At 42.5% G+C, this 283,032-nt stretch overlaps 4 protein-coding genes and 1 long non-coding RNA gene across 14 annotated transcripts; 3 read left to right on the forward strand and 2 right to left on the reverse strand.

Moving 5' to 3' along the window:
* Positions 1 to 2,914: 2,914 nt before the first annotated feature.
* On the reverse strand, positions 2,915 to 41,237 carry LOC142013637 (endoplasmic reticulum aminopeptidase 2-like). Its single transcript, XM_074995299.1, has 18 exons — positions 40,619 to 41,237; positions 38,203 to 38,341; positions 37,244 to 37,378; positions 34,885 to 35,005; positions 31,708 to 31,862; positions 28,846 to 28,959; positions 28,622 to 28,753; positions 21,803 to 21,934; positions 19,711 to 19,779; positions 18,070 to 18,248; positions 17,890 to 17,969; positions 16,196 to 16,379; positions 13,799 to 13,955; positions 13,339 to 13,523; positions 12,030 to 12,194; positions 10,059 to 10,199; positions 7,323 to 7,404; positions 2,915 to 5,538 (listed from the first exon to the last, which is right to left on the reverse strand). The coding sequence occupies exons 1-18, from the start codon at positions 41,113 to 41,115 to the stop codon at positions 5,392 to 5,394; spliced, it is 2,814 nt and encodes a 937-aa protein (XP_074851400.1). The 5' UTR covers positions 41,116 to 41,237; the 3' UTR covers positions 2,915 to 5,391.
* Positions 41,238 to 49,668: 8,431 nt separating this feature from the next.
* Positions 49,669 to 51,519, forward strand: LOC142013930 (endogenous retrovirus group K member 10 Gag polyprotein-like). Its single transcript, XM_074995953.1, has one exon. It carries the CDS (start codon positions 49,669 to 49,671, stop codon positions 51,517 to 51,519), a length of 1,851 nt encoding a protein of 616 aa, XP_074852054.1.
* Positions 51,520 to 58,124: 6,605 nt separating this feature from the next.
* LOC142013638 (endoplasmic reticulum aminopeptidase 1-like) lies at positions 58,125 to 82,868 on the forward strand. The gene is made up of 19 exons (XM_074995301.1): positions 58,125 to 58,135; positions 59,041 to 59,622; positions 60,264 to 60,402; positions 62,011 to 62,145; positions 63,113 to 63,233; positions 64,935 to 65,089; positions 66,797 to 66,910; positions 68,189 to 68,320; positions 69,502 to 69,633; positions 69,784 to 69,867; positions 70,402 to 70,559; positions 71,596 to 71,675; positions 72,621 to 72,804; positions 73,132 to 73,288; positions 75,568 to 75,752; positions 76,639 to 76,800; positions 77,697 to 77,837; positions 77,955 to 78,036; positions 80,734 to 82,868. Exons 2-19 carry the CDS (start codon positions 59,075 to 59,077, stop codon positions 80,875 to 80,877), a joined length of 2,853 nt encoding a protein of 950 aa, XP_074851402.1. The 5' UTR covers positions 58,125 to 58,135; positions 59,041 to 59,074; the 3' UTR covers positions 80,878 to 82,868.
* Positions 82,869 to 84,284: 1,416 nt separating this feature from the next.
* On the reverse strand, positions 84,285 to 201,046 carry CAST (calpastatin). Of its 9 annotated transcripts, none has more exons than XM_074995307.1 (32): positions 201,009 to 201,046; positions 167,587 to 167,652; positions 153,736 to 153,807; positions 132,505 to 132,564; positions 129,204 to 129,269; positions 127,882 to 127,923; positions 125,404 to 125,460; positions 125,162 to 125,278; positions 123,046 to 123,153; positions 122,885 to 122,953; positions 115,264 to 115,362; positions 113,659 to 113,739; positions 113,513 to 113,560; positions 112,555 to 112,650; positions 112,359 to 112,451; positions 111,548 to 111,649; positions 110,360 to 110,443; positions 108,920 to 108,967; positions 106,554 to 106,658; positions 105,746 to 105,847; positions 103,754 to 103,855; positions 101,682 to 101,765; positions 101,023 to 101,070; positions 100,740 to 100,835; positions 100,253 to 100,357; positions 97,411 to 97,512; positions 95,706 to 95,798; positions 94,944 to 94,997; positions 93,998 to 94,087; positions 91,143 to 91,217; positions 89,339 to 89,405; positions 84,285 to 86,174 (listed from the first exon to the last, which is right to left on the reverse strand). In XM_074995307.1, the coding sequence occupies exons 1-31, from the start codon at positions 201,021 to 201,023 to the stop codon at positions 89,355 to 89,357; spliced, it is 2,430 nt and encodes an 809-aa protein (XP_074851408.1). In that variant the 5' UTR covers positions 201,024 to 201,046; the 3' UTR covers positions 84,285 to 86,174; positions 89,339 to 89,354. The 9 variants fall into 9 exon arrangements, with proteins under 9 accessions (XP_074851408.1, XP_074851409.1, XP_074851404.1 ...); XM_074995308.1 differs by having other exon boundaries at positions 153,736 to 153,804; positions 201,009 to 201,038; XM_074995303.1 differs by lacking the exon at positions 201,009 to 201,046 and adding an exon at positions 178,833 to 179,087 and having other exon boundaries at positions 153,736 to 153,804.
* Positions 201,047 to 202,156: 1,110 nt separating this feature from the next.
* LOC142013125 (uncharacterized) lies at positions 202,157 to 208,473 on the forward strand. 2 transcript variants are annotated; one of them, XR_012645554.1, is made up of 4 exons: positions 202,157 to 202,215; positions 203,378 to 203,422; positions 206,839 to 206,940; positions 208,186 to 208,473. It is a non-coding gene; the product is annotated as an uncharacterized LOC142013125 (long non-coding RNA). The 2 variants fall into 2 exon arrangements; XR_012645553.1 differs by lacking the exon at positions 203,378 to 203,422 and having other exon boundaries at positions 202,169 to 202,215.
* The last annotated feature ends 74,559 nt before the right edge of the window (positions 208,474 to 283,032 follow it).

A 283,032-nucleotide genomic window follows, 5' to 3' on the forward strand; every position in this document is an offset into this window, starting at 1 on the left:
GTCTCAGGGTGCAGCCCAGCCCCATGTCTCACCATGCCTCTGGCGCATGGGGCTGGGTGATAGCTGGAGCAGGCGGGCATCATGGTTGTGCCAGGGGACACGGCTGGCCGAGATGTCTGGCCCTGGACCACCTGGCCTGTATGTGGTCCACTGGCAGCTGTGTCGCCCCCGCCCTGCCAGCTGGGGTGCACGCCCTGCCGTGGACTTTTCAGGGAGTCCCTCAATGACCTCCAGTGACGTTCAGCTCCCCATTGCCCAGCTGGAAGACCACAAGGGGACGTTAATTACGAGGTCACCTTCCTCATTGGACCATTTCAGGGTGGTGTGTCCTGCCCAACCCCCGGCTCTGGCTGCCTGGTCCCAGCTCCTCCCGGGCCTCTGGCTCAAGCTGGTCTGTGGAGGTGTCAAGGACCACTGGTGGTGGGGAGCTGTCCTGGGCCCCAAGATGGACCAGAGCTCCTGGAAGTAGGGGTAGGTGGAGGGACCTGCCCCTGAGCCCCCAGCCTCATCCCGGACCCTGATGAAGCTCTTTAACTTTGCTCCTCACTTGATCCGGGGTCCACACTACGTAGCTACAGCTTGTCGGTCCCTGAGCCAGGTGGGCGAAGGCTTCAGCGTTCCCCCACTTGACTCCCGTCTCCCATAGGACCTCTTCTTCTTTCCACAGTCTGAGGAGGTCTCAGAGCTTGGGCTCCATCCAGGAGGGGGCCCTTTTTTTTTTTCCTTTCCCCCAAGGGCTGGCTCTTGGAGCCCTGGGGCTCTGGAGGCAGACGAGTGCTGGCTCCAGTTGGATTTTTGTTGTTGGCGGAGGCTGCGAGAGCGTGCTGTGAGCAGCTTGTGCTGTTGCTGCTCACCCGCTCTCATCTTCCTGCCACAGGGCTTCTGGGTCCATGTGGCTTTAAGAGCAGCTGGACACAGGGATCAGAGCCCTGCTGCTGTGGGCCAGGGAGTTTCTGTGCTCCAGCTGGCTGCCACCATGGAGGGCTCCTCTTTTGAAAGGGAGGCCATGGAGTCTCCACACGTACCTTCTTTCAAAAGAGATTTTTGAAAGGGAGTGTTCTTCCCAATACGGGATTGGATTCTGGTTTTTGAAGTCTGAGCCACATTCCTCCGATTTCCTTTTGAAAGAGCACATTGTACATGTAGATGCTCCCAGTGCTCTTTCGAAAGAGGGTCTGTCTTTTCAAAAATGTGTACATGTGTAGACACAGCCTTAGGATGTATCTACACAGCAGCCTCCTTTTGAAATAAGCTCTTCCAGAAGAGTTATAGCTTATTTTGAAATAACACAGCTATGGGCAAAAAAATCCATTTTGAAGCAGAGCTATTGGATGCACCGTGGCTTATTTTGAAATAGGCGCAATCCCTGTCTTAACAGCACCCATTTCAAAATAGGTATAATTCCTTGTAGAATGAGGTTTACCTATATCAAAATAAGCCAACCGCTATTTTGACATTATTTTGAAATAGTGGTTGCACTGTATAAACGTCAGCAAAGTTATTCCAAAATAGCAACAGTGTAGACCCACCCTTAGTCAATGGAAACCCCAAGGAGATGCAGGACTAATGCCAGCCTGAACAATTTTTATTTTTCCTGACATATTAGAACCATTATCAAGTCATCCAGACAAATTCTATGATACTTCTAGCTGCCAATTAGCATTTCAGCTTTCTATTTTCCTTTTTAAAAATCAAAGTGCTGAACTCAGGAAACCTTTCTTTACTGTTAACTGTACCACTACTTTTGTTGTAAAATACAACTTGCAATATTGACACATGTTGTTCCTGGTTCCTTTTCTATATCTGCAGGGATAGCCTTCTGTACATTCTTTCAACATAATTTAATAAACCTCATCCTGACTCTTCCATGAGAGCTAATAAGTCTTCCTTTCATTGCTCTGCCATCTGTTTGCTTCTGATAGACTTTTGCTAAATGGTCGTAAGAGATGCCACCATAATGAGCTACCATCTCAAGAGTTCCAAGAAGGTTACCGTTGTGTGGGTTACCTACCAGAGTATTAGCTTCTTGAAATATTAAACCTCAGGAAGCAAGACATGAGGTAACATCCAACAATCTTTCCAATATTTCTTTCCATGTTGTAGCTTCTGTTGACGTTTATTTTTGGATTGCACTACCCACGTTATGTCCATCTGAGAATGACTGCTGTAATTGCTTCCATTGACTGTAGCAAATGTTCTGTCCTGTGCCCTGTTCATGTTCAGGAAGTTTAGCATATAGTCTGTGCCGTTTTTCTTCACACATGGTAAATACCTTTAAGTTTTGGGCAGCATACTGTGTTGTTTGTATCCAGTGCGTTTTTGGGGGGGACGGTACGCACTGGTATGGCATAATGACAGCTTTTTTCAGAGTGGGCTGGGTGTCAGAGCCCCTGCCAGCCTTCCAGCACTGCAGGGGCCATGAGGTAGAACTCCCCCGCCTCCACCTGTCCATTGGCCCAGCTGCACTGCAGGGCCAGAAGCCAGAATCCCTGCTGGCTCCACAGCAGCACGTGGCTGGGAGCCAGAGCCCCCACTTGTCCTGCACCAGCACGGAGGCCAGGAGCTTGCCATGGGGCTGGGTGACAAAGTCCCTGGGGCAGAGTGAGCCTGGGAGATGGAGCCCCCCACCACTTGCCCCATACCAACAGGAGCAGGGAGCTGGAGCCCCCAGCTGCCCCTCCGGCGTGGAGGAGGGGGTTTGGGGTGGGAGCCAGCTGAGTATCAGCTCCTCTTGTTTTACAAGAAAAGCTCAGTTTACGCCTGCCTCCGGGAAATAGCTGACATGAAAAACAACAGTATGCTTGGTTGGTAGTAAGTCTAACTATCTTTTTGTTGTTGTTGTTGTTTTGGTGGACTAAGAATTATTATTTTTGTGCACTAGCTTTTATTTTGAGAAATCTGTAGCCCATAATGACTGACTTGAAAAATAAAGCAACAATGCTGCAACCAAATCTCCCCAGTATTGCTAAGTCCAGCAGCTGCAAAACACATGAACTACATCAGGCAGCATTTATTTATTTGACAAACATGTGGTTGGCTTTGTACAAAAAGAAATACACCCGCCTTGCCTCAGGGATGAGGGATTGCCAGTTTAAAGGCACAGTCATGAAGGTGGCTGAGCTTTACACAAAGAGAAAAGAAGAGCCAAGGAGCTATTGATCAGAGAACAGTGTTTACTCAGTAATTATCCCAAAAAGCTTCAGTATAGCTCTGAAACAAAAGCACAGCACACTGCCTCCTGAGCAAACCTTAGAGCTGAGCTACAGGAAAGAAATGGAAAAATTGAGTGGCTGGGGAGTGTGAGGTAATACATGGCCTCCAGATAAGGATTTGAGTGCAATCTCCTGACTCATTTATTGCTATCTGGCAGTAGGAGTGCGTACCTAGAAAAGTTTTTTTAAACACCCACTACATTGGCATTAGATTGCATTTGCAATTGCATGTGTCTCAGAAAAAACAGCCCAACTCCAAACTAAAACTCCAGTGCCCAATCCTGCACAATGGTGAACGCTCACAGCTTCCACTAAAATAAGTGAATGTGGAGGGCAGAAAACTCTGAGCTCCTGGCAGGGCTATACCCAGAGATATTTTCTCAGGGCCTGCTTATGTGTCGCATTAGTTTTAACACAAGACGAAGAACAGTAAAACAGTAGACCTGAGGAAAGGATTAATTCAGACAATGCTGTTCTATGACAGTCACAGGAGTCACCAGTTCGTGGGAGTTCCCCAGCTCACAGGCTGCTAATTGTGCTGCTATTGTGCTGTTTACTGCTCATGCTGCAGTGTCAGACAGCCTGAAATATAAGTTGTGCACTGACAGAGTTCTGCAGTGGTCCCGGAAGCCCCATGGAGAATCAAGACATCATCCCATCTATCACAGACAATTGATACTCCCCTTCCTCACAATCTACTACTTCCGAAATTTCCTCCATGAGTGCATGTCCCAGTTCAGACATAAACCCAGTTTCTCAGAAGCACTTAGGGACCCAGTACCTTTGAAGATCTGGGCTACCGTCTCTGTTACCCAGTGGGCATGACACAGCAGCAAAACATTGTTACCTTATTTACACTAAAGATGAAACCCAAGGTTACACTTATTAAGTGCCACTATGGTATCAAAGGAAAAGGAATCAAGCTTACACACACACACACACTCTCTCTCTCTCTCTCCCCCGCCAGTTGATGTTACGTTTCATCAGTCTGCTGCTCAACACAGTCCAGTGAGCAGGCATACTGAGTGTGAGTGAGGAACCACATTCTGTTTGGTCTGAACTGAGATTCCTGCAGAGTGGTGATGGGAAGAAGAACCCGCCCCACCCCCCACCTATAGATTTGCACCTCTCTTTTTATATGTTTCAGCCCATAGCTCTTGTCCTGTCCCACTGCCCCAGAACACTGTATGACCATGAGTCATCACCACTGTCCCAGGACTCTAACAGCAGTCTTCTCTTGATCTTCTCTTGATAGGGCCTCTTCCTCTTTCTTGGGAGGGTTCTTTTGCTGGGCTCAGCTCCTATTATTCTCTGTCCATTCAGGTGCTGCTGGCAGCTGGTCATCCAGATAGGTTTTAGTACAGTTTCTTTCATGTCACAGTCTCCAATATTATTTAAACACAGTAGAATTTTGTTTGCTTCTTAGCTAAACATTTATACCACACCTGTGAAATATTTTCGTCTCCTAAAAAAATCATTGATTTTGGATTTACTTCAGAGACAAGCAATTGCTATGTTAGAGAAATCTAAAGAAGTAGAAATACGCTTACTGTAAGGCTTTTCAAAATGAAACTAAATTGTTTACATCTATCATGCACCTTACACAACATTTTGTCTTTTATAGAAATCGTTGTACATTTCTTAAGCTGATAAAGACAAAATGTGGGGAAAGCTGTTTTTTTAGAGAACAGAGGAAATCTAAGTAAAGACAACAAGTAAGGCACACAGTGGCAGGGCTAGGTTCTCTGCAGTTGTTACAAAATTTCATAGAAGACCCAAGTTACATATGTAACCCACCCTCAGCTGTCAAAGTTAATTTTAGGAAGTTCTTGTAAAATAAAAAATGCACGCATGCACAAACACACACTCTTCCAAGCCTATAGCTACATTCCTTCAATTGGCCTAAAACACCTAAATATCCAAAGAGAACCTCACATAAAGACAAGTGCAAAACCAATGTAAACATTTAACAGTTCAAATTTCATAAAAATAAGATGATCAGATGTCAGGAAGCTTTTCATTAAATCAACTGGTTAATTCAACAAGGCTGATGCTGAGTAAAGGACTGTAGCAGTTATACAACTGTCTGGAGGAAAACAAAAACTTCTAGTTTGAATTTAAATGTGTTATTTTAAAGCATGAAGTAATACCACACTCTTTCATCTGATCTCAAGCAGCTTTACTTAAGATTTTCTAATACCCATTTCCTTAGTATAACTAAATTTCTCTGCAGCCATTTTATATTCTTCTCAATATTCTCCACTGCTGCCTGGGTTGCTCTCAGCTGTGACACTTCTTCCTTTACAGATTCAAAAAACAACTTCACCTATAAAAATAAAAATTAAAAAGATTATAGTCACATCTGAGAAGAAAATAAATGATGTTTGTGACAGTTTCTACTTATAAATAAGCTTATTGCTGCTATTGTGACAGCTATAAGTGTGACAACCACCATCTTGGCCCACAAATCAGGGACTGAACTGGTGACCTGCAGGGCTACAAGGCTGAACTGCAAAACCTTGGACCAAAGAACCAAAGCTTCATAGCCAGGGCTGTAGCAAACACACATCTTCTGTGGACCCATAACAACACTAACCTGTGGAGTCCATAGGCATGCGACCTACAGAAAACAAAGTGATAGATCCCTATCCCAAGAGTTTACAACCTAAAAAATGACCTCTAGGGTGATGCAGTGGATCGTGTTACCACCCTGGACAATGACCTCAATTTACACTGTGTTTGCTCTCAGACACACTGAACGTACTAAGGACCAGTGGAGAATGGGGACTGTACTATGCTGGGCACCACACAGAGTAGCAGACAACCCTCTCCAAAGAAGCTTAGTATCTATATAGAGGAGAAGGGCACAGGACAGAGGAAGGGTTGGAACATCCAAGCCGAGCAAACAATGTGATGGCAGCAAACTTCATGTTATTAGTGCTATGATTTTTTGTGGGGTGGAAATAGTTGCAGGGATGGGGGAGGGGAGGATACACTAAATGAAAAGGGAAGGGAGTGGGTCCGGGGCAGGAGACAAGAGAAGAAAGGACAGGTGTGAAGTGGAACCAAGAGGAAGAAGGAGGGAGAGTGGTGGAGCAAACCACCAAATCAGTACAGGGCAGAAGAAATGCAATTAAAAGGTGTAGAAAGGTCTCTGACCATCCTCAGGTGCCTGTGTTGGCTACTTCCCAGTCCTACCAGCTGGAGTCTCTAGCGGATTCATCTCTGCAGCGTTTGCTCAAAGCCATATTTTGGAAGGGCAGGGTGGGAAGATGCTCACCTAGGGCCTACCACGACGTTAGAGATTATGCCAAAAGCCAATCTTCGGTACAGATCATAAAGAGCCACATTAAACTGCTCGAACATTTCACACGATGGAAATCTGCATCCAGGAACCAATACTATTACCACTGATTTCAGTAGAGGAGGAGGAGGCCAAAAACAGAACGGTGATGTCTAGTTTTAGATACATTGTAAAATTTTTTGTATGGTGTTAGAGATTATTCCTCTGGGGACAAATCTTGTGAGGTGACAAGTGTCTGCAGTGTCCAGTGACTCTGAAAACAAAACCTACCTCTCAGAGATCATTTTAAAGGACATGGTATAAGGGCAGATTTTGGATTGTAATTACAATTTTATACAACTGAACACTAACATTTATGCATTACCTATGAAATATACTGTAGACTGGTGTGGTGATGAGGAGAAAAAAAGCAGCTCTAGTCATCAGGTTTAGAAACAGCCTACATTTAAAAAAATTAAAAATTTCCATAAGCAAAACAAGCATAAGAAGTTCACTCAACCTGGGGTTCATGCAATCTTCTCTGCCTACAAAGGCTTTTTATTGCTTTTCCCACAGCATCCACAGGGAAGTGGGAGATAGCTGTTTATTGGGAGACCCAGAAGTGTCTGGGAGACCTGAAGTACCCTGACTCTGTCACAAATACAGTCTTTACACCTCATAATACAAATGTAGGCTTTACCCTGAACAGAGTACGCTGACATGTACAGTAGTAAAAATCCCCAAAATCAAAAGGCAGCAAGAAGAATGATGATCAAGTAACAACGAGGATGCAAACAATTCCTGTTTACTTCTGGTTTAAGACTCACCTCTTCCAGCTCTTGTTTTGAAGAGAACTGTGCTGTTGCTCCAATTATAATTGTTCTCATTGAGAAGGACCCCAGAGGAAATCTAAAAGAAAGAGGAGAAAGTTACAGGCCTTTCAAATTTATCTCCATGTAAAAGATTAATAGCAATAAAGACAAGCTACTGCAATATAAGGTACTACCAGTTCAGGTTGGTGGTGGCCTGCAAGTATCATGCTGCCTTACCACATAAACAGGTTCTGTTTCTATTCTTTGTCTCTTGTGTATTGCATTGCACTATCAAGCACTAGATGGCTACAGCTACACAACAGAGTTGTTTCCAAATAACTTTGCTAGCGTCTCGACTGTGCATATGCTATTTTGAAATAGCAATCGAAATAGTGAGTGCATTATTTTGACATTGGTGACCCTCGAAGTCAGAGGAATAGTGCTTATTTTGAAACTGCTACTTCAAAATAGGTGCTGTTAAGACACAGAATAGCACTCCTTTGAAATAAGCCACAATGGCTACGTCTACACGTGGCCCAAACTTCGTAATGGCCACGCAAATGGCCATTTCAAAGTTTACTAATGAAGCGCTGAAATGCATATTCAGCGCTTCATTAGCATGCGGGCGGCAGCGGCCCTTCGAAATTGACGCGGCTTGCAGCGCGCATCTCGTCCAGCCAGGGCTCCTTTTCGAAAGGACCCCGCCTACTTCGAAGTCTAGGGGGGTGGCCATTTGCGTGGCCATTACGAAGTTTGGGCCACGTGTAGACACGGCCAATAGGCGCCAATAGCAATATTTCAAAATAGCAGTATGTGCCTGGAAATGCTATTTTGAAATAGCTGGGCGCTACTTCGAAATACGTTTTGTGTGTACTTGTGTTATTTTGAAATTGCATATTTTGAAATGGCTGTTTCATAATATCTAATTTTGGAACAGGGCTGTAGTGTAGCCATAGCTGAAGCACTTAGCCCAGGGGTCTGCAACCTGCAGCTCTTTAAGGACTTTTTTGTGGCTCCTGATGCTATAATTGCAAAGTGGAAAAAACCCCCTCCTGATCATCTTTAATAAATGGTGAATGTCTAAAAGCCCTAAAATGAATAACTCATATCTAAATATCAAACATATGTGATATTGAAATGTTGGATAACTCCTCTTAGCGTCCTCCTGAGAGAAAGAGAAAGTTTGGGAGTGAAAGGCAGGAAGACAGTGGTACAAACACACACACTGGGGAAAGAGAATATGTAAAACGGGTTGCAAAAAGTATGGTTTGAGGTTATGTATAAAGAACAGTATTGTTTTGCACACGCATTGCAACTCTTGAATTATTGAGCTTTTTACCAACTTGTTAAAAATGGCTCTCTCTCCTATTTTGGTTGCCAACCCCTGCCCCCGCCCCGGGGAAGAATGTGCCTATTATTTCCTGTCTTTCCTGTAAAACCCTATTATAAGTTTCTGTGCACCTACTGTTGAGAGCTTTCCAGTCTTCTCTCTGAGATGTGGAATGCTATAGCAGTATTGCTTATCATCAGCATCCCTTAGCACCAGAGCTAGTCAAAAGGCTGCTGTGTCCCCACATCCCATTTACCAGGAGAGAGGTATGGCAAGTGGATTTTTACAGGTACATATCCAGAGTCTCCTTCCCACTTTCAGCCTAGACCCAACTCCATGAGTAGTGGAATGTAGGACCTACTACACAGTTAGGCATGGAGTGTCTGGACTAGGGATGTTTGAATGAGATTTTGAATAGCTGACAAGTGAAATACATTTTTTTTAATTTGTTTAGGGTCAAGCCAGAATGGGGCTTATTTGTTTTGGTTTGTTTTTTTAAATTTTGTTGAAACAAAACTTGAAAAGAATTGTTTGGGTTGAATGAAGCATTTCATTGGACTCAAAACATTCTTCCCCCAGTTGTAGAACTTTTAGTGCCCTTTTAAAATATAATCAAATAAAAACCAAAGGGCATTTCCAAACAAAAATCTGTTTCAAACCAAAACATTTTGTTTCACAAATATAAAAGCAAAGAGTTTGGGGTTTTTTTTCTAAAATTTTAGATGGACTGGGATTTTTTTCCTATCAAAACAATTCAGCAAAACCAACACAAATTTAAAGTTCAGTTGTTGTCAAATCTGCATTTTTCACCAAAATAAGTTTTGGCCAACCAATTTCTATAGTTGAATGGATCCAAAGCACTAGATTGCACAATCTAACTATAACTCTTCTGAAGAGGTTCTCTATTCACAGCTCAACCGGCCAGCTGCGAGAAGAGACAGACGGAACTGTCCATAAAAGCCTGCCCTGCAGTGTGCAGCTAAATGCCTGCTGGCAGGATGCAACTGCCTCAGTAATCTTTTTTATTGTTTCCTTGTTTGCTTGCATAGTCTTTCCAAAATGCATGATTAGAACAAATTTTTTCATCTCATGGTCCCCTGAGTTTAATATAGTTCTTCTCTAACTGGTACCCATGATTCTGAGATTGAAAGCTCATTAAAAAGAGTTTCATGTGCTTGCTTATCTATTATAGAAATTTTTTCAAACTCAAGAAAAATATTCAGAAGTTAAAACTAAGAGATACTCAGCATTATAGCATTTTCCATGCATGTATCTCAAAGCAATATGCAAAGCTGGTTATGTATTATCCTCCTTTTTCAAAGAAGAAACTGAAATTGGGTCATTGGGAGAGTGAAGTTCCTTGCCCAATGTAATACACTGAGTCACCCTTGACTTTCAGTCCCATGGTTACAAATACTAACTTTTCTTGCAGCTTGCTCCAATTTTTCTTTACAAATTTCCATGCAAGGTGTTGTCCAGCTGGATTTGTGCTAACACTATAGATAACTGATGACAAATCTTGAGTCTTGATTATATGTCCCTCCATTGCAAGCGCCAGCAACCTAAAGCATCAAAAAACATTACCAGGAAACCAAGAAAAGGCTGGGTTATAACATGTGGCTAGGTTAGCAAGTTTTGAAATATCAAGCCTCTAATGTGATCTCAGCCAAGAATGAAGTAATTCTTGTTTGCTTGCACTTACAAGAAATTGTTTTGCATAACTTCTCTTTTTCAGTTTTCTCTCAAGCACAAGGAATTTTAAGGGCTCATAGCTACTGGATCCTTACAACCCAACACCAGCTCTGAACGCTTACTCCCTTGGACCAGTAGCTCAGAATAATAGGTCAGAGGAAGGCTGATTGTTCTCTTAAATATCATGTTATCATGACAGAGATCAAATATAGGAAAGAAGTGAATAGACATATATCTGGTCTGTGATGTTTCATAAAACATTCATTTAAGAACAGAGGGCTGCATATCATTTAGCATATTATTCCTCTGTTGTTCGTAGTATTGTTGTAGCCCTGTTGATCCCAGAATGAGAGAGAATGTGGGTGAGGTAATATTTTTACTAGAAAATAATACTAGGGGAGAGAGGAAAGCCTGTTCCTTTCACTGACAAAAGCAGATTCAATTAAAAAAATATCATCTCACCCACCTTGCCTCTGATTCTTCACAGTCATGCTCAGAAATCAAGCTGTATACACACAAAACAAATAAAGTGTGCCAAGCAGTGACAGCTTTCACATGAGTAGGCTTTTGGCTAGCTCATTCTGGGTATGTCTACCCAGCAAAGTTATTTCAGAATAACAGCCATTATTTTGAATTAACTTTGTGAGCATCTACACGACACAACTGCTATTTCGAAATACTGGACAGCTTGTTTCGAAATTGGTAAACCTCATTGGCTATGTCTATACTAGCCAAAAACTTTGAAATTGCCATGCAAATGGCCATGTTGAAGTTTACTAACGAAACACTGAAATACATATTCAGCGCCTCATTAGCATGCGGGCGGCCACGGCACTTTGAAATTGACGCGGCTCGCCGCCGTACGGCTTGTCCAGACGGGGCTCCTTTTCGAAAGGACCTGCCGACTTCGAAGTCCACTTATTCCTATGAGCAGATATGAGCAGATAGGAATAAGGGGACTTTGAAGTAGCCGGGGTCCTTTCGAAAAGGAGCCCTGTTTGGATGAGCCATGTGGCGGCGAGCCACATCAATTTCAAAGTGCCGCGGCCACCCACATGCTAATGAGGTGCTGAATATGTATTTCAGTGCTTCATTTGCATGGCCATTTCGAAGTTTTTGACTAGTGTAGACACAGCCATTGTGCGATGAATAGCGCCTATTTCAAAATAGGTATTTTGAAATAGGGACTGTGTAGACAGAGCATAGGAACTATTTTGAAATAAAGCCATAGCACGTCCAAAGGGTCTATTTCCAAATAGGCTGTATTGTGTCTGGACACTCTATTTCGAAATAAAGCTCAGCTATTTCAAAATGCCTTTTTTGTGTAACAGCGCTATTTCGAAATTAGCTGTTCTGGAAAATCTCTTCCGGAATAGCTTATTTTCGAAATAATGCTGCTGTAGTGACATACTCTCTGAGGCCATGGTTACACTGTGGTTTCTATTTTGGGATACATTTATACCTCTGTTTTGGGATACACATGTTTCATTCCTGCTACCCCTTGCCGTGAGAGGGGTAGCAGGAAGTTCGAAATAAGTTACCTCAAAATAACGCATGCAATTTGGGTTGTGCAAATTGTGTAAGTTATTTCAGGTAATGGCTACCATGTAGCCCTAGCCTGAGATTCATAAGATCCAATTAACTATAAGTTTGAAGAAGAGGATGTGATTAAGCAGTCAGCCATATGAAACAGATTCTACCTTTTCAGTTGTGCATCCTCTTTACAGCTTGCCAAAGCTGAAGAGATCTTTTCCTTTTCAGCACCAGACATGGACACTTTATATTTCTCCAAAAGAAAATTCCAGCCTTCAGCTGTTTTAGCGCCAACAGAATATACAGTCTCCATGACATCAGAAGGAACATTACTAAATAATAAAGAATACAAAAAATAAAAATTTATTCACATTTGTGATGTAGGGTTTTTACGGACTGAATTAAAGTCAATTAAAAGGATGGATAAGTAGGGCCCTGATTTTACAATGGAATACACTGACACAATTGCTTTTCCTCTATGGAGCCAACTTAAAGTTAGTGGACTTTTGCATTGATGTAGCGGTCTGAACTTGTGGATCCCAGTGCAAGATCAGAGCTAGAGTGAGTCATTTTTTTCTAAATAGGAACTACATTTGTCTTTATGTTTGTACAGGAATTTGCACACTATGGCTGTGTCTACACTAGCCCAAAACTTCGAAATGGCAATTTCGAAGGCTACTAATGAAGCACTGAAATACATATTCAGCGCCTCATTAGAATGCCAGCAGCCGTGGCACTTTGAAATTGACGCAGCTCTTCACCGCGCGGCTCCTTTTGAAAGGACCCCAGCAACTTCGAAATCCCCTTATTCCTATCTTCTGTTAGGAATAAGGGGATTTCGAAGTTGCTGGGGTCCTTTCGAAAAGGAGCCCCGTCTGGACAAGCCGTGCGGCGGTGAGCCATGTCAATTTTGAAGTGCCACGGCTGCCGGCGTTCCAATGAGGCGCTGAATATGTATTTCAGCGCTTCATTAGTAAACTTCGAAATGGCCATTTCAAAGTTTTGGGCTAGTGTAGACATAGCCTATAAGTGGTACAGGTAATGCTGATGCTGATTAATAATAATAATAATAAACTACTTTAATATAATGTCCCTGTGTCAGCTATGGGAAACTGAGCCCAGACCCTCTGGATCTAAAACTGTCAGCTACTGCCTGAGCTAAGACACTATGGCTGGTTAACTCAGAGGCAGTACAGATTCTTAGACCCACCTATGGCCCATTCAGAAGAAAGGGACAGACAGCCCCAATGAGTAAGTGTGGGTTACATGACTATATGATATATATATATATATATATAACATCTTCACTCTAGAATGCAAGATTTTCTGTAACTGTTTCATTTCAGGAAACGGTTTCCTATTCAGTTAGCAAATATTGTATTTTCTCCAGATCTTTTGTCAGAGAAGAATCTAAAAGTACAGTTAAAAAGAAAAACTAATCAAAAATGAACATTAGGAAGAATACAAATTATTTACGTTAAATTTCCTCCAGATCCCATCCACTTGCTGAAAAGCTCCTTTGCCTTCTGGATACAGGGAGGATATTGCAGGTCACACGCAAGCTCAAGGAGATCAGAACGTAGCATTCTGTCAGAGATGGAGCCCTCATCACTCCAAGTCTGACTGTCAAGCATGAGCTTAAAGTGCTTCAGGATGTACTCCTGCAGAGAGAATATGGTGCAGTTCCTTTACAAGCAGTGAAATCTGTAATCCTAACACATTGCAAACGTCTAATCAAAGCAGCAAACTCTGCATTAAGAGCAGTGTTTCCATGTTTCATAAATGTATCAAAATATATAAAGTTATATTAACAGGTAATAGCTGTTCCAGTTACAAAGAAGGTAGCATCCATCTTTTGTCTCTTCAGTGTCACCAAGAAGTGTCAACTGAACAAATACATGCATTAAACTTCATGGTTACATTTTGAACAGTTAACCTTGAGGCCTTCTGTGACATCAGAAATATTTCTTCTCTCCATCATGCGATAGATCCCTTGTAAGTAACCCAGGCCTTGCAGAAGTACGATGTTACTGGATTCACGTTGAAGATACCGTGTCAAATCTAGAGCTCTGTCCAGTGATAACCTTCCTGCACTGGAAAAGAGGTTGTTTGGAATAAGTTACTCTCTTTCTAACGATACGCTGAGGGAAGGCAAGGAGTGGCACTGTTATTACAGTAAAGCCTCGATTTAATGGACCCCGATATAACGGACTTTGGAAATAATGGATGCTGTCTACACGTGCTGCTCCCCCCCCACACCCCAAAATAAATGCCAGAGACTCATCAGAGCCACCGCCGGGGCTGGGGAAGCTGCTGGAGTGGCTGGGGTTGCTGGTTCTGGAGGGGCCACTGCAGCGGCTGGGGGTGGGGAGCCGTGATGGGGCTCAGAAGCTCTCCTCCTCCGGCCCCACGTGCATGGAGCATGTTGGTGCCCAGCCGCCGCTGCCTGCAATGGCGCTGAGCAGCAGCCATGGCGTCGGCGGATGCTGCCTGCTGGCAGGCTGGGGGTGGCCACGCTCTACTTTTGCATGGGTGGCTCGGAGCCGGGGGCTGGAGGAGTCACAGCGCTGAGAGCTGCAGGAGGCGGAAGGAGCCAGGCCGGCATTCAGCTCCTCTCCTGGTAACTGGGAGAGGGAGATGGAGGTGAGAGGGGCAGACTGGGGCAGGAGGGGGAGCAGAGGACAGGAGCGAGTGATGGGCTGGGGAAGTCAGTGCATCATCATACAGTGTAACCGTTTGGATATAACGGACTTCCGGCATTAACACACCCCATCCCCGCTTGGTCTGTCAAATTGAGGGTTTACTGTAGTCGAATTTATATACAGCGTGCTTAACAAAGCATACGTCAGGTGAATTCCTGCCTCAATGAATTTGGGACTAAAGGGCCAGCTTGTGATCACCATAGCTGTAAGTGACAGATCATAGTCTAAGGGCTGCTTATGTGGATGACGCCAGGCATTTGGGGAGGGAGAACAAGCAGCGTTTGGATCAGAGAGAAGACAGTACTGCCCTTTCAGATGACTGGCGGCGGTGGGGAGTATCTACACCAGTACAACAGCTAACACCCTCTTTTACATGGGATGTGCAGGCACCACTCATCCTTCCACCCATGGGACCTGAAAAGGACGTTTTCTCATGAACCCCCTGCTGGCATTATGCTAGTTGCCTTATTGCCTAAGGTTTTGGTATGGAAGCTTGCTCTCACTGCCAAAATGGGAAGTGGGTGGCCAGGGCTTGCTTTCCTCACAGTAAATCTGGGACCTGCAGGGTAGAGTAGGGGTTGGAGTCTTATGGTGCAACATACTGTGGAAAACTTGTGGTGGATGTCCAGTCCAGGCATGTTATGGAAGGCTGAGACCATCGGATAAAATGGATTCCAAAAGGATTTTAAAAAAACACAAAACAAAACAAAACAAACATCCCTCATGGAAGCTACGGAAGGGGAATTTGCAGCGCCTGTGTTTGGGATGGTGAAGAGCCAGCCACCCTCTTCATCCTCATACAAGGAGAGCATGGAAGGATCCCAGCAGCAGGTTAGCTTGGAGCAGGCTGGGAATCACATGGTGGTGATTAAAGAAAACGTGTATTGTACAATGTACTGCCAGATAGTCCCAGATATGTACGTGAATAAAGTTGTGGCCTTGTTTAATCACATCCATTGACTCTCGCCTTCCCCCAGACAGTGTGTCTACGGCTTATGCAAAGACATGAGGGACCAGTGTGCCAGTGACCTCCCTCAGCTTGCACATGCTGTATAGGGACCATTCTCTACAGCAACCCTGTGGGCAGAGGAGCATGGGACTACTCCTTCAGGGCACCATCGTGGATGCAAATCACCTCATTGCAAACAGGGAGGTGACAGAACCTACTTGTACAACTGTGAACAGAATCTCTATTCCCAGTGTTCCTTTGAGGTCTCCTTTTCCCATTTTACATCTGCTAAATTAATGTCACCATGTGTGGCAGACAAAGGGAGGGTCTTTTAGAAGAAGGTGAGCTGGCAGAGAAAGGAATTTACAAAGATTTCATCTTAAGACGACAACCTGAGTGCTGCTCTGTGTGGAAAGTGACACCGCCAACCTGCAGATGTGTGCTTTGTTAAATATTTAAGTATTTGGTGCTATCAAAGGCAAGGGTTCAGCTATATTATTTGCAATCCAAGGGTGGGTGATGGAGCAATTTTGCTCAGACAAGACAAGTCTATCCCAAAGGATTTCATTTTGCAAGAGGGAGATTCTTGAAATATCTGATCCTTAAAGTCACAGGCAAAGTCCTGACAGCTGCAAACTGTGCCATAAGAATTATTCTTTTGTTAATAAAGAAGAATTATTACCTGACCAACTGAAATGCATTGTGGATCAGATTGGCTCGGTCCTTATAGCTAAAGAGAGTGTGGTTCTGATTCAACAGTTTAATGATGGTGTCCCATCCATTTCCCTCATAGTGCACAATGTAATAGCCAGTCATGTCCACATTGAATTTTACCCAATTGACTTCTTCCTCAAGTTCGATGGTATCTAAGAACAGAAAACGCTCAGTTACACACTCAGTCACATTCTCTAATGTGACCCAAATTACTTCCAGGCTATCTGAGCTTCAGAAAGGTGATTTGAATTCTTTGGAAAGATTGCATGGCATTAACCCTCAAGCCCTTTTTATTAGTAAAATGAAGTAATTCTCTAGAACATAAACACAGTTCAGCCAATTAAACCTTAAAGCTAGACATTTTTACAGTATGATCGTAAGTTTTGGTTCTTGTTTCAGAAATGATTTCTACAATTTTTAATAGCACATTTTAGGCAATTAAATCTCTGTTCTTGGACACAGAAATATATCCTGGCATTTCATAATCAATTCAGATTCCTGTACTGTTAGGGAGGTTGTAATAGTGAACAAGTTTTCACGTTCTGAGGGCCTCATTGATAGTCATTTATATGAAGAAATAAAGTAGAAAATAAAAATGTAATTCCATATTGATTAGTGACAAACATTACATTTGTCTGGTTCTTCAATGTCTTTGATTATGTTAAGTGTCTGTACTACAGTGCAGAGTGCAACCAGGTCAGCCTGCATTCTGAACACTCTGATATCAATTAGTTCCCCTCGAAAATGCTGGCAGGCTGGCTGGTGGAGCCAATTGCCCCATGAGCCCAAGGCTGATAAGAAATGCCACAGGAAGGAAGTACAAGGGTGAGAGAGTGGAACAGGTTTGGCTGACCTTAGTCACATAGAGGTTCAGAGTTGGGAAACCTCTGTTTCTCTCAGACCTCGTGAAAGGGCCAAAGCTAAGTCACATAGAGGTTAACATAAGTTAACATTGAAAACAGTTGCACAGGGGTTGTTGTGTAAAGGGAACTTAAAATAAAAGGACCGTTATTTGTGGTGGTAATTTTGTATCCTTAGTTATTTTTAAAGTTTCAAATCAACTGTAAGCACATAAGTTTGGAATTCCAATTGTCAGACCAGAGGGTTTGGAAATTTTATGATCTGCTTTGTTGCCGTATAAAGAAAAATTCTAAAATTATGCATATTGTAAAATGGTGTCCATGAAGGAACCCAGCAGTTTTTCCAACTGATGCACCCTAGTTTTCAGTTAACAAAAGTATAGGCAAATAAGACAGTTCTTACACTGTGGGGTTTCTGTGCTCGAATGCCATCAATGGAAATTCTGCTCAATTAAAGAATGCAGAATTTGGCCCTTTCATAGATACATAATAAATAAAGCAAAAATGATAAACCCTTCTCCAAAGGGAAAAATAAGTTGTAGGATGTCTAAAGGGAGATAATATGGCTATACAGAAAAGCAGACACAGCCACTTTTTTATAGTCATAGTAAAGATTTTCCAGCAATGTGACTATAAAACAACTGCTGCTAACATGGTCCCATTCTCCAAAAAGGTCCTGTATTTGTAACCACTGGGAGCAGGGATTTTTTTTAAATGACAATTTAGGGACTACAGTATAAGCAGGAGCAGTAATAAGAAACTAAGAATACAACACAAAACAGGAGTTGTAAAGCCACTACACCTGAGCGGTTCTTCAGTAAATGTCTTCCAATATTTTTAGAATGGCTTGTGATGTATGTCAAGGGAACATGCCAGAGGAAGCTAAAAAGAAGAGAACAGTAAAATTAGACCAAAATGTTAGTAAGTGTGCAGATATGTAAACTGAATTCTGCAGGTATCATCGGCATCTGCCTACACTTACCCAGTCTGCATTGAGGCCCACTGAGGCTCATGTGGGAAAATGCCTTTCAAGAAGCGTTCTTGTCTTATTTTGATTCTCTTCTGATTTTGTTCAACAACAATCAGTGGAATTCCTTTCTGGAGCGTCCAGGTGGTCATTATCTCTGCGATGTCGAAGTGTTCGTCAACATAATAGCTATACTGAAAACAATGCAAAATGGAAAGTTGGTTACCCCAAGTAAATTACCTTTCACTTTTCAGATAATATTATCAATCACTACTCTGAAGTCAAAAGCATCTTATTCTTTTATTTTAAAATTACAGGCACATCCACAAAGTTTCTTGAGAGAAAAAAGGACAAATATTTTAGCAGTCTTCAAGCAAATATGTATTTATTCTCAAGATAAGTACAGAGAGACTGATTCTCCTCTGTTACACAAATGTACATCAGGAGTGCCTCTGTTCACCTAAAACGAGTGAAAGCAAGGGATGTATCAGGTTCGCTCATTGTGCCCTTATCACAGGCACTCTGATGACCCATTTAAAAGGCTGAACAAATGTCTCTACATAAGAGCCACTTGTGCTAGACATCAGCTGAACAGACTGGATCTCCAGTGCTTTCAGTATGATAGCTAGTTCTGTAGGCATCACAGAACTGGGCGAGATCAGATTAAACTCTCTGTTGTTCTAATTATATCCAAGTTTTAGGCGTAACAGTAGAACAGGTTAATTATTACATTTCATGAGGCGAAACACCTGTAAACTTGGATTAACTGGCCGGAGCAAGAGAGAGTAGCCACAGTGTACCAGTGATTCTGACCTAAATATATGTTAAAAACGGAGAGCCATGTCGTCCACCTTTTAGGGCTGGTGGGCCAAAGCCCACTGCAGATGCTGCTAAGTTTCACGTGAATCTTAAAGCAGGATACTCCCACTTCTATACCAGTATGTGGCTGCCCAAGGGCACTGCCACCTCAAAGGCAAATTTGTCCTATTTGGGTTGATATAAGGGACACACTGAGAATACAAAGATGTGCTGCACCCACTCCCACTGGAGTGAAGGGTAACTAACTCAGTAATGATAAAACTTTTAAAAATATAAACTGAAGTGTATACAGGATTTTTTTTTTTTTTTTTGGTCATTGCTGTCAGTAACATAAGTAAGCGCTCTTGTTTTATATTTGTGTGTACACACCTGGTATTTTCCCCTTTAAGATGCTGATATTTTCTAGCCTGGTTTCACAAGTGATCACAGTAATGTCAAGCTGTATAGTGATGCTCTATCACATGCACAGTCAAAACACCTGGGTAAAGTCATCTGATGTATTTGACAGTGGAGCGTTGTTGGACAGTTTATGTTGATTAGAAAACCCTGATGGCCTTTTATTGTCTCATCCTTGTCCTTATTTCCTTGCCCCTACTGTTTTCCTTTTTTCTGAAGTTGTTTATTTAATATATTTCTCAAGAAGATTGGCTCATGACATATTTATCATATTTTATAAGAGATACAGAGACAATGTACACATACAATCTTATACCATCCTACTTCAGTACAACCACAGTGTCTGTAAAAAAAGGATTCAATTAAATTACAAGGATGAACCTGACCATTTCTTTCTGCACTAGGCTAATAAAGAGAAAGCAGGTAGCAATATGTACTCACTGCATTCTTAGCCATCTGACCTCTGCTGTAACAAAATTTACCAGAAGTAAAGTCCTCTTCTGAACATGTCTGCAAAATACATATTTTTAATTGTGGATTAGCAAGTCACACTGACAATAAGTCCCAGTTTCTTATTTTAGTATTAGGAGCTGTGGTATCAAACAAGAGAAACATTTCAGCCATTTACTACAAATTTAAAACCAATTCTACAAAAACATATTAAAGCCTTTAACACACTGGATCAAATCATCAAAGCCTTCTTGTGAACTGCACCCTGAAAAACATGAAATACAGCTCCCAAGTCATTTTCTGGTACAAATCAGTCACATCCAGAATTTGCCTTTTGTATCATCCCTGTTAAGATTGGTAAACCGTCTCTTAACCTTGATCCCAACTCAGTTATTCACCCCAGCCACCAAGAACAGTCCCATCTGTGCCGTGTGGATTTCTTTGATCGCTTGCCTAGAACTCCAGACACTATAACTCAGTGATCAGACTGCTCTTTTCTGGCTGCCTAGTTGTGATCTTCAGTTGCAGGCTGACTTCAATTGATTTTTATGACTTCTTCTTGATGTGAATAAACTTGACATTGCTCATAATCATGTCATTTTCAAAAACAGTTAAAAGGTACTGATTTGCTTTTTGGACATAATCTTTACAGATGTTACATATATTGTAGGAGACCACAGCCAGTTTGCTCCCTCTTTTTTTTTTTTTTTGATTTTTTAAATGTGGCCTGGGTGTGTTCTACAACCCCTCATGCTTCTCCCATTTGGACTGCACATGCTCTCACTTGTCTACTACTTTCAATTCGGTGAATTACTGCTTGGTTAATACTACTCAGCTCTACACTGACTTTTCCTGGTTTGCATGAATATGCCCAGATTGTAGAATTGAACACTGGGTAATTTTCTCCCTTGAATTTGGCTTATCCAATAGATGATGCTTTGTTGTTGGGTAATCTTGTCTATGGATTTGGCCCCAGCTAAATACTTTGTCTGAGGCACCTTCTGTTCATTATTAGATGGTGAAAAAGGGAGCTTTTCGTTGTGATATTGAGAGAATGAATAGATTCACATCACTGTATATGTAACAATGCAAACAGAAACATTAGGAATAAAAAAACTTCATCAAGGCAGTGGAATTGTACCAGGGATTGATTGATCTGACCACTGCACAACATCCTTATCTAGTGAAAAAGGGCATAGTTTCATCAAAGCCAATGAGGCTATGTTCATTTCCAGCCCTTGAAGAATCTGGCCATTGTCTTTTTGTCATCTGAGAAAGTGTACAAAATATGATCTTTAGTCTATCGAAACCTTTATTAGGTTAATGTTGTTATTTTTGTGTTTGAGACCTGAAGACTGAACTAAGACAATGCTTTGTCTTCTGGGCACTTCAACAAAGTCACATCTAAACTCAGCTGATGAATAGCCTTGCACTAATGATTTATATCCATTGCTAATTCCTCCAAATCTGAAATCATTCCTTGTACAAATAATAGTTCGTACTATATCAAAGGACGTACTGAGTTTATTATTGCTATACCAGTATTCAGGTCATCACCTCAATGCAGATGAATCTATTTAATTATTTTTTGTTCCCAGTGTTGTAGTTCATATTGTTACGTATACAGTGAAATGAGTCTATTTGTTCTCTGAACTCCATGTGTACAGCAGAATCCTTTAAGGCACTGACTTTGATCACAATCACTATGCTCTTCTATTGTGCAGCTCTCTTCTCTCTGATGTTTCTGTCAATGTGTCTCTTAAATTTTAAATCTGTTTGTATTCTGGAAACATTTTCTTTAAGTTTCTAAGATTTAAAAAGACTGTTTATAATTATAATGATTCACTTTCTGAACAGCTTTCCATTAAGACAGAATACAAGAATGTCACTGGGTTTGAAATTCACTCCGACGAACAAAGATAACACAAGAGCTATTCACCAGCGTGTTCTTAAAACTAGGCTTAAATGGGATTTAAACTGCATAGCCCTTGTGCTGTCCATCTGCAAGGCGTAAAATTTCACCCCAGAGGCATATGAATAGGAGTGCACTGTATGTTAGCTAAAGAAAAAGAAGGGAACTTACATTAGCCAAGCTGTTCCAGAGATCATTATTCTTTGCATTCCTATAGCTGTATTTCTTTAAGTAATGAATTATCCCATTCTGGAACACCTCTTCAGTCAGAAAGTTCCGCAGCATGTGTAAAATGCAAGCCCCCTGCAGATGATTTGACACAGTTGAATCAGCATATAAACTCAGCTGCCTGGAAATAGCTATAACTGTTATAACACAATGCAAAATTATTAACACATGGAGAATTTTGAAATCATAAAAGGTGAAAAGTCAAATAAATGAGCACCAAGACAAAAGGCCACAAATTATTTCAAGATGATGGCTGCGAACTGTAACTAATGCACAGAGGGTGAAATGAGACTAGGAGCTAGAGAAGGCTCCTAACAACACAGAAGCACTGTAGCTCTGATGGATTGAAAGACAGCTACTTAGGGGGTAGGAAAGGGGGGATGCTGCATCACCTGTGTAGGGAAGAAATAGACTTGGAACCAGACCCTCCTAACCCAGTGTTTAGGGGAGGTTTGGAAGCAGGCGAGAGAAGAGGTGTGAGCATGTCCAGTGGATCCATATTTAGGTGGAACTAGTGAACACAAACCCACATGCAGCAGGTGCGTAAGGAACGATGAGCCTTATTCTAACTGAAAGTAAGTAGCTACAGATGTGCCCTTGCCCCACCCATAGGTTGGAAGTTGGATTTTGTCCTTCTTCAGCTCCCACATAGTTCTCTGCAGAAAATAATTTCTCTTTGGGGTTAAACGTAGTGCTGATTTATGCCCCATTCAACTCCATAGACTTCACTGGGATAGCATGGAGTGTAAATCAACACAGAAGGTGACTCCCAAAGTAATTGATGGACTTAATATATAACTGGACTTAGTCCTCCTAGCCTGGCCCATGAAGTAATGACAGGAGTTGTGGGATGCACAATTTCATCTGAGGTCACATGAAATAAAATGCTTTTGGTCATCAGTCAAAAGAAGTTTAACTAGAAGGGGGAAAGGAGGAGAAAGACAAACCTGATGAAAGGCTGAGCAACAAGCTCAGGAGAGATGTCAGTCAGCATAAAAACAAATTCACTTGGCAATTCAAAATTGCAATTAATAAAATTCTGTAAGAGTCTAATGCTGGCAGGCCAGTAAGTCAGAGCCATAGGCCAATTCACTTGTGTGTGAGTATCAAAGAAATGCCAAGTGCACCAATTTACTCACATGTTAATTTGGTTCAAAGGAAATGTGAATGATATTGTCTTCACTTATCTGTAATTTGTTGAATGCTATTGCATTACATTGCTTGTTCTTAATGCACCCTAGATCAAAAGTGTGTGTTAGTATTAAGATGAAAAATTACTGGATGAAACCTAATGGAGGATTCGGTTTGGGCCTATCACATTGTATTTACACTATATTTATCCGTCACATGAAATTGGATCCTTGTAAATGTAAAGACTGCTAACTTCAAAGCATGCCTCGTTGTGTTTGATGATGGAAATTTACAGACTGTTTGTATTCAGTCAACAAAGGAAGAAACCGTTAAGTGAATGAAAATGCCTGCCAAACTGCCTTTCCTGGAAAGACACTATTGGGATGAAACCTGGAATTGATTCTGTAGCTCTGAACAGTTCTGGATTCTAACAGGGTGAAATACTGAATAGGTGGACAGAGAGGTCCAGAATTATTCTATATAAACCTGAAGAACTTTTGCAAATTTACCAGAGTATTACAACTCTGTTATTATTTTGGATTTGCAAACTTTGATTCACCTATTAATGTATTTTACCTGCATTAACCACTCAATAACTCTAATTTCTTTTTCTTAGCTAATAAACCTATAGTTAGCTGCCAGTGTTGCTGTCGGTAGAAGATCAAGAGAATCAAATGACCTGGGGTAAATGACCAATCCTTTCGGATTAAGCATAAACTAATATGTCTAGTTTGTCTGGGTGGCAAGATACGCTGGAGAGCCTAAGAGGACTGTTTGTGAGTCCCTGGTGAGAATAATGCAGTAATCCAGGAGTGTATATTTGTTACTGACTCCGAAGAATCTAATTACAGACTATGCCGCCAATTTGGGAAATGTGGTTTGTATTTTGACAGCCTGGCCTGACCTCAAACACAGTTGTGAGCTACTTTAGACAGCGACAGAGAGATTTAGCTCTTTAATGCAAAACAAATCTAAGAAGGTAACAGGATGTTATAAGATTCAAGTGGAAATTTGATCTTCAGGCTTCTTATTTTGCCTTCATTTTACATAAAACATATCTCATGTTGATATTTACAGACAGCCAAAAGGAAAAGTGCTTCACTTAGATGAGGTGGGGAAGGTGTGCTAACAAAACAAAACAGCAGTCAGGTAGCACTTTAAAGACTAACAATATAATTTATTAGGTGATGAGCTTTCGGGGATCTGAGGAAGTGGGTCTGTCCCACGAAAGCTCATCATCTAATAAATTATTTTTTTAGTCTTTAAAGCGCTACATGACTGGTGGTTTGTTTTGTTAGAATACAGACTAACATAGGCTACCTTTCTGTTACTATTCAAGGTGTGCTAAGTCAGAAGATGACAGCATCTTTTTAGTCAAATTCTCATCAGCATGAGTTGCTTGGGACCTCACTTCAAGTTCAATCGACTGGATAGAGATACAGGGCTAATTTGAGGGAGAAGCAACTCCAACTGCAGGGAGCACATAAACTACGAGGAAGGAAATGCTGGTGGGAGGCTGAAGTGCATAGGTGACTCGTGGTAGCATTTAGGACGTGCCCCATCCTGCCAAAATTTTAACTGCTAAATGAGGTGTCTCCTTGTGCCCCCTCCCTTTCCCTCTGGGTGGCCCTCCCTGAACCCTTATGCCAAAGTAGGAAGGACTGGCTGCTGCCAGCTGTGGTCTCTCCCCACACAAGTAAGTGAGAGAGTTGACTGGGGGAACTTAAATATTAAAAAATAGCACAGCAGATGGTGGCCTGCTGAGGTGTGGGTCTGTTGTTAAGGCCTGACAACTCACAAGGGGACCCCTCCTTTGACAGGAAGACATTCGCTATACAGTCTTGCAAACTGCTCAGACAGCTGTCCCATGTCAGAATACTATTTTATTAGATAATTTTAGTTTCTTTCACAATAGACAGATCATAAATTACATCCATTCAGAATAACTTGGCCAAGCATACAATTGTATCAGGACAGCTAAATGCAGACCAACTATAACATCGCGATGTGAGAAAATGATCAATTTAAAAGCACTTGTAACCAAAACATGACCACTCATTCCAGCATCTTTTTTAAATTACATATAGATGACGAGATTAAATGAAGGAAGTACTTTAGTTATTTTGGCTAATATGAGAATGATTTAATTAAGAACTTTTAGAATGGATGAAAAATTGCAGATGAAATTCCATATTCATAAAGAAAAATGGAAAGAGACATGCTGAATTCTGTCTCTCTCTCTCTGGCTACGTCTACGCTAGCCCAAATCTTTGAAATGGCCATGCAAATGGCCATTTCTAAGATTACTAATGAGGTGCTGAAATGCATATTCAGCACCTCATTAACATGCCACCAGCTGCGGCTCTTCAAAATTGCTGCTTTTCACTGCCGCACAGCTTGTCCAGACAGGGGTTCTTTTCAAAAGGACCCTGCCAACTTTGAAATCCCTATTTACACACACACAAATGCACACACTTCTTAGGGCACAATCCCGCAATGTGCAGCTCTCTTTGAATTATAAAGCGTGGCACTATCCCAACTATAAGATTGAGACTTCAGGGCTCAGTCTCTTTCCCACTGAAGTGAACAGACATTTTGATATTTAAAAATAAGCAGTCCTGTAGCACCTTAAAGACTAACAATATAATAAATAAAATTGTTAGTTTTTATTACTTGAGAAATAAAATTGTTAATCTAAGATTCTACTGCTTGGGTTTCTTTGTGAAGCTTTAGACTAACACAGCCACCCCTCTGAAACTGTTTTGACATTTGTTACAATACCAGGCTGTACAAGTGTTTTTATTTAAACATATTAACAGGGTCTCATTTGCAAGGTGCTGTCATTTTTCTTTTTTTCAGTGGAAGGTCAGAATACTTATCTCTACAAAGGGTTTTATAAAGGTTTATTTCATCCCCCCGACACACATACATTTTGTTCTTTTATAAAGGCAAGTTGTTAATATTTTTTCAATGCCAAGATTCCAATCTGTGCTGCCTTAGTTAGTTAGTAGGCATCCTTCGATCCCGAGGGATCACGGGTTTGCGCCCCAGTTGGACTGATTCGAGCAGCGTCTTCTGTGGCTGTGCAATCCAATCCGGGAGTGGCAGTCCTTTCTGCACTGTGAGCAGCAGTAGGCAGATCCACGGGCATGGATCTTCCTGAGGGCTTTCCTGTCTTCCGCTTCCTTCACCAAGGTAGCTTCATACATAACAAGAGCTTCCTTCCCTCCCTGTTTCCAGGCATGCCTGTCTGAGGTGAGCGAATGCCAGGTGTTCACACTGATAGAGAGAGCGCTGAGGTCACGCTTGCACATGTCCTTGTAGCGCAATTTAGGTCGCCCTTTCTGCCTCTTTCCAGAAGCCAGTTCACCAACGAGGAGGTCCTTAGGTATTCGGCCATCCGTCATGCGTGAGACATGGCCCAGCCAGCGCATACACCTCTGTTTGAGAAGGGTGAACATGGAGGCGGTGCCTGCCCTCTCAAGCACTGCACTATTGGGGACCTTGTCCCGCCACAAGATACCGAGTATGCGCCTAAGGCAGAGCATGTGGAATGTGTTGAGCCGCTGCTCTTGTTTTGAGCACAAAGTCCATGTTTCACTGGCGTACAGCAGCATGCTGAAAACACAGGCTGTGTAGACCTGCACCTTGGTGTGTACAGTGAGCTTATCGTTAGCCCATACTCTCTTCGTCAGCCTGGAGAACGTTGTGGCGGCATTTCCAATGCGCTTGTTGATCTCACTATCAAGTGACAAGTTGTCCGACACCGTCGACCCTAGGTACATGAACTCATGGACGACTTCCAGTTCGTAGTCTAGCATGTTGATAGATGGCTCGTTACCCACGTTTTGGCCCATCACCTGGGTCTTCTTTAAGCTGATTGTGAGGCCAAATTCCATACATGCATCCGCAAAGCGAGTTATGAGTGACTGCAGTTCCTGCTGAGTGTGAGCAGCAATAGCTGCATCGTCAGCAAAAAGGAACTCCCTTAGATGCTTCGTAAGCACCCTGGTCTTCGCTCTAAGCCTCGACAGTTTGAAGAGGTTGCCGTCCATTCTCGTGCGGAGAGAGATGCCCTCTGTAGCAGTTCCAAAGGCATATTTGAGCAAAATTGCAAATGTGGGAACTGAGAGAATGCTGAAAATCCAGCTTCAAACACCAGTGGGCATGGTCAACATCTTCAGCATCTATGCGCCTACTTTAACTTCTGCCCAGGAAGTTAAGGACAAGTTCTATGATGAACTTAGCATTGCCATCAGTGAGGTACCTTCATTGACACTGGCAAGACTTGTGACCCTTTAAAAGTATGCGAGTTTGTCCAAGCACTAGAAGAGGCCTTGCCCCGCCTGGACAACACTGATTTCAGCAAGAGATGGGAACAACTAAGGGACGCTATCTATAATACTGCGATATCTACCTTTGGGAAGAAGACAGTCAAGTCTGCCGATTGGTTTGAAGCCCACACTGAAGTGCTGATGCCCCTGATTGAGAAGAAGAGACAGGCACTGGCTGCATACAGGTCCTCTCCCAGTGAGGTGAACCTGCAGGTACTCCAGTCTGCTCGGAGTCAAGTGCAGCAGGTTGCTTGGCGGTGTGCCAATGATTACTGGCTCCAACTCTGCTCCAAGATTCAGCAGGCCGCAGACACTGGTAACATGCAAGGAATGTACGATGGGATCAAGCAGGCCATCGGTCCATCACAAAGAAAGACTGCCCCACTTAAGTCGGCCACAGGCGAGGTCTTGAAGGACAGAACCAAGCAAATGGAACACTGGGTGGAACACTACTCACAGTTGTACGCCAGAGAGACTGTAGTTACAGAGAGAGCCCTGAATGCCATTGAGCCTCTGCCCACCATGACTGAACTCAACGCTGAGCCCACCTTGGAGGAACTCAGAGATGCGCTAAAAGCACTCTCTTCTGGAAAAGCCCCAGGGAAAGACGGTATTCCCTCAGAAATCCTCAAATGCGCCAATGGTACCCTAGTTTCAGAGCTGAATGGAATACTTTGCCAATGCTGGAGAGAAGGCAGCGTACCGCAAGATATGAGGGATGCTAACATTGTTACTGTCTACAAGAACAAGGGTGACAAAAGCCACTTTAACAAGCATCGCGGCATCTCCCTTCTCAGTACCGTAGGGAAGCTATTTGCACGTGTTGTTCTGAAGAGGCTCAATGTTCTTGCGGAGAGAGTCTACCCTGAGTCTCAGCGTGGGTTCAGAGCTGAACGGTCCACCATAGATATGGTTTTCTCTGTTAGGCAACTACAAGAAAAGTGCAGGGAGCAGAACAAACCTCTGTATATTGCCTTCATCGACCTGACCAAGGCATTTGACCTCGTCAGCAGAAAAGGTCTGTTCGCGATTCTGGCTAAGATCGGCTGTCCCCCAACTCCGCTCAGCATTATTAGGGCCTTCCATGAAGGCATGAAGGGGACCGTCGTATACAACGGATCTACATCCGAACCCTTTGAGATTCTCAGCAGAGTGAAGCAGGGGTGTGTGCTGGCTCCAACACTGTTCTTTGCAGTTTTGCTCAAATATGCCTTTGGAACTGTGCTGCCTATAGCATTATAAACCAGCCACATAACTGAAAAAATTGCCATTACATATGAATATGAAGCAGATTTACCTTGTCATATGACACAGTATCAAACATTTCCTTTATCTGTGTTGGGTTTTCTGCTTTTGAAGATATGGAGCGGGATGAGTTCAGAGAATCTCTTCCCATTGCTGAAAAGCAGGTACCTAACAAATAATCATTCTGGAAGATTGAAAAAGATAGTTATTGTATATTCAGTTCAGGAAAAACATTTTGAATTATGAATGAATCCAGTAACAATATACCATACATACCACTTGCAACTCTGGGTATGTGGCATCAACAGATATAAATTCCATGTATCTAGCAAACCCTTCATTCAGCCAGATGTCATTCCACCATTCCATGGTAACCAGATTACCAAACCACTAAAAATTGATTAAAATAGAGTTTCAGAAACAGATAAAGAAGAGAGAAATGAACTCAGACAAATGGTTCATCAAGAAATAGTGTTCATTAGTAGCTCTCAGACAGAGAGGAAGAATAAAGAACTTTTTTCCCCCCAAATGGATCAATAATATATGCCTGATTTCCAATTAATAGTGAAACACCTGTTCTCAGTTTCAAAATGCTGATAAGTACATTAGTAATAAATCTATCGAGAAGGCCACATTCTGGAAAGTGTTGTGCCATGTCCAGCATCCTAACCCCAGTCTTCCCTGAGGACAGGATCTGGGCTTGGGCCATTTCTTATTGCATAAAAGAATGAGCCTGCCAGTCAGGAATCACTCAAAGCACTCAAAGTTATGCCACCACTTAGCAGGGAAGGGCATTTACTAACTATGGGTGAGTACAGGACGCATCATTACAACGTGTTTGCTTATCACACTGGTCTTAATCACTAATTTCTGTTTCTTTAAATAGATAATATGGGGAGTATATCTGACTTTGATCTACAATTAGGAAAACCATTACAGTACACCCCTGACTTACGTGGAGGTTCCATTCTCGCAATCCCCGTGTAAGTCAAATTTCCTGTGCACCTCAGGAGAATCAGGAAACTGGTGAGGGCACCAGCCCTGCTCAGTTTCCTGGCTCCACTGAGTGGAGGGGAGCCAAGGGCCAGGTGGCAGCCTGGCTCCTGGCTCCCCTAGGCTTGCAGAAGCCAGGAAACTGACCAGTTCACCAGCACTGGTCAGTTTCCTGGTTTCCACACTGTCATGGAGCCAGGAACCAAGTGGCAGCCTGGCTCCTGGCTCCCCTTCACTGGTGGGAGCCAGGAAACTGACCAGCACTGATAACTGGTCAGTTTCCCAGCTCCTGCAAGCCCAAGAGAGCCAAGAGTCAGGCTGCCACCTGGTTCCTAGCTCCTCGCCGCTCTGGGAGCTAGGCACAGCTTCTCCTCGGCTTCCCCGACCACGGTAAAGCCAGGGAGAAGCTGTGCCACCATGGCTGCCTGCCCAGCTCCCCACAGCTGGGAAAAGCCAGGAAAAGCCATGTCATGGCTGGCTGTCCCCTGACTTCTCCCAGCTGGGGGAAGCCAGGGAGAAGCCATGCCACTGCGGATGTCTGTCCCCCAGCTTCCCATAGCTGAGAAAGCCCAAGGCTGCAGTGGGGAGCTAATGGAGCTGCTGCGCTACCCAGCCCTTGGGATTCCCATAATTTTGACTTGCGCTTAACTCATGTTAACGCAAGTTGAGCAGAAGTTGAAATCATGCATATCGGGGACAAGAAGAATACTAGATCGGGGACAAGAAGAATACTAGAATAAATTTTTTGAACATAAATTAATGTCACAGGCATTTAGAATGTTTCACGGGTTTTATTACAAAAAAGAAAAGTGTTTTTAAGGCCAAGTCCTGCTTTCCTTACTGACATACATAGTTTGTTTAAAGTCACTGGGACTACCTTCAGAAGTCAGGTGAGTAAGACTTGATTCAGAGTTTACTAAATACATTATTTACTAAATTTCTAAAGTAGCTTTGAGAAATATAGGTATGTTTCAGTATACTAGCTCAAACAAATAGTTAATTTCTGTATCTACTATAACAGACAATTGGAAATCTACAATTCTATCTATTAATTGGAAATTAATAAATCAAAGCTAGACCCGTTTATGAATCAATAGAAAATCAGTTTTTAATATCAGTGATTTATTCGGTATCACCAGTTAATCTGAAGCTCTGTGATGAATGAATGCATACTAATTCCTTAAAATGCAGTTTTACTCAGCAAAATGACAATTCAAAAATGGCAACTTCCTACTCAAACATATATGCTACGTGTGATCAGAATCACGGCTGTTTTCTAAAATGGCAAATATAAGCGTTTACAACTTTTGACACCTCTTAGAATTTCAGCACCAACATAGTTAAGAACTGGATTCTCTTCACTGATATATATCGTCACTTCAGAGAAGACAAAATGTCTCTGTGGTTATATAAAAACAATGAGTCAAGAGATCTAGTTTCAATTGGCATCTCTGAGACTGACTTTTTATGTTACCTTGGACAAGCAACTTTAACCACTAAGCATCCTAATTTCACAAGGACTTCAAAGAGAGTAGTCTCAGAGGTATTTCCACTCCAAATGGCTAAATGTAGTGCCTTGCATGGTGAACACAGAGAGTGAGTAGTGACTGCTTCTGAAAGTCAGGCAATTAACTTCTGTGAGTCTCCGTTCCACACTTGCTAAGAGCAAAGAAGAAGTGACAATACTTTCCCTATTTTATACGAACTCCGTGTGAATAGTTATTTGTAAAATGCCTAGATGCATTAGTGGGGAAGGGTGTTATTTAAGAAGACAGAATGTTTAACAGGGGCCAAACATTTATACTTAGCAAAATGCCTGAAAGCAGCAAAATTTCACCATTTAAGTGCATAGTCTGGCCACTATTAATGCTTGTGCTGAACAAAGAGGAGGAAATCAGTTTAACGCTCAGATATCAGTCTGAGTCTGAAGAGCTGGGAATTAGAAAAAGACATCTTTTCCCCTCTAAAATGAACACTTTTAAATTTGACACGCTAGAGACAATGTACATGGAATCCATTATGCTGTTTTTACGGAGCCAGTTTTCAGGGCAGAAATACTTTAAAATGCTGTTTTGATTAGTATCTACAATACATATCTGTCACGTCCTCATGGACTTGCATAATACACTATCCAAACAAGACTACCTGATGAGCAAGTTCATGTCCTATCACCATGGTAACCCAAAGTTTGTTAGAAGCAGAAGAAGTCTCAGGATCATAAAGCAGAGAAGTCTCCCTGTATGTGGTCAGGCCCCAGTTCTCCATGGCTCCTGACTGGAAGTCAGGGACAGCAACAAGATCTGAAAAACACTTCAACTTAATATACATTGATATGCAGGTCATTTGAATCAGTGCTCAAGGACTTGTCTACACTGGCCCTCAACTTCAAAGGGGTCATGTTAATCAGGGTGGCAGGACATTACTAATGAAGTCCTGCGGTGAATGCACAGCACTTCTTTCGGCTAATTCTCCCCCGCAGCAACTTCAAAGTGTCAAATTTCAAACTTCAAAGTGCCGGCATTTGTGTAGCTGCGGGCACTTCAAAGTGCATTTACTCCGCTTCCATGTTCACCACAGCGCTTCACGAATAATCTCCCTTCACCCCGATTAATATTCCCCCTTCAAAGTTGGGGGCAAGTGTAGACCCAGCCCTAGTCTAGTAGAGGAAATACTAAATGAAACTGTCCCCACTGCTAGTTTGATTCAGCACCCATTGAAATTGCTGCGAGTCTTCAGTTGATTTCAATGGGAATTGATCAGGCCAAATGTGACTCACAACAATCACATATTTAAATCTTTTCCAACTGCCAACAGCGTTTTGATGGCCTATAGCTTTTAATAGCTACAGGAACTAACGTTCATATACAAAGGAAGTACCTATTTACAGTGCTTCCTGCAACCAAAAGATGATCAAAAGTGAAGTATTCTGCTGGCGTTGTATAATTTATCAATTGTTATCAAAGAATAAGTATTGCCAAGAGAAGCTAGACTTGCTCAAACAGACTATTCCGTAATTCTTAACCTTTCCAACAGTGGAAGAAAGGATTTGGCACCACAAAGTAACTATTTCTGTTTATTATTTTTTATAAAATGAATTCCCTATTTTTTAAAATATCTTGATTAATAATTTGGCAAAGCATCCTGAGTCATCCCCCTGAGACCCTCATAATTGTCTAGCCTTCAGGATACTTGGCTCTGGAGGAGGAGAGATTGGGTTAAAGTGGTGAGTGGGGAGGGCTGGGGGCTGCCTGGTTCTGGAGGAGGGGAGGAGGATTGGATTAAAAAAAGGGAGCTGGCAGTGCCTGGATCTGGAATACTATGCTTGTTATCTCAAGTAAGTGATAAAATTGTTATTCGTACAATTTTAGTTTAGTATTTATAATTACAACTGAAAGGGTTTAAAATGGACAAATTCCTTGTGAAAACAAAGAATACAACTGTAGATTTGGAAGAAGGCAGTGCACAGGAAACCCTATCAGAAACATTGATTTAGCTGTGGCCCTCAGCAGTCTGAAATCTAGGTTTGATTTGATTTCATTCAAAACAAGCTCAAATTTCATGTTAATTATAATTTTCCTTGTAATTTCATGGATCACTGTTCATTGATGTTTGCATAGAATATATACATACATATGAATAAAAAATTGGACTTATTTTTATGTTCATCTAATATTTTATATTTATCCACTTTGCACAATTATAAGTATGATGGCAAGTTTATTGCCTCTAGGCAGTTTCTTCCAAACACCCAGTTATGATTAAGTTTTATTAAACAAATGTGTTGTAATGGTGGAAAAAAAATTTACGCATCTGAAATTTGTGGGTATTGGGAGTACATTTTTTTTTAAAAAGGGGTACCTTGTAAAAAAAAAAAAAAAAAAGGTTGAGAGACACTGTTACAAGGTACTTTTTTTGAAAACTATTTGGTAGTCATTATGGTCCTAGTAAAAGGCATGTGACAATTTTGTATAAGAAGTCATGAGTTCCTCCTATATGATGTCATTAACACGTTCAAGCCAAAACAGCACTGCCCAAACACGAGTTGGAAAACTTGTCTGTCCTAAACAAAGATGTCTGTGTTCTGCTTATTTAGTGTTTAAATGCAAGCTTGAGTCATCAAAGAAGAAGGGAAAACAAAGTTCAAACAACTGAAAAAAAACAGCAGGGGCTATCCTTCCACATGTATTTTCAGGCTTCTGATTCTCAGCTGAGTATGTTTTTCAGCAAAGGAACTGAAACTATGAAAAGAAGAAAATCATTTGAAGGCACCCCACTCTCTACATGTCACATGAATTGTAATTGAAGAGACAAAGCAAGTAGGTGTTGAACTCTGAAGGAGGGGTTCTGACTTACTGAAGTTGTACAGCAAGACTGCTGAAAGCACGTGGTGAGAAAGTTTTGCTTTGAATATGTGTTGAGTTAGGCATTAAGAAGCATTCTATCTTTACTACTCTTGTAATCATGTCTGACTTTTCTGCCTCATTATTAAATTCATTTAAAATTTCTGTCTTTGTAGATAATAAACTTGTTTTACCTGATTCTATGTGTTCAAGATTGTGTGTCTGAGATGCTCCATATGGGCAACAAGTTGTACATATATTATTTCCTTAAGAGAATAATGGACTCCATATATTTGCACTTTCCAGGAAAGGGCTGAGAAATACGGGATATAGGTCTCTGGAGAAAAAAATTGAGGTGGGGCATGCATTGGGTTCACTCTTTGGCAAATTAAGGCTGGTGATAGCAAAGGTATGGCTGGCTAGCTGTAGCATATACGGGTTGAACCTCTCGAATCCAAATGCTCTGATCAAACAACATCCGTAATCTGGCATAATTTTAGTTAGCCGGATGACCACTTATCATGGCTGGGGTCAAGTCTCCTGTAGTCCCATAAAGTTTGTTTGGCTCTCAAACCAGCTTTGGCTCTCAGTGTTCTGTGCTGGTATTTCACCTTAATTTACCCCTAAATGTCTTCTAAGAGCGCAGTAAGCAGTGAAAGTGTTGGTAATGTGTTAAAAATATGGAACTCCCGTTGCCTGTCAAATTCTCTCATCCAGCACCAGTTTGGTCCCAAAGGTGCTGGACTAGAGAGGTTCAACCTGTATAGAGACATAGCTGTGACTGAGTAACAGGCTGGAACGTGTTTGTGAGCAGCAAGGCATTACAGGGCAGGATGACTCCACTACTCATTAGTCTTGATTATACCCTGCTATGTCACACTATATAAATATAAAACAATAAGTAAATAACATACTCATATTTACTACCCATCTAACAACCTCCTGCTTTATTAAACATTAAGCAAAGCTTTCACCACATTACCTTGTTTAGGGAGAGGGTAATAGATACCGAAATATTGCTCATAGAATTCCAGTATCTTTATGGCAGCTTCCAGTGCATAATGAGCTTGATTTACTTTCTCTGGAGTCGCATATACTGATACCTGTTGGATAAATAAAGCTACATGATATAGGTCTTAAAGTACAATGAAGCAGCTTATTGGCTGACTTTAACTTCTATTGAACTTTAAGAATGGGCTGGATACCAAAAAGACTTAGGCACTGTGACAGTCAACATTTCAATGTGTAACTTTTAAGTGCCTAGAAAAATCACTGGAATAACCATACAATACACAAGCCTGAGTTAGGTGCTTAGGATCCCTGTATAATAAATGGGGGGAAAAAAAAGAGGTGCCACAAAATGCTATTCACAAAATCCACTATACTAGGCAGGGCACCACTGAAACTACTCAATGGGAGATGCTGAGGAAAAGGGTGTATTCTAAGCCTCACCCATTGCAGAACTAGGTACCCAAGTGCAGTCTGCAGGGAGAGACACTTAACTCTGCTGGTAGTCCACAGGCAGAAACCTCTCCTGGCATAAGCCATCTAAGCCATTTCTTGCGAGGAAGAGTTAGTTACATGCCTCACTCCACAAAAAGGAGTAATACCCCGCCTTCTATCCCTACCCCACAACACCCTTTTCCCTGGAGTCCCTTCCCTGTTCTGCTCTCTCCCACCCTGACTGTACCCCTCCCCAGAGCTAGGCGACACAAACCAGAGGATTGCTCCGGGGCCTGGCATAAGACGGCAGCAGAGGTCAGGCTACTGCACTCACCGTGGCAGCCAGAGCCACAGGAAGTGGAGCAACCCAGGAGCATGCGCTACTCAGCCACCTATCTCCCAGCCAGGTTGCTCCACTTTTCTGTGACAGTTAGAAGAGGTCAACCCTATCCCAGCACTCTGCACTCCACTCCCAGGAGCCCAGGTCACTGGGGGAGTGGAGGAGGCTAATGCATTGCTTTGCTTGCTGTGGTGAGTGCTGAGTATGTGAGAGAACCCTACCAATCCCCTCCCCCATATCTGACGATCTGTGCAAGAGTCGCCCAGCCCAGTCACATGAGCACCCAGCCAAACCACCTACAGGATATTCTGATGTGGAGCTGCCTGAATCTCTCCTCCCGAAGCTTATTGACTTCAGATGGATTTTAAGAGAGTATTTAGGTGAGAGAGAGAGAGAATGACTCTTCAGTTTCTTCCTGTCCCCTATTATTAATCAGTTTAGGACATGAGGCATACATGCAGATTTTAAGGCCATCTCATCTTGACCTCTTGAATAATACAGAGAGAATGACCCTGTAGCCTGACAGCTAGGGCACCCACCTGATGTCCAGTCCCCCTGCTTCAGTAATTCTCCAAAGTGGAACCACTTCAGAAGGAGAGACGCAGGAAGCCTGACATCAGAATAGCCCATAGCACAGGGCACTCTCTTGAGAGATGTGGTAGATCTTTGTTCAAATCATCTCACTGGGAGGAGGGTATTGGGGTGTCAAGGAGCAGAACTGAAGCCAGGTCTTCCACATCCCAGGAGGGTGCTCTAATCACTGGACTGAAAGCTATAATGTGGCTGATGGTAACACCATCTCCTCTTCCTGCCAGACTCTGAATGGGACCCAATGTGGTAGCATGCCTTCCAGATTGAGCCCCGCAGATGAAATGAGTGTTCCTCTGCTTATCTTACCAGATTCATGCCTTGCACTGAGGCTTAAGTGAGAGGTGGACATCCAGCTGTTTAGAAAAAGACAGAAGTTTCTGCCTCTGGGCATGCACATTGTGGTATCTAGGGAACTTTTACAGAAAGAATACAGGCACTGAGTAAGTTCATGCACCCGCAGGATTAGCAGGCAGCAAACAATGCTTTGGCAGATTGCAGCTGTGCCTAAAACTGGGACTTAGATGCCTACCACCTTTGTGTATCTGCATCTCTGCCATCTTGCTATGGCAAGATGAAGAATATCCACCTGTCCAGATACCATGGAAAAATATGCTGCACTTAGTATACACTAACAAACAACCAACACTCCATAACTTCTTAACCACTTCAGCAGAAATGCTTGATGTGGGCTGTTGGGTATATTGTGGATTTTATTGGGGAAACTTTGATTTAATTCCTAAAAGGTCAAACAAGGCTAGGACCCTGGTGTTGGCAGCTTGACCAACTGCTGGAAGATAAAAGTTACTCGATTTGCACTCTATGCTGGTGATCCTTTCAGTCAGGTAAAGAACATTGTTGACAGATTCTGAAAGTAAATCCAGTTGTTTAGTGAGTGATCTATGGTGGTTATGGAGGACAGGGAAAAGATGGTTCCTCAACCAAATATATAATCGCCTTTAAAACCCACCTTAATTCCAGATGAAGTTGTACCACTGACTGACTGGAAATCACTAACTATAAATGCTACCAAGTAGGTGCTCATTTTTACACTCTCTGCAAAGTGATCTTCAAACAGATTGGTGTCAAGCTTTAGCGTCTTTACCTAGAAAACATAATTGGAATAGACCATATATACTCAGTTCTTAGTAGACAGATGCATTTACATTTTAAATATAACTGCTAGTTGATCGTTGTAGGACTGGTCAAAATACATTATCCAACATGAAAGTTAAGAGGAAACTTAAGGGGTACATTTCCTGCCTAGCCTTCCTGCAGATGAAGGATAGAATAAACAGATCTGGTGACTAGCAGAGCAATAATGATTTCAGAGATTTTTAATTTTTAATATAGGACAATAGTAATGTAGGTTTTACCATACCAGATAATCAAACTATTAGTTCACCAAGTCAAATTATTCTGCCTCTGACCCAATATTTCAGAGGACAGTAAATAAATGTTTTTTGCAATGTTCTTTCCTGCCTTGCAAAATTTTTTCCTGCTCCCTATTATTAATCAGTTTAGGCCACGAGGCATGATTCATACATTATATTTGAAGGCCGTCTTGCCTTTATCCCTTGAATAACGCAAGCCATGAGATTTGATTACTGTCATTTTGGCATGTACAATTAAAGATGCTGCTAAAGAGATCACAAGATTATTCCTCCACAGTAGCTGCCTCTGAAATTCTTCAAGCTGACATCGCATGAAGAATTATTTCCTTGAATTACTTCTATATATGCCTTATTTTCATATTACGAGCAGTATAAAAACAAGGGACAAAACAACTGTTTGCATGATATAAGGAAATCACAGGCCCATGTTATATGGTCCCTCATAAACATATCAATAGCAACCACCCATAAAGAAAGGAAGAAAACACATAGATGGGTGCAAAGCACTTGAGGATACAACTGAAAAAAAAATCACCTTTGGCATGTTAGATAGAGCACTATGTTGGCCATCCCTGCGAATCTTTATTGTATAATTTGCCTTAAAGGATGGTTCATCGAAACATGGGAATGCCATGCGGGCTGAAGTAGGCTCGAAATGAGTAGAAGCCAACAATCTGAAAGGAAAAGCAAGTGGCAGAATTGGCAAAGAAAAATAATTTTCTTGCAAGGTAAATTAATAAACCTAAGCTCATGAAATATTGACAAGAAAATTGTTTGGAGAAAGGAAATCTAAAAACCATAAGTTAGCCACAGAGCCATTTTCTAAGCACTTTATTGGTTCTATCCTTGAGGTGCCATGGCCCAGATCTTTAATGGTATTTAGGCACCTAACTACCGTTGACTAAAGTGTATTCGTATTGATATAATGGCAGCTGGGCACCTATTGAGAATCCTGCCATTTGTTGTCATTGTATCAGGGGAAAACGGCATTGTAGACATGTGCTCTGCCCCTGACAAAATACAGGTTTCAGGTCACAACACAACTGTCCCAGGGCAAAGTTATAAAATGGTTAAGTCATAACAGAGACAGAACTTAACTATGTATCCATGTCGTTAATGAGAATATTTTTGATTCTTCACAATACCATGTAATTGGATCAATGAGACTAGGTGGGCGAGGTAATGTCTTATCTTGCCAAAGGAACTTGATCCAGTAAGACAAGCATTGGAGCTTGCCTCCAACAGAAATTGATCCAATAAAAGATGTTACCTCATCCTCCTAGTTTTCTCATATCCTGGGAGCAAAATGGCAACAAACCACTGCATAAAACATGCAATCTGATTGTCAGAAGAGGTATTAGAGAAGTAAAGATTCTCTTATTTTAATCCTTTGGCAAGGAGCTACTTAGGAATTATAAATTCTGACAGACACTGGTAACTCTGAAATGCCTATCCAACAGTAGAAGATTGCCACTCCCCTGACAAGTTTGTAAAGATCTTTGAGTCCTTATCTACAAAGAGTAAAATTTTAAAAAGCATTTAATTCATTTCAGAGCATAAACCACACTGACTTTCAGTAACTGCTGAATGAAATGTCCATTGTCACTGCAAGTCTAATGCTAGAATCAGGATCAGAATATGAAATGGAAATCTACACTCCAGAGAACGTATTCACTGCATAGACTGGAGTAGTATTTTACCTTAAAAGTATATTAACTGACATTGATACAGTAATCAGTTCTTACAATTTCTATTTACATATAGCTTTAGAACAGGACTGGGCAAGATACAGGCTGCCAAGCCTTTTAATAGGGCCCATGGCTGCCCCTGTGGCTGCAACGGGGAGCAGGGAGAACTTCAACTGGTGATACCAGCCCTGGCACAATCCATCAGCTGCTATTGGCCAGAATCCTGCCCATGGGAGCTGAAAGATTTTGCTGAGGGTGGGGGCAGTGAAACACAATTTCTCAGCTCCCGTTGGCCAGTTTCCAGCCAATAGGTGTGTAGAGACTTTGCTGGGGGCAAGGGCAGTGCTTGAAACCCTCCCTTGCGGCACAGAGAGACTCATGAAACAGCCAATAGGAGAAGCCTCCTGAGAATGCTGCTAGCTGGGACCTGCTTAAGTAAGCTCCTCCTGGCCAGACTCTGCCTCTGGCACCCTACCCCTCCTCCCTCTCAGACCCTGCATCCCCTCCGACACCTGTTTCCCAGGCCAGAACCATTTCTTGCACCCCTACTCTCTCCCAGACCCTGCACCCAATACCCCAGGTCACAATCCAAACTCTCTGCACCCTCCTCTACCCGTGCCAGGTTAAAACTTCCTCTCAGCCCCTGAATCCCTCCCCCAGGTCAGAACCCTCTCCTACTCCCATATCCCCTCCCAGACCCTGTGCCCTAATATCCTGCCCCAGGTCACAACCCCCTCTATCTTGCATCTCAGTCCCTTACCCAAGCTCCCTTCTCTACCCAACCTCCATCACCCACCCTGCACCCACTCCACATAAAAATGTGACCTTTGACCACTTACCAAATCTTGGAGTGGCCCTCCATCAAAATCTATTCTCCACCCCTGCTTTAGAACAACTATTGGTTTGCTGTATTTTTTCTGACATTATGAGAAAGCCAACATCAGTAAATACATAATACATAATTTAATACTAAAGTTAATATTGATTCTGTTATGAAAATTAGACCTAAAAATGCTTTGGAAAAGTTTGTTCCTACATTGTACAGGCAACCATTGCTTTAATAGAGTATGGGGCACATCATTATATGAAGAGAGCAAAATACAAAAAGAGAAGTACAAATGTATAGCAAACAAAAGCCTCAGAGATAAAAAGTCAGCATGTTATTAAACAATTAAAGCATTATTTCCTGCAGTTTACCATACAAGGTCTTTATACTGAGATCAATCTAACAATATCATATGGAGTCATGTAGCCTTTACTTACCTTGTTTGGCCATCTTTAGTTTTATAAGTACTTTTATAGAAGCCATAGAAACCATCTGAAATATTGGCAACGTAATTTATAGAAAGGAAATACTTCTTATCCACCAGCAGCGGTGCAGCAGATACAATGGCAATTTGCTCATACAACGGGTATTCCAAAACTTGTATCTGTTCTGAATCTGCTTGGGTCTTTCCATTTTCCTCCTCGATAGCTGCACCAGTGATTTCCACATGTTTGCTATGTAAGATTATAGCACTAGTTTCATGTACCACAGTGACTTCAATCTTCACTGATCCCATGAATATTAATGAAGTCAGATTTGGGTGAATCAGAAGGTCATAATGGACTGGAAGAATCCATCCAGGGAGCCTTATGTTATTCCACGGAAATGGCTGTCCATTTGTTGCTATAGGGAAAGATGTGTTTTCGTTGCTTCTTTCTCCATGGAGGGCACAATTAACGCCAATGAAGTTCAAAACATATACTAGCAATAGCATTGCCACAGAAATGTGGCAATTGTTTATGGAATTTGGTATTTTAGCTACTTCAACATCTTATTCTAACAATCAAAAAACAAACAAAAATGCATGTCTCCTCAGTAGCGGAGAACTTCTTGACTGTTTACCCTGAAAAGCAGAAAAGGACCAATATGAGCACTCTAGATACATGCAACCAATATCTAGAGAACCTGACATTTTAAAAATGTGTTAACACTGCCCTGCCAATTAGTAGGGATTTTACTCATCACGCACCCAATCACACAATCCAATCCAAACTGGTAGGGGTCTGATTGCAGGATCCAGACTCATAAGTACCGTGTTCCATATTTGGGTGAAAGCATCATTAAGGGATGATGTTCAGTAACTATCATATTCAGAAGCGTGTGCTACTGTATGTGTAGTTATCATAGCTACAAGAGAAGGCCAGGTATACGGGCTGGTTGTGGACTGATATGAATGGCAGGCCATTTGCAAGCTAAAAAACCTGATTGCAATCATGCCAGCAGCACACATTCATTTTTAAAATCCAAGACTTCATTGTGAATGAATATTTTATGCAATTGACGGTGGAAAACCCAAACAATTATTGAAAGTCTGTTACCTCTTCCTGCTTTGTTTTTGTTTCTGTATTTAGCACAGCCTTGCATGTGTTTATATAATGCAAGATTAAAATAAGAAATGTTCGACTTCTCCAACTATGAATTTGGATGAAGAGAAGATTTAGCACCTTCCCAGAAGCCATGAAAATCAAGTTGCAGCCAGGAGCCTTGTAAACCAAGTACTGTCCTTCAAGAGAACTCAAATTCAGTACCACGGCTGTGTATTTCAGCAGCAGCAGAGAATCATATGCAAGGTCCCTGCAAATGATGCTGTGATGCCCAGTTCCAGTGCAGACATTTTTCTACCTGAATGTCATTCAGCCACACAAGAAACTTTAAGAGCTGTGAAACTTGGACACACTTATGGCTAACAGCTTTAATATGGAGCTCAGCTAGAGAAGAGTCAAAGATGCTTGGTCAAAGATACCTGATTTAATCTTGATTTAAGATTCTTTAATAATACAAAATACACAGATTAGATAAACTTGAAATCGTAAAACTGTAAATCACCCTTGGAAGCACAAATTGTACTTAAAATGCCAAGAGGGCAGAATACAGAATCAAACCGTGCACCAATGACTCACATGAAAATTTGAGTCAAATTCAGTTAAACATTGTTTGTTACATCAGAGCCCAATTGTTAAACCTTAGTACCTGGCTGCTTTACTTTATTTCACAAAATAAAACTCTTTGTATTTCTGCATGCAAAAATTTTGATGTGAAGCTGAGGAAATAAAGATTTCTCTTCTTTCACACATACATTAGTATTTTTCACAGTTTCAACTCATGTTTTAAATTCATTCATTCATGAAATACATTTTGCAAACAGTTACAAGTTCCTATCAGAGAAAAACAAAACTACAGTAATTCCCTAGATCTAATGGTGAATGGAAAATCTCAAATTGTTTTTAATCAGTGAATAAAGAGCTATGGTACTTTTTGATGGTCTGTTGACTCCCATTCAGCCTGTGTTACATGCTCCAAGCACTGTTTACTGGCTTTAGTGTCGTCATCTTCAGTTCCTTCCCCACACCCATTCAGAGGGCCAGCAGAAGTCTTACGCACCACTAAAATCTCACCTAAGGCTCCAGCTCAGGCCCTCACAAATTTTAGGTGATACTCATGTTTAAAGTTAATCATAAGCTTTTGTGCCTTGCTGAATCAAGGCCTAGTCTTTGAAATACCACCTAAATGTTGCACAGCCTTCTGCCAGCCCTCTGCAAAAGGGTGAATTTCACCCTCAGTACTTGATGTTTCTCATCTTTCTTAACCCAGTCAGAGAGGCCTAGGATACCATAAAAGGTGGTTGTTGGGTTCTTTTTGAAATCCAGGAAAGATAAGATGCAGAAAACAAATATAACAAGAAAACATGCTACAGCACGTTACCTTCTCCGCTCTTCCTTTAATTGCACAGAATGCTTTTATTTTCAGTTTCTTTTTAGCTTGCTTGCCAGCACCTACTCTGGTTGAAGCAAAAGAAGTAGAACAGCCACCCCTTGTGTCTGCTAGTTGAAAGATTTTTAACTTTTCAGAAACAACTGTGTATTTTGATATACTTTTGCAATCTGATGTCCTATACTTAATGCTCTTTATTAAACTGAATTTGCATCTCTGCTTCTTCCCCTGCAGCTATCCCTTAAGAGACTTACATTTTAGCATACTCCTTGTAAGGCATTAAAAGTAAAGAAGCGTACTAAGGACTGACATTTGGAGGAAGCTTTAACAATATAAAAGGAATAGGACCTTGGGTACTTACCACTCTCCCTTAGACTCCTTTAAATATCCCAAACTAAAAAAAAAAAAACCGCCTTAAAATAAAAATCAACAGAATAGATTTTAAGCTGGTGTAAAATGTCACAAGCCTTCTGAAGTCAAAGTTCTTTGGATCTGTTTCATTGTCTTCCTCTCCTAAAAGAAGCCATAACCATGGGATGTCTTCCACATTTCAGCATTCGTATTTTTGTTCTACTGTCATAACTATTGACTAATAAACAGCACTTATTGAGATCATAATATCTATCTTAATTATTCAGCAGATGTTATTGTTTAGTGCAATATTTTTCATAAAGCTGGGCTGAAAAAAAATGCACTCTGTAGAAAAATAAAATCACTAAGGCATGAAAGAGACTTCTCCATTATTAGCAAACACCAAAAAACCTAAACTGAACCCTACCCACTTTCTATACCACCTACCAAACTTTCTTTCTCCTCAATGTCACTCATCAACGCAATAATTAGCAATACTCAGCACAGCAATTCTACAGGTGACCCTTATATTATAGAACTATAATTGTTTATACTAAGGGAAGGATTCCCAGCAAGTTTCTATCAGCAGCTAACATTGCTAGAAAAAGGCGTCAAGCCTAGGACTATGAGACAACTCATGCTATAGAGGTATCAGAGGACTTACATAAAATGCTATTATCTCCAATGATCGCAGTAAAAATGAGACTTGGCCACAAGTCAAACCTTTCATAATTACATATTGCAGCTATTTCCATTGGATACTATGGCCAAAGTCACTGCCTCTTGGAAAGAAGCAGACATTTTAACAGAAAATTCAATTCCCCAAACTATATCAATCTTTCTCCACCAAATATCAGTATTTCATGATTAACAAAAAAATGAGGCAGCAGTGATTTCCATATTGGGATTGTCACTACATAGCATAAATCAATATAGGTTGAGCGTCTTTCTGCTGGCATCCTCAGGATGGTGCCAGACGAGAGAATTTGCCAGACTACAGGTCAATATTTTCTGGCACCTTATCAACATTTAAACTGCTTACTGAGCTCTTAGAAGACATTGGGGATAAATTACAGATGAATAACAGCACAGATCAATAAAAGCGAAGACTGGTGGCAACACCTGGCCACCTCGATAAGCTGTCATCCAACTAACTAAAATCATGCCAAATTACACATGTTGCCAGGCAAAACAAAAAGCAGTCAAGTAGCACTTTAAAGACTAGCAAAATAGTCTTTAAAGTGCTACTTGACTGCTTTTTGTTTTGACAGTGTATAGACTAGCATGGCTTCCTCTCTGCTACTATTCATCATGTTGCCAGGCAAGAGTGTTCTGGATTAGAGAGGTTCAACCTGTACTATGTTTTCAGATGTGTAAAATGATATAGAGACTTCTGGAATATTTTGGAAGAAAATGCCTCTGCAGGCAGCTGCTGAAGAGAAAAACTACTGCCAAGTGTGAGGGTTTATTTTATTTTTTGCAGGGAGGGAGTTTGTTAACTATAGATATGTAGATGTTCATAACTGACCCATCACTGCATTAGTGCGCACCTGGACAACTGCAGCACGTAAGCAACTAGTTTTGTTGCCATAGGTGCTCAAAAGAAATCTTTATGCATCAGCTTGGAATCCCTGAAACATCCATTTCTTCTGATTCTCCATAAAGGCTACAAACACCTGTTAGACAACACGCAGATTAAAGAGAGAGAAGGGTGAGGGACCCTCTGGCAGTGGTCTTCTGTGTATATTTCAAAGCTATATTGACTTCATTCATAACTGTTCTTGAGGAGTAAAGTGAACTGACAGCCCTAGCCCCCAGCTTTAGAACCAAAGCCTGTTGAAATGACAGCACAGCTTAAGTCCATTTTTATGAGCTTTGTATCCTCAAAGTGATATCTGGCCCATATCAGACAAAATATAAAAATGGACAACACAGCTACTGGCCTGCCTCCCTACCCTCTAGCCACTAGTTGTAACTTTCATAAAGCAGTTTACATTATTTGCATGTTTGAATGCTCCAAGAGAATTTTTGACCCTTACTGTATATTATAGAGAGTTACAGTACTAGCCAGTTTTTGAAATAAAACCTATTTATCTTGCAAATGGTGAGTGACACCTATAGAACCATCCAAATTCAGAGTTACCGGAAACCATTCACTTTACAACACGAGTCATACAAATGACTAGTTATATGAACCATTTTTTCAATAGGTGAAAAGAAAACAAAAACAAGAGTTATACTGATGAAGAACAGAACTGCATCCTTTCACAATGCCTCCACTGAAGTTACAATGGTTTGAAGAACAAAGAATCGGTGCTGAGCACCACACTACAAATTCATGTCCTGTATCTACTGTAATTGTGAGATGTTTAATTTCATGAACTTCTAAATTCCCAGCTAGTTCATATACACTACTGTATTCAGAGTCTGGGACTGGGATAGAAAGCTTCAATCAGTGTCTTCCGTGGTTTCCCTCAGATAGTACAACATAACCAGAGGGAAGCACAATTATACAGATAAGTAAATTCATACAATTGCTGTTTAACCTTGTCATAGACTACTCTTGTACCAGGGCCAGCTGCCATCCTCCTGGTACTCTCCCGTACCATTCCCATTCACTACCCCCAACCCCTTCCACAAACTCTCCAGTCTCTCTTTCAGCTACTAGCCTCCTGGAGAGCATCTGCATTTTTATTAAATTAACAAAGGTCTCAGAAAACAAAAGCAATCATCTATTCAGGCTTCAGCTAGGCTCTGCTGAAAAGCTGTCCCTTTCTGAGGGTCACCACAAAACACCCTATTTCCACACAGCCTTACTCAAGTCCCTCACTTGACCAAATCCCCCAATACCTGGGGCTTCCTGTTGTATTATACCCAAGATCACCTGATTCAACCCAGATGTAGCTTATCCCTAGTCAAGCCTGGCTTAGCCCCAGGTTCTCCAATCACAGACAAGCCACCCATGTTACCATTCTGAACACTCCAGACATATGAAGTGTTGTTTCTGAGTTATTACTGTAATCAACAAAATTAAGTCCATAAGACCACCATAAAGGGAGGATTTGCTTGTCATTTACTACTCGGATAAGAGATACAATTAGGCTGCATAGTTGTAGTTTTAATACATGATATGCTAGCATTGTTAACAGACTTTTGGCCAGGTTGTCACAGAAACATTAATCATAAACAATTAGGCCAATCTGGGTTTTTCTTAAAGCGTTTAATAAATGATAATTAAGTCATCATAATGAAAATAGTTTGATGTTTGTGTCCAGTTCATCACAAAGGAAAACACAAAAATAAGGTCTGTCTACCTAAGGAAGTTGTACTGATTTAACTACAGAAGTTTAGAATCAGATTAAATCAGTGATTCTCCCTTGTATGGACACTTATTACAGTTTTGGAATGCTTTAGATTTAACTTAAATTAGGCTTTGCCTAGACTGCAGGGAGCTGTCAGCAAAAAATAAGCAAATTCCACACCGTTTCTTCATCCACTTATGCTTGGCTGGCTCTGCCCTGACACTGGCCATTTCCTCATGGAGGGAAAAAGAATTAGGCCCCTAATGTCACATTGCTGCTGCTCTCAGAGATGAAATCTAGGCAACTGTGGGTAAGGATGAGGGACAATCTACTCCAAAATGACCAAGAATGGCTGCAGAAGATTATATGCTGTATCTCAGCTCTCTATGGGTTGCACTTCTGAAATCCTTTAAGCAGCTGAACAAATAGTTCAATCACAATCAGGTAATGTGTACTGGATCAATACCCACAGGCAGAACCACGGTGACCATCTGTCTCATTTTTCCCAGGACAGTCCCTCATTTAAGCTGTCCAACAGGCATTCTGCCTTTTTTAAGAAAATAGGCAAATTGTCCTGTATTTTGTGGGGCTCTGTTCCCTGGCACCCAGTGTCTCAGGGCAGCAACCTCTCCTGCCAGGGAGCCCCACTGCAGGGCAGCTGCCCAGGTCCCTAGCACCCTGTGCCTTGCGGGAGCACTGCCACTGCCAGTGAGCTCCACCTTGAGGAGGCTGCCCTGTTATCTTGTGCTCAGTGCCTTGGAACAGTAGTTGGTGCTGCAGCTGCCTTGCTCCCTGACACCCTATTCCTTGGTGAGGCAGCTCCTCTGTCTGAGGAAGCTCCTCTGTGGAGTGGCTGCCTGTTTCTTCCTAACATAATACATGCTAGTGCGAAGGGAGCAGGTTTAGAGGGCAAAATAAAAAAAGAACAAGTTAAAAATTGCTTAGAAAAATTAGATATCTGCAGGTTACCAGGGCCTGATGAAATGCATCTTAGAATACTTAAGGAGCTGATAGAGGTTTCTGAGCCTTTAGCTATCATCTTTGAAAAGTCCTGGAAGTTGGGAGAGATTCTAGAAGTTTGAAAAAGGGCAAATACAGTGCCTATCTCTACAAAAGAGAAAAAAGAACAAGCCAGGAAACTACCGAGCAGTCAGTTTAACTTCTGTGCTGGGAAAGAAAATGGAGCAAATAATTAAGGAATTCATCTGCAAATATCTGGAAGAAAATAAGGTGATAAGTAACAGCCAGCATGGATTTGTGAAGGACAAATCATGCCAGACCAATCTGATAGCTGTTTTTGACAGGGTAACAAGCCTTGTGGATAAGAGAGAAGCAGTGGATGTGGTGTACCTAGACTTTAGTAAGGCAGTTGATACAGTCTTGCATGATCTTGTTACCAATAAACTTAGCAAATACGATTTAGATGGGACCACTATAAGGTGGGTGCATAACTGGCTGGATAACCATTCTCAGAGAGTAGTTATTAATGGTCCACAGACATGCTGGAAGGGTATAACAAGTGGGGTTCTGCAGGGATCTATTTTGGAACTGGTTCTATTCAATATTTTCAAATATTTAGATATTGGCATAAAGATTATGCATATGAGTCTAGGTACACCACATCCACTGCTTCTCTCTTATCCACAAGGCTTGTTACCCTGTCAAAAACAGCTATCAGATTGGTCTGGCATGATTTGTTCTTCACAAATCCATGCCGAATGTTACCTATCACCTTATTTTCTTCCAGATATTTGCAGATGAATTCCTTAATTATTTGCTCCATTTTCTTTCCCAGCACAGAAGTTAAACTGACAAGGTGGGAGGGGCTGCAACTGATTTAAAGGATAGGGAATAATTCAAAATGATCTGGACAAACTGGAGAAATGGTCTGAGGTAAACAGGATGAAGTTTAATAAGGACAAAATGCAAAGTACTCCACTTAGGAAGGGGAAGGAACAATCAGCTTCATACATATAGAATGAGAAGCAACTGTCTAGGAAGGAGTACTGTGGAAAGGGATTTAGGGGTCATAGTGGACCACAAGCTAAATATGGGTCAAGAGTGTGATGCTGTCACAAAAAAGCAAACATGATTCTGGGATGAATGAACAGGAGTGTTGTGAGCAAGATGTGAGAAATCATTCTTCTGCTCTACTCAGTGCTCGTTAGGCCTCAATTGGAGTACTGTGTTGAGTTCTGGGCACCACATTTCCAGAAAGATGTGGAGAAATTGGAGATGCTCCAGAGAAGAGCAACAAGAATTTTTAAAGGTCTAGAGAACATGAGCTATGAGGGAAGACTGAAAGCACTGGGCTTGTGTAGTTTAGAAAAGAGAAGATTTAGAGGGGACATGATGGCGGTTTTCAAGTACCTCACAGAGGGTTACTGAAGGAGTTTTGCCTTCTCCCTCCTACATGTTTCCCAGGCCTGGCTGGGCTCTTGGCATCTAGACGGAACACCTGCTTTCGTGTAGGCAAGCCGCCGGAGCTGTGTTGTTTTGATTAGGTGTTTTTGAGAGTCCATGTTCAAGGACTGGGAGGATTGATGTGGCTTTTTTAGAGATAGAAGTGCTGAGCCAGTTATTGTAGCTAATTGCAGCTGACTGCTTTTCTCATAATAATGTGCTCTCACTTGGTTATAAAAGCTGTGAGAATAATAAACTCAGGGCCTTCAGACTATAGAACTGTTGGCCCCCTGCTGTCTATGTTCGTCTTTGTCTTTCATCCCTCGCGGTATCGCACCTCTGGGACCTGTCACTAAAAAGAAATACAACATCTGGCGCCCGAACAGGGACACGGAGGTGAGAAGCGTCCATGCGGCGAGGAAGGTGTATCAATACCGGAGGGACCGAAGAGAATTTCTAGACTGGGTAAGTCAGACCTTCGGGATTCGGGCAGGGTTAAGATGGGGAATTCCCCATCTTCTTACTCCTCTTATATTGAATTGCTTCAGACGTTACTGAAAAGCTCAGGAGTAAAAGTAAAACAAAGTACATTTCAGAAACTATTTGATCTTATTTGTAAGCATTGTTATTGGTTTACCCCAAGTGGGAAAAATGCTCTAGATTTAAAACAGTGGAGATTGATTATGAGAGCCCTGCGTCGAGCGCACCAAAAGGGGGAAATTATCCCACTCCCCGTTTGGTCTCTTTGTAATCTTGTAGTCCGTGCCTTAGAGCCGTTACAGTCTGGCTCTGAAGAGGGTTGCTCCCTCCCCCCGGACTCTTTAGCAGAAAGAGGAGCCAGACGCAGGGTTCCCAAGGGAGATGAGGCCTTATCGGAGGAATCAGGAGATTCCAGTGAGGAGGGCCAAGAGGGTCAGCCTATTACAGGAGATGAAAAGACAGGGAACTCTGAACAACAGAAAAATTATACTGCCCGTGAAACATCATCGGGCTTTTTCCCTGCTAATGTTTGTGTGGCTCAGCCAGAGCCCGATTTCCCTCCCTCCACGCCTTCCCCGCTCCCACCACCTACTAAGGAGGAAGGCCCCTCTGCACCCCCCTTTTCTTGTTATGGAAAGGATGAGCTTTTTGCAGAACCCCCGCGACAGACCGTTACAGAGCCTGTGACTAATTTGATGAGGACGGTTCTGGCGGTCGGAGCCCATGAAGGCTTTGATTTATCCCCTCTAACCCTTTCGGCTTTTCCAGTTACAATACAACAGGTCCCTCCTAATCGGCAATTCCCCCAGGGAGCAATTAATTATCACCATGAGCCATTAACCTTTAAATTGCTCAAAGATTTAAAACAAGCGTGTGTCCAGTATGGTGTTAACTCTCCCTACACCTTTGGCTTGGTGCAGGGATTAAGCCAGGCCGAGAGATTGATCCCGTGGGATTGGGAAATACTGGGACGCACCGTGCTGAATGGGGCGGAATTTTTACAATTTAAGACCTGGTGGCATGATGAGGCTGCTCTCACGGCCAGGCGAAATGCTAGTCAGAATCCCCCTGTAGCTATTACTTTGGAACAGCTCACTGGTACCGGTGCCTGGTTTGGCATCCAGGCACAGTTACAGTATAATGATGTTGCAATTGTCCAGGTCCGCCTTTGTTGTCTTAAGGCCTGGGAAAAAATTGCTAAGCCAGGGGAGAGTACCCCCTCTTTTGTAAAGGTAAAACAGAGTGCACAAGAGCCTTATGTGGATTTCATAGCCCGTTTGAAAGGGGTTTTAGATAAAACAGTATCCCAGCCCGAGCTTAAAGAGCTCTTGTTACAGATGCTTTCTTTTGATAATGCAAACGGAGAATGTCAGCGGACTTTAAGACCGCTGAAATGTCGGGGGGCCTCCCTGGATGAGTATATTAAGGCTTGTAATGATATAGGGTCAGATGCCTATAAAATGGGTCTTTTAGCTGCTGCGTTAAAAGGGGATGGCTCCTATCAGTCTAATCAGAACATGAAGTGTTTTGAATGTGGAAAACCTGGGCACCTGAAAAGGAACTGCCGACAGGGGCAGGACCGATTAAGAAGAAATCAGAGAGTTACTGGGAACGATCCTGCTAACAATCCCCCGGGGATCTGTCCCAGATGTCAAAAGGGACGGCATTGGGCTACTCAGTGCCACTCTAGATATCACAGAAATGGCACCCCTCTTTTTCAGTCGGGAAACTTTCAAGCGGGCCCGACCCGGGGCCCGCAAGTAAACAATACGGGCAGCAGCCGCAGCTTTTTTCCGGTCAGCAGCGGCCCGATGCAAACCGGCTTTCAGTTTCCGACCTCAGGCATGCCACCCACGGCAGCGCAGCTTTAGACATAGCCATTCCAGACAATATCCTGCTGCAGCCGGCTAGGGGTGTGCAAAAGATAAAAACTAATGTTTTTGGACCGGTCCCGGCTGGGTCGGTCGGCCTTCTTTTGGGAAGGAGTAGCTTAACATCTAAAGGAGTAATAGTACATACTGGTGTTATTGATAGTGATTATGAGGGAGAGATTCTAGTTATGATGAGTGCAGATGTTCCATATCAGCTGGAGGCTGGAGATAAAATTGCCCAGTTACTATTGCTGCCCTACCTTTCAGGGTCGAAGCACCCCATAAAAAGACAGGGGGGCTTCGGAAGCACAGGGAGGAGTGTGTATTGGCAAACCTACATTGGGGACCGTCGGCCTGAAATTACCATTAGTTTAGGCGGTAAAGAATTCAGAGGTTTAGTGGATACAGGGGCTGATGTCTCCATCATATCAAAAGAGTTCTGGCCCTCGGCGTGGCCCTTGCAGAAAGTCCCAACTGTCTTTACCGGGGTTGGGGTCATGACAGATGTCTGCCAGAGCACCAATATTTTGCAGTGCCTAGGGCCCGATGGGCAGGCAGCAACCTTGCAGCCCTTTGTGGCTGAGATAGCTATTAACCTCTGGGGGAGAGATTTGTTAAATCAGTGGGGAGCCTATGTTACCATTCCCTCTACTCCTGTAAAAACTCAGCCACTGGCAGATGCCATGGTATGCAATTCTGCAAACACCTTAAAGCAATTTGATCATGATGGGTTGGGGTTCCCAAATTTAGAGTAACGGCCGCTGCTCGAGCTAGCTTCGCCCTGCCACTGAAGTGGCTGACTGACAGCCCAATCTGGGTGGAGCAGTGGCCTCTGTCCCAAGAGAAGCTAGAAGCTTTACAAATCTTAGTCGAGGAACAACTGAAAATGGGGCATATTGAAGAATCAACCAGTCCCTGGAATTCTCCTGTCTTCCTTATTAAAAAGAAGTCAGGGAAGTGGAGAATGCTTACTGACTTGCGTAGAGTTAATACTGTTATTGCCCCCATGGGATCTTTACAGCCCGGGATGCCTTCACCGGCAATGATACCTGCCAATTGGCACATTATTGTTATTGATTTGAAAGACTGCTTTTTTACCATTCAGCTACAACCACAGGACAGGGAAAAATTTGCATTTACCATTCCTGTCATCAATCATCATAAGCCTACTCCCCGATATCAATGGAAGGTTTTGCCCCAGGGCATGCTTAACAGCCCTACCCTTTGTCAATATTATGTTAATCAGCCATTACAGCTACTCAGACAACAGTTTCCCCGAGCACTGATCATTCATTACATGGATGACATTCTGCTCTCCTCTCCATGTAAAATGGAGCTGGACAGGGTATTTGAACAAGCAAGGCAGGATTTGGATAATTTTGGATTACAAATAGCTGAGGAAAAGGTACAAAGGGATTTTCCATTTGCTTATCTTGGTACCATAATACAGAGAAATATTGTGACTCCACAGAAGGTGCAAATTCGTAGGGATTCTTTAAACTCTCTGAATGATTTTCAGAAATTACTGGGAGATATTAATTGGCTTCGCCCTTCTCTCGGGATTCCCACTTATGCCCTGGAAAATCTGTTTATCACACTCCAGGGAGATCCTGATCTTAACAGTCCACGTAAGTTATCTATTGAAGCAGAGGCTGAACTTAAATGGGTGGAACAACAAATCCACTCAGCGCAGTTACAACGCGTGCAGCCAACGCAGCCGGTTACACTGTTAGTTTTTCCCACTCCTCACAGTCCGTCAGGAGTTTTGGCCCAGCAACATGCTATATTAGAATGGATCTTTTTGCCAAACAAGGTGGCAAAAACCTTATCCACCTATTTGGATAAGATTGCTGATGTAATTTATCGAGGCCGCTCCCGTTGTAAACAGCTCACAGGATGGGACCCCCATTCAATTACAGTCCCTCTCACCTCAAATCAGGTTAACCAAAGCTTTGAGAACAATATGCAATGGCAAATTAGCCTATCTAATTATGTGGGAGAAATTGGTAATCATTATCCTCACGCCAAGCTGTTTGCCTTTCTTAAAAGGACCCCGTTTATTTTATCTACCATAGTCAGGCACCAACCCCTTGTTAATGCTGCAACATTTTTTACTGATGCTAGTGGGCCTGGCAAGGCCGGTTATACCGGCCCAATTACCAAGGTGTGGCAGACCCCTTATAATTCCGTACAAAAGGCTGAACTTGCTGCTGTTATGCAGCTGCTTATTGATTATTTACACCCTGTTAATATAGTCACTGATTCCCAATATGTTGAATTTACTGTCCAACAGATAGAAACAGCTACTATTTTACCTTGTTCTGAATTGCATGAAATGTTTTTGCAATTGCAATCTTTTGTTAGATCTCGTATACACCCTATTTTTATTACACATGTTCGTGCTCATTCTGGCCTACCGGGACCAATAGCTGCAGGAAACCAGAGTATTGATCGGCTGTTGGTAGGCACCACCCAGCAAGCAAAGGATTACCATTCCTTAACTCACATTAACACATCTGGCTTGACTCGCAAGTTTCAAATTACCAAAAGTCAAGCACAGCAAATAGTGGCCCAGTGCCCCACATGTGGGCCCATTACTGCCCCTACCTTTCCCCCGGGAGTAAATCCCCGAGGACTCAATGCAAATGACTTGTGGCAGATGGATGTTACACACATCCCCTCTTTTGGGAAATTAAGCTTTGTACATGCATCCATTGACACGTATTCTGGATTTTTATGGGCCACCCCGCTAACAGGGGAGACCACAAATCATGTAATTCAGCATTTATTAGAGACGTTCAATATTTTGGGCGTCCCCAAACACATTAAAACAGATAATGGACCGGCTTACACCTCACAACGGTTTGCTGCATTTTTAACACAATGGGCCATTCAGCATACCACAGGTATTCCTTATAACCCTCAGGGTCAAGCAATTATTGAAAGGGCCCATAGAACACTTAAAAACATGCTAGAAAAACAAAAAGGGGGAGTATGGACATCACATTTAGGAAAAATAACACCCAGACAGCAATTACATATGGCTCTCTTTACTCTTAATTTCTTAAACAGTTCCACAATAAATGATGTGTCCGCTGCAGAAAAACATTGGTCTATTAGCAAAAGAAGAAACCTGAATCAACCCATATATTGGAAAAATGATGAAGGACAGTGGGTTCCAGGAACGGTTAAGATTTGGGGCAGAGGGTTTGCTTGTATCTTTACAGATCTTGGAGAAACGCGCTGGGTTCCGGCTCGATACATCAAGCCAAGATATGACAACCCCCCGGCGAATGAGGATGGTGCCCCCGGTTGATATCGTCTCCCCCTCACTGTTTTTGGCCGTGCTGGTAGTATTGACCACAACCGTAAGTGCATCAACACAAAATTTCACATATTGGGCATATGTGCCTAACCCTCCCCTTAACCGTGCTATTCATTGGTTGGATCCTCCTATGCCTATTTATGTCAATGATTCCCGATGGATGCCAGGGCCTTATGATAACCGAGGTTCGTTAGCCCCTTCGGAGGAAGGTATGCAAATTCCTACTTATATAGTAGGAGTTGAAGGGCATCCAATTTGCATTGGAAATGAGGGACATTGTTTAAAAACCCACGCCCAAGCCTGGTTGGCTATGATCCGAAACACAAGTGATAATTACCATTTATATCTTCTTGTAGCTCATACATTTAATAGCTTGGAGCTGACTAATCAAGCACCTCCTGATCTGCCTCCCTGCGTCCAATGGATAACAGCGTATGTATCAGATTGGGTTCATTGGGAGCCCTGTCGTGGGAATACAGGCCGAGTTCTAGTTAATACTTCCTATGGAAGAGTCATTGATTGGAGCCCTGTTGGCTCGGCTCGGCGAAAGAACACCGTGGTGGATCTCAAATGGCGTAAAGCAAATAATAGCGTGTATACAAGTGCCCCAGGAAGTATTGTTTGGCATGGAGGTGGTATGTCTCCTCCAGCCCCTCACTTACCTTTTGGCCCCATCCATGACTCATTATGGAAATTAGCCACAGCCCTACAACCTATGCGAGCATGGAGAGGGATGTATACCCAAGGAAAAAACAATACCTTTTCAAACGTCACATTTCATCTCAATTCTACCCATTATATCCAGGCTTGCGTTCGCATGCCATATTTGATAATGATTGGCCCTGCCATATGGAATGAGAGCGATTTTTCTGTTAGTTGTCATAACTGTTCTTTTTATACATGTATTAACCGTTCTGTTCCCTTTAATCATTTAAAAGATAGGATGTATTTGTTAAAAGCACGGACCGGAATATGGATCCCCGTTCGAATGCCTCGGTCTTGGCAGCGATCTCCTGAGATGTATCTTATCGACCAAGCCCTGAGCAGAATTCTTAAAAGAGCCAAACGATTTGTTGGTCTGCTGATTGCCGTGATTATGGGACTTATTGCCGTCACCGCCACAGCAGCAGTAGCTGGAGCAGCCCTACATCAAACGATTCAAACCACCGAGTTCGTACAAGAATGGCATGCTAATGCAGATAGACTTTGGACTTCTCAACGCCAAGTTGATAGCCAGCTAGCCTCTCAGATGGCTGACCTCCAACAGGCTGTCATAATGCTTGGCGATCAAATAGTTAGCATGCAGAAACAACTAAGAATGCAATGTGATTGGAATGTATCTTCTTATTGTGTTACCCCTTTACCTTATAATGATACCCACTTTCCGTGGGCAAATGTGAAAAAACACCTGTTGGGTCAAGGAAATTTGTCAAAAGAAATACAACATCTGCAGAACCTAATCTTTACCACTTTCGATAAAAAATTAGAACTACTCTCTGGATCGAAATTGTTGGATGGCCTAGTGGATGGCCTGAGTTCTCTGAATCCACTCAAATATATTAAGCTGTTAGGGGGCTCAGCGCTAGTATTGTTAGGCCTGATTTTGATTCTTTTGCTCTTGCTTTGTGTTATTTGGAGAAAAAACAAAAACCTATCCTCCAATTGTAGGCAGCAAGCTGCTGTTTTTTCTCTGATGTTGCATAGAGTAGCTAGAAAAACAAAAAGGGGGAGATGAAGGAGTTTTGCCTTCTCCCTCCTACATGTTTCCCAGGCCTGGCTGGGCTCTTGGCATCTAGACGGAACACCTGCTTTCGTGTAGGCAAGCCGCCGGAGCTGTGTTGTTTTGATTAGGTGTTTTTGAGAGTCCATGTTCAAGGACTGGGAGGATTGATGTGGCTTTTTTAGAGATAGAAGTGCTGAGCCAGTTATTGTAGCTAATTGCAGCTGACTGCTTTTCTCATAATAATGTGCTCTCACTTGGTTATAAAAGCTGTGAGAATAATAAACTCAGGGCCTTCAGACTATAGAACTGTTGGCCCCCTGCTGTCTATGTTCGTCTTTGTCTTTCATCCCTCGCGGTATCGCACCTCTGGGACCTGTCACTAAAAAGAAATACAACAGGTTACAAGGAGGAGGGAGAAAAATTGTTTTCCTTGGCCTCTGAGGATAGGACAAGGAGCAAGGGGCTTAAATTGCAGCAAGGGAGTTTTAGACATGAGGAAAAATTTCCTAACTGTCAGGTTGGTTAAACACTGGAATAAATTACCTATGGAGGTTGTGGAATCTCCATTGTTGGAGATAAAATTTGAGAGCAGGTTAGACAGACACCTATCAGGGATGGTCTAGACAGTGCGCTTGGTCCTGCCAAGAGGGCACGGAACTGGACTTGATGGCCTCTCGAGGTCCCTTCCAGTTCGAGTGTTCTATGATTCCTTGCCCCCACACCTACACACACACACAATGGGAGGCTGCGAAGACCCTATTCTCAGTGCACACACACACAGGTTGCCAAGACTCCATCCTCAGCTCCCTCTCACCTGGAGGCTGTGGAGCCCCCATCCCCAGTACCTCCCCATGGGGCAGCCCCCCCCCATCACCAAGGAGCCCTGACATGGGAGAACCTCTCCAGAGGGGAGTGTCTAATATTGGCCATAGGGCAATGTGGTCACCCTAGGCAGAACCCAAGCTATGACCTCTAGATAGGGTAGTGCATAAACCTCTACAGGTTGAGCGAAAAGCCAGCAGGCTCTCAGCAAAGTCCCTAGAGGAGACTCCGTCTCTCTCTCTCTCTCTCTCTGTGAGTGATCTGAGTGCCACTACAAGGGCCAGGAACCACTCCCTGCAGGTGTGTGGGTTACACCAGGTCATATTCCTAGCGCAGCCAATGCCAGGGCCTGCCCGCCAGACAGGTCAGTTTGCCTCTCACGGGCGCTGGGAACCAACATCTCACGCCTGTCTTTGTTGGGGGAGGGGTCGGATCCTGCGCTCCCCGGGGCATCCCCGACGCGCCCCCTCCCCACGTGCTTTGGGCCCTGCAAGCCTTCCGGGCTCAGCACCTCGCAGCATCGGCCCTCTTCCTGCGCTGTCCCTCGCTGCCAGGCGGCAATGTGATTGTAGGGTCGCCCGGCCTCCTGCCTGCGAGGCCCTTCAAGGAGGTGGGGGTGGGGGGTGTAAGGGCGCCCGGGAACAGAGGGGGGGGGGAGGGGAAAGGACAAAGGCGCTTTCGCTTTCACTCTCCAAAGCGCCGAGAAAACAGGCGGCGGCGGCTTCTGCAGGCCGGGTGGGCAGCAGGTACGGGCGCGGGGAGAGTCCAGGCTCGGGCCCCGCTGGGGAGCAGGGAGCGGCCCCCGGCAGCGCATTGCCCAGCCAACCCGGCCCGGCCCGCGCTCCGCCCCCCATTCCCCCGCTCGCAGTCCGCCCCGCGCCCCGAGGCTGCCCCCCACTGCGGCGGCCCCAGTTTCCCCAGCACCCCACTGCCACGCCCGGCCCCAGCCTGCCCACCTGCGTTCCCTCGCAGCGCCTGCTTCCTCTCCCCCCCGCGGAGTTCAAACCCTCCCAACCACATTGCTCTGGCACCATGCCCTGAAAATAAGCGCTGCAGATCGCGGACACTTCCCATTGTTTAAAACTCCCCAGGAGGTTGCTTGGCGTGAGTCTGCTAAGTTATCCAGTGGCTGGGCTCTTGTCTGTCAAGGGCCCTGAACTTGTCTTTATCCCCTTCCGTTTGCACCTTCCAGTGGCTGTATGTAGGGATAAGAATTGTACCCTCTGTTGTTGTTTTTTTTCTTGTATATTTTGTGGTTTTATGTGTTGATAGTCTCTTCCCTTAAATGCCATTGTAATTAAAATTTGTTCCTATTTATTTGTAATCAGTGAGCATATTGTACTGTAGTTTTAAAGATCTCAAAGGTCACTGACAGCCTGAAAGATTGCCCATCAAAGGCATTTTAAATTGTGACAAGACAAAGATGGTTATAGAAGTGAAAATAATTTAGGCTTCATCCTGCTGTTAGACCTATGTCAGAAATCATTTGGTCTCCAGGCAGATCAAGGGTCTGCTCAATTGGATGTGAATGCACTAGGAAGGACTTATTGGTGATGTCCATGACATTTACCACTCATTGGTGACGTCCATGACATGTACCACTAATAAAAATCTTCCAATACTAACTGTGTTTTACAAATATTTCTTCCAGATTATCATATTTGGAAATCAACGTAAAGGCAAGAATGGCGGCTTCATTCTCTACTCTGCCATTCGCAGATAAATCCTCTCTCATAATCACGATGATGATGATAGGTGTTTTAAATGTTGCGGTTTCTGTGAATAATGACCACAGTAGCAAAAATAGGGAGACAGATGATGTAGTGTCTGGCAGTGGAAGCAAACCGTTTCCTTGGGATAAAATAAGACTTCCCATGCATGTCATCCCAGTGCATTATGATCTTCTGCTCCATCCTAATCTCACTACTCTGACTTTTACTGGATTTGCCAGAATAGAAATTATAGTAACCCAACAAACAAGTTCAGTTATTCTGCACAGCAAGCACCTGCAAATTACCAGAGCTACCATCCAAAGGCAAGTGGGAAATAGTCACGCTGAAAAAAAAATGATTGTTTTGGAACACCCACCGTTTGAGCAGATTGCCCTCTTGGCAGATGAACCAATGCATGTTGGACAAAACTACACCATTAGCATTGAATATTCTGCAAATCTGTCGGAGAGTTTCCATGGCTTTTATAAGAGCACTTATAGAACCCAAGAAGGAGAAGTGAGGTAATCCTCTTTTCTTTTATCTCTGAAGTGTGAACTATACTTGCCTTTTTAGGTGCAGTACTGCTAAATTGCTGCTTTTAGATTTTATTCTCATTTTTTCTGATTTTTAGGGCCTCTGCTTTGTTCACTGAGATTTATGCTTTGTTATAGAGATTTGAGTTTGGGCTAAATACTTAACTTCTTGGGACTTTCAGTTCTCTCAGAAAGGACTTGGATTTTGTCATTATGGACCAAATTCAGTAGTCCTTAATGCAACAGAACTCCCACTGATGCCACTGCAAGTTTTGGTGCAAGGAACGTTAATCCTTAAAGTGCTGTTTTGGGGCTCAGGACACCAGGTTCCATTCTCAGCTCTGCCGCAGATTTTCTGTGAAATCTTGGGCAAGTCATTTAGTATCCTGCCTCACTTTCCCATCTGTAACATAAAGGAAATAGTAGTTCTTGGCCTGATAAAGGGGTACTATGAGTTGTTCAGGTACTACCAAAGTGGGATCCATATAAGTACCTAGTTACACAGTGAACATCGTTATTCTTTCTGTCTAGCACCAGAGAGATGGATGTTCTGTGCTGGTGGTGGTATGTATGTGGCGTATTTGCAGATGTATGATTTTTTTTTCAAATTTCCCTTTTTTTACTTACAGGGTACTTGCATCAACACAGTTTGAGCCAACAGCTGCTCGTATGGCTTTCCCGTGTTTCGATGAACCATCTTTCAAAGCCAGGTTTTCCATTAAGATTAGGAGAGAACCAAAGCACCTCGCACTATCTAACATGCCAATAGTATGTGGATCATTTTAATGTTACATTTTAGAATTGTTTAGTTTAAGAAAAAGTTAAAGTGTAGCAGAATATCCAAGCCAGTGAAGTTTATTTTAATTTTAAACAGTTTTACCTTGATTCTCATGTGTACTGTTATTTCTAGTAGTTCTGAAACTGAATTTAAAAAGGAAAAAAAATGCATTAGCCTGTGTTAAAAGTGTTGTTGGCTGTGTTAAAATTTGTATTTAGGGGACAATCCTATGAGATGCAGAGCATCCGCACTCTGGTTAGAGGGGATGAAAGTTGCGTGCATTCAGCACCCTGTAAGATCTAGCCCATAATTTCATATTTTGTACGTGAAACTTGGATCATCTAGGCTAAAAATTAACCTTCAAGAGAGTTTGAAGGGAGAGAGGAATGGCATGAGGTAGTTCAGTGGTTCTCAACCAGAGGTGTGTGCACTGCTGGGTATACTCAGAGCTCTCCCAGTGGGTACATTAAATTCAGTGTGCCTTAGCCTTTGTATGAATACAAAAATTGGACTTATTTTATATTCATCTAATTTTTATATTCATCCTTATTGCACAGTCATAAGTACAATGGCAAGTGTATTGCCTATAGGAAGTTTCTTCCAACCAACCAGTTATGAGTAAGTTGTTTAAACAAATGCATGCAACGGTAGAAGAAAATGTGTGTCTGAAAAATGTAGGTACAGATGAGGGTACTTAAAATTCTTTAAAAAAAAAAAAAAGAAGTTGAGAAATACTAATGTGCTGTGACATGCATTAACTACGTGGAGAGTTAGGCAACTGAATCTTTATACTGAAATATACCCCAACCATCAAAAGGTTGCTTTTGCTTTTACTTTTTTTTTTTTTTGAAGAGTCAAATTGAAAAAATCATGCCTGTTTAAAAAGTTTATTATAGCTACAGCTAGCATCTAATATTACTACAGCTGCAGGTCGTTATCAAGAAAAATCCCTTTTTCCTTTGTTTATTTGTGTGTTTGATAGCACTTTGGGCCAAGCAATTTTCACTGTTTCCTCTACATTGGCCGTTTCTTATTTGTCAGAGACCCTTCTAAACAGAAATAGGGGAACAATTAAAAATGTTTTCAAAAGAACATATTATACTGAAGCTGCTTTTGCAGAAATTAGAATTCTTGAATGTCATCTTAAAAGGTATTTATTTCACTGTCTCTTTAAATTGTTTTCCTTTTCTGTTTTTTATGAAGCCACAGGACAAACCCTTTTACTGTGCAGCAGATAGCAATGTGCTATCAAATGTACAAAGCAATATGAAAAAAGAAATCAAGGAAGTATTTCTCTGATTTCATTCAGTTTTATGTGTAACAGGAGCAGGTTAAAACATTCATATGAACATGTAGGCTTTCTTGTTTTGTTTTATTCTGGATCCTTTTAATATTCTTAATGTAATTTAAAAATCTCCACAAACTTTCTGTTCTGAATTTCATTCAAAGTCCAGATACATCTGACAGTGTGTCTTTGCCCATGAAAGCTTATGCTCCAAAAACTCTGTTAGTCTTATATATAAAGTGCCACAGGATTTCTCATTGTTTATTCGAAATCATAAAATTATTGTGTGACAAAATTTGTTCTCTAACTTTAGGTGAAATCTGTGAATGTCTCTAAGTGGCTTGTTGAAGACCATTTTGATGTTAGTGTGAAGATGAGCACGTATCTAGTGGCTTTTATTGTTTCGGATTTTAAATCAGTCAGCAAGATGACCTCCAGTGGAATCAAGGTAAATCTATTTCGTTTTCTACAATTTTGCTTTTGTGATAAGAACAGTTAAAAATTGCAAATGGTTTAATTCCAAAGGTCTTGGTTAATTATATTTACATGATTGTAGCTGCAATGGGATTGAACAGGAAGAAAGGAATGGATTTGTTTTTAGATGGACTATTTCAGTTGTGATTTTCTGGAGTTTTATTTTCAAAATGTGTTAGTGTTGTATGCTTTCTTTTTACATTGGTGTGTATTATTACAACAAGCTATCTGTAAAATATTGCTTTATTGAAATGCAAATTAAATCCAGTAAATTCTCTGGGTAGAATTGGAATTAATTCCATAATCGTGGCAGTTCAATAACTCCTCTCCTCCTAAAGTACAGGGAACCATGAGCTGTAGAAGTCCTTTGATGGGGCAGAATGATTCTGGTTCTGAAAGTTATTGCTAATGCAGTACAGAATATTTCACCTTTTGATCACTTATTCTGATATGTTCCTTATTATTGGTAACTGAAAGTCATTACTATTTGGCTGCCTTCAGCATACAATGAGTTGAAGAGTGCATGTCACAAATGGTACCCATGCATCAGGACTCATTGGAATGGAAAATGAACTTCTCTTTCATTTTTTATATTCTCTCATCTCTGGTCCCTTCAAAATCATGTTGAGTTTAGCTGGTTAAAGTGGGGAAGGCTGCCCTCTAATTGTACCTGTGCAGCGAGTAAATAAAACAGGTAGAAGAATCTAGATTCAGTTTTAAAATAGATTCTTGACTGTGATGCTTTTTTTTGCATATTTTAGTTTATCTGTGAGGCAGGGAATGTAGGGTCAAGAAGCTAATTGCTCTCCCTCCCTCCCTCCCTCCCTCTCTCTCTCTCTCTTTGGCGATAATTGAAATAAACAAGACAGGGAAAAATCATCTTATGTTCTATACAATTCTTCTATTTTTATTCAGTAACCTTCCATGCTTGTGTATTTCAGGTATCTGTGTATACTGTACCAGACAAGATCAATCAAGCTGATTATGCCTTGGATGCAGCAGTGAAACTTTTAGACTTTTATGAGAAGTACTTCAGCATTCCCTATCCATTGCCCAAGCAAGGCAAGTGGTTAATCATTCTACAGTACTTAAGTACCTTATTAAGTTGAGTTTAATAGAACATAAATCATATAACAGTGTGCAAGATGTGATCAGATTTGCAACAGATGGAGACCATGTTCATCAGTGCCTCCTCACTCTTTTTTCAGAATTATCTTGCATGGATCTGGATGTTCATTTTGTGTGCAGGAGGGGACAATTCATCCTTTGTGTTTCCATGATATCACAAAGCTTGTGAAAGTATTAACATGTTTATAATTGTATGGTGTAACATATTGTTGGCACTGTTGCTAAACATTTCAGGCAGAGACAATATTTGAAAAATACTAGTTGAAAATATTTCTGCCATTTTAGGGTTTTTAGTAATCTCTGTTTTTGTGACGGTTACACCAGTCTCTAATCTGGGCCATGCATGGATCCCCCTCAATCCCTACAATCATTGCTGAGATGCCACTAATTTAGCTGTGGCACTTGCTCAAGGATGAGATCCACGTAACCCTGTATCCCGTGGCCCTCTTCCAGACTTATCCCTATTATCCCTCTTCAAATAGACTTAAATGGATGTGACTGCTGACATCCCCTCTGTGACAATTAAGGCTTGCAGAGTCCTTTCCCTACTGCTTTGCTTAAGGCACTTTTCCACGTCTTGACGGTGGAACTATGTTACATGGGGGCCTGGCATAGGCTGTCCAAATCTGACTGAATTTTGACTAACCAGAAAAACATGAATGGGTGACAGACATGTTCTCATAAGCTGCTTCTACACTCAACCCCTCCTGTCAGAGGGGGCATGGTAATGAGGCAGTTTGAAGCAAGCTAAAGAGGCGCTAACATGCATATTCAGTGCTTCATTAGTTTAATGGCAGCCACTTGAATTTCAAAGCGCAGACTTCGAATTGCAGACTGGCAGTGTAGACAGGGACAGCTTCGACATAAGAGCTCCACTTCGACATTCCTTTACTCCCAGTTAGTTTTTGGGAGCACAGGAATGTCCCGTCGAAGTGGGGCACTTATTTCAAAGCTGCTCCCATCTATGCTGTCAGTCTGCATTTCAAAGTCTGCACTTCAAATTTGTGTGGCCACCGTACTGTCACATTTCAGGTTCATCTTTAGCTATGAAATCCAAAGCCAAGTACTCCAGCCACCTCAGAAATACCTTTTTATGTGCACACAACACACGCATCTCTCTTTCTTTGTTGAAAAAACGGTCATGTGTTTAAAAAAGAAATTAAAATTGTAGAAAAGGTGATGAAATATTTATTTTCAAAAACATAAAGAGCTCAGCATTGGTCTGTCTTTTTAATTTAAGTTGGTGGGAGTTTTTTCCACCTAGTATTAGGTAAAGTAAACTGTTAACAAAAACTGTTGAAAAATACCTACTTTCCTACTTAGGGTAGCTGCTTCTCTTTGCACAATAAAAGATCCGGAATAAAGTTAACTAGCCTTTGCCTTGTGCTGTCATTACTTGTCACAGTTTATGGGGCATGTATCTTATGTTGCACCAGCCAGAATTGGGCTCTAGTCTTTCAAGTTAATAGTTTAAGTTTTGCCTTCTATTTCATATAACTTCAAAATATAACATCTACACATGAATTACTAAAAACAATGAAAATGTTTTCTTTAATAAGTGTTTGATACTGCATTAAATGGGTGAGGGATAAGAGAGAGTACGTACAGGTCAGCGAGGTATTTATTTATTTTTAGACTTAGCTGCTATTCCTGATTTTCAGTCTGGAGCTATGGAAAACTGGGGACTGACCACATACCGGGAATCTGGTTTGTTATATGACCCTCAGAAGTCTTCAGCATCGGCTAAGCTTTGGATTACTATGATAATAGCCCATGAGCTGGCTCACCAGGTAATGATTATGGCAGATATGTGCACCAAGTGGCCCACAGGCCAGACATGTTTTGCCGGGTTTAGCCCCTGGTGGGCCATCGGATGCTTGAATTGGCTGCTCGCAGCTTCTGTTGTCTGTGGTTTGCCATGCCTGCCCAGTGGGAGCTGCGGGAAGAGGTGGCCTGGCCTGTAATGCTTTCTGCACCTCCCGTTGGTGGGGAATGGTGAACCACTTCCAATGGAAGCTCTGAGAAGCTGTGCCTGTTGATGCTCAGATAAATAAAGAGTCTGTCAGTCTGACGGGCTTATCCTGGCAAACTGAGTCTGGCCTATACGCCGCTTATTGCCCAACCCTGAATTAGGGGGAGATCGTGAGATCTAAATTTTTGTTCGTTTGGTTTTATTGGCAGTATGCCTCAATACCACATCATTCTAGATATTTGAGAAAAATATGTACATTGAAAACAAGTTGTTACACTAATTGGAAACTTTGAAGTAGATTGGCTTTTGGGATTAAAAGGTTTTGAGTAATCTGTAACTTGATTTTATACTATTTATTGGGCTAACATGATTGCATCTTTATTTTCTGAGTATTTTTACTGTTTTTGAGGAGTGGCCGTGTTAGTCTGTAGCTCCACAAAGAACAAGCAGTCCTGTAGCATCTTAAAGAGTAAGAAATGTGTTTGTTAGGTAATGAGCTTTCATGGGTAAGACAGGTCTTCACCACACAAGCTCCTTACTTCATAAATAAGTTTGTTAGATTTTAAGGCGCTACAGGAGTGCTTTTTTTTACATAATGAAATTATTTTTACATAATGAAATTAGTGAGTGTAAAATTCTAATTTATTGGATATGTTTTAACACTGCTTTATATTAGTGTCATGGTGGATAGGAGAGCCCTAAATGAGATTAGTCCATTTATCATAGACCATTATATTTTGTTTATGTTGTCTTTGTCCTCTGTTAGGCTGTGGCCAGACTTGGCCAAAACATGGCCATTTCGAAGACTTCTAATGAGGTACCAAATTGAATATTTAGCACCTCATTCACATTAGGACACTTCCAGCCACAGCACTTCGAAAGCACCGCTTTTGAACGCTCGCAGCTCAGCGCGGCTGCACGGGGGTCCTTTTCAAAAGGACCCTGTACATTTCAAAATCCCCTTATTCCTCTCAGGGGAGGGGAATAAGGGGATTTCAAAAGGTGCAGGGTCATTTTGAAAAGGACCCCCGTGTAGCTGAATATTCAATTCAGCGCCTCATTAGTAATCTTCGAAATGGCCATTTGCATGGCCATTTCAAAGTTTTGGCCAAGTGTGGCCACAGCCTCAGAGAATCACAGCATGAACAAAGAATAAGAAGACTATTAAAACACCCATTTACACAGCAATAAAAGGAGTGTAAACAAAATGCCTACTGGGCTGACTGAATTGGATGCTTCTTGAGCATTTAGGTGGGCACAAGGACCCATATCAGAGAAGCAAATGATAGAAGTGATGGATGGAGTGGGTGGTAAACACGTATTAGAGATCTTTCACATTTCCCTGTGAATCCCCAAACTTCTTTCTCTTCTTTCTCTTGGGCCTGCATAAATTAGTGAGTGAATTAATTAGTCAAGTTAAGACAAGGCTGATAGAATGTTTTATACTGTACTAAATGGGTAAAGATAAGAGAGAGAGAGAGTACACAAGTCAGTGAGATACCAGTGAGCAATATTTTTCTTTCAGTGGTTTGGAAACCTAGTTACCATGGAATGGTGGAATGATCTTTGGCTGAATGAAGGATTTGCAAAGTTTATGGAGTATGTGTCAGTCAGTGTTACTCATCCAGAGCTGAAAGTGGTAAGTATGTATTACTTTCCCTTTTTAAATTTATTTTAAATTTTTAAAATTATTTTAAATTTATTTTAAACCATATTTTAAAATGCCTGGGGGTAGTTTTTTGATGATTTTCAATGGTAGGTTTATTCAGCAATACACAGACTTGCTATGAGCTAATTTTGTTATATTTGAGTTTTTACTTAATTTAGAGCAATTAATCATCTTTGAAGGATTGCCAAGAAATTATAACCTTGTCTAAATACAGACAGACAATCAAAGCTGATTACAAATTATACTGATTGCAATGAAAGCAAGTGACATACAACACAGCTGCAGCACATAGTGAAGATACTACAGGTTAAACCTCTGTATTCTGGCACATTCATCTGGCAACATCCATAATCCATCATGATTTTAGTTAGGCAGACAACTATTTACCATGGGTGTGGTCAAGTTTCCCAAGGTTCCTTAAAGTTTGTTTCCAGCCACCAGTCCTGGCTGTCAGTGTTCTATGCTGTTTTTTAGCTGTAATTTACCACTTAATGTCTTCTAAGAGCCCAGTAAGCAGTAGAAGTGTTGGTGATGCTGCTAGACGATATCAACCTCCCATGGTCCAGCAAATTCTCTTGTTCAGCTCCAGTCAAGTCCCAACGGTGCCAGACTAGAGAGGTTCAATCTGTGTCTATGCCATCAGGAAAGATTCTTCTATTAGCATAGTTAATCTGCCTCCCTCAGAGATGAAATTTGTGTCAACAGGAGAAGCCTCCATGTCAACATACAGCTGTTTACCTTGGGAGTTAAGCTGGTATAAATGTATTGCTCATGTGTCTTGATTTTCACCACAGTAGATGATTACACATTTTCGTGTAATCAGGTATCGCTACTTTGGAAACCTTCCTACAAGACTTGTGGGCCAGATCCAAAACCCAGTACAGTCAATGGGAGTCTTTCCATAGACTTTCCTGAGCTTCCACAGACCTCATCTGTGCAATTTTATTCACAAGTCATTTCACTGACATCAGTCTATGTTGGAAAGTTGTGCAGCATTTTACATGTTGCAGTAGCTTTATAATGGCTGATTGCAATCTCTAAGTGAGATGTATTTAGTTTTAAAATAATGTGTTTACTGCAGGTACTGGAATAAAGGGATGCTTTTATTTTCTTTGTAAAGTCTGAAAGTCACATGGAAGACATCTAAAACATTTCGAGTATAAATGTTTCCATCTTTAGTTTGGTTTGCTGTTCTCTCTGCACTGAGCAATTCTTGAGTAAAAATAAGAATGTTTTTCTTCTTTTTAGGAGGATTATTTTTTAGGTAAGTGTTTTGATGCCATGGAGGTGGATGCATTAAATTCCTCACATCCTGTGTCTACTTCTGTGGAAGATCCAGCTCAGATTCAAGAAATGTTTGATGATGTTTCCTATGAAAAGGTAAATGATGTAATTATTTTTCCTTACACTTTTTATTCAGTAAATTTTGTTCATGAAACTTGCTTAGAGCTAGACATGGGAAGGACACTGGATTTCACTCTAAATCAGGAATGGGGAATCTTTCTTGGCTTGGGGTCCACTTCCCACAGAAAAATCAGTTGGGGAAGGAAAATCAAATGAAAAGGAGGAAAAAAAATCAGCTTCTCCCCCTCAGCTAAGAAGCGGGGGAAGCGGGAGGGGAGGCTTAGAGGCTCAGTATTTATCCCAAAGGCCAGTAGCTTTTGTGGGACTCCTCAGGCCCCTAGGCAGCGCCAAAAATGAGGGGTTCAGTGTGTGGGAGATGGGAAAGGTTGGGTCTGTAATGGCTGGGCAGGTAATAGGGTGCAGGAGCAGGGCGTGGGTATGGGGTCTTGGAGCAAAGAAGGATGCAGGAGCAGGATAGGGTTACCGGATGGGAGGGTGTGTGTGTGGGACAGAGGATGTGGGAGGGGGCAGGGGATGAGGGCACCGACCTGGCGGGTAGGGGAGCACAGGTGGCTCTGCGTGCTTCAACCAGCTCACTCCTCTTTTGGGCAATGGGTAGGGAGACAAGCCCGAATCCTCACAGGCTGTGTTGAGGCAAGTCATGGGCAATAGGTTCCCCTCCCCTGCTCTAAAGGAAGAAAGATGGTTTCTCCTTCACTACTGCAAACATACGTGATTCATTACTTGCATGAGTCCTGCTGTTTCATTTTCATTCATGAAACTCTCTTAAGTAGATACTGAATTGTGGACTAAGTTTCTCATCTATAAAATGAACATAAAGAGAATATTATCTGTCTTGTTGTTCATATTTTAAACTTTCCAGGGAAGGAATTGTTCCTTGTTGTGTGATTGTACAATGTGTAGCACAGTGGGGCCTGAAACTCGGCTGAGGTCTCTAATCTTTATCCTACTTCTAATAAGACATTTAACTTTCTTAGCCAAAGCTACCGTTTGAAGCAGTGGTAGTGAAAGCCAAACTACTATATTAGGAAGTAAGGTTACGCCAGGTGATGCTTTAATCAGAGAGCACCGTGAATTTTGAATTAACTGCTAATGATACTAACAATAATATTGATTTTTAAAATATCCATCTATCCAGAATTTATATTTTATGATCTAAGCATTAATTTTATACATTTTTGTCATTTCCTTTGTAGGGAGCTTGTATTCTAAATATGTTAAGGGATTATTTGACGGCGGATGTGTTTAAAGCTGGTCTTATACAGTATCTACGGAAGTACAGCTATCAGAATACAAAAAATGAGGATCTATGGAACAGTCTGGCACATGCAAGTATTTCTTGGGGGTTTTGTACCCAAGTATCTCTCCGTATGAATAACTACCATCTAACCTAATATATTACTGAACAGAATAATCATTGTGAGCTGAATTAATTATTCAAATATGTAAAGTTTAAGGGAAATATTTATTTTTTCCAGAGTTGTCCTGCAGATAACACTGATAAAAGCCAACTGCAAGGTGATAGCTTTTGCACCAGAAGCCAAGAAACATCCTCAAGTGCAGTAAGCTTCTGCTTTCCTTCTTGTTGCTAGTTATGTCTGCTAGAATAATGTACACTAGCATTTAATTCTTCAGCTTTCATCACCTTTAACGTTAGTATATTCTCCTCCTCAGAGTGTGAGCTTATTGTGCTTCAGAGCCATATTTCTAAGAATACAAGTTTTAGACACAGCAGAAGCCTGAACTTTATGTTACAAATAAAATTTCCCCTGAATTTTATCTGTTGGGTACATGCTTGCTTGAAAAAAAGCTGGAGATGGAACAAAAATCTATCCCCTAAGCAGCCCAGTACCACTTGGTTGACCTAAGTGGCCATTACTAGAATTAATCTTAAGCATGAAAAGGTTGTTCTGTTCACCAAAAGATGAAGGCATCACAATGACATCTCATGACCTAGTCCAAGCTTCACTATGAATGTTCTATAAACTTGTTTTCTATCATTAACAGTTGGTCACTCTGGTGAACTTGACAGTCACACATTGTTATACAATATTTGATCCTCACTCTGTTCTTATGTATTTTGTCTCCTAAATCAGCATTGGACCAGGAAAGAGATTCTTGATGTGAAAACAGTGATGAACACATGGACATTACAGAAAGGTTTTCCACTAGTAACTGTCACAGTGAAAGGAAAGAATGTCCATCTGCATCAAGAACACTACATGAAGGGATCAGATTCTTCCCCATCAACAGGGTAATAGAAAATGAGCAAGTGATGTTATCCATTAAAGCCTGTGCAAACTGGAAAATCCACTAGAGACTGTCTGTTCTGCACACTAGTAGCTGTTACTGCTTTTCTTAAAGGAACAAAAATTAGTTTTTGATATTGCTCATTTAGAAATTGATTCAGGTTAAACCTCTGTAGTCCAGCACTCTATCATCCTGCAACATCCATAATTGGCATGATTTTAGTTAGCCAGATGTCCACTTATGGGTGCAGTCAGGTTTCCTGTGATCCTTTAAACTTTGTTTACGATCATCAGTCCTGGCTTTCAGTGTTCTGTGCTGTTATTTAATTGTAATTTACACCTAAATGGCTTCTGAGAGCCCAGTAAAAGAGTTGCTAATTCTGACAGACAATATTGACCTCCTTTGGTTTGGCAAATTCTCTTGTTGGGCACTGGATGAGAGAGGTTAACACATATATATATACACACACACACACCTCATAGAGCTGGAAGGGACCTTGGAGGTCATCAAGTCCAATTGCCTGCCTTCTTGGCAGGACCATGCACCATCTCCAGACAGTTTTTTTTAAAAAAAAACAACCTTTTTGCTGCAAATCCCTAAATGGCTTCCTCAAGGATTGAGCCTACAACCCTGGATTTAGTAGGCCAACACTTAAACCACTGAGCTATCCCTTTCCACACGCTGATCACCCTGTGTAGTTTTAAGAAACTATAACTGAAGTCCATAATCACTAGGCTATAGAAATAATATTGTCTTAACTTTCTAAACTAGTTTTCTTTTACATTGAGATTGATAATACTGTGGCAAGAAGATGGCCATGTTTTTTCTCAGTCATAAAAGTAATGAAGTCTGCATATGCTTCCATCTACCAAGAGGAATCACGCTTTCTCATATTCCCAAAATGCGTTCAGTCTCTTCTCATGCTTTATTTCTGACCTAGCAGTGTAGCTAATTACTCAAACATACGGATGCCCTTCTTCAGTGGAGCTATTGCAATTGAATATTCTGTCCCTAAAATAACCATTTTTGTTTTGCGATAGGTACGTGTGGCATATTCCATTGACATACATTACTAGTAAATCTGACATGGTGCAAAGATTTTTGCTGACCACTAAAACAGGTAATTTGCTTTGAAGTCATTAGATCACTTGACGGACTAGCTACAGTGGTTGCAAAGTTTAGACATTTTAGCTCTACAGCTATTTTATTGGGGGTTGATAAGACTAGCAGTTTTTGTCATCATGGATAACATTTCCATTCACCTTTTAAAAAGGAATGATCCAGGAGGACCAGAAAATGTCAGGGTTTAGCACATGGGATGTAAAACAGCTGAATTATAACCCACTGGAAAACTTGGGTTTTGTAGTGGAAATGCTGACAGACTCTTATAATGATATTACTGAGCTATATCTCAGAGTGTATTCAAAAGCTATGATATCTCTTCCTTTTAAGTCACTGAAAAAGAGAGCAAGACGAGCGTTTTAGCAGTTGTTCCAGGATTATTTTTTGTCTAAACGTATTGTACAAAATGGACTGTGCAAGTGCTGAACTCATCATCCATTACATTGCCATCTTATCAGATAGGCTACATCTACATGTGCCGCTTCTTGGTAACGAGCTGTCCGGAAGATGCCAGTGAGGCATGGAGGTAAATTTCCTGCCCCTCATTAGCATACGGCCAAGTGATTCGGAGTCTGGAAAGCTCTTCAGGACTCCAAAATACATATGCAGATGTGGGGCCTGCAGGGACTTCCAGAAGGAAAACTCTCCTACCAGAAACCCCCTCATCCTCAAAATTTTGAGGAAGAGGCTTCCAGAAGGAGGGTTTCCTTCCAGAAGATCCCCATGGGCTGCATAGCCACCCGTGTATTTTGGAGTCCTGAAGAGCTTTCCGGACTCTGGATCACTTGGCCATATGCTAATGAGGGGTGGGAAATTTACCTCCATGCCTCATTAGCATCTTCTGGATGGCTCATTACCACGCTGCTTCCAGAAGAAGCAGCGTGTGTAGGCATAACCCTAGTGTTCAAATCAGAGAGGACAAAGACATTTATTTTATTTGCAGATGTCCTCATCCTCCCAGAAGAGGTGGAATGGATAAAATTCAATGTGGGAATGAATGGTTATTATATTGTGCACTACGAAGATGATGGATGGGATGCTCTGATTAGCCTTTTAAAAGAAAACCATACCACAATTAGCAGCAATGATAGAGCAAGTCTCATTCATAATATATTCCAGCTTGTGAGGTAAGATACACTGTTGGAGTCTTAAAAAGGCAAATGATAGTGTTCAGATTGCATGTCACTAAAGAAGATAGTTTTGCTTATATAGTTTGTTGTTAGATACTTTAGCAGAGTGAGGTGAGAGCCTGAGCTTGTTTCCAGCAATGCAAATCTGGAATATCTCCATGGATTGAGGGGAGTCTTGTAACAGACCATACACTGAACCTGAACCTACATAACCATTTTGATCAAATCACTGTCTGATACTCTGCAAGTCAATGGTTTCCATAAGCCCTGATCTGCTGCCTTCTGAACATTGATTAACGTGCTCCTTCTCTCTCTCTGTTTCAGTGTTGGAAAACTATCAGTTTCGAAAGCTCTTGATTTATCTTTGTATTTGAAACATGAATCCCAAATTATGCCTGTATTCCAAGGTATGAATGAGCTGATTTCTATGTACAAGCTCATGGAGAAAAGGGACATGGATGATATAGAAAATCAGTTAAAGGTAAGATGGAAATCCCCCTAAAACTGACTAGCACTGAAATAGAATTTATACCTGTGGTAAGGCTAACCTTGTTCTTGGGCTCTGGGCCTCCATTCAGTCCAGTGGCCCCACAGCCAGGACACCATTGCCCTTCTTGGGACAGAGGGGGGATGGTGATCTGGGGATGGGGAAGGGGAACCTCAGCCCCACCCACTTATTCTGGGTTTCAGCCCAAGGACCCTGCATGGCTGCAACTGGTGGGGAAGGGCTCTCCTTCCACTGGGCACCACAGCTCTTCTGCCTGGGTCACATCCCCAGACAACGCCCACCGTGCCTCCTCTAGGTAGTGGCAGCAGCAGCAGGACATTCCCCCTCCTGGATCGTCTCCACCCATGCAATCAGTTCTTTCCAGCCTCATGCCAAATCTCAGGGCTGCCTGGACAGGGGCCCCAGCTCTTCACTGCTGAAAAGTCCTCCCCTCCTCTGCTGTTCCTAGAAAACTCCCCTTGCTTCTCTCCTCAATCACCCTCCCATCCCCCTCGGCAAAGGGTTTTTAAAGGAAGTCTTAAGTGAGACCAGCTGGCCCCAATTGACTCAGGGCAGCCTCCTCCCCAGCTGCTCTCACTCTGTTTGCCAGCCCGGCTTTTCCCTCTTGTACTCACTTCCCTGGCCTTATGCTGTCACATACCCAACAGTTACAGGTAGTGAGTCAGTAAAGCAGAGAAGATTTAAAATAAAATTTGTATATCTTTCCGTCATGTTTTTTTCCTTACAGCCCCTTGCCTGGCTGAAGGCAAGGAATAGATGGGGAATTGTCATCATAGTGATATGTAGAGCTGTGACCCGACAGCAGCGTTCTAACAGAGGTTATCCTAGCATAGAATAGAAGGGAGCAGGCACTTAAAGAGATGAAATGTCATCTGACAAAAAACTGGGAGAGAGAAGATGAGCCTTTGACTTCCAGCTTGAGAGCTTCTGGACAGTCTTGTAGTTAAGGATGGGACTCTAAAGATTTGAACTCTGCCTGTGCCTTAGTTCCCAATTTACAAATGGGGAGAACACCTCCCTCTCCTTCTGGATAGTGTGAGGGCAAAGGCATTAATATTTGTAAAGGACTCAAATACTGCTGTGTTGAGGCTATATGCATCTTTAGATACACAGCAGAGGCAACAGTTGGCAAGAAACCTCTGGTCACTGGAAAGACCATGATATTTTGACTGATTGTATATTTGCCTGCCAGTTACATGCATGTACAGAGAAAGGAAGACTAAATAGTGGCTGCCTGTAATGAGATACAGCTGCCAAAACTTGCTTACATCCCTGGCGTCTGCAGTCTTTTTCTTAACTGCTGGGATACTGGGACAATAGAAAATCATGCATCCATGGAGCTCCCCATTGTGTTTAGGCTAATTTTGTATGGCAGGAGGAGCTCAGCCACCCGCTTGCATGCAGAGAGAGGACAGTTGAATGCCAGCTACATGGGCACGAGGATCTAGACACAGGGGTCTCCTTGAAGGATCAGGTTCATGGTTGGTGAAGTAGATGAACATTGAAACTACTTTGTGGTGCCATTATGTTTACAACAGGGCTGGGTCTACACTAGAGAGTTTTGTCGACAGAAGGGTGGGGAGGGGGGGGGGGGGGTCTGTCGACATAACTCAGGGAGCGTCCACACACTTAACGCATTCTGTCGACAAAGTCTCCACAGAACTCTGCGTTTTCCTCGACAGTATTATCCCTCAAAAATTTGAGGCCCAGCAATCTCTGGGCAGAGTAGTGTCGACAAAAGTGCAGTGTAGCCACTTCTGTGGACAGAGAGAGCTTCCGGTTGCAGGGCAGCCCTCTTTGTAGAACTACCATTCCGCTTTCTGGCACCAGAGGGCAGCACAGTCTGGCAGTTCTCTGTCGACAGAGCAAGTTGTGTGTAGATGCAATCTGTTGACAGAGGGTTCTGTCGAGATTTCCCTGTCGATAGTAACGTCTGTCGACAGATGCCTCTAGTGTAGACATAGCCCAGCTGTATTAAAATAACTGATGTGTGGCACAAGAACCTAGTTTTCAGAGAAACAGAAATGAACGAATAATGTTAGGTTTTAGATCAATGTTGGTAAATGCTGCAAAATGGAAATATTTAAAAAGTGGTCGGGTTAGAAGATTTGAGGGGTTTAACCAAAGGCAAGTGGTTTAGATGTGGACTTAAGCTAGCAGTATAGTAGTAGTAATGGATTTGAAGAGCTGATATTTATACTTAAGTGCATTCAATAAAATATTATTATTATTATTAATTTAAATGACTTTAGGGATACATAGTCAATCTGTTTAAAGACCTAATTGACAAACAGTCCTGGAATGATGAGGGCTCAGTGTCCGAAAGATTGCTTCGCAGTTCGCTCCTCATGTTTGCGTGTGTGCGCAAGTACCAGCCATGCGTGAACAAAGCAGAAGAATATTTTAGGAAATGGAAGGAATCCAATGGAACTTTACGGTATGTTTTTATAGTACATTCAGTAGAGGCAAAGAGTCAATTAATTTTAATTTAGTATTGGTGAACTAATCTAGTAATAAAGCTTCAATCTTTTTAGGTACCCAAATATTAACCTTTTTTATACTGTCTCATCTCTCAGACTCTGAATTCCCTCTTGACTCGATAGCTATTTTGTGCTCAGTGATAGTTCATACCCCACCTTGTGCTTTGGAACTTGATTTACGAAAGGTGAAAGGGAAAATAGCAAGCGTACTGCCTTTGTTTTGCTCTTTTATGTTGGAGAAAGAAGGTCTGGAGGATTTTATTGTACACTGTGCTTTTAGGTCACCTGCTATGCACTAACATTTTGTTTACATTTTGGAATCTTTACCAAAGATTGAAGTTTCAGTTTCTCTACCCTTTCATTTAACAAGTTAGGGTTTACAGTACATTTAGCAAAACTAAGATTCAAGGTGTCTCCAGTGTGAAAACACCCAAATGATAAAACAAGCCTAATTTAAAAAAAAAATCTTTTGCCAGCCAGCTTTGGGAGGGGACATATTGACTGGACACCTCTTTAAGAAAATGACATGGGATCTGTAAATACTACCTATGTGACATGGACCACTATGTAAACATCTCTGAAGGACTAATTCCTCTTAATATAACTCTTCCGTGGCAAAACAAGATCTAGAACTCTTAAGTAGATTGAAGGCAAACTCTTCCTCTGGGAACATTTAGGCCTTTAATTTTTCTTCTGTCCCCACTAGGGAACCTTAATTCATCCTTTTACACCACAGTGATTTGCTGGGGTAAAACTGGAGTAATGGAATGGTGAATTAGAATGGAAACATCATAATGGAAATATGAAGCAAAGTGTAACGCGTTGTTGTCCAAATTGTTGCAGTTTGCCCAATGATGTCAAAACTGCAGTATATGCTGTTGGAGCCCAAACAGTCGAAGGCTGGGACTTCCTTTTTAGTAAATATAGGCTGCCTTGCTTCAACACAGAGAGACATGAGATTGAAGTTGCTCTCAGTATTAGCAGGAATAAAGACAAACTTCAGTGGTGAGTAACTTACTCCTTTATGAAGGAAGTGTTTATATAGGAGTGGAGAGAAACAATTAAACTTGGGTAGGATGTGAACTATAGCTATGAGTACTTTTGCAGCATCTTCCATGTTCAGTATTATGAAATGTCTTCTAAAAGTTGCAATTTAAAACTCGACACCAGAGGTTGGTGCAGACACACATCTGCACTTTCAGCTGTAAGTTGGATAAAGGCAGAAATGACACTAGGCATTTGCTTATCTTTCAGGTGTCAAGTTTCTGTAATTGTGATATACCTATGTATTTTTGTGTGTGCAAGTGGGGTGGGGGGAATGGGATTCTTAAGAAAGTTGTCCCGCCGCATTTTGAGGGAGCTTCAGACACAATAGATACATGCTTTCTCTCCCTTAAACATCATGGGAGGAAAGGAACGCTTAGAAATGTTACTGCCACCATTTATGTCACTGATTTACATTGTGAAATTGAACAGGTCATGTCACTGTGTGTGTTGATGCTTCCAAGAGTGACTCAAAAATTTTATGAATAGTGCTTCAGTTTCCCAATCTGCAAAAAGGGAGTGATAGTTATGTATTCCTCAGGGCATCTAAGGCTCACATTAATGTCAAGATCTTGGGATGTAACGTTCAAAACATTTTGCTGATTTTATTCTAGATTTCCTGAAGTGGATAACGTAAATAGCTTTCATGACAGACTTCATAGGAATAGGATATTGCAAGTGACTCAGAAGTCTTTTGCTAAACAAAATTTTATCTGACTTTCAATTTTACCTTTTTAAGACAGATATAGCGATTAGCCAAGGTGGTAGGAAGTAGTTTTAACAGCATAACCCATCTGCCATCTCCGCCTAACACTCTAGTTATCTTTTCCATATCCATCCTCATTGGATTTTTTTAGGATAATGGATCAAAGTTTGCTGGATGATGTGGTAAAAACTCAGGATCTTCCACATATCATTATATATGTTGCTAAAAACCCATCTGGCTATCATCTAGCATGGAAGTTTTTGAAGAAAAACTGGAATAAACTCGTACAAAAGTAAGTTGCACAGATTGTTGTACTCAGATCCTTATGCTAGCTGTGTTTGACATCTGTTTCTCTGTCTTAAATTAAATTATCCATTTCATCATACTTTAAGAATTGTTTTTTTCCTAGGTTTGAACTTGGCTCACCTGCTATAGCACACATGGTAATAGGGGTGACGAATCAATATTCTACGAAGGAACAGCTTGAAGAGGTAGTGTCTTTCAGATCCTGATTTCTGATCGGGGTTTTCAAAGTTACCTAAGGCTGTGTCCACATGGGGCAGTTGTTTCAAAATAACTTTGACATTGTCTAAATCATGCACATGCTGTTTTGAAGTAAATTTGAAATAACGTGCAGTATTTTTGATTGCAGTAAACATCATTCCCTGAGGACTAGCACCTATTTCAAAATAGGACATAGCTGGCTCCAATGCCACTATTTTGATTAGCGCTATGGACTGAAAATGCTATTTCAGAATAGCTAAGTGCTATTGCAAAATGCATTTTGTGTTTGGTTGTGCTATTTCAAAATAAGATATTTTGAAATAGGGCTGTCATGTAGACATAGCCTAAGAGAAGTTGGAGGACTAACTTCCTTAGACTCGTTTGGAAATGTCAGACTCTGTTTTATATGCAGAAGTGGTTTTCTGAAGATGATAGGTATAATTTAAGCCTAAGCATTGTATAACTACTGGAAGTTAGTAAACATTGAAGTAATACCTGTAGCGCCACTGGGTTTGATGAGTTGCAGGTTTGTATGTGGGCATGTACGTATGTACCAATAGCAAGGGAAAGAATGGCCTTGTGTTTCTAACTCTGGACTGAGATGAGGGTCGGGTGTCTGTTGCCCTTTCTGACATAGATTTCTTGGGTCTCCTTGAGCAAATCACTTAATGCTTCTGAGCCTCATATTTTCATCTCACAAAGTTGCAAATAGAACTTCCCAGCCTTACAGGGATGTTGTGAAGATACTGTACATATGAATGCCGATGAGGTAGGGGGATATGAAGATAAGCAGATTAGGTGAGTGTATAAATAATATTTGGCAAGCTAAACTTGATAGAAGTGACAAGGAAATAACAAGCCGTCCTAGACATGGGAAGAAACATATAGGCTACGTTTACGCTAGCCCAGCACTTCGAAATAGCCATGCAAATGGCCATTTTGAAGTTTACTAATGAAGCGCTGAAATACATATTCAGTGCCTCATTAGAATGCCGGCAGCCATGGCACTTCGAAATTGATGTGGATTGCCGCCGCCGCATGGCTTGTCCAGACGGGGCTCCTTTTCAAAAGGACCCCAGCAACTTTGAAATCCCCTTATTCCTATGTGCTGTTAGGAATTAGGGGATTTCGAAGTTGCCGGGTTCCTTTAGAAAAGGAGCCCCATGTGGACGAGCCGCCCAGTGGCAAGCTGCATCAATTTTGAAGTGCCGCGGCTGCTGGCATTCTAATGAGGCGCTGAATATGTATTTTAGCGCTTCATTAGTAAACTTCAAAATGGCCATTTGCATGGCCATTTCGAAGTGTTGGGCTAGTGTAGACACGGCCTTAGTGCGTTAACCAATCTCTAAGTGCTTTCCAATTGATGCAGTAAGCACAGACAGATCTCCGGCACATGGGAGGAGGGAAGTGGGATGCAGCCATAGTTTCATCTGCTGATTCCATAAATGTCAACTGCATGCCACTCCTCCACGTCTCAAAAGGCACAGTTTACACAGCTGCCAGACCTCTGTTTGCACCTCAGCAACTTCCATGATGCAGCGGAGCTTGTCAATGCAAAATTCTTTAGCATGTGCAAAAATCGAGGCACGGTTACTGTGTTGATTAGATTGTAGGTTTTAATCTTCATTAAAAGCCTCCCTTGTAAATCTAAATGGAGCTTCCCCACTTAATACATTATAAAATCCAAGAAACTTGCTGCAGAATTTGTCTTGCTTGCAGCAGCCAGCATATAATCTTCAATATGACTTTACTCTAGGACAGACGTGTCCAACCTGTGGCCCGGGACAGCTAGTAATGCGGCCCCACAAGATCGTACACTTTTAACATTATTATGTGATTTATATACATTAACTATGTTATATCTTTTATATGCGGCCCAAGACAATTCCTCTTCACTCAGTGTAGCCCAGGCAAGCCAAAAGGTTGGACACCCATGCTATAGGACCACGCATGAATATATTGTTTTCAGATAAATATGACTATATTCAGTGAAGGACAAAACTCTTTGTTTTCCCACAATAGTACTCTGCAAAGAATGAATTCTCACATCTCAATAATAAGGAAAGTGTTGTTATACTGCGCTTTGGTAATATCTGTTCACAGTCCCCTCTGTGGTTGGCAGCCTCTCAAAAAATACTTGCAGGGCCCTAGTTGTTGGCTAAGGAAGATCTGACAGGGCTCCTTCACTATGATTGGGGCAGGGGAGGGGTGATGTGCAGCACACTGGGGCTCTGGGCTACCAGGATTTCTTTGCTGCGGCTCCAGCCTCTTGTTGAGCCCCTTTAGCACTGTGGTGAGAATGTAAGTGCAGATGATTAAACCAAGACAGAGACTTTACCCCCGTTAGGGAAAATTTCTAAAATGATCTACTGTTGCTTATGCTGGTGCTGCTGCCCTGTGAGTTGGTTTAATTGAAATGGTGTTTTTAAAATGGCTAATACTGTCTTGACAGCCTTGTGAAGACTAGTTGCCTCAATGTGACAGAGAGCTGCTTTTACCAATGGTGTGAAGAGTTTTTTTTAAAACTCTCACCTAGGCAGCCAGGGTGGTGAAGAGAGTTGCTGTAGGTCACACTGGAAACGAGGAGGCTTTTGCCACTGAACTTACATGTTAGTTACGAGACTGCCCTGCCTTTTAAGCCTGTGTCAACTGTTTTGTTTTGTTTTTTAACTTTTATTTCATAGGTAAAGGAATTCTTCAGTTCCCTGGAGGGAAAAAGTTCACAGCTCCGCTGTGTCCAACAAGCTGTAGAAACCATTGAAGAAAATATACGATGGATGGATATAAACTTGGAAAAAATCAAAATATGGTTACAGAATAACATATAAAGGGCTAATTATGGCATCTGGCTTAGAATCATCATCAGTCCCTTGACCGAGGTCATCGGGGGTACCTTCATGACAACATTCTTTATAGTGTCTCTCCATCTTTGGCGGTTATGTGCCAGTTCTTGAGTTGTGGCAAAGCTCATCCCTGTCCCTTCTTTAATGTTGTCTATCCATTGCTTCTTCTGTCTGCCACGTCTCCTTTTGCCATTGACTGTGCCTTGCAGTATGGTCTTGGACAGCCTGATTATCTCATTGCGTGTCCATACCATCTTAGCTTGCTCTTTTTCACTCTGGATAGTAGATCGTGATGAGGTCCTGTTGCTGAGTTGATGATGTTTCTGACCTCTTCATTACTAATACGTGCCATGGAGGAGATGTTAAGAAGCTTGCGGTGTAGCCTCATTTCAAGGGCCTTGATCTTGCACTCTAGTTCAGGTCTCTTGTCAGAGCCCAGGTCTCACAAGCATATACAAAGGTGGAGTGTACAAGAGCTTGCATGAGCCTTACTTTTGACTTTAGGGATATATTTTTGTCTTTCCAGATTGGCTTAGAATAGTTTAATGTAAAAGACAAAGCAAACCGACAATGCCAAAGAATCTAAAGCTTTTTTGTTGTTTTTTGTTTATTGCTTTTAGGAAAAGGGCAGGCAAAATACATCCTCCGGGCCACATGCGGCCCAGTGGAACACTCAGGCAGGTTCCCTGTCCGCTTCATCCCCTCCATACTGCTTAGAATGGCTGGGCTGTGGGGGAACCATGTGAGCTCTGAGTGCTGCTGCAAGCGTGGAGGGGGCAGGGGAAAGGCTTCTCATGCTGCCCCCCGCCTCCAGTCTCGCAGTTCCCATTGGCCAGGGTGCAAGGGGCAGGCAGCCTGCTTGAGGGATCTGCTGGGCTGCTGGCCAGGAGCTGCATAGGTAAGCATCTCCTGGATAGAGTCTGTGTCTAGCACTCCAGTCTCTCCCTCCTCCACTCGCATCCTGTGCCCTGCCTCCTTTACCCTTGCCCTGCCTAACCGGTGTCCTATGTAATCTCTGCACGCTGGCTCCTGCATCCTAAACCTCTGTCCGAGGTCACAACCCAAACCCTCTGCATCCCTGCTTCTCCAACCATACCCTGTCCTGGAACCTGCACCCCAATCCCCTAACCCAGTCACAACCCGCTCCTTTACGCAAACTGCCTCACAGACCCCACACCCTTTCTTGCCTCCCAATCCCTTACCCAGAGCTCCCTTTTGCTCCCACCTTCCATCCCAGACCTGAAACTACTTCTATTAATATAATAGAAGAGTGCAGCCCTTGACCACTTACCAAATTCTTGGAGTGTCCCCCTCCCACTTCAAATATTGTGGCCCACTCCTGTTTTAGGATGAGGAGATTTACTTAGAGGTGATGCCAGGAGCCCCATTCTGTTCCTTTGTATGAGATTAGCTATGGATTACAAAAGGAGCAAGCTAGGGCTCTAGTTGCACACCTTTAAGCCAGAAATAACATATCATCCACACTTTTAGAGCAATAAAAATTGGACCCCTGTGTAACCTGGGGGTTTTGAAATCTAAAAAATGGATTTTATGATTCTATTCTGAGGCAAAACTAAGGGTGAAATGACAGAAAATGGGGATACACAACTGAATTGTAAATGGAACTCACCACATAGGAGGTGGCACAGAAGTTTTTATCTTCTTGGCCAAAGCTAGGTACAGCTAACAATGTCTGCTCAGGGTAGCCCATCACTGGACTATTTATAGGCTAATTTAACACGGAGATGGATTGAAATTATGAAGGCAAAAAAATTTCTTAGCAGCTACTTTTTAACATGTATTTTTGAATCTGTAATCAGACCATCACAGTTACTTATATGAAAACACTAGGGCCGTGTCTACATGAGCCCAAAAATTCGAAATGGCCATGCAAGTGGCCATTTCGAAGTATACGAATGAAGTGCTGAAATACATATTCAGCACCTCATTAGAACGCTGGCAGCCACAGCACTTCGAAATTGTCCAGACAGGGCTCCTTTTCGAAAGGACCCTGGCAACTTCGAAATCCCCTTATTCCTAACAGCAGAGAGGAATAAGGGGATTTCAAAGTTGCCAGGGTCCTTTCGAAAAGGAGCCCCATCTGGACAAGCTGCGAGGCGGCGAGCTGTATCAATTTCAAAGGGCCATGGCTGCCGCATTCTAATGAGGCACTGATTTCAGCACTTCATTAGTAAACTGCGAAATTTTGAAGTTTTGGGCTAGTGTAAATATAGCCTATGAGGTGTTTAATCCTTCCTCACATCAGGTTGTACAGTCTTACAGTATATATTGTAACTACAATTAAGATTAGAACACCTCAAAAGTAGAAGGGATATCAAGAATTGCAGTTGAGCAATTATGAAAAGAGGAGGTATGGAAAATACATTATGTGGATATTGCTTCATGGCTGTGTTTAGACTAGCCCCCACCTTCAAAGGGGGCATGGTAATTAGGGTGTTGGGAGATTACTAATGAAGTGCTATGGTGCATATGCAGCACTTCATGAGTCAAAAATCTCCCCCCAGTGGCAACTTTGAAGTGCGAAACTTTGAAGTGCCAACTTACATGTAGCCCCCAGTACTTCAAAGTTCTGAGGAATGAAGGTACCTCTGGTGCATGTGACCAACACTCCAGCTCCTTGAAACAGCTGGGCAAAACTCAAATGAAGGACAAGAGCCTGATCTGCCTGGACTTCAGACCCTGCACCAACAACACGGACATCAGACTGAAGACTATCCTCATGAAAGACCCCATCAGGCTTCCAGATGGTGCTAGAGCCAGCCCAACAAATACCATTAAAGGAAGAATCTCCTGCAACAGTGCATGGGACTTGCAGACATTTATGGAGCGGGGATAACAATACCTATCAAAGAACAACAGCTTATAGAAGGACAGTAAATGGTTTTTACTTTTGCTTTTTTTGTTTTGTTCTAGGGGTGGGGCTAAAATTATTCTGTCATGTGAGTTTATCTACTATGTATTTGAGATAGGTTGTCTCTCCACTCATCTATTCAAGAGCTCTTCCTCATCTTCCGAATTTGGTGTGTGGCTGGAGGACATGCAATATGTATGTGACCTAAATTGTGCCCACAAAAATGGAGTTTGGCAACTTGAAAGCTGGCTCTGAATCTGCTCTGTAGTGCTGTAAAAGTAAAAAAAAAATAAAAAATTGTAGCTAGAGCTCTTAATTGATTTTATGTTTTACTGCATTCAGTTTTCACAAAGATACGATGACAAATATTTTATGGATTTGCATAAAGCATTGTACAGTATTAATGTTTACTAATCTAAAGCCTACTTTTTAAGGCTTTTTGGTGGATGCTTAAATTGTCTTTAATGAGTTGTTCAATAATGTATAACTGGAAACAGGAAAATAAAAATCGGACACATAGTACCTTCTAAATCTTTATTTAGTGTGACACAGGCTTTCAATACAGTCAGGTTATCAGAATTCTGATTATCCTCCATATTAAGTCTCTGGAAAGGGCTATCTGGAACACTAGATGGATAGGACCAGATTTTGAGACCCTTGCTAACATTTCATTTATCATTTCCATGTTCTGGCGGGGTCTACACTCGCCCCAAACTTCGAAGGGGGCATGGTAATCAGGATGATGGGAGATTATTGATGAAGTGCTGTGGTGAACGTGCAACACTTCATTAGGCTAATTCTCCCCCATGACAACTTCAAAGCCTCTAACTTCGAAGTGCCAGCAGGCGTGTAGCCATGGGCACTTTGAAGTGCCTTTACTCCTCAAAATTTTGTGGAGTATGCATGCTGGCACTTCAAAGTTTGACACTTCCAAGTTACTGCGGGGGAGAATTAACCTAATGAAGAGCTGCATGTTCACCACAGCACTTCATTAGTAATCTCCCATTGCCCTGATTACCATGCCCCCTTTGAAGTTGGGGGCAAGTGTAGACAAGTCCTCTGAGTAGTTCACTGAAGTCAGTGAGACTATAGGGAATGGAAAAACCCACAGAAATTGGGAAAAGCAGCACAGCAACTCACAGAATACCCTCATCTTCAATGCTGCAATACGGTTGCCAGGGAATGGCTACTCTTTTCAGCCTGTTTCCCTGGGGAACATACATATAGTCAATCCCATTCTGTATAGCATTATCTTCTGCTGTGTTCCTCCACCCACTTTTGGAACTTCAACGAAGGACAGAGACAGTGAGGGCCGGTTTACGCTAGACGTGAAAATTGATCCTAGATGCCTCAAGTCCAGCTACGCAATTGCCCTGGCTGGAACTGCATGTCTCTGATTGACTTATCTGGCCATCCTCACTGAGGGAAAAACTCTCCTGTCGACCTCCTTTACTCGCAATACTGAGTTCAGTTGACTGTCAAGCCCTGATAGTTGGATTTTGCACATCCCGACTAGAACACAAAAATGGAACCCTGGAAGATCAACCCTGACCAGGTCAATGTCCCGCTAAGTGTAGATGTACCCTAAGATTAAGTATTACTCCCAAGTACCATCTTTCCTGTTGATTTGGCACTCCCATTCATTCAACTCTTACTCAATTTCATGGGCCCCCTTTCCCTCTCTTGTGGTATATGACCAGGAGTGCAGGTGACTTGCCTATGCATCTGTAGTCAAGGAACTCCTAACACAAAGAACTTAAGAGTACAACTGTAACATGATTTGAGAGAGCAGAGACTCTTACACTACAATACACGCATTGTCCAGATTTTAGGCATTTTATTGTTAGGAGTCTATGGTGAGTTGTGACATGATAAAATTTTTAAATTTGCCATCCAGTAAATTATCTGTGATTGACTGACGATTTCTCATCAGTAATTCACCCAAGAAAATATCTTACACAGCCAGCCTAGAAAGGCCAAGGATAACCAAAACTCTTTGCATTCCTAGAATGCTTAATGCATTCATTGCATGTTAAAAATGCTAGCGCAGACCTAGAGAACCCTATTGAGATTTACAGGCACTATGTGGAGATTATGTGCAAAAGGTTGCAGGCTGTTTCTTGAATTGCTATTAAAGTTCTTATGAAATAGACTTCTTACAAATATAAAGCTTCCTTTCCCTCTCAGAGCTGAAGAAATTATAAAGAAGTGTCAAAATGTATCAATATAACAACATAAGTGGTAAGAAAAAATACAATCCATTCATGGGAAAATTATATGAAAAAATTGCAGCAAACACCACTGTACAAACACCGCCCAGAATAATCTCCTGATTTTGCATTAGTTTTTGTTCTTTGGGAGTAACGGTCTACCAGCAGAAAGAAGACTTTTTACACTATGCACCCATCACCTACAAGGGGGGAAAAAAAAAGCAATGGGTTTCATGTAAGAAATTCAGTCAAATATCTGACATGTAAAAAAGGAAATTCATCATGAAGGAAAAAAAAGTCATAAGCTACATTTTCTGTATTTTCAATTATTCTCCTTCCTGGGATTCTTTAGCCGAGAAGCAATACCAACAGTGATTTAGGTTTTATTCACACTGTAATAATGCAAAAAAAGAGAAAGTTTCATGGTGGTGTAACTGTGGGGCTCCTGACTTGGTTTGATTGATAACGATTTGCACATACAGAGAAGTGATAATTCCATTCATGGGCTTAAATCCTGGCTCCACTGAAAATTGCGAGATTTCACATTGGATTTCACCCTGTGTCTACACGTAGAAAATTGTTGACTTCTTGGGAAGTGACACATTAGAAGGGCTTCAAAGAAAAGCTACAAACATAATTAAAAACTTTTGGGACAGTATTACGAGGAAAGATTAAAGGTCAATATGCACCAAATAACTATGGTCTGAGCAAATTCAGAACCTAGAAAAAGATGAAGTTAAGGACCATGAACTCAGACTTCTCCTCCCCTGGTCATATCTAGCTACTGAGGGGAATTGCATGGGTAGGCTACAAGTGTCCTAGCTGGAGGCTTCTACCATGAACCAGGCTCCAGCTGTTAGTGCCAGCCAGTTTCAGGAGAGACAGGAACTTGCCTTCCTCTGCACAGCCTCCCTCAGAAGGGGTGAGGGGGGCAGAGATCAGACCCACGTCTGGATACCTTCCCAGCTGCCAGAAGCTCTCATTTCTGCACTGCTGCAGCAGAGAAGTAAGGGTGGCAAACCTGCAAGCCCCCTGCAACAGCTTTGCACCCTCAGTCAACCTCCTTTCAAGTCAGGAGCCCCAGGCTGCACCAGCATGAAGCTTCAGATGTAAAAACATCTGAAAGCATAAACTCAGTTTTAAACCCACCTGGCCATGAAATTGACCAAAATGGCTCATGAATTTGCTAGGGCCTTACCTACAAGTGATGACAGAGATTACCTGTGCATATTTTGAGGGCCTAAATAAGATAAAGTATCATTGTACAGGAGGGCATTTCTAGGCATAAAGAGATGGGAAAGTAACTTATCCTGCAGTAACTGGAGGGTCTTTGAGATGTGGTCCCTATGTGCACTCTGTGGTAGGTAGGAATATGCTCCATAGCCAGAAAATTTTGCAAGCACTGTCTGTTGGCCCACACATACGCCCTTGCTCACCTTGTGCCTCTGACTATGGAGAAGAGGGGGAGCAGACAGATGGTATCGCCAGCTAAAGTTCCCCCTAAATTGCATAGCCATGCAAAGACCTATCAAGTGCTGCTCAGAGCACCATACAACCCCCAACCAGTTGCTGCTGTGGGGGGGGGACATCAGGTGTGCATGTGGGGGGGGTCTTCTCCCCTCACTGCAACTCTGGGGCAGCCTGGACTCCAAACCCCATCCCACCCCAGAACCCCCCCGGCTCTAGTCCCACAACATGAATTTTGTTCTGTGCCGCAGTATGTAGATGATGCATCACACAACATCTACCTATTGGCACACCTGCCAAAATTCATGCCGTACGTGCCTCGGAAAAATTAGAGGAAACAGAGCCTTCTAGTTCTTTTTCCAATGGAATGATCCATGGGGCAAGAGAAGAAAGTGATCCAATGGAGCAAGAGAAGCTAGACCTAAGCAAAGATGTCCTCAGGAGTCGCATAGATCTCTGCCCTTCCCAGCACATGTAAGGCGCTGTCTGCCTGAACTTAAAGGAGCCACAGCGCAGACAGTCTGCATCAGAGCTATGGATGAGAAAGTCAGTACTGCAGAGTCCCTAAGATCATCAGTTCTTCACTGGTGCCTATAGAGCCTGGGGTTTGTGGTTCAGTGCTACAGGAGACGTCACTGCTGCCCAATCACAATCCACTGTGGATGGAGCCACAGGCTTGGGGGCTTTCTTGTCATGCATTATGTCTCCAGGGGTGAGCTCAGAGACTAGGGCAGCTTAGGCAGCACCGAATCAAAGTGCATTGGGAGGGAGATTTAGTTTCATGCATGTAAGAAAACTCTTCTTTCCCCTGACAAGACCTCAGTGAGGCACGTGTGGGGGGCTGGTGCCCTCCCCCCGCAGTTGCATCTCCTGGCACAAGGCAGACTTCTTGATGAGTCAGACCGATGGACAGTGTGGGCTGAGAGGGTTCCCTGGCTTGGGTCCGATTGTGGCCTCATGGCTTTTTTCATTCAGTGCTTCCTAAAGTGAAATTCCTGCTATTTCTGCACACATCTGGGCAACTAACAGCAGACCTTGGCAAAGCATGGGCTACTCCAAGGCAGCAGAAGCAGCGCTGGTGGTTACCACTGACCAAGAAGGCTCCTGGGAATCTGAATGTCCTGGGCATAGTCCAAGATCCCAAATGAGGAGTTGGTGGAGGGAAGCTTCTCATGACGGGGAGGTTAGCTAACCATAACAGTAAAGATAACAGTAAAGCTCTATCTTTAGCTGTATATATGCACACCTTAAAATCTACTGACCAATAAATAGACACAGACATGTTCACAGAAAAAGGAGAAAACTGAAACTTTGGACACTGGAAGTTCCATCCTAGACCAGGCAATGCTGAGAAGGAACAGAAGAGATTGTCAGTCTGTCCCTTGGCCCCCTTTACATCCTCAGTCAGAGGCATGAGGTGAGCAAGGGGTTGTGTGTGCACCAACAGTCACAGCGCTTAATATTGTCCAGTACAGGCTGCATGGAGCGTATGCATACCCACAGTGAAATACTCTGAGGGACCAGCACTTGAAGAAGAAAGACTGTGTAGCTAAAATATGAGCAGTAATTTTGACAGTGAGCATTATCAGTTTGTTAAATTGTCTCACCAAGGAAGCAGTGGCATCACTTGAGATTGAAAAGTAAACTCTCCATATGCTCTTGAAAATTAACTGCAGGAAGCAATTCTGTCCTAGGGAAGCCAGGAGAGCCTGTACAGGAGGAGGTACCATGACTTTTCCCGTCTACAGTGAAGTCCTGCCTATTTGTTCTAAAAGGGAACTACGACTTGGTTTCAGCTGAGGTTGTCAAATGGCCTGATCTCATTCGTGGACCTGTGCTTCATTAATGTAGCTTGCCATTATGGAAATTAAGGGGAGGGGTTAACAAGAACTCTTACCCGCTAATGTTAAAGTTTAACTTGTTTTTTGTTTCTCGGATTTTGCACTCGTGGACTGCTCCTTTGCCTAAAAAGGAAAAGTAAAACAAAGTATGGATGAGCTGTAAATTACTGTTTCAGATTAGAAATCAAAACAATACAATAATTGTAGATAAGTGATAATGACAGCATGTAAATGATCTGGCTCAGAGTGACATGCTCCTCTGCAGTAAAAGGGAGAGAGGAAAGGCAGCCATTCAGCAAAGCATACTTGCAACTTCATACGGGTCCATTTCTTCTCATTCTCACATCCCATGTTTTATTTTTGCTGTTGTGGCTTATCTCCTCCTTCCTCATTATCTTGACATTCACATGGCCACAGCTATAGCCAGTAGCTATTGGCAGCCAGACAACTTTTCACATTGTCCTCTTAGCTGGTAGTATAAAATGATCCTGATGCAATGCTTTTAAATTAAAATTTGCAAACAAGCCCAAATGTTGTTAAACAAAAGCATTACAATGCAAGTTTCCTGGGTTTTAAAAATGCCATTCACCAGTGTTACTGAAAACATATGATCTAGATAGATGATATTATAAGTCTGGTTCAAAGGAATAAATGGATGTATCAGTTTATCAACTGAGCTAAGTCTTTTCCATGTCTAATTTCAAATTTTTATGATTTTTTTATGGGTTGCTGAAAATCCAAGCAACATGTTGGGTCCTTTCTGCTGATTGGCACATATTGCTTGTGCCTACACTAGCCCCCTCCTTTCAGAAGGGGCATGGTGATGAGGCAGTTCAGAAGATGCTAATGAGGAGCTGACATGAATATTCAGTGCCTCATTAGCATAATGACAGGCATGCATGATTTGAAAGTGCCACTTTCGGAACACATGCCGCCTGTGCAGATGGGGGCCTTTCAAAAGGAGCCCCCTGACTTCAAAAGCCCCTTCTTCCTGAAACCAAATAGGAAAAAGGGGATTTCGAAGTCAGGGTGTCCTTTTGAAAGGCCCCTGTCTACATGGACAACGTGTGTTCCACAAGTGGCACTTTCAAATCGCGCACAGCTGCCATTATGCTAATGAGGCACTGCATATTCATGTCAGCACCTCATTAGCATCTTCCAAAATGCCTCATTAATATGCTTCTTCTGAAAGGAGGGGGCGAGTGCAGACATAGCTATTAAGTACAGATCCATCTACAGACGTGCTACATAAAACAAATTAATGCGCCTCTCCCTCCACCAAATTCAATCTGCATATGTATATATACAGGCACAGATTCTTTTATTACATTATTGCATTACATACACGTATATAACAAAGGGGACAAGAAAAGGGACTTGACATAGGAGTATAATGTAATTAGAAGCAGCAGAGGAGATGAAAGAAGTGGTGGAATCACAAGTCAGAAAAAGTAGACGAAGGGGATGGGGCGGGGAGGGCACTGATAGACAAGAAGATGGATGTATGTGAGCAAGAAGAACTGAATGTGAGAATCATAGAATAATGAATGAGGAACTTGAGTTTCCTGAGGAACATAGGACTAGACAGACCCCACATCAGCCTGGCATGCTGCCTGGGATTTAACCTCTTTTGAAGCAGATGATTTAAAACCAAAGTAGGTCTACCACACCTCCTGAAATAGCTACTAAGTGCCACTCCCTTGCATACCTAAAAATGAGGCTGAAACAGAACCTATTATGTGGGGAACATGTTCCCCAAACTCTAATGTCCAAAATAAAATGGTTTCAGATCCACGTTACCCATCCCCACACTCATATTGTTCAATGATCCAAGTCTATCCATATTAGGATGGTTTCTACCGTTTTAGGATCTTCGGGTTTTCCACTGTCCTTTGTGGCTGGTTTTGTGGCGTCAGCTGCCTTTCCACTTTTATCCTACACTCAAAAGAAAAGAAGTCAGTTACAAACTGATTCCATGAAAAGAGGAAGCCTGCTAACTCAAGAGTACAGGGAATCCATCATGGCTCTAACCCTGATACCCGTCATCAGAAACAAATTCACTGTCAGACAGACAGAAGAGTTACCATCTTTCTGGATCGAACGCAATCCAGAATATTTGGGCTCGAGTCCTGTCTAACACAAAGGAGCCCCTTGTCTGGCAGCAGAAAGGGCAGAAGCGATGAAGGTGATCCTATGGTGGCCGAGTCTTCTGGCTGTGTTCATTACAAAAGCAGAAGCTCTGCACCACAGAATCTGCCCCTGATGCCACTAACTATTTTTATGGGACTTGTGCCATTTAGACACCATCTTAAGATGGGTGACTGAAGATGTATGGTTCATGTTGTGTGTGTGCCTGCTAAGGAAAAGGCTTTTGGAAAGATAAAGAAATAAGTAACTGATTTAGCTTTGTTGACCATTCAAGGCAAGGAGTTCCTTTCTAGGGTTAAATGGATAGAGTCACAAAAAAATCAGTGCTAACAATTGCTAAGCGATCTGAGACAAGCCCCCAAAATAGCTCTAACCAGCCACTCCTCGGCTGTGTCTACACGTGCCCCAAACTTCGAAATGGCCATGCAAATGGCCATTTCGAAGTTTACTAATGAAGCGCTGAAATGCATATTCAGCGCTTCATTAGCCTGCGGGCGGCAGCCGCGCTTCGAAATTGACGCTCCTTGCCGCCGCGCGGCGCGTCCAGACGGGGCTCCTTTTCGAAAGGATGCTGCCTACTTCGAAGTCCCCTTATTCCCATATAAGGGGACTTCGAAGTAGGCGCCGTCCTTTCGAAAAGGAGCCCCATCTGGACGCGCCGCGCAGCGGCAAGGAGCGTCAATTTCGAAGCGCGGCTGCCGCCTGCAGGCTAATGAAGCGCTGAATATGCACTTCAGCGCTTCATTAGTAAACTTCGAAATGGCCATTTGCATGGCCATTTCGAAGTTTGGGGCACGTGTAGACACAGCCCTCTTGTCCCAGTGAGGAAAAAATACATTTAATTGGAGGAGATGAATAGGATGAATTGTCAAGCAGTGAATGAGAACTAATACATTAGCTTTTACAGGTCAGGAATATATTTCATGTAATGGACTTGGCAATGGCTGAACTAACCTAACAAAGGGAATTCTGTTGTTTATTCTCCAGGCAATGCTGGAGGGTCTGGAGAAAAGTCCTCCATCACGAGGAAGAGAGATGTGGTTAAACCCTGTCCTCTCTCCATTACTCCCTGGGATAACCAGGCAGCTTCCCATTGTCTTGCTTTAGTCAGCTGGGCTCTTTGGAAACAGAATCACCTCCCTTATTGGGACTATATCCTGTTCACACCCTTCAGCTTAATAGGGTTTTCTTTACTGGCAGCATGGAATGATCAAGAAATCATGGGACAGAATCACAGTATATGTTTTAAATGGGAGATTACAAGGATTTGTCTCAGTAATTGGGTGTTTTATATCTTGACCTTGAGAAAACCAGCTAACTCCCAGCCCAGCTGTCACTCGTGAACTGGCTCAGTTTCCAAGCAGGCCAGCAGAAGTTGCTGTGCTTGACAAAAAAATTATTTTTGGTGGCTGGGAGGCCAGGCTGAGTCAGGACTCCCACATGGTCAAAATCCCAACCATACTTGTCTCTTCCAAGTTGAGCATCCCCATTCCTCTCCAACACTGCGCTTCTGAAGTGACCCCTGCGGCCAATTCCTAATTTGACCCCGAAGCTGGAAACAAGGTGGGTGGGTCACATCAGGTGGCCAGGAACGAGGTGGGGAAGAAGTGTTCTGGAGACGACTGTGGGAAGCCAGTGGAGCACAAAGGCTCTTCACCCACTCAGGTGATGTGGTTTCTTCTGGCTGTGCGTGAGGGAGCTGGGGGGTCATTTATTAAGGGGCAGGAGACAGCGAACAGGGGTCGAGTAACTGAAGCCTAAATTTATCCAGCAGTGAACACCTTGAGGAGCTAACACCACAATTTGGGGGGCCTCCGCCTTCTAGTATCCCCCAATATGTTCTGGCCACATCAAATGATCTCTTTAAACTGTACCCATTTATTCAATTGTACCCAAGCCCATGGAGCCACAGGCCCTTTTACATCAATGAGTCCAGGTTAAGTGCCCCATTTGTACACTTCCCCCACCCTCTCTGGGGAAGGCTCTTTACCATGGAGGCAACACACAACTCCAGCCCTACCTATATCTCCACTCTTATTTCCTCCTGATCTTCATCCAAGGAAGACTACTGAAAGAAATTGGGATTCCTCAGATAAGAACATGGGAATGGCCATACTGGTCTATACCCATAGTCCATCTAGCCCAGTAAGTATCCTGTCATTTAACAGCAGCCAGTTCCAGATGCTTCAGAAGGAATGACCAGCACAAGACAATTAATTAGTGATTTATTCCCCATCATCTAGTCCCCAGCTTCTGGTAGTCAGAGATGGAAGGAGATCCAGAGAATGAGGCTGTATCCCTGACTATTCTTGGCTAACAGACAGACCTCTCTTCCGTGAATCTGGCTAATTCTCTTATGAACCCAGTTAATTCTCACACTTCTTCTAAAAGTATGTCGGACCAACACCAAAGATTGAACAGCATCCTTTTAAAAGTTGTATGTTCCCATATAAGAGTATTTGAGAGGTTAAACACAAATAGAAACAAACAAATATAATACAAACCTCCACCTATGGGGGCCATGAAAATATAATACTTTACAAATTTTGGGGGAGAAAATATCCTACCTTTGAGTGTTGTGGTGTGCCAGGAGTTTTTGAACAACTACCAAAATCCCCTGATAGAGCATCAATAGCTGCAGAGTCATCTGTAGGCTTCTGCAACAGAAACCATTATCAGTCATAAAGTATAGGACATAAAGGACTCAAAGACTGTACTCTAAAATGTTCAAGTAAAGCAACATCAGACAACAAAAAATCCTTGGCACTTTTGTCCAGCCCACAAAGCTGTTTAAATAGCATAGTTCTGTACCCTGTGTAGAGACAGCTCCCTGAAAGCCCTTGTGTGAAACTTTTAAAAATGGACTCCTAACCTGTATTTATGTACTTAACCCACCCTCCTGGTTTTTCAAAAAGTGCTGCTATTTTGAAATCAGAGCTATTAGTGCTCAGCACTTTTTGAAAATGAGGCTATTTATTTAGGCTCTTAAACATGCTTTTAAGAGCTCATTTTGAACATCTTGACTCCATAGTCTTATTATAAGTGAATCTGGTAGTGCTGTCCAACATAGATTCCCAGACTCCACAGGCAGCCCTAACTCTGGCATTTCTGAACTTTCCAATATTTCAAAAACAAAGCAAACAGTCCTGCAGCACCTCACAGACGAACAATATTATTTATTATTAGGTAATGCAGTACTGCTCCAGACTCTGACGAAGCGGGTCTTTCCCACAAAAGCTCATTCGTGTAATAAATAATACTGTTAGTCTTTAAAGTGCTACAAGACTGCTTGCCATGGGTGGGTAGTTTGTATGTATTATAACTATTGACCATCTGAAAGTCTTTAGTCTCACATAAAATAAGTACAATATTTCTACATATATCTTCTGGCATTTCTGCGAATTTGCAATGTGTAGTATTATTGAATCACAGATAGACCTGCTTAGATCAGTGTTCAATTCAGTGTACGGTCACGAAGGGATCATTGCTTTATAAAAATGTAAGGACTTTTACCTTTGGTTCTTTGGGTTTCACATCTTCTGTTGCTGTTGGTTTTACTGGTTTATCCTTAAAGCAAACAGATGTATATAATAAATGAAAATCACTTCATCTTTATTTTGAGCTAACGGATCAAACTGCAAGTAAAATAGGCTCTTGCATACTTCACTTGATACTACAACTAACTATTCACAGTAACTTTATTAATGATGCTTTACTGTCCCATCCATTTATTATATTTACACAGCCCCCTTCATCAGATTCTTGTGATCTCATTTTTACCCCCCGAAGCTCTAAATCTTATCCTCTATCCCTCCAGTAGAGGAGAACTTGTTGGGACACACTTTGTTTGGCTCTCATTTGTTGAGCAATATCATTCACTCCTCTGCCATGGCAGTGACTCAGTAAAACGAGGGACAACTTCACAAGACTATATTCTGCCAGGTGCCACAAAAGCAATAGTTCTTATGGAATGTTTCTCATCCAGACGCTGTGAGCCTCATTTTCAATTATGTGGATACCCATACTTCCTGGCTGCATGGATTGCTAATGGTGTGTGAAGTGGATTAACCATACTGACTTGTTCAATGTTAAGAATAGTCCATTTTGGAGGAATCTATTCTCCCATCTTAGGTGTGGGGATTTATATAGCGAACATCAAGTCACAATCCTACTGATACTAGAACTGACCCACATATGTGTAAACTTGTTGCACTGTGCTGAGATGGGCAAATCAAAATTCAGAGTGTGACAATTGAGGCATTTGGTTCTGTTTACCTGATCATTTGAATCCAGAAGATGCCTGTAATCAGGAGGAATCGTATCATCTCTTTCCCCAAGTTTGTCTGTGTGTTCAGATTTAACGCTTTCCTAAGAATATGAAATAAAACAATACTATTACTGATTTCCTCCATTAGAATAGTGGGGCCAATTAGCAGCAATTTATATTTACTGTTTCTGTACTTATATGTCACACAAATATGTGACCCAAACAAACGGAAATGCTAGGGTGACTTTATGAAACAGAGAGTATTTTGAGTAGTAGCTCTTATAAAAGTATCTTTTTAGAAAAATGTTTTATGGGAATGTATTTATACACTAGAATTTATACACTTCTATACACTAGAATTTAGGCATCAGTGCGGGTATGCACCCATCTGCTTAACCACAAACCCTGCATTATGGAGATAAAACTTCAAAAATTATTGCCCTCAGATACATAATTTTAATACATTAAAACCCTTAAAAGGACAACACATACCATTTTCTACAAATACACTTTATGTTCAAACACAGCTTTATGTTGCAGTTCCTCAGCCATGCTCAGAATGTGTAAAAATGCAAGATTCTTGTCAGCCCTGTGTCACAATTGAACATCAGTGGTCTGTCTCTCTTATTCATTACAAAATAGTCAGAATTAGCTGCAGTCAGAGACTGTTTAAACACACGATTAAGAGGATATGTGGCATCAGAATTTCCCAAATACCATACAAAAGAGGGAAGCATTTGTTCCGCAGTCAAGTCCTATGGAGAGTGCTTTATGTATCATTTGATTGAAGTATTCAGCACATATTTAAAACCTAGCTATTCACAGTCAAAATGTCAAGAAGTCTCTTTTTAACTGGGCAGTAAAGTATCTTAATTTGCTATGCACTTTTTTTTTTGTGTTTAAAAATATAAACAACATCCATGGCCTGCACTGTGAGGTACAGGCACCAAAATTTTTTCTGGGCTTGATGATTATCACATGCAAACTCTCTCCACCCCAGGGCTCACGCTGTCACTTGCCAACATTAAAAAATAAAATTAATCTATTACCTCAATACCTCGTTTGTTGGAAATCCTTTGTGACAATTTATTGCATGATTATATAATATATTTTATACAGTGCTTTCTTAAAGATTTTTAAAAAAACAGGGATCAAATACTGCACTTACTGTAAACCTGTACAATCCCTCTGGTGCCAAAGGCATTCTAATGAGCGTATAATTTGGACCTGTCCAATGTGTCAAAAATGCTAATTGTTTTGAGCTGCTAAGAGGAAAAGCTGTTGTTTAAAAGCAGAACTCTCTCAAGACAACATGAAAAGTTAAATTGAATTAAAGTTCTTGACTAAAAACCATACGTAAACAATGTTCCCTTTAATCTTTTCCATTCATGTGCAGAATAAATTCGTATGTGCACCAAGGCATGTGTGAACATGCACCACCAGTAGAAGCAAAAAACCTAGCTGTGGGAGTCTATTAGTCAGATAGGAAGCATTTATACCCCCCTGATTTGCTGCATAAGCACACAGCTTACAGGGAAGGTTACTGTGCATAACTTAAGCATAAGATACAGGCATGTTTCATCTTCACTAAAATTATTCTTGTGCTTGAAAATGATACACCATATTCCCTTCTGTGTAAAATAACTACATTACAATAGGTAAGGCAGATGTTCCATTTCTTTTTGGTGAAACAAGTTGAGAATAGTTCACTACCTTTACTTTATCCACAACTGGTTTATTTTCATCAGGATCAGGTTCTCGTTGTCCCAGAGAATCAGACAGGAGGTCTAAGGCCTCATCTTGCTTTTTCCCACCCTAGCAGAGTGCAATAAATTCAAGAAAACATACGTCACAAAAAAGCCTGGATTTAAACAAGACACAGTAGAAACACTAACTAACTTCATCTGACACAAAGTCTATTCTGCCTTTGAAACACCATAACTAAAATGTATTGCTAGGCAGTGACAACAGTTGCAAAGTTATGGGATGTTCAAAGCTTGGCAAGAGAGCCTTTACAATAGGCAACAGAGTTGAGATTTCTTTCACATTCTTCTGCTATAAGCAAACCATCTCTGATTTAGGAAAACATTGAACTAGAAACAGTTTTAAAATGGACTATCTTAGACACATGCCACCTCATTCTGCCAAGTTACCTCTACATAGCACTATATGATCTGTAGCATAGATGCAGCTGGCCTGAGCTGAAAAATGCAACGTAAACATTTGAACTTGGGGGGCTCCAGCCTGAAGTCTGAGTCCCTTCCTTGCAACCTGAATGTCTAGACTGCACTACAGCTCTAGCTCTGCAGCCTACACCTGTGTCACTTCAGCTGGGCTTTGAGACTTGGTGCTGCAGGTTTTTTAATTAAGTGGATATGCACACTATTAACTTAGATTAGTTGCTAAGCAAGTGCCAGTGACATGAATTAAAATTCCCTGGCTGCATACATTTTCCATTAACATTTCAAAGGTGGTTTTTTTTTCCCCCGTCCAGAATGTGCTGCTCGTTGCTTCTAGGTGTAAGTTTCACCTACTGAAAACTTTAGCTTCTCCAAATAAGTTTCTTCTCTTAACCAAATATGAGCCCCATGAGTTTCTCTTATACTGTGGCTGTAATAGAGTGAAACATGAAACAGAAGCGAGAGCCTTCACAGCACTGGCTAAAGAAGGAGCTGGGGGATGTTCACTCATCCCTCGCTATATGAGCGCAATTGGTTCCTAACTTTTTGCTCGTAGACAAAAACTCATAAGAGGGACACTAAATTCCTATTCAGATATGTGTAACAGTCTCTGATTGGTTCCAAGTGCTGGGAGTGGCAGCAGATGGCACTGCTTTTGAAAGGTAAGTGAACCTGCGGTTGGGAGGGGTGGGGGGTTAAAAAGGCTGGAGGCAGTTTGGGAGCATGAGTGGGAGGAAGGGTTTAAAAAATGGTGGCGGGTGGGGGGTTACGTCTGCGACAGTTTTGGTCTGAGGGGCCAGCAGGGATAGGCTGCAGCAGTTTGGGTGCATGGGGTGGTGGGGGCTTTAAGTTGTGGCAGTTTGGGCGTGCGGGGGGGCAGGGGGGTTTAGGTATTGGCAGTTTGGGTGTGCGGGGGTCGGCGGGGGGGGTTTGAGTTGTGGTGGTTCGAGCGTGCAGGGGTTTAAGTTGCCACGGTTTGGGTCTGCGGGGCTGGCAGTGGGATCAAGCTGCGGCAGGTTGGAGCCGCGGGGAGGAGGGAAGGAGTAAGTCTCGTATTAGCGGGGAGAGTTCACTCGTCCAGTCAACAAAAGGTCAGTAAATAGGTCCCTCATTTAAGTGAGTACTTGTAAATAAAGGACTCGTTTAACGAGGGATGAGTGTATAAGACTACTATTTACCCACACCAATGAAAGAGCTCCTCTACTGTTAGAGAACAGAAAGAAACACTCTTCTCTATTAACCCATATTTTTCCTACCGTTTTTGCTTTGTCATAACATTATAGTATTCTTTTACTTACATTTATCCCTCAACCCCACCTGCAGAAGCAAAACACACACACACACACACGTACGTCCTTCAAGGGAACACCAGTGGGATATAGCTCTTATTACTACTTTTAACTGACCAAATATAGTGTTAAATTCTGGCAGACCTAAGGAGGGGGAGGGGGGAACATAACAGACCCCAAAATTAAACAAAGCCGCAAAAATTTAGCACTTTAAAGACTAACAAAATGATTTATTCAGTGATAAGTTTTCATGGGACAGACCCACTTCATCAGACCGTAAACTGTGCACAAGCACACTGGAAAGGAAAAAAACCATGAATGTGAGCTCCTATTCTGGCTAAGGTTAGTCCTTCTCACAGCTCAGTTATAAAAATCTATTCCAACTCAGCTGGAAACGAGGCTATTCATATAGAGTATTGCTGGCTCTTGCTTGTACAGGTCTACACATACAATCGTACCCCACAAGTCCTTGGCCACATCCTGTCATGCCTTCCAATGTTTTTGGAGGAACCAGAAAAGGGATGGACAGCTTATAGCAGTGGTGGTCAACCTGCAGCCCCCAGGCAGCCCTTCAGGGTTCTACAGGTGGCCCACAAAACATACTGTTTTCCTACTGGTATTACTAAAGCCACAAGCACATCACATTCAGCACGGGCACATGAAGTGACGTGTGTGCTGATTGCACACAACGCTGACTGTGAGAGCCGTGTGCTCCTTCTGGAGCCAATCAAAAAGCACTGCCACCGTTCAATGGGCACACCTGGCAAATTCTAGGTTACCAAGTGCAGTTATTAAAAACTACCCTATCCTAGGAGAACATCTTGGTCATGACAATCTTGCAGCCCAATGAGATGAAGGAGAGCCGCTCATACAGCCCACTTACTAGCACAGGTTGCTCATTGCTGACTTAAGCCTTCATCCTGCCACTCGCCGTGGGGTTCTAGAATGCGCATATATGTAACATAAAACAAAATTTGATCCAGAGAGCCAAAACTAAGTAAAATACATGAGCCTAGAATTCACTTCACAGTGGGGAGGTGGGGGGGGGCGATCTACCAATCACCAACAACAGTTCATGTGGCTTACAGTAGTGGCAGCTGGAGGAGGAGCTGTTGAGTGCACTGCAGAAGCTGTCGTGGAAGAGACAACATCTTCAGAGGTAGCTGGGGAAGATTTAACAGCTGTGGATTTCTAAAATTAAAAAAATTAATAAATAAATAAAAATATTGCTACCAGTGTACAATAACATGAACATATGAAGGAAATCCCAAGGTTATGGGATACACACCTGTTTTATTTTCAATCTTTAGTGTTTTTATTGCATCTAGGACTTTATCCCATATGTCCACATTCCTAGATTGCTCTGAAAAGTCTCAGTGATTGTGTGTTACCTACAATCATCTATTAAATTAGACACAACAGCAAAGCCCAACTGATTTTTCTGATCGTTTAAGGAGGCCTGGATCTATTTTTTTATCTCCTGCATTTACTATAAAAACCATGGAAAAATGTAAGCTGTTTTAAATAAGTATAAAACAGAATAATACAGCTCACGTAAGTTCAGCGGTCTTACCTGAGGTGTCAGCACTGGTGCAGATTGTAATGTTGTTGCTGGGGAACTGGCAAATCCCACTGACAAAGCATCTAAGAGCTCACTTTCACTCAAGGGCTATAATTAAAAAGAAATGACACCAGCTTTTTTATCCATTTTGTTTTTTGAAATCTGTTGATCACTCTGATTATACCTGCATAATTTAGAGAGTCAGAATGGAGCTGAAAGCTTAAAGAATATGAAATCCTCTCCTTCTCTGATTAACAACAACAAATGGAAAAGTGAAAGATTTACTGAATCTCACCTGGGGTTTTTCTTCAGGTTTTGGCAAGAGTGGTTTTCCATCTTTATCCTACAGAGAAAACACTGTTTTACAAAGTGGTTTTCTATGATCAGAATACACAAGTCTTTTGGTAACAGTGGTTAAAATATACAAGAAGTGTTATTACACAGCATATTTACCTGCTGCTCTCTCCTTTGTTTTACTGCCATTCTTTAGGCTTCTGACATAACTATGGTTGCAGGAATTTAAAATACAGTTATACTCCAAACGAGATTCTAGAAACGTTATTGAGAGCTTCCATGTTGAGTGTGTCTCTCCAAAGCTTATCAATAGACACAGTCAGCAAATAAGAGCCTAACTCGTAGCCCTGTGTAATCACTCCAGAACTTAGGATCGAGGAGAGTCATTTCCTTCTAACACATCAGCAATAAAGGTTTGAACTACAAATAGTAAAGAATTTCATTGATCCCTCTCACCCAAATTAGCCACATTTGGATATATAATGCTAAACCGCCTCTACCCATATTTAGATATCTAAATAAAAGTTGCCTAGCATTTGGATATGCTGATGAACCACAGATTACAATTAAGTCAATGATGTATTACTGTAGAGCCTGAAGCAACGTCCACATATGAGGAAAGGGGTTCAAAGAGCACAGGAACACACTATGAGGAATTACCTTTGCTTCTATTAATCTGTATTCAGGAGGGATTGTTTCCTCATTTTCACCCAGTTTCTCTTGTTCTTCTTGTTTGGCTTTCTCCTAAAAGGGGAAAACAAAAGTGGAGTATCAACAGAAATATCATAAGGCCTTACACAATGAATGCGACCAAGTTTTTGACTGTCTTCAAGCACAGCAACATTGCAGGCAGATGTGCCTTTGCAAAGGCAGTTTAAATATCAGGCAAAATCTCTTCCTTCCTTCCTTCTGATGAGCCTTGCAACTGATCCTTCATGAACTGCAGTATAAAATGAGACACACTGACCGCTCCCAGATTCAGGGCTGCAAGGCAAGGCTACACAGGGGCAGGCTTGGGCCTAGTGAGGCTGGGACTGGGAAGACAGCAGAGCCAGCCTTCTGCTGGCTGAGAGTTCCCATACACAGGGGTATTCTAATGTCAGCTGCTTTAAATAAATACCTGACCTTGGAGTTGGAAGGCTTTACAGGTTTCTCAGGTCGGCAGAGAAATGTTCTGATTGATGGCCAACATTTCATAAAACAGAGTGACGGATCCTTTGAGTAATATAAGAACCCTGTTGTTTCACTCATAGCACACCTATATGTATGGAGCTCTGTGTTTCCTCTCTTCCTTCATTTTTATGTTCAAAAGGAGGAGGAAATTTACATAAGCCAGCACAAAATCTAAAGTTAGGTTTGTTCTGAAGAGACTAGTTGATTGTTTTTATTTCAAATACACATTTTACTTCTGCTTTCACTTAGTTATTAGACACCAACTAATGCATTTTTCCAAGAACTACATGAATGTAGAAAGGGCAGTCTGTTACTAAATATTTCATTCTTACTGTATATATGCATGTCTAAAATGAATTTAAAAATAATCACTAATTTATGCTGATAATTCTGTAAAACCCTACATCCAAGTAGCACCCTGTCACCAGCACATTCAGCACTGTGATATGATTATGAAATGTTTTGTACAAAGTACGCCTTGGCAGATACTGTTTTCAAAGTCAATCTGTTGAGCATCAAAATCCTGTTGAATTGCATGTATAGTCATTGTGTATAGAGTTATGAAGTACTGCTATACGTGCCACTAAATAGAATGAGAGATTGGGAAATGTTCATTGCCAGCCTTCCAGCTGCTGCACAGTAGAGTCAGGCTGGCATCAATAGCCCATCAAAAAGAAGCTACTCTCCCAGGGACTCCTCAGAGCAGGCATTTGTGCCATGGGGACAGACTAGCCCACAGCAAAGAACAGCTGTAAGAAAGTATAAAAGAGGGACAGTGACATAATCACTTGGCCTCTTCCCCCATCTCAATACCTGGAAGACCATCCAGAAGACACAGACTTTGAACTAGGGACACTATACCTCTTTCAGCCTGGGACCAGTGTGTGCATTGAGGAGCTGTAAACTGCCTCTACCACCTAGGGAAGGGCACTAATTCAAGTCTTGGTTATTCTGTTTAACTAAAAGGTTAGACCGAAAATTTATTTCTTAGGTAACCAACTCTGATCTCTACGTCTGCTCCTTATAATCACTTACTATCTATCTTTCTATAGTTCATAAATCTGTTTTGTAATTTACCTAAAGCGGCATGGTTTTGGTTGAAATGGCCGGGGAATCTCAGCTCAGATTACAAAGGCTGGGGCATGTCTGCTATCCTATGAAGATGTGGTGAACTTAATGAATTTGCAACATTCCCTTGGACAGTGAGCACTGCAAGACAATGTATTTCTGGGGTGCACAGCAGGGCAAGTGGCTGAAATCTCTCTACAAATAGTTCATGAGTGGCTGACTGATCATTTATGTAACTCAGCTGAGTGTGTATTTCCTGTGGACAGCTGTGTTAAGTTCAATGCCTGTCAGAGGCTTGTAGCTGCCCAAGCCCATGGATCCCCTCACAAGTTTCTAAACTGAATTCTTTAAGTTGGTTTCAAGAGGAAGTTCTGCTTAAAAATAGATGGCCAAAATATGGTCCACTGTAAATGGTTTAGTCAAAGCTAATATGGCATAAACCAGGATAATTATTTTCACAAGTGTTTTTGAAAGCCTGGATATTTTAATACCTTCACTTTATCCACAGGAGGTTGGCTTTCTTTGGGGTCAGGCTCTTTCTTCCCTAGACTACCACATAAGGCTTCCACGGCCTCATCTGACACATGTCCAACCTACAAAAGCATTAGATGTTATTAAACATAACTGCACAATTTCTGATCAGACATTATAAAACGTGGCAACTTTTATTCTGGAAACAAGCTACGAACTATCCAAACGAGTAAAGTCAAAAATCATAAATAAAGTCATACCTCAGTCATGGCTGTTTAAAAAAAAAACAACAACCCACCATGGATTCTGAAATCTTACTATTATCGGGAGGGTCGGAGTAACCACCACTTTTAGTTCTGCGCTGGCTTCAGAGCTGGGCAGCCGTAGAGCAGCAGCTTCTGGCCAACCATGCAGTTCTGATGGCAGCATCACTGCCAGCAGCAACACAGAAGCAAGTGTGGTCTGGTATATAGGTGGATCATCATTTTGAGAGGACAGGCCTGACCTTATGCGGGGCGGGGCGGGTGATGATCACCAAGGGCACCCTAGTCAGGGGGACACCATGCTCATAAAACCACTGCCAGCTCATTAGGCCTTTTTAGCCCTGGAGCCATGGAGGGGCACCTACTGTGTGCTGAGATCTAACTGCTGGTCCTGAGCAGGCTTAGGAGAGAAGGGACTTCCTCTTCTGCACCAGCCCAGACCCACCTCTGGGAACCTCTCTCAGCTACACGAAGTGCCAGGGCTGCTGGCTGGAGTCCAGTTCTGAAGCCAGCACCACCAGCAGCAGCAGCACAACTGTAAGGATGGCAATACTGCATCTGCCTACAGTACTCATGTCCCTCCAGACCATGACCTCCATTTGTGTTGGGACTCCTACGGTTTAGGATTTAAATATCTGAAACCACGAAATTTAACATTTTCAAAACCCTATGACAGGCACTTCTCTGCAATTTGGTATAGTTCTAATTATAAATTGCCTCTGCCCCTAAATCATGACACTGCAGCCTAGAACCTCTAGGACAGGGGGTTGGAAAGCTGTAGCTCATGGACCACCTGAGGCAGATCTGGCCTGCAAGGCTTGGGGCTTAGTCCCCACCTGCCCCACACCCTGCAAGGCTGAAGCAGCAGTGTGGGCTCCCCACTTTGAAGGTTGGGAGCCCCAAGTGATAGGCCCAGGCAAGCCAGAGCTCCATCTAGCCTGCAAGCCCTGTCTGGTGACAGGAGGAAGAGGCTGTGCATGCTGCCAGTCCTTCTCTGACTCCTGCTGTCCCACTAGGGGAATAGCAGCACATGGAGGCACTAGCCTGGAGGCTTTTCTGCTGCTACTCCTAGTGGCCAGAATCGTGATGCCTGGGAGCAGATGGGGTGCAGAGCCATGAGTGCCCTGGGGAGCTGCAAAGGTAAGTGTCTCCAACGCCACCCCCCGGCTCCTACACCCCCCTGGCTCCTACACCCTACTTCACAGCCAGATCCTACATTTGATTTTTTTTTTGTGAGTCAGTGGCTCCCGACCAAAAAAATAGCTCCCCATCCATGCTCTAGGATCTTGGGAGAATGTCACCAGGTAGGCATGACCAACAACTGGACACTCTATGACCACAGGGGTGAAGGAAGTCTGCCAGTAATATAGCCTTCCCAAAGACATACAAGAGCAGGTGGTTTTGTTTTGTTTTGTTTTTTTTCATAAAAACTTAACATCTTTACTGGCAATAAAATGTTCACAAACAGCGTAACCTTGAAAAGGATTTGAACTACATACCCTCAAGCACAGTGAAATGACTGTCTGTTTCAAGAAAAAAAAATGCTGAGGTCATCACAAGAGTGGAAACCATACGTGTCCCTTAAAAATTCAATCTATATCCTACAGTATAATTTCTTCATGATTTATCCGAAGGGCTTGGCTGCAAAGTCTGTAATACTATCCCACAGAGCCCTGTGTTTCTAACTTTTCAGAAAACGACTTTCAGCTTTTATTGAGCCCCAACTCCCATTCTCTACAGGTTACCCACTGAAGTAGCAGTTGATGGAGCTGAAGACACTACAGTAGAAACTGCGGCAGAGGAAACAACTTCCTCTGCAGGAGCCTTTCCAGTTGCAATAACGTCAGGTTTCTGAAAGAAACAAAGGCAGTGGACTTTATTAATGCACTGAAGCACAAGGCAATGAAAAAAAAATAAAAAGAATATGGAGATAAGTCTTAACAGAAAGCAAGCAAAAAGAGCTGCAACAAGGTTCTTTGACTAGCACTCAATGGGTGCGTCTACACTAGGAACTAACTTCAAAGTTAGGCACTACATCGAAGTAGCCAGCGGACAGTCTACACATATTTACCCTTACTTCGAAGTAGGGAGCCCAACTTCGAAGTCATTACTCCACTCCCAGGAATGGAGTAGTGCCATAATTCGAAGTTTAACTTCAACGTAGGGGTGTGTGTAGACGCTCATCTTTGAAGTTATTTTTGTAGTGTAGACATAGCCAGTGTAAATGCTTAAAAAAAAATAAAAAAAAAAAGAGAGAGAGAGAAAGGGAGGGAGAGAGAGAATAAATTTAAGCTAAAACCAGTCAAAACACTAACAGAAAAGGGATTTTATACAGACAACAGCTGAACTGAGAGCAAGGGCAACAGAAAAATAATGGGGAAAAGAAAGATGAGGTGATGTTTTTGGGAAGAGAATATTATGGATTACAGAAACCAGAAAAGCATACACTTAAAATTTTACAGTGTTCTTTCATCCTAAAATTGCATCCAGTTGAAAGTGAAACTGAACAGAGAATATTAAAAAAAGGTTTTACTAAGATCAAAGGAGACTTACTTACTTTAGATGTGTCAGTGGGTTTAGATGGTTTAGATTGGGCTGCAGGTGGTGTAGGACAGACAAAGTCTTTTGAAAATTCATCAATAAGATCAGATTCACTTACAGGCTGCAATGCAAAATGGACACAAAATGTAGTAAAGCGATGGATTCAAATATTTTTTTACAAACATTCAGTCAGCAGCTGGAATGCCCATATAAAATATTATGTATCCATAATTCGTGAATACTTCTTAAGAAAAATCTTTTCCAGAATTTGTCCAGTTTTTCAATTAAAATGTTTTTTACTGGAATAACATTCCATTTTAAAAATTGTTTATTGTGTTACTGAAAAGCAAAGTATATGTTCTTTCCCCATGAGAAGACTAAGTTTTCAAAGAAAACAGCACACATTACTTCAGCTATGTCTACTCTGTGGGGCTTACACTGACACAGCTAAAGCAATGTAGCTTTGACAGCATAACCCCATATGGGAGGCACAGCTTATGGCAAGGGAAGTCATTTTCCCATTGCTGCGGAAAGAGCGTATCCCTGGCCTTGTCTACACTAGCCCCAAACTTCGAAATGGCCACGCAAATGGCCATTTCAAAGTTTACTAATGAAGCGCTGAAATGCATATTCAGTGCTTCATTACCATGCGGGCGGCCACAGCACTTCGAAATTGACACGCCTCGCCGCCGCACGGCTCGTCCCGACGGGGCTCTTTTTCCGAAAGGACCCCACCTACTTCGAAGTCCCCTTATTCCCATGAGCTCATTGCTAGGCAAATAGGCAAAGGAGACCATTGCTAGGCAAATAGGTATATGTTCAGAGTATTTCATTCTTGGCTAAAAATGATTAAACTGTAAGCTTGCGGGGTCACAGGACCATCAGTGATTAGGCATAGGGGGAAAACTGTGTACAGATTGTAGCCTGTTTCTGAAACATTTACAGTGGAAATCATTAAGGGACTGAAAGCATTGTCCCAGTTAAGAGAAGTTGCAGAAGGCTAAACTTGGGAGAGCAGAAGATGAACTTTTACTTTATTAAAAAATTGAAATTAAATGAGCTCATGGGAATAAGGGGACTTCGAAGTAGGTGGGGTCCTTTCGAAAAAGAGCCCTGTCGGGACGAGCCGTGCGGCGGCGGCGAGGCGCGTCAATTTCGAAGTGCCGTGGCCGCCCGCATGCTAATGAAGCGCTGAATATGCATTTCAGCGCTTCATTAGTAAACTTCGAAATGGCCATTTGCGTGGCCATTTCGAAGTTTGGGGCTAGTGTAGACGTAGCCCCTGAGTGATAGTAGCTGGGTGGATGGAATCTATCTTCCATTGCCCTACTTTTAAGTGTAGGCCAAACCTAGCATTTAGTAAGACAATATACAGAACAGAGCACATGTAAGTAATAGGAGGCATGAAGTATCAGCATTTCATCATCTAATTTAAACCTCAGCTCAGATATCTGTTCAATTTTAATTTCAATTTTAATAAAGTAAAAGTTCTTCTTCTGCTCTCCCAAGTTTAGCCTTCTGCAACTTCTCTTAACTGGGACAATGCTTTCAGTCCCTTAATGATTTCCACTGTAAATGTTTCAGAAACAGGCTACAATCTGTACACAGTTTTCCTCCTATGCCTAATCACTGATGGTCCTGTGACCCCGCAAGCTTACAGTTTAATCATTGTTAGCCAAGAATGAAATACTCTGAACATATACCTATTTGCCTAGCAATGGTCTCCATCCTGTCTGTAAGGGTGTCTCTACACTTACATCCCTCTTTCGAAAGAGGTATGCAAATTGAAAATGCACATGTTTAAATTTCCATATTCTGCACTTCATTTGCATATTCTAATTTCAAAAGTGCTTCTTTCGAAAGAAGAAAGCCGGTGTAGACGCTGCTCTTTCAAAAAGTAAACCCATTTTCGAAAGAATCCTTCTTCCCTTTACTTAATCCTTTTTATTTAAATAAAGGGAAGAAGGATTCTTTTGAAGATGGGTTTACTTGCGAAAGAGGAGCATCCAACACTGGCCTTCTTCTTTCGAAAGAAGCGCTTTCGAAATTAGAATATGCAAATGAAGCACTGAATACGCAAATTTATACATCATTAGCATTTTCGATTTGCCTCATTTGCATGCCTCTTTCGAAAGAGGAATGCAAGTGTAGAAACACCCTATGCGTATCACCTACACAACAATAATATACAACTTCAATATCAGTTAGAGACAGATGGCTAGAAAGTAAAATGCAGCTACACTTACACAGTGTGTAAATAAGTGAGTCTATAAAAAGGGACAAAGATTGTGTAGTTATACTCAGAACACAGGAGAAGAGACGACAAAAACAAAACCCACCAGGATATCTAGTCATAATCCTACAATATGTTACTTTTCTAACCTTTGGTTTTTCTTCAGGTTTTGGCAATATTGGTTTTCCATCTTTATCCTGAAGGCAAAAACAAATAATGTTGTTAGGATTTTTCCCACCATTATTACAAAACACAGGTTTCATGCCAGCAAACAATCGCAAGTTGAGGGTGCAGAAAACCCCCAACTTACACAGAGATTCCTGCACAACCCCAAGTAAGCCAAATTTCGCATTACTGGGGAAGCCAGGAAACTGGCCAGCACAGCAGCACCGGACAGCTTCCTGTCTCCCGTGAGGGACACAGAGATGGGAGACTGGCTCCCATCTCCCTGCCACTCACAGGAGACAGGAAACTCATCAGCGCTGCTCTGCTAGTCAGTTTTCCGCTCCTGTGAGTGGCTGGGAGCTGGAGCCTGGCTCCCTGATGCTCCCAGGTGTCAGGAAACTGATCAGCGCTGCTGCTGTGGTCTGTTTCCTAGTTTTTGTCAGCAGCAGCAGCCAAGAATCAGGGCCCATATGTGTAGGCACCAGGTTAAAGCAGACCTAACCAAACAGCTGACAATGGTTTTCAAGGAACCACACGTCAAGTGGGAAAAGGAGAAACGTAGCTCATTTTGGCTACACCATTAACATGCTACTCCCCTTTCGGACACAGTACCAAAGCCAGAGAAGGGGTAACATAGGAATATTGGCTCTGCATCATCTGAGAATCCCCATATAAAGGGATTTCTCAGCAGATCAGATACTACAGCAACACCTGGGTGGCACGAAGGGACCAAAACACTTCTGAGAATCTAGTCCTGAGACCAGTCCCCATTACAGTCTTCAGTTCCATCAGATCAAAGAAAAACAGGAGATAATTCAACAGTAAGACAGACTGCCAAGTTAGGACCCTTCTGGTTCTGAAGATAATCTTCTGAATGTCAACTTATCAGGTCTGCAGTCAGACACACTGAAAGTCTGAGAGGTGACAACTGCCCCACTCAAAAAGGAATGCGCTACTACTGAAACCTAATGATGACAGCTGAAACATACAGATTGTTAAATCCACCACGACTGATCGTTTTGAACAAACCCTGTTTCCATCTGTAAAATTTTGGTACTGCTTCTCTGTTGTGTTTGTGCCTCATACTACATGAATGAGTTTCCCAGAGGTATTTATTTATACATGCAAGTGACATAAATAATACGAGTTATAAAATGGTGCTTCTAGCACTTAACATGAGAAACCATTCCAAATAAATGCCAGCACTGTTTGCTGCCTTCATATAATGTGACCATGTTAAGGACAGGGACACAGAGACTTGCAGAGAGTTCTAAGTGAATCCTTAAGGAAGGGGAAAGGGCTGGGGCGTGGGGGGGTGCACGAGAGCCAGCTACACAGTTAGTCTTTATTTTCCCCCCAATTTCACTGCCTGCCTGCGATACAACCACCAAGCTAGTCAGAGGCAAGTATAGATGAAAAATTACCACAGCTGGTTTCAATCTATATTCCGGTGGAATTGTATCATCACGTTCACCAGCCTTCGTTATTTTTTTCTCTTTTGCTTTTGCCTGAAGGAAAGGACACAATTACATATAAACAGAAATTCCAGGAAAAAAAATCACCAACATTCCCTCTTCCCTAAAAAGGATCTCTCCCATCTAAGTGACACATTCTAAAAGGCACTTATGGCCAAATGTACGTGGCAAGCACACAACCCTTAGGGGAAAAACACCGTTTAGAAATGAACACTAATAGAGAACATGATCATGACATGTTCACTTCAAACACAATCCAGAGACACAGAGCAGAGACAAACTTCACTGCCTTAATGTGCCTTCTGAAGGCACAATACAAGCTCCCAATTCTCCTGGAGGCCTCTACCACCTGGCCTCGCTAACAGCAGGAAAAGATGAAGGGGAGTAGGATTGCATTTCTCCTGTACTGAACACACAGGCAATCACCTGGGGATAGTGAGTCCCAGCAGTGCACCCCGCAACACCTCTAGAGAGTCTTTCCATGAGCTCCAAAGCACTCAATTCCTTTAGAGGCCTTCTCTCAGCGACTCAAGACTCTTTTGCCAGTCAGCTCTTCGCATTAGGCCTTCTATTAAGTTCATCATTAACACCAGCAGTCCAGGCACCTTAGCAACAATTCATTTTCTATTGCCTTTCTGTCACTCCTGGCTTTGGGCCAAAACTGACTTTGGACAAGGGTTAGGATAATAATGTAAAGCTAACAAGATGAGTGGTGTTCGACATAAACTCAAAACACACAGAGATTAAATACCAACCGAGCACTGAAGTTAAGAGGGACAATGGAGAGATTCCGGTTACAAACAAAAATATCAGAAAGAAGTCAGATAGGAACCATTTACGAGAGATAATACTATTAACTGTAACCAACTCCCCATCCCCACCAAACCCAACAACTAGTGTTACAAGGAAAAAACAGACAGACAAAAGATTAGAAAATATTTGACTGTAACTGAGAAGAGTTACACCAGTTATTACCCTAGCCCCTACTCTGATCACTTGTATCCCATTTCTGTTCCCCTTGTTTGTCTTCTGTCACTTACATAAGTTCTTTGGGGGCATGGGCTGTTCCCTCTTATGCCTTTGTACACCTAGAAAACTGGAGTTTGGGGAGCTGATGCAATGTAAATTTAATTATACCTCTGAGACTTCTGCAATGGAACTAAAGTCTTCTTCAGGTTCAGGTTCTGGTGCACCAAGAGTGTCAACAAGGGCTGCTAGTGCATCGTCACTCATTGCTGCCTGGATTTAAGAAAATATGTAAATCAGATTGTGTAAAAAGGCACAAGGTTTACCTTACGTGTGTTGTCTTCTATGCTGTATGGCGCTAAGCAGCATGCTTGTACCCACATTCAGAAAGAGATAAAATGGCATTTTTAAATTCTCCTCTGCTTCACCACATTTCCTGAACACGAGAGGGTAGCACATGGCAAACACAGATCACATCAGTAGATTTAATCACATTAATAACTTCCTAAAAGAAAGAGCAAAGCAGAGACTGCAATACTACGGATGACAACTACTGCACTGCGTGGTCCTAACCAAAGCCGTAAATTACTTGTTCTCTTCAGATATGGGAAGGACCAGTAAGTTTAAAGAAATGAAGTCATAACCTGCTATTAGAAGTACCCCACACCACTAAAACACCCAAGGTCATTTTTGTAATGAGCTTGCATACTACGTTTATCAGGCTTCTTAGAGTCCTGCAGACTCTAAAAGCAGAATTATTTGACCATATCAGGCCCAATCCTGTAACAGGCAAACACCTCTGACAGGCTCTCAGCACCTGCAATTCCCATTGTACTTAATATGTTCAACTGAAGCCAAGGGTGTTCAATGTCTTGCAGGGTCAGGCCCATGTTTTGACATGAAGTATGTTCAATGCAGCTATAACATTATAAATGCAGCTGTAACATTATAATATATTATTCCAAAAAGGGAATATTTATACCTCTTCCAGCTTTGGCTTTTTCTCCTTAGGGGGAGCTGAACTCTTGACTGAACTTGTTGACTTTTCTTGTACAATCTCTTCTTCTGTCGGCTTCTTTTTGTAAGGATAAAAGAAAACACTCAGTTACTGGCAAAATTTTCAAAAAGTGTAAAAAAAAATTCAAAGTTAAAAATTCCTTCGCCGGTAAAATCAATACCTCTTTCAGAGTTTTCTTTTCCTCTCCCTGGGCAGGGTTTCTGCAGGTAAAATCAGATGACAGAGCATCTGCAATATCATCATCTGTCATTGGTTTCTAAATAGAAATTGCACAGTAAGTTATGCTTAACATTCAAAGGTCAATGGCTGTCAAAACCTGGTTTATAATCTGTGTGTGCACACTGAAATAGCAATATGGATTTCAGGGGTCATTGTTATGCTTTTGTCTCAGAGAAGTCACAAAAAGAGGCACCCCAATATTCCTTCGGACACTTCACATCAAAATTCAGCCTATCGTTTTCCGTTAGTTGTAAGCTTATAGGAAATCAAACTCTATTCTGAATGAACGACAGGCAGTCTGTAGAACTCCTTGCCATAGGATGTTAAGGCCAAGACTATTAACAGGGTTGAAAAAAGAACTAGATAAATTCATGGAGAATAGGTCCATCAATGGCTAGTAGCCAAGATGGACAGTGATGGTGTCTCCAGGGTCTGTTTGTCAGAAGCTGGGAATGGGCAACAGGGGATAGATCACTCAATGATAACCTGTTCTGTTCATTCCCACTAACGCCCCTAGCATTGGCCATTGTTGGAAGACAGGAGACTGGGCTAGATGGTCTGACCCAGCAGGGCCACTTTTATGACCCAACTAAGCGCACAGATTTAAATGTTCTTTGCCACACACAGTACTAAAGGATTCCTGCATCCATGACTGTCAATATCTCATCTAATATGATCAGATTCAATTGTTTCAACTTCTTTCAGTTTTCCAAGATTATGTTAACTAAAAATTCTGTGCCAGAACTCCGTCTGCTTCCCACTGACTTCAATAGGAAATGTGTGTGGTCAGCAGCTCCTGGACCTTGGCATTTTCTGATGTTGGAGGAAGTTAATTAGAATGTTTTCCAATAACTTGATGATGACCTAATTTTACCTTTGAAATGTAAATCTGATATTACCTGAGGTGGTTCTTCTGTTTTTTCTGGCGGTACAGCTCTGCCATCTCCCTGAAAAAAGAGGTAGAGCTCTGTGGTGAATGGAAGATAATCCTGCCATGAAAAGCCAGAACTCTGTTGCATACGTCTTACTTTGCTCACTTTATTACCTCCAATAATTTTCTGTACCCTGGAGGGATAGAACCCTCCCGTTTACCCAGTTCTTCAATATATACAGAAGAAAATGAATCCTGTAAGAAAAAACAAAACAGAGTTAATACCGTTGAATTAATGTTTGCTGAAACCAAATTTAAGCTCCCAATTTACAAAGATAAATAATATAAAAATCACATTCTATCCTGTAATAAGCTGGCCTTCTCCCCAGCTCACAGGGACCCACTGCCATACCCAGAGTCTCTTTCCAGGCAATATTATTCTTCCAGCACAGGCAAAACTAACAAACCAGTTCCTCAGCCCATGTTGCCTCTTTGTCCTCCCTTCAGGAATTTTCCATGATCTGTTTACTGAGCACCACATCACACCGTGGTTTTTCCCTAGCAGGGTCTCTTGTCCTCTTCTCCGACTTACCACCAAGTGCCTCCCCCTTGCCCAGTTACCCTATTTTACATTTAATTGAGGTCAGCTGACCAGTCACAGGTGTATTAGACCTAGTCCCTCTTCCAGGGGCCAGTCACACTGTCACATACTCACTAATGATACTTCTTTAAAAGAACAAAAACAAAAAAGAAAAAATAGGACCTGGTACATTAAGGGTCAATTTTGAAAGAAAGAGGGCTTGTGTACACTACCAACTTCCTTTGAAGGAAGGATGGTAATTAGGGTGTTGGGAGTTTACTAATGAAGTGCTGCTGTACATAGGCAGCACTTCATTAAGCAAACTCCCCCCTGCGGCAACTCCAAAGTTTTAGACTTCGAAGTACCAGCATGCATCTAGCCACGGTGCACCCACCGGTACTTCCAAGTGCCGGGGCAACTTTGAAGTCCCCTTACTCCTTAATCCTCAAAATTCTGAGGAGTAAGAGGTCTTCAAAGTTGCCCTGGCACTTGAAGTACCAGCGGGTGCGCTGCAGCGAGACACATGCCAGGACTTCGAAGTCTAAAACTTTGGAGTTGCCACGGGGGCGGGGAGTTTGCTTAATGAAGTGCTGCTGATGCACGGCAGCACTTCATTAGTAAACTCCCAACACCCTAATTACCATCCTTCCTTCGAAGGAAGGTGGTAGTGTACACACACCCAGAGTTACGTACAAGTTCAAGCTCCCTCATCTAATGTAAATACAAGTGTGAATTTTACGTATTTTGGGAACTCTTCTGTGTACTCCACTCCCTTACCCTCCCTATCAACTGGGCTTGCAAACTCTCTTCGTCCCACCATATTCAAATTTGAAATTAACATAATCTCAGACTCCTAATCTCTACTAGATGACAAGTAAAAAAGTAAGTACAGAGAATTCCCTTCCCCATCCAAGCTTTTTCCTCTCTCTTCCCAGCAATTTTGCTTAAAAACATGTTCTTTTGTAAATCTGTCAGATTCATCTTTGAAGGTGAATGCAAATAGCAACTTTTTTCCTTCATTGTGTTCTACAGTATACCTATATTTGCAACATTTAACTCCTAAAAGTAACAGTAGATTGTGTGGCAGTCACCCCTTATGTCTTACAGAGAACTTGTGAATATATTTAAAATGTTTTGAGATCACAGGGGTCACGTATTAGCCTGTATAACAACAACAAGTAACATAAGCAATTCAATACCGTAATTTCTGGACCAGTGTAGACTGGACTGGGAGGGACATGTTCTTCAGGTTCTCCTAGTGTACCTATCAGGTCATCTAAGGCCTTGTCTGCATCGGACTAGAAAATAAGCAGATAGTTATATGAGTCAACATATACCATGTAAAAATGTTTCACAATGTGTACAATTAAGGTAAAACTGCAAAGAAATAGAAAAAGAAAGAGAAGTTACTCACCGTAGTAACGATGGTTCTTCGAGATGTGTCCCCATGGGTGCTCCACAATAGGTGTCGGGCTCGCCGGGCGCCGCAGATCGGAAACTTTCCAGCAGTTTCTCCTGGATCGCACATGCGCCGGCATGCGCCGCTCCCTTGCACGTCCCCAGCCATGTGCGTGATCCGGTCCCCACCAGTTCCTTGACCAACCGCCTCGGATGCTCCTGAAAAACACTAAACAGAGATCCGAAGCGGGGAGGATGGGCGGGTGGTGGAGCACCCACGGGGACACATCTCGAAGAACCATCGTTACTACTGTGAGTAACTTCTCTTTCTTCATCGAGTGTCCCTGTGGGTGCTCCACAATAGGTGACTACCCAGCAGTAACCCAAGTAAGGAGGTGGGTAATCGGTTTATGTGCAGCTTGCCCCCGAAAGGACAGCTGTCGAGAGGCGGGTATCCTCTTGGAATACCCGATGTAGGGCATAATGCTTGGTGAAGGTGTCATAGGATGACCAGGTCGCCGCTCTACAGATGTCTTTTAACGCGATGCCCTTGAAAAAGGCTGTTGACGCCGCCACCGCCCTGGTGGAGTGAGCCCTAGGCGGGGCCAGCAAAGGAGTCTTTCGAAGTTCGTAGCACATTTTTATACAGGATACAATGTGCTTCGAGGTTCTCTGTGAAGAGAGACCCTCTCCTTTTGACCTGGGAGCGAGAGAGACTAGAAGTCTGTCCGTTTTCCGGAAGGACTTAGTTCTGTCTATGTAGAAGGCCAACGCCCTCCTCATGTCCAGGAGATGTAGGCGTGCCTCCTTGCTGCAGCTGTGAGGCTTCGGGTAAAACGAAGGTAAAACTATGGGTTCGTTAAGGTGGAACTCTGAAGAAACTTTCGGAACAAAGGCTGGGTGCAGCCGTAAAGTTACCGCCTCCTTTGAGAATGCTGTGCAAGGCAGCGTTGCCGTAACGGCTGCAAGCTCACTCACCCTGCGAACTGACGTAATTGCAAGGAGGAAGGTTGTTTTTATCATAAGGAGACGTAGGGGAACCGTGGCTAAGGGTTCAAATGGTGGGCCCGTTAGCGCGCTGAGCACCAGGTCCAAGTTCCACGATGGTGGAAGCTTTTTCCGAGGGGGGTACAGGTTTACCAGCCCCTTCAGGAAGCTGGTAACAATAGGATGGGCAAATACCATGGGCCCCTCCTCTTCATGCCGAAAAGCAGATATAGCGGCGAGGTGGACCTTTAGTGAGGATAGGGAAAGCCCGCCCCTCTTGAGGTCCAATAAGTATTTTAGTATTACAGGTATAGGAACGTCAAGGGGAGCTAGCTGCTTGGCAGAACACCATGCAGTGAATCGAGTCCATTTCTGCTTGTAGGTCTTCCTGGTGGAGGTCCTTCAGCTACTCTCCAGGACTTGTACTCCCTCCGTACATGTGCTTTCTAGGGAGCTGAGCCACGGATTAGCCATGCTTGTAAGCGCAGACCTTGAGGGTGTGGGTGCACTATGGACCCCTGGGCCTGCGTGAGTAGGTCCGGCGCCACCGGAAGGGGGAGCGGTGAGCGGTCAGACATGCGCAGAAGCAAGGGGAACCACTGCTGTCGATCCCACGTTGGGACTACCAGAATCATGCGGGCTCTCTCCCTTCTGGCCTTCTGCAAGACCTTGTGGATGAGCACTGTGGGGGGAAACGTGTAAAGTAGGGGGCCCTTCCATGAAATTGTGAATGCGTCCCCCAGGGACCCCCGCCCCAATCCTGCCCTGGAGCAGTACTGGGGGCACTTCTTGTTGTGGTGAGTGGCAAACAGATCTATCTGAGGAAACCCCCATGTGTGAAAGATCGGTCGTAGCAGATCGGAGCGGATCTGCCATTCGTGCGTGAGTGCAAAGCGCCTGCTCAGCTGGTCTACTTTCACGTTGTGAGCGCCCGGCAAATACGAGGCTTTCAACGTTATATTGTTGGCAATGCACCAGTTCCACAGCTGGACTGCTTCCGCACATAGGGCACAGGATCAAGCTCCTCCTTGTCGATTTATATAAAACATGGTGGAGGTACTGTCTGTATTGATCCCGACTACTTTGCCCTGTATGTGGTCTCGAAAGTGTTTGCAGGCGTTGAACGCTACTCTGAGCTCCAGTATGTTTATGTGCAGTGACTGTTCTGCAGGAGACCATAGTCCTTGCGTCACCTTGTCGCCGATGTGTGCTCCCCATCCTATGTGGGAAGCGTCAGTAGCAAGAAAAATAGAGATTTGTGGTTGGTGAAAGGGTACCCCTGTTAGCAGGTTCTTGGGGTTTACCCACCACTGCAGGGATCTGCGCACCTCTGTCGTGGGCGACACCACCCTGCGGACAGTGTGGGATGCCGGCTTGTAGACGCTCACCAGCCAATGTTGCAGGCTGCGCATATGTAATCTGGCATTCTGCACCACAAACGTCGCCGCCGCCATGTGGCCTAGCAGCTGCAAGCACATTAAGACCGGCACCGTGGGGCTGTATGTAATGACTTGCACCAGCCAACTGATGGCACGAAAGTGGGTGTCGGGTAGATAGACCCTTGCTGTAATAGAGTTTATATGTGCCCCTATAAACTCTATGTCTTGTGTGGGGTCAGTCTTTGACTTCGCGAGGTTGATGACCAGGCCCAGCGAAGAAAACGTGTCTGCTGTTACGCGTATCATGCGTAGGACCTCTGCCTTCGAGGCCCCTTTCAATAGGCAGTCGTCCAGATATGGGAATATAAATACCCCCTGTCTGTGCAGGTAGGCTGACACCACTGCCAGGGTTTTGGTAAAGACTCTGGGGGCCGAGGAGAGGCCGAACGGAAGAACCTTGTACTGGAAGTGCTCTTTGTTGGCCATAAAACGGAGGAAGCATCTGCGTGCCAGGTGGATCGTTATATGAAAATACGCATCTTGTAAGTCGAGGGCTGCAAACCAATCTCCATCGTCCAGTGCCGTGAGTACAGAGGCGACTCTGATCATCTGAAAACGCTGTTTGCGCAAGTACCGGTTGAGGCCCCGAAGATCTAAGATGGGCCTCCAGCCTCCTGTTTTCTTCTCTGTAAGGAAGTAGCGTGAATAAAAACCTTTCCCCTGGAATCGCTCCAGCACTCTTTCCACCGCCCCTATGAACATAAGATGGTCCACCTCCTGTTTGAGTCTCGCCTCGTGGGAAGCGTCCCTGAGGTGGGGCCTGGGCGGAGGTTTCGGCAGTGGGAGCGACTGGAAGGGGATCGCGTAACCCATGGTTATGATCTCCAGTACCCATTTGTCTGCGGTGATCTTTTGCCATTGGGGGTGGAACGGTCGGAGGAGATGATGGAACATTAGCTGGGAATGGCATTGCGCGATGGTAGTGATAGTGCAGCCCTCGACCTGCTCATCAAACTTGTTGCCTTTGGGCCTGCCCAGAGGATGCGGGGCTTTGTTGAGAACGTCGCCTGGGAGTTCTATACTGTTGCTGCTGTTGATGTCGCCCTTGGTCATAACCCCGTTGGTACTGAGCACGCTGTGGTTGGTACGGGTATCGTCTTTGCTGAGGGTAATACTTTTTCTTCCTATATGGAGGGGTATAAATACCCAGGGTTCTAAGTGCAGCTCTGGAGTCCTTACTGGAGTGGAGGACCGGGTCGATTGAGTCTGCAAACAACTTCTGCGTGTCAAAGGGAAGATCAACAATCTTCGCCTGCACATCCCTCGGGACACCCGATGTCTGGAGCCAGGATTCTCTATGCATGACCACTGCTGTAGCCGTTGAGCATGCTGTTGTGTCTGCCACATCCAGGGCGATCTGGACTCCCGTCCTCGAAGCCGCGTAGCCCTCTTGCACAATCGCCTTTAGCACCGGCTTCTTATCTTCCGGAAGCGAATCCATGAGAGAAGTAAGCCTGGAATAATTGTCAAAATTATGGTTCGCTAGATGTGCTGCACAATTTGCCACTCTCAATAACAGGGTGGAGGAGAAATATACCTTTCTGCCAAACACTTCTAGCTTCTTGGCATCTGTCTGAACCCCCCGATTTGTACTGGGAAGTCTTTGATCTCTGCTGAGACGATTCTACCACCAGTGAGTTTGGTTGTGGGTGACTAAAGAGGAACTCCATGCCCTTCACTGGGACGAAGTATTTCTTATCCGCTCTCTTGTTTATCGGTGGAGCGGAGGCCGGGGTTTGCCATATGGTGGTGGCTGACTCCATGATGGCTTCGTCGAGCGGGACAGCGATTTTGGATGAAGCTGGGGGTCTCAAATTTTTCAGGAGTTTGTGATGTTTCTCCTGTACCTCTGCTGTTTGGATGCCTTGCGTGAAAGCCACCTTTTTAAACAGCTCCTGAAACTGTTTGAGGTTGTCCGGGGGAGCAACGTCTCAGGGGCCGTAGCCTCTTCAGGGGAAGACGAGGAGGAACCACTAGGGTAAACCTCCCTCGAACTTTCAGGTTCTTGCGGCCTCGCTAGAGGCTTGCGAAGGAAAGTCTGGGGGTTCCAAAATTAACTCCCCTTGAGACAGCTGTGTTTCCATCCCCGGCCGAGAGTGTCCGCAGGGGTATTGGACGGCCGGGGGGGACCTGCCCCTAGGTGTAGGCCTGGGGTGTCTGTGTCCAGCATGGTAAGAGCGACCATGGCAGCACGGGCACGGGTCCGGAGATGAGGACCTGGACCACTCTCGGGGTGAGTACCCCCGATGTCTGGGAGAGCGAGATCTCCATGACGATTCAGACAATGGTGAAACTGGTTTGTGATAGTACTCCAAGGGATCCAATCCCAGAAAGGGCGAAGGTGGCCCAAGCCATGCTGACGCTGGTTGGAGGAACGGAGGAGGCGGCTCTGGATAGGTTGGTAGAGACCCAGATCTTCTGGGTGGCGTGTGCAGCATAAGGGGAGGGCTGGTTGATAGTAGCATTGCAGCCCTGTCCAGGGAAGGGCTGTGGTGCCGGGTTTTTGCTCTTGCCTTTCCCCTCCCCTGCGGGGCTGGCACCACCCCCTCCTGTGCTGGGGATCTCAGCCCCGCTGTCGGCACCTCGCTCGGCACGCTCAGCTGCGGTGCCACGCGGATAACGTCCTCCGGTGCCTGCAGGCTCCATGCCTGTTGGCCCTGCACCGCTGGCGCCGCAGGGGTCGGTGCCGCCTGTGGCAGTGCTGCCGGTTCCGGGGCTTGCCTGGCCACCGCTCTGAGCGCTGCGCGTGCCGGCTGTTTGGTAATCGAAGGCTCAGCCTCTGCCACGTGCACTGCTGCGCTGCCGCTTGTTTGGGTATGAGGCTGGGGGCCATGTGCTGCGCCCATCCCGCTCACTGAGACCGCCGGCAGGGATCGGGCTGGAGAGAGCTTCCTCCGTTTCTGCACCGAGGGGGTGAGGGAAGCCGCCTTCCTTTTATGGAGCCCAGGGGGTCCCTCTCCGGCACGTCAGGTTGGAGAGCCTTATCAAACAAGAGCATTTTTAGCCGCATTTCTCTGTCTTTCCTGGCCCTGGCTGAGAGCTTAGCACAATGGGAACACTTTTGGGTAACGTGTGATTCCCCCAGGCACTGAATGCATTCACTATGCCCATCGGAGGCTGGCACAGCTTTGCGGCAGGACTCACACTTTTTAAAGCCTGAAGAGGACATCGCGGTGAGTCTTTGTGCTGTTAATAGGGTACTTAGCACTGAATTCGTGCCTGTTTACCCTTCGCGGACACCAGCCTGCAGCGGCGGGAGGCCTACTGGCCTTCACGTCCACGCGTCTTCTCCGTTCCTCTCTGTCTTTTTACTCTGTGTGTGTGTGTGTGTGTGTGTGTGTGTGTGTGTGTGTGTGTGTGTGTGTGTGTGTGTGTGTGTGTGTGTGTGTGTGTGTGTGTGTGTATTATATATATATATATATATATATATATATATATATATATATATATATATATATATATTTTACTCTCTTGCTTTTCCTCTTGTCCATGTTTTTTTTTTTGGGGAAAGAAAAACCATTTACACAAAAAAAACTCTAGCTAATCTGCCTCTGGCCGTAGCCTGAGCGGATTCCGTCTGCAGCCGATGGCAGCTGAGAAGGAACTGGCAGGGACCGGACCGCGCACGTGGCCAGGGATGCGCAAGGCGCATGCGCGATCCAGGAGAAACTGCTGGAAAGTTTCCGATCTGCGGCGCCGGGCAAGCCCGACACCTATTGTGGAGCACCCACAGGGACACTTGATGAAGAAAAACCTCTTTCCTTGAATTTCAGAAAAAGAACGTCTACAATAGGTTATTACGAAAATGCAGGGATATAGAAAGCTTTACAGTTGTGCCCGTCAACTGCATTCATGCATACAAGGGAACTAATGGAAGACAGCAAAGAAGATTCTTGTAAATTTCAGTTAATTCTCAGCAAAGGGAAGTACTCATGTCAAATAAGACGAGGATCACAGAGGAAAACTTGTCCATTCTGTAGAGTCAAATCCAGTCCTTTACTGCTTGCTAATCAAATAAAATTATGATTTAGTGTCTCTTTACTTAAAACAAATATGAGAAGTGTCACACTATTGAGATTACATCAATGTACCTTTCATGCAAGGTCTTTTCTGCATTATTAACTGGGGTATTGACCCTTTAAGACTGGCCTACAGAGGGCCAGGGCTGTGCAGGCTGGCCAGCTTCCAAAGTGCAGGAGAGCCGAGGGCAGGATTTGGTCCCACAGGAAAAGCTAACATACAGTACAGAACTAACCTAGCTCTAGAATATCCAGCTACCTCCTCTCCAACAGCTGCAGTATGAGCTAAGTTTCTGGTTCAGGGGCTTAAAAATGAGATTGTTCCTTAGTCTTATAAAATCAATAATGATCAGATAAAATACTGATCTGGTGCAACAGAGTGTCTCAAAACACCATCATCATAAAGAGACTGGGTTATTTCTATTAAAAAGGAGAACAAAAAAAAATCTACAATGAATCTACCTGAAATCTAGCAGAGATGCAGCAAACAGGATCATAAAGTATTACCTTGGACTAAGGGCATAAGTAAACACCACAATACAGAGGGTAGTTATCAAAGACGGAATAAACTTCAGTGGTATGGGTTTACTTTTCCCACAGGAGGAGGTCTGCACCCTCCCTGGTTCAGTGCAGGTCATTATATCCTGCCATTAGGAAATAAGCTGCATAAGTCGACTTTTTATTCAGGGAGGGAAGAGGGGGAAAGGAGCAGGATTTTTTTTTTGCAGAGAACTCCTGGAAACCAAACAAGTCAGCACAAATTCAACAGCCATTAATCATTTTCAAAGATGTATTCACCAATTACTTCATTATTTGTAGTTAACTGATTATTTAGTTAATATTTTGTAACAATTTATTTTTAAAGATGAAACATACTGAACTATTATTGAAACCAATGTTAGGTTTGGGAAAGGCTATTAAGAAGGAAAGCTGTGTTTTGTACATGAGGGCTTATGTGTCAGTATATTGTTACTTACTTTTTCAAGTGGCTTACTAGGTGCAGCTTCAACAGCTGAAGATGGAGCTGCTGATTTATTTTCTTTAGTCTGAGAAAAGATGAAAATAGTACTGAAAACCAGAGTAAAAGGAGTTAAGTTTACACAAAGCAGCTGACTTACGTTAGACTGTAGTTACCTACCGCAGTACTTGGCTTATCAGCTGTAGCAACCAAACCAGCAGCAGTGACTGCACCAACTGTAGCTACACCTGCTGTACCACTAGCCAATGACTTGTTTTCAGTTTTAGGCTAGAAAAAAAAGTGCATGCTTGTATGACTTTGTGTTAACAGTCAAACTATAAATGGACAAGTTCTATCCTAGTATACATCCCACATTAATTGCCAATACAACTTTTGTGCAATGTTTAAGGATAAAACATGAGCATATATGTTCCAAGTAACACGTTATTAATGCTGCTAAGCAACATTCTGTGCTGAAGGAAAGGTGCAGTTTTAGTGGGATTCTCTCTTGTTGTTACTCTAAAAGCATTGATATAATACAGCTATACACGTTGGCTACATCTATACACAAACCTCTGTTGCTAGAAGTCACTGTCAAAAGGGATTTCCTGGCAAAACTTCTGTCAACAGATTGCGTCTACACATAAAAGCAGACTGAAAGAGCAATCCACTCTGTTGACAAAGAGCACCCAGACTGCCCGACTCTCTCGACAGAACGGCTGACCAGAAGCTCTGCAAACCGGGCTGCATAGTGAGCCGGAAGCCTTGTCTGTCAACAAAAGGGGCCTGGAGCATCTACATGGCTGTTTTGTTCACAGAACACTGTTGAGAGAGGCGTTATACTGAAATGGGGAGAGGTATAATGCTGCTGGCAGATGTGCTGAGTTTTGCTCAGCCATTTTTTTAAAAAAGCCCAGTTTTGCCAGGAAAAGCATCTCATGCAGACGCAGCCATTGACTTCTGGTGCAAAAGGAGAAAGTTCACTAAAAAGGAAATGATAACAAGTTTCATAAGTATTTTATAAAAACGATTAAGCTGTATGCAAAATGCTCTAACATAGGTAATTGTATCCTGCCAGTTCATATCTTCACGTGTAGGGTTCTCTACAAAGTATAACATCCCAAGATAGGAAGCTGAGTTCTAAATCTCTGAAATTCTCACTAATTGCAGCTTCCTCTGAACAATATGCTAACTCACTGAAATAACTTGTGACTCAGCAGATGACTGAATTCCAGCAATAGCAGCCAGTGCTGGGAGAAAAAGATTGTATTATGCAGTCTCATGTCTATAATGTACAATAAAACAGTTTGCATGCAGTGCCGTTGTAGCCATCTTAGCCCCATGTTATTAGAGAGAAAAGGTACTTGGGGTAATACTTTTTTTAATCAGACCAACTTTTGTTGGTGCAAGAGGCAAATTTTGCACTTACACAAAGAGCCTGAAGATGAGTTCAGCAGAGCTTGTGGAAAGATATCATATGTCACACTTTTCCACAACCACCCCCCACTCCACCCCACCGACATACAGCCAAAGACACTCTGGGTGTAAAGAAGTGTCTGGTAACTGACACAAACATGGTATATTCCCAGACCTCCAGTTTTGATTCTTTGGACATGGCGAGAGAGAGGAGTTTCAACAGCTCCTAACCTGGGTTACAAGTGGGTATACATGCTCTGGCCCTAGTTTAACAAAGCCTGGGGCTGCTAACTTGAGCGATGCTAACCCTGAGTTTACACTGCAGCGCAGACATAACCACAGCATGGCCTGAGCCAAAAGGTAGTGCAGACAATGTAAGAAGAGTTTCAAATGTGCAGAATGGCCCACAGCTGTCAATGAATTTATATGGCTCACCTTGAAGAACATCCAAATACTTGGCAGAACTAAGAATGACTTGAGAGAGAATCTGAAGCTAGTAGGAACACCTTGATTGCACAATGTCTATTAAAAGATGCGGTTTCCAATCAAATGCTTGGATACTATTCTCATCAGTGCTTTTGAATAAGTACATTGAAGGTATTATTGAGGTTAAATAAGCAAATGCAAAGGTCCCATTAAGTGCCAAAGAATAAAGCTTTATTTATGCTTAACACAGCTTAGACTTTAGTTTAATGCAGCACAAAAAGCTTTGTCACACATACCTTTGAAAAGTCAATCTGTTTTTGGGACAGACACCTGTCTTTTTGTTCATTGTGTGTATGTGCCTCGCGCAGTGGGATCTGTAACTAGGACTTGCAGGATTCCCCCTCAGTACAAGGAAATAAACAAAACAACAAAGGAATCACAACTTCTGCTTTACCTTTGGTTTTTCTATTGAAGACACTTGTGTCGACTGTTCAGTCTGACCGACGTCCACTTTTTCTGGACTAGTTTGCTTGGAACTTTTTGCTAGAGAAGATTTGGATGGGCTTTTTTCCTAAAAACCATATATATACTATTAAATGTACAGAACAGATTTCAGTGTCATTTTGTTTTTGTTTTGAGAAAGCTAACAAACCAAAACCAACCAAATGAAAGCAGGAAAAAATGGAACTAACTCACCCCAGCAGGTTCCTTTTGTTTCTCTTCAGGTTGCTGTTTAGCTTGAGAATCAGCTGGCTGTCAATAACAACACAGATATATTAGGAAATATTTAATTGTTAAGAGGTTCTCCACTCAATGATTTTTAGTTTGTTTTACTTAACATATGTAATATTCATTTGTTTCGCTAGACCAGGGGTCAGCAACCTGAGCCTTCAGAGCCGCATGTGGCTCTTTGAGGGGTCGCTTGTGGCTCCAAGCGCTGCCACTGCTGACTCCAGGTGCAGCTCCAGAGGCTGCCGCCGCTTAAACAAAAAACTAAATTCAGTTGCATCCGTTGAACGAACTGACTTTAATTTAGTAACATGTGGTATGAACAGAGACATCAACTACCTCATGCATTACAAGGATTGCTTCCCTTTGTTTCATGCTGGTGATTATCTCAGACAGGACAATGAACATCCCCCCTTCCTTCTATCCTATTTGAGTTGTCAATTTTTATTGCCTTTCCCCCCCCATTTTCATCCTCTGTACTTATGTCAGTCTGTATTGTAAATGAAATTGATTTGAAGAAGTGGGTCTGTCCCACAAAAGCTCGTTACCAAATAAATCATTTTGTTAGGTCTTTAAAACTCTACATTTCTGCTGCTTTGACTTTAATTTAGTGGTTTAAGCAGAGGCAGCCAGAGCTGCTCAGACATCAGGGCAGGGCAGAGAGCCCTGGATGGGAAAGCCAGCTGGGCAGGGAGCCACTCCACGTGTGCAGAAGTCTAAGTCGGCATTAAAGCTGCAGGGAGCAGCGGCCAAGCCTACCCCTGCCAGAGCCATTCAGCTGTGCCAAGAAGGAGGCAGCAGCAGCCAGCTGTGGGGGGTGGGGGGGCAGAGCAGCTGTGGCAGAACTATGCACTGAGGTGAGTTAAGTCTGGGGAAAGGTGGGGAGGGGGGGAGTTCAGAGGGATTAAGTCTGGGGGCAGGGAGGGGTTGGGGTTCCAGGGGGTTAAGCTTGGGTGAAGGAGGTGGGAGGTTGCAGCTCAGAGGGGTTAAGCCTGGGGGTGGTAAAGCCTGGAAATGGGGGTAACAACTTCCTAACTGGCACAACTGTTGTTTGTGCACTGTTCTTAAAACAGGGGTGATAAAAAGCACGGTTTGATGTTATTTATTCAGGACTCCTATTCACATGCACTGCAGCTCTTGAAGGACTGATTTTATAACTGAATTTGGAAAAAATGGCTTTTCTCGTGATTCTGGTTGCAGACCCCTGTGCTAGACAATTTATAGACACAGGAAATTATTTTCTGAGTGTCAGGGCTGCACAAAGAAAGGAAGATACAATTTCTGCTCAGATTGCATGCACCCCAAGGCCACAATCACATGAACACTTATCAGTATAGGACTTCATACACTAGCAAAGGGAAAGCCACATCTGGAAGTAGTTGTAGCCAGGCATTAAACACAAATAAGCCTTTCAAGAGGCCATAAAAATACGTTTTTTATTTACAACTAGTGTGTATACATTCTGGTTTCTTTTTTCATAGTGACAAATTTTCCTTTAACGTCTAAAGTAACCTCAAGGTAAGGCACAGTTCACACTCAGCTGCCAAATGCATCGATGTACCCAGGTGCCACATGAGAAAAAGTACAGTTGGGGTTTGTGGAAATGAATGTTTTCTTTGTTCATTCATTGTTCAAAGTTTGAGAGAAAACATCTTGGCAGAATCTGTAGGTATGGTAGGCCTGTAACACTAATAAATGTATTGATCAGGTTTTGTGGGTAAGACAGTTCCTCAGATTCTGTAAGTAGGGGTGTTGTCTTTCTTTGTAAAGGTATATTTTCAGCTTGGACAGATATAAAAATGGGCTGAAGCTCTGCATAGTTCGACAAAAAATGGAATAATTTTCCTTTGTTTTCACTTTACATTTTTGGGGGTTTTTAAACTAGTTTTCAGGTTCCTTCCCCTGCCTATGAAGAAGAGAGAAAAGAAATAAGAAATAACAACCCTAACCCTTTAAGAAACATGGTATTTACTAGGCAGAGAGGGCTACCTATTCCTCTCCCAAGGACATCTCTGCTGGAGAGCAAGCAGAAGAAGCCTATAATATATCACTGGGAATTCTGAGACAGCCATGCAGCAGCCCAGACTCTGCATCAAGTTCTATGAGCACCTCCTTTCCCTCAGGATCAGTGATGTCAGCTTTCTTGGTTCCTTCTCACCGAAACATACCCTAAAAGGTGCAGGTGAATTTAATGCTAGTTTTTGCTTAGAAATCTGGTGATGGGGGGATGCCCAAGAGTGTCTGCTCCCTGGAAACAAGCCATGCCCATGCTTAGCCCAACATTCTGAGCACCAGTTCCTACTTCATCTACATGCAGGTTGTTTTCTTCACCCATATAAGAGGGTGGGAACATCTGGTCCAGTAGTGGCAGAAGATTTAGCTCACATTTATTGACTTCCCTCAGGAAGAACAATGAGCAATGATTCTATAAAAATAGTAGCTTACCTTTGAGGACTGTGCTGCTTTTCCAGGTTCTGTTTTTACAGTCTGTGTGGTCAAAAATATATAAGAAAGCACAGTGAGAACAAAAGACCAAAAAGCAGCTTAGTTCCTTTTAATAATGATTATGTTTTAAAATATACTGCATATTTTATACACACATAAATACGCAAGTATATTTGAATTATAAGTAAAGCCCTCATCCTCCAATTTCAATGGAGACAGGGGCCTGTTCATGCATTATAAGTTACTGCCAAAACACAGCACATAAACACTCACACATATAGACACTCAGACATTCTTCATGTGTTCTGTTTCACTTGGGCCATGAAATAAGAAAACTGAGCAAAGTAACTAATAAATCCAATTTCCCAAATGTAAAAGTTGTTTCAGCTACATCAAAATATTCCCATGAATCACCTAAATGCAAAGTACAAAAAGTGTAATCACAATGTCTTGGATATACAAGGTTATGAGTTCCCACAACAAATAAAACAATGTGGTTACCATCAGAAAAGTTACTGAATATAGCAGCTTCTACATTCAATCTGCTTATCAGTTTCCTAACAGTCAACATTTCACTTTTATAAAGGGCATTTCAGCGAGGGTGCACTGTATATACCTGGTATATGTATGTATGCACGCACACATATTCTGATACATACACACACTTAATCCCATCAATCTAGTATGTCAGTCATCGAAGCAAGTACAGTAGGGTCTCAACATCTGCGAGGGTTCAGTGTTGTGAAAGCTTGCAAATATGGGAAAGCTACAGCCGCCAGCACTCCCTGCCTGGAGCTCCAGCTGCAGACGCTCCTGCCCAGAGTCCTGGCGAGGTCGCAGCTGCCAGTGCTCCCCACCCAAGGCCCCAGCTGCTGGCACTCCCCACCTGGGGCCCCAGGGAAGCGGCCCCATCTGGCGCTCCCAACCCTGGAGCCCTGAATGATTGAATTCAAGAACCTGAATTTCGTGAATGTGGGAACATTACTGTATCCTAGTCTTCCAAGTCTTATGGTCCAAGAAGACTACATATGTTTGTGCAGAGATGAAGCTAGAAACTCTCTTCTAGTGTTATTACCCTATCAAACAGCTGTTTGGCACAAGCTGCCTTTAGCCGACAGTTGGTGCAATAAGGAAATGCAACAGACATGAAGGAATTTATTTTTGATGATTGCTCTGCAAGGCCCATAAGAAAGACTGCATTGTGAATAAGCTTGATAAATGGAAGACAAACTGAAGATTATTAGTTCATGGGGGAAGAGATAAGTGGTGAAAACATGCTGCTGCTGTGACTGCAGATAGACAGAGAGACAATTGTGTATCACCTGAACCTTGTTTCTCTTCCTTTTGTGAGGCTGCTGTCCACTGGTCTGGGTATGGCTTGAAGTAGCCTGGTATTAAAGTACAAATTCAGGGATTTTTTTAAAAAAAATGCATATCCCAAGAAACGCAGTATGTCTTGGCAGAAAACCAGAAGAAGCAGTATGTTTTTGCCATTTATGTTTGTACATGAAAACAGCTATATTGAAAGTGAGATATCCGTTACAGAGAGTTCCATTTAAACCTCTACGCTGCTCACTTTACCAATATTGTTATTACTAGCCTTATGTGGATTATTTTCTTATAGTGCAATAGTAAGTTCTTTGAATCTAAGTGTACATTCACTGGATGGTTTATGCTTTAAACTTTATGGTGGGGGTTAATATATTTTTTAAAATTAACAATAAAGCAGACTTATTCAAAGTACAAATAGCATCAGATGTGTATCAGTTTGACTTAGGAAACAAAATCCCTGTTTCTGTTTGCAAATGCAATTTCAGATCTTCTTGCCTGTTTAGACCGTGTGAGTGGGTAATAAAGGAATATATCAAGATCTTGCTTTCAGAATTCATCAGGGAAGTGGTCGGGCAACGTGAAAGAACAGTGAGATGTACGCAATCTAGGAGGAAGGGTTGGGGGGAGAGGAACTGAAAATTGGACACTAGCTTTGTCTGTCATTCAACAAAGAAGTTGCATTTTAAAACAGCTGCCCTTGTAGACATAAAAAGGCTTTCTAGGATCTGGAGGACAGCTCCTCCTATCTGGTGATGTTTATTTAACAGTTTATACACCTTCATGGTATCCCCTCTTCAGACTTCTTTTACTGTCGGCTAGGTTTCTTGATCAGAGATACAATGATTCATCATGGGTCCATAAACATGAATTCCAAGTGAAACCCCTCGAATAAAACTGTCCTCGTTCCTTAGCTCTTCACATCCTCTTAGCAGCACATCCATGGCCTGCTCACCTCCTCCCTCCACAAAAACCACAGTACTCTCTTTCTCCCCTCTTGATTTCAGTTACCCACCCACCCAACCTTCACACAAGGCCTTGAGGTTCACCCACCATAGTAACCCCATGAAGCATAAATCCTTAGCCCTGACACAGCTGCGGCAGCAGCTCCTACTGGAACAGGGTGAAGCACTTTTTGGGAAGGGAATCTGAAATTCAACCTTGAAGGCAAAGAGGGAGCAGAACTGGGTCTTCACTGTTTAGAGTGAAGGGAAGAGGTGAGAAAGAACTAAAATGGGCCTCTGAAGGGCAGGGCAAGGGCACAGACAATGAATGAGAAGCAAGTCACTGAGAATGGTGTGTGGACAAAGAGGAAAGCCCTAAGAACAGCAAATGCCATTTGACATTCCAGGCCTCCTACTCCCTAGTAACTTTGTTTTCTTCCTAGGAAACTCTTTTATATGTCCCAACTCCCCTTCAGAGGAAATGTGAATTGTAATGAGCTATTAAGGGGCCACGCAAGATACCACCACTTCTCCATTTGTAAAGACAGGCCAGTAAATTCTTGCAAGGCCTCTATGCTCAAGTGTCCTCAAGCGTTGCAGGGCTGGTATGTATGCCCTTCTACTGCAGTTAGGTTTTTCCCCCCCCGAAGACATGCTTATTTTGAATCTATTAATAGAGAAGCAGCTACATTGTCTATTAATAGCTGGCTAGCTGATTGCCAGCATGTAGATAACTCCACATCTAAAGAGGATATTCACTCTGATGCCGGTTCATAATTAAATCTATCATTATCAGGAAATATCTTAAAATTAGTGACTGACAGACAAACAACAAATCTCTAAATTTATAAGTCATGATGATGCAGGATTAGACAATGGTTTAATAATTGTCTAGTTTATGGTCAGAAGCATAGTAGCTAAGTCTTGTGGATTGTATGTCTACATAAAGATTCATTAACTAGATATTTCGACATCCATTATAGCTATGACTGCTAGAAGACCTAAGTCACACACATCCTTGAGGAATTATACCATACCACTATTTGCACTGGCAGAGGTTGCACACAGGAAATGGAGAACGATGCCTTTACCAAGAAATATTTTTATATTCAGGTAGTTGGTGATTTTAGAGGTGCTACAAATCTGAATTTGTTTATTTGTAGGAGACTGGCAAAGGAATCAGACTGCATACTAAATCAGAATGTTGAAGTGGATTCTCCCTTAATCTTAATAAACATAAACAGACTGATAGTGGACTTTGACCTCAAAGCAACATCACCAAATTTAGGAATACCAGTCTGGCCTTAGATTCAAATATGTATAACATTAGAAAAATCCCTGTTTATATCTGATCTGGTCTGGAAAGCTGATAAGGTATTTAAGTGAGCAACAATCCTGTTCTGGAGTACAGGCTTTTTGTTAGTTTCAATATTTTGATCCTGAGCAAGAATATATAACATAGGCAGAGAGCAGGGAAAACATTTTTTATATTATGATAGTGACCAAAAAGTCCAAATCTGGATTAAGGTCCTTTTCTATAAAGGCATAAAACAAAACAGTCCTTTGTGCCAAGGAACATGCAACTTTATTTAAGACACGTAATGTAAAAAGCAGAAAGGAAGGATAACAGTAGAGAGGAGTGATAGTATCATTAATGAAAACATAGGCTTGTCTACACTAGCTCCCTACTTCGAAGGGCGCGTGGTAAGTAGAGTGTTGGGACTTCATGATGCAAATTCCCCCTGCAGAAACTTCGAAGTGTTAAACTTTGAAGTGGAGGCTCGCGTCTAGCCGCGGCTCACCCGCCAGTACTTCGAAGTGCCTGGGCAACTCACCAGTACTTTGAAGTTCCCGGAGTACTTCAAAGTTTGACACTTTGAAATTGCTGCAGGGGGATTTGCTTAATGAAGTCCTGCATATGCACCGCAGCACTTCATTAATAAACTCCCAACACCCTAATTACCATGCACCCTTCGAAGTAGGGAGCTAGTGTAGACAAGCCCCACGTGTTTTCCCATTGACTTATTAAGGCCCAAATCCTGCATTAGGACTATTCATATGGAACTATACACATGAATAAAAGTCCCACCTGTAATTAATCAGGGTCTGTGTTTTTCCTCAGAGGTTCTTGGTCAGCTAAAATGTTATATTTATATTAATTAATTTTATCCATGAATGCCAAAGTGATTTTCATAAAAAAGACAAGTGTCTTTATCACTGTTTTGTAGATGTGGAAATTAAGGTACTGAAAAGTGTCAAAATCATTTAAGGAGTTAGAGACAGAATCTTAAGTAAAATAAAGGCCCCTGGACTCACAAACTGCCAGGATTCGTTCCTTAGGACTGCATACCTTTTTGTCAGTGGATTTCATATCCGGTGCTTTGGTTGTAATAGTAGAAGGGGGCTGTGTCTGGAAAAAAAAAAAAATCAAAACATTACCTCAAAACAACTTTTACTTTTACTTGAGATGTTAGATGAATATTAATACAGATGTTTCTCTTGTGCAACTGTCACGGCTTGTTATAATTCAAGCTAAAATTCAGTTTCAGGTTTGGAGACTAGGCCTATCACTTTGATTCTGATTCTCTGGCATGCTGAAGGACAGCATACTCATACTGGGCTTCTCTGTGTGTGGCTATATATATATATATATATATATGCCCCCAAGATATACTGCAGTAAAAGCCTCTTCTCCAAAGTACGCTGAAAACAATTTCTAACTGAATATTGAAGAATCCTGCTCTCCAATACCGAAACATAAATGGATGTTAATATATATGTACATACACACTAATTAGGGTTCTTACATACTTGAATGTGCTTGTTCACAGACATTCAACCTCTTGGATTTAGTAGGTTGCCAAAAATAACATTTAATATATACTCTCACATTTACAGATTTGTAGGCTCTTTTTTGCTGGGATCTTTTACACTAGTTTTTGCTATCCTGGAAGTATTTATGTATGTTTGTGGGTCCCTAATCAGCCTCCGTTGCCTCCCCCATGGCCACTCTGCTTCTGTTATGCTGCAGAAAGCTGCTTCCTGCTCTTCCCCACTGCCGTACTCCACCACCAAGGCAGCAACTCACAACTGTCTCTCTCCCAGCAAGACAGCAGCTTGATTAATGATCCTCCTGCAGAGAAGCGAGCTGCTGCTGAGTGTTCAGGTGAACCCTGGCAGAGCTTCACACAGCCTGCCTGACGCTTTGCAAAAGGCTCCGCTTGCAGCTGTCAGCAGGAGAGGCTGGGGGACACTGTGGTTAGAGAAGCAGGAAGGTTTCACACTCTATGCAGCCCTCCCTGCTCCCACCAGAGGGGGCCAACAGGGAGCAGTGTATGACAAGTCAAGGAAACAGGAAAAGCAACACAGACCAGGAGGGTTGGTAGTGCCACATTCAACCAGCAGAGTGCACTGTGTGACAGCCATGCCCTACCACGCTGAATTTAGGTCACATTCTTCTATTTTTAAAAAAGTAATTTTTATCTCCCCTGTATAAAAGGCTCACACAGAAGCGGAAAAACAGTACCGGATATAATTTCACTGTTTATAACACAGTGTGTCATCACAGTGTATAAAGTAAGCATACTGAGTATGTGTGCAACTATATTTCTGCTAGAAATGAAACAAATGCATACACTCACTTTTATTAAGGCAACAAGGAAGCTTTGCTACACACTTAACCATTAAAAGCATGCTTGCACTGCACTCCTTTCTTGTATCCTGGACATACCGTATTTATAACATGTCTACTTTCTCCAGATATACTTTGTATGCAACATACAACTGACCCTCTAAATACGGAGGTGTTCTGCAAACTGCAGGTAAAACAAATATCCATTTTTCTCTCAAGAGGAGTGGATTAATAAAAATGTGAATGCTGAAAACAAAAAGGCATCATAACCAATAATCTATTGTCAACCTTGACTACTATGTTTGGTTCTCTGGCTTAAATATTGAGTCTGTTCTGGTATGGCTATGATCTGAAGAAGTGGGTCTGTCCCATGAAAGCCCATCACCTAATAAATTATTTTGTTAGTCTTTAAAGTGCTACTGGACTGCTTTTTTGTTTTCACAATACATAACGATTTCTACCTGGAGGTTGAAACAAATATTCCTTTTGACAACCTCGTCTATCTCAGGTAACAGATAAACTCCAGGAGACAGGTCTCAATGTTTTCTTTTACAACACAATTCCCTTAGGCAGAATCAGATTACATACACAAAATCATCAGAGTTCTTGCCATATGACTAACCAGTATCTGTGCTACCCGGTCTCATAATATTTGCTCACGCTGTCATGAAGTAATGACGCACACTAAGAGATGAGCACAACACCACATTCACATCATCACTACATATCTGAGGTCTGAAGCCACCTTTTTCACACTTGCAATACAGTGACAGAGCAGCTGAAATACATGCAATAAGAATCATTCACAACTTAGTCTTTTTTAAGCACTAACTATGCCCACAATGTAATTTGTGCTAATAGCTGACAACATAAAAGTGCCTCTCCCGAAAGCGATCTGTGTAATGAGACTATCCTCAAACCCAAGCAAATTCCCAAACAAAAGCTACTGTTTCTCTCTGTTGTCAAACACTTCACAGAACAGTTTCACTTAGCATTGTGAAGGTCTACTATTAAATTAGGACAGAGATGAAAGGGTTAAGAAAAAAGAAGCCTGAAAAACCGTTTTGGTTCTGGTGCATCAGCTACTATGTGGATGTACTAGCCATTCTCCCTGACAAGACCTGAGCATGGTCTGCGTGCAAACCAGACTGTGTCTCAAGCCCCTGAGGAAGAGTTGTTCCCCTGCTGCAGCTGCCCTGCTCTATGGAGTAGCACGGAAGGAGTAAAAGAGTATTTTTTCTATGATCTTTCAGGTCTTTATGGTCACAGTGAACCTGAGATACACTGAAGCAGCATTCCAGCTCTGGTCCCCAGAGTTTGAGGATCCCTTTAATGTGCACCACAGGGCAGTGGAGGGAGGATTTGTTTTCCCCGCTCCCAAGCCTTGCAGCACATGAGGGCTTGACAAAACGTGCCCACCCCGCACTCTCAATGTGTTAGCACAAGAAAGCAAGTTAATAAATAAATAGGTAGAAGAAGTGTCATGCTTGGTTGGTTGGTATCTGCTAAACCCCCTATAAAAGAAACTGGCTGTTTAATGGATGATGAGTTTTGGATTCACTGTTTTTGACGGTCATGGCTATGTCAATGTGAATTAGCCAACAAAATGCTGTCATTCTTCACTTACCACTGTATTCTTCATTTACCACAATGCGAGTGTACAGAACAGATCAAGTTTTGTTCTCTCATGCATGTCAGACTTATAGATAAATATTAAAATGTTGCTTAGTAACTGGCACAACAGCTGACTCATTCATAGCTCAAGTAGAACTTGGAGAGGCTTAAACTTGTTTGAGGGCACACCCTGCTATAGTAGGAGAATAAAGAACTCTCAGCCTGTATCCAACAGGACACACTGGAAAGATCAGAGAGTCAAAGATACATGGTTAACACAAAACTGTGACTGTATTAGCTTCAGAACATTACTGTTATCACAGCTTACAAATAAGTAGTCAGAAGCAGACACATCAAAGTGTGCGCCATGTGCTTATTTAGCATGTAATTCTGCTTTCACTTACACCCAGGCAAATGTACTGATTTTCAGTTACGACTGTGTATCTGAGGGCCGGGCAGTGCTTCTGGAGATGTTTTTCAACCCCTATGGCATCTTAGCTAGGGCTCTGTCACAGACTCATTGAGTGGCTTCAGGCATGTTGTACCTCTTGTGTCCATTTTACAGTCAGCCTGAGGTACAATAGCCACTTCCAAGGCTACTGTGAAAATTAATGGGTTGATTAGTTAATTTGAATTATGTATCAAAAGTACAAAATGCTATGAACTGGAATTTTCACTCCACCTGAATGGATGGAAGTGATAAACACCTGGGGGACAACCCTAAGCTGCCTCCACCTCACCTTCCCAGGGATGTAGGGAAACATTTCAATGTGTGAGAACAGGCCAAGAATCAGACCCAGAAACAGCTGCCATGCACAGCTTTATGCCCAAACCTATGTGAATTCCCAAAATAAACTTCATGCTTAGTCAGCATCAGGTTTCCTTACACACACAATTCCTACGGACTTCAGTTATGTTGCTGGGTAGTGGAACGTATAATCAAGACACAAAGTTCAGCCCACATTTGTTCAAAAGCTTTTTTAAAAAGTGGCATGCAGGCAATGTAGATATGCAGGGGTTGAACTCTGAATCAAATGCCATTATCCTGGAATGGTCTCTCATCTGGTTCCCTCAACTGCTAACGTGGCTCCCTGCCCCAAGTCAGCCACAAAGCAGACATAATCATGTAACATAAGAATTACAAATAGTGATCCCTCGAAATGTGCAATTTTGTGTTGCACTTAATTTGCATTAACGCGACTTAAGCGCAATTCAAAATCCCATTCCCCCCGGCCCTGGCTCAAATGCCCCAGTTTAAACCCCACACGTAGCTCTAGCTCATCCCCCATGGACAGCTGTAGCTCACCCCCAGCCCCATACAGCTGTGGCTCACCTCACCTCTCCTCCCCCACAGCTCCCGTTCAACCCCCGCCAAGGCTCCAGATCAAGCCCCCTGGCCCAGGCTCACTCTCCCGCTACAGCCAGTTCCAGCTTCACCTTTCCCTCTCCCATGCCTAGCTCACACCTCTCCCACACTGCACATGTAGCTCTGGCTCAACCCCCGCCACAGGGCCACACGGCCCTGGCTCAACTCCACCCCCCACCCCCTCTGCAGCCCTAACCCACCCCAAGCTTAACCCTCCTTGCCCCCCTCCCACAGCCCCAACCCACCACCAGGGCTTAAATTCTCCCCAACTGCCCCCGCCCCCAGCCCCAGGACTTACCTTTCAAAAGGAGCTCTGGGTGCTTCTGCTGATTCCCCGGCTGCAGAACATGCATTCCGCCAGGGAAAAAAAGCTGCCCCCAACTTACGCAAAACTCAAGTTACACGAGGGTGAGTGGGAACATAACCCTTGTGTAACTTGAGGGACTCCTGTATAACAAATTGCACTCATAGTTTCAGAAACAATCCAGGATCATCCTGTCTCACGCTGTGATTGCAGTTCTTGCACATCAACTAGTAACGTTAGTTGAACACATTTTAAAAACCCTGGAGAAAAAGGATGCCTCTCTCTTTAAATTAAAACAAGCTGGTTAATGAGTGAATACATACACGGTGGGAGAACACAAGGGAAGTGATCATCCCTCCACATACACAACATCGATAAGACCATTACCAAAATGCAGTGTCCAGCTATGGAACACACACTTCAAGAAGTGCTGTGGAAATACTGGAGAAAATTGCAAGGAGGACCACAACAATAATCCAGGGGCTGGAAAATAAATCGTACGACATGAGGGTTTCGGGAGCTCAGCTTATTCAGTTATATCTTTGAGAGATGTCTGATCACCACATACAGGTACTTACAGATGGTAAGATAGCTGAATGTGTGTTTTGGCAGGGACAATAAGGAGAGGGGCAGGGTAGCATCAAGCCTGGCTGACAAAGACATAAAAAGCTCTAATGGCTTAATGTAGAAGTTAGGAAACTGAATCTTACTTCAAGGTTGAATTTATCCAGCAGCGTGGGTAATTAAACATTCCAGACAACTTAAGAGGTAGTGGACTACCAACGCTTGGTGACCTTAAAATGCAATTAGATCACTTTCTAAAATATACACTGTAATTTAGGGAGAAATTTTATAGCTTGTGTGTGCTGGGGTTTGGCCTGGGAGGTTGTGCTGGTCGCATCTGACTTTGGAATCTGTGAATCTGCAATCTCCGTTCATTGGCCATGGGGAGACCAGGATAGACAGCACTGACAATACACTTCTAAAACCTGTAGTTCTTCATTAAGACAATGATTATACTCTTATTTCATGCTTCAGACAATCACCTGCAGCAATCAGGAAGGTTCCCCCACCCAACACACATCCCCAACCTCATCCCCCTCCCCCCCAAGAGCACACAATAGGCAGGATGTATTCTTTGTGAGGGGAGTGGCTGTCTTCTTCTTCACCATACACTGAAACACAGCAGGAGACGCGAGACTGGACAGGATAGACCAATGTTCTCAGTTTGTTCAGAAAATCCTCTTTTTCGATACATAGCTGATGTGCATTGCTTACGTGCCCAGGATCCTGCTCACCAAACTAGGGATCTGGAAGGAATTTTCTTCCTAGTCAGATTGACAGAGAACTTGGGTTCGTTTATTGTTCACCTTTCTCTGAAATATTCAGTGTGATACACAGTCCGGGATCATGCAAACATACCTTCCATCCCTCTGGTGCACAGCTGAGACTCCTGAGGACTGAAATACTTTTACCTAACTAAAATCATTTAGCTTGGGATGGGGGTAGCTGGGTGAAATGTAATAGCCTGTGATCTAATAACGTCAAAGAGACATTAAGGGTACAAGAGCAAACTATTCCACTGCACAGAAAAGGAAGTACGGCAAGAGACCACCACCACCCTGACACAATCAGGAGACCCTGAATAATCTAACACACAAAAAGTGGAAATTAGGTCAAATAACAAAGGATAACTATAAACAAATGATATAAGTATGCAGGGGCAAATCATCATGATCCATTCCTTGTCATGGTGAAGTAGCTTCAGCACTCTCTCAGGAGTGCGACACGGGGGCCTATTGTCACCTGTCCTGTTCTTGATCACAATGGACTGGATTATGAACAGGACAGCAGACACTTTTCAAACAGATAGAGGACATGGATTTTTGCTGATGATGTTGCCCTCCTTTCACACCAACATGAGAGCATGGAAGAAAAGGTCACAACACTTGGCAAAACGGCGTCAAGGACTGGACCGAGCACCAACAAGGAAAAGACCAAGACAATGAGGATTAATCAGTCCGGTAACACCATCATCACACTGGGAGAGGATCACCTGGAAGATATGGAGCTGTTCACCTACTTGGGGAGTATTATGGGCATAGACAGAGGAACAAATAAGGATCAGTGCCAGTATAGTGAAAGCAACAGCTGCATTCAAGACTCTCCACCCCATATGGAGTTCACATATAATATCTGCAAAGACAAAACTGCGGACCTTCAATACAAATGCCTTCTTCTATGGATGCGAAACCTGGCACACTAAAAAGTCTTCAAATCACGAGCTACAGACATTCATAAGCAGATGCCTGAGATACATCCTTCATATCAAATGGCAAGATTTCATCACAAATGAGGAGCTTTGGAACAGAGCATCACAAGAACCACTTGAGGTTCAAATCAAGAGAAGGAAGTGGGGATGGCTAGGCCACATACTCAGAAAACCATCATCCAGTATAGTCCATCAAGCTCTCACATGGAATCCACAAGGAAAACACAAAAGACGAAGGCCTCAGACAATGTGGAGATCTACTGAGACCGAAGGACAACAACATGGATACGCCTGGAGCCAGCTAGAAGTTTTGTCCCCAGACAGAATGAAGTGAAGGACACTTGTTGATGACAAGGGTTTAAGTCAAGTAAGACATGTGGGGCAGAATTAAAAAGGTGAAGGCACAAAACAAGTTCAACTAGCTAGAGATATAAAATAACAAGGCAGCATTCTACCAATAAACTAGGTGCAAGAAGACAACCAAGGAGAGGGTAGGCCGATTACTGAATAAAGAGGGGAAAACAACAAAAAATGTGGAAGTGGCAGAGGTGCTTAATCACTTAGTTTCAGTTTTCACCAAGACAGAGATGGTGATGATTGGATGCCTAGCAAATTGAAAGTCAGAAAAAATGGGGTAGGTTCAGAAATTAAAATAGGAAAGCAAGTTAAAATTTACTTAGAAAAGGTATGTGACTTCTAGGATGCATTTTGTCAGACCCTGGTGTAGCCAGGCATCAACCCCCCCTTTGGGCTTTTCTTCTTCTCCCCCCCACTGGGAGAGACAGAGAGAGAGAGAGACACAGAGGGAGACAGGCAGCCTTTGATGCCCTGGGAATGCAGGTGTGCTGTCTCACCCAGACTCTCTACCATACACAGAAACCAGACAGTCAATGGGCTAGCTAATGGCCACCCTTCTGGCTGATATCGGTAATTGACACGCCTGATCACTGCCCCAGGAAAAACGGGGAACCTCCGCCCATCACCTCCAAAGGTGCCCAACTGTCCACAATTCACAGGTGCAAATTAAGCCTTGCACCTTCCCTGGGAAACCTGGGGTTCAAACACATTCCTCTCCAATTGGCCACTTGAGACCAGGAAGAAGCCTACTTGACCAAAGGGGTATAAAGAGGGGTTTGGCAGCCCACCCCCTTTGAGCTCCAATCACCTACACCTGCTGGCCAGGTCCGGTATTGACTCCCGAGACTGGGGACGCCTGGTTCGTATCTACTTCTTCCCGAAGGATTGAGAGAAAGATTCTGGGTCACACCGGATCTATGAGGCAGGGGGTAAGAATTACACCTGTATTACACTTCCTTCCTATAGGAATTGAGGGAAAGACCCTGGTTCCACCAGGTCTAAGAGGCAGGGGGTGAAAATCACACCTGCAATGTGCCTTTCTTGTGTACACATTAATTGTATTAGTTTAAGCTAGCTAGTCTGTCTAAAACTTTAAAGTTAAATTGTGTTGTTGCCCCTTTAAAAACTGCGGATACTAACTGTTTTTGGCTACAAACTGCTAAAAATCATCCTGTCACTCAAACTTGGCGGCCATCTTGGTTTCATTCATAAAATTGGGCGGTCAGTTTAAAAACCCCTTTTACTGGCGGCAGCCGCTTTTGTTGTAAAATCACTGCCAGCGGTTTTCCTATTAACTGCTGCTAAAGTTATAAAACAAATTCACAATTGTTGTACTTTAATCATTTGTCTTAGTTAAATTGTTTCTATCTTTGTATAAATAAAAAGTAACTGTTAAAGCCTCTAATAAGCGTAATTTTCCTCTTGCTGCTGTACCCGAACTAAACGCAAACCAAAGAACCCAGCCTGCCCTGGCTGCTTAGCGTAGCTGCTGGTGCGGCATCACCCCCTTTGCCCCACCAGACCTTTAGCTGGCACCTGGGCATCGGCTCGCACCTGGTAACTTGAATATTCAAGGAGCTCATTGAGGAGGTATCATCTCTGAAAAGTCATAGCAGACCAGAGAGATTCCTGAAGGCTACAAAAAGGACAAAAATACATGCCTCGATCATAAAAAAAAGGGAAACGAGGACAACCCAGGAACTACAAACTAGTCAGTTTAACTTCTGTGCCAGAGAAAAAAATGAGCAAATAATTATGAATCCATTTGCAAACATCTGGGAGATAATAAAGGTGATAACAATCTGCATGGAGTTGTCAAGAAAAAAAGTCATGTCAAGTCAACCTGATTGCTTTCTCTGATAGTGTAACAAGCCGTGAGGTTAAGGGGAAGTGGCAATGTGGCATACCTGGGTTTTAGTAAAACATTTGATAAAGTCTTGCGCGACCTTCGAAATACAACCCAGATGGTGTCACTATAAGGTGAGTGTATAACTGGTTGGATAGCCCTGCCTGCTGACCCTGGGCAATTTAACCCCTCCTCCCACAGACATCCTCTCCAAATGGCAGACACCCCAACCATCTTATGGATGGAATGACCCTCACACCCAGGTCAGCCTGCAGGACCTTTGGTGGAATGGAACCAGCAGCAGGGTTCACCCCCCACCAAACCCCCTTAAGCACCACACAGAAGCAGAGTTGCAAAGCAATCTGCTGCACTCCACCACTATCTCCCAATCTCAAGGGAGGGTGGCTGAGGGAAGGAGCGTGATAGAGGGAAGAGCAGGGGCTGGAACTGGGGAAGGGTACAGACACCCACCCAGAGCGTCTTACTTGCCAGCATCTGGGAACCGGGTGGACTGTAGGACTGCTCAGGCTGCAGATGGCTCCCAGGCCATGAGTTTGGAGACCCCTGATTCAGGCCGTCAGAGAAGTAATTTCTGTTATAAACCTAGCAAATCTGGCAAAACTCGGAACTGTCAGTCGATGTTCACAAGGACCACAGATACTTCAATTTAGAGACTGGATTTTTTGCAGTGGGGCAGGAGAATGTTACCACTGAGGTAACAGCACATGTTCTACGTGAGAAGAAAAATCTGGTAGCACAGACAAAAGACAATCAACAAGGCTGCAGAAGCCCTGACTACCTTCCCAGAATTTGAAGAGAAAAATAGCAAACAAAATACAGCAATAAAGGGAAATGACTTTTGCTGCTACTTCAGCAACTATGATTAGACATGGTATTATTAGCACAATCCTAACTTCGTTCATTATTTTTAAAAGTGCTTATTTGGAGTCATGCTCTAAAACCTTGCAAATGAGATCCTAAAACACAGGAATTACCACATCTGATCAGACCAATGGTTTATCTAGTTCAGTAACTTGCCTCAGCAGTGGTCAGCACTAAGAACTTCTACAAAATATGTACAAAACCCAGCAACACACAAAAGGTCTGTTGCTTTGTTGGCTTTATCAATTTAAAGACACTTAAGACTATTTCAAAATTAAGTCTGACATTTAATGTTTTATTTAAATTTTGCAAAAGTATTTAATGCATACACAAACATTATATATGCACTCAAACACTTTTTTTCTAATTCATACTCAGATATAGAAAATATTTTAAAAAAGAATCGACTCACTTCTACACAGCCTTTACATAGTACTACCAATGGCTCAACACACTATCAATATTAATTACATTAATTCTCAACACTTTGTGTTCTGTTACTATCCCCATTTAAACATGGGGAAACTGAGATAGAGCCAAGAGTGACTTGCTCAAGTTACAGCTCAGGATCTCCTGACTGACACACATAGTCATTTCTCCAGAGCACACTACCTACTACACTACAACACCTTTGAAATCTGATAAAAGAGTGACATTTAAGATCTCTATATTTTGGAGGGCTCTATCATGCCCCATACAACTGTCTACCCACAGGGGGATTTGAAATTTCAGCGTTTTGTAGGGCAGGGCAGGGCAACATATGCAGTACCCCCTACAGGAGAAGCACAGAGTTACCTCAAACTCACAACTTCACAGACCTTCCAGAGGTACAAGGTTATCTGTACAAAGGCTCTGTACCTTCACATTGAACATTTGCTCCTCTCAGCAATAGCTGTTCTGCAAAAACACTACTGTCAGAGGCCCCTTGTGGCCACTTTCACACAATGCAGGAATAGTTCCTGAGTGCAGAAAGGAAAGCATGGACAGGGTCAGATTCAACACTACTTTACTGCGGGTGGGGGGACAACTCTTTTTTTGACAAAGGTGAAGTCAGTAGGCTACGGAAAATCTGTTTCCTCCACAATCCACAACTTTTTTTGTCTTCACAGAAACAAAGGCTTCCTGGAAGAAATTGCTAATTTTGTGGCATCATCTTATTGCATACATTTTTGCTTTCTGCGTCCCACTCCCTCGATCTAGGACTTTTCCTGATTTCAGTTTTTCAAAAATTGAAAAATCTCTTCCGAGACATTTGCCAAGTAAAACTGGTCATTTCATCTGCTCTTTCCAGTTCTACTGTAGCTTCTGAACAATGAAGTTCTAGTTATGGGGAGCTCTCGCAGCAAGAACATACACTCTGATGGCCAATCATTTCCAACTGCAAGTCATATCTAACTTGGAGAATGGTGCTTATTCACAACTGACTGTGACTCAAATGTAGTGTTTTGTATCAGCTGTCGACAGGACAACCGATACCACCTTAGATCCACCCCAAATTTGCATATACCTGAAAAACAGAGGAACTACCTACTTTAGGAAGAAAGAAAACTCTCTTCTGCCTGAGCACAATTTAGTTGGAATATTTATAAGTAACACCCGATACTGATCAAACAAATATATTTCTCCTTTCTATTTATTTGTTCAAAGCCATTTTGCTATTCCCCACATACGATCAGGTAAGCCCCAGTGCTACAATTAACTCTGTGGGGGTGGACTGGTGAACTCATGCACAATCCCAGGATGGGGGTGAGGATGCCCAGGCAGGAGCAGAGCTGTTGGCCCAGGACTGAATCCTGCTTTGGGCATAGGTCCTACACGTGCTCCCTTCAGCATCACTGTGCACTAACCACGTCACAAACGAAGACAGCTGGGAATAACTGGTTTATTTAAAACACTACACTTAGAACACAAACATAAAATCCAGGTGTCTTAATGAGATCTGGCATGAGGCTAGAAACCAAAATAGAAGTGGGGGTTCAAAACAGCCCTACTGAGACCCCCTGTCCAGGGAAGGGTAGGTAAATGCCTTGCAGATGAGGAAAAGGAAGAAGGAGCAATGGGACGGTACTGCAGAGGGACCCAGTAAGTGGCAGCCTTCCTTCTTCTATTCTGGAACACAATGCCCTGCGTGAGGTGAATGGATGGAGGACGAGGTGATGCAGGTCCACAAGGGTAAGACTGTTGAGAGCTGCTGCTCTCAACCTAAACAAACTGACTCTTTCACTAGCAGTCGCTAGGACTGTGGCTGGCCTAGAAGGTCTAACAATCTGCAGTCGCCCTAGCACCCACTGGCTTCTCTGCTCAGACAGCCTCCAGCTGTTGTGCTAGCATCACCTTGTGCTGGTGGTCCGTACACAGAGAGCCCTGATGGCCAGGTGTCCTCCCTCCGAGAGCTCTCTAGTTAATGGACAAATTAGGGTCATGTGACCCATCTTCTCTGCCTTTCCTATTTCCCTGCCTCTTCTCCTTTTCCCCCACCCTCTTTCTAAACAGCACAGGGTGACCAACATCCAGTGGCCATCTTGGGGAGGGGAAACAAAGCAGAGGCCATAAAAACCTTCGCCTACAGGGCATGTTACCCACCTTCCTGTGTTATTTCTGTGGGTCTTTAACATAGCAAGAAGAAAATGTGATTGTAAGGCCATAAAAACTGGCATGGAGAGGAAGGGGTAGGTGTGTTACCTGTAGCTATTTTTTTTTTTTTAAATGTGCAACCTTAGCTAGATTTCGAATTGACAGTATCCTTTCAGTATGCAAAGCTTCAGCACAGGCCAATATGATCAATGGCGAAATTCAGCTTGATCCAGATAGCCAGCACATGCACTTCAGCCACAAAGAAGAAGTGCAACAGGCCTTCAGCTAGTCCTTTGCAGAGGACTTAATTTCACCTTGGCTTCTTAGGCAATTACTTATTTAATATGCCAAATATCTGTGTTATGGATAGACAACAGACTATTTCTGTTGAGAAAGCTACATTTCATTTTATCCAGAAGACAGGCTGAGAAGCCAGTAATTTTTATAATAAAGGCATTTCCTCTCTATGCCCACAATGTGATGGAAAATAAAGTTCTTAATAATGCCATAGAACGAAGCTGATTAAGTTCACCCTCAAGCACCTCTGTGCTAGGTAAACTTGTTTTCACTCCTTCAAAGTAGACAACGGAGAGGTGGATATAACACAGCCACTGTAAAAAAGCCTCATACAGAGCAGGAGCCTGTTTTCTCATTATTGCTTTTTATTTTGGGTTTCAAACCAAGCAAAGGAATTTTTGGTATTAAATCAGTGGTTTTATTTACAATAAATATACAATAAAATGAATAACTCTTAAGAAATATTCAGCATAACCTACTCTAAAATCTACACAATAAATCTCATTTGTATTACTATGGAAATAATAACAAACAATGTAATGACTGTGTTTCTGTTTCTTCTGGATGTATCAAGCAAGAACTTATTCTGAAAATGTGTGTTATTATGAATCAATATGTAAACAGCCTTCAAAATTCTTCTGTACAGACCACCAGACCCTGACTGTGCAGTATTCGGTACATTTGACAGTATATTAAACTTTGCATTCATGCGTCAAAAATATGGGCTTATAACAAAAAGGCAGTTTAAAAGGGGCATAGTTTGGAAGGAGAGCGCTGCCCCTCCCAGCTGCAAGCCTCAGGCAGGCACATAATACACCTTCCCCTTCCCCCACCACAGGGTGAGTTGAATACAGTCTCCTGAATACAGAACCCCAACTATGCTTATGGTTACTAGGAAGAAAGAAACTGAACATAGAGCAATTCTGATGTTGACGACAATCCTTGCCCTTCTCTACCTCTTTTAGAATTTAGCTTATGTTTTATAAACCGCCTATTCTGTAACTTTGTCCCCAAAACAAATCAAACAAGCAGGCTCATTATCTAATAAATAAATTTTTTCATTCTTTAAGGTGGTACTTAATCTGCAGATCTGAAGAAGTGGGTCTGCCGCACGAAAGCTCATCACCTAATAGATCATTTTGTTAGTCCATAAAGTGCTTGCTTGTTTTGGTAGAATGCAGACGAACATCACTACCCAAAACAAATACTCAGAAACACACACAGAATACAAGCAGTCCTGTACCACCTTAAAGACTGACAAATTTATTTATTAGATAATGAGCCTGCTTGTTGTTTTGTGAAGCTACACACTAACACTGCTACCCCTCTGAGACTATTTACCATACACAGAATACAAACAGCCTTCCTATTCTGGAAAAAACAAAAAAAACTGTCCCCTTGCTAGCTGTAAGCAATGTGGACACGGAAGACAGTTTTAGAAACAAGTCACAGTGTAATCAGCCAGTTTGGGAATGCTCCCCCAACCCAAATGAAAGGAATATCTCTTAAATTGTTGAGTTCAGCAGCTCCCTCCACGCACTGCTAGAAGGAAAAAAAGAAACTCTCTTATGTAATTAGCCTAAAGCTGAGATAAGAAAGAAAAACAAGTCAGAACTAGTACTCACTTTGTACAGTCAATTTATATTCCGACTTCCAGTTAATTGTAGCACAAAAGCCTTATGACAGTCCAGTTTGACAGAATTGTTTTTGTTTCAGCAGCTATACGCTCACGTCCTTGGTTTCAGTTTTAATGAAATCCTGGCCAACCCCCTTTTTCACTTGAGAATGACACAGCCAATTCTAACACCACAGAGGAGGATCCTTCTCCCAGCAGACTCAGTTGCTCCACCTCTCTATTAGGTTGTTGTTGGGTGTGGATTTTTCAGTGTATAAACAACCACTCTCTCTGTAAAGACTTCCCACAGCTAACGTAACTAATGCATAGTGCAAAAAGAAAAGGCTTCCTGTAGAAATACATATATTTGTGTTATCACTGGTTTATCATACACAACGACAACAGGTAAAACTCAATCCTGATTTCTAGCTAACTACTGAAATCAATCAATCAAGCTGCATCAGGAATGATTTGAGCTCTCTGTATTTATACAAATTCAAAATGCTCAATTTTCCCTTCTTAAAACAATCTCTGCATCTCTGCACAGCACCTGTCCCCATCTACTACAATGGTTTCTCAGCAACAGGGCTTAGTGGAGGAATCCAATGCAGTCTAATTCACCATATACACTTAATAAATAGCAATTACTGCTATTGTAGTTAGTCTCGGGGTAGCGGTATTAGTCTGTAGCGTCACAAAAAAAACAAGCAGCCCTTTATCATCTTAAAGACTAACAATTTTTATTGTTGAGAGCTTTAAATTATTCCAATTGAGAGATCCAAGATGGTTAAATCAGAGGCAGGGGAGGACTACACTGTCTTAATCAGCTAGGAGTGAAAGTGGGAAGAGAGAGAACTAGGGGGCTGTATGGGAGATGAAACAGTGAGAAAATGGTTAAGGCCAAGTGTACTCTGGGCATATGGACTACCCGTCACCAGCAAATCGGAGAGAATGGATTTGTTTAATGACTATACAGTAGTTCTGAAACAAGTCATGCACCTGTATGCAAAATTCCAAATCTGAACTCATGTCCCTCAGCCTCACAGCAGTTTTCCGAATACTACTTGATTAAAAACTACACGTAGGCTGTGTCTACACTACCTCCCTATTTCGAAGGGAGAATGGTAAGTAGGGTGTCAGGTGATTATTAATGAAGTGCTGTGCTGCATATGAGGCACTTCATTAAGCTAATTCTCCTCCGCGGCAACTTCAAAGTGCCGGCTTGGGTGTAACCATAGCTAACCCACCGATACTTCAAAGTGCCTGGGCAACTTCAAAGTCCCTTTACCCCTCCGCAGCACTTCATTAATAACCTCCCGACACCGTACTTTCCATTCTCCCTTCGAAGTAGGGAGGCAGTGGAGACAAGCCTGTGGTCAGTGTAAGATCCCTGGGCTATGAGTGGTTGTCACTATAAATGTTAAGTATAATCAATCCATCTGCTGTACACCATTTTGGGAGTTTGAAAAGATTATTAGGATACAAGGAAAACAACAATATGCTACTTTTTAATTTCAAACGTGTAACTGGCTGGCCTTCCTGTTTAGAAACGTCTATACTGCAATTAGCTCTTACTCTCAGATTACAGTGGTGGAGTCCTAAATTGAATAATAGGAAAAACTACGGTAAGTTGCTAGGAGGGTGGGGAACCAATGGAATGAGTTATCTAGGAAAGTGGTAGAATCTCCATTCTTAGAGGTTTTTAGGGCCAGGCTTGAGACAGCCCTTGCTGGGATGTTTTAGTTGGGGGCTGGTCCTGCTCTGAGCAGGAGGTTAGCTTAGACAACCTCCTGCGGTCTCTTCCAACCCTAAATCCATGAGTCAGGTCCATGGGCTCAAGCTAAGAGACTATTTAATTGTAGAGCAGATCTGCTGGCTTGGGCTGCAGCCCACCCTCAGAGACCCACCCACCTCACAGGGCCCAGACATCCAAAAGACAGTTAGACAGCCCCTTAGCCCAAGCTCCATGAGCCTAAACTTAGTGGCATGGGCCAGCTGTGGGTTAACTGCAATTCAGACATACCTTCACAGGCCAGAGGCCTGCTGGAGTTGGCCAATGCCATATCATTAGGACTATACGGTATTCATGGGATGTGGTTTAATAACTAGAACCAGTTGCATATAGAGAAGTTCATTCTCCTGTTCTAGCAGCAGGAAGATAAGAGTGTCAACCTACAGAGGCTATTAGTAGTGAGAATGTTCTAGTAGTAACACTCCTATCAAAACAAAACAGCAGTCCAGTAGCACTTTAAAGACTAACACATTATTCTGTTAGTCTTTAAAGTGCAACTGGACTGCTTTTTTGTTTTGAACATTCTAATAGAAAACTGAGTTAGGGCCTGGAGTTTAGGCCTGACTTAAAGGGAATTTAAGAATTTCCATTTTGAATACTTTATGTGAATAGATCCAGTGCAAGGAAAGAGGGCTGCTGAATTTGAAAACAGTTTCTTTTGTTAATTTAACCCAGAGCGCCCTGAAAAGTGGAAAAGATGCAGCAATGTGCCTTCAAACCTAAGGGAGTAGTGTGAGGCATATTGGGGCAAAACACCCAAAAGGATAAGCCAAAGACAGTGTTGTTTTTTGCCACTTCATACAGAATTCCCATACTGAACAATTAAATAGCAATACATTATTGTTATTTAAATACTACACAAGAGAAGCATGAGAGCCTGTTGTTTTGCTCTCAGCAGTCATGTGCCCCCTTCTTCCACATGAGAAGGTGATCATCTCTAGTATTTGCAGCAACAACTTACGATTTTATGTAGAGACAGCTGTTCCATGCAGGAACACAATTTCCACCACTCTACTATTCACACAGCATTAGTATTTGGCAGTGTTCCCTCTCTCCGTCCTAAACACCTTTACTCTGCTGCTAGAATGCTGTGTCCAGTTCCGGTGTCCTAAGTCTAACAAAGAAGGTTGGTACCCTGGAGCAGATTCGAAGAGCCACAAGAACGAGTAAAGGACTGGGAAAACATGCCTTACAATGATATGCTCAGGATGCAAAATCTATTTAGCTTACCAAAGAGAAGGTAAAGCAGTTGCTTGGTGAAAGTACATGAAGAACAAATGTGTGATAATGTGCTTTCTATCTAGCAGGGACAGTTATATTAGGAAGCTGAAGCTACACACATTTAGAATGGAAATAAGGTGAAAATTTTAACTGTTTCAATAGTTTAATCTACCAAGGATCATGGTGGAATCTCCATCACTGGCAATTTTTAAGTCAAGGCTGGGATTTTTTTTTTTTTTTTTTTTAAAAAGATATTGTCTAATTTGAACAGGAATTATTCATGGAGAGTTCTGGTCCTTGGATGATACAGGAGGTAAAACTATATGGACCACAGTGGTCCCTTATGGCCTTGAAATGTATGAACAGAGGGAGCATAAAATCGACATGATTTTTGCCATTTTCACTGTTTACCAGAGACCAGGTCCCTGTAGTCTATAGTCACATTACTTGCTGAAGAATTTCATCTCTTGCCTCAGGAGTGTGCTCCACAATATAAACATTCTTTATTTGTATTTATTTTAAACATTTCTAGCCCTTATGCTTGCAAAAAAGGCCTTCAGAATAAGATCTGAAGCCATGATGTTTTCTGCAGTCTATGGACAGACTGAATCAACAGTTCTGACAAGTGCTAATTGCCCCCATCCACATCATTTGTGCATTATGTCTGAAATCTAAAGATAATAATTTAAACATCAGCAGTGTTGTTTTGTTGCTGATAAACTTAGCAGTAACAGCTAACTAATGTATTTACACTACAATTCCAATCCACTTCATGCAATTATTCAGAGGCAAGAAGACCAAGTTAATACTCCATCTAGTTATTTCTTCTCTCCTGACAACTTTTGCCTGTACAAAAATGTACTGAATACAACAACTTCAAAATAAGATAGCCAAGTGCAACAACTGAATTTAATACTAAAACCAAATCAAGGGACACAGTGTTCATCATTTTTGAGAAACATTCTTTTTTAATTTATTTGAACCTTTCACAAAATTTCCAGTCTGCTGCTCAAAAACAAGAAGCCTGCCAAATTATATTAGTTCAGGGGACCACAGCAACAGTTAACAGAAAACTTTAAGTAACAGTGAAAAGACTCTGGACAGTTTCATGGGCAGATGCTCAGCAAGTTAGCAGCTGCAACACTGAAGCTGCCTTTGGACTCAAGAAAACACCACTGGCATTGGCTTTGCTTATTCAAAAGGTTACAAATGCTGCTAACACTAGCTGCTCGAAAATCGCAAGTCAGGCCCCCATAACTAGCTTTTAAAAATATTTTTTGCAGGGGCAGGGATGGTGATATTTGTTTTCCGTTTGTTTAGTTTTTGGCATACACTCCCATTGTATTTTCAATCTATTCTCCACAACGATGAGGGGTAGAAGGGTCTCATCTACTCACATGTATTTAGGAACTTGGGCTTAGTAAAACAGAATATCTAAGATTATGATGATAACAACAACTGCAAAAATTGGAAGCAATGAGATTTTCTTCCCAAACAAGAGTCTGTATGTTTCTAAGCACAATGAGAATATACTGCAGTGTTAAAAAGCTGATTTTTGTATAAGACAGTTTAAATTTATGAAGAAACTGGTAGTTTAGGCCTTATACTATTCATCCAGAAGTACTTTCCCCACCACTAGCTAACATTTTTCTCAACCCATGCTTAAGGGGGTTCAAAAGGCACTTCTATAAAATACAGAATAGCTTATTTAGCACAGGAATATACCTGAACACTGTGTTGCAGTAACATAAAATAGGCACCACTCTCCTACCATTATTTATTTGATTAGTCAGTCCAATTTTAAAAGGTGTGCATGTTTGGACTATTACAGTGTTTTTCTTTTATTGCACATACAGTAACCACTTGTGGTTAACTTACAATAATTAAACTGGTAACCACAGTAATACAAAATAATCAGGTTAGCAATCAGATGCAGTAAGAAAGGTTACCCGTGAACACACAACAAATGCTGAATATACGCTGAAAGTATTGAAGAAGCATTTTGACCAAGTGCTGAACCCTGTATTTCAGGGGTGGGAGATAATTTTTGATGCAGGGGGCACTCCAAGATTTTGGTAAGTGGCCAAAGTCCGCACTTTTCTATGGGTGGGTGAACAGTCTGGAGGTTGGATGCTGAAAGGATCTGAGGGTGGGAGGCTGGGATGCAGGAGGTGGTGTGGGGTCTCAGAGTGATTTTGGTTGAAGGAGGGGGATGTGACTTGGGGTGGGATATTGGGTTCCAGCGTCCAGGAGGGAGTATGGATTTAGGAGAGGATTCTGGCCTGGGTGAGTGATGTAGGAGCTGGTGTACGGTCTGTAAGGGAGCAGGGGTGTGACAAGCACGTTCCGGCCAATGGGAGCGGAAAGACTTTGCTGCGTGTGGGAGCAGCATGTGAAACCGGACAATAGGAGCTGAGAGATTTTCCTCGGCGGCTGGGGCGGCATGTTAAACTGGCCAATGGAAACAGAGATTTTGCTGGAAGTGGGGACAGCACCGGACGCTCTCCACACTCCATAGCCTTAGGACAGGCCACAAGTTGGATGAAAGGTTTGGTGGCTGGTTCCAGCTCATGGGCCATATCCTGCCCACCCTTGCTGCAGTCCGTTCAGATGCAAGCATTCTAAGCATGCTAGATAAACAGTGCAGTTGCAAGGCAGAATAGGTATCAGCACTGAACAACCACCAGAAGAAATAGAAAGAGCAGTGCAGTAGTTAAAAAATGGGAAAGCTGCAGGAATAGACAATAGAACAGTCACCCTGCTAGAAGCCACTGGGACAAGTGCTACAAAAACATTTGAAAAGAATACATGAAGAGGTGGGAGAGCAAGAGGAGGTACCAGACAACTCACTAAAGAAAATGATTGTACTAGTCCAAAAAAAAAAAAAAAAAAGCAAAGCAAAACAGACTTTGCTTAACAGAATAATTATACATGTACAAGGGTTATTAGGGAAAAATCAGCATGCATATAATTTTAACACAATTAAGGCCCACAGTAAAGCCAGCTTTAGAAGAAAAAAAAGAGGTAACAAAAAGTGAAGCTTCTGACTAGGCTGGCAATGCACTGGTCAGACACTCACACTCTGACAGCTGATGAAGGAAAAAAGCAAGAAAGAGGATTAAAGATGTTTGATTTTTTCCACCAACTTTGCAAAGCAATTTGATTGAGTTTGGAGGGAATTATTGTGGAAAGCAGTAAAATCACATGTAAATTCATACCTTTAAGACACTTTTATTTATTGTAGTCTTAATCTATTTTAAAAAATTAAAAATAAATCAGTGCGCTGAAGAACCCTCTTTGACATCAATGGGCTTTGGACCAAGGCCTTAAATGTTTGCATTGATTTTTGTCTGAAGTTAAGAAAACTGTACGGGACTATAAATTTCCAAAGCAGATTTATCTATTCAAGGAAAAATCAATGCATTTCAGTAGACAAAAGAGGCAGATCGTTTATGCCAAAGTTTGTTTCTGAAAATACGACTACATTTCTGCTTCGGATAACATATACTTGTAGCATGCCAAGATCAAGATTCTCAAAAAGCCTGAAGGTATTTAAGCACTTATTTCACACTGAAATCATTCTGAATTAGGCACCTAAATGCCCTTGAGGATTTGAGCCTAAACCACAGAGAACACATTAGCAAACATTTGGATAAACCTCTTAATTCCACAGATGTCGAAATTTCAAATAGGTATTTTTAAAACTAAACCAAAAAGAGATGTTTGCAAAGTTCACATTGAGGTTTATTATAGCTCTCACTGACGTTCATCCCTACAGTAAGTTTATCATCTCTGAAAAATGCAGGTTACCTTACTGGTAGAAGCAGCTCCATCTGTCTGTGTTTTAGGAGGCTGACTGGCACTAGTGCTTGTAGGCTTCTTCTGTGAAACAGCACACAAGAAACAGAGAAAAAAAAACCCAATGTGTTATAAATAAATTATTGATAAAGCTGAACAAAATACTGCATTTAAAAAAAAAAAAAGAGAGATTGACTGTTCTGTTTCTTGGCTCATTTTATGCAGGATACTAACAAGTTCACTATATTCAGTGTCTGCTTTATAAGTCATCTGAAGCCACAGTTTTTGGAGCTATAATGCAGGAATTTGGATCACCAAAGAATCATTTGAGATTGTTTTCTTGTGAGTAGAACAGTTATTGTAGTCTGAATTATTTCACATACATCTATAAATCATATATAAATCTATGCTATTTCTTATAATCGAGTTGTTCATTTTGGTTAACAGTGAAAACAAATATAATCTTCATATCTCAAGATACTTCAAGAATAACTTTTGTAAAATGAAGTCTGCTTGATTTTTTAAAACTAAAACCAACACACATACATATATTTCAAGCGTGAACAAAATTAAAACATGCATCAGCAAGCAGTATGTCCTGGCTCCTTCATATCATATTTACATTATTGCACAGAAATTATACTGGAGAAATTATCTTAAAAACAGAAAACTTACAAAAGCCTCCATGGAAATATACTGTGGATGTCAACAAGATAGGCAAACACTTGCTGCATGTGAACAATGTGGTGCAACAAGAGGAGAGAGAAAAATGAGGCAAAGAGGTGCACACACATGGAAATACAGAAAGTTGAAAATTTCAAATAAAAAAAATGTGTGTGCAGACAGAACAAAAAGACAGCTCGTAATTAATTTCCAGTTTCATGCCATGATACCAAAGGAGTTATGTTGGTATCTAAATGCACTGACATGGATGTTCAGAAACAGTAGGCAGAGAAAAGCTATGTAGAGACTGTGATGGATAGAAGTATCTGGCCTTTTCTGAACATCCCAGCATTCAGCACCCAAGGGGTTAAACTCAGGTAGCTAAGAGGTGTTGGGTAGGACAGCCAGTGGAGGAAGGTATTGAGACCTGAAAGGAAAGAAACCTACTTGTTTTTTCTGTGAATTTTAAGCCTAGAACTGGAGGAAGAAGATCAACTGAACCAGGCAGGACTACCACGCCTACAAAGAACACTGGGAATGGACGTGGACTGGACCTTAAAGCACTGATCTGTGAGCAGCTAGGGAATGCCTACTTAGAGGCGATCAGGTTATTTTCTTTGTTTTGTTGTTGCGTTAAAGATCTCTCTGCTAAGTCCAGGTGCCTTTCCCCTCCTCCCTCATACACGGTATCCCAGAGATGGAATGAATTTCTTTGTGCTTTTAAATTGTTCTTTTCTCAGTTGCTTTAAAACATCTGGCAAATCAAGTAAATTTTTATCAAGTATATATTTTCATTCTGTTAATAAAATCACCTTTTCTAAGGCAAGGATTTGATTCTTGTATCCTGGAAGGTAATAGGAGGTCTGCGTGCACATGCCTAAGACTGAGAAGTCAGCTATGAAAGACTGCCATTTGTTTTCCTCCTGTTTTTTAAGCTTTTTTGTGGTAAAAGAGAGTTATTGTGCTCTTCTGGAAGAAGATCCCAAGGCCTTTCTTCTTGGGTTCAAGAAAAGGGGTTCTCTCACTTGAGTGGTGGCAGCTAACCCCACAAGACCAAGGAATCTCTGATGTTCAGAAGATTTTTAAGCAGATGCCTATAGAGGCAAATTATTTTAAGGTCCCTTGTGGGCCCCCACCTTCTGCACATGGAGAGTCAGAATGGGAAACAGCACTGAGAGGCAGAAGGTCTCTTTCAGGTAAGTGAAGCCCGAAGAGTTTAGAGATTACTTTGGATGATCCCCTAAACATACTAAAGCTTGAAACTTCCAGTTCAGAGGCCTGGCCAACAACTTACTATACATAATGAAGAAACACCAATATTCAGACTATCCAGACACAAGAGACTCTGACAGATTAGTAGCCTCAAAGAGAAACAAAAGATCTCATTTACAAAAATTAGTGCTACATCATGTTTTTTCCCCTCTGATGTTAGCTCCAAAACACAATGGGCTTGTCGACACTACCACCTTCCTTCAAAGGAAGGATGATAATTAGGGAGTTGACTAATGAAGTGCTGCGGTGCATACGCAGCACTTCATTAAGCAAACTGCCCCCTGTGGCAACTTTGAAGTTTTAAACTTCAAAGTGCCAGCACACATCTAGCCATGGCTCACTCGCTGGTACTTCAAAGTGCCGGGGCAACTTCGAAGTCCCTTTACTCCTCTATAGGACTGAATAGAGAGAATTTGTCCCACGCAAACAAAATTTGAAATTACAAACACTAAAGCAGCCTTTCTGCAGCAGAACTCCAGTTCGTGAACCAGTGTAAAGGGCCATATTCTATTCTCAAGAGAGATACATGCTATACTATTAAGTGTGGCACAGCAGTATATTTTCTTACGTGAATGTTCAACAGGAAATTGACCACATTCTCTTCAAATAGTTCCAGGTTAGATTTAGAATAATGAGAAAATGATAACTCAATTGTGTAACAGAAAATACTGGCAAATATGGGTAATGTTACCCATGGCAAGGTGAAGAACATACAGCCTACTAGGTTTCTATCCAAAAGAAACCATGAAAAGTCCCCCTTTTATATGCCTTAAAGGACAAGTTCCCATGTATTGCATGATAGCAGACTTCTAGTAGCAACTGAGTTTTTCCTCTGTGTGCGAGAGTGCATTTTACACATACAGTAATCCCTCGATTTACACAGAGGTTACGTAAATCAAATTTTGCATAAATCTGGGGAGGGTTGGAGAGCTCCGCCACCATTCCAGCTGCCCACTTCCCCTGGCTGGGAGAACTGGCGTGGTCACCAGCTCCAGCTGCCAGCTTCCACCAGCTGGGGGAAGTGGGGGGCGGGCAGCCACACAGCCCCCGGCTTCTCCCAGCTGGGGGAGCCAAGGGCTGGAGGGGGAGGGAGGGGCACTTTGATTTGCACTTAACTTGTGTTAATGTGAGTTAAGTGCAAATCAAAACTGTGCTTCTTGAGGGTTTACTGTACATAACATCCCTCTTTCTTACCCCTACCTAACTCTGGGAAAAGATGGAATCTGAATCTCTAGGAAGAGAGTCTACCCATTCAACTTCTAGATAAGTTGCCTTGTCTTATCAGAATGGAAAGTTATTGCTAGGCATGTAGCCAAATTGTACTTACATTTTTGTACTTTTGATTAAAAAAACCCCACTGAGAAAGTTAGTTATTTTAAATAGACACAGTTTCCCCCAAGTTAACACAACCGTAGCTTCTAATTGAATTTCTGAAGCAATGCAACTTCTGACTATTTCCTCTCACTCAAATCACAATATTTCAATCTGTATCTGAAATTTTCAATACGGAAGAACGTGCAGATCACACATTTAGAAGTAGGGTAGATACGTAGTCCACACCAAATACATTTATAAAAGTAGGCACATTGATAATATTATATGCATTGTAGGAGGGATCACATCTGGTCCTACTAACGACTTTAGCAAAACAATGATATTATCATGAATCTTCCCCATTTCATCCCAAATACAATCCTTCCTGGTACGTCAGCTACACAGCTGTGAGGAAGAGAAGGAAGGAAGGCCATCTGCTGCTTGTTCCCTTCAGACCTGTTCTAATAGCAGAAGGAAAAGCATTTGTGACAGTCACAACCTGCACAGCTAGAAAAACAGTACTGTGGTACTCAGCGTGCAATCCATGGAGTTAATAAGTCACTCCGTTAACTTGTTTGTGAAATTAACTAATAGAACTAGAACTAGTAACCCAGAGTGACCAGGGTGTCAGTGGAGACGTGGTGTGGCATACTGCTACCGATAAATGGCTCATCTTCATTATGGAAGAGAAAAAGTTTTTAAAAAGAATGACAGAATGTTAATCTTCCCACGTTTAATAAATGTAAGTGAATCCAATACGCACATTTAGGTCAATGCAAGTGTAACTACTACAGGCAGATTCAAACCTGGGACCTCTAGAGCTTAGTGCAGGCACCTCTACAGCATGAGCTAAAGGCCAGCTGGCTCTAAGCTTAGGGTGTAGAGGACACTCATTTTTATTCTGTGCAGTGGTCTAGGTGTCACCACACGGGACAGTGAACCACATATAGATGTGTGGGTTACATATGCACGATATTCAGTTTCTAGGCCCTTCCCATTGCCAAAATTTGGCTGCTGAAAATACCGATAAATATTCACCATTCCTGAAACACAACAGCATAATGTTATGATGAAATATTCAATGAGAATGTACCCAGTTTTGCTGTTTATGCTGAAGATAAAAATGAAAAGAGTTCACAGACAAAGATGTCCGATCCTTGCCCTAGTCAAGTCTGCAATACTTCCAAGCAATACATCAGCCCTTGCTTTTATACAGACTTTTCTCCTTTCTGACTGCCCCCAGACCTTTGTTCTAAACTGTTGAAACACTATGATCTTATTTTCCATTTGTTCCCTTGGCATGAGGAGTCTCACATTCTAAAACAACTCGTGCTACAACACAGCCAGATCAGCACCATTTCTGTCTTTAAATTTTCAACTACTGGCTGGAGCTCAGCTGTGAAAAACCAAATGTCTCAGGACACCCACACCCTGCACTGGGCACAAGAGGGTTAACCCCACACTAAGGGCTGAGGAAGTCACATACCCTCTGCCCTATTGAGCATGCTTCAAGAGCAGGACCAGTATAAAAGGGAACAACTCAACTCAGTCTGGGCTAGAGGCAAGAAAGACCTGCAACAGGAGCTCCAAGGATGCTGGGGATGCGGATGAACTTCAGAACTAGCAGAGCCCTGGGGAAAGATGGCCACAGTGGAACAGAGAATCCCCAGAACCTCCTGGATTACACTGCTGTTGGAGGTGAGGGAAGTGACCCAGGGAGGAAGTGTGAATAAATACCTCCCACCCCAGTGAGCTCAGTGTATTTCAGTGGGAATCTCCAGAGAGCTAGTGGTGGACCACTCCAACACTGACAGGGCCCTGTGTTGGGGCCTGCTGGAGTTGGTGAACCATGGCCCCCCTACCGGCGCTGTTGGCCCATTCTCTCCACCTAGCAACAGTCATCCTGGTACTGATCATTGTCCAAGTAGACTGACTCTAGCCAATAGGCTGCACTGTCCTGATTGTATTGACTTGTGGGCCGTTGGGCCACACTACCTTGCAGGTCAGGTGATCAGAATGATTTGTTGTATTGACTCTGGCTGTTGGGCCACGCTACCCTGCAGATCAGGGAGATTAGGCTCTGGATGGTAGGCCATATACATGCATGCCTGTGGACAGATGTGCAAACCACAAGTAGTGAGATAAACCAGTAATTGTTTGTGTGCTCCCTAAGAGAGAGAAGTGTACATAGCCTGCACTGTACATGGCCCAGCCCAGCCGCATCAAACCCATATAGAAGACAAAAATAAAAACTACATATTTTAAGCATTTAAGGGCATGTCTACACAGCAATTAAACACACATTTTTGGTCCAGGTCTGCTGGCTGGGGCTTGTGGGACTTTAAAATTGCTGTGTAAACATTTGGATTCAAGTCAAAGCCTCAACTTTGGGAACCTGAGAAGGAATGTCCCAGAGCCCGGGCCCCAGCCCTAGTTTAAATATCTACTACATTGCAATTTTACTGCCCCACAAAGCCAGAGTTAGCTAAGCAAGGCCCACTGAGGCTGCACCATGGGTCTTCTATTCCAGTGTAGATGCCCCATTAATAAAGAAATTCTGTTACTGAATTCACACTAGACGTTACAGCAATAATTTACTCCTTCAGCCACCATGTCACCTGAACTGCAGCATCAAGTAGATTAATACTGACATCCTGCTTCACTAGATATTTTAAGTGATTTCATTTACATTCTGATTTTTATTTATGTTTTATTAGTTATAAAATATCACAGGCATCTACACCACTATGTAGATAACAATTTTACTATGTTTTTTAAAAAGTAATACAGTGAAACTAATGAAGTTTGTAATTTAACGTGCTCAATACTGTCTGAACACATTAACAGCACAGACAGATTAAGTAATGGAAACTTCCGTATCAGTAAAATTAAATAATTGCTAGGGGAAAATCCTGCTCTAACAGCTACATAGCCTGTTGATTTGGGGTTTATAAAGAGAGCTAACTAGCCCAATAAAGATTTGTATAGCCTTAAGAAATTATACATAATGAAATAAAACATATTGTTACTAAATCCATTTTGATATGTTAAAGGAACAGGTATACCATACAAAGGCCCCAAGCCGACAAACACTTGCATCATTTTACTCTTGTAAGCAGACCTAACTCAGTGGGACAACACACATTTATAGGGATGTTTATGGTGAACTGGTAAGTGGTTTAAGAGGCGGCTTACTGGTTAAGGTTAACTAGTAGGGGCTGGAGCAGTCTTCCCTACCCGCCCCCCCAGTCTGGCATGGACAGGGGGTTGCTCCAGCCCCGCAAGACTGCCACAGGTGCAGGCACCCCAACATGGCTGGAGCAGCCCCCATCTGCCGGGGACAGGAGCTGCTCTAGCCATGCTGGAGAGCGCCCGCCCAGTGTGCCCAGGGCTGCTAAGAAAGGGGGCTGCTCTGGCCCAGCTGGAGCGTCCCCACCTGCAGTGAGCCCTGCTGCTCTGTCTGGGCTCGAGAACCCCTGCACACAGAGCAACCTGGGGGGCCTATGGCTGCTCCAGCTGTGGTGAAGTGCCCCCACCCACAGGAGCGCCACAGGTAGGGAAGCTGCAGCCCTGGTCCCCAGCGTTAATTGGTTAACTGAATAAATGGGATTTTACATCCCTAATTCATAAAGCTAAACACATGCTTAAATGTTTTCAGAATCAGTGCCCTGCTGGCCACCTAACAAATTGCTTCCAGTCACAGTATGGCTACAGAGATTTGTTTGCTAAGACACACGGTACATTTGATGTTTGTTTTAGAAAATAAATTTACCGCTATAAGTATCAGGGAAATACTGAAGTTAAGATTTCAATGTATGGGGAAAACCTCTCTAATCCGGCACCCTTGGAATCTGACCTTTGCCAGACTACATGAGGTCAATATTGTCTAGCAGCATTACCAAAACGTCCACTGTTTACTGGGCTCTAAGAAGACATTTATGGGTAAATCACAGCTAAATAACAGAACACAGCCAGCACTAGTGGCTATAAACAAACTTTGTGGGTCCACGGGAAATTTGGCCACACCCATAAGCGGTTGCCTGGGTGCCTAAAATCATTGCAGACTATGAATGTTGCCAGATAAGTGTGCCGGATTAGAGAGGTTAAACTTTAGTCAGCTTAAAAACAAATCACTTCTTAATTCTAGTTAACCTTAGCATCCTTTCAAAACAAAGGCTGTTTTCCAGTTCTTCTGTTGAAACTGAATTGATGCATTGATTAGTTAATTAGAGTTAGCAGTAGCTCTTCTTTTTCCTGTTTATCAGCATGCGTGGAGAATAGGGAGGACCAGAACTCCCTCTATTTTCCCAGAGGTTCCGACTTTTTCTAGGGGATTCCCCAGTGTTCACAGGCCACCATGTCCTTGGTCGGAGTCCAGTGTGTCCTGGCTTGACCTCAGAGCCACCCACCAGTAGGGCATGGATGGTAGAGTTCCAACAGAAGCCTCCCAGGAAGCATCCTTATCAGATGCCCAAACCACCTCAGTTGGTTCCTCTCGATCCAGGAGGAGTAGTGACTAGTTCTGAGGGCCTCCTGAACAGCTGAGCTTCACTTCAGCAGCTCCTTATTAGCAGCAGTATTTTGTTTAAACTTTTTGAAAATCTAGTACTAGACTATAGAGTTTCCACGGCAAAAACTACCTCTTGGTGTATATATAGTGTCTAGCACACCAGAACGGCTGTATCAGCTGGGGCCTCTAGCTGCTGTAATAATGCAGTTGTGCTCACTTTCATACATAAGCAGAGTAGATACCATGGTGATGGAGGGATTAGATCTTTGGACTGTGGCAGAAATCTGTGTGATATTTTATTCTATATAATAAAATGGATTAGTGTTTTCCAAAATATTACTTTTACAGAACAAGGTAAATCAACCCCATACACAGCAGGAAAATGTTAAAAAATAACTCTATCCAGCTGTTAACCATACAATAATACAAGAGATGACACAATGTTTGTATCATCATAATGAATCACACATGATTACTTACTAAAAGGTACATTAATCTGAAATTGTGCGGTGTCAAACATACATTTTTTTAAACATCTGGACACCAATTTTCTCATCATTTTAGAATAAGAAATGGTACTGAATGCTCTCAAAATCCACTGACTTCATCAGTGCTTCACTGAGTGCTTCTACAGCATCAGACCCTTACAGGGACGCTATCAGTTTCTTAAAACTCACTGGCCATGGCTACACTAGCCCCCACCTTTCAGAAGGGGCATGGTAATGAGCCACGTCGGCATATGCTAATGAGGTGATCCATGAATATGCAGTGCCTCATTAGCATAATGGTGGATGTGCATGGTTCAAAAGTGCTGCTTTCAGAACACACACCACCCATGTAGATGGGGCCTTTCGAAAGGACCCCCTGGATTTTGAAAGCCCCTTCTTCCCAAAACCAGGCTGTCTCATACAAGGGGTGAGGAGAGGTATTGATACTGGAACTAAAGTTTCAAAATAGTTCAAAGGTTAAATAAAATAATATGCAGTCCTTGACATATTAGGTATGGAACAGTCATTGACAAAAGAGAAAGAATATGACTATTTCTGTAGTTTGGTGGCTAGGTCACCAACCTGGGAAATCCAAGCTCCAGTCTCAGTGCTCCAATTACTCTTTTAGTATTTATCCAGAGTGTAACAGCTTCAACAGATGACACAAAGGGAGTTCCCCACCACAATCACTCATAGCTCAGTGGTTAGAGCACTCCCCTGAGAGATGGGAGACCCTTGTTCAAAACCTCTTCTCCTCCTCAGGCAAGGTGGAATTGAGTCCAGATCTCCCACAGCTCATAAGAGCTCTAACCATAGGTTAAGTAGTATAAGGTGGGCCACAGTAGTGACACTAGCACCACCAGGAGTGAGACATGCAACCAACTCACTTCTTCAGGTATAGGTGCCTATGCTGCCTGATTCCAGACAAATGGTTGCAGGGCACTGCCTACAGAGCCACAGACAGGAGCCCACAGGAAGGTGCCCATCTCTGAGACATAGCAAGGCTTAGAACACACTCCCCTCCTGTCAGCATCGCTTAGTGGCCATCTTAGGCTGTTCCCCACCCCCAAGCATCTAGGCTTTTATAGCTCACACTCCAAAGTGACTATCTTTACCCATTCATGATAGTAGTAGGCATCCTTCAGTCTGCATAGACTATGGATCGCACCCTTTATAGTTTCAATTGAGGACTTCATTTACAGCGTCTACTGTGACTATGAAGACCCACACGAGAGTGACAGTCCTTGCTGCATCTCTTGCAGATGTGGTGGGTGTCTGGCAAGTCCTTAGTGTGCTTTCTGTGCACTCGCTTCTCCTCTGCTAGTTGTCTGATCCTCGTCTCGCCCTTCTGAAGGCCCTTGTGTAACCCCTGCCTCCATCTGCCGTGGTTGTCTGCTAGTTCTTCCCAGTTGTCCAGCTCGATGTCTACCTCTCTGAGGTCTCTCTTGCAGACATCTTTGTAGCGCAACTGGGGGCGTCCAGGAGGTGTTTTGACAGAGGCTAGCTCACCATACAGGATGTCTTTTGGAATCCATTCATCCCGTGGACGTGGCCAAGCCAGCAGAGCCGATGCTGCCTGAGGAGGGTGTGCATGGTTGGGATTCCAGCTTGCTTGAGAACAGCGGTGTTGGTCACTCTGTCCTTCCATGATATTCCAAGGATGCGCCTGAGGCAGCGCAAGTGGAAGACGTTCAGCCTCTTTTCCTGGTGGGCATACAGGGTCAAAGTCTTGCTGCCATAAAGGAGGGTGCTGAGGATGCAGGCTCTGTAGACTTGCATTTTGGTGTGAGTGTACAGATTGTTGTTATTCCACACTCTCTTACTGAGTCTGGACAGAGTTGTGGCCACTTTTCCGATCCTCCTATTTAGCTCAGTGTCCAATGACAGGGTGTCAGTGATGGTGGACCCGAGGTAAACGAACTCGTGGACGACATCTAACGTATAGTTGTCAATGCTGATTGATGGGGATTCAGCAACATCCTGACCGAGTACGTTTGTCTTCATTAGGCTGATGGTAAGCCCAAAGTCCTTGCACGCTTTGGAGAACTGATCCAGCAGTTTTTGAAGCTGGTCTTCTGTCTGAGACACTACAGCAGCATCGTCTGCGAACAGCATGTCTCTGATGAGGACTTCCCGCACCTTAGACTTAGCTTTCAGCCTTGCAAGATCAAATAGTTTCCCGTCAGATCTTGTGTGCAGCAAGATGCCCTCTGTTGAAGATCCAAAGGCATACTTCAGGAGGAGTGCGAAGAAGATCCTGAACAATGTCGGAGCAAGCACGCATCCCTGTTTGACGCCGCTCCTGATTCTGAAAGCATTCGATAATGCACCGTCATATTGGATGGTTCCTCTCATGTCTTCGTGGAACGACTGGGTCATCTTGAGTAACCGTGGAGGACAGCCTATCTTGTGGAGCAGTGTGAACAGACCAACCCATTCATGATACAAGGCACCTAACTCAACTTTTTGGCTTCTGGTACTGTTCATGTGATTTTTCTAGGTACCTCGAAGTCAGATGCTGTGATGTACACTGTTGTGACACAGAATTCCATTCCAAAGTCTCAGAAGATGGTATGCATCTGACAGGGTTAAGATCCAAAATCTTCACAACATTTTCTCAGAATAAGACATTTGATAACAGCCTTCTACAGAGTCTTAGCTAGCTAAAAACAGATCTTTTCAACAGGAACCCAGAAACAAGAATGCCAACATTCAAATTGCAGGCTCTCAACTTCTGCCACCACCACCACGAGGTCATTTTTTTCTAAAGTAAGAATAAGAGTTTAGTTGGGAAATTTGGCATCAAGCTGAAAAGATGTTAACAGCTCAATGAGGAGGTGGAAGGATCCTAAATAGGAAAACCCTAAAATATCCAGTAAAGCCTAGAGAAGACTGAGTTCCTAGGCTGCACAATTCCTTTCTGAAACCAAGCAAGAAAAAAAGAGCACTTACCCAAGTCACCCATGTAGGCACAGTAGAGAAGGACTTTAGCTGGATCTAAAAGTCTATCCAAATACAACTGTGTATAATTCAGTTGTAAAAAAGGAGCAACGTCAATTTTACGAGTAGTTTTTCATTAGCTTCTAAAAGTATTAGCTGTGCCTCTTCCTCCTACTGAGTCTCTTATCTCTTGATCTTTTTAAAAATTTAAGTAGTAGCTTTAAGTTTCAAACTCTTATCAGCTTACCTAAGAACCTCTCTTTTTTTGTGACTATTACTCACAAGCTATAAAGGAATCAAAACTCAGAAAGATGCTAACTCTGATTATCATTTGATAACACGTAGTCCGGTACAAAAAGCAGAGGATCTGGGACACAATAACAGCTGTAGGTAACTTATATAAAGTAGGTGTGTTTGATAACAGCATAAACAAGTTTAAATTAGCCTCCACAGAAAGCCCCATAAACTGACAGGCCTGTCTTGCCTTAGATATGATAAGTACATCCTCTCTTCTCCAGATCAGAGGTTCACTGTTCTATATAAAATAAGCACCCTGATGCTCTTGAAGCAAGAATTTACTAATGGAAATGCAGAAGCAGCTGTACTATATTCTGGGGTGCAGCACTTGTAAGGTTAAGGGTCAGGAACACATGCTTGCTAAGCCAGACCTTGACAATGGGCTGCTCTACACTCTCAGAACGGATGGGTTCATGAGAGAACTTATCTAGAGTTTCTGATGGAGACAATGCCCACATATATTTCAGTAACTTAAGGCACCCAAACAGCAACAATATGGCACCCATACAAAATCAGTACATCCTTTAGTTAATTTCTTTGCACTGTATTTATGTCTTTAATGAAATATTATGGAATGTATATACACCTCCCTTCTGTAGCAGGGGCACTGATACTAGAACAGAGAGCACCCTCTTCTTACCAGACTGTTTTAGTCTGAATACTTTCCCTTCATTAGGGTAACGTGTGTGGGAGAATCCCAGTGACACTTTTGATCACCTCCTTGCATACACAAACCTTCATGGACATGTTCTGAATTGTAAACCAAAGCTTTCTTATAGATTAAAGATGGAATTTCAGATAACCCACATCATGCTGAGCCCCTCAGGTTTGGCAACATTGCCCTGGATACAAAGAACAATTCACACCTTCTAGTCTTACATGCTGAGGGATGGGCATAACCACATTTACCTTTATTCAAGTAAGCCGGAAAAACTTGGGCACAAAAAGGAGTTGGCAGCCAGAATCAGAGAGGGTGTATTGTAGCAAAAGTTGTTGCTTCAGGCAACATCATATTTAATCATGTGGCTAAACAGCTTCAATAAGAGAGAAGACCTCTTATAACAAACAAATTGCTATTTGCATGGCAAGTATCAAAGGTACCACCGTTTCTTACAATCTGTTAAGTATTACATTAATTTCATTAGGAGAAGTATTTGGTATGTCCCAGAAGGATAGTTACATATACATTTAAAATATCTGACTTTTAAAAAGCACTCTACATGCATTTCCCAATTTAGCAGCATTCAGAATAATATTATAAACACACTTACTCAAATCTGCCCAGCATGTGTAGAGACTTCCATACACAAATTTGGCTTGGTTGCTGTTCTGCCCTTGGCTTGCGACGCTACCAATAGTGGATGCAAAGTGCCTACTGATAGTTAATGTTACTACAAATACCATTAGCTTCCATGAATTTTTTAAGTTAAAGGGAACAAAAAATATGTGACATTCAATGGCACACCCAAGATTAGGCAACAACTTTTCTTGGCTTCAGGCCCCAAGCTCAGTCTTAGAGCTCTGGCTGGACTGCTGAATTATAAATACCAATTCAAGATAAAGCAGCATTTGTAGAGATAGAATGCCTTTCTAAAATAGAATCCTGATTTTCCACTCATGCCCAAACATACAGATTTGAAGTTACTGAGGAATCAGAGAAGAGTTCTTTATGTACAAAACTGAACACCACAAGCTGGATTTGTAATTGTTTTGGAAAATAAAAGCAATTAATGAACACTGCCAGTCAGTTATTTTCAAGCTACTATTTTGTTATTTTAAAAACAAAAGTAAAAATCATCACGGAAGGAGCAGATTTTCTTTACCACATAGTCACTAGAGCCTACCAGATTCACAGCCCACTTTTTGTCCATTTTCCAGCCATAGGATTTTTAGAATAATAAATTTCATTATCTCAGCTATTTAAAAGTAAAATTTCATATGTTGTAATTGTAAGGTCCTGATCCAAGAAAAAAAAAAAGAGTTGGGGTTTCACAAGACTACTGAAGGGGAGTTGCAGTACTGCCACCTTTACTGAGGCGCTGCTACTGAACACAGAGCCGCCTTCAGAGCTGGGGACCTACAGAGCAGTGGCTGCTGGCCAGGACCAACGCTCTGAAGACAGCACAGCAGTAAGGGTGGCAATGGTATGACACTCCCCCACCCCACCCCCTGCAATTCCTCTTTTGGTCAGGACCCCCCCATTTTGAGGAACATGGCAAAGTCTCCCTCATAAAATTTGTATAGTATAGGGTAAAAGCACACAAAACCAAATTACACAGTCCACAATGTGTTTTTCATGGCCATGCATTTGGTAGAGTTGAAATAATCGTCTGTTCTGAAGTTTGCTTCAATAGAATACATTGCTTTACATTTATTTACCTCTGTAGCTTCTGGGCCTTTTTTATCTCCAGTTTTAGAAGATGCTCCACTCTTCTTGTCACCATGCTGTAACAAAAGAAAAAAAAATCATTCATAATATTAGTAAGAGTCTTAGACTGGATCTTCTATATACGGAAGATTTCAAATGCCTTGGAAAGGACATCGGACCATGTAATTCACTATAATCAAGATCTCCACAGAATGAAGAATGACAATTATTCTTCCTTGCCAGTAGACAAAAGACAAAGTTTGGGAAGATGTGAAACATAACTTCAAATAAAGTCATAGGTACAATTTAAGCAGACAGAACAATTTTCAGTGGTGGAACCTGGCCAAAACTGCAGGCTTAACATTAGAATTCTTGTGTGCTACAATATATTCAAATACCTCTTTTACGGCTCCTCCTCCAGCACATCAGTGATCTTTCTATTCTGGTCTGATGTTCGATACTGCTTTAAGTCCTGATTTAAACTTCCACTGACTCCAGGAGATGTAGGACAAGGGTTTTGAGAGCTGCACTGCTTTGCTGAATCATGAACAGTACTTCCAACATCAGCACTCTCTTTGGAGGGGTTCCAGCCAAGTTTTCACCAGGCCCAGCAATTAAAGTGCTGTTATATGAGCAACAATCCCTGTCATATATTTTAGAGCTAGCTGCACATTTGATCTCTCTCAGTCTGTCTCCAACACCCTCAGCAGTTAAACTTCTTGCCTTCAGCTGTCTTGAGGTGGAATCCCATGAGTCTCCCACACATAGATGATTTTACACACACACACACACACACACACACACACACACACCCCTCTCTCATGTGCCAAACAGGATTACCCAGCAGGCCTGAAGGGGTTCACATCCTTCAAGTCTTCCCTTGGGAAGCCCTGGCCAGTGGTAAACAACAACATAAACAGATTTTGTAAAACAAAATTGAGTTTAATCACAACACTATAACAAACTAAAAGGGGGTCTAACACAAGAAAAAAGGTTCCCCAAACATATTTCCATTATGTAACACTTGGGCAGGCCTATCTTATCGCAAGTTCTAGGACAGGGATCAGCAACCTTTTTGAGGCAGAGTACCGAAATTTAGCCTTTTGACCTCTGTGTATGGTCTGAGTGCCAGTGACACCTTTTAAACTCAGTAAGGCTATGTCCACATGATGGGTGCTATTTTGGGATACGGCAGTATTCCAAAATAGCTGCCCACATCTAAGAAACCTGCCTGTTGTCTAGAAACAGTTTTTGAGATAGTGGGTGCGCTATTCCAGAATCCCTGTTCACGTCATTACAGGAGGAATACAGAAAGATGCCTCAAAATAGCCTACTTTGAAATCTACTTGAAAGAAGACATGCAATTTAGAGCAGTGTGTAGATAATAGCCTAATGGTCCTCCTTACGACAGCTTCATTAATTAAAAAAAGACACAGAACTTTATGCTTTAGGTGGTGTTTGGTAGCGTTAACTGGTCTTGGCACCCAGGCAGGGGGTTGCTGACCCCTGTTGTAGGGACTGAGGTTGTTTACCCTCCAGCTACATCTGCCTCTCTCTCTCCTTTTCTTTAGGGACTACCTAATTATCAAGTCCTAAATCCTTTGATTCAGCACCCCACCCCACACCCAATCCCTATTACAAACCAGCCAATGGAACTCACCATGAATAGAGATGAAACTTCACACAAAGGGCATCCTACACCGTACCTTAAGTACCAATACATGATACTATCCGAAGCACGTGTCTGTTTTTCCACATAAATACAATGAGCTCCTGGGGGAGGTGACACACCAAACCACCCAGTCCTAACCTGAAGTTCTGGACCTCTAATCTGAGCTGCATGACACTCTACAGGACATGTACTCCCCATAAATCCAGGTCCCATTGACATCAATGGAATTTCTGAGTTCAGACTGAGTCCAGGATATGACTAAATGAATGGAGTGCCTGCTAGAGTAAAATAATGTCCAGATCTTCAGATATCTATCCATACTGAGGCTGACTAACAGTTGTTACACCGCCTTACTCCATCTGTCTTTATTGCTTTGGTTTGTTCCTTTAGGACAGAGAATAACTTTGAAAGCACTACCATAGATTTAAAGCTCAATTTAATTTTTGACTATGGATTTGTCTAGACTGGTCATTGGAATGGTTACAGACCAGCTGTACCTTTGCCCTGTTTCTGGTTCCTCTCAAGCCTCCTTTCTCTATCCCTTTACTTATTGTGCGGTGGAACACCACAGTTCTCTCACACTTAGACTTGACCCCATGTGCATTAACTGCACTAAATTAGCAGGTCTGGCTGGGTTCAGTCACCTGTGGCTTTTCCCTTAAAGCATCCAGGACCAGTGGGATATTAAGTGGACAGGCAGTCTTCTTAAAATCAAAGCACTGTACATTTTAACAACAGGAACAAAGCTCTCCGAAAACAAAGGATTTTCAAACAACACTTACATAGACATCTATTTTACCATCACCTGTAAAGAAGCTAGGCATGCACAAATTTGTCCGATGCCCCTAGCACACACCCGAGTAGCAGTGTGGTTCCCCAGATTACTCCCCTTTTTTGACATAGACTTTTTTAAACCGCTATGGTCCTTTTATTTTTCTGCATTGCTAAGCTTTAGTCCCTTCAGACAACCTCAATCCTTCAGGCTCAACAGCAAATCAAGTCACAGTGCTCAGAGCCAATTGGTCTCCCTTTCTCCTGCAGTGCTACTTCTGAGGTAATTTTGTGCTGAAATATTAGAAATTCTACACCAAAAATTAAAATTTTGCACATAATTCAAACTTATGCAAGTGTTGTCAATACATAAAATGAGAAAGTTCCAGTGTGGCAGTGGGGAGGACAGGACTTTGGCTGCACAAAGGTCGGAGATCACCTTGCAGTCCCCACTCCCTCTCACTGGAGCACAAACTTGACAGAGAGGTTACACTTACTTCAGACACAGCACAGGGACCAGGCCTACCCCAGAAATACTGTAGGGCCCAGCCCCTCCACACCAGGTGCACCAAGTACGGCCAGTCAGGATCCAAGCGTGGAATGGCTGAAGTTGAGGAGATCTAGGTGCAGGGTGAGAGGATTCTGGCTGTAGCAACCCGGGTGTGGGCAGCCCAGTGGGGGATCCAGCTATGTGCGTGGATCTGGATGTGCACGAGTTTGGCGTGTGTGGTGGAGGGGGTGCACTAAGGGCAGGGGCACCAGGACTCTGCAGGAGGTGTAAGTGAAGGTAGTTTGGACGCAGCACAGGAGAGAATCTGGGCATGGGATGATAGAGCCAGCCAGGGAAAGTGGCTTGGTGAGTTAGCAACCGAGGTACAGCTGGCTGGGGCTCAGTGAAGTGAGGGAACACGTGTGAAAGCCACTTCAGGGTGGTATGGGGGCAGGAGTGAGGCAAGCAGAGGGGCAAGTGTGGGCTCCAGTGCACAGGGATCAGCAACAGTGGTCTGGCTGTAAAGGCGAGAGGCTCATTGCATTGTGGGGGGACCCAGCGCAGGAGGTGGTTTGGTTGCAGAGAGGTGGGATTCAGCAGGTTGTGGTGGTCCAAATCCAGGGGCAAGGGTTAGCACGGGGGTTCAGATGCCAGAAGGCCCAGGGAGATGCAGGAGCTGGGGACCAGCTGGCAGAGCCAGGTGTAAGGTGTGGGGCTCAGCGGGGCAGTCTCACTACGGGAGAGTCCAGTTGCAGGGGGTTGGGCAGATGAGATAGCAGCTCCCAGTACAGCAACTCTTCTACTTGTGGCTAAGGCACAACAGGGGCAGGAAGTTGGGGAGGCTGTGGAGTCAGGGGAGGTTTCTAGGGGTGGGTCTCGTTTGGCCACAGACGCTCCCTGCATGGGATACGTACTCCTCCCCACACCCCTCCACTCCCAGCCCAACTAAGACTAGCAGCTAAATCCAACACAGTGCAGAAGCCACAGGCCGGATAAACCTGGGATGTGACTTCTGCACATAAGAACATAAGAATGGCTATACTGGGTCAGACCAAAGGTCCGTCCAGCCCAGCATCCCATCTGCCGATGGTGGCCAATGCCAGGTGCCCCAGAGAAGGAGAACAGAAGACAATGATCAAGTGATTTATCTCCTGCCATCCATCTCCTGCCCTTGTTCTGAAGGCTAGGGCACCATACTTTATCCCTGGCTAATAGCCATTTATGGACCTAACCTGCAAAAACTTATCAAGCTCTTTTTTAAACCCTAATAGAGTCCTGGCCTTCACAGCCTCCTCGGGCAAGGAGTTCCACAGGTTGACTGTGCGCTGTGTGAAGAAAAATTTCCTTTTATTAGTTTTGAACCTACTACCCATCAATTTCATTTGGTGTCCCCTAGTTCTTGTATTATGGGAAAAGGTAAATAATTTTTCTATATTCACTTTCTCCACACCATTCATGATTTTATATACCTCTATCATATCGCCCCTCAATCGCCTCTTTTCCAAACTGAAAAGTCCCAGTCTCTCTAGCCTCTCCCCATATGGGACCCGTTCCAAGCCCCTAATCATCTTAGTCGCCCTTTTCTGAACCTTTTCTAATGCCAATATATCTTTTTTGAGGTGAGGAGACCACATCTGCACGCAGTACTCAAGATGTGGGAGTACCATAGTTTTATATAGGGGAAGTATGATATCTTTTGTCTTATTATCGATCCCTTTTTTAATAATTCCTAACATCCTATTTGCTTTACTAACTGCCGCTGCACACTGCGTGGATGTCTTCAGAGAACTATCCACTATAACTCCAAGATCCCTTTCCTGATCTGTCGTAGCTAAATTTGAGCCCATCATGTAGTACGTGTAATTTGGGTTATTTTTTTCCAACATGCATTACCTGACATTTACCCACATTAAATTTCATTTGCCATTTTGCTGCCCAATCACTCAGTTTCCTGACATCTTTTTGTAGTTCTTCACAATCTGTTTTGGTTTTGACTGTCCTGAACAACTTGGTGTCATCTGCAAACTTTGCCACCTCACTGCTTACCTCATTTTCTAGATCATTGATGAACAAGATGAACAGGATCGGTCCCAGGACTGACCCCTGGGGAACACCACTAGTTACCCTCCTCCATTGTGAAAATTTACCATTTATTCCCACCCTTTGTTTTCTGTCTTTTAACCAATTCCTGATCCATGAAAGGATCTTTCCTCCTATCCCGTGACCACCTAATTTACATAAAAGCCTTTGGTGTGGGACCGTGTCAAAGGCTTTCTGGAAATCTAAGTATATTATGTCCACTGGGTGCCCCTTGTCCGCATGTTTATTAACCCCTTCAAAGAATTCTAATAGATTAGTTAGACACGACTTCCCTCTGCAGAAACCATGCTGACTTTTGCCCAACAATTCGTGCTCTTCTACGTGCCTTGCAATTTTATTCTTTACTAGTGTTTCTACTAATTTGCCTGGTACTGATGTTAAACTTATCAGTCTATAATTGCCAGGGTCTCCTCTAGAGCCTTTTTTAAATATTGGCGTTATATTGGCCGTCTTCCAGTCATTTGGTACCAAAGTGGATTTAAAGGATAGGTTACAAACCACTGTTAATAACTCCGCAATTTCACATTTGAGTTCTTTCAGAACCCTTGGGTGAATACCATCTGGTCCTGGAGACTTGTTACTATTCAGCTTATCAATTAACTCCAAAACCTCCTCTAATGTCACTTCAGTCTGAGTGAGTTCCTCAGATTTGTCACCTAAAAAGGCTGGCTCAGATTTAGGAACCTCTGTAACATCCTCAGCCGTGAAGACTGAAGCAAAGAAATCATTTAATCGCTCAGCAATGGCACTGTCTTCCTTGATCGCTCCTTTTATATCTTTATCGTCCAAGGGCCCCACTGCTTTTTTAGCGGGCTTCCTGCTTCTAATGTATTTAAAAAACATTTTACTATCGTTTTTTGAATTTCTGGCTAGCTGTTCCTCAAAATCTTTTTTGGCTTTTCTTACTACATTATGACACTTAATTTGGGAGTGTTTATGATCCTTTCTATTTTCCTCACTAGGATTTGACTTCCACTTTTTAAAAGCTGCCCTTTTCTCTCTCACTGCCTTTTTAACATGGCTGTTTAGCCATGGTGGTTCTTTGTTAGCTCTCTTACTGTGTTTTTTTATTTGGGGTATACATTTAAGTTGGGCCTCTAGTATGGTGTCTTTAAACAGTTTCCATGCAGCTTCCAGGGATTTTAGTTTAATTACTCTACCTTTTAGTTTCTGTTTAACTAGCTTCCTCATTTTAGTGTAATTCCCCTTTTTTAAATTAAATGCCAGAGTGTTTGACTGCTGCGGGGTTCTTCCCAACACAGGAATATTAAAAGTTATTATATTGTGGTCACTATTTCCAAGCGGTCCAGTAACAGTTACCTCTTGGACCAGATCCTGCGTTCCAGTCAAGACTAGATCGAGAATGGACTCTCCCCTTGTGGGTTCCTGTACTAGCTGCTCCAAGAAGCAGTCATTTAAGGCATCAAGAAATTTAATCTCTGAATCCCGTCCTGAGGTGACATGCACCCAATCAATATGGGGATAATTGAAATCTCCTATTATTACTGTGTTTTTTATTGTGATAGCCTCTTTAATCTCCCTTAACATTTCAGCATCACTATCACTGTCCTGGTTAGGTGGTCGGTAATATATTCCAAATGCCATATTCATATTAGAGGAATGAATTGTTATCCATAATGATTCTATGGAACATTTTGATTCCTTTAGGATTTTTGCTTCGATTCTATATTATCCTTCACATATAGTACCACTCCGCCACCCGCACGACCTGTTCTGTCTTTCCGATATAATTTATATCCCGGTATGATAGTGTCCCACTGATTGTCCTCATTCCACCATGTTTCTGAGATGCCTGTTATGTCAAGTTCCTCCTTTGATATGAGGTACTCCAGTTCACCCATCTTATTAGACAGACTCCTAGCATTTGTGTAAAAGTACGTTAAAAAACTACCACTATTTATATGTCCGCCTTTCACAGACGCGTTGGATTTTTTTACATGCGATTGTTTCACATCTGATCTTGCCCATATATTATTTCCCACGTTCCCTATCTGACTAACTTCTAGGGAATCCCTATCTATGGAGCCTCGTGTAAGAGAAGTCTCCGTCTGATCCAGGTGCTCCCCCGCACCAATTGGCTTTCCCCCACCTCTTAGTTTAAAAACTGCTCTACGACCTTTTTAATGTTTAATGCCAGCAGTCTGGATCCACCTTGATTTAGGTGGAGCCCATCATTCCTGTATAGGCTCCCCCTACCCCAGAAGTGTCCCCAGTTCCTAATAAATCTAAACCCCTCTTCCCTACACCGTCGTCTCATCCACGCATTGAGACTCTGAAGTTCTGCCTGTCTATCTGGCCCTGCGCGTGGAACTGGAAGCATTTGAGAGAATGCCACCATAGATGTTCTGGATTTCAGTCTCTTTCCTAGTAACCTAAATTTGGCCTCCAGAACATCTCTTCTACCCTTCCCTATGTCATTGGTACCAACATGTACCACGACCACCGGCTCCTCCCCAGCACTGCCCATAAGTCTGTCTAGATGCCTCGAGAGATCCGCAACCTTCGCACCAGGCAGGCAAGTCACCATACGGTTCTCCCAGTCATCACAAATCCAACTATCTATATTTCTAATGATCGAATCCCCCACTACTAAAACCTGCTTCTTCCTAACAGCTGGTGCTCCCTCCCCCGGAGAAGTATCCTCGGCACGAGAGGATACAATAGCACCCTCTGGAAGGAGGGTCCCAACTATGGGATGGTTTCCCTCTGCTCCCATTGACTGCTCTCCTTCCCTGAGCCTTTCATCCTCCGTAACAGCATCAGGACTCTCAGACTGGAGGTGGGACAGCCCTACTATGTCCCGGAAAGTCTCATCAACAAACACCTCTGCCTTCCTTAGCTCCTCCAGTTCAGCCACCCTGGCCTCCAAAGCACGCACTCAGTCTCCGAGGGCCAGGAGCTCCTTGCATCGAGCGCACACATACGCCACCCGCCCACAGGGTAGGTAGTCATACATACTGCACTCGACACAATAAACAGGATAGCCCCCACTCTGCTGCTGGGCTTCTGCCTCCATTTCCTACTCTAATTATATATGAGGGGTTAATTAAATGTTTCAGATAGAGGTTGTTATAAAGGATTTAAGTTTAAGGGCAATAGAAGTCACTGGCTCCCTCCAAGCTCCCCCTCTAAACTCCCTCCTGTTAGCACACACCCCGGTCGCGAGCACCCGGTCGCAAAGCTCCCTGGTCGCTCACTAGCAGGGTTTAAGTGCTCGGCCTCCCTGATAGCTCCTCCCTCTGCCTACAGCTCAGCCAATCAGCACACGGTGTTTCAATTCAAACCTAATCAAGACTCACAGCTTCCAACTGCCTGCCTGAGCACACGGCCTTTCAAACAAACACTCAGCTCAGCACTCCAAACTCCAAACAAACACAAGCCCAAAACCCCCAAACATAAGCAGCCACTTACCCCAAGGTCCTTTAGTTTGCTCCTTCCTTCTCCTCCTCCAGGAGAGCCTCTCAAAACTCCCTCCTGTTAGCACGCACCCTGTTCGCGAGCACCCGGTCGCAAAATGATTTTGTGATTTTAATAGTGATTTCAGTGAAACGAAGCTATTTCATACTAACTGCAACGGAAAATGTAGCCCTACATTATTACGAAAACCATTTCCTCCAATCATGGAGAAAGACAAAGTTCCATGTTATTCTTCAGAAACAGGAAGCAACATATGAAGGGAATGAAGATAAAAAAGGGGCGGGGCAGGGCAGGGCAGGGCAGCAGAATATGGAGGAAAAGTGAGTCTCAGAAAGTTAGAGAGGAGAAAAAAAAAATGTCTGTGAGCTCACATAGGCAGTTTCCCTTCGAATCAACTGCTCAACAAAAATTCGGCAGGTCAATCATTTCCCCTCTTTTGTTTCTGCTTCTCCTCCCATGTGTTGTCTGTCCAGCCTATATACGATGTGAGGTTTTCAGGACAGTGTCTACCACTTATTATGTGCCTGTACAGTACTTTATGCAATGAGGCCACGGCTACACTATGAAAACTAGAGATTCATAGTTAGGGTGCCACTGTGATGCCAGCATAACTTCAAAGTGAAGTTAGCCTGTGCTGACAGATCTGTTTTCCAGTCATTGTAGGAACACATCCTCCCCAAACAATGTTACCTAGGTCAGCGGAAGCATTCTGCCATTGATACAGCTGTGCCTAACTAAATGTAAGAGAGGCATACTTACATTGCTCAGGGGTGCAAATTTTTCATTTTCTGGGGCAATCTAACTATTTTGATCAAAACTTTAAGACCAGACCTAAGACCCTGACATTGGCTAGGGTCTCCAGAGGGCTCTGGGATACAAATAGTAACAAGTTTCTAACTGAGCAGGAATCTGAGTGGTTTTTCTGTCCCAAAACACATGCTCAGTTTGTACACCCTTGTTTGGAGAACCTATCATTCTTCATAATGAAAGACTTTCACTGCATCAAGCTAGTACTGGTAGAAACTCAGTGCAAAACTCACAGCTGTAATGTTGAGCCCTCAAGTGTCTGACAGTACAGTTCAAAATTCCATGGAACTCACATTTCTAATTATGTATCGGGAGACCATTCATCACCACTAGATAACAGATTTAAGTTTTGACTTAATACAGTGTCTTAAGTTGTATAATTAAGTTATTTATATTCCAGCAAACTTTCTACAGAGCAAATCTGATGTAAAAACAGGATTAACAGTGTTATGGATTTCTCATATACATATATAAGTTTAACAGCTTCATTATCTTAGCCTTTAAGTAAAATAATCCATCACTTATCAGATTCACTTTTCGTTCACGTCCCTATATTGGTTAAAGGATAAATGAAATATCAGATGTAAAAGGGTCTCTGTTTTTCAAAAGTTTGTGGAAGTAACAAGCAACAACATCCACAAGACTAAATTTAACATGACATCTCTAAAGACTTTAGGCAAGTCCCTCTGAAGCTACAAGAGACGTATGTTAGTGTGTTATCTGGAGAAAATATAACTGAACAAGAAAACATGTACTGTAAAATGTCAGAGTATTAAATCACATCTAGCGAAAACTAGTATTCTTTACTCATTTAAGCTGAATATAGCGAACTCTTTAGTCACCTGATCCATTCATCATTCTTTACTAGTCTTCTGAACAATACAGCCAATGCATCGGTGTCTCTCTTAATGAGACTTGAAGGTGGCTGCCTAATTCTTCCTTGATATAGTTGACAGTTGTATTCTCATTCCTTCCCCCGCAGTCCCAAACACTTTAACCAAACAGCTACTTCTCAGGCAGTGAAGCTCAGCACAGGCAAGCTGCAAAAGGGAGCCAGACGGCCCCCCGCATACCAGAGCGGGGCGAGTTTCCTCCACCGCAGGCTGGGGCACATTCACCCCTCTCCCTTGTAGTGGAGCAGCACAAAGCCTGCAACGGCCTTGAACTGTCTCACTTTAGCACGCGGCCTCTCCCATTCCCCCCGGCCCCAGAGCTCGCCCCCCGGTCAGTGGCGGAGACAGCGGCCGATATTTACCGTCATGTACCACCAGCGGGCGAAAGCCATGGCCGGAAGATCCCTCCGCGCCCAGCTGGAGCGTGCCGAAGCGTGGGCTACTGAGCAATGCTGGGGCTGACCTGCGGCTGGGCGGGCGGCGCTTTGACACTGGCAGAGGGGCGGGGCTGGAGCTCCGGGCTGGGCGCGCCACAGCTGCGGGGCAGGAGCAGACGGGGGCGGGGCCTCGGCCGCGCCCCTCCCAGGCCTCCGTGCTTTACTGACCGCAAGCCACTTGGCAGCGAGCCCTGGGACAAGGGTGGCCCGGCCCGGAGCGCCAGCTCCCTGCCCGCGAGGGGAGTTGGGCGCTCGGCCCCGCTGCCCCCCCTTCTCTCTGCCCATGGCCCGCAGCGGGGCCGCCCGGGGCTGTCACCCGCCTTCCCCCCCGTCACCCGCAGCGGGGCCGCCCGGGGCTGTCATCCGCCTTCCCCCCCCCATGCCCCGCAGCGGGGCCGCCCGGGGCTGTCATCCGCCTTCCCCCCCCCCCATGCCCCGCAGCGGGGCCGCCCGGGGCTGTCATCCGCCTTCCCCCCCCCATGCCCCGCAGCGGGGCCGCCCGGGGCTGTCATCCGCCTTCCCCCCCCCATGCCCCGCAGCGGGGCCGCCCGGGGCTGTCACCCGCCGCCCCGCTGCGACCGCGACCGCGACCGCGCCCGCCGCAGGCAGGAAGCCCCGCAGCGCCCGAGCGCCGCCCTACCCCACGTACCGCTCTGCTCCCCTTGCCCGGCGCCCCCGCCGGCTTGGAGGAGGGCGGCTTCTTCCCTTTACTCGGCTGAGACATGGCTGCGCAGCGTTCGCGGCGCCGCAGGGGCAGGTTACATGCAACTGTGAAGCAGCTTTTCCGATGCGCCCAGAGCCAACTCTGCTGAGTCCCTCCTCTTCCTGCAGCAGCAGCAGCTGCTCTAGCAGTTCTGTTTCTCCACCCCAGCGCGGCCCCGCTGGGCGAAAGGGAGGGCACGGTTTAGGGGGTGGTTTTGCCGCTGGCCGGGACGTACCTCGCAGGCTTATTTGCAGAATGGGGCCTGGGCGTGGCTCTCTGGTTGCTTTTAGGCTTCAGCGCTGAGCTAGGTTTTCTTTTCCTCACTGTGGCAAGAAAGTTGGGGAAGCCATTCACAGCCAGAGCAGCCCATTTTGCAAGTGGGGTTTGCATCAGGCCTATACCAAAATTACAAAGCTATCTGGTAACCGCTGTCGGCTCCACCCCACAAAACTGATGACCGGAAAAAATTTGCCATCCAACATGTATTTCTTCTGTCGGATTTTGGGTAGCAAAATAACTTTAAATATAAGCAAAGCTGGATCTTTGCCCAAAACTCAAACCAAATTTGTGTGTGGTTTTTATTTTTGGTTTTTTTTTCTGCCTCCTTTGAGGCTTTGAGGACAAACACTGGGGGAAAGGTATTTTAAAGTCTGTGTCTCTTACGTTCCTCCTGGATTAAGCTGCAAGAGGAAATACCAAAAGCAGATTTCTCAGGAGGTTTCTAGCTAAAGTTTTTCATCCTATCCTTTTCAGGGAGTATCCATACTTGAGGCCTGCTTTTGAAGAGGTGCTTGAGATATTCAAAACTTTCTTCTTGGGATCTTGCCCTCCAATTGTTGTGCAAAACCCCAAGCCCTGTTGAATTTAGCCCAATACTTGTTCCAGAAAGTATTTTATGGTCTTGTAACTCAAAACAGTTAACCATTACATTTCCCCATCAGTGAACACAAAAAGGATCTCTCCCTCTTTCTTTCTCTCTGGTCAGTATAGTTTCAATGGGTCTGCCCAGTATCCTGCAACTTTAAAAACATCAACAAAACCTTCCTTTCTCTTATTAAAAAGTAACTCAGGTTATATATATGTTTTTAATCTTGTGACTGCAACTTGGATGATACGATCTGAAAGAATTTTCATTATCTAGTTTTAAAAAAAAAGTATATTCTAAATGCAGTCATGTACACCCCAGGCTGTCAGGACTCCCGGGATGGATTGCAAAAATGCTTGGCTCATAGATGGGCTGTGAGTTTGAGACCCCTGGTCGAGATTAGGCAAAGAAGCTGTAGTATACCTTGAAATAAAAATCCATCACTCTCCAAAATAAGGGGAGATTAAAGACAGAAGATTAATTGGCAAACATATATGTAAGCAAGCTTTAGTACATGTTTGTTTGGGAAACTCTAGGCCATGGAGTTTCTCTGTTCTCCCTGTGATTAAACGTTGTACACTCATCCCTCATTTAATGAGTACTTCACTTAGGAGTACTCGCTGAAACAAGGGACACATATACCCACCTATGTTCACTAGACGAGTGAAGTTCTCCTGCTAATATAAATCAGCCTTGGGGTCCTTAGCAAGGAGAGCTGCAGCCCTATGGCTGGTTGTGCTCCAGCAGAGGGGTCCCTGGCTGCAGGGCAGAGAGTCTGGCAGCCCTGCGGCTGGAGCCTTCTCCCTCACTTCCCTCAGACATGCAGCTGTCTGACAACCCTGTGACTGGGGGAAGAGGAGAAGGCTCTCAGCCTGGTTCCCTCCTGTGCACTGGTGGGAACGTGAAGCTGGCCAGCCATGAGCTGATCAGTTTCCTGGTCCTGTAAGCCAGGGGGAGACTGGAACCAGCCTGCCCCTGTTTCCCAGCTCCTGCCACTCTGGGAGCCAGGAAACTGATCAGCCCTGCTGGTTCCTGGCTACCCTCCCCTTGCAGGAAGATTCAAGTTATGCAGGAGTAGCAGGAACAACTCCTGGATAGCTCATGGGTTTACTTTATTAGTTCCCCCTACCCTCCCCACAGCTCTCATCCTCAGCCAGGTTTTAACCCCCCCACAGTCCCAAACTGCCCTTAGCCTTAGACTGCCCCAGCAGCCCCAAACTGCCCTTAGCCTTAGACTCCACTTGCAGCCCCACACTGCCCGAAGCCACCCCAGCCTTCCATCCCACACCTGCAGCCCCAGTCTTAGACACCCCCCCTGCATTCCTAAATGGCCCCAGCTTTAGACACTCCTCATCTCCTGGCTCCCCCAGCCCTCCTGCTCCCAGCAGGTAACAATCCTTAAGACTAATTAACTCAGGTGTTAAGCTTTCAGCACCTAGGCATAAGGTAATTGCTCTCCCTAGTGATAGAGAGAGCTACTGGAGAGAGCAGTTACCTCTATTGATAGATATCTGCCTGAGGCAGCAGTGTTCAGAAACTGAAAATGGCTTCTTTAACAGCCACATGCAGCTTGGAACTGTCCAGCTGGCAACGTTTAACAAATCTGATGAGACCCATAGGTTGGGAATCCCTGCTCTACCTACAAACACAACATCCTATATCTGGTGCCAAACTAGTCAAATACGTCAGAAAAGTACCTAAACTTAACTGTTTTGTGACAAGTCACAAGCACTTAGAACAAATTGGAGACTTCTACATGTATTTTAATGGGAATTTAGCTTAGGTCTTACGAGTTTTCACTTATGAGCAAAAATGTGGGAGCCAATTGTGCTCGTATAGTGGGGGATGTGTGTACTATAAAACTGGCTGGAGAGTCTGCCTTACATCCTGTGCCTACCCTATCACATTATAACAGCACCAGTTTCACCACACTAAGGATCTTCCACAGCTTTTACCTGGGCTCAAGGATGTGTCCCAAAGAAAAGCATTTCTCTGAGTCTGGCAATAACAGCAACAGTGACCTACTTTATTCTTGAAAGAGTCAAGATGGGAAATGGTCAGACCTAGAAATGGCCCATCTGGGAAACTCAGAAGTGCATAGACATTCTTCTCAGAAACCATGTTGGCTCTAACTGGTGTATGGCTTGCAAAGGGACTAGTCTATCAGGAGTCCGAAGCTTTCTGTTCTGAAGAAGTAATCAGAACTACTGACACGTATTACAATAGTCCACAAAAGTTGTAGCCCGTCAGATGTAATTAGTGATTTGGAAGGAAGCAGAACAGTGGTTCCAAAACTTTTCGGCATCATTCCCCCCTTTTAATTTTTCAAAAACCCTCATGCCCCCCACCTCTTCTTCACCATCATCAAAGCCCCCTTTAACAAAAAATTCAATTCATAATTTAAAATAAACACAAAAACTTGATATAAAAATGTTATTTAAAATTTTAAAAAAGCACAAATAGCTTTTCTCAGCCCCAAAATTTAATAAAAATGTAATTTAACATCAGAAACAGCAGAAACAAAATGAATTTAATGTGAAGGATGATGATGCATTTTCTTCACAAGTTGGGAAATCCTAGGTTTCAAAGGTGAAAGTGTGCAACGCAAATCGTTTTTGACATCCAGTCAATTTCTTTGTTTCATTTTTAATGTGACTAAACTTGAAAAGCTTTTTTTCACAGGGGTACGTTGACGAAAATGGAAGAATAATATGTACTGCTGCTTCTCCAACTTCCGAGTACATTGGGAAGTATTTTATCCAAAATTCCTACAAGCTTCAGTTTTCGAAATTATCTTTTGCACTTGAATTATGCTTTTTTTTGAGTGCTTGTTCTTGCAATACTTCTGGCAATGTATCAACATCAATGTTGAATGGATTGCATACTAATTTATGAATGAGTTGCCAGAAAAGTTATATGGAAAATAGTGGATGAATTCATCAGCCGGGCGGGCCAGATAAAACACAGTTTTGTTCTTCACATCCTCTTTACAAAGTTCTTGGAAGCCTTCATTTTCAGTGAGTGATGAAAATGTTGGAAAAGATGAAAAGTTAGGTGGCTGAGCTTGTGTTTGATGTTTCCAAAGCTGGATTTTTTCTGTAAATGCTTTGATGGCATTGTGGTACGCTATAATATTTGCAGTGTTGTTTCTTTGCAGCTTCAAACTGAGGTTGTTCAAAGATTCAGAAATGTCCATGAAAGTGAAAGTTGAACGTTTGGTCCGTAAATGCATGATATGACTCTTTCTTTTCTGTTGCATGAGGAAAATTTCCACTTCGTCTTTCAGTTTGAATAATTGTGAATGCATATTCCCTTTGGAAAGCCATCATACCTCCGTGTGAAACAAAAGAGTTTTATGATCTTCTCCCAAATCTGTGCAAAGAGCTGCAAAAAGTCTTGTATTTAAAGAGATTTTCTTCTCAAAATTGAGAAATTTGATGACCAAATTCAAATTGTCGCATAGGTCCTCTGGAAGGGTTTTAGCAGCCACTGCTTGTCTGTGTATGATGCAGTGAGCTGTGGTTACAGCTCGATTTTTTGCTTTCACCAATGTCACAAATCCAGCCAAGCATCACTGGAGCACCATCTGTACATACACCAACTAGTTTTTCCCATTAAAGTTTATTTTCTTCATAAAAGTTGGAAATTGTTTTCATAACATCAGAAGGTCCTTGCTCCCCATGGCAGCCATGCATTGCCTGAGCAGTTGGAGCTGGTGCGGACCCGAGACTCCCACTCCCCGCAACCCTGTTGCACAGGAAGGCAGCAAGTAGAAGGATGTCACTGGTGGCCAACAGACCTGGCTTTTCAGGAAACGTGCCAAGAGTTTGGGGAGGAGAAGCAACGCACATGTTTCCTGAGATGCCAGTTCTGGTGTGCAGCTGCAGGACTTCTCCCTGCCCCCCTTGCCCCATGCTGCAGGAAGCTGGCACTACCTCCATTTTTGCAGGAGATAATGCCATCACAGGCTCTTTCTTGGAGTGAGGGGAATTGACAGGGGCTGTGGGAGGCAGCTGGGTTGCCTCAGACCCCCCCTGCAATTTCTTCACACACACACACACGGTTTGGAAACCTATGAAGTCAAAGAACTCTATTCCAATTGTTTAAGTAAACTTTGTTCTGTTATACCGCTATTCAGTTTTCACATAGGAAGAAGAATATTTTCATTAACATGAAACTGTGTGTTAAGTTTTCATTAGTACAGGTATGGTAAATAAATATCATTATTAAGTTTACAGCTCAATTTATTCTACGCATTAGATATGTAGAAATTACATAATTCAAAATATTGAATATGTTTTAAATGCTTTAATATTTCAGATAAATATAAGTTTATATATTTTACACTGAAATTATTGTGATTGTCTTATATAATTGATACTGGGGGAGGGATAGTTCAGTGGTTTGAGCATTGGCCTTGTAAACTCAGGGTTGTGAGCTGACTCCTTGCAGGGGTCATTTGTGGCAAATACATTTTAAAAAAAAATCTGTCAGGGATGGTGTTAAGTCCTGTTGTGAATGCAGGGGACTAGACTCACTGACCTCACAAAGTTCCTTCCAATTCTATGATAGGTATATTTCCATATATATAGTGAGATGTTTTAATGCAAAACTTCATAAATGTATCTTTTTCTTATAAAACTTTTTACCTTTCCAAGAGAATTTTGACTGTTGTGTAAACATGCTTGCAGAAAGACAGAAACAGACATAAAAGTAGTAACAGAGAAGGAGCCATGCTAGTCTATTCACAATCAAAACAAAAGGCAGTCAAGTAGCACTTTAAAGACTAGCAAAATAGTTTATTAGGTGAGCTTTCGTGGGACAGACCCACTTCTTCAGACCATAGCCAGACCAGAACAGACTCAATATTTAAGGCACAGAGAACCAAAAACAGTAATCAAGGAGGACAAATCAGAAAAAAAAATGATCAAGGTGAGTAAATCAGAGAGTGGAGGGGTGTGGGAGGAAGGTCAAGAATTAAATTAAGCCAAGTATGGAGATGAGTTCCGGTAGTGACTCAGAAAGTTCACATCCCAGTTCAAACCATGTGTTAATGTGCCCAATTTGAATATAAAAGCCAGCTTGGCTTAATCTAATTCTTGACCTTCCTCCCCCACCCTTCCACTCTCTGATTTGCTCACCTTGATCATTTTTTTTCTGATTTGTCCTCCTTGCTTACTGTTTTTGGTTCCCTGTGCCTTAAATATTGAGTCTGTTCTGATCTGGCTATGGTCTGAAGAAGTGGGTCTCTCCCACAAAAGCTCACCTAATAAATTATTTTGCTAGTCTTTGAAGTGCTACTTGACTGCTTTTTGTTTTGATAGACATAAAAGTAGGATGAGTAAGAGGCTGAGGGCCTTATCTGATCTCACTTACCGCCCCCCACCCGCCCCGTGTGAAACTGGTGAGGGGCATGTCAAACCTCATGCCTGCGTCTACAATAGCATGTTCCTACAAAATATTTTTCAAACAAGGGGCTCTTTAGAAATATCCAGCGGAGCACCTATACACAAAAAGCATTCTTTCAAAATTAAATCGAAAGAACATGGCACTCCTTTCGAAAGCGCTCTTCCACTCCCATTTCAGGAAGAACACCTTCTTTCAAAATGTTTTTTCAAAAGAAAACATGTAGATGCTCCACGGGTCCTTTCTTTTGAAAGAGCAGTCCTTGTTGTGCCTAATTTTTTGATCGTTGGCCCATTCTTTCAAAAGAACAGGGTTGTGTGGGTGCTCTCTTTTGAAAGAGCAGTTCACTCTTTTGATCCACTTTTTTGCATGTGGACGCTCTCTTTCGAAAGAAGTTCTTTCAGAAGAGATCTTCCGGAAGGCCTTCTTTTGAAAGATTGCTGTGGTGTAGATGCTGCTCATGTGTCTAAAACAATTGTACAGCGCTAACCGCCAGAGATGAGTATATGGGTGAGATGCCGAGGAGAATGAATGGTTGCGGGACTGGTTTAATGTATGAGTTTAGCAAGTGTAATTTGTGTTTTAATTTTAAAAATAACCCTATTGGTTCTACCAACAGGTCCAACAGATTAAACTGCATTCCTGAGGCTGTAGAGCAGCGGATACTCCCTGCTGACACTTCTACAGGAAAAGGGAGCCTGTTTGAGTACCACGCCTTTAATTGTCCGTCTCCTGGTGACAGTCATTTGAGCTCAGTGACAGAAATTAGGAAGCAAACTATCAGCAGCATTCATGATTAGACAAAAATCTGTGAGAAAAACACAATAATTTAGGTATCAGTTCTGCCTTGTGCTCAGCTTTAAGGTTCTAGTCCAGAAGTAGTGCTAGCCCATTGGTTCCCCGAAGCAGGAATATTTTTGACTCCCCCAAGTACAAAATAATAATAATAAAAAAGCCAGTAGCAGGCCCCCTTGAGCTGCTTGGGGCTCTAAGCAATTGCTACTCTGTTTATGTCTATTGCTGGCTTTGCCCTGATCCAGCAAATTACTTAAGCACATACTTACCTAAGAACAGCCATACTGGGTCAGACCAGTGGTCTATCTAGCCTTGTTTTCTGCCAGTGGTTTGTGCTAAGTGTTTCAAAGGGAATGAACAGAACAGGGAAACTGTTGAGTGATCTAGCCCCTATTGTCTAGTCTCAGTTTCTGGCAGACAAAGACACCCCGAGCAAGCGGTTGCATCCCTGCCCATCTTGGTTAATAGCCGTGGATGGTCCTATCTTCCATGACCTCATCTATTTTTTAAATCCAGTTATAATTCTGGCCTTCACAACATCCTCTGATAATGAGTTCCATAAACTGACTATGCATTTTGTGAAGATTTACTTCTTTTAATTTGTTTTAAAACTCCTACCTATTAATTTCATTAGGTAATCCCTAGTTCTTGGGTTACATGGAGGATTAAAGAACATTTCCTTATTCCTCCACACAATTCATAGTTTTATAGATCTTTATCATAACCCTCCCTCCTCAGCTCTTTTCTAACCAGCATAGTTCCAAGCTTCTAATCCCTCCTCACATGGAAGCTGTTCCATACCCTTAATCTTTTTTGTTGTCCTTCCCTATATCTTTCCCAGTTCTACTATGTCTGTGACATAGGGCAACCAGAACTGCACAGCGTATTCAAGGTGGGGACATAGTATAGACTTATATAGTGGCATTATGATATTTGCTGTCATATTATCTATCCTTTTCCTCATGGCTCCTAATATTATGTTAGCTTTTTTGACTGCCTCTGTGCATCGAGTGGATATTTTCAGTGTACTGTCCACAACTACTTCAAGATCTCCATCTTAACCAATAATAGCTAATTTAAATCTCACTTTTTTATGTATAGCTGTGATCAGGGCTGATGAGGGACTTGGCTGAATCTGAGGGGAGCTGGTTCTGGGCCCCCCAAAAAGGGGGCAACCTCAGGTGAAAGAGGTGGGGCTGGGGGCTAGCTTTCCCCAGCCAGCCATTCGGCGCTGCTGGGGCTACAAGGTGCATGCCCCTGGGGAAGGATTACCGTATAAAAAAGAAGATACCCCTGAGAGGGCACTGTATGAGTATCCACCAACTCACCTTGTATTAATGTGTAGTAGTATATATAGTACACTAATACAACCTGAGTTAGTAGATACTGATACAGGTACACTCCCTCCCTGGGGTGTCCTCTTTTTAGAAAGGTCAAATATGGTAACCCTGTGCCAGGGTCTCTGGTGGAAAGTTAAAGGTCCTGGGGGGTCCAGCTGCTTCAGCTATGCAGTGGTAGTAGCAGCAGTGGTGGCTGGGAGCTTCGGGCCCCTTTAAAACACTGGCCTGCAGGGCAGCTACTCCCTTTCCCCCACTTTCCCCTGCCCCTGTCCATGGCCCCAACTGGGATTATGTTTTCCAATTACTTTGAATTTATCAACACTGAATTTTGTCTTCCATTGTGTTGCCCAGTCACCCGATTTATTGAGAGTCCTTTGTAATTCTGTGCAGTTTGCTTTAGACTTAACTATCCTGAGTAATTTTGTATCATTTTTAAATTTTACCATCTAGCTCCTCACCCCTTTTTCCAGACCCCTTATGAATCTGTTGATCAACACTGATCCAGTAGAGATCCCTGGGGGACAACACTGTTTAGCTCTCTCCATTCTGAAAACTGACCATATATACCTTCCCTTTCTTCTTTGTCTTTTAATTAGTTGCTGATCTATGAGAGGACTTTCCCGCTTATCTCACAATTGCTTACTTTGTTTAAGAGATTTTGGTGAGGGACCTAGTCAAAGGCTTTCTGAAAGTCCAGTTACACAGTATGTATTGGATCACCCTTTTCTACAAGTTTGTTGATACCCTCAAAGAAGTCTAACGAATTGATGATGCCTCATTGACTCTTCCCAAACAAATCACTTTCATCTACTCTATGGATCTTTTTATTCTGTCCTCTACTAGACTTTCAGCCAGTTTGCCTAGCAATGAATTTAGGCTTCCCAGCCTGTAATTGTCAGGACTACCTCTAGAGCTTTTTTAAAAAATTGATGCCTCATTAGCTGTGCTCCAGGCCTCTAACACAGAAGTTGATTTAAGTAATATGCCACACTTAATAGTTCTGCAGTTTTGTATGTGAGTTCTTTCAGAACTTGTGAATGAATACCATCTGGTCTGGATGAAATTGCTGTTTTGTTTATCAAATTACTTAGCTTTAAGTATGTGAGCGGTCCCACTAAAATACTAGTTAGGCATGCAAATACAGGTCTCCCACAGACTGGTAAAGTTTATCGGATAAATACGATGAGCCATAGACTCTAAAAGATCTCAAGAAAGGTCCAGATTTGTATCCCTAAAGTCATGCTCCTAAACTGGTGTGTGCTAAGGATTCTTGTTTGTTTAGTACAAATGCTTGTTTTGTTAATACCAAACTTCCACGCCCATGTTTAAGTGTGCCAAAACTTGGGCAACTGAATAATGAGTATAATTTTAAGTATAAACTTGGAGGACATTTCTGAAAATTTGACCCTTGAAGTTTCAAAGACCAACATACGCAGCTGCTAAAATTTCCAGTAAGAAAGCTACCTGAAAGGTGGGCACTCAGTTATCACTAGTGAGCATGTTCTTTGGCAGACTTTCACCTATCTTGTGTTCTTGTTCTTGCATGAGTAAATATTGTGCATGCCTAGTCACCCTGAACTGTGAGGTAGATTATTTTCTGTAACATGTCAGCACAATTCTATCTCGATCTGTGGAAGTGTTCCACAAGCCAGTCTATGCATCAGTGTAACCATCAGTAAGCAGGTAAACTGCTAAAATACTAACTCTCCTCAAGAAATGGATGAAAGTACTATTCAACACTATGGCTATTGGTCTCTCTTTCTCTCCCTCTCTCTCTAATGTAACTAGTACATCCCCTGAACTCTAGGTATATAATAGCATTCATGTGCCAATGAATTTTCATCCATAACCTTACTTCTTTTGTTATAGTAAAAAAAATCCAAATTTTATAAACTGATACTAGAGAAATGCTTTTACAAAAAAGATGAAATTGAATGGTAACTACTCTTGTCTGAACACTGAGTACAGTACAGAGTAGTAAGATTTGAAATAGCATCTAGTACTTTGAAACAGAGCCAGATTAGAACCCTTTGACGTTCAAATTAAGAGAAGAAAGTGGGGATGACTAGGCCGCAGTCTCAGAAGACCATTATCCAGCATAGTCTGTCAAGCTTTCAAAAAATGCAAAAGACCTTGGACAACATGGAGAAGATCTACTGAGAGTGAAGAACTGGGGTACTCCTGGAGTTATCTAGGAGTTTTCTCTCAAGACAGAGTGAAGTTGAGGAGCCTTGTAGATGACCTATTCTCCACTCGGCATACAAGGGTTTAAGTCAAGTAAGTCTTTGAACAGACAGCCTGCACTGGCCATTTTGAATCTTCTCCAAGCCTTTACATAGCCATTGCAATATTTTTTTACAATAGTAAGTATTGCGTGTGCATTTTGAACACCATTGCTACTGAAGTTTTAGCAGAATCTGTCTTCCAACATCTCAATGCAAACATGTTACATTTAGTTAATGACTTATGCTGAAGTCATTCCAGAGAGTCAGTTGCTAGTAAACAGATAAATCAATCAAATGCTTGTAACCCTGAGTTACCAGAAGAGTGCACCTGTCAAATTCTCTCCTTTACTTTCATAGTTTTCAATATAAACACCTTCACTGAGCACCTCCAGAGACCATTCATTTGCTGCAGCATTTTTTTCTGCTGCCCCCTTAATTCTGTGACCTTTCATTAAGGATAAAATTAACTAAAAATAAATTTTACATGTTTAATAATTGTCCCCAGTCTAGGAGTGTTTTCAAGATATAGTGTAGGTTTTTTTCCCCATCCAAATGACTTCTGCTTTGTCATTTGAAGAAGAGTGTCACTTCTATATATGTACTGATATATAGCTCCTGTTACTATAGCATCTGTGCACATCACAAACAGCAATGAATAGTGTGCAGCATTGCTGTGAATTCACCTCATGTTACAGCTGAGATGTCTGGCACAGAGATGTGGAGTGACTTGCCCAAGCACTCAGGTCAGTTTGTAACATGTTTGTAACATGACCAGGATTTGAACTCAGAACCACAGAGCCACCCTTCCTTGCTCATCATAGGTGATGATACTCATTCACTGATGGGTTCAGCTGATGATATGAGTTTCTATTTCATTTCAAAATCCTAGCAAGATACATTGAAATAATTTGTAACATTTCAGACATTTGTATTAATATAGTGTGATAGCACCGAAAACATACAAGATGGTTTCTAAACTCAGAGAAATATTTAAATGTCTGAGAACGGATACAAAACACAGTAATATACTGTATTGCTGATAGGGCCAATCTTGCATAGTTTGATAGGAAGAAGACTCACTAAATGCTAATTTCCTTAATCCTTTTCTTTTCCTAAACACACCCCTTTTCACAGATGCTCGCCACTCTTACCTCTTCCTTCATTTTTTTCCTATTCGAACACAAAAATCTATCTTAGGTCTGTTCCCAATTACAGCATTTTGCACACACAAAAGGACTTTAGATGCAACCACATCACTAGATGACCACTCAACTTTACAGTGTGAGAATAGTATTGTTGCCAATGAACGGGTTTGATTTTTTGAGCGCCTTTGTCTAACATTTCCTTAGAAATGCACTAGTATTTACATTTCCATATTAAGAACAAAGAATCAAGGGTACTCAGTTTACAGATGGGTAGGCAGGCAACCTGCAGAATAATTTTGAGCATCCAAAATGTTTGAGACTGTGGCAGAGATTTTCAAAACACTTCATCTCAACCTTCACATCTACTGCACACTGCTCTAATTTTGAGTCCATGACTTAAATCTGTTGTAAAATGTTTGCAGAACTCATCTCCTGGCTGACTGCAGAAGGTATTCTTTGATGTCGTAACCATTATTTCCTTCTCATAGGTCAAAAATCAGGAGTTGCCTTTCTTGCATGATTCATGGTATATGACCCCACCTTTTATTAATGGTAACTAAGACAAACTATTTCATCTATTCTTTCACACTGCTGTGCTCAAAGCCTTCAGTAAGCAGGAACATTCTTTTATGTAAGTCTGGTTTTGTCAGTAAGTGCAAAGAATTTGATACTGTCCATGCAACATTCCAACCCTGTAGTTCTAGTCTATATATTTTCTATTTGATTATACTAACTCTGTGTCTTTTAAATTGATGTAGCCTCCCTCACTTTTGGCTTTCAGCACCAATTGCTTAACCTAATCCCATTGCCCACTGGAAACTTCCCTTCAGTAGCAGTCAAATCTTTGACCATACATAGGAAAAAACCTCAGTGTTAGTTTTTAAATAGTCAGATACTGTACTAGGCATTAATTTTAACAATTTATATAAAAGTGTGCTAGATTCTGAACTAGAATTTGATAAGACCTAGGGTTGCCAGCACCACCAGGCTCCTGGGGCAACAGGACCACTGGCCCCTTGTCTCTAGGCTTGCAGCCACCAGTTCTCCCACCACTAGGCTCCAAACCCCAGGGCTCTCTGGTCCAGTTTTGGGAGGCACAACCTGTACATTTGCTTGATTTTTAACTGAAACCAATCCAGTGCTGTGTTTAAACCAAAGTGTTTGGTAACTCCATTCAAAGTAACAAATTGTTGATATTGCTTCCTTACAGTAGCAATGAACCTTAATATCTGAACTCTCCAGGAGGGGCCTAGACAGTGCACAATACCCATTTGCAGGAAAATTCAGGACTGGGCATGTGCTTAAGTCACCTGGCAAGTAACAACCAAGACTCGTGGAAGCTTGAGTTGAACTGGTGTGTACTTGGCAAGTTGTTGGGCTCAGTTCTGCTGCACCAGGGCTGAAGCTATACACAGACACTCAGGAGCCGTGTCTACACGTGCACGCTACTTCGAAGTAGCGGCACTAACTTCGAAATAGCGCCTGTCAGGGCTACACGTGTTGGGCGCTATTTCGATGTTAACATCGACGTTAGGCGGCGAGACGTCGAAGCCACTAACCCCATGAGGGGATGGGAATAGCGCCCTACTTCGACGTTCAACGTCGAAGTAGGGACCGTGTAGTCGTTGCGCGTCCCGCAACTTCGAAATAGCGGGGTCCGCCATGGCAGCCATCAGCTGAGGGGTTGAGAGACGCTCTCTCTCCAGCCCCTGCGGGGCTCTATGGTCACCGTGTGCAGCAGCCCTTAGCCCAGGGCTTCTGGCTGCTGCTGCTGCAGCTGGGGATCCATGCTGCATGCACAGGGTCTGCAACCAGTTGTCGGCTCTGTGTATCTTGTGCTGTTTAGCGCAACTGTGTCTGGGAGGGGCCCTTTAAGGGAGCGGCTTGCTGTTGAGTCCGCCCTGTGACCCTGTCTGCAGCTGTGCCTGGCACCCTTATTTCGATGTGTGTAGACGTTGGCGTGTAGACGTTCCCTCGCGGCGCCTATTTCGATGTGGTGCTGCGCAACGTCGATGTTGAACATTGACGTTGCCAGCCCTGGAGGACGTGTAGACGTTATTCATCGAAATAGCCTATTTCGATGTCGCCACATCGAAATAAGCTACTTCGATGTAGGCTTCACGTGTAGACATAGCCAGGGTGTGACTTGCATGATGTGAGCAGCCCAAGCTGGGAGCTACAGCAACAAAGTGTTGTGAGGCACCCAGGGTTGCAGGGGAGGTGGTAACACAACCCCTCGCTGGTCTGGATTTTACCCCAAAATGTGACAGTGATGAAGTCATTATATGCAGAAATATTCACAGCTCAAGGAGTTCTTTCTCTATCCTGCCCCTTCTCTTCAAATGACTCAGACTGTACAAGCCAGTCAGTGTAGAGGGATGAGTAGGGTATAGGTTTGAGGAGACAGAGTAGAAAGGACTCAGGGGAACCAAAAGGACTGTGCCAAAAAAGAGCTGCAACTGTGGACCAGGAGCCATTTTTGGTGCATAATTTTCCTGATGTTTTTCTGTATCAGTATGACTGTAGCCATTAGCCAAAATGCTGGCATTTCTATGTATACGGAACAGATAATAACAAATAGTTCAGGCTGAAAACTGAAGTCTTGAAGGAAGTTTCATTTGATAATTGAGGTGTCACCCCTGTGAATTCCAAACATTGTAACCTTGAGGGAGTGTCTGAGTGCTGTTAATTTTTTTGTTTTTTAAAAAAATAACTTTCCTGAGAGAAATGTAGTCGTGGGAGTGTTAAGTAAATGTGGTAAATGGTAAGGAAAGCAGACCAGGTTATGATTCCCTTGTAAATCCAGAGGTGCTCACCTGAACTCAAAATTTACATAGGTGTAAATGAGAGCAAAATATCTCTCTCTCTAGGGGTATGTCTACATAGCAGTCTTATTTCAAAATCAGCTATTCTGGATGAGCTATTCTAGAATAGTTTATTTCGAAACAGCACTGGTACACACAAAAACACATTTCAAAATAGCACTTAGCTATTTCAAAACACAGTTTCTACACACATGGAGCCTATTTTGAAACAGAGCCATTAGATACACTATGGCTTATTTTGGAATAAGCTATATTCCCTGGCTATGTTTACACTAATGAGTTTTTTCAAAAAAAGATGGGGATCTTTTGAAAAATCCCACAGAGCATCTACACACAAAATACATTCTTTCAATATTAAATCAGAAGAATGCAGCACTTTTTCTGATGGCCCTCTTTCTCTCCCAGACGAGGAAAGGTGCCTTTTTCCAAAAGATTCTTCCAGAAAAAATGTGTGTAGATGCCATGGGGCCCTTTTTTTGGAAAGAGCAGTCCTCATGGTACCAGATTTTTCAATCCCTGACCCATTCTTTTGAAAGAGCAGGGCTGTGTGGACGCTCACTATCAAAAGAGCAGATAGATTTTTTCGATCTGCTTTTTTTGTGTGTGGATGTGCTCTTTTGAAAGAAGTTATTTCAGAAGAGATCTTCCAGAAGAACTTTTGAAGGATCGCTCTAGTGTAGACATAGCCCCTGTCTTAACAGCACCTATTTCAAAGTAGGCACTATTCCTCATAGCATCAGGATTACTTATATTGAAATAAGACAGTTGTTATTTTGAAATTATTTCAAAATGGTGGTAGCATTGTGTAGATGGTAGGATAGCTATTTTGAAATAACTTTGCTGTTTAGACTTACCCAGTGAGTGTTTGAATTAGTTCATAAATGGATACGTCAGAAATTAAAATCTGTATGGGCATGGTATGAGGTAAACCAGAATATATTGCATGATAAGAAATCACCTTTTATTTACTTATACATTTGGAATTCTCCACAACAACAAAAATGAATTTATAAGAAATATATAGCTTATATAATATTGTTTTTAATTTTAAAAACATACCAAAACTTGTTTTCATGCAATAATATGTTGAATTGGAATCCATGTAGTAAATTGTATTTTTCATGCACTTTCGTCCCCTCTGCCTCGTCAGCTCATTTAATCAATTTCCACTTGGATCTGTAACAGCCCAAATCCTTGTGCATGCTACATTCAAAAACATCAGCCACAATCTCAGGGCTTGTGTACATGGGTACACGCAGGAAAGTTAAGGCAAATCAGCTACAGCTGTGAAATCAATGTGCACAAGTTAAAGTACATTAAATCATGTGTGGATGCTCTCATTTAGGGATAAAACAGTCTCATTTAATTTACAGTGATCTAGGCTACGTCTACACGTGAAGCCAACATCGAAATAGCTTATTTCGATGTAGCAACATCGAAATAGCCAACGTCTACACGTCCTCCAGGGCTGGCAACGTCAATGTTCAACTTCGACGTTGCGCGGCACCACATCGAAATAGGCGCTGCGAGGGTACGTCTACACGCCAAAGTAGCACACATCGAAATAAGGGTGCCAGGCACAGCTGCAGACAGGGTCACAGGACGGACTCAACAGCAAGCCGCTCCCTTAAAGGGCCCCTCCCAGACACAGTTGCACTAAACAACACAAGATACACAGAGCTGACAACTGGTTGCAGACCCTGTGCATGCAGCATAGATCCCCAGCTGCCGCAGAAGCAGCCAGAAGCCCTGGGCTAAGGGCTGCTGCCCACGGTGACCATAGAGCCCCGCAGGGGCTGGAGAGAGAGCATCTCTCAACCCCCCAGCTGATGGCCGCCATGGAGGACCCAGCAATTTCGACGTTGCGGGACGCGGATCGTCTACACGGTCCGTACTTCGACGTTGAACGTTGAACGTCGAACGTCGAAGTAGGGAGCTATTCCGATCCCCTCATGAGGTTAGCAACTTCAACGTCTCGCCGCCTAACGTCGAAGTTAACTTCGAAATAGCGCCCGACACGTGTAGCCGCGACGGGCGCTATTTCAAAGTTGGTGCTGCTACTTCGAAGTGGCATGCACGTGTAGACACAGCTATAAGCTCATGTTATTCCTAAATGAGAACATCCACACAAGTTTAACAAGTGGACTAGAGTCATTCTCACTCCCTCTCATTGTCTGGTCCAATGATTGTTCTACTGTGAATAAATATTTAAATACTCATTGGGACAGACTGAGAATGACTCTGTAGTCCACTGTGACCTAGGGACATCTTAATGCCAACTGGCAGAGGACACCAAGGCACACAAGTTTTTAGAGGGACCCTTTGGTGATTAATAGTTCACCAAGGTTAGCATGGAGGGTCTCTACTGATAAGCCAATAGCCTGCTGGTCATCATAATCAGGAAATAAATGTTATGGAAGTTACATATCTATTCTGAAAATTATAGTCTTAAGGTAGTGCTCCTCAACCTATTTATCACTGTGGGCTGTATCTCCATAATATATCTACTACCTATATGCTGCCCCCCAGCCCCAGCAAGGATGTTACATGGGTCACAGATGTGTGCTGATTGGGCCGCAGGTTGAGGACCACCCTCTTTTGTTTTGAAGGTGAGGCAGATTACCAGGAAGTGACTTGCCTTGGATAATCTCCTTTCTGGCAGGAAACAATAGATGCTTTTCTCCAAGTCTGGTTATATGGTTTGAGCATTGGCCTGTTAAACCCAGCATTGTGAGCTCAATCCTTGAGGAGCCATTTAGGGATCTGGGGCAAATAGATTAAAAAAAAAAAAAGTGGGGGGGATGGTGCTTGGGTCCTGCCAAGAGGGCTGGGGGTTTGACTTGATGACCTCCCGAGGTCCCTTCCAGTTCTATGATATGTGTGTGCATGTATGTATCTCCAGATGTATATTGTCTGCTTCTCCTGAGATGTTTAATTGACTACCAACCTGTTGCTAATCAAGAGGTTTGAAAATCCAGAAGAGAGGAAAGTTACAACAAAAAAAACGTCAGTAGGAGTTGGCTTGTTTATGAATCAGGGCAAAGGGTTGTTCCGATGTATGTATGGGTGCCAAGCCAACAGTGGGGTTTGCCTCATGAAAAAAGGGTCACACAGCCTGCCTTTAAAACACGGGTGAACAATTAGTCATGAAACTATCTTGTTAATTAAATCCAGGCTCTGGGATGCATGTTCTAATTTTCTTTTCTCTATAACCATTTGTTTCCCATAGTGCTATTTGCTATTACTTTGAATCTCTGTGCTTTGTTTAATAAACCTATTTGCAATTTCAGTATAAATATATCTAAGCACTGGAAGTTAAGTGGAGTGGGGATCTGAGATGGAAATGGTAAACTGGGCTGTTCCATCCCAAAGCAGCATATCTGTGAATGCTCCGAGCATCCAGTGGGACAGGGGCTGGACACTTCACAGAGATGCTTACAGTGTGCTTTATACTAATCTGTAGAGCATGGTTTCCCAAGCGGGGGGGTAGGGGTGCCCCCCCGGGGGGGCTGTGAAGAAATTCGGGGGGGAGGTGCGAGGTGACCCAGCCCCTTTATCATTTCCCGCACCTGAAGAAAGATCTGGCCTTTGCTTTCAGCTCTCAGCCCCTGCCATTTTATATGGGTGACCTGGTGCAGCCACTATAAAAAGCAGGAAGCCAGCAAAGACCCATGTGGAGCTGGCTGCCTTCTGTGAATGAGAGTGAGCGTGGGCTGAGAGGGAAGGAGGATGCGGTTAGATGGGTGCTGGGGGTGCCTGCCTTTGTGGGAGGGCAGAGGAGGTGCGCTGTTGGGCAGCTCACAGGGCTTACGGGCCTGGCCAGCTGGCCAGCTTGCAGGACTCGTGGGGCTCAGGTGGCTGGCCCTGGCAGAGCAGGACTTGGGTGGCTGAGGCTGGTGGGTGGATGGCTGGCCCTGGCAGTGCAGGGCTCAGGTGGCTCGGGATGGCAGGTGGTCAGCTGGCCCTGGCAGCATGGAGCTTGGGCAGGCAGCTTGGGTGGCTGGCCCACGGCTGGGGTGGGTGGCTGGTGGGTGTGTGGCTGGTCCCTGCAGCATGGGGCTCAGGCGGCTGGTGGGCAGGTGGATGGCTGGCCCCAGTGGTTGGTGGGTGAGTGGGTGGCTGGCCCCAGTGGTATGGGGCTCAGGCAGGCAGCTCTAGCAGCACAGGTCTCAGGTGGGCAGGCAACTGGCATGGGCATCTCTAGAGGGTGGCACAGGGCTCAGACAGCTGGCCAGCTGGGACTGCACCACGCAACCACAAGGGACCAAGAAAAATTATTTGTGATTATTTTTAAGTAACATTTTTATATCAAGCTTTTGTGTTTAATTCAAAGTGCGAATTGAATGCTTTGTTAAAGGGGTTTGGATGATGGTAAAGGAGGTGGGGGTGTGTGAGGGTTTCTCAAAAATCAAAAGGGAGGCATGATGCCGAAAAGTTTGGGAACCACTGCTGTAGAGAGTGGGGCCTGCCTAAGCTCAGAGGGGAATGGGGGTGTTGCTGTGGCTAGTGGAGCTGGGGAACTGGCCCCCATTAGAGACAGACAAGGCTTTCTTATGCGAGGGGCAGGTTTTGAAGAGGCATCTCATGCCCCCTAGTACCACCAGGGAAGTATCACTTGCCATGGTTAGGGCACCTAAGTGGAAGGTGAGAGACCAGGGGTCCATTACCCCATTCTAATCTCTTTCATTATTTATTATTCAATAGTTATTCATTAGTCCACATAGTGGAACAGCTTCAACAGGAGAGATTAAGGGAGCCACTCAGCAGACTGACTCTCTCATTGCTCAGGGGTTAGAGCACTCTGCTGAGCACCGGGAGACCCCTATTCACATCTTCATTCCCTCTTCTAAAGATAGAGAGCAATTGAATCCACCTCTCCCACAGCATAGGTGATTGCTCCAACCACTGCACTAAAAGTGATAGGATGGACACCACTATTGCCTCCTCTGGTGAAGCTGGTGAGGTTCTGAATGGGGTCTGATCCTGCAGGCAGCCTCTGACCTCTGTGATTTAGGCACACAAACTTCCCTTGGTTTGTAAACTGCTCTGGGGCACAGATGGGAGATAGGTGTCTGGACATCTAAGCTGTGTCTACACGTGCACGCGACTTCGAAGTAGCGGCACTAACATCGAAATAGCGCCCGTCGCGGCTACACACGTCGGGTGCTATTTCGAAGTTAACTTCGACGTTAGGCGGTGAGACGTCGAAGTCGCTAACCTCATGAGGGGATCGGAATAGCGCCCTACTTCGATGTTGAACGTCGAAATAGGGACCGTGTAGACGATCCGCGTCCCGCAACGTCGAAATTGTGGGGTCCTCCATGGCAGCCATCAGCTGGGGGGTTGAGAGACGCTGTCTCTCCAGCCCGTGCGGGGCTCTATGGTCACCGTGTGCAGCAGCCCTTAGCCCAGGGCTTCTGGCTGCTGCTGCTGCAGCGGGGGATTCATGCTGCATGCACAGGGTCTGCAACTCGTTGTCGGCTCTGTGGATCTTGTGCTGTTTAGTGCAAGTGTGTCTGGGAGGGGCCCTTTAAGGGAGCGGCTGGCTGTTGAGTCCGCCCTGTGACCCTGTCTGCAGCTGTGCCTGGCACCCTTATTTCGATGTGTGCTACTGTGGCATGTAGACGTTCCCTCGCTGCGCCTATTTCGATGTGGTGCTGCGCAACGTCGATGTTGAACATCGACGTTGCCAGCCCTGGAGGACGTGTAGACGTTATTCATCGAAATAGCCTATTTCGATGTCGCCACATCGAAATAGGCTACTTCGATGTAGGCTTCACGTGTAGACGTAGCCCTAGAGTGAGGCAGCAACACACATGCCCAGAGGCAGAAACTTAGGCACCAAGGGAAATTTGACCCTGAAAACTTACACACTGAGTAAAAGGGGGCACCTATAGACTTGGGAAGGAGTTTTGTGGATGACAGTAGAGCCAAAAACATGGATTTAGATGCATCACTGGAGATTTGCTAAATCTGGGTTTTAGGCAACTAAATACCTTTGTGGATCAGGGCCTAGGAGACTTGTCCAAGTTCACACCAGAAGTCGTGGAGTAGCAAGAGATTGCATCTGAGTCTTACCTGCACCAGGTCCTGTCCACCACTTAGTTCTACACTGTCACTAAAGCTTAACACAGCCAGTTATCCACTCTGACAACAAACCTTATTAGTAATTTCCTTCAGTGCCCTTTCCTCAATCCAGGGCTGAATCCAGTCTCAGCACTATTTTCATCAAAAAATCACATTCATACATTGGTGCAAAAAATAACTGAAACAAACCACCTTGTTAAACTTATTCCTGTTAGCAGTGAAGTCTCTGATTAATTGGAATAAAGCAAAATTATGTTGTGCTCCTAATAAAGTACACAGACCTCCCCCCAGCATAGAGAAAGTACTTTGTCAGGAGCCACTAGACATTGTCACTCATTGAAAGAGCCTTATTATTAGTTACCCTGCCTGTATCATGCCCCACTTCTTTAAATAGCACTGTATCTGATGGAACATCCAAAATACCAGGTGCTAAAACCCATATGAATATCTAATGACTATGACTCCAAACAGTCATCATTGTTTTACCAGTTTCCTAACATGAAACCACCAAAAACTGCCACTTTGCCCCTATTTTCATGCTCTGGCATCTCCTTTGCATAGAGTATGTTTTTCTAAAGGAAAATGTGCTGAATACAAGATTCAATCTCGTCTGCAAATATCCTTTTCCTACTTATCACCACATTTAATGCATTTTAAAGGAGCAATTCAGTGCGAAATAATCAACAGAAGGCATCAAATTAAATGAACAACAGTTGCCAAAGTAAATCTGCTTCTCAATTGCATTCTTGCCTCTGTTTCAGAAATGGAGGGAAAAAATAGAGTTAGGATTGTTTGGAAAGGGAAATGGAAAACATGATTGTTTCACAGTTGTGCACAGCTTTGGAAATGGGATATATATGAGCAGTAAATGAGAGGAAAAAATAATTAAATTAATAATCAACAGACATTAAATGTATGAAAGAGAAAATCCATATAATCTTTAAATTATAAATTGAAAGTATATATAGTTTCATATTGTAGTGTGCTAACATTGTTCTTATTATTTTTAGGGTTAATAATACATTTTATTTAGATAGCTTATGTGTATCGGATTATCCTGGGAGCTTTACACTAAAACTGGTCAATCAATAAAAATCAATAAGGGAAAAGTAAACATACGTTTACAAATACACATGCAACACATTTTAAAACAAAATATTTTCCCTTCTGTAATCAGCTACAGAGAACTCTAATGCAGTGAAATCAGCACTAAACATTACTTCCAATAATCATTCCTTGGTCTTAAATGATCACTTTACAGTGGATCCAAAGTTTTCCAGTATAGTTTGACCTTTAGTTGAACGTATGTAAGCAACCAATACATTGCTGGGACCTTATGAGAAGTTTCACAGTACCCTATATGACTTACTTTTACTGAAATACCTGATTGCATGTTTCTGTTCTGTAACTGCAAAATACCACAATAATACTAACAATTTTTCTCTCCATTAAGCTGAGCACGCCCCTGCTGCATCCGTTTCTGCTTGCTAGCTCCAGCAAAGGATGATTCAGCAAGTGGCAATGCAGCTGACATACCAGCTTTGTTTTCTGCTGAAGGCATGTTGGCTCATGTTTTTCTCAGCTTACACTGTTTAAACCAGTAGCGCTGGTGAAGGGTTAGGTCTTCTCCTATGTGATTCTCTGATGTGTTTGAGGCTTTACGGTCTCTCTTCTTTGACTTGACTGCTGTCTAAACAGATGCAGCAAAAATGGATGTTAGTAATGGATGGCGTTCCATTAATTTGCAGTGCTTTCTCTTGGAAGTCTGTGTCATTCCTATTTTAAGCCTGCAAGCTACGTATGGGTTTTACTTGCCTCCTAAACATTGTATTATGTGACAGCACTGCATTGCAGGGAAAATGATACCACATCAGTGCAGGAACTGCTGAAGTACTTAGCATCAGCACAGTAATGTTTGCCAAATGGAGGAAATTTGGTTTGTTTTGATATCTCTTAAGAGAACAAACAAACACTTAGACTCTTTCCTTCCATCAAGTGTGCAGAATATTACTATTTGTTACTTGTGATGCACCAACGATATGTTTAGTGCTATATGTATTGCAAATACACAGTTCCTGCCCCCAATGGGTTTGCAACCTAAAGATTGTTACCTTGTGCTCTCAAGGCCAGCCCTGAGTAGCTATTTAAGGCCCCCAAATGAAGCCAAAATGCTGTATTTCCAATGTACTGGGCATAGACAAAAGGTAAAGGACAGTCTGTGCTTAAGAACTCTGCACCCTGTGCAGGAAGAGAGAGGGGAATTAGGATTGCCAGATGTCCGGTTTTCAGTCAGAATACCTGCTTGAAAAGTGAGCCTGGCAGCACTGTTCAGCACTGCTGAGAGCCACTAAAAGTCTAGTTGATGGTGCAGTGGGGCTTAGGCAGGTTCATTGCCTGCCCTCGCTCCATGCATTTCCCAGATGTGGCAGCATGTCCCCCCTTCAGCTCAGGGGCAGACAGGGAGCTCCATGTACTGCCCCGACCCTACTGCTGGCTTCACAGCTCCCATTGGCCAAGAACTGTGGCCAATGGGAGCTGCAGGGGAGGACCTGCAGACGGGGCAGTGAGCAGAGCCATATGGCGTTGCCTCTTCCTAGGAGCTAGAGGGGGTACATGCTGCCTCTTCTGGGACCCACCTGAGGTAAGTACCAACCAAACCCCCTCCCACAGCCCTGCCTATGCCACAGTACTGAACCCCCTCCTACAAGCAAACTTGCTCCCCAAACCTGCACCTTGCACCTGCTCCCACACCACAACCTCCTGCCCCAGACCTTGTCTTCTTCCTTCCTGCATCCAAAACCCCTCATCCCTGGCCCCAACCCAAAGCCCATACCCTCAGTCAGAATCTTCACCTCTCACACACTAACCTCCTGATCCAGCCCAGAGCCTACTACAACACACTGAACCCCTTGGCTCCAGCCCCGAGTCCATTCCTGCACCTCAAAATCCTCATTCCTGATCTCATCTTAGAGCCCATATTCCAGCTGAAGCCCTCGCCCCGCTCCCTCACCAACCCCCTTCTCAAGTCTAGTGAAAATAGTCCAGTGAGCGAGGAGGAGGGAGGGTGAGTGATGGAGGGAGAGGAGATGGTGTGGGTGGAGATAGGGCTTCCTATAAGGGGTGGAGCAGAAGTGGGGCCTTAGAGAAGGTTGAGAAAGTGAAGGAGGCAAAGGTCTTCAGTTTTTTGCAATCAGAAGTTTGGCAACCCTGTATCAATTCACAGTGTTGGGCCACAAAATCAAAACCTACTTTTCCCATAGAATCAGTGGCCTGGTAATGCACTAGCTGTATTTTGGGGGTGAGGGTTCTACCCCATGTGTTTTCCTAAACGGACAACCTGGTTATGTGGAATTTATACTGATTTCCAGGATCTGACCCTCAGTAAATAACACAGGAGCTCTGTCACAGGCCACTTGGATTTGTTTTCAATTTGTATTAAGAGGGCAGTTGCTCCCCCACCCTTACCCACAATGGGCTGTGACTTTACAAGCATATTTATTACTTCATGCCTGTGCTCTGAATCACCAGCACATGTTGGATGAGAAATCTGTTCTGCTTGCTTTGCACTGCTCTTGAGAGGCATCAGGCCAATTGCAAAACAATTTAGGGGGATGGGAAGTAGTCTAAAGAATCAGTGGATAATTATTGGACAGGCAAAGTCTTATGGCCCCACAAGAAAAATATAAACACTAGCTGTCATCGCCTTCTGAAGAAGCAAGACATATTTTCATTCTAAATAACATAATTTAGTGTAATTATATATAAATAAAATAATTATGCTTCACTCACAATTTTATGTACAGTTATTCCACATCAAAGGGTCTGATTTGGATTTCAGCACACACAAGGTAAGCTGTTTTGTCATTGTGATCTTCTGATGTAACAGCAGTGTTATTTGGACTACTTGGTGCTTGGCAGGGGCCTGATTCAAAGTCAATGGCTTCAGTGAGTTTTGAATCAGGCACCAGAATATTTATCCACCTGATGCCACAACAGGCCTTTGTTACACGAGCCAGCGTTAGCCCTTTGTTCTTACAATGCCTGCATCAAATGCAGGTCGAGGGGTTCTTTTGTCAGAAAATATTAAGCAGGGGTGGGTAGAGGGTGGTCCAGGGAGTCCTGTTATAGGGCCCAAGGCTGCCATTGCATTTACCAGTGACTCACAACTTGTGTTGCATTGAGGACCGATATCAGCATGCAGTGTTTCATTGGGATCCAAGCAGCTCTGGAGGGAATAGCTTGCTGGCCCTTGTGGTTGCTTGGTGTTGAACTTCTATGAAGCAGCTGCAGCCTGCTTGATTTCATACATATTACGTGGCGGAACGAAGTGGTGGAGCTAACTCAGACTAAAACACATGGGTATAGTCTCACCTCACATTTAACTCCCATTGATGTTACTGTTACAAACTTGGATGGTTCCCCTTATTATGCCTTATAAACCATCATCTTCCAAAACAACCTATCTCCAGTTTGTAGCTGGTACTCATAGGAAAGGAATGGTTAAGCGCCAGTATCCCCAGACCAGCATTTGAGAATCATTAAATGGCTGGTGGATGGGATTAAATACTACCAGTTGCTTTACGGGTCTGGAGTTCTCAGAGGTCTTCCCAAAGAAAGTGAAGGAATGAGGAACATGATCCTGCATTGCAAAAAAGGAACAAATCTGACAGTGCATACAACTATTCAGTTGTGATTTGCAGAGCAGTTTCTCCCCTTGGCCATGTCTAAAATAATTGTTAGAGAAAATATGGATGGGAAGGAACAGCTGATGTAGGTTGCTGGGGCCAAACCTTTGTACAGTTGCTTCCAGAGCCAGGGAGGCTTGGGTTTGTTGTGTGTAACCTTCATTCTCCAGGCAACATTCCTAGCAAGTTCATACTTTCCAGCTGCTCCATCCCCTGATGTAAACTTGGGTTTGCTTATTCACCATTCTGTTTCTGATGAGGTTCCCAAAGCAGTGCACCAAATTTTAGGAAGATGAATATTAATAATGCTTCAGATTATAGATGAGAGGCTTGATATGCCACTTTTCATTTAACGTAGGCCTAAATCTGACCCACTCTTTTAGACAGAATCTTTTGTCTTTCTTTGCTATCACTCTTCTTCCAGTGCCAGAAATCTTAGAGTTACCATTGATCCCCAAGCTCCAAGCTGCCATATGTCATTTTTACATCTCCCTTGTCCGTATATCAGCCTCACACCATCTCTCAAACACTGCAAAAATCCATCCTCAGCTGGCGCTGCCTCTGCTGAGATTTTTATCATGCTTCAGGACCTAACACTACAAAAGAACAAGAATCTTCATGTGTGGCTTTTTTTTGCAGGATTGGGCCAATCACTTTTTACTCTCATCTCATCATTGACATTTCCTCATGATCTTCTGACATTTCTAGTTAGTAAGCTTCAGGGGGATCCTGGGCTTATTTAATATTTCTACTCCAATAATACCTGCAGGATGCCATCACAAACAATGGTCCCATGGTGATAGATGATGTACAAATAAATAAAAAAAAACGACCAAACAAAAAATCCATCCCCTGCTTCAAGAAACTTTCAACCTAAATAAGTTTCCAGACCCATTAACACTTTTCCATCACTTTAACTGGCTTTATAGTTGCACTCCCAACTTACCCTTGTAGTTTTACACATTGCTTTGACCTCAGAACCACCTATATTGCTACCTGCCCATTCTATTCCTCATTCTCCTTGCAACAACATTTACTGTCCCCATCTCTCTGGAACTCCCTTCCTCTCCCTTCAAGCCAGTGATTCATTTCCTCTTTCAACCTCATCTCATCCTGTATTCTGTGGTGTAAGTTTTTCTCGCTATTTGTTTTATATTCACTAACAAGAGAGCTTTAAAAAAAATCACTTCACCTTAAATCCTGCCTTTTCCCTTGGCTTGCAAATATCTTTCTCAGTAGAGCATATTTGTGATATTCTCTTTCAAGGGTGCTACATAGAAGTTGAAATAGGGCCCCAAAGATTAAATAAAAGTCCCAATAATTCAATTCAATACTACTGATGTGCAAGTAAACATAAAGAAAGCATCAATAACAGCTGAAATAGGACAATTTAAAATATAAGTAATCTACAATTAACACAAAATCAAATCTACTCAGTGAAGGTAGCAAAGATTAAAGTGAAACATTGGTGCCACCTGCTGGAACATTGGCCATTGGTGCCACCTGCTGGAACTTCACAAAGGTGCATGATCAAAAATAAAATCAAGTCTCAAATTCTGCTTTCCTATATGTGTAACTCCATTTACTTGTACATGTATAGTAGAGAAGAAGGTGGTCTTAAGTATTTCACAAATGTGGCTTTCTTTGCCCATGATATTTATACCTTATACACATTAAAACAAATATTCACTTGTCTAATTTACTTCATCCTGATTTTTAAAAATTACTTTATGCATGCCATTCAGCTGCGATCTCTCAAATTGGTAAAGGCCTAAATATAGGGCATGGGTTAAGAGGCAATCGATCATGAAGAGTGCAGAAAGCTTGAAATTACACAGAGTTAACTTTTTCAGCATAAATAATATTTTTGAGACTGCTTGGTTGGCATGCCGACAATGCAGGGACTGTGTGTAATTAGGTTTCTTTATATAGAGTATGTTGCTGTATCCATCAGGCTTATCCTAAATCTAATCTGGAAATGTATTTGTGATTCATATGCACAGATGTCAGATCTGGCACATACCAATAAATGAACCCGTAAACACTGTACTGTGGTTGGAAATTTAAATGCCTGCTGACACCTTGGTCCCAAGTCCCAAATAGAAAATAATAAAAACAATTAATAATTGGAGTTCAGGCTTAAGCTCAGCTTTCATGCAAGAAGATGCATGACAGAAGTAGTTAACTGTTGATTTCTGTTGTCTTTTTACCCCCAGAAATAACACACTTGTTCTGCGGTTGAATGCACCATGTATGTCCTAGTTTTCCACTGCATTTGATGAAGCACAGTGGTCCAGCAGGTGGTGACCAACAGTGAAAAAATGAGTTGAGGCCAATGATCATATTAAACTGTGACCATCTTTCACAAACTTATTGGTCTTTGAATGTGCTTTTTTATTCCTTTTGTTTTGTTTTGTGGGTCTTTAAGTGTAAGTGCATGACATTGAGACATGAATGTATTTTTATTAGAATACAATATTGTCACTGTAAAGATTTTTATTAAACTTTTGTACTAAGTATTGTGTGTAGCTACAATGCCAAATAAAATAACTTTTGCTGGGATTTTTTTTTCTTCCTAGTGAATAGAGAAGGGAGATGGTTCTAAAAAGACCTGAATTCCCCAATCCAGTTTTCCATCTGCATCTTTGAGCCCTGAATTATGCTGGACACCTTTGAGAAAGGTAGGATTAGGAAGAACCTCTCCATCCTGCAAACACTGCTCCTGAACTGGATGGAGGAGTTGCTACTGAGCATTGCACAGGGCACTGCCCATTTTTCTCATTCTACAAGTTCAACAGGCCCTCATACTCACCTTTGCTGTGAGGAGCAATTGATTTGGGCCTTGCCGACATGGAAGGGAGGATTTTGCTAGAGTTTTTGGAGCACTTTACAGCAAACGTAGATATTTCATACGTGTCGCCAAAGGGCTTGTTGTGGTATAAAGGACTTTATCAGTGATTAAGAGGTCCAGATTGTTGGGGAATTATACAGTGCTGCAGAGAAGAACTGCAGTGGTTTATTATTTGTAAGAGCCCTGACTCCAAAAAAAGAAACCTGGTGATGGCAGGAAGCGTGACTCCCAGGAGGGTATTGGGTTGAGAGGGCCTAACTGGACAAATGAGCCTCAGGTGCGGGTAGGTAGAGTAATATTAACCTACCCTTTCTCCTCTTCCTCCCCTCCACCCACCCTGTCTGGTAGTGAGGATACTGAGGTTATCTCTATACTGCACTTGAATACCTTGGCTGGCCTGTGTCCTCTGGCTCAGGTTTGTGGGTCTTGAGCTGCAAAGAAGTTTAATTGTAGTGTAGCTATTTGGGCTTAGGGTGGAGCCTGGGCTCTGGAACTCCATGATGGGGACACCTGAAGGAACACCATTCACTGCATTGCTTTTACTGATAGCCATATGGGGAAGTTGAGGTAGGGATGCACAAGCTGCCCAGCAGCACGGATGTACACAGGGTGATGCTAATGTTAACATAAGGGGTTGTAGTGGCGGGAGTGCCTGTATTATAACAGTAAAACACTAAAGTTAGGGTGCACAATGTAAGTCCCTGGGGACTTCAAAGGAAGACTAGGGAGGGGGTTTAATATAAGCACAGCTATTTAAGGAAGGTTTCTGTGCCAAAAGAGAACTGCCAGCATTCAACAAGTTCATCATCTGCATAACCAGCCATCTCCAGTTCAACATAGCTCCAGGGCCTTTCCCTCATAAACACTAGACCCAAGCTGCCTTTTAGGGTACTTGGGCGGGGGGATAGCTAAACCTTGAGGGTCACAAAACCCAGGGTGGTTTATGACCAAAAGGTGGAGAATATATTCCCCAAATGAGGGCTCCCCAGAGGTCATATTTTAGGCAGACTGTGATGGACTTTGTAATTGTATAATACTGGCCTCTGTAACTGTATAATACTATTCCTCCCACTAGGTGGCACTATGCAGAAGGTAACCTGAACCATCCTGGGCAAAACGTTAAAGGCTCTTCTGGTGGAACACATCTGTGCAAAAGCATGTTTTTTGTAACCAGTCCGTATTTGGTGCAGAAGAACATAGCATTGGCTATCACCTCGATCAAGAGAGTGTCTGATCTGAGAACAGCTAATCATGGGGCATCTTGCACTGTGGTGCTCACATCCAGCACCCCAGGAGAATTTTTAGAGTTTTAAAAATGCACTTTTATTTATAGTGAGCAAATATAGTATCAGAGTGAAAAATATGTTTCAAGTTACAGCTTGTCCAACTTTTAAAAATCAAATGCATTTTCCTAAGCTTAATGGGACCCCTCTATATGCAGAGCTGCCCTTGAAGTTTAATTAGACTGTTCAGTGTTGATAGAATCTGCTGTTTTCCACTGTGACATTTTGCTCCTCTTTGAGTTATCAAAGCATCTCTCATTTTACCATGAATCAGAGAAAGAGATTCCAGTCCCATCCATCAAGACCACATATGTTTGTAAATCCCTGTTCTAACAAGTCTTTTCTGTGTGATTGGATTTTGTCACTGAGCTGCCTTTATAGTATGTGAGTACTAATATATTGTTAAAATTCAGACACATTGAATTTTATAATCCAATTAAGCTTTAATTCAAAGTTTATCCCGCCCCTGTAAAAATGGATTTGGGGAGAGATCTCAAAGTCATTGAGGATAGTTCTCTGAAAACATCCACTCAATATCCAGCAGCTGTCAACAAAGCAAACAGAATGTAGGAATCATGAAGAAATGAACAGAGAGTATGACAGAGAATATATTATTGCCTCTATATAAATCTATGGAACGCCCGGATTTGAAAACTGCATACAGATGTGGTCACCTCATCTCAAAAAAAGACATGCTAGCATTGGAAAAAGTTCAGAAATGGACAACAAAAATTATTAGGGTTATGGAATGGCTACCATTTGAGAAAGGATTAATAAGATTGGGAGATGGCTAAGGGGAATATGGGAGAAGCCTATAAAATCATGACTAGTGTGGAAAAAGTGAATACAGAAGAGTTATTTACTCCTTTCCATAACTCAGGAACTAGGGGTCACCAAATAAAATTAGGAGGCATCAGGTGTAAAACAAACAAAAGGAAGCACTTCTTCACGCAACACATAGTTAATGTGTGGAACTTCTTGCCAGAGAATGTTGAGAAGGCCAAAATTACAACACAGTTCAAAAAAGAGCTAGATAAATTCTTGGAGGATTGGTCCATGAGTGGCTATTGCCTGCATAGGAAGGATAGTGTCCATAGATTCTGTTTGTCAGAAGCTGGGAATGGGTGACAGAGATTACGTGATTCATACTGGTTCTGTTCATTCTTTCTGGAGCACCTGGCAGTGACCATTGTCAGAAGACAGAATACTGGGCTAGATGGACCTTTGGTCTCACCAGTGTGGCCGTTCTTATGTGCTTGTTGGAGAATGTACTTCTTTATGAAAAGGGCCTAGGGCAGACATGGGGCCAGTCTTCTTTGGATATAGTCTCCTTTTTTGAATACAAGAAGAGTTCAGCTTCTATTATAACAATTAGATAGATGTTTCATTAAAATGCATATTACCTTAACAACAGCAATTTTCCCAACACATCAAGATTTCTTTCTCTCCCACTGTTTTGTGGGTTGGGGAGTAGCACAAAGGAACTAAGTCTAGGTCTTAATTATGCATTTCTATTAGGCATCTATTTCCTCTGACATCAGTATTACTAACAGTCCTTCCCCCATCTTCCTTGATTGCTTTGTCCATACTACTGTCATGTAAGACTAGGGAAGTCTACATTTTTGTGCTGAAATTTGGATGCTGTTTGATGAATGATGGGTAAATGGGATTCTTAAAAATATTGATATGGACCATTAGCATTTGCCATGTCTAACTGTGTCAAGTTTTTTCTCCTAGTTCAGGAATGAAGCTAGCCTGGAACACTCACATTTGAGCAAGATAGTTCATCTGTCCTAATATCGTACATACAAATTAAAATGTTCAATAACCACCATATAACAACTCCTGGTGATTGCAGGTCCCAATGGTAAGAGTCACAAAAATAGCTGTTTACCCCTCGAGTCTTGTCCAGAATATATTTTGCCTACCTTAACTTTTCCTGCATTTGTAATTGGACATGGCATTCTTAACTTTCCAACACAAATAGCTGGATAATAATTCTGTGTGTGATTGATCAGCTGCCCTGTTCCATTGTGGGGCTAAATCCTAAATGTGGACTTAGGGAAGGAATAACTCCGGCCAATACAATGCACACATCTAAATATATTTACAAAGGGATAGAGCCCTGAAGCACAGAAATATTGGGGAAAAAATATACATCAAGACAAAAGGAAGCTGACAGACCTCACCAGGCCCTGGGTAAGGTGGGAAAGCAGGTGCAGGGCTCCAGAACTTGTGAGGCCTTCGGTGGAGAGGCTGTGGCTAAGGTCTTGCTTTCCTCAGCCAGGCCTTCAGCACCACCCAGGGCTCCAGCTGCTCCCATTGTCACTGTAGCAACAATGGCAGCCAGGATTCCTGCACCCTTTTAAATTGCTTTGGCCCTGGGGCAGCTGTCTTCTTTGTACCCCATGTCAGTGGACCTGCCAAGACAACTAGAGACACCTTATTTCAAAAAATGATATTTCACTAGCAAGGATGCAGGCTGTCATACAAGCGACGCTTTTGACTTTGCCTGGCAAAAACTATTTTTTTTAACTACTCATGCTTTCCCAGTCCTTCCATTCCACCTGTGTCATCAGCATTATAATACTTGCCAACATATTAGGGAAGATGCCTTTAAAAGGTATCTCAGTGTTTTCAAATCCTAACAGTCAAGGTGACCAAGTGAGGGTTCTTATCTGTCCTGTGATACAGCATGCTTTTTTTCAGATGTTGGTGAGCAGATATTACTTAACAAAATGATACCATGCTTTTTGCTTCATACTTGACTCATACTTTGCAGGATACAAAAGGCACTGGTTTAAAATTTGAGAATGTGGCTTGTGACTTATACAGCATAGCCTTTTTTTATTCCAATCTATTCCCTTACATTCAAAATTAATACTTATTTTGAGATATACCACCACATGTTGCCACTGGAAATATGCTTTGCAGAAAATGTGTCATTGGCTTGACATTTTCCACTCAATAGCCACCTCTATCATAGCCTGCTGCTTCGAAAGAGCCCGCACCACTTCGAAGTAGCATGCGTCACGTCTACACATGCTATGCATTACTTCTAAGTTGAAATCACCATTAGGCACCATAGACATCGAAACCACTATCCCAACTAGAAAATAGGAATAGGAGCTGCTGGGCAGCCACCAGTGCTAAGGCTAGCAGGGCGCCCGCTCTGCTGGTGGCAGCCAGCAAGGTGTCAAGCTGCTGTTAGTCCATGTCCATTCCTGCGGGCACTGTGTCTGTGGGGCTTATGGCACCTCTGCAGGCCTCATGCTGTGCAAGCTGAGTATGTTTGGGAGGGGACCTTTAAAGGACTCGCTTGCCAGGGCCCCGGAAGGGCTTGTCCACCATGTGACTCCATCTGCAACCTTTCCTGGCCCCTTCTTTCTAAAGGGGATGCTGGTACGTGTAGATGCTCTCTTTCCACACCTGGGGTGGCCTGTTTTGGTGGGCCTCATGGCTTTTTCAATGGTGCTTGTTGATGGCGCCAGCCCCGGCCCAGTGTAGAGGCTACACGTCAAAGGAGCATCTTTCGATGTCTCTCTTTTGAAGTAGCACTCTAGTGTAGATGTAGCTAATGTGTTAGACATGTGACGGTGTTTTCTTGGTGGCACTGATTCTCGGTCTTTTTTTTTTTTTTTTTTAGAGAAGTCATCATAGCTGCCAGTTCTTGCAAGCAATACTTGTCCCCAGTGAAAAGGTCTCCCCATCTTCCATGTAATCAAGGAAGAGAAACACTCATAAAATCCATCTGATTATGTGACACTTAGGTCAATCTGAGCCTTCTTTGAGACTGTAATCTTTTTACAGATATCAATGTTTTTGTATGAGAAGCCAAACCTGAGACTGCGAAGGGGGGAGATTAAATTCACTTTCTTCAGATACTTGGAATTAGAGGCTTTTTTTCAAGAGAGAATTGTTAGTTTAGCAAGCAAATAATTTTAAAAAGAAAAAAAATGAATATAATTTATCTAGACACTTTTGATGAATCCAAGACAACTTAGAGCTGACAAGAAATGTCATGAGATTCTGGGTAAGTGGTGCAAATTTCCAAACCCTGACCAATTCAACAGGAAAAAGCATGTCTCCCTCACCCCCGGTCAGCAGGAACACAGAAGTCCTCTAGGGCCAGGGCAGCAGATAGCTCCTGTGGCCCTGGGGCTGCTAGGGGAGAGCCACCCTCTCCAGCTCCAAAACCAAGGGGGGACAGTCTGCTCCTCTAGCCACAAAGGCACAGAAAATGTCCCTCCAATCGCAGCTAAATTTGTATTCCTGTATACACTCCTGCCAGCAGGTATAGGAGTCACTGCTGGGACAGCCTGTGTGAGAGAAATTATAACATTCTCATTGGAACACAAACACAAATCCAGAAAAATGATTATAACATCTAGTGGGAGACCAAAACACTACAGGCCCTATCACTTTAGGCTCTGCACATTCTAGACTTTATTATGCAAGTTCCTTTGCTTATCGGTAGTATATTATATTCCCTGTGTTCTGATTGTGTACTTTAATATTCAAAAAACTGCATCTTAATAACACTGTTTGAATCTTCTGTATTTCTGGAGTCTGCCGTTTCTCTTAAATGCAAACACTGTTAATGCAATATTGCTAACAGCAACTAAGAAATCACACTGGTGAACACAAGAAGAATAGTGCCCCTCCCACAACAACAGTTTAAAATTAAATACATAATTCTCTAAAAGATCTTGAACATGGAACAAATTTACATGGCTCTTACCATGGGTGGTGGGCATAAGAGGCAGGTGAAGGCCTTCCCAAACTGCCAGCCTTCTCCATGCCCATACTCCGCCCTCTCTCCCCACCCCTCTATCTGTGCTGTAAGCTTAGATACTGGGCCCATGCTCTGACTGGGGAGGGCTGGGGCAGGGCACTGCCTGCCCTCCCTCTGCCTGGTGCTCTGGCCAGGGTCAGGAGGTCAGGAAAAGCTGTGACCATCAACTGCCTGCCCTCTTCCCCCACTGCCCCATGCTCTCCGGCTGGTGTGGGTGAGTCAGGCTGATACTGTACCAGGAGGAGTGTCCTGCCCCAACAGAGGCAGAGGGTATGGCTCCCATGTGGCCCTGGGCAAGAGAGGGAGGGCTGAAGTCTTACCTCCCCAAGACCTAGGTTCACCTGCTGCCCATAGCTCTTACTCTGACACTTCAGCTGTGTCTACACGTGCACGCTACTTCGAAGTAGCGGCACTAACTTCGACATAGCGCCCGTCGCGGCTACACGCGTCGGGCGCTATTTCGAAGTTAACTTCGACGTTAGGCGGCGAGACGTTGAAGTCGCTAACCTCATGAGGGGATCGGAATAGCGCCCTACTTCGACGTTCAACGTCGAAGTAGGGACCGTGTAGACGATCCACATCCCGCAACGTCGAAATTGCCGGGTCCTCCATGGTGGCCATCAGCTGGGGGGTTGAGAGATGCTCTCTCTCCAGCCCCTGCGGGGCTCTATGGTCACCGTGGGCAGCAGCCCTTAGCCCAGGGTTTCTGGCTGCTGCTGCAGCAGCTGGGGATCCACGCTGCATGCACAGGGTCTGCAACCAGTTGTCGGCTCTGTGTATCTTGTGTTGTTTAGTGCAACTGTGTCTGGGAGGGGCCCTTTAAGGGAGCGGCTTGCTGTTGAGTCCGCCCTGTGACCCTGTCTGCAGCTGTGCCTGGCACCCTTATTTCGATGTGTGCTACTTTGGCGTGTAGACGTACCCTCGCAGCGCCTATTTCGATGTGGTGCCGCGCAACGTCGAAGTTGAACATCGACGTTGCCAGCCCTGGAGGATGTGTAGACGTTATTCATCGAAATAGCCTATTTCGATGTTGCTACATTGAAATAAGCTATTTCGATGTTGGCTTCACGTGTAGACGTAGCCTTCATGTAGCATTTTGAGCATGAGCAGTAGAACAGCATATGATCTATATGGAAAAGCTAGCCTCTAAGGGGGATGACACCTCATTGTTTGCTATAGTAATTACAAATAAGAAACTGACACAATCCAGGGTTTGAGGCTACATGGCACTGACTGAGCCAGCTCATCTCCCACAGAATTCACTGGAAGTTAAGGGCAACGATGTGAGGTGCTGAAACAAGGAGGCTGGACTAAAGACCTTCAGGGGGTCCATAATGAATGGAGAAAGAGTTTAGATTATGTAATGACTGCTCAACAATGGAAGATCAGAGTATGTTGGTTCCCACTTATGAATGACCATTCTTGTGACAGGAATTGAGGGAGGCATGCAATTAACAGGTGTCTTTTTGTACACATTAGGATCCCCTTCAGCTTTCTAAATTCAGACAGGAGTTCAAATGCCTTTGGTTGCTCTCCCTGCAAAGAGGGGAGGTGGGAGTGGTCTGCTTGATGCTAAATGCTTCCTCTGGAGTATCTTGGGCTGGTCACTTCTGAAGGCAGGATGCTAGCCTAGATGGACCTTGACTTTGATCTAGTCTGGTAATTTCTGTGTTCTGACAAAACGACTTCCAAAAGAGTTGCCTGGTTCATTTCTGATGGACATGGCTTTGAAATACTGTCTCCATGCTCTTTAGAATCCCAACTACAGTAAGTGACATGGCATTTAAGTGATAAGTGACCTTAGTATTTTTGGCATCTTACAATTACAGATACATTGCTATGAGTGCCAGGATTCTTCTGTTGTACCATTCTGACAGTAGGTGTTAGAACCATGCCAGGAGCTGTGGGTTAATTGGTGCTGACTCACTGGGGTTTATTAGATTCTACCTTTAGCATACAGAGACAGAATCTGGGACAGGCAGGACCTGAGGGAAGGTACTGTAGAAGGAAATAACTCTGTAGACAAGGCTTCGGCTGGAGTGGGCATGCAATGTTACTTTGGAGTTGCATTTGAGGTAATAAGCCACTCACCATGAGGTGTGACTTGTTGAGTGGCGGGGGGCTTTTTTTTGTTTTGTTTTAACTGTTTTTTTTTTATTTGGAATGGGGTGGGAACTATATCAGCAAATCCATCCTCCTTGCACCTACAGTATTTTATATGTAAAGGGTTGAAAAATGTACAGAACTTGAAAGTTCTGAACTAAAAGAATAATTTACAGGAGACAGTTGTTTTCATTGTATTTAAATACTGTAATTTTGAAAACTAAACAAGCAACCTTTACACTGCACACTGTGGGTGAATCACTACCACGCAACTCTGAAATCAAGACGAAGATCAGGCTCTTTATTAGCTTGCTGAGGAAAACGAAGGAGTTATTCTTAGCTACTTATGCTATATGTTGTATAGCTTGTCGTGTGTGAGGGAGGAAGGGGAGGAAATCCTGTTGTCCCTCATTACCTCTTTACTCTCTGCTTTCTCAAGCCACTTGCTAAATAGTTCTTAGAATCTCGAAAGGAACTGAATGCACATAAAGGGACAAGAGAAAGAAATGTCTGACATAAAGAAGAGATTCCTAGAGCTATTCCTCCTTAAATTTAATTTTGATGGTGAAAATTCAAATTTCGCTAAGCAACAGTTGGATGATCCCAAATATGAGATTTTTTCTTTTTTTTTTTCTTCTGTCCTCCAAACAAGGTTATTGTGGTTTAAGGTAAAATAGAAAAATGTCACAATGTCAGTCTAGTCAGATTTCATTTTTCATCTGTGACTCACCTTGTAGCTATGGTAACTTCCTACTAGTATCAGGGATATCATGTTATCTGTTTCTCGCTTGCTGTCTTCCAGCTGGTATAAATTACAATATCACCTCATAGGCTACCCCAGTGATGCTTATAGCTGGGTCACATACTATTAAGTTAAACAAAACATCTGTTGAAATTTAATCACAGCTGAGGGCTGTGCCCTTGAAAAGAGAGATGTGATTATAGAAATCTTGATTTGGATATTATCATAAACAGCTTTGTTCCACAGCATGTATTCTCTCTGCCTCAGTATGTCTCCCATTAACAGGTCTTTGGGGAAAGAAAAAGGAGAGTAATCCTGCTCCAATTAAAAAACTTCAATGACCTTCAATAGGTGTAGGATTAAGAGCCTAGTTTTTTAAAAAAAAACTTTTAATTACAACATCAGCCATTATTTCTCCTACCATCGTGGTTGGCCTCTTATGTACTTTTTCATATGATAGTTAGTCATTCTGTAACACAGTGATAAGCTATATTTAGTGCTACAAATATGGCTTTAAACATTAACAAAGATGGCCAAAACTGCTTTTCAGTGTGTAGTGCCTGAGTTGCCATCTCCATTGTTCCTTTGACTTAAATGATACGGACTGTCCCTCTGAAGTGGCCCAAGGACAATAACAAATGGGAGGCTTAAATCTACAGGCTCTTTCACGGTTCAGAAAACATTTTCAGTCATGTGACTATCCTTCCCAGGGACATTAGTGGTTTAATTTTGCTGAAGGAGTCAATATTGTGCCTATATAGGAGAAGACTTAAAAAGAAAAGAACACACTGGCAGGTAGTAATTTCAGACCTGCACCATCCTTAATCTATGCAAGTTTTATTTTTCTGTTAAGAAGCTGATAGTAGCTTCTCCACCAAAACATGTTTCTTTGGAAATGCTGTCCCTGAGAAAGGACAAATATCCAGATCCACATATCATCTATGTAAGCTAAGAAATGTGACTAGAAGCCGATGGTATTTGCAAAGCAAACACAAATTCATTGGATTCTTGTCAGAGCAGCAATCCTTTAGCTTCATAATGTCAAATTTCAAATGACATTCTTCTGCATAATTTATTAAAAGAGGTATCCCTTCTGGGTATGGATAAGGAAGGCCACTAGATTCTGATATAGCTAACTATGTACCCCTGTTAAGTGAGCACCCCACAATCTGAAAAAGCTTCTGAAATTAACCCCTAAGCACTACAACCTCTGTGACATTCAAGATTCACCAACAAAAAACTCAAATGTGCAAGTTATAAAAGGATCATTTTAAAGGAAATACAGTAACAAGAGGTTAGGCAGTGGTGATAATTTCAAGGCCAATATAAAAAAAATCCAGTGGAAGAGTGTTTTCTATGAATGAGTTTTGAGCTTCTTATATAATCACTACGGCTATGTCTACACTAGAAGCATCTGTCAATATCTTCAACAGGGTAATCTCGACAGAACTTCTGTCAACAGATTGCATCTACACACAACTTGCTCTGTTGACAGAGGACTGTCAGACTGCACTGCCTTCTGGTGCCAGAAAGTGGAATGGCAGATCTGCAAAGAGGGCTGCCCTGCAATCGGAAGCCCTCTCTCTCGGTTGACAGAAGTGTCTATACTGCACTTTTGTCGACAGTACTCTGGCCAGATGTGTCACGCGTCAAATTTTTGAGGGATAATACTGTCAAGGAAAATGCAGAGTTCTGTCGAGATTTCGTTGACAGAATGCTTTAAGTGTGTAGACGTTCCTTGAGTTATGTCAACAGAAGGCCCCTTATGTCAACAAAACTCTGTAGTGTAGACCCAGCCTACAAGTATAGACTCAATGTTGTTTGGTGGGGTAATAAGATAGCTTCACAAGGTTATTACCATTCTCATACAAAAACACATCCCCACAAGACAGTTCTGGCCATGTATCCCATGATCACTCACATGGTATCATTTTTCATATGTCTTCTATGATGTATGGAGAAAAGAATGGCTTCTGTAATGGAAAGCCATATACTCCAAATGGGGAACACCTCATTTTGATCACATTTGGTGTCCTGAGAACCAATGTGATATTGGCAATACCTTCAGAGGCTTCATCATTATGTCTCCACTGTAAGCCAGCAGCTAAATCTTCTAATCAAAGTAGAAAAGTGTAATAGTATGTAGGGATGGGACTATCCCCGATCTGGTTACATTTTGATTGCATTTGGAGCACAGAGAGGTAAATCTTATGGCACAATGACCAAGCTACAGGTCTGTGATAGATTGTGGGTGGCTATCTTGGTACATAGTCACATGCTCGCATTTTTAAGGTAAGAAAGCTTCTTCCATAAGTGCAGTGGGCCATAATATTTAAGAAACACACATTACAAAATTTCATTTAAATTCTTTTGGATGACTATGAGGGTTGTATTTATTGTGTAAACTCCTCAGAATGTGAACCTACTTTTTTTCCAGCTTCTTGGTCAGAAGGAAGAAAGAAGTGTCTTAAAATAAAAATCCACAAAGAACAATGAGATAATCTCGACAGAACGTCTGTCGACAGAGGCGTTTATGCGGCAGTTGTGGTGACATTACTCTGTCGACAGACAGATCGAAGAGACCTTCTGTCGACATAATGCAGGGAGCACCCACACACTTAAAGCATTCTGTGGATAGATTCTCAGCAGAACTCTGCATTTGCCTTGACACTATTATCCCTCAAAAATTTGAGGCACAACAGTCTGTCGACATGGCACTCTTGACAGAAGTGCAGCGTAGACACTTCTGCCACCAGAAAGGGCTTCGAGTTGCGGGGCAGCCCTGTTTGCAGAGCTGCCATCCCACTTTCTGTCACCAGAGAGCAATGCAGCCTGGCAGTTCTCTGTCCACAGAGCAAGCTGTGTGTAGCAGCTATCTGTTGGCAAGGTTCCATCAAGATTTCTCTGTCAACAAGTAACAGAGAGATAGCTGTGTTAGTCTATAGTCTATCAAAACAAAAAGGTCAACTGATGCTTCTAGTGTAGACATAGCCAAAGTTTGGTGGATAACACTGTTGAGGCAAATGCAGAGTTCTGTGGAGACTCTGGCGACAGAACGCTTTATGTGTGTAGACGCTCCTGGAGTCATGTCGACAGAAGGCGCCGACAAAACACTCAAGTATAGACACAGCCATGGAACATTCAGATTCCCAAAGCACTCTGTCAACTGTAATTTGGCAGAATGCAGCACATTTGACAACAGACTTCTGCCTCTCCCCCCCAATGCAGAATGCCTTTCTTGACAGAATCTGTCAACAGAAAGCCAGTCTGGATGTTTGGGGATGGGGGCTCCCCCTGTTGACAGATAGGGCTTCTGGGACACCGGACAGTCCAGCCACTCATTATCAACAAAGCGAATCTCTCTTTCCATCCACTTGGCAGTCTGGCCGTGATCTGTCTACAGAAATTTATCTTCTGACAGAAGATATCTTCTGACAGAAACTTCTGTCAACAGATCGCTCAAGTGTAGACATATCCACAACACATAATCAAACTACAGCTGATACTCAGCACAATCTGGGTGAGCATAATTCTGTTTTTTCTAGCTCCTTAGAAATACTGCTTACCAAAGCAACACATAGAGTAAGGATGACGCTCGGTGGCAAGACAGGCAAAATACAGTTTCATGAACATTTGTTTTCTTTCCCCTCTTTTTTCAGGCAGGTTGCACACAGCACTGGCTGAACAATCTGTTTAGTGACAGAGTTTCTCATGGTGGATCTGAACTGAACAACACAGCTAATCGAACTATCACTTAAACTCTTGAAGAAACACATTGGCCAAACTGCATTCAGTATAATGAGACTGCAGTCTTCAAAGGATTATCAGTTTAAAATTAACCTTTTGTACCAGAACTTCTTTTGAGGTAGTGTTGTATATTACAGCAACGTTATTTTAATGTTGAAAGACTAAACAAACATTTTCCAATCTTTATACAGAATTTTGTGTCTAATCAGTTTCTCACTGCTCAGTTAGCCCTACCAAATGAGTCTTGCACAGGAATTTTCTTCTACATGCATAACTCAAAGAAATGAACCCTTTAGCTCAAATTTACGCACAAAAATAGCCACCATAATGCACTGTATTTAAATATGTGCAATAACACGTTTATAATTAATTTGAAAGGTGACTCCTGTTGCTTCCCCTTGTAGTTGCTTGTAAGTTTGACAGACCAACTTATTTTGGGCTGAAACTTCTGACGCTGGCTTTTATTTACTTATCTGTGTGTTGAAAATGTATGTCATGAAATAAATGGGACATTCCACTAAATTAATGCTGTGCTTGAAACCAGGGGTGAAATCATGGCTCCGCTGTCTTCAATGACCAAACTGCCATTGTCTTTAGTGGGCCAAGATTTCACTCCTGAACATTTGGATTTTTCTGACATTTGGCTGGTCAGCTTCAATAAGCACTTTCTGGTGGGGCGTGTTGCATTTATTTTAATATTTTGCTGTATGTATATTTTGTATGTATGACCGCATAATCTAAATAAAATTCCAGGTTTATCATCTGTGCGTCACTCTAAATCACAGAATCTGAATTAGCATGAAGTGATAGAAACAACTATAATTATGGCTGAGAGTTCTTTCTGTTTAGAGTATCACCAGGTTCAATCATTGCGTGGGATCTGTGGTCTGTCCTCATCCAGTGTTTACATTCTCAGTCACATTTGCATTTTTTTCCCACACATGAATATGAACTGCAGCCACATGACAGCATGGGCTTTCAGCTACTGGTAAGAACTGACTTGTATTGCAATATACCTGAGTCATGAAAATAACACTGAAAAATTATATTTATAAAGTGTTTTTATGTAGACTGAATTTATGTGATATCTTTTATTTAGAAAAAATTGTCTGAAATCTCTTTGAAAACTTAGAAGTGCCTGAATTGTTTGATTATCCCTGCTTTTCATGAGTTATTTCCACATTTGAACTCTGTAAGTTAGCGAGACCTTAGTTACTCATTAAGGCTGCACCTACACTAGCAAGTTCTTTTGAAAGATTTTTTGAAAGAAGGGGGCTCTTTCAAAAGAGCCCATGAAGCATCTACATACAAAAAAACCATTCTTTTGAAAGTAAATCAAGAGAATGTGATGCTCCTTTCAAAATCACTCTTCCTTTCCCATTTCAGGAAGAGCATCCCTTTTCAAAAGCTTCTTTAGAAAGACAATATGCGTAAATGAGCTGCAGGGCCCTTCTTTCGAAAGAACAATCTTCATTTTTGGTCCCTGGCGTGTTCTTTCAGAAGAGCGGAGGCTGAGTGGACACTCTTTTGAAAAAGCAGATCACTCTTCTGATCTTTTTTTTTTTTTTTTTTTGTGTGCGTGGTCACTCTCTTTTGAAAGAAGCTCTTTTGGAAGAGATCTTCCGGAAAAGCTTCTTTTGAAAAATCTCTGTGGTGTAGACGTAGCCTAAATGTTTGAGAAAAGCATTACACATAGAATCCTAGTGGCCAGGAGGTGGCACAATGAGCTACTGTATTGGAAGGCACTTGGGAGTAGGCATGACCTTAGACTCTTAGGTTGTTTCTACACATGCCACTTTCTCCAAAAGTGGAATGCTAATAAACAGCCCAAAATATGCTAATGAGGCATGTATGTAAATTCCCAATGCCTCATTAGCATATGGTCACATGATTTGGAGTCTGGAAGAGGCTCTTCCGGACTCCAAAATGGTATGTAGAAGTGCGGCCCCCAGGGGGTCTTCTGGAAGGAAGTTCTTCTTCCGGAGGCCCCTTTTTCCCAAAAATTTTCAGGAAGAAGAGGCCTCTGGAAGAAGGACTTCCTTCTGGATGACCCCCTGGGAGCCACGCTTCTACATGCTGTTTTGGAGTCCAGAACAGCGTCTTCCAGACTCCAAATCATGTGACCTTATGCTAATGAGGCACCAGGTATTTACATACTTGCCTTATTAGCATATTTCGGGCTGTTTATTAGCAGCCTGTAGAAACAGCCTTAGAGCTTTGGCTTAGGACTTCTTCTGGAATTATAAAACATGACAATTGTTTGCTCTAAGCACTCCAGGGAAAGAGTGCCATGTAGAAGACAATCTCAGCTGCACCTAACAGCCCCACATGACTTTAAAGTGTTATAAAGGATCCCCAATTCGTTTTTAAAAAATGGTTAAATATTCTTAAATATCTGATAGATCCTGATCCCACTGAAGTCAAAGCTTTGACATTGTCTGTACTGGTGATAAAATAAAACAAGGCCACACTTTACTCAAGATTAAAAAATAAGCACAAGAAAGGAAGAAAATTCATCCTTTAATATCAATGTCCTCCAGAGCATGCCCTGCCTGAAAGGATTATTCAGCCATAGCTAGTAACTGAGTTCCTCAAAGGAAACGCTTAATTCCCTATTCTCTACCCCAGGACAAAGTTGGGTGTTTATAAATAATTGTAACTTTTTGATATGCACATCTAAACATGTATTAGCTTCCAGGGCTGTGATTTTTGTATGACTATAATAAAACTCAGTGATGCAGACCATGGTACAATGGTCATGGTCAGACAATGCATTCTTCCACCTCTGCTGGCTAGAGAAAAGAAACCAGGTGCTAATATACAAGAAGGAAGAGCTGGCAATGAAATGTTGGTCCAAAAGGAAAGCAATGGCTGGCAGATGACATATTCCAAAGAGAACTATCAGATCATGAGCACTGATGAATTCAAAGCAACAGCATCTCAGCTCACCAGAATTACCACAATGGTATATACACCGAGTCTATGTCTACACAAGAAGTCTCAGTTGACAGAGGTAACTATCAGAAGGGATTTCCTGGCAAAACTTCTGTCAACAGATTGTGTCTACACATAAAAACAGATCAAAAGAGCAATCCACTCTGTTAACAGAGAGTAGCCAGACTGCCTGGCCGTCTCTTGACAGAACAGCTGACCAGAAGGTCTGAAAACAGGGCTGCCTGGTGAACTGGAAGCCCTGTCTGTTGGCAAAAGGGTCCCGAAGTGTCTGCATGGCTATTTTCTTGACAAGAAACTAGAGAAAGGCATTATGCCTGAACGCAGAGAGGTATAAAGCTACAGGTGGATGTGCCAAGTTTTGTCAACAGACTGTCGACAAAGCACATTTTGCGTGTAGCTGTTCCATGGGTTTTTCTGACAAAATCCCAGTTTTGCCGGAAAAACCCTCTCATGTAGACATAGCCTGAGAGACTAGACTCTCTGTAGTTGCCTGATGTTAAGTCAAGATGTGACAAAATGTTACGTTAGTTGTTCCTTTCTCTCTAGTTTATAGAGTCATTCAAAATAAAATAAAATAAAATAAAAAGAACTTAGGTATCAATTTTTAATGAGTTTGCCCTAAGCAAAGTACTAACAGCACTGTCTAGTGCCAAACATCAACTGGACAAGTTTTCTGCTAATGTTCCAGCGAGTTCTGTCTGTTCACCTCTCCATTTGACTTGCAGGTCCTCTGATTTCTTTCTCAACCTCTTGTGCAGAGGCTATCTATTGTACCAAATGCATGGTGACTTTTGTGTGCTGGATAGGTGTCCACTGGTGAAGAAGAGACCATTACATTTGCCTATTATGAGATTTTTTTTCCCTTTATTCAATTGATTCAGGGCTTGGTGAAAGACGCCAGCCCTGGAGAACTTGAAAATGGTAACCGCTCCCCATTCTTACTCACGGAAGGGATACCACACAAACTCAAGTGAAGCTTCAGTCCCCCCACTCTACCCTTGTGCCTCAGCCTTGACTTGGAGGAACAGTGTTTGCTGATGGTGATTGCTCAGCTCTCAATCCATCCAATATTTGCCCTCTCTGCTAAAATTACCAACAGCATGTTCTTTAGTACCAATTGTGATGTTGGCTTGTGTGATGTGGATGATTGCATAATAGGAACTGAGCAGAGATAACAAAGATATTTTGTAAGATTCATCATATTAAAGCCTGCAGAAAGGATGTAAAAGTGCATTGTTTCCCCTGTTGTACCAGGGACGTGCATGTAACTCATTAGACACGAGAAGCTTTCCATAAGGTAAGGAACATGGCATTGTCAATCTGTGATATAATAAAGTTCCTTGTTTATGGAGACAAATGGCAGTGATTAGAATGATCATCACTCTGACCAGACTGGAAAAGTAAACTCTGCTTTCGTAGTTAGTCATATTTACTGAACAGCACCTGCAACATACTGGAGGATGAGCTCACACTCATGAACCATTTGTCCTTGTTTCTATAGCCCTTAGAATGGAAGGGCCCACAATGTCTCATTTGTTTTTAATTCAAATCCCTTGTTTAAAAAAAAAAAAAGGAAGAAAGAAAGAAAGAGATCATCAGCAGATCTGACTCAGACTGTTAAGAGCATATCGAGAAATAACCTCAGGTTTCTCAGAAAGCTAATTTACGTCAGCAAGCAAAAAGATAATAAGAGTCATAAATCTTTGTCCATGTCCACAACTGCTGATTGCTAAAAATAAGTAAATGATTCCGGACAGCCGCGTTTCCCTACCTTAACCAAATGAAGCAGTTTGGCTTGTTTTTCCTGAAGTCTGCAGATTAGTGTGCTGTTTTGCAGCAGGCTCTTTCCCAAGATGTCAGAATTATGCATATTATGTAAATGACATTCAGCTGTTTAAAATTCATGTAGCCCTTCATATTTATTGATCAGCTCTCTCCAGTAACTGATGACAACCCGCAAGGAAATGAGTGTTCCACAAAAGCTACTTGCATACACTGAGACAGCAATAAGCTCTCTTAGTGAAATAAAAATCTTATTGTCCTTTACATTTTTAGGAAAGCGGTAACAGTACTCCTTTACCTCCATTTTACTTGAGCTCCTTTGGGAGACTAGAAAGATATTCCTAGTTAATATTTACGATGAAGCAGAGAGGTCTCCTCTTTGCAGGGTGTCTGTGTAGCTTCTATTAATGCAAACACAACATATGCAAGAACTGGGGTCTGAGTAAACCTCAGAATATTGGCTGCAGGTGCCAGAAGTTTCCCTGATTGACAGTCCCAATTAAAAAAATCATCAGTGCCGACATTTCAGCACTCTATGGGAAGGAAAGCACAGGGTAGTGCCTGGACCTTGATCATGCCTTGGGAGATGTGCATTTAGGTCCCTGCTCTGTTTCTGACTTTGTGTGGCCTTGGGCAAGTTTCCATTGCTGCTGGGAGCACAGGTAGACAGACACATGTTAGCTCTGCCTGAACTAACCCATTCCAAAATGGCATGGTGGCTGCAGCAGCTTGGGCTAGCTTCTTGCATACAAGCCAGCACAGTGTACTGGCTCCGTGCTTGGTCAGCTAAGATGAATTTCTGCCCATGTTCCTGTGATCATTCAGCTAGTTTTGTCACACTTGCTTGAGTGGCACTGAAAAGTGTATATCTACCTGTGTTGTGAAGCACACCCCCAGCTACAGTGTATAAACAAATGCACAGACAAGGGATCTAGTGCCTAAAGCCCAGGTTTAGACACTGCTGTGATTCACAGAACCTCATTTTGCACATAAAATTTCTGCTGTAAAAGTTCACTAATTATCTGTGTTTCCATCCCCGGAGGTGCCCAGGGTCCTATCTGCTGCCTAAGTCTCAGTGAGATCCTCAAACCAGAAGAAAATAGACCAGTCAATACCTGTCTTGCCTTTGAATCCTGAGCCAGTAGGAATAAGCAAAGCATGCCTGACACTACACAAAATGGCTGCAATGGTTCCCGGAATAACTGGTTCAGTGACTGGCAGTTCTGGTTTCCCTGAGCTCACTGATGCTCAGTCTTGGTATATCTTTTACCAAGCTGTGGTCAGATGATGATCCTGAGGCCTACTTGACTGCTTTTGAATATGTTGCCACAACTATGGCAAGGGCTAATGAAACCTCTGCCGGTCTCCTGGCATCCTTCCTCTTCAAGGAAGCCCAGATGGCCTATTGAGACCTATATGATGCAATAGCTGGAGACTATGCTGCCATGAAAGCTGCTCTGCTGCACTAGCTGTCATGTCTCTGGAGACCTACTCTTGTTGGTTCTGGTCAGAGTTGTTTTCTCCTGGGTGAGGAGCAGTGGCCACGTGGGACCCATCAGGGTTCTACATGTAGCCAATGAGACATTTTGTTTACCGTTGGCCATGCGCCAGGTTGCCAAATTCCATTGGTTTCCATCCACATAGGTTTTTTCCTTCCAGCATTGCCAAAGTGACATGCATGCAAAGCAAGGACGTGTGAAGTGAGATGCATGCTGATTGCTCACAACATTGACTGTGAGAGTCAGGCACGTCCCAATCAAAGCACTGCTATGGTTCAGTTGTCACACTCTACAAAATCTAATACACTAGTGCAGTTAACAAAACTACCCTATCCCAGGAGACTGGGTTATGGCAGTCTTGTAACCGATTGAGAGGAAGGCCACTCGTTCAGCCTGCTCACTGGCATAGGTTGGTTATCACTGGTCAGGAGGCTTTAGCACGGCATTTGCAGGGCGGGTCTACTCTATGGCTAGGGCCAGAAACCAGCACTTTGGTGGACAGTATTGACTTGGCAACACTAGAACAATACTTAGATTGCCAGTGGCAATTCAAATGTGTGTTCAGTGATATAATCCTAAATCTCAAGCAACCACTAGTCTTCCATGGTCAGAGTGGTGATGAAGTGACCTAGTAAGAGTCTCCATTCCAAGTTGAACGTCTTGCAGAACAGTCTTGGGATACCATCAAGCAATGGTGAAGGTATCATGAAGTCTGAGGAGCCTCACAAAGCAAGAAGAAAGCCCCCTGTGGATGAACAACCTGACACCTCAGCACAGATGGCCTTTGCCTGCTCATCATGGAACAATTACTCAGATGCACTGAGAAAATTGGGCCAGACAGTGCCTCCTGAGCCATCCTATTCAATATTACCTGTCAGTTATGTGCTTGGGTGGCACCCAGGAGAGATTCAAATATCACCCAGCTGATTAGCAGAGTACCCGCCGCCGGCAGCATGTATTTCTACTGGTGGTGCGCATATGCACATGCCTTGCTGCACATAACAACATGGATGGAAAAATTAAAAGGAATACAGGTCTGATTGAGTGCTTTCACTGGGGGGAAACCAGGGCATACCAGATGCTTGTATTCTATTATGGAATGTAAGCTAAACTTCAGGACTGCAGAGCTGTGTGGTAATTCTGATCATTATATTGACAATGACTACAAGATATATGTTACCTAACTACAAATAACGGAACACATAATGTCAGATTCAGTGGATTCAGGATGTTCCAAGATGCTATTCTGAGAAGCTTTTCTCTACCCAAAAACTCTCCACTACAATCATCTCATGAATGTGGCCTTTGTACATAGGGATGTCCACTCCTATCCCTCTGCTTGGAAGCCATTAAAGGTGGTGACCACAAAGGGAAAATCCATGTTGGTGCAATGAAATGTGGAGGATCACACTGGCAGGGATTGGTAGCATTTTCCTCCTTGCTCTTCCTTTGGTTGGACCTTCCTTCTTTCTAGGTGGTACCTGTGCAAATGGGCAATCTCTTTCCAAAGTGAAATCTGACCTGTTTAAGTGGGTCACCTACTCTAGGAAGACTTGGATATGATGCTGGAATGATGGAAAGATCTGGTTGCAGGGTCATCTTGCTGGAGAAATGAACCCTGAAAAACTGCCTCAGCAGGAGGATAACAAGTAATTGTGGGAAAATGCTTCAAGAGGACCCCAATCACACAACCCAACTTAAAACACTTAGCAGGTTCTTATGACCTGCTATACTACCAGAAGAAAGATGACATCTTACGAAAACGATATGTTCAAAATAGGGCAATTAATGGGATTGTTACTCAAGAAACACAAGCAGCCAAGTTCCCCCATTTTTAACTAAGGAATGACCTATTTTATCCTGTGGGATGGAACACACAGAAGAAACACACCACCAGCTCCTCTTTACACATGAACAAAGACAAGAAATCTTGCATTGTGAACACTCTGGCTACGTCTACACGTGCCCCAAACTTCGAAATGGCCATGCAAATGGCCATTTCGAAGTTTACTAATGAAGTGCTGAAATGCATATTCAGCGCTTCATTAGCATGCGGGCGGCAGCGGTGCTTCGAAATTGATGCGCCTTGCCGCCGCACGGCACGTCCAGACGGGGCTCCTTTTCGAAAGGGCCCCGCCTACTTCGAAGTCCCCTTATTCCCATGAGCTCAATTTCGAAGCGCCGCTGCCGCCCGCATGCTAATGAAGCGCTGAATATGCATTTCAGCGCTTCATTAGTAAACTTCGAAATGGCCATTTGCATGGCCATTTCGAAGTTTGGGGCACGTGTAGACACGGCCTAAGAGCTGTCACTGAGAGAATTGCAACCACTTCCTGATATCATGTGATTATAATCAACCTGCACTAATATCCGCTGGTGTCCCCCATTTGCGTGGCCATTTCGAAGTTTGGGGCACGTGTAGATGTAGCCATAGAGTAATAAGTGAGCTATTATAGCTCCTCTCACATGGGATTCCAATAGGATCCTCACAGACCAAGAAACTAACTTTCTCTCATTTACTAAGAACATTGTGGGTACTCCAAAAGGCTAAGCCCCTTAAAATTTCACAAACTGGTGGTTTAGCAGAAAGATTTAATGAAAGATTTAATGAAACCCTAAAGAGTATGTTAAAGTTATAAAGACAGACCCTTGAAATTAGGAACAAGTTACCATCAGATCATCTATTAGCCAAATGAAAGTGTCGCAAGCTTTGGCAGGATTCTCTCTTTTTGAGTTATTATGTGGCTGGCAGCCTCAGGGTATCTTCAACTTATTTAGACAACTGTGGGAGGAGCAACTTTCCATCTTAGAAAATGTGGTATGATACATTACACACATGAGCAAATGCTTAGGTCGCATGTCAATCTGCTGTTGAAAATTTTGAATGGGCCCCACAAACTCAAGCTTGATATAATAGTAACAATGCTTGGGACAAGTTTTTTTCTCGTAGGAAACCGAGTCCAATGGCTTCTGCCCAGCACTCAGAGTAAGTTTTTTTCCAGAAGGTCCTTATGAGGCCCTACAGCGTACAGGAAAAGTGGACTATGAAATACATTTTCCTGAAAGAGAATAGAAAAGCATATTTATCCTGTGACTCTATGAAAGCTGTCAAAGCATCAGCAAAACCTATTCACAGACACTTAGACCTACTCGATAATTTGGGGCTTGAAGTGCGATCTCCAGCAAGCCTTCCTGTACCTACAGACTAGCAATCATATCTCATACATAATGTCTCTACTGCAGTCACTGGAAGAAGTCAGACTCAGAGAAAACCCTAAGAAATACAAAATTTGCATGCAGGAGACAGAATATAAGGAGAAATTATTAAGTGTGGGACTTTTTAGTTTGGAAAAGAGAAAATTAAGCAGGGGGACACACTAGAGGTCTATGTGTGGAGCAAGTAAATAAGGAAATGTTATTTACTCCTTTCCACAACATAAGAACTAGTTGTCACCACATTTAAAACAAACAAAAGCAAGAATTTCTTTGCACAATGCACAGTCAACCTCTGAGAGTCCTGGCTGGAGGATGTTGTGAAGGAAAAGACTATAACAGGGTTAAAGAAATGAACTAGACAAATTCATGGAGGAAGGGTCCAAGAATGGCTATGAGCCAGGGTTTGCAGGTATGGTGTCCCTAGCTTCTGTTTTCCAGAAGCTGGGGTTGAGCAACAAGGAATGAATGGGTCACTTGACGATTACCTGTTCTGTTCTTTCCCGCTGAAGCACTTGGCATTGGCATTGGCTACTGTCAGAAGACAGAATACTGAGCAAGATGGATCTTTAGTCTGACCCAGTATGGCTGTTCTTATGTCTTTCTGATATCTTATAGAAATGGAAAATACAACCTCTTCAGGACAAAAGAGAACCCATGCGGCAAACCCAAGTTCTGAAGTTTTGGCTTTTCTAAGCCTACATTCTTACGACTGTCAATTTATACCTCATTTCATGACATAGGACCCTTATTAACAGACCTTATAAAGGCATCGGTGTAGGAAATGATCACATAGGAAAGTGTAGGAAAAGCATCTCCAGCTGGCAGTTCTACTGAATATAAATACTTGTAGAGTTTTGATTTGAAAAGAGTAAGCTGGATGTCCTGTACTTAAGTTATATGCTGTGGGAACTTGTTTGAGAGGTGTGTGGGGGTAGGGGAGGGGGGTGACGCAAAAATATTACAAGCTGGTGAGCTGTTACGCCACCTTATACTCATGGTCAGTTTCTGTGAGTCATGAATGGGTGCATTGAGAGACACTTAATTACTATGCTACTGCTAAACAAACACAGATCAAACATCCCATCCCATTTCTCATTCTTGTTCTGCACCTTTCAGTGTGTACCTGAAGACTATAGAGCACAAAAAGTGGCAGAGCCCAGTACTCTCTTCAGTTTGGTCTTCATGCTGGTTTCTCATGCCCTACTTTGGCTCCACTGATAACTGAGTCATCCCTAATTTGCTCTGGTTTGAACGAGATCAGAATCTTCCCCTTTTGAATGCTTTCTCTTTTCAGTAATAGTATAGTAAGTTCATTTAAGTACATCTAATTGTTATAAAATGTCTAAATATTGGCACCTGAATTCCCACTCAGTGCATCTGCTTTGTCAAGCCCTGCTAATTGATTATACAAATATTTTAACTGTTTGTTATCAAAGCAACTGGTGACTGTACTTTCACAATGGCCATCACACTCGCAAAAAGGGCAAAGGCTGAATGCCTCTTCTGAGCATGAAGTCTCTGCCTCTGGCAAAAATGGGGTGTCTGTTGTGGGAAATTTGTGATGCAGAGTCAAGGTGAAAAAGACTCCTGGTGGGACACCTATACTTTGTTGCTAAGGGAGAAGCAGGGGTTGAAATGGACTAACTGGAACTAAGGAGCTCCACCAGCCATTTTCCCCACACCTAGCAAGGAAACAGTAGCCAGGTAGACTATCACAAATGTAGGGCCACAACATAAGTGGCTCTGCTGCCTCGCTGCAGCTGTGCAGGGAAGGATTACTTCCATCCAGTTAGAAAACCCACACAATGCCAGCTGCTGGTGACTAAGGTTGTGTCCTCAGAGCTGGATGTCCCCTCTATTTGGTTAAAGAAGATCAAAGCCTAGTCTATGCCGGGCTACATAAACCTCTATAATAAATAGCTGGACAAGAGCCACAGCTTTACCACAGAAATTATTGACTTCAAAGTAAGGGAAGGGAGAAGTCCATGCAGGTGCCCTTACTTCTTGTTTTAATAAAATCAGCCCCATTGTTGATAGTAGTTTGGCCTGATGCTCAGACACGTTCTTTTTTTATTACTGACACATAACAGACAGGGAGTCAGGTCTCCTGAGAATTTGTGCCTTAAGACTGCGTGGAACACAATGTTTGCAATTTTCTTTTTATTGATTTGAACAGTGCACAAAGAGGAAACAAGAGAAAATTCAAAAGACTTGAAGGAAAGGACTCCTAAAAACAGATCACACCCCAATATAAGTGAACATTAATGAACAATCTTCATACTATGTCTGACGACAGATAAATTGCAAGGCAGTTTGTTCTAAAATTTAGGACAATTCTTAACTCTCACTGTGAAAGTTGGATGATCAAATGAGGCATCCCAAATGTCCTCAAAGCTCTGATGACAGAAACTCATGCAAAACATTTCTGTAATTAGCAAACATATTAACTCTGGTACAGGTTGAATCTCTCCTCTCCAGCATCCTCAGGAACTGACCAGTGCCGGATGATAGAATTAGACAGATCACAGGAGGTCAGTATTGTCTAGCACATTACCAGCACTTTCATGGCTTACTGTTAGAAGACATTTAAGGGTAAATTACAGCTAACTAACAGCACAGAACACGGAGAGCCAGGACTGGTGTCTGTAAACCAACTTTTTGGGACTACAAGAAACTTGGCTACACCCATGATAAGTGGATGCCCTTCTTCTAACTAAAATCATGCTGGATTACAGATGCTGCTGGAGAAGAGAGTTCTGGATTAAAGAGGCTCAACAGTACTTTGGTTGTTAGCAAATTATACCTCCAGGAATAGAAGTGATCAAGTAATGAGCATAGTTGGTTGTAACAGAACTTCTAATCTGACACAATTAGTTTTGGAAAAAAGAATCATAGCATAGGGACAATTCAAAGAGCTTCCTTCACTAGACAGCTTTCCAGACTTTGAAGACTGGCAGCAGTGGTTTTGCTATAATCTGTGTTGGGAACCATCTCATCACATTAAGAAATTTCTTGCCAATTAATTGTGCAATGCAGGTGATTCTGTGTCACAGATTGGATGTGCATAATGGGGTCAGTTGTTAATTATATTTCCTATGGTGGATTCATCAAGAGGTTTTAAGTTGGCACAGTGCTGTTTTATAGTTTGAAAGGTTCAGAGTGATGGGATCTCGATTTATTTTACATCTTTACAGCAAGCCAAATTTAGACTATAAAGAGCATAAAGTGAATGAAAAGAATGTTGGATTTGAATACGATCCTTAATTTATCTGCTTTGCTAGGGTACCTTAGACAAGCAGATGATATTTACATAATTGATAACCACATTTCACTATATGGTATCTATTCAAAACTTGCATATAGTGAAAATACCCCTTTCTCAAGCACATCTATCCAGCACAGTTTGGGCTTCTTGAGCTTTTATTTGGGTGGACTGTGAACAAAATAGATTAACGTGGGTCCTTTCTGGAGTTGCCATGGAGATATGTTAACAGCGCTCTGTGTATCTTTCTCAGCTGAACTGGAGTTGGAAGGCCTGTGTCTCCTGGAGGGCAGATTGTTATTGAGAAGACACCAGGAAAACTGGGAATGCAGGGAGTGAGTTCTGACAGCATTCAAAGCGTTTAATAAAGTTCAATTTGTTCAACGTCACCTGCATTCAGCCTCACTCTTTTTTGCTAATGAAACATGGTACTCCGCAGAGCATCAACCAGGCAGTGCGGGAGCCATGGGGCTCCTTCTGAAGCTCCCCAGCCAGACCCCTGGAGTTTGCAAACAGGAAATGAACCCAGTGGAAGAAGGAGTTCCAGGGACACAGTCTTGGCTATGCAGGAGGATTACAGCAGGAGAGTAAAATTATGTGATGTTACAGAGATTAGGAAGCAAGGCAGAGAGAGCTGTACTTTCTGATGCTCATCATGGCCTCATAGCAGTCCTAGGAGTCCTGAGGCCAAGTGCTCCTCAAAGCAGACTGAAACAAAAGACCAAAAGGTGGGTTTCACTAAAGACTAATCCAAAGTTGGGGGGAGGGGTGGGTGTGGATAGATACTTATGTTACAAGGCAGCTACATGCAGGTTTGTGGACTTAACAGACTCCTTGATTAGGGCCCTTGGAAGCAGCTGCTCTGTAAAGGTGAATGCATGTTAAACAGATGCTTGATCATGGGGCGCACAGTGGAAGCCTCAAGAAAAAACATAAAAGCCCCAGAAGGCACAACATCCCCAGAAGTTCATGGAGTGAGATAACAGCAAAGGAGAGTGAGTAGGCAGGGTTTCATACCAGAGTGAGATGCATGTACTATGGGAGACAGCCTGAGTCACACTAGGACAGCATTGCAAGCAAAATGGCAAGTTGCAACATTTTAACTCTATGTAAAAGAGCTCTCAGAAAATTCAGGCAGACCTATACAAAAGAGGGAGAGCACAAAAGACAACAGTGTTGACACTGCAACTCTCTCCTTGAGTACAAGAGCATATCAGGGTCGGGCTGGTAGGACAGGAGAGCAACTGGAGATAGAGGCATCTGCAACAATACTATGAGAAATGCTCTGTGTAACTGCAGCTGAATAGTGAGGCCTCCTGCTACTTGGGGTGGATTGAAATTGAACACACATATTATAAGGAGCCTCCACAATCTAATCATGTGTAGGGCCCTACAAAATTCATGGGCCACTTTGGTCAATGTCATGGTCACAAGGTTTTAAAAATAGTAAATTTTGTTGTTTTGGGTATTTAATTCTGAAAGTTCAGTGTTGTAAGCGTAGAGGATCAGGATCCCTTACATCTCCACCGCTGCTGGCAGGTGCTGCCTTCAGAGCTGGGTGCCTGGCCAGCAGCTGGCATTCTCCAGCTGCCCAGCTTTGATGGCAGCGCACAAGTAACAGTGACTGTAGGCGCCCCCCCTGCACCTCTGCAACTCCCTTTTGGATCTGGATCCCCCAGTTTGAGAAACACCAGCTTCTCCTGTGAAATCTGTACCATATAGGTTAAAAACACATAAAGACCAGATTTCACAGGGCTCCCATCCCCTGGGCTGCCAGGGTTCCCTGGCCTGGCTAGGTCCCCAGGGCTGGAGCTGCTGGCAGGGCTCCACCCCCAGCCAGCTCTGGGGTTCCCCTGGCCTTCGCGGAGCTACCGGCAAAACTCTACTCCCCAGTGGAGTTCCCCCAGCCCCAGGGCTGCCAGAATTTCCCTGGCCCCAGCTGGGTCCCAGTTCTGGGACTGCTGGCAGAACTCCACGTGCTGGTAGAGTTCCCCCAGCCCCGTACCAATTGAGGTTTGTGATGCAGGATGGAAAGTGCCACTGACCCACATTGGGAAATACAGACCAGGGGTCAGGAGGCAGTAGCAGAATTTTATAGTTGCAGTGCAAGAAGAAAATGGGCATGTCCTATGGACAATGAAGACAAATTTAAAATCATCTCAAGGGCAATGGGTGCCCTTGAAGGAAACCTGCAACTGTAATAAGACCACACACTGGAACCCATGTGTTACCAAGAAGGACAGTTACAGTGGCATTAAATAATTTAGTATGCAGGGAGTTCAAAATTCTGCAACGCAGGGGTATTATAGCACCTATGGAGGCCAGTGTATTATTATAATTATTATTATTTATTATTTAAACCCTTGAACTCCGGCCAGTACCATCTGAGTAATCAGCCTGGTGATGGTAAAGATTCCATCAGGCAAATTACACATCTGCATAGGCCTGAAGCCACTGACAAATGAACTGAAAAGATGCCACTGCTAACTGTCTACAATTGATCGCTTGCCAGATCTCTCCAAAGCCAGACTCATTACGGTCTGTGCTAGGAGGGTTTTTTTTTTGGGCACACAAGCCTATGCAGAGAGTCCAGCATGCTGAAAACCTTTGCAAGGACACGTGGTCACTACAGATGGGTATGCAGGCCAATGGGCAAAATCCCAGTTCCAGATAAGGCTGCAAGGACTGCCTGGGGTGAAATTAATTGCAAGTGATATCCTCATTTTAGGCAAATGGAGCAATAATACAGAAGCTGAGTAAAACCCTGGCAGAAATCTACAGCAAACTCTTTCAAATTCAGCAACCCCAGGCCTGGGAGTTTGCTGAATATTCAAATATGCTGCTTAATAAACCCCACCAGCCCCATGGCTGGCAGCTGGCTGAGGCATGGAGCCCTGCCAGCATCTCCAGCCCCGGGGAGCCACCCAGAGTGCCATGTTCAGGGGAACTCTGGCAGCCTTGGGTTGGGGGAACTCTGCCAGGGCATGGAGCTCTGCCAGCAGCCCTGGGGCTGGGAGCTGGCTGGGGCGAGGGGAACGCTGCTAGGAGTGATATTAGCAGGGGCGCCAGAAGACAAGAGCCAAGTACCAGAAAGAGCAGAATCATGCTTTCAAATTACAGGTGAGTTGAGTGTGCAGTGTGGAATCGTATTTTAGTCACTCGATAGTGAGGAGGGTATCTTCATGTCACCCTCCTATTTGTGAGCCTGTTCATATTTTAGTATAGAGAGCTCCATTATGTAAGGATATCATCATACAAGAATACAAACCTAACACCTGGGCACTGACAATGGTCAGAGATGGGATTGAGAGTGTTTACTGTGCAGGAATGAGTACCCAACTCCACTCCCTGATCAAAAGGGCGTGGTACCAGCAGGCTATGTGATAACTGATAGGAAAAGGAGATTGTTACTCACCTGGCCCTGAGAAAAGCTAGAACCAGAGTTATTTACTTTCTGTGTAAAAAAGTAGTTGCTTACAGTGGACGTCTATCAGATTTCTGGGAGGTTAACAGAAGAAGCGAGTCAATAATTGGCAAAGTGAAGGGCCACTTTGCAAGATATGGCTTTCCAGAAACTGTATTCATTGACAACCAGTGCTTCTTTGTGCCGGTATTTGTCAGTACTGAGTACTGGCACCTCGGCAGCCCAGCCATGGGATTGGCTGGGAATGGGGGGGCAGAGAGTTGGCTGAGTACCAGCTTCTCTTTTTTTAACAAAAAGGCACTGCTGACAACAGACAATTTACCTTGGAAGAACTTGAGGAATTCGCGTACAAACAGTACTTGGCCAGCATACCCCACACCCACAATACGCAAACACATTACAAACTAATTGTAAGATGGAATCAGCTATGAAATCAGCTAATCGAGTGTTACACAAGGTTCTTTCTTCTTGTTTAGAACCCATCGCGATGGAGAAGAGGTGCAAACCTTGCTAGCTCTGGAGACGGGTAACAGGGAGACCAAATTATCTTAAAGCTGATACGACCAGCTGAACTTCTGGTAACTCAGCTACATGCTAGCCACCTCTGGGTGAAGGGAGGTGGGGTGTGGATCTAGGTTTTAATTATTGGTTTTAAAAATGTATACAAAAATGCCTGTAAAATAGGGAAGATGCCTCAAGACTAATGGAACTGGAGTCAGTGGACCCAGGCTCCCCGGAGGGGCTGTAATTGAAGAGAAGATACATGAGGGAGCAGGGAACTCTGGGGCATCAGGCTGGAAGCAACTTGCCTGTGTGGACAGTGTAGCCGGAAGGTTTAATAAAATTGTACATGCTCAACTTAACTAGCATTCAACTTCACTCTTTTTGTGAATGAAACAATCAGAGGAGGAACATTTGTTCAAATGCTGCAGACCCCTCTTCATTTACACTCCTGCAAATCTGTAACTTGGCAGAGTATCTGTAACCATAGCAATAGTCAGATGACAAGATATGGGAGAAGACTGTGTACCTTAACAGGAACCAGGAGACTGCACTGTGATGTCTCTGCTAATAAGGTATGTGGAACTGCAATTGCGTACTTGCTCATCCAGAATAAACAGAATCAAGGAGGGCTGAACAGAAAATGAAGAATAATCTTTATTGAATTCCGAAGACAGCCAAAGTGAACGTGAACCAGTTATTAATGTCAGTTTTGCCTAGTAATCTATGGCCAAGGTATAAATGTGCATAAGTCCAAGCACAGAAATGCCCTGAATTTAATCTGCCTTGACATGAAATATCTACTTATATTTTATATGTCCCCAGACGTTACAGCATCAATTTATGATGCTTTTGTAGGAGCCAGTTCAAATATGAGATGGTTTTCAAGAGAAAATGCTGTTCCTTTGCAGCCCTGTCAACATAGAAACCAGATAAATATGCAGTATGCCCCCAAAACCCTCTTTTGGGTTTGGGAAGCAATGGTCATCGAACTACAAAATATTGGCTCTTTGATTTTATATGAACAAAGAGAGAATTTGAGTTTATGTGGGGGAGCATACAAGGCATTGGGTATTTCTGATATGAAGAGCAATTTTCTTTCATATTATATGTTTTTATATGAAATGGTACAGATAAGGACACATAAAGTATATGATGAGTATCTTTTGACCAGTGGTCAACTTCTTCAAATACATTTAATTCAATTAAAACAAAAAGCAGTCAAGTAGCACTTTAAAGACTAGCAAAATAGTTTATTAGGTGAGCTTTCGTGGGACAGACCCACTTCTTTAGACCATAGCCAGACCAGAACAGACTCAATATTTAAGGCACAGAGAACCAAAAACAGTAAGCAAGGAGGACAAATCAGAAAAAGATAATCAAGGTGAGCAAATCAGAGAATGTAGGGGTGGGGGGGAAGATCAAGAATTAGATTGAGCCAAGCATGCAGACGAGCCCCTAGAGTGACTCAGAAAGTTCCCATCACGATTTAAACCATGTGTTAATGTGCCGAGTTTGAATATAAATGTCAGCTCGTCCACTCTTCTCTCTAAAACGCAGCGATAATTTCTCTTCAGTAGCACACATACCTTGAGGTCGTTGACAGAATGCCCCATTCCATTAAAATGTTGACTAACTGGTTTGTGGATCTGGAGTGTTTTGATGTCTGTTTTGTGGTCGTTGACCATTTGTCTAAGGGAGTTAGAAATCTGTCCAATATACAAAGCATCTGGGCATTGTTGGCACATGATGGCATATATGATGTTAGTAGAGGAGCATGAGAAAGTGCCCGTGATTCTGTGAGTAACCTGGTTAGGTCCAGTGATGGTATTTCCAGAGAAGATATGTGGACAAAGCTGGCAGCAGGCTTTGTTGCAGGGAAAGGTTCCAGGACTGGTGTTCCTGGGGTATAGACTGTGGCGGTTAGTAAGGATCCTCATGAGGCTGGGAGGTTGTCTGTAGGAGAGAACAGGCATGTCACCCAGGGCCTTCTGGAGTGTAGCATCCTGATTAAGAATAGATTGTAGGTCTTTAATAATTCATTGCAGTGGTCTGAGTTGGGGGCTGTAGGTGATGACCAGTGGTGTTCTGTTCTTGGCTTTTTTGGGCCGATCTTGGAGTAGCTGGTCTCTGGGTATGCGTCTGGCCCTGTCGATTTGTTTTTTTACTTCTCCTGAGCTACGTCTACACGTGAAGCCTACATCGAAGTAGCTTATTTCGATGTACCGACATCGAAATAGGCTATTTCGATGAATAACGTCTACACGTCCTCCAGGGCTGGCAACGTCAACGTTCAACATCGACGTTGTGCAGCACCACATCGAAATAGTCGCTGCAAGGGTACGTCTACACGCCAAAGTAGCACACATCGAAATAAGGGTGCCAGGCACAGCTGCAGACAGGGTCACAGGGCGGACTCAACAGCAAGCTGCTCCCTTAAAGGGCCCCTCCCAGACACAGTTGCACTAAACAACACAAGATCCCCAGAGCCGACAACTGGTTGCAGACCCTGTGCATGCAGCATGGATCCCCAGCTGCCGCAGCAGCAGCCAGAAGCCCTGGGCTAAGGGCTACTGCACATGGTGACCATAGAGCCCCGCAGGGGCTGGAGAGAGCGTCTCTCAACCCCTCAGCTGATGGCCACCATGGCGGACCCCGCTATTTCGATGTTGCGGGACGTGGATCGTCTACACGTGCCCTACTTCGACGTTCAACCTCGAAGTAGGGCGCTATTCCCATCCCCTCATGGGGTTAGCGGCTTCGACATCTCGCCGCCTAACGTCGATGTTAACATCGAAATAGCACCCAACACGTGTAGCCGTGACGGGCGCTATTTCAAAGTTAGTGCCGCTACTTCGAAGTAGCGTGCACGTGTAGACACGGATCTGGTGGTAATTCAGGTTTATGAATATTTGGTAAAGTTCTTGTAGTTTTTGGTCTCTGTCAGTAGGATCAGAGCAAATGCGATTGTACCTAAGAGCTTGACTGTAAACAATGGATCTAGTCACGTGTGCAGGATGGAAACTAGAAAGGTGTAGATAAGTATAGCGATCAGTAGGTTTTCGGTACAGTGTGGTACTGATCAGGCCATCCTTGATTAGTACTGTAGTGTCCAGGAAATGTATCTCTTGCAAAATAAATAAATAAATAAATAAATAAATAGACAGGGCCAGACGCATACCCAGAGACCAGCTACTCAAAGATCGGCCCAAAAAAGCCAAGAACAGAACACCACTGGTCATCACCTACAGCCCCCAACTCAGACCACTGCAATGAATTATTAAAGACCTACAACCTATTCTTAATCAAGATGCTACACTCCAGAAGGCCCTGGGTGACATGCCAGTTCTCTCCTACAGACAACCTCCTAACCTCATGAGGATCCTTACTAACCGCCACAGTCTATACCCCAGGAACACCAGTCCTGGAACCTTTCCCTGCAACAAAGCCCACTGCCAGCTTTGTCCACATATCTTCTCTGGAAATACCATCACTGGACCTAACCAGGTTACTCACAGAATCACGGGCACTTTCTCATGCTCCTCTACTAACATCATATATGCCAGCATGTGCCAACAATGCCCAGATGCTTTGTATATTGGACAGACTTCTAACTCCCTTAGACAAATGGTCAACGGCCACAAAACAGACATCAAAACACTCCAGATCCACAAACCAGTTAGTCAACATTTTAATGGAATGGGGCATTCTGTCAATGACCTCAAGGTATGTGTGTTACTGAAGAGAAATTATCGCTGCGTTTTAGAGAGAAAAGTGGACGAGCTGACATTTATATTCAAACTCGGCACATTAACACATGGTTTAAATCGTGATGGGAACTTTCTGAGTCACTCTAGGGGCTCGTCTGCATGCTTGGCTCAATCTAATTCTTGATCTTCCCCCCCACCCCTACATTCTCTGATTTGCTCACTTTGATTATCTTTTTCTGATTTGTCCTCCTTGCTTACTGTTTTTGGTTCTCTGTGCCTTAAATATTGAGTCTGTTCTGGTCTGGCTATGGTCTAAAGAAGTGGGTCTGTCCCACGAAAGCTCACCTAATAAACTATTTTGCTAGTCTTTAAAGTGCTACTTGACTGCTTTTTGTTTTGATGGTGTATAGACTAGCACGGCTTACTCTCTGTTACTATTTAATTCAATTATTTATTTTTAAAGACTCTCTGTCAGCATCAGGAATTCCTGATTTATTAGAACTGCGAGATTTGGATGTCTTAATGGATTTGTGTATGTTTTCTAATTTCTTTTTTATAAAATGTAGTGTTATCCAACAGTATTCTTCAATAAAATAATTTAGGTTGTCCTTAAACAAAGTCCACAAAAAGACAATGGAGAAACTGTCAGACCTAAAAGTGAGTTACTCTTCCAACTAGAATTTTTCACCTGAGAGCAAAGTAACTTGTGATATAAAGGCATAGTGTTACCCAGTAACCTCTCAGGAGTGGTGTACTGGCCTATTTACAGGCTGAACCTCTCTGTTCTGGCACCTTCAGTACCTTACTAACGCCGAACGAGAAAATATGCTGAACTATGTTAATATTGACTAGCAAAGTATATCCAAAGTGTGATATGTGTACCACTGGTGGTATATGAAAGGATTTCAAGGGGTACGCAGCAGAAAATAAATTACTAAAAATTAGGAGATAAGCACTGAGACAGCACTGGGAGATGGAGTACACCAATAAGGCCAAAGTCCTGAAAGGGGAGTGCTAATGTTTTAAGTTTGGGAAACACTGGTCTGGCAGCATTATCAATGCTTCCAATATTTACTAGGCTCTCAGAAGACATTTAGAGGTAAATTAGAGCTAATACCAGCACAGAACACTGTGAGTTAGGATTGGTGTCTGTGAACCAACTTTATGGAACTATGGGAAAGTTGGCCACACCTATAATAAATGGACATCTCACTAACTAAAATTATGCCAGGCCAGGGCTGACCAAACTTTTTATATCTGGCCCCACTTTTTGTCCTTGCAATTTAGCAGGGTCCCCTGCCTGATGGCCCCGAAAGTCAGCGGTAGTCTTCTGGAAGTGAAGAACTGCACTTCTTCAGCAAAGGTGGTGGAGGAGGCTGCGGGGGCAAGGGAGAGACGGCAGATAAATTAGCTTTCCGAATGTCACTTTCTCTTTTGAAAAGCTTGGCTTTTACTTTTCGTTCATTCAAGGAAGAGAGACCGGCAACATTTTTTATAAATCTCCTTTTTTATCCATTGGATCCCCCAGGATCATTTCTCTGATCCTGGCACTAAACAGAAAGAGATGGGTAGTAATTGTGCTGGTTTTGTAACTTGCACAGCTTCTGACTGTGAGGGATTCTCAGCAGTAATGAAACTTTTAACAAAATATGTTCCTCTCTGTATGAAACTCTCAGAAGCTTCAAAGCAAGCCCAGCCCTGGGTGACTCAAGGAGTTAAGTCTGAACATGACTTATAAAATAGAATTAGCATTTATAAAGCCAGCCTCTGCTGGAACTTGAGCCCAGAGCCCGTGCTTGGGAGATCTCATCAAACTACTGAAGCGGGACTTTTCATGAGGCCTCTGCTTGGTATGGCCTGGGAGCCAAGCTGTCTTCTTGGAGTGTGAAGCTGCCTGCTTCTCTAACCACAGCATCCCCCAGCTTTTCCTGCTGGCAGCTGCAAGCAGAGCCTTTTGTAAGGCGTGGGGCAGGCTGGTTGTGCGTAGTGGGATGCTTGGCTGGAGTCCCCATGAATACTCACACTTGCTCCCTTCCCCACTCCCCACAGGAGGGTCACTGACTTATTAATCAAGCGGCTCTCCGCAGCAAGGCCACACCCTTCTCCTGGAAGAGACACTCTGAATGAGCTGCTACCTCTGGGGGAGGGATGTGGGGAAAGCAGCCAGGAGACAGCTCCCCACAGATATCAGCACAACAGGAGCAGAGCAGCAGAGGGGCAGCCCAATCACGCTGCACTCCCCCTTAAAAAATTTCACCCCCCCCAGAGGGTGCACCCACCACTTTGTGCACCCCTCTGCTAGATGATGGATATTGCTGGACTAGAGAATTCTGGAGTTCTGGACTACAGAGGTTCAAGCTGTAATGGCACAGAGACCACTTACAGAGAGAATAATGCGTCTCATCTGCAAGCTTAGAGACCATCAGGCTGGCTTTTAGCGCATGCACTAGGCTCCAGAGGTCCTAGGCTTGATTTCCACCCCCTTCCTAAGGTTACAATAGCACCACCCAATAGGGCTATGGCTACACGAGCGAGTTTTTGTCAACAAAACCCTGGTTTTGTGACAAAACTGGTGGAATGTCCATACACAAAATGCGTTTTGTTGATGGTATGTCGGCAAGTCAGCACTTTCAGTGACAGCCTTCTGCCTCTCCCAGGTGAGGAAAAGTGCCTTTTGTTGGCAGGTTCAGGTTGGCAAAAAAGCTGTATGGATACTCTAGGAGGCCTTCTCTAGACAAATAGGGCATCCAGAGCAATGGACAGCCCTGTCTGCTGTGCTTCCGGGTGCCTGTTTTGTCGGGAGAGCAGCTGGGCAGTCCAGCTGCTCTGTCGACAGAGATGAGCGCTTTTCCGATTGGCTTGTGTGTGTGGCTGCACTGTCAACAGAAATTTTTCCAGGAAATCTCGTCCAACAACAACATTCTGTTGACAGAGCGCTGTAGTGTAACCATACCCTAGAGTAAAAGAAAACACACACAGAGAAAGAAAGAATAGGTCAATACACAGTTTCTATCCTCATTATTTTTAAATCAATAATAAATGGTTTACACCAGAGGAGGTTCTGGCCCCATACTATTAAAATTCTGGAAACAGAAGTTTTGATAATTTCAGAATCTGAGTCCTGAAACCTTTTCCCCCAAACACCATGTTTGAGCCTTAAAACCATTTATCCAAGACTTAGCATTGAGGAAGAGCTGACATGTTATCCCTTCTTAGTCTGTCATCCTCCATGTTTTATATTGGAACAATCAATGAAGAGTAGAGAACCATACATTGTGTTAACTTCTGTAATTGGAGTACAGGATAAATACAAAACCAGAAAATTATAGTTATCTCAAGTTTAGTAAAAGAAACACAGAGGCCCTAATAGGAAAATAATAGAAAGGCCTCAAAAATAAGAAATTTTAGAAGACCAGAAGGAATGAAGTAAGGCAGATGTCTGGTTCAAAGAACAACTAATAAAATCAGAAAGAACCTGAAAAGAAGGGTTCTGACCAATAAAGGTGACTGCAGGCGGTTTTAAATAAGACAAAGAGACTCTGTGGATCAAAGTAGCCCTCCCCACCCTGCATTCCAGTTTTATCTATAAAATTAGGGCTTATGTGAACCCACATGTTGGTCAGGAAGAAGAAAGGAAAAGAAATGGATGGGAAAGGCATTGGGTAGAAAGGAAACAGTAAACCTCATCTAGATTAAGTCTGGAAATAAGGTTGAACTGTCTCAAATCAGTTGTTTAGCTGAAGTCAGGAACTGACAAAGACATCACGTTTGTTAAAGGGTATCAAAATAAACTCTTAATGGGTTCAATGCTAAAACCTGCCTGACCGTGCTAGAGCTGACCAGTATAGCTCTCAGCATACCTGGATAGAGCCTGTTTGTAACCATCTTGACAATACTTATAAACATCTTGTTGCTGTGTGAATGCAGTACATTGTTCATTATTTAGGCTTCTGTGGCATGGTCAGAGCCATGGCATAAATATGATTTAGCCTTTGGATTTCATAGAGGAATTTATTATTAAATTAGTATTTTGATTAATACTTAATTCCAGCATGGAATATGAAGCTCTCTGGCATTTTGTAGCAGCTGGCAGAACAGTGTAGCAAAGGTTTGTATCTGAAAGAGTCCTTTCAGAACATTGTTCAATTTCCTGTCAAAGGGGGAGCTCATGTAGAGTTCTTATTACATTCATGACACAAACCATTTTGCTGCTCAGTATATTCTTTTAAACGATTCTTCCTATGTAACGTCAAAATATTCTTCTTTGGTTTTTTGTATGGCTTCTATTTATTTTTGGTTTTGTAGTCTTCAGGGCTGGTTATAGCAGCCCATTATTTTCTATGTCAATTGCTTATGTAAGGCCGATGGACCTGAGTCATTGGCAGGAAGGAATGAACTTGTGACTTTAGGAGCTAAAGCCCTGTGTCTCTATCCCATGAGCTAAAAGCCAGCTACTTATCAGCTAAGGCTTTATTCTCACTTGTCATTGGTCTCAATGCCTCTTTGGTTACATTTACAAGTTAATTAGAATAGGATTCAAATTCATCCTCGGTTTCTTTCTATTTCCTTCAGTGGGTTTATTCTAGGCGCAAACCTGGTTCCAACTTTCAGTTATGTAGTTTTGGCTTAGGAAAGCTTGGAAAAGTAAAAAACAACTTGTGTGAGTTTTCTGTAGCTATTTCAACTTGTGTCTCTGGCTTTGTGAAAAACTGGAAGGCTACTCTTGAGAATGGATTGTACAGAGCAGGAGTTCTCACACTTTGTTTTTGCCTGGCCTTCCATTTGAAATATTTCAGGCTACGATGCATCCAGTCCCTTTACTGTTAAAAAAAAAGAGGTGATGGTACTCTGCTGGTTGTCCACCCCACCAGCCATTTTCATGGCTGGGGCTGTTGAGGTGCCCGTACTCAATACCAGCAAACACAGGACAAAAAATGCCCTGGATGTATCCCTTCCCCTACTGATACTAAATCACTGTACATGCTCATATGAGCACTAAGTGGCAATGCCTTACCATGATACCTTTACTTCTGCACTGCGTTCAGAGCTGGGCACTCAGCCAGCAGATGCCATTCTTTGTCCATGCAGCTCAGAAAGCAGTGCTGAAGTTAGGGGGACAACACTAAATATCAGATGCTTGCTCATATATGTAAAATAATCTGCCCGGATGGCGATCAAAGGACCAAAAAAAGAGGTTGTGGCCAGCAAAATCTAGACATAAGGTAATACTCATGTCATGACCCCCCGCCCCTTACAATAGTCTTGTGACCCCCTCTTGGGTTGGGACCTCCAGTTTGAGAAATGCTGGTCTGGCGGCTGGTTAAATTGCGTTATTGACTTTACTCTGAAATCTTTTTCTTTTTGAACACTAAGTTGTTCGTAAAGGAAATCCCAGAGGGGCTCTGGTGATCCCTTGGCATCCCAGCCAAACAACCTCGTCCTTTCATCTTATCACGTCTCACGAGCTAACCAGCTTTTCACCCATTCCAGTTACTGATAATCCTACAAGGAAATGTTATAGCAGGATGTAGTTTTACTTGCTCCTCACAGAGTCCCTGACCTTTTGAGTCAGTATGGTTTCAATAATAATACCCAGCATGCAGCTGTAGAGCTTTAGCGGTATCAGTTGTACTAATCAATGATCTTCCATAGACGTTTGAAAGATTAGTAATGTGACCACTACTACTTTGGGTAAATGTAAGTACAGAAATCCCCTTATTTCAATTTGATGAGCTAAATCTTCAGTGTTCTGCTCTCTCCCTTTGGTGAGTACTGGGCTGGTACAAATGATGTCCCATTTCCACTGCATTCCCTACACCTTGAAATTGTTGCTCTTGGGGAGAAGTGTAGTAATTCTGCTGTGTAATGTGAAAATGCAAAAAGTAATGCAATGGAATGTTAGCAAATAAACTTCAAGAAAGTTGTGTCCAGTACACCAATAAATGATAAAAGGTATTTATTTTTCCACAAAGATTACAGCAATCGATGGGCTAAATTCATCATAAATTTCTTTGCTAGAATGATAAAACACCCAGATAGAGATGAAGGACAGCAGCACTGCTAACTGTAAAGGAAAATCATGTCTTTCTAATTTACTCGTCATCCTTGTGCATGTCAATAACAGTGGAAAAAAACAAGCCAGAAAATGTAACGTATTCAGACTTACAAGAAGCCTTTGACTTGAGATTACGAATGACGCTAACTAGCCTTCACCCCAATGGCATATTCTGCTGTGAGTCTCCCTCGATCTAGCTGCTAAAATTGTTCCACATTAATTAAGTCTTGATTGGCCTAGAGAGTGAAAATGATTTCCAGGCTGAGCATGGGGCATGGGCTGGGGGTGCAGGAAAGAATGAAGTGTGCAAGCTCCAGGAGGAAGTTTAGGTGCAGGCTGGGGCTCAGGGCTGGGGCAGAAGGTTGGGGTACAGAAGTGGGTTTGGGTTGCAAACTCCAAGAGGGGGGCCAGTGCTGGGACAAGGAGTTGGGATCTGGAAAAGAGTTCAGGTGCAGGCACTGGGAGGGGTTAGGGCTGGGTTAGATGTTTGGGATGCAAGAGGGGTGTGAGCTCCCAACAGGTGGTGCTTACCTGGAGTGGCCCCATGTCAGCAGCACTGAAGGTCACCTGCTGTGGCCCCAAACCACTCCTGGAAGTGGCAAGCACATCCCTGCAAGGAGTGGGGCATGTTGCTCTGTACACTCCCCCTCCCTGCATGCACCATCCCTGTAGCTCCCATTGGCTATGGTTCCCCTTTCCTGGCCAATGGGAGCTGCGGGGGCAGTGTCTATAGGCAGGAGAAGAGTGCAAAGATCCCACCCCTTCTCCAGGGGCCCCAGGGACAGGCTGGCCACTTCTGAGAGCAGCGTAGAGCCAGGTCAGGCAAGGAACCTGCCTTAGACCTGCTGTGCCATTGAACTTTCAGTGACCATAGCCTGCATCAGCTGTCAGACTCCAGGAACAACCAGTTGATTGCCAACTACTGTTGCTGACCACTGTCCAAGATGGCTTTTCCTAAACATTGAAGGTTTTGTGCTCAGATCTATTACTGTGTTATAGTCCAGCTAGGAGGAGGTGAAGGCATTGTCTGCTGAGATGGGATGGAGAGGCGTCTTCTAGCGGAATAAGATGATGGAAAGCATTGCTTACCTTTATTTACATTACTGTGTGAGAGCTTTGCATCAGCAAGGAATCCAGGCACATTCCTAAACTACAGACTTAACTGGCCAGTTGTGGATATGTGCCTTCAGAGAAGACTGCACCATGCTGCAAATTCTTCTACATGCTTAAGGCTCACTCTCCTTGAAAAAGAATACCGGTGCTTTTGTTACACTGATTAGACTGTGTTTCAATAGAATGTTAAACATCCCAAAGATCAATTTATTTTAATGTATTAGAAAGCCCTAATTTGTTTTCGATTCAAAAACAAATTGTAATTTTTCCATACATTTAAAATAAACAGCTCAATTAATACGTATCTTGTGAACCTTTGCTTATGATTAGGTTAGACGTTTAGTGATTGTTACTTTCACAGGTGATAAAAAAATGTCACCAATCTAGTAGTTTAGCTCTTTGGGGCTATCCCCTCCACTACAGGTTTTGATTGTAGTCACTGGGGAATTTTTACTGCTCTACACACAGCAATTATTCATTGCTGTTGTAATATCCTTGACTGGTTCTTGTTAAATGGCTTCTATTTTTTCTTTCTCTTTTTCATCATCTGTGGGTTTTCTCTGCATTGCTATTTGATATTGATTTGCAGTACATTCCTTCCTACAGTCAGTGAATAGGCAATGTCCAAGGAGTGAAATGAGGATATGATAATCTGAAAAACAAAAGTGAATTTTGGACAAGCAGTAGAGTTTTCTATTTTGGGAGAGCAGAGGCAGCCAGACTTTCTGTGTAGCTCTGGGATACCCACAGAAGAATCCTGTGACAAGCCCTTCCCTCTGGTTATAGATTTTTCTCTGCCCCAAAAGGAAAAGAAAATGTAGAAATTTGGAAAGGAAGAGCCCTGAAATATATCCAGATGTAACTGACTGCATGAATATAATGGATATTGGAAGGTTCCTGAAAATGTATATGGAGAAGGGATTTTTTCACCCCTTTCTACATGCGACTGTGTAGTTTTGTGTTCTAAAGGCTCACCTGAAACTGGCTGTGGGGGATAATAACAGAAAGGTAGCTGTGTTAGTCTGTATCCTAACAAAGCAAAAAAGCAGTCATGTAGTACTTTTGAGACTAACAAAATAATGTATTAGGTGATGAGATTTTGTGGGGAAGACCCGCTTCTTCACATCTCATATGGATCTGAAGAAGTGGGTCAGCCCCATGAAAGCTCATCAACTAATAAATTCTTTTGTTAGTCTTTAAAGTGCTACAGGACTGCTTGTGTGTTCTGTGGAGAATAAGACATTTTCTCTGTCCCTCTTTTTCCCATTTCCCTCAAGGTTGTCTGGATTTCAGTGCAAGTGGCTGCCTGGAAAGAACAATTGTTGAAAACGAATAGAGCCTTGTGTGATTCATGTAAGGCATAAATGGGGAAAACACCGATATGTAGGGAGGGCCCATGTACTGAAGTATCTCCAGAGGACTGAAGTTGGATGTTGTTTACTTGCTTCAATATATTTATTTAAATTGAGTTCAGAAATCAGCCAAATAGAGCTCACTCACTGGAAAGTAATTTCTACTATTTGTGACTTTCCATATTCCCATGGTACTTTTTGCAACAGTAGAGTTGTTACCTGCAGTATCTTAGTCAAAGTCCAGGCTGTATAAATATACCCTGCTTTTCTGTTATCCTGCTGTCACTTTGATATCTTCACTTCCTGTCCTAAACTGCTGCATAGTGTTGCTATGAGCAGGATAAACAGCAGCTGTGTTCCATTCCAGAAGCTGCTTTATTTCTGCAGTGGGTGAATTAATTTACTTAAAACTTGCAAAAATGCTTTTGGGAATCTTTCAGGATTGTAAGACACCAGGAATTCAACTGGCCAAAGTGACGTAATTACAAATGATTTTAAGTTCTGACATTAAAAAGTAATACACCATGATTACTGGGATTACACAAAATTAGTTGCCACGTGATCTCATTTATACAACCTTGCCATCCCAATCTTGCTACCTTCTTGTTGGGGGCAAACCCTGGCATGTCATGTCTATAGTCTAGACTGTTTTTGGGTCACATACTCTAGCTATTCCTCCTGTGAGGAACACAGAATACCTTTCAGATATGGTTCTGATAACCACCAATAGTAATATAATTTTAAGTGGCTGGAGGCTTTGTTCAGTAATTCTTAAGCAGACAAGACAAAAAACACTTTGGGAACTGTGCAAGGTCTCCTTGTGTTGTTCTCTTTTAGTACCCCATGACTATGAAATGAGTCTGCTATTTTCTGTTGCTAAAGGGCTGAGTCCACCGTTCCTGCACAAATGCCACTAGTAAAGCCACTTGAGAATGGTACTGTTTAGACTTCACTTTGATGTTCTTGCTGCATGAAAACCTATCAATTTTATTTGTGTGAGAAATCCATAGAAACATAGATTAGGCTCCATTAATCACAATGCCATCAGCCATCATGTCTACTACTACTACTACTATTACTACTACTACTTGGTACTTGTGTAACACCTTGCATCTGAAAGTCTCAAAGTCTTTCATATGGGAAGGTAAGTGTCATTATACCAACTGTGCAGATGGAAAAACTGAGGCACAGAAATGTTGCTCAAGTTCAGAGAGCCAGTGAGGGTGGAAAAACAATTGGAGTATTCCTAGGCGTGATCATCTAACCTCACTGCTTCCCACACAACAGAACAAGGAACAATTATAATACTTTTGTACCTCTGGATTCTGGACTGTGAAAATGGCCTTCAGAGTGCTTTAGGGATTTCTATCTACTTAGTCTATGAGCCACAAGGCACGCCATAATCAGTTCTGCAGACATACCCTTCTCATCCTCAGTACCTCCTTACATCAGGTTTGTGAAGCAGAACAGCACGACTTATTTACATTGGTTCTATACTGTTCCTGTGCTAGGTGAATGCTCCCATCTTGTCTTGCAGCTTGTACACTGTCCCTATGTACCACCACATTGGCTTCTATGGCCAGAAAGCAAGCCAGGAAAGTTACATTATAATGCTGTCCTTAACAGTTACATTTCGTGCATCCTCATCTTACTTTGAGCAAGCAGTAAAGAGAAGTGCATCCTTCTCAACACATGAAGGCTTCGCTTGTTTTGCAGGCACTGGAATCTGTAGCAGCTGCAGCCAGCTTTCATTCCGCTCCCTGCGGCCCACTGCAGACACTGAGTATTAAATCTTTTCACTTAAGGGTTCCACAAGCAGCAGCCCCAAGAGTGCTTGATTCACTCCCTGCCCTATATAAACCCCAGAGGCATTTCAAGAAGTGTCAAGGCAACAGCACAGATCTTCTGTAGCAGTCCTTGTTGGGATCCTGACAGTAGAACAGTCTAAATTTGCCTGCATTTATGATATGCGATTACATAATATTTTTGAAATACCCACAACAATATTGGAAACATTTCCATTTTTAAGATCTTTTAAAAATAGGGATAGAAGGCCACTTAGAAATGCAAGGTATCTTTTTGGGGGCTCCAAGACAAGATCAATGGAAACAGTCATTTATGCTACAGTTATTGAAGTCAGAACGGAAAACTCTTGCCAATGTGCAATGCCATTTTATAATGGTGATGGAAAGTTGGTGTGAATAATTCCTGTAACTTAAACGGGCATGTGAAAGACTTTTGACATTTAATATATTTTTCTCTTACAGTCTCCAAAGTCTGTGCTAACAACTTGGAAACTTGAATACATTTTCTTTCCCTACCATAATCTTATTATGTTTGGCATATTGTTATATTTGAGTGTGCATAATCCATCTATTTCTCTGGCCTTCATAAACACAGTATTTGAGGGTCACCCAGTCACATTTTATACTTGCAAAATCATGCCACATAAAAAAAAAATGCTCTCCCCATTTTACCCAGAAGCGACTAGCATACACCTACACAGAAAGTGCATGCTAGGGACAAGAACTGAGTCTAGGTCTCTCAAAGTCCAGATTAGGTGACCTAACCACTAGAATACGCTCCCTCTCTATAAGCCACTCAGCATCTGCTTCACTTATATTTTCAGTACTGTAAGGTCTTTGGGATGAATATGCTGTGCTTCTTGATGTTTGTAAAGTGCTGAGCACTTGGAGTGTTATTACACTCTAAATAAGCTGCCCTGGGTCTCACTGATTTCAGTGGAGATCTGTGTGAGTGTGAGGATATGCCTGCGTAGATCCAGTTGTAGGTTTGAGACCATGAGCTAAATTATCACTTACACTGCAGCAAATTTATGCTGCTCAGGGGCCATAACATACATTTTACTCACTTTAATGCGCTTATACATTACTAGATTTATGTAAAGGGCCCTTTCTGTAAAGAAGACAACCACCCTTAAGACTGCAAGCTCTATAGGGCAGGGGCAGTCATTTCTATTGTGTCTGTACAGTGCCTACTACAAGGAGAACCTGGCCTAAGTTGTGGCTTCTAAGTGCTACTGTCATTCAAAAAATAATTTAAAGATGCCATGGCTACAAAAATAGATTTTTCTTTGTGTCAAAGGATATTCAACTTGTCATCATTAAACAGTAAGCAACCTGATATGAAAATACAGCAGCTCTGAGATAGTAACTGACCATCAGTGAGCCATACATATTTAGCATTTGCCCAGAGTGTACATCTCCTTAACATAACTGTTTGGCTTTCACCTAGAATGTTAAAATTACTTTTTAGGGCAGGCAGCATTATAACTAAGAGGTACGCATCCTGTGTATCTTCTAGCAAAGCTTCATTATTTCCAAGTACTACTTCAAGCTGTGTTCCTTCTAATATTAGAAATGTGCTCAAAAGAGAGACACAAAGTGGCCAGACTTTTCTCCAGGATTAGGCATGTTGGTCGATCTTTGATCGACAGTGTCATTGAGCAGAACAGGGTCCGGAATAAGCCTGGAGGTGTTTTTTAAATTTTTTCCCATGAGGGCTAGGTTAGCCGGAAAGACTTCTCAAGGAGGGTTGCAAGTCAACCTAATTATAAAAATGTGGAGAGTGTTTTGCTCAGAATAGTTAGCCTACTGTGCCCACTTAAAAAAGAATTTGAGCATATGGTGTAACATGTACTTATGTTTACAAAGATGCAGCATAGATTCACATCCCACTTTGAGTCAAAAATGCTCTGTATGTCTACATCTACATGGGAGGGTTTTTTGGGCAGAAATGGGCTTTTGTTGAAAAAAGCCTATGGTGCATCTACAAACAGCCTGTCGACAAAGCCAGGCACATCGGTTGGCAGTGTTGTGCCTCTTCGCATTGGGGAATAACGCCTTTTCAAACGTTTTCTGTACACAAAAAAAAAAACTTGTGGATGCACCCGGACCTTTCTGTCGACAGACAGGGCTTCTGGTTTGGTGGGCAGGCCTGTTGGTTGAGCTTTCAGCTGGCCGTTCTGTAGAGGGAGCAGCCGGGCAGTCTGGCTGCTCTCTGTCAGCAGAGCGGATTGCTCTTTCAATCCGCTTTTGTGTGTGGACATGATCTGTCGACAGAAGTTTTCCCGGACGACCTCTTCCAACAGTCACTTCTGTCAACGGATGCTTCTTATGTAGACGTAGCCTACATAATCAGGCCCACCAATGGGGGGAGAAAGGAGGCAGTTGTCCCGGTGCTTGACATTTCAAAGGGACCCACAGCGGCAGCTACCACTGCTGCTACTTTGGCAAAGGTGGCAGCCAAAGCCCCAGGCCCCTTTGAAACACTATGACAGTACTACTCTGCTTCTCCGCACAGCTCTGATGGGAGGAGAGGGAAGTGCCATGGTCCCACCGGCACTAAGGGCTAACTGCCTCAGGCCCCACCCCTTCCAACATTGGCTCTGCCCCTTCCAGGGATGCAGAGCCAGGTCCCCCTTCCACCCTGCCCCAGGGCCCACAGTGGCTGTCGGCCTTGCTGTATGTAATACTCCAGAAATGTGATAAGAATATAACCTGTACTCGAGATTGGCTTGAGCTGTGGTATTCTGTTTCAGATACAAACATCCTCAAATTATCAAACCTGAATATTATCACAGTCACAACCCCTGTGAAATAGCTAAAGTTGCAGGGCACACAGTTTCAGCAGATGCAAAGAGACCTAAGTATGACTTAAAGAGAACAGAACAATGTAAGCGGTTAGGGAAGGTTAGCAGAAACACAGAAAAGAGCTTGGATTAGAGGCAGCAGCTGGACAGTCTTTCTGGTTAGTGAGTGAGAAAGAAATCCTGGTAAATGAGCTTCAGTTAGGTAGCAGAGAGCATAATTAAAGAGGAGAGATATTGACAAAATTTGAAGACGTTTCAAAATAGTTAAGAACAAAGCAGACTGTGAAGATCTTCAAAAGGATCCCTTAAAATTAGGGTGTTGAGCAACAAAATGGCAGATGAAATTCAATGTTGATAAATGCAAAGTAATGCACATAGGAAAGTCTAATCCCAGCTACAGGTATAAAATGCTGGGGACAAAATTGGCTCTTATCACTAAAGGCTATGTCTACACTAGCCAAAAACTTCAAAATTGCCATGCAAATGGCCATTTCGAAGTTTACTAATGAAGTGCTGACATACATCTGCTCATAGGAATAAGGGGACTTCGAAGTAGGTGGGATCCTTTCGAAAAGGAGCCCCGTCGGGACGAGCCGCGTGGCGGTGAGCTGCATCAATTTCGAAGCGCCGCGGCTGCCCACATGCTAATGAAGCGCTGAATATGTATTTCATTAGTAAACTTCGAAATGGCCATTTGCATGGCCCTTTTGAAGTTTTTGGCTAGTGTAGACGTAGCCTTTAGTGATAAGAGCCATTGTGAATAGTTCATTGAAAACATCCACTCAGTGTGCAGTGGCTGTCAAAAAAGCAAACAGAATGTTGGGAATCATTGAGAAAGGGATAGAATAAGACAGCAAATATCTTAATGCCTCCATATAAACCCATGGCATGCCCTCAACTTGAATACTGCATACAGATGTGGTCACTTCATCTAAAAAAAGTATATGGGCACTGAAAAAAGTTCAGAAAAAGGCAAAAACTTGACGAGGGGTTCGGAATGACTGCTGTATGAGGAGAAATTAATAAGAGAGGGACTTTTAAGCTTGGAAAAGAGACAACTAAATCGGGATATCAAATGATGACATCATGACAGGTGTGGAAAAAGTGAACAAAGAAGAGTTATTTCCTCCTTTGCATAACACAAGAATTAGGGGTTACCAAATGAAGTTAATAGATAGCAGGTTTCAAACAAACAAAAGGAAGTGCTTCATCTCACAATACATAGTCAAGCTGCCCGAGGATATTGTGAAGACCAAGACTATAACACAGTTCAAAGAGAGCTTGATCAATTTATGACTGATAAGTCCATCAATGGCTACTAGCTAGGATCAGACAGGGATGGTTTATCTAACCTTTGTTTGTCAGAAGCTGGGAATGGGTGACAGATGGATCACATGATGATTACTTGTTCTTTTCATTCCCTCTGGAGCACCTGGCATTGGCCACCAACAGAAGACAGACTACTGGGCTAGATGAACCTTTTGTTTGACTCAGTATGACCATTCTTATGTTCTTATGACAACCCATTCACCCTCCTTCCCAGAAAATTGTAAAAGAGAGTGCTTAGGTTCCTGTGAATCCTGCAATCTTGTTTCTATTCTCTTAAATCAAATCTAACCTAACCATTCAAATATTTCCAAAGCTATGGTATGTAGTTTTTATAATGCTGTTAAATTGTGTGATGCAAAAAAGTCATTCCTGGAATTCTGTGGCAGGAAAATGAACAAGATTTCAAGCCTGGTGTTATCAAAGATGTATGATCCCTAAGTGGTATATTTCTTTAAGACAAAGTAGAGGAAGCCTTTATGGGCCAAACAGGAATGAAAACTGAGGTCCATTTTGCAAACAGTGGTTTGAGATTCAGGATTCTGAGGTTCTGTTCCAAGGCCTAGCACTGACTTCCTGGGTGACCTATGACAAACCATGTTATTGCTCTGTACCTCAGTTTCCCTAGCTGTAGAATGGAGGATAAAGATACTTGACATTTACTTGTGAAAAATGATAAGTAACAGCTGGGTATTATTCAGGTATTATTGTTAAAGACCCTGTTTCTTACTACAGATATCTCCACTAAAACTGCCCATTTCAAGAGATAGTGATGCAGTTTGCAATCCATTTAAAATGCTTTTCTCTTTCAAATGCTTCTCTCCTCTCAATAGTATATCAGTGTGCTGTATGCATCAAAGATCATACTGACACATACTGCTGGATATTTTTAGCATGGAAAATAGGTGGAAAATAAAATCTTGAGAAAGGTCAGTCTGTTCACTGTGCTAATTAAATTGCTGGGGAAGGAGAGTATACATAATAGTGACCAAGAAAATAACTGTAATAGCATATACAAGTCTTCAGAGGTAGCCAGCATAAGAATGGGGTGGGCAATAAAGACAAAATAATATGCTAATTATCCATGAGTCATTCAACAGACCACGATTATTATTTTCTTTGACTTTTCCTGTGTCACAAACCAGGGGAAAAACACCAAACATATTTTGAAAAGGGGCCTATTTTAACCACTGGTATTTAATGCTTTATGAACTAACTGTTGCCCTGGATACATACTCTATAATAACCTTAAGGAGGTTTGAAGCAGAAACAGACAATGAAACTTGTTAATAACGGCCACCATGGAGACCTTGTTTATTTTGGCTAGCCAAGGATCTTTTTAAAAAAAGAGATTTTAAGTGCTTTCGGTGAACCATGCGGATAACATTTTTTGCCATCCCTATTCTATGTGTTCTGGGACTGCCAGCTATAAAAAATTTTCAGTCACTGTGTATTTGCAGTTCACAATGGTCTATCTGAAAACATTAGCAGCTTTATCACAGGTATGCTGCCTTCTCCAGCTCCTGATCAACTATTGCCACATTTACCATACTGCATTGCTAGCCTTTTTGCTTTCTCTGATGTTTTATTTTGCCATAATCATTAACTTCAAGGTACAGTCTTCAGTTTTGTGGATTAAATCTCTCCTGGACTGTTTCATGTTTGTAGTCTGTTAAATATAGTTTAGGCTCTCTATCATGAAGTGAAGGCCCTGGAGTGCTTGCAATCAAAGGAACAAAGCAAAGTTGCCTAGTAAAAGGATACAGGAGGTAGGTGTGGCCATTTGTTGCTTGATGCTCTCTGGAAGGACAGGGAGACAACTGAAGTAGCAGGAGAGGGTTATACTCGTGGCAATATCTGCTTTCTTTTCTAAAATGCCTGCCATTACTACAATTTTTTTAAAAAAATCACAGTGATTTTGTCCCTTCAACTTTCTACACAGGAAAACTGTGTTCTCCTGTGTTCGTGCTTGTCTACAAATTCTTCACCTCCATGGCTGATTACTGCATTGTTTTCCAAGCCTAGCACTGTTCTTTAACACTTCTGGCTGCATCTCTTAGTCCTGTGTCATTGATAGTGGGCTTGGACATATGAGGTCAGCATCTTTTCCGACAGATTTTGCTGGCCTGACCAAAAGCAATTTGTGTTGCTGGACAGCTTCATCGGCTGATGGGAACATACTTAACAGGTGACCATTTAAGGACAAGTGAGGAATTCAGGCTAGGAATGGGGATGCTACTGGTCACTACAGCAGCTGTCATTTACTGGGGACCATAAGCACAGCTGTTACTGTGCAGTATGAGTTTTAAGAAGGTTAGGCATATTACAGTATTTTCCTTTGTAAGTATCACTTCCTCAGCATCTTAATCTCTTGAATGAGGCTTTCACCAGCTCCCAAATCAAGCTATAATATTCATACATCTACTTGAAATTACTTTAAAGATACCGTAACAATTAAAAAGATTATATACTTTTTGGTGACATCTTTAACCACAAGTCCAATGCATCCAGGATCAGGTGATTCAGTAGCTAAAGTTAATGGGGCCAAAATGTTCACATTTGGGTGCCCACAGCTTGGCACCTAAGAAAACATTGGGATTTAGGTTTGACAGGTCTGTGGGATTTAGGCTACTAGGTCAAGCAAGCTGTCAAGAATGGGTGCAACGAAAAGCTTAATCTCTTCCTGAGGTAACTTGAGCCCAGGTGAGCCAATGGGAGTGGAGTTACTTTTTTAAACTGAGAACAGTTGCAGTTTAAGGGGTCTTTTGTCTTCTGGGGAGGCAGAGAGAGGACAGAGGGAGAAGAATCTCTCCCGGGCAACTGAAATGAATCCCATAAATATCCTGACCATTGCAAATTCAGCCACAGAGATGTAAGTAAAAGGGAAATGTATAATTAGACATGATCAGGTTATGGTCATTTTGATTTTGGTCAGACAGGCTATCTCTGTTTTCTTGTTGCCATGTTTTATTGTTTGGCTAGCTCTGTTTTATTTTTTGTTGCTCTGACTTGATGTTTTCCCCTAGTAACTTTTAAGCTGAATCCCAGATAAATATTTTCTCTGCGTGTAACCCAATGATTTATTTTTTTTTTGTTCTGGGAATAAATTATTGATACCTGTGTCCTGACAAGGGTCTATGTATGTTTATACCTTGGGCTAGAAGGCCAGCTACTGAATTACAGTTCTTTGTTCTAAGTTCTTTCCAGAGGGAGGGTTAAGAGCTTTGGGGTGCCCCCCACAGGAAGATATTCCCTGGTGTGTCTTCCTAGGTTAAGGGGTTTTTGTTTTACCTGGATGGTGGCAGCATACCATCCAGGGCCCAGGATATCTGTGACCTCTGGAAGTTTTAAAGTACAGTTCATATATAGACAAGGTGTTTTTAGGTTTTTTGGTTTTGCTTTTGTTTTGTTTTGTTTTGTTTTGGGGTTTTTTTTTTGGCAGGCCCCCACTTTCTGCACTCAGCGCCTCAGGGTGGGGACAGAACCCTGACATAAGCACTTTTTAAAATGTTACCCCTAAATTCATATTTTTTCACCTAATTAAGCAGTCTAGTTTTCAGAGACGCAGAGGAAGTCACTGTCAAGGCCTGGTCACGGGCAATAGATTCTGGTTAAAGCCAGAATCCAGCCAAGAGTCAGCTGGGTCAGCCAGTCAGGATACTGGCCAGTCTCTGGTAGGAGACAAACTGGAGATTAGAACCACAAGTCAGAGGTCAGGAGTCAAGCCAAATCAGGATGCCAAGAATTCACACCAGAGGAGATATACTCTAGAGAAGGGTGGATCCCAGTTGTCCAGAGAGCACCCTGTTCTCATTGCTGGCTTCAGTAGCACCAATGGGCCAAATGGCATCACTGGGACTTCACCAGAAGGAACATCAGGGATGGAGCCTCAAAAGTGGCCTGAATTTCGTGGTCCTGGGTCAGCAGTTGTCAGCAGGGTGCTGGATTTGAGGCACATGAATCATGACACTGACATGCAAATGTGACGCCTTTGTCCTAAATTGTTCTCCCTGAATTTTCCCCTCTGTAAAATAGCGATAATTATTCTTACTGCCTTAATGTTTGTAAAGTGTTCTAAAAATTGTGATTCAGAGTTTCAAACTAGAGGGGTACACAATTTGTGCAAGCTATTTCTGTGATCGTGCACAGTGGCAGCAATTAAATGAGCAGCTTGTTGCTGGGCATTTCAGCCACTAAGTGGGAAAGATTATTTTATCTGAATGTTAGCCTATGCCCTCTCTGCAGGGTTGAAAATTCTAAGAGTCACCTTTGCCAAAGTCACAGTCCAGGAAAAAGCGCTAGATGAGTCCAAAAACCACTGCAGGCAGGAATTTAAACATGCTTATAACTAAACCAATTTCAAACGTAATTTGGCTAGCTGTTGTTGATGGCATCCAATTATTTGTGAAAAGCAGTTTAAAATCATGCTCCAACCTACCTATCTTTAGCTAGAATGTTAGCTGTTTAAATTGCAGTTGACTATGTGTAGCATCACAAAATTTAGAAGCCCCAGATAACTCTGGGGCTCCATTGCGTTTGGTGCTGTAGAGACCACACAGTAAGTGACAGCCACTGTGCTGCAGAGATTAAAATTGAAATAAACAATGCAGAAAAAAAAGGTAGGAGAAAGGAAGCATTACTGTCTCCATCTGATAGATGGGGAACTGAGGTACAGAAAGATGAAGTGCATTGCTAATGGTCCCTTAGAAAGTATGCAATAATAAAAGTTCCTGAATCGAGTCCGATGTTTTAATCCCAAGATCATCCTTCCTTTCTGAGAACAATAAACTCTGTTTTCAAACAGCTTCCAAGCCCACAAGAGATTGGATATTTGTATTCTGGATATATCCTGAAGATATTTTGGCAGTTGCCACGGTGGTCTCTCTCAGTAACTCTTATTGTCAAGCAGTGCGTGAATCCTTTGGCACGTACAATTTATTCAATGCATGCAGGCACTGTATTCTGAATACTAAGCATCATTCTGTCTTTAGTGGCAGTGATTTATTTTGAATATGTTGCTTAACAATTAGGGTTATATGTAAATCTTGCACTTTCATGTACAATTCAAGTCACCTCTTCTGTTTTTTAATAACCCAGTATGAGCAATGAGCCATCTGGCCTGACTAGTGCTATTCTGAAGACAGACGATGAGGAAGAAAAATGAAGCAATGTTCTAAGCAGACATTTAATTTCTTACCCAAATGCATGGAAATGTGCCACATATTCCCTGCCCCACCAGCTGCCCCTCACATCTTTAATATCCGTTGGAGCAAAAACAATTAATATATTTTCTCCAAGTGTCAGTCAACCTCAAATCTCCATGTATTAGATTAAAATCTTTCAGCCATCAGAACAGAACTTCCATTAAAACAAATATTGTCTGATTTTATCCTTGCTTACTCCAGTATGAATGAAAACGGAATCCATTTAAGTCAGTAGAGTCACAGTATTGTAGAAAACACAAGAATCAGGCCAACGTTTTTAGTGTGTTGGTATCTATTGTCTTGATCTTTATTTTATATTACATCGTTGCTAATGTAATAACTTTAGCTTGATCTAGTATAATTCTTGATCTAACACATTCATTCCACCTTTCTCCAAGAGTCTGATCTTGCCACTTTACTCAGACAAGTTGCCCACTGATTTTATTAGGCGTTCTCTTTGAGTGAAGACTGTGGGTGAAATCCTGGCCTCAGGGTTGAACAAACTTCCCCTGACTTCAGTAGGGCTAGGATTCTACCGTCAACCTGGCCACAGTTTCTCTCCCCAATTTGTGAAGAAGATTCAGAAATACTTGCACACTGGTGCTAACAAATAGTAAGTATTTATGAGCAGGGTCTCTTTTTTTAATCAGAAAACTAGAGGTAACTGCAGCAGTCGGAATCTGTTCTTCTAGGAACAGTCAGCTATCGTGTTAGCATATAGGATTTTGTGAGCTGTCTTTAGTTTACAGACAAGAATCTTGCAAAATGAGCATCTTCTGCGCACAGAATTAACTGGACTATCCAAGTCAGCCTGCTGGATCAAGAGAAGGAATACAAATACCAAACCTTGATTGCAAGCCTCCGAGCTCTTGCAATCAGGGAGGGAGGGATACAGGGAATCAACAGCAAGGCTGATTTTTATTAGGGAAGGCAATGAGCCAGGTGCAATTAGGAGGAGAGAGATGAAAAGAAATACTTCTTAATTAAAATGAGTTGGTGCTTCTCTCTCAGGAATCACATAGGAAAAAACCCGTGTTGATCAGAATAGCTGAGAGGCATAAATTATATATTTAGGGTGAAACCTTACTCCCACTGAAGACAGAGGGTATATTTCCATTTATTTCAGTGGGGCCAGGATTTCACCCAAAAGGTAAAATAGGGCTTTTTAATGTTTGGCTTTTAACAGTAAAGATATAACAGAGATTTAAATTATTTTCAGCTTGGAAGGGAACATTATTAGAACAAAATATAAGACTATTTTGTATATACGTGCAACAAATTAGGAATTGAGCACGACTGCAGCCTGCGAAAGAGGCAAGATAGTATTTCAAGTCATAGTACTCAATACGTCCTTTCTTATGGCTGATCCATGGTGGGAAATGATCAATATCGAGAAATGCTATGGAGTCATGTAGACACAAAACAGAAACCTGGAGGGATTAAAATTCTAGCCAATATATTTCCAAGCAGGTTGACCAGCTCTGACTATAGCTAGTGTTTGCAGGGACCTGGCTGTGATCTGATAGAAAACAGCATAGTGAAAACAGATCGCCAGAGTTCATGTCAGGAAACTGCTCTTGTTCTATATGTCAGTGACTCAGTGTAGAGCTTTTAAAGGGTAACAGGTATCTTAAGCACGTCAAGTGGCCCCCAAATAGTCACACTGACATCTGTGATTTAGCCCATGAGGCCATAGGGCTATGGCAAATTCCTCCTATGACAAATATAATTATCCCATGCAGTATATTTGGGGTCCATTACTTTAAATGAATGGTTTATGAATGATTTTCTTCTACCAATGGGGGAGGGCTACCACAGCTCTTCTAACAACAATGGGAGATGATTAATGCAAATCAGCTGGTTGTAACCAAACCAGACATATCTCTGGTGGTGCCTCTAGAGACCAACAAAGAAAGAATTTTTGGATAAAGGACTTTAAACTGACTCAGGGCCTTTTTTCTGATCCAGGAAATTGTCAGGACCATCAAGGGGATCCCCAATCCTGACCCAAAGCATTAGAAGGACTTGACTTATTAATCACCATTAAGACTGATGTGTGATCTCTAGTAAACTCTGAGTTTGTGTGTAGGAACTGGTATTGTTTTTTGAATATTTTTGTGCACTACTTTTACCTTAAAAATAAATGTGTTTGCTTATAAAGAGCCCTGTGACGACATGTAACTGGTAGCAAATGCACTGTTGGCAGCCTTCAAGGAGAAGGCAAAACCCAGATGCTGAATGGACCCAAATATGGGACATCTGGCTTGCTGAGGCTATCGCACTGTATGCGGGGAACCGTCCGACCTGGAAAATCCTAGGTAGAAGAGAGTAAGCTGCAAGTCTCTGCCCAACAGAACTGATAGTTGGGAACCAGATATCGTTAAGTGGGTGCCTTTGGTAGAAAATGAAGGCATTCTCCTGAAAATGTGATACCTCCTAATACGTGGGTGACCAGAGGTGAAATGTTTAGTGTTTGACAGATACTGGAAGATATAATGTAAACACAGAGCAACTGATATTTTTTTAAGGCTATGTCTACACTAGCCCCAAACTTCGAAATGGCCATGTAAATGGCCATTTCGAAGTTTACTAATGAAGCGCTGAAATACATATTCAGCTCCTCATTAGCATGCGGGCAGCTGCGGCACTTCGAAATTGATGTGGCTCGCTGCCGCATGGCTCGTCCAGACGGGGCTCCTTTTCAAAAGGACCCCGCCTACTTCGAAGTCCCCTTATTCCTGTGAGCAGATGGGAATAAGGGGACTTCAAAGCAGGCGGGGTCCTTTCGAAAAGGAGCCCCGTCAGGATGAGCCGCGCGGTGGCGAGCCACCTCAATTTTGAAGTGCCGCGGCCACCCGCATGCTAATGAGGCACTGAATATGTATTTCAGCGCTTCATTAGTAAACTTTGAAATGGCCATGTAATGGCCATTTCGAAGTTTGGGGTTAGTGTAGACATAGCCTTTATGAGCATCATCATGAATTACAAAAGCCAGCAGACAGGCTGGAATGGAAGACTTTATTGAAAATGCCAAGGAAAGCTCAGAGCTCAGTACATTCTCTCTTAAGGTCACAGGAGAAAGGAGAATGTAAGTTGAATTTTTCATGACAGCCTGTAATCACAGTCAAAATGAGACAAAAAAGGGAAGACAGACTTTTCCTCCTCTAAAAGAAAGCTCAAATAGCCAAGTGTCATCAGAAAGTCCTGGCTGGCATAGCAGTGGCAAATACAGAAAGTTCATGGCAGCAGCAAATACAGCATTCACCTTGCTTTCCCAAAAAGTGTAGGTTAAAAGACAGTAATGTTTTCAGTATAACTTAGGCAACTACATCAAACAGTGTGTGTGAATGAAAGATCTGAAAATAAAAAACTACATGAATAGTTGAGCATAAGGAACTAGTCTGGTATTTTTATTAATTTCATGTTTCTTCTTGGGCTTTTCTTATCTTTTCACCCCAACAAATTAACTGAAGTGCAAACCCAGCCAGCTACATTAGCTACATGTTTTCATAAAGTGTAAGAATTTAATCTCAATTGTCATTTTGACCAAAGGCAATAAAGAAGGAACAAATAAAAAAAATTCTCCACAAGAGAGCACAGTGTGTGTGGTCGATTCTGTAATACTTTCCATTGTGAAATAATTCACAGGGAATGCACAGTTAGAGGTAAGCTTTGTTGTTAGTGTGGTCCACAACATAGAAAATGACTTCACAGATATACAACTACAAGGGAACCTGAAGGCAACCCCAAACTCAGCAGAACCAGTGTGATTCCTTAACATCCTTGGAAACTACATATGTCTTGTGGAGCACAATTACATGGTAGTAACAGAGAAGGAGCCGTGTTAGTCTATATAGTATCAAAACAAAAAGCAGTCAAGTATCACTTTAAAGACTAACAAAAAAATTTATTAGGTGAGCTTTCGTGGGACAGACCCACTTCTTCAGACCGTAGCCATAACAGAACAGACTCAATATTTAAGGCACAGAGAACCAAAACAGTGATAAGTAATTTGCTCTGATCCAACTGACAGAGACCAAAAACTACAAGATCTCTACCAGCTATTCATAAACTTGAATTACCCACCAGGAGAAATAAAAAAAACAAATTGACAGGGCCAGACATATACCCAGAGACCAGCTACTTCAAGATTGGCCCAAAAAAAACAAGAACAGAACACCACTGGTCATCACCTACAGCCCCCAACTCAAACCACTGCAACAAATTATTAAAGACCTACAACCTATCCTTAATCTGGATGCCACACTCCAGAAGGCCCTAGGTGACAGGCCTGTTCTCTCCTATAGACAACCTTCTGACCTTGTGAGGATTCTAACCAATAGCCACAGTCTATACCACAGGAATACCAGTCCTGGGACCTTCCCTTGCAACAAAGCCCGTTGCCAGCTTTGTCCACATATCTGTTCTGATGATACCATCACTGGACCTAACCAGCTTACTCACAAAATCAGACGCACATTCTCATGCTCCTCAACTAACATCATATATGCTATCATGTGCCAACAATGCCCAGATACTTTGTATATTGGACAGACGTCAAACTCTCTCAGACAAAGAGTTAATGGGCACAAAACAGACATCAAAACATTCCTGATCCACAAACCAGTTAGTTTACATTTTAATGGAGCAGGCCATTCTGTTAATGACTTAAAAATCTGTGTTTTATTGAAGAAGAACTTCCAGTCTGCTTTACAAAGAGAAGCTGCTGAACTCTCTTTCAGATTCAAATTTGACACATTAACACATGGTTTGAACCGGGATGCAAACTTTCTGGGACATTATAGGGGCTCTTTGGCATACTTGGCTTAATCTAATTCTTGACTTCCCACCCCACACCCCTCTGCTCTCTGATTTGCTCACCTTGATTTTTTTTTTTGATTTGTCAACTTTGATTACTGTTTTGGTTCTCTATGCCTTAAATATTGAGTCTGTTCTGGTCTGGCTATGATCTGAAGAAGTGGGTCTGTCCCACGAAAGCTCACCGAATAAATTATTTTGTTAGTCTTTAAAGTGTTACTTGACTGCTTTTTGTGTTTTAATTGCATGGTAGTTTCTGTAGCATGGCCAACAGAGGAGGAATTTGTGGTCATGGACAGTGGATCCATTTGCCCAGACATATAGGCCATGTAATAGGCCACACATGGTACTGTACCTCTGAAGCTGTGGTAATTCTCATGGGGAGCGCATGGTGTGCTTTAGCAGCCTGCCCAATAAGTATGAGGGAAGACTTTGGTACTTCTGCTACCTGCTGCATAGTTCTCTTGTGCGGAGGCCAAATATTTGGCCTATGCACGAGCATCAGAATTTGGCTATGAAAACACAGGTTCCACCTCCCAAAACCAGCACGCTCTGGTCCAGTACCACCTCTGGTCTGGCAGAATCAGGGATGCTCCTAGACCAAAGACCCTAGCCAGGAGGGCAAGCCATAAGTGGCAACCCCCAGCATCCCCACAGAGGGTAGTGGTGTGGGGCTGGAGGTGCCTGCGTCCCCCAGCAGCCATGCAGGGGGCAGCTGGGGCTGGGAATGGGGCTGGAGAAGCCAGCAGACCCCAGCAGCTGGGGCTTGGGCTGAAGGAGCCAGACTCCCCCTGGCAGCCCCACAAGGTGGGGATGGGAGAGCCAGTGTCCCCCAGCAGCCTTGTAGGACTGGTATTGGAGCCCCAGGGCTGAGTTCTTCTGGCCCTGCAACAGCTGGCTGAGTAGTCCAGTGGTGATGGGGGGCAGCAGGGTGCTTGGGGATCCATGGCAGGAAACCTTCCCTGGTCCAGCAAATTCTCTTGTTCAGGACATGTCAGGTCCCAGCTGTGCTGGTCCAGTGAGGAGCAACCTGTAGCACAGTAAAAATAAGCTGCCATTAAACAGGCTTTCCTTATCTAAAAATGTACAAACTTTGGTATTCACATACAGCTCTTGTCTAATTAAATTAGCATGCTACATATTTAAACATTATGAGTCAAATCACCTTCTCAGTTGCACAGATGCAAGTCCTAGACTTTGTCCCTGTTTTTTCAACATCAGATTTTCCCTAATACCTATTTAATAAATACATAAGTTTTAAGTAGTAGATTTAATCCATTTTCATTTTTACGCTGTGATAACATGAACGTGCTCTGCTCAAAGAGACTGATGGGACTTACCATCCCTCCCCTCATACGCATGCTGGACAACAGGGCTTGGATTTTTTTTTTTTTTGCAATACTAAATTGGTTTCAGGTGATAACAGAAATTAGAGATCGGGAAATCTATAACCTAAATCAAAATAAATAAGCAATTGCATTTAATAACATGAATATTAATGTTTGCAAAGCGTTCTGCAGCAAAAGGGAGCTAGCAGAGTGCTAAATATTAACGACAACTGTTAATTATTAAATCATCTGCTCCTGGTTCACCTTCCCAGTTTGAATTGCCTTATAATGCATTTTAAGAAAAGGGAAAATGAGCAACATTTTAAATCAATTCTTTCTGTGCTCAGGAAGTGATTTGAAACCAAGTCTCAGGGATATAATGCACCCTTCAGAAACAATCTACACCAGCATCTGAAGGGAGTATGAGACTGGGACTTGAGAGTTCTGGCTTGTATTTCCAACACTGGGCGACTTGGGGGCACCCATATGTGTCTCAGTTTCCACATATGGTAAAATATGGATAATGATACTGACCTCCTTTTTAAAATGTTTGGAGATCTGGTGATAAAGAATGCTATATAGGAGCAAGGTACTATGATTATTACTTATTACTATCTCAGAAGAACATATTTAATCATTAGAATATACTTAAAATTCCTATATTTTTCCTTTCATTATTTTATTTATTCCAGTCAATTAAAATAATTTCCCTTATTTTCTTTATCCAAAACTTAGGGCTCTGTTTTCACAAAACTCTTAAAAACCTGCACTTTCACTGAATTCAGGTCTCAGTGTCCACATTTCCTCACTGTGGAATATTCAGGCAAGTGAATATCCTTTTTAAGGAAATTAAAGAATAAATAGATGATGCCTTCTAATGGCCAAATATACATCCATATAAAGACAGTTTCTGCATTCTTGAGCTATCCAAACCTCTCATTCAAAAGAGAAGATCCTGCAATCCGAAAAAGTTAAGGGATAGTTATTCTTTAAAAAAAAGAAGTTTTATATCAATTTTGTCTTCTTTAATTCTTTTTGCTTTCTGGTCTTCTGAGAATATAAGTGAGAGATCCAATCCTCCATTTCTTATTCAGGCAAAGCTCCCAGTGACTTTTGTGGGACCCTCGATTTAGTAAAGCCTGCAAGACTAGATGTGGGTATTATATTTTACAGAAATATAGAATACAGTAATCAATACAATTCTAGAGGCCTGGTACTAAATGTTCCATTGAACGCAATGGAAATTCAGTGCAACTGATTGAATGCATTGAATACAATCAAATATGGTTCCATTGAAGTGCAATAAGGAGTTTGTAAATTCCTGTTGAAAAAACAATTTAGGACTATTGTACCTATCTATGTTCTTCACAGCTTTCAAACTATTCTACCGCATTGCCGAATAACGGATTCATAAAAACAGTTTGATTTTCCCAATGCAAACCCTGCTGAGTGCCTTCAGAAGTGTAATACCGTGAGATTTCTTCTAATCATTACACTACTGGGAAGCTGGGAGATTTCTATTTCTGGTTAATACATTAGGTATTATTTGTTTGTTTTGATGTTTGGTTTTTTTTTTCACAAGTCAGAGCGTAGACAAAAGGGCTGGACATTGACAAACTGCTGTATGCAAAGCCAATCTAATTCTAATCTTGAAATCAGCTTGGAAAATAATCATTTTAATGATAAAGCTTTTCTCTTCACAGCCTCCAAAAGGCACTCTGGAAGCCGCTAAGCATCACAACATAATTAAAATTCAGTGAAAAAATGAACCTCCTCTCCCCTCCCCACTATTCTTATTAACATTTCAAATGAATGAAACCAGTTGAAGAGATTCACTATAAAAATAAAGGAGTGAAAAAACATATAAGAAAGGAGGGTAATAAATGCATGGCTGATAGTGAAAAATATCTCGGAAATATAAAGCCTAAAGGTGTTCTTTTTTACTTGAGAGAGACAGACTGAGGTGAATATCAAAGGGGAATGTAGTTAACACTTTAAGACATATTACTGTAAAGGAGTTGACCTAAGATGTAACAGTCAGAGTCCCATAACAAAATGGTTTCTGAGCCTACAGGGGGACAAAATGCCTGGAAGCGGTCTCAAATAATTAAAAAAAAAAAAAAAAGCAGCAGCTAGGGAACAAGCCATCCAGCACCCCCTAAAAATCTGTGAAGAGATGGAAATGGACCTGCGAAAAAGCAGAGGAAGGAAGGTCACTGCTTGCACACCCAGGTGAGCAAGACAGTTGCCTTGGGCCCTGGACCTTCAGGGCCCCCCGGCTCCAATTGATTATAGCATCCACTACCTGCCAGCTGGACCCCACTGTCAGCATGCCACCTTGGGCCCTGCCTACCAGCTGAGCCCCACTGGGCTGGTTCTGGCTGCCTGAATGAACAGGAACAGTAAGGTTGGGGGGTTACAACACTCAAATTGTGAGACCATCACCAAGATGGTCAATCAGAGATTCTCACACAGCTCTCATAAAAAATGGGTGGAGAGAAGTAGGGCAAACAATAGTGGCCATGGAACTGAATCCTTGCGTGATCATTTGAACTGTCTGTAATCCCTTGCCCTGTTGTTGGGGGCAGTTAAGGGCCTCCTCCCCTTTTCTGTTTCAAAGAGAAAAATCTTTGTGCAGTCTCTGAAGGCTATTTCTCTCCTCACAGAGCTGATTTCAAAGGCTTCCTTTTTCTCTGTACTTAGATTTCTCCTTGATGTGAAACTTTCCCCAGGAAATGTTCATTATGATAACAAAATTAATGACATAGTTGTTGTGGGCTCAGCTGCTTATTTTACCCAGTCGCTCCAGTTTCCAAAGCCTTGGTTAAGTATGTGTCATATGCACTGTGATAGTGCAAACAAATATGTGCTCCTGTGGGTGGGTACTTACTCATTCTGCTAGGCACTGGAGTCTATTTGGGAATTTCCAGTCACTCAGTGCTCATGCTGCCTCTAAAATTACTTGTAGGCATAAAGCTTATGAATTAATCATTGTTTTAATCCAATGAAAGCTGAGCTGTGATAGATACGCTCTGTCATCTGCCACGTATTTCTGTCGCAGCCTTTAAGACTGTGATAGATAGATAGATAGATCGAATTTTTTTCACAAGTACAGGGAAGGAATTTTCGGTTTTAAGAAATAAGTATGCTTTTGCAAGGAGTGGCTGATATGATAGTAGTAAATGTATCAGTTAGAGATAATATGAGTTTTTTCTGGGTTTTGTTTTGTGTTCATGTGATGTTCTTACAGAGGTGCACATCAAAACCAATAACCCATTACAAAGAGCATGTATATTATGCAATTCTGATTCTGTTGTTGTATGTCAGCTATTCAAAAGCCTTCCTCTATTCCCTCTCCTGGTTTTTCACACCAAGAGGAAGAATGGTCCTGCGGTTAGGATGATAGCCAGAGATATGAGCTCAACATTCAAATGCACTACAGATTTTCCTGCGTAATCTGAGCCCTACGAGCAGATCTTCAAAGGTGTGTCGTGGTGGGGGGAATTGGAAAGAACCCCAGGAAATAAGAGAGGGTCAGGGGAAAGAAGGGCGTCAACAACTATGGTAGGGAACAGGGAGCTGGACACCAAGTCTACGTCTACACAGCAACCCTATTTCACACAAAAATGCATTTCAAAATAGCACCCAGCTATTTCAAAATAGCTTTTCTGGACACATAGCACTATTTCTAACTACTGCCATTAGAGCACATTGTAGCTTATTTCAAATTAGTGCTATTCCGTGTCTTAATAGTGCCTGTTTCAATCGTTGTTCTTTGTAGAATGAGGTTGGAGGGAACTGGAATAAAACACCTGCTATTTCAATTTTATTTTGAAGTAGCATGCATGACATTTAGATGCTGCCAAAGTTATTTTGAAATTACTTGGTCAGGTAGACATAGCCCAAGAGAGGAATAGAACTCGAAGCATCAAGTTAAGTCCAAACTCTCAGGCTTCAATCAGATTCCACCAAAGTTCGTCTGAAAAGTGAGGAGATAAACTACTATTCAGAAGTCAAAATCTGCTCAGCTCAAAACCCCACTTGTTTCTTAATTCTTCTTGTTTTCTATTTGTTTCTGTAATCACAATAATAGCCTTTGTTGAAAGCAAAGTAGATCCTGTGAAATTATATAATGCTGCATTTTATCTAGAGGCTTTGTTAATATGCAGAAGTGAGTTTGGGGTCTATAAAGGGAAAGGTGCCCTTCCAGATGTAGGAAAGTCTGGCATTTTCACAGCCATGCCTTTATGTATGCTCATCTCTGAAGCCAGTCAATCCAGTGTCGCTTCTGGAACAGAGTACCACAGGGATTACATTACAGTACAAAAAGCAGTACTTTGTTGGCTCTGTGTTGTTATTCTCAAAAGGAATGCTGCCTGAGGCACCAGAGGTGGCTCTAGAAATTATACTACAATGTGGCAAGGATTCTGAATGTAGATATGAGTGTAGCTATTTCAATCACTACATATCTAATCTGATCTCTTCTGTTGCCCTTACTTTACATTAAGATCCTGTGGAAATGCTTTACATACAGATGGCAATATAAGACAATGGAATCAGTTCTAAAAGAGCACTCATAATATAATGTTCTGAAAATGGCCAATTGGCAAATTCTGAGATTTTAAACAGCTAGAATTTCATCTTTCCTAATGATGTTCACAAACTATTTTTGGGTGAGTGCAAAGCACTATTAATATCACAAAACACAATCCCCCACTTTTTTTTTGTGCTCCTGGGCTTACTGCCACTTTAGCTTCAGTTTTGCTGCTGCTGTTACTACTGAATGCCTTCATGCAGGGCCTAGAGAAGAGAGTGAATAGACGTCTCCTAAGAACTGTACAAGACAATGCTCTCATCCTGCTTTAATGCATGAGATGGAAATTTGACAAAATGCTGTCAAAAGGACTTGGTAAACAAAATGAAAAACAGAACAAATATTTGCCATAATCTCTTTTGCTTATATTTTATGTGGTTATTGCAAAAGTCAGTGGTACAAATTTTTAGATGGCAATATCATTTTCAAGATAATTATATCCCCTTATGTGACAACTGAGGCATGCTACAAAAGTTGATTACTAAGCAAAATGAGATTTCTACTAAAGGTGCAGCAGAATTGTACTCAAAATGACTGAAGATATTTTGTGATGCTTAGTTAAGACTGGAGGCTGCCCAAACAGTTTTCACACAAATAACACTACTAATCATGCCAGAGACAAGCAATTAAAAATCTAGCAGAAAATTTCATGATAATGTGTTACCTCAAAAGCTTGTCTTTCTCACCAACAGAGAATGGTCTAATAAAAGATAATGCCTCACCTCTCCTCACTCTCTAATATCCTAAGACTAAAATGCACAACACTGTGTGTATGGTAATAGAGAAATGAACATGGAATGAAAGATATTACAGGTTGAACCTCTCTAGTCTAGCACTCTCTCATCTGGCAACATCCATAATCTGACATAATTTTAGTTAGCCAGACAACCATTTATCATGGGTGGGGCCAAATTTTGTGTGGTCCCATGAAGTTTGTTTACAGCCACCAGTCCTGGCTCTCAGTGTTCTGTGCTGTTACTTAGCTGTAATTTACCCCTAAATGTCTTCTAAGAGTTCAGTAAGCAGTGGAAGTGTTAGTAATGCTGCTAGACAATATTGACCTCCCGTGGTCCGGCAAATTCTTTCGTTCAGCACTGGTCTGGTCAGGTGCCAGATTAGAGAGGTTCAGCCTACATAAGTAATGTAAATGGCATTGATCTATATTGCTAAATTCGCATTTTAGTAGCCTAGAGTCTTTAAAAAAAAAAAGGAGAGAAGGGAAGCAAAATGTCCACAGAGATTCAGAGATAAGCTGATATGGCTTGACTTCTATATTGATTTTTGTTTCTGCTTAGCAACATGACTTCATAGTGCTTATATGAAAATATAATGGAAACCAATAGCTGCTGTGTTTCTCTTCCTGCCAAAAACAGAAAAAAAAATTATGGAAATGTCACTGAATTGATCTTTGGAATTCTGACATTAAAATGCAAAACTAGACTATTTGATCTGTGAGATGTTAAATGAGAGTTTCCTTGTATCTGAATTAGGCTTCATCCTTTAATTTAGCTAAATAAACCAGTGTATTGAGTCCTGTTCAAACATATCACAGACAGCAAACATTCTCTTTTTGTTGAACAAAATGCAAAAGACATAGTGGGTGGAAATCAGCCTAGAAAAAATACACTGTCCACAGTAGCCTATTTCAGAAAAGAAGTTTATTAAACAGCTATATATATTTTCAAGGAAAGGCTAATCTTTCCATTGGTATACTGCAGAAATATCACAAACACATCTTCTAGAAGAGGTTCTAGGGATATCTAATAAACATGGAGGTGATTATTGCTGGAAATAGGCTGAAAAGATTATTCACAAACATTTGTTTAATGTTTTCAGTCAATGTGCTTTGATTATATTTATCCTTTGTGTTTGATGTCCATACATACTGTTGTTGAAGGAGTTCACTGGCATGCATGATTTTGCCAAGAGTTGAGAATCAGCATCCAGGAAGGAGTTAAGTGCCTTCAACTCTTACTGGAATAAGAGACTGTCCTGTAGGGATCTGTGCTCCATTTTGTTTGCCTCTTAGGATCAAATCCACAGAGACCTGTGCTCTGCTTTTGATGCTTTACCTCCAGAATGATGCTACATAGCTTGTCTTCTCTGAGTCTTTTCAGTGAAGATAGCTAGAGGCACTGCAGCATTTCATATGATGGGAAGGAATAAAACTGAGGATTATTTGCCATGAAAAAAGGTCAATTATAAGGGTGCTAACTGAGATACTTTATTTAATCTGAATAGGAAACTGATCATACCCTTTTATGCTACCCCCTAATGCCATAGCACAATGAGTCATGCAGTGACATTTAAAGCAGTAACATTTTTAAAGCGATAAAGGGATATATATTTTTACACATCCTGCAATCATCTTGTGGGATTTATTAACAATCATGGAGATAAATGACATAAATGAGAGCCACGCTATAGCCTGTAAAGCTTGCGTCCTTCGGTCTGCCCATCCTCCACTATTTTCATCCTGTCACCAAAGTCCCTTTTTTAGACTCCAAAAATGGGTAAGAGGTGAAACAGCCATTCCCACAGTCTTTTGTCCAATTAGACTTAATTATGAACATACCAATTTTGGTCCATTAATTTCCATTTCCATTCTTCATTTACAATTAATGATCTTACAACACAGTCTTTGGTTGGGTATGAGCAGACAGTCTTATTTGGATCATTTCAGTTTTTTTGTTTGTTTTTTTTACTTAAACTGTTGTTTTATAAAGTATTTTATGTAACAGGTTGAGTTGGATTTTTGTCACAAGTTGGACAATTTAGATGTGTCTCTGTATGACAACATTGCCTAGTGCATTGGGAGCCTGATTCCCTGACTGGGGCTTCTGGACATTGCTTCAATACAAATGTTAAAAAATAACTAAATAGTGAAGACACAAGCTACTCACCACAGCAGTCAGTGGCTTCCTCATTTTACAGTATGGAACAATATACTGGGGTCATTGTTTTTTTTTATTTTTTTCCCCTGAAATATCAGGTATAGGCCAGCCTGGAAGCTGGATGCCAACCTACATGGACTGCTCTGGAAAAATTCTGTAGTGTAACTACTGTATATTGAGAACAAAAAGAGTTTAGATTCCAAAAGTGTTATTACCTTGATTATCACACAACAAACAGTCACAGATGAAATACTTCCTATTTAAATGCATCACCAGCAGTGCTCACTTGAACATCATCTATTATGTGTATCTGGCACATACGTATGTATGTATATGGTACATATACATATATCTGAATATATCACAGATATATGTATCTGGCACATATATAATCGGACAATCTGGCTGTTGTGAACAGCTTTCCTGGAACTATAATTGGTTTATCAATGTTGAATCCTCATCTCAAGAAGTGTTTAAAAACCTGTGGGCCAATAGTCAGTTACATTTTCGAAGTTCAAACTGGTGTAATTTTCAAACTGTCTCTTAATCGTGAGGTACAAGTCAGCATTTGAGTTTTTAGATTAAAGTGCCCCTATACTCATTACAAGTATCAGAACACAGGCTATATGCTGTAAAAGTGTTACTTTTCAGCACCATTTGGATAATGCATGGAGATGGGAATACAGACCTCTGCAGGAGAGAAATTCACGGGCTGATCTTGTTCCATGGCAGCAGTTTGGGAAAGCAGCAGTAGGGCATAATGGGACACTGATTGCTTTTCTCCCAGTTCCCCTGAGTATCAGGGAGTAAGAGGAAAGCACACAGATTATGTAAATGACTTCTCTGCCCTGCCTCTCACTGGCCAGGAAAAAGAGGAATGTAAGCCATGTACTTTCTCCTGGATAGTCAGAGGAATGGGAAGAAAATCAAGCAGCATCCCAGTAAGGGGGGCTGTCCTGTCCCTACCCCTCCCTATGCCCTCCTATAATGTTGCCCTCAGCCTTGCCTAACGTGGCACAAGTTTCACCATGCCAGTGCAACATTCTGAATGGATACTCTTATTTCAGTTTACTGTGGCTTATTTTGGTTTAGAATAAACCTGTTTCTGATCAACATAAATGGCAGCAAAATAACCTCAGTTTAAACCACAATTAGAATGTTAACATGCCGTTACTCTGGTTCAAATTCATATCTTTGAATCATTTACATGCAGTTAAGCTGGTGCAACTCTTCATACGAACAAGTCCTCGGGCTCACTGAAATAGAGTTGATAAAATGGTGGTGAGACAAAATGGTAATAGGCATGATAAAAGAGCTTAGTTACATGGAAAACACAGCAACTTCATTGAAAATAGAAATGAAAGACACTGAATGAGAAAACTGATCCAGCCACCCTTGGGGCAATGACAAATAAAAGTGGTTGTGGTAGGTGCCTGGATGCTACTGCGTAATGAGTGGAGTACAGCTCCATGTGGTGACTGCAGTACGGTAGTAAAAATAATCTGCATAAGATGACTAATTCATGCTCACTTGTATCTGTACAGACATAGCAAATTGGTCTGGTGGAAATATTTTTAAACAATTTTTTCATTGAAAAATAAACTTTTTTCAAAATTGAAAACTTTTGCAAAAATTAAAATTTTCATATTTATGCAAACATTTTAATTGATTATTTATTTAAATGGAAGATATCCTTGAAGGATAGCTTCCCTTGAATGATTAACAAGCATTTGTTCACTTAAAGTGGGTGGTTTGGTTTTTTGTTTTTCTTTTGGTACGTTTTTTTTGTTACATTTTCTTTCATCTCTCTCAAATGCAGTTATTTTCCATTTGTTCTCCCTACCTCTTCCCTCTTCAATTACATATTGTTTATCCTTTCTATGGGGGTTAAGAAGCTCATACTACCACATTTATGTCTGGCAAGCAATACATAAGAAGAATTACTAACATATTTGGCTTCTCAAAATTTTTTGCACAAAATAGCCTTTTTTATAAGAGTAAACTTTTGATTAAAAACAACCATTGTTGTGAAGATTTCTGCTAGAAGTTTAGTCCACATTTAATTATTGTTATTTAAATATTTATTTTAATAATATTTGACACCATATTGAATGTATTGAAATTTTGACGAGTTCATACATGGTCATGCAAATGACATGACCTTTCAATTAAAATACTAATAGTTTTGCCAAACATGTAAAATCCAAAAATGGGCTCTTTTCAAATCCTGTCAAATGGAAACAACTTAAAATTATTTTTCCACATCTTTTTAACTGTCTTTGTTGTTAATATTAATCACAAGAACAGCAAGTGACCCTTGTGTACTGCCCTGTGTCTGTAAACCAAGCCATACCTTCTTTTTGGCTTTGTTCCTACCTCACAATAAAGCCACTGTTGTTTGTGAATTCCCTTTGAGTTTTGCATACTCCTATCTGTGCATATTCTATGCCTTTTGGTTGAATTAACTTCAGAGACTAAGTAAACAAAAGTCTACAGGTTGCTAAGAATGGAAAGATTAAGGTTGTTCGCCAACTGCTCCCTGCTTGTATACGCTGTATGCAGTGGGTAATGTGCAGTGTCATTAGGCCCATATTCAATTGGACATGTGGCTGAGAGGGCACGTTTGTGTTTCATTTACTCAGATATTGCCAGACATCCTCAGTGTCCGTCTGCAGGAGAACTGAAAATGTGTCATGCGCAATTACACAAGCAAATGTAATGCCTCAGAATAAACATGCACTATTAGATTGCAGGCAGTAATTGAAGTAAAAACAGGTGTTTCCTACAGTCCATGTGATTGCCTACACATATGGCTTCTTTTATATTATTCTTCAATTACTTTGTAGTGTTAGCTCCAGCACAAAAAAAATAGTACTGATTATAAAGAGTGGGGTTTAATAGCATGCTTTGGTGTTGAGACAAATTAAATCTAAGCAGGATGGCCCTTTTAATATTTAAATAATTAAACTAAATGAGCCACTACACTTATGTTTTAAGACACCAAATTATGTTTTTTGCCACTGTAGTCATTTAATTTCTTGATTTGACTTAGCAAATTAAGACTAATTGTAACATCTGCTATAAAAAAATCCTGCTTATCTGTTAATTGGTATTAAAATTCTACACTCCCACTCCAGAATCCATAAAAATACTATGGACACCAATGGCCATTTTTAAACTTTCCAGCCAAAAGTCTTGTTTCTCTTTGAAATCATTTAGCTCTCCTAAGATATGATACTTGCTTTGTAGCAACAATGACATGAATCACAGCGCTTGTAGTGAGATGGCGATAATATTAGTAGCATTCACTTGTTAGAATGCTTTTTTTTAAACAATAAATTTCATAGAATCATAGAACTGGAAGGAACTTCCAGATGTCATCAAGTCTAGTCCCCTGCACTCATGGCAGGCTCAAGAATAATCTAGCCCAGCGGCAGCAATCTTTCTGCGGCAGAGCGCCAAAATTAGACCTTATGACCTCTGTGTGCAGTCTGAGTGCTGGTGATACTTTTTAAAGTAACCAAAAGTCCCATTTACAATGGCTTTATTGATAAATAAATTAAGATGCAGTGCTTTACTCTTTAGATGTGGCTGGTGGCAGGAGGGAGAGCCCCAGTGTGCAGAAGTGGGACTGGAAGGTGCTTATTGTGTCTTCCTTACACCACTCCTGTTAATACATTCCAGAATTATATTTACTTTTTTTGCAACAGTGTAACACTGTTGACTCATACTTAGCTTGAAGTCCACTAATGAACCCAAGATCCCTTTCCGCGGTACAATATTCCTTCCTAGACAGTTAGTTTCCATTTTGCCCACGTGCAACTAATTGTTCCTTCCTCAGTGGAGTATTTTGCCTTTGCCCTTATTAACTAATCATCACATTTTACTCAGACCATGTCTCCAGTTTGTACAGTTTTGAATCATAACCCTATCTCCCAAAGCACTTCTCCTAGCACAATATCATCTTCAGATTTTATAAGTGTACTCTCTATGCCATTTTCTAAATCAGGGCTCAGCAACCCCCAGCACACAGACCCCGAGAGTGGCAGACAAGCCAATTTGTACTGGCACATGAGGTGGGAGCTTGCTCAAACCCATGCCGCCTATGGATTAACAACAGACCAGCTAATGCTACCAACCACCACCTAAATGATAAAGCTCTGCATCTTAATTTAGTTATTAATGAAGCTGCTGTAAGTAGGGTTATTAGTGACTTTAAACAGTATCACTGGAACTTGGACCGAACATAGAGGTCAGAAGGTCAAATTTCAGCACTGCACCCTGGAAAGTTTGCTTTCCCCTGTTCTAAGTCATTGATGAAGATATTGTACAGAAATGCTTCCAAAACTGATCCCTGAAAAACCCCACTCATTATGTCCTTCCAACATGACTATGAACCATTGATAACTGCTCTGTGGAAATGGTTATCCAACAAGTTATGCACCTATCTTATGGTAGCCCCATTTAGGTTGTATTTCCCTAGCTTATTCATTTATTATCTAGTTTAAGACAGACAGGACAATGTGGAAAAGAAGATCCAGAGCTTCAGGCTCTAACTCATGGATCTAGCTCAGCAGGGAACTGCTTAAATGCTCAGGCTGAAAATCCGAGGTATTATACAACCCTTGCACAAAAAGTCCAATTTTCACTATCCCAGTGCTGCTCAGTGCACATCAATAGGTGCTGAGTTGCGAGAGCTTGTAATAGTTACAACTGCCCAAACGCCTAAACCGAGACTGGCGTAACATTTGTCACCTGACAGAATAAAAATGCTTGTGAACCCTCTTCTCTACTGTACTGAGAGCAAGGAAGGTGTGTCAAGTCCAAGCTTCTGTCTTGACTGTATAACTCTGCAGGAGCATCCTTGCACTGATCAGTGCACCCAACTTTGCTGCCCAAATTACACAGTGGTGCAGTGCAAAGGATTAGTAATGCCACCCAACGATGTGGTCTGTTGGCTCTTTATGAATGTATGCTTGTTTACCACCAAGATTGTTTATAGTTTATCCACGAGAAAAGAACAATATTTTAGCTTAGTGGATTCTTATTTTGCAATAAAGCACATTTGAGCAAACAAAAATGCAGAGCTCCAGTCTACATAGGCAATTGGCTCAAATGTAGGAACTTACAGCAGGACTTAATTTGCCCTGCATTTCATTTTATGACAGTTTCACAGAGAAATGTTGATATGCCCATGACTGTTGCCTACAAAGGCCGTGTCTACACAGCATTCCCCTTTCGGAGGAGGAATGCAAATGAAGGAGAGCAAAAATGTAAATGAAGCACTGATTTACAAATCTTCTGCATCATTTGCATAGTCTCACAATCACGCTTCTGGGTGAGACTTTTCAGAAAGCAAAAACAGCTACGTAGACAGGGTTCCTTTGGAAAAAAAAAGTTTTCAAAAAAACTCTTCCTGAAACAAATGACGAAAAGTCTCATCCAGAAGCATGATTGTGAGCGATTATGCAAATGAAGCATGAGATTTGTCAATCAGCATTTAATTTGCATTTTCAGTCTCCCTCATTTGCATTCCTCCTCCGAAAGGGGAATGCTGTATAGATGCGGCCAAACAATATTTCTCCTACACCAAACCATAAAATCAAAACAAAAAAGAAGTCAAATAGCACTTTAACAAAATAATTTATTAGGTGAGCTTTCATGGGACAGACCCACCTAATAAATTATTTTGTTAGTCTTTAATGTGGTACTTGACTGCTATTTTGTTTTGATAGTATAAAGACTAGCATGGCTTTCTCTCTGTTACTACAAACCATAAAATGTGGGCATTCACCTGGAAGTGTGTGAGGATTTTAGCAAATGTGTAGCATTTCAAGTTCTTATCAAAACCAGAAACAATGGAAGTTTTACCTAGCTTTAGTTTTCATTCTGAAAGTTACATAAGTAGCCCATGTTTTGGTGGTGTTATTATATAAAATTGGGGGAATTTCAATGACACCTTGGATTTTCCTCTAAGGTGTTCTGATAGTTTGTTGATGACTGGTTTCTGATTTTGACAAGTCTAATTTTTCTGTTACTGTGTCTAAATGTGTTTGTGATAGATATGATAGATGATAGGCTGCCATTGGTAGGTGTTTGCAGGTATCTGGATTACCCAGACACATCATGTAATTGGTGTTTTGAATGATATTTGCTGCTAGTGAAAACAGATAAAACTCTATGGATGCAGTGAATTTGGACCTCTGTCTATACTGTGTATTACCAATTGCAGTGACATATCAAGAAAGAGAGAATGCATGACTATACTCAGTGAAATTTGTTTCAGTGTCGCGATCCCATAGAAGACCCTAGACAATACCGTAGATGAGCCATATATGAAGGTTCATAGACAGCCTTGTTCAGACTTCTTCTGCAAAGGGCCGAATTATTATACAGAGATGCACATAGTTGTTTGAAATGTTGTATTTGAAGTTACACTCAAGTCAATAGTGTCTATTAATGAGTTTATTTTATTTTCCATACATTTATAGAGCACCTGGTTTTAAACTGTGGCTTCTTGTAATTTGGTACTCTCAATTTCTTTTTTTTTAAATAGATGCCCACAACCAATAATCCAGTACTATTTTTCATTTATTTATTTTTTGTCTCTTCAGAAAATAAAGACAGGACTATATATACGTGATGTCAAGCCATAGAGGTATACACCAGGGCTGTGGGCATAATTTGAAAATCTGGTCATTTTAATGACTGGAAACTTAGTTTTCTGGGGAAGGAGGTGAAAATGTAGCTCTGCCAGAGTTGGGAAGGGAATACTGTTGTCATCTGTAAGCTATATGGAAGGCAAATTTTCTCACAATTAAGATTTTGGGAGAAAAAAATCAATATTGATAAAAGATAGCTGCTTTGTGTTCATATGATCTGGAATTAATATTTCACCTTGGCAGCTTAAAATATTTGTTTTCTCAAGTAGTCCTGGTGATGACGTGTTCTCCATTATTACATTCTTCAAGTGCAAAACAAAGCAGTTGCTATCTGTGAGACTGTTTAACTGTACAATTCTGAGTGGTGCTAGGCACCTGTGAATCCCAGTAAAGTCAATGGAGGCTGTAGGTGTTTAGTGCCTGTCATAATCACAACTATTATATAATTATTGACACTAGCCAGTTCAATATATTCAGCCCTCAGTGTAATTACCACTCACTGCTTCTGTGAGAATACAGTATCTTCATTTTCCTGAGCTGCTACTTTAAGGGGTTTTTTGTTGCCTTGTTAGCTTTGCACTGTGCAGACTTTGCTTAATTGCAGTAATCACCCAAATCAGTTCCTTGGACTACCTGATATATATTTGTTCTTTCCTTTGTATCAACACTACAGCCTTTCACACAAATTGCTTTTTAGCTCTTACTACCCATCCTCCCTGAATGCAATTTAGGACGTGTTTGTCACTGAATATTTGAACAGAGGCACTTTCTGTGTGTGATTAGCTAAGTCAAAGCTGAATAAGGTGCTCCTGATTCACAGTACAATATCTCAGTTGCCAGCTGGTTTCAAAACTTAGACACGAGTGGAGACTGGAAGATAAATCTGCAGTTTTGTATTCTTTCTTTAATTGTGTTGTGTCTTTAGCATGAAAAATAAAAAAGCAGTCAAGTAGTACTTTAAAGACTAACAAAATAATACCTTAGGTGATGAGCCAGATCTGAAGAAGTGGGTCTGTCCCATGAAAGCTCATCACCTAAGGTATTATTTTGTTAGTCTTTAAAGTGCTACTTGACTGCTTTTTTGTTTTGATAGAATACAGACTAACATGGCTATCTCTCTGTCACTATTTAGCATGAAAAATATATACAAAAAATTGTTGCCTTTTTTGACCTGATTAATTAGTACGATTTTAGGGCCCTGGCATGTTCTAGGCAGCAGCAGAAACTAAGTGAATCTGGTATCGTCTTTGATGCAATCTTGTTTATTTATCAGGAGTCAACAATGTCCTGCTTCTCCCCACACACATGGAACCAAAACAAAAGGAGCAGTTTCTTAGCTTACAGCCCCAAGCCTCTGAACCAGCAAACCCAAAAGCTCTCTCTAACTTTTTGCAGGATCACATTGTGTTCACAGGCTACTTCTTGGCTTTCTTTCTTTTTGATTTTCTCTGTCTCTAGCCGTGTCTACACGTGCACGCTACTTCGAAGTAGCGGCACTAACTTTGAAATAGCGCGCGTCACGGCTAAACGCGTCGGGCGCTATTTCGAAGTTAACTTCGACGTTAGGCGGCGAGACGTCGAAGTCACTATCCTCATCAGGAGATGGGGATAGTGCCCTACTTCGACGTTCAACATCGAAGTAGGGACCGTGTAGTCATTGCGCATCCCGCAACTTCGAAATAGCGGGGTCTGCCATGGCGGCCATCAGCTGAGGGGTTGAGAGACACTCTCTCTCCAGCCCCTGCGGGGCTCTGTGGTCACCGTGGGCAGCAGCCCTTAGCCCAGGGCTTCTGGCTGCTGCTGCTGCAGCTGGGGATCCATGCTGCATGCACAGGGTCTGCAACCAGTTGTCGGCTCTGTGGATCTTGTGTTGTTTAGCGCAACTGTGTCTAGGAGGGGCCCTTTAAGGGAGCGGCTTGCTGTTGAGTCCGCCCTGTGACCCTGTCTGCAGCTGTGCCTGGCACCCTTATTTCGATGTGTGCTACTTTGGCGTGTAGACGTTCCCTCGCAGCACCTATTTCGATGTGGTGCTGCGCAACGTCGAAGTTGAACATCGACGTTGCCAGCCCTGGAGGACGTGAAGACGTTATTCATCGAAATAGCCTATTTCGATGTTGCTACATCAAAATAAGCTATTTTGATGTAGGCTTCACGTGTAGACGTAGCCTCTCAGTTCTTGTCAGTTCTGTTGTGTGTGTTCTCTTACATGCTTAATCACACACACCTGGTCACAGTATCCAGTGGAAATTCCTGCCCACATGGTGCTCATTTCCAGACAGACTCTCTTAAGCCTTGCTTTAGGTGTAGTCCCTTAACTGCCTTGTATAACTATTTTAAATGAATGGTGCATTCACACATCAGTTTGAGCAAGATTTTAACTATCACATATAAATATGGCAGTGTGTGCAAACACCTGGATTTTCCCTGGTGGCCACTGTTTTTAATGGAAATTTTTTCTGCAGATGCAGAAATGTCAAAGCTGAAAATATGGTATACAATCTTTAAAGGACTGTTTCTTTGCACAGAAATAGGAAAAAAGTACTAAATGAAATTCTGGTCCCTCTGAGGTCAGTGATAGTTTTGCAATTGAGTAGAAAAAGGAAAGGATTTTACTCAGTGGATGAAATGAGTGTTTTCGTATTATGTTTAACTGAGAATTTTGAAGAAATTTACCAAGCATTAATCAAAACATCCCTGCAAGATAGGCATTTACATGCAGGAAAACTAAAGCACAAAGCAACAAAAGCTATGTCTACACTAGAGAGTTTTGTCGTAAAAAACAGGGTTTTGTTGACAAAACTTGTGAAGTGCCTGCACACAAAATGTGTTTTGTTGACAGTCTGTTGAGAAAACTTGGCACTTCCACCAACTGCTTTCTGCCTCTCCGCAATAAGGAAAAACGCCTTTGTCGACAGTTTATGTCAACAAAAAAGGTGTGTAGACAC

This window comes from Carettochelys insculpta, chromosome 5 (assembly GCF_033958435.1).
Source record: "Carettochelys insculpta isolate YL-2023 chromosome 5, ASM3395843v1, whole genome shotgun sequence".
In the NCBI taxonomy this organism is placed as follows: Eukaryota; Metazoa; Chordata; order Testudines; family Carettochelyidae; genus Carettochelys; species Carettochelys insculpta.

Bases quoted from the DNA above. Each gene is read 5' to 3' on its own strand.
- LOC142013930 (XM_074995953.1), top strand. From the start codon at position 49,669: ATGGGGAATTCCCCATCTTCTTACTCCTCTTATATTGAATTGCTTCAG.
- LOC142013638 (XM_074995301.1), top strand. From the start codon at position 59,075: ATGGCGGCTTCATTCTCTACTCTGCCATTCGCAGATAAATCCTCTCTC. The intron at 69,634-69,783 runs GCAAGTATTTCT...TATTTTTTCCAG, and splicing joins TATGGAACAGTCTGGCACAT to AGTTGTCCTGCAGATAACAC. The intron at 76,801-77,696 runs GTGAGTAACTTA...GGATTTTTTTAG, and splicing joins AATAAAGACAAACTTCAGTG to GATAATGGATCAAAGTTTGC.
- CAST (XM_074995302.1), bottom strand. From the start codon at position 178,907: ATGTCTCAGCCGAGTAAAGGGAAGAAGCCGCCCTCCTCCAAGCCGGCG. The intron at 103,856-105,745 runs GTGGGTAACCTG...ATGCTTTTGTAG, and splicing joins CTCCATCAACTGCTACTTCA to GTTGGACATGTGTCAGATGA. The intron at 94,998-95,705 runs GTAAACAGAACC...GTTTGCTTTAAG, and splicing joins TTCTGGATTCAAATGATCAG to GATAAACCAGTAAAACCAAC.
- LOC142013637 (XM_074995299.1), bottom strand. From the start codon at position 41,115: ATGCTATTGCTAGTATATGTTTTGAACTTCATTGGCGTTAATTGTGCC. The intron at 18,249-19,710 runs GTGAGTACATAT...CATTGTTTTCAG, and splicing joins GTCAGATGGCTAAGAATGCA to TATAGCTATTATGTTGACGA. The intron at 12,195-13,338 runs GTAAATAATTTG...TTTATTATTTAG, and splicing joins GGATCTGGAGGAAATTTAAC to TAATGTTCCTTCTGATGTCA.